We start from the raw sequence: 239003 nt of genomic DNA, 5'->3' as shown, positions 1-239003 counted from the left end.
CCTCCCCTGCCTGCTTTTCTGACAGGATGACGGATTGAAGTTCAGTTGTGAGGAGGTGAGGGCTCGGACTGCAGCCCCAAGGGCACACACAGCCAGGGATAATTGATAAATGCATTATGACTGTCTGGCAGGGTAGATAGTTGAGGTTTAGCAGATAGCATGCGCCCGTAAATTATACAGGCTTCTGTACTGTACTCCTGCTACTGTATACTGGAACAATTGGTTGAGTCTTGACGTGTAAAAGTAATTTTTTTCACAAAACAACACCAACGATCTGCCTGTCTGCAAAAGCTGTGTATGCAAAGTGTGCTCTCTGGCAGTTTAAAACAGTCAATACTGTACTGATCCCACTTTCAGTATTACGTGTTTGCTTTATTTTCTTAAATATCTATTTTCACACTTGAGCCCAGTTCTCATCACATCATGCCGCACAGGAATGATCTTAAAGCCTCATTTTTCGACATTAAATAAGTTAAAGTTTAGAAAATTATAATTTGTGAAGCTTTTACTCGGAATCTCAGCAAATGTGTTGCAGGGTCGTGTGGTTTGATCAGATTTGACTGACATCAGATTCACATTCAAATGTTGCTGAATGCTGATTGGTGCTCAGGAGTAGGTGTCATCACCATTTTCAAACTATTGTAAACTCCAATCACTTATGTAAAATATTAAAATTAGTGTGTTCAGTAAGAAGCTGATTGAAAAAATATGTTTATATGATATGGCCCTTAAACCACGAAGGATCGGTTTTATTTACGTGAATAAAAACTTTATGTCAAGAGAAGAGAGTTTGTTTTTACTGAGAGACTATTAGAATCCTATACATGTTTCATTTAGTGTAAAACTTAAGCCCATTCAAAAATCATTTAAATGACAATGTGTAAGCAGACATTCTGAAACTGATTGATGCATTATAACAGGTTATGGCGGAAATTATTTATTATTACAAATTACAGTTGACTTGTCAAACTGCTGATAAGAATCTGCTGTGGTTTTTGTGTGTTTGTATGAGAGTGTATTACTACATTGTGGGGACTCCCCTTACTTTTGGGGACAAAGTGTACGTCCTCATAAATCATTACATTAATTTTGAGGACTTGGTTTAAGGTCACGGTAAGGTTAGGATTAGGCAAGTAGCAGTTATGGTAAAAGCTAGGGTAAGTCTCCAGGAAATGAATGTATCTCAACATAATGTCCTCTAAAGGAATGAAGACACAATGTGTGATTGCATGTGTGTGTGTGTGTGTGTGTGTGTGTGTGTGTGTGTGTGTGTGTGTGTGCGTGTGCATGTGCGTGTGTGTGAGTCATGTTCACAAACACATGCTGACATTGAAAGACATTAAGCAAGAGTGCAAGAAGATGAAAATATCTTTAATCCTTTTTTTTTTCTCAGCCAGAATTTGCAGCATTTTGTTGTAAATACCTCAAAGTGTCCCTGTAGACTGCAGCGCTGAAGCCCTATCCCCTCTTTAAGTTAGCCTCTGTTCCATTAGCCTCCCACACAACCTCATGTGAGCTTTTCTTTTTTTTAAAGCTTAAACATGATACTGGGATTTTCTGTCCATTGTCTAATGAGTCCTTATTTTCCACTGTTCTCGCTAGCATACTGTAATTTTAGCGCTTTGTCGTTTTTGCCATTGAGATTAAACAGCTAAATATCTTAGTAAACAACAAATGCCATACATTTTTTAGCAACATGCCCTCAGAGCCTAATGGGAGTTGTGTTCAATGCTGACCAAACAATTAGTCTCTTAGTTTTGTTAATATAGGCACAAAAACCCTGATATATTGATACAGGAAAGAGGAAATCACACTGGGGTAACAACAGAGCAGAATAGAAACTAGTATGGAAAAAGATGGAACTTCAGCTCTACAATGTATATATCTATGCAATTAAAACCCGGCAGCCTGTCACGCAGGCATTCCTGCTCGTGACGTGTGTGAGCTGCACGGGCACGTCAGTGATGACCGAAGGAAGGAAATGAGGCGTTAAGGTAAGAAAGGAAGAACTCAGCTTTTATCATTTTACCCGAAATTGTCGCCCACGCAGCAGCTGAGGTGATTGTGCAGTTACAGTAAGAGAGGAAAAATTCAAATACGCACACACACACACACATTTGATCATCATTTATCATTCATATAACTACGTAATGGATTGTAAATGCATAACTTAGGTCCACACAATCATTCTGTAGATGCAAGCGCACTCACTCATAGACAAACATGCCTATAAACACATACACACTTTAAATCCGGTCTCTGCAGTCGTTTATGAGGTTTCTCAGACGTAAGGAATTCTAAGGCCGGCTCTCCTCAAAATCTTTTCCTGTTTTTTTTTTTGCACAGGGAAGCAAACAAGTCATTGCTGGTTGTGTTGCGTGTGTGTATGTGTGTGTGTGGTGTGTGTGTGTTTGTGTGAGTTCCCCTCTCATGAATTCCTGCATCTTCACAGTTAAGAGTAGGGGATAAGCCTCTCTCATCCTCGGTCCTGGCACAGCTCCAGGTCCGGTGCCTGATGAAAAAGCAACAGCAAATTCCAGGCTTTATTAGCTGTAGCCTCAAAGACATTCGTTGTGTCATATTTGACATGTCAGGGGCTGATCAGCAATCCACGCTGCTCTCTCTCTCTCTCTCTCTCTCTCTCTCTCTCTCTCTCTCTCTCTCTCTCTCTCTCCTTCTCCGCTTACAACAACAAGGCCTTTTCTCTATACTCTAAATGAGGTACGATGGGTTAACAACGGTTGCGTGCAGACGTGGCTATGCCCTCAATAATTACCTCGCTGGCTTTGCCTCCAGGTGTTCAGCAGACAGCTAATGATGTACTGTCTGAGGAGAGGGAAAAGGCAGCGAGTGAGGCACAGTGAAGCTACACGGGGGGAGAGAGTGTGCCATCAGCACTGCGACAACTCGGTGGCACATGTGCTGCACGAAAAACTGCATGTAACAAAACAGCCTGGAAAAAGAAAACTAATACAAGTTCAAATTTGTAGTCAACCATCATGGATAATAAATGTGTTTATTCTCAGTGTGTAAAACTGTAATCAGCCACGTGTTAAAGGGAAATTCCACTTTTCTTGGTTCCTTTTATTTTGTATTTTTTACAAAACGTCTCTTAAACCTCCTCCTGCAGCATAATCTACTTCTCTGTGATCCAAGAGATTGAAGGAAAAATATATATTTTGTTTGGATACAACAGCTCAGCTGAAGCTGCCGAAAATCAGCTCCAGAAATATTACTTAACTACTGTACACAGGCCAGACATGCAAGGACACCCTGACTCCAGACAGAAGCTAAAGAGTATGCAACAAAGTGTATGCACTCCACGCCAGAAGTGTTGAAAGGAAGAACACTGACTGATCTTGACTCTGCAGATGTCAGAGAGATTATTATTCCTGTCTTGCTGACATGTTGTCAAGCTTAAATTATGGTTCACATGGTAATGAAGAACTGTAAAAGAGCCGGTGACATCTTGTTTTCTTCTGTACTCACAACTCATGTAAGTGGAGGACATACACGTCAGAATATCAGAGATTTTCCACTGCCTGACGGTTTTGTTACATGAGAGCATTTGCATAATCCGTCACCTTGATGTCCATTTAAACTGCAGAATGTACAGGTAGCTGAAAAATAAGAACTTCCTACGGCTGTTTAATGGATAATATAATGGGAATTTTGCAAGTTTCTGCTTAATGACGGCACAACAATGGATTTATTGTCTATCTGTCATGATCATTCATTTGTCATAATTTGGAGGAAACACAATAGAGCTTAAGTGAACATGTGTTGTTTCATGTGTGTATACCTATATGTCAGCATGTGTATTTGTGTGTGTGCCCGTGCATGTGCACCTGTGTACTCATGTAGCTAGAGTAAATGTGTTCCCACGGTGATATGAAGCAGACGGTCACAGCCAGGTGTCCGCTGGGTGAGGCGGGCGTTATCTGGTCTTTCTCATTCACACACACACATGGTAATGAACTGCATGAACTGTCAGCGACAGGAAAATCTCTCTTTATTTAACCCAGCGGACTCGCTCCCTGAGAAAGCCTCCCCAAGAAAATATCCAGTTCACTTGGCTACCTCTAAGCAAGCGTTCCATTCTATTCTCAGACCTCTGTAATGGCTGTGCATGTATCTCAGTGTTGTGGTTACTGTTATACCCAATAAATCAATGTGTTGCTCTCGCCAACAAGGAGAACAATAGACCAGGAAGGGCGTTAACTCGCTGCCTGCATGTCCAAGCGAACGAATCAAACATTTGCACACATGACCCTTTTCTTCTTCATGTGCCTGCTTCTGTCAACTGCACGCTGCTGAGAAATCTGGTCTGAAGAACAACAACGCCCTCTTAGTAGTTTAAAGTTATGCATGTCTCTATAGTTGTGCGTGCCAAACATGTCTGTAATTCCATACATGCACAGCGGGTCTCTAAACTGGAGATACACTGTAGGAAGGGAACAGCTCAAGAAAAATGAAGAAGGATGAGAGAATAGGGCCAGACGAATTCTGTTCCTTAATTAGAAGGGAATGCACCGCCACGTTGAATTGGTCTGCATTTTTTTCCTCTGCATTTCAACAGAAGAGCCCGTTCTGGGAAGATTTACTCTGATGCTAGTGTGAGTACATGTGGAGGAGGAAGGGCTATTAAAATCGACACTGTCTCCGGACCCAGCTGTTTCCTCTCCATCAGATTCTAGATTGTGGGACAGCGGATACAAAGGCCAGACGTTATGAGTTTCTAAAATGATGGAGGCAAACACAATATCAAAATTGCCATAAGCACATGAACACGCTTTTTCATTCCTCTGTCATTGTGAGCGTAGGAGACAATTTCCAAAGACAGCCAGTTTTCTCTTGAGGGCTGGATGATAGCCATGTGCTGGGACTCTGCTCTCAACCTTGGATATGTATGTGAGCAAGTCTTCTCTCTTTTCTTAATCCCCTCTCTCATTCTAGCTGTGCTTTGGCTGAGCACCGTGACCACCTAACTAATTGTGTTGTGAAAGATGTTCCAAGGGTGATGATTCTTAAAGTTTCTTAACTGAGGACGCAGGTTTTCTCTGCAGGGGATTCGTTCAGAAACAAGACTCTACAGCCGCAAGCGCCTCTGTAAGATTGTAGGCTACTTAGGAACAGCGGTGCAATTAAATGCTAACATAAGTATGCTAGCATGCTCACATGACAATGTTAACATACTGATGTTTAGCAGGTTAACATTTACCATGTTAGCGTGTTAGCATGCTAACATTTGTTACTAAGCACTAACATAAAGTACAGTTAAGGCTGAATGGACATTACAGCAATCCATCCAATAGTTGTTGAGATAATTCACAGCCCCAAAATGTGGCACTAGAGGAAAAATTCAGCGAAGTCAGTGGGCTTCATCCTCTGGAGATCATTTCTGGTTTTGCTCCGTTTCAAACATGCAAGATGTTTTTCTTTTTAAACCGTTGGAGAGAGCAAGACTAACTGTTTCCCATGTTTTTTCCAGTCTTTGTGGTAAGATAAGCTAACTGTCGCCTGGCTCCAGCGATAGGAGTGTGACATTCTTCTTCTCATCAAACTTTGTCAAGAAAGAAAATAAACATGTGTCTCAAAATGTTGAACTTTTCCTCTAAATGAGGGTTTTACCCTTTGTCAAAAAAAATAATACAATCTAGGGTTTTTATGAACCAGTTTAATACAGTAATTCATAAATCCCAGCTTTATGTGGGTTTGGTCTCAGGCACAAAATGTGTGCACATTTGTTATGCCTGGGACCACAGATCTCTGACAAGATAATAACATTGAAACACATATTAAGTTCTTAATAACTGTACATACTCTTTATTCACATAATAAATCTTTTCCGTGTGAGTCATCTGACTGAATGTAACATTTTGTCTCACAGTTTAAATCCTCCTATTGTACATATGAAATCAATAAAGCACACTCTTAGTCACTGTCAGTCCACCTACAAATCCTACACGACGTCACAGATTTGAACCTTGCGTTTCAAAGCTCCGTCACTCTTCTTCTCTCACCGCTGAGATTACTCTTGAGAGGGTTTGGACTCGAGGTTGTGGCGTGCTGGTTTGGAGGTCCTGTGATGCAGCAGCGGCCCCACCGCTGGCCTTGGTTTTTTTCCATGAGGCCCGAGGAATGGAAGGAGCTGAGGCTTTGTAGAACAGATGTTCCCGCTCAGGTCTAAACCAAATTACGCAGCCAAGCTCACAGCCACGGGCCAGAACCGCATGGATGCTGATTGAATGCCAAAGGGGGCAACAAAAGCAGATCAGGCTCAATAAAGCAGCCACATCATGAAATCTGGTCAGCCTTTGAGGCCTGACGGTAAAAGGGATATTGACATTGCTATGGAGACTAAAAGGAGAGCTTGAGGCTTTGGTCTGGGTACCCGTCTCCAGCTGTGGGGACGCATGTGTCTGCTTTCATGAGAACTCAATATTGTCTGTTGTCATGTTTTTGTAGAAAACAGCAGGCAGACTGCAACTGGCTTGTCTCAAACAGCAAGTTCAACCTTTGACCATCGGCAGTATGATAAAAATCGTCGACTAGAAACACCGACAATAATCAAAAACACTGAGATCACACTAGTGCCCCAGAAATTTTACTCATTTTGTCTCATTTTTGATATTATTTTTTTTTTTTTTGTATCTTTTAACGGTTCAGCAGTATTGTGTGTAAACTTTATTTCCAAAATGAGGGGTGCTGTCTTGTTTCCAGCCTTTTTGAGGATGCATTTTGCAGACAATCCAAATTTCAATGGCCTAAGAAGTGGAAGAATTGTATCAACCTGTAAATACCCATATGTTTACATGTAGGGGGAGTTCTTCTGCATATCTGAAAAAAAAGGATAAATTGTCTCAAGTAATTGCACTCAGTGTATGTTGGAGCTGAAGACCACAAGTTTGAAAAGGATAAAAATCTTTTGGAGTCAGTTTCTATTCTTTGCTTGAGTCTAGCAGCTAAGGCTACATTAGCCACGCCTAGCATAATAAACCTGATATCTAAACATCAGACCGGCACATACGGCTACTTCCCAAAATGTCAACATTTAATCGTATTAATTTATTCGCTCCTGATTGAAATATAAACAAGTTTTAGGTTCCTAAAACCTCCAAATTGAACTCATGAACTCAGTTTACTCAGCTTTGGTCATTTTTTATTCTTTGTCTCCATCTTTGTTCTTTCCTGTAACATGTTTTCTATCAAAGGAATAAATGATGTGATCTTATATGAAATAAAAAACAAATGCTAGAACTCATTTTAAGGCTCATTTAAACTTTATTAAATTAAATCGTGGTTGGATTTGTAATGAAATGAAACACTCGTTGCAGCTGTAATATCAAAATAAGTCATGCTCCAAACCAAAGTAGTTAGAAACATACTGACATTTAGAATAATGCACTTCGTGCACCGTTGTCCTCCACCTTCAGGTAGATTAAATGCTTACACAAATCATAGCTAAATTGACAGCGGTACCATGCTGGAACAATGCCCTGGAGACAAAATCACACCGCTGACACAGTGAAAAAAACAACTCGCTAACCTTTCTGTGGGTAATTTCTTCAAGTTTGAATGAAACATTCATCTGCAGAAATTCGAAGTAACAGAAATATAATTTTATGGTCCAACCACGATCATTGGAGTTGCTGGATAAGAGCACATTCATCACGCTTGGTAATGAGCTTTCATCTCCCCCATGGGTATGAAATCTTCAAGATGATGCACTTTTTCTTTGGTGGCTGCAAGTTATCCGTAGAGTGCGGAAGAAGCAACGTTGCACACATTGCCAATCACTGACAATGGGGACTGCTGGGTGACATCAATTACACAGACATAGCAGACATTTAACTGGGATTGCCTGACAATAAACTACAGTCTCAGTCTGGACTTTGACAGCACAGAAAGACGAGTGAGAGAAAAAGAAAAAGAGTCAGAGAGAGAGGAAGACATGGGCAGAGAATCAAAACTAGTACCGTTAGTAAGGGATATTAAGAGACTGAAATTCGAATTAAATCTTAATAAAAATAAGATTTTTAATTTAAAACGAATTAATTAAGTTAATGATGTAATTTAAACCAGTTGTAAGACACTTTTGGGTTTATTTCCCAGGATGCAACTGTATGATTAACGCTATGTTATGGTGTCTAATTGTCGAGTTTTAATTAGCTTTACACCATAGATTCCCTGTTAATATCCTGCTTTGCTGTTGCGAACATTATCATGTTGCCAGAGGAACCACAGCATCCTTTGAATCCGATTTGTGTTTCTTCATAATTTATCACATATGCATACTTTTACTTATTATTTGAAAGCAACTGTTACCAAAAATGGTGAGTGCAAAGTATCAAGAGTCACAAATTAGATACAGAGGGTTTCTAATTCTGGGACATCACCGGGTTGAACGGCTTAATAATGGTACGTTTAAATCAATACAGTTGTTTTAAAAGAGCAACCTCTATGATTACTCAATGTAAAATGTTTATTGCTCAACATTCGCTTCTATGATGACTGGTCATCGATTGTGTGTATTCAAATGCATCAAGCATACAGAACAGAATCCAGACCACTTGATGTTGAGAATTGCATCAGTTTTAAAAACAAATTTCCAAAAATGTTTTTGTTATTGTCTCACAGGTATTGGTCTGGGCTTGATTCTAAAATTCTACGTCCCTGTGTCCGAAAATGACCAAGTCTACATGAGCGTCCCAGGAGAGATGCTCTTGCGGATGCTTCAGGCGGCTTCCGTTCCTCTCGTTGTGACAACTCTGATGACGGGTAAGCCACAGGAGTATTTCACACACTGTTAACTGTTACAACATGCTGTGCACGCAGCTTTTATAAGGAGCCTACTGGTGGTTTGGCAAGTTGAAGCTTATCAAACCTAAATAACCTTTAAGCGAGTCCGTATAACACTTGATGAACACCAGCCACTGTGGACACCAGTCACAATTACATGATCGAAGTGGGTGAAACGTCTGCTCTCTGTACACACAGGATGTGCTGGCTTCCTTTATGTATATTACATAACATAACATAGCTGGTTGACTCTGACTGTCACTGCAGTACAGTATGTAATAAGTATATTACCTGCTCCAAATTGGTCAAATCCTCGTCTCCTTTAAATGCTACTCATACGACACAAAGATATGCCTTGCTGTGAGACATTTTCTTCTCAATATCTCAAAATCAGAAATCATATTGTTCAGTCCTCCAAACCCCATGAGTCCCATTAAAAGCTTCTTTTGTCCCTTATCTGACAACATAAACCCCACTGCCAGAAATTTAGAGTGAGTACTTTTTGATTTAAGCTGAACCACAAATCACAAAACTCGGCCCGTCTTCAACTAAGAACCATCTCCAAAATCAAACCTATCCTCTCACGCTCAGACTTGGGAAAAGTCATTCATGCTTTTATCCTCTCAAGACTTGACTACTGTAACCTCCTCCTCTCTGGCATCAACCAAAAGTCACTCTCTCGCCTTCAACAAGTGGTCTCCTTAAAATGGCCTCTTATTATAATTGTCATCATTTTACTGCTTTTATTCTTTGTAATGTTTGTATTGCTGTTATTGCATTTTCTTTGTACTTATTGTATTGATTTGTTGACTGTTTTTCCTGAGATGTAACTGTGTTCCCCTCACTTTCCATTACATTACCCTTCATGTTACACTCACTGACCTCACTGACTCTCCAACCTGTAGTCTTCAGACCGTGACGTACGTTGTCTTTTCCAGGTGTTTGTAGTCTAAGAGTGGAAGTGTCCAGAAAAGTCGTTGTACGTGCAGCAGCATACGTCATCTCAACCACTCTTCTGTCTGTGGCTGCAGGTGAGAGAAATACTGTACATTGTTTTAGGAAAGATACCGTTTTATTGATGAACACATATGTCATTTGAACGTTTTCTTTTGTTTCTCACTTGAGCTTGTAAATGTGCTATTTAAAACTCATTCACCAGCCTCTGTCATCATGGTAATACAGCTATTCCAACCAGGGGACGCACTCATTTCTTCGATCTTCAAGAATGTTCCTCTCCATAGCTTACGAAAGCTTTCTCACCGCAGACATTTTCACGCGTCAGAGGGAAAAGTTCAGATGTTATTGATATCTCAGTGAGCGAGCATGTAGGCTGCAATCAATGTTATTCATTACACCTGTGTCACAAAAGGCCACAGTGCAGCTGCTAAACCCACACAGGTGTTTTCACCTGCTGGCTAATTAGACTGCTGCTCAAGTAGAGGGTGGCAGAGCGATGCTGAATCAAATCATGTGACGTCACCAAACTTCATGGACCAATCAGAATGGTGAAGGTGTAACGCCTCCCACATTAACACAGTTGCAACAAAAGTCGTTTTATAATGACTTTGTACTTAATCTGCTGAAATGATTTTATTGTCATTAGTTGACAGGAAGTCAGTCTCTGAGTGTCAGACACAGGAGAGTGAGCCACAAGATCGGTTCTGCAATAAAAGAGTTTTAGTGGAGAGATGTGAAAAATCATGTGTTTTCCTGTATATCAGTCATTCACAGTATGGTTTTCAAGCATGCTTGATCAAAATGTGAATGACAGTTTGTGTTACATAACTGTGTTTTATACCATGTAAAGCACTTTGTAAGTTTTCTGTGAGGCACTATTGAAACAAATGTTTTTTTAATGGGTTACAGTAGTGTGTGTTTCAGGCTTGTAATCCATGGAACATGTGTTCTATCACTGATCTACTTCCTGTGTACGAGACGTGACCCCCGTGCTGACATCACAAAGATCTGTGAGTTCACGATCACTGCTTATTAGTGCATTCATCATCGGAGCTACCCGAGGGATTCACATTTTTAATATTTTCATATGAGTAGTGCACAAACAATGGATTGCCTTGTGTTTCTCCAAGCTCTGCCACACTGCCGCTCACTTTGCATCATTGTGAGAAGATCAACAAAGGAATCAGTCGCTTCATGCTGCCCATCGGGACCAACATCAACATGAACGGAACTGCCCTTTTCGAAGTGGTCACAGCACTTTTCATTGCCCAAATCGACCACATCCATCTGGAGATAGGCCAGCTGATTACCATCACGTAAGCTGCTCTGCCTGTTCTTTAGGAAATCTTAGCGTCATCATCATCATCATAGACAGAGTTGATATCGGTGTTAAGAGACTTAAAAGATGCATGGTACAGTTTTCTGAGTGCAGTATGTGTGTGTGATCTGCAGGGTGACATCAGTACTGTTGAGCATTGGAGCAGCAGGGATCCCATCCACAGGAGCCATGACAACTTTTTTTGTTTTGACAGCGGCTGGTTTACCTGCTAAGGAAGCCTCCTTTCTAGTGGTCATAGAGTGGCTCCTGTAAATCCAATCTGTAGTTCAAAATGTGATGAATGGATTTCTACAACTATCTTTTCTGACTGGTTTGGCTCAGCTATTCACAAATGTGTTGCTAAGTTTGAGTGTAAAGTCCTACCTGACCTCTATTATCTAGTTTCAAACTAGTGATTTTCCAAATTGGGTTACTCCATTTAAACCGTAGAAACATCTGAGCTAGTAAGGAAGGATAAGGTCGCAAGGAAACACGTGGAGCCCCGTCCAATGAAAAACATGCACAGTCACTGTAGCATCACAAAGTGTAGCATAACTTTCACGTTAGCTGATGTTATTTCTTCATTCAATCGGACATTATTAATAACGTTTTGTAATTTGAGGTATATTGTGTAATTGTTGTTCAATGTAATTTAGACAGGTAATTATTAACATCATTTCGATGGTCACGTCAGATAAGTGTTACTTATCTTTTTAGATTTTTTGTTATTTATTATGTAGTCATGCTAAATGGCTCATATACTAGCAAGGTAAAGTACGTTTTGTCTGTTTGTTCAGTCAGCTACACGACAGCTACTTAAAATGATAGAAGTGCAAAGAGTTAAAATAAAGAAACAAAATCTGTGTGAAGCAGCATATACGTACGTATCCTCTGCTGTCATAGTCTGATGTTGTCTGTGCCTTTCAGAGACCGCTGCAACACGGTTATTAATGTCATGGGAGACTGCATTGGCGTGGCACTTGTTCATCAGGTGTTGAAAAACGATCAGGAAGACACAGAGGAGCAAGGACAGGAAATGGAAAGGTACGAGTCTTGATGGTCTCATGTTACTTATCTTATTTTAACCCAGTTCATTTGCAGAAAGCATGAAGTCAATTCTTCAATCTGATGCAAATGGTTATTCAAAGGAGGATTAAGGCTAGAAGCAGAGAGGAGCAGCACAAATCTGATCCCTAAAAAAGTCTTCTATGCTGACCTCAGACCAGTGATGACCATGTTGTGCTTTGCCTGGCTAGGATGCATGGCAGAGTTGCTGAGACCCAAGCCCCAGATGACATCCAGATCCACATCAGCCCATCAGCCCAGGACGAGCACCAGTCCAAAGAGGACTCTGATCCTGAGATCCTGTGCATCCCACCAGAATATCCCCCAGACAAAGACATGGATGGCTACGAGTATGTGTAGTTTCAGCTCAGAGTTACCAACACGGTGCACTTTAAAAAGGATTATTGAGTTGTTATGTCTGTTATTATTTGTAATGATTTTACTTAATTAGTTCCATTTTATTTTTGGGATTTTTAACGCAGTTGCCCAAGATGTACAATGTAATAGTTGATGTCCCAGATCTAGTTACTGAATTGAATCTAAATTTTTGAATAGATGTTATCGATCTGTTTAATATAATTTAATTGAGCTGAACTAAATTGTACGCACTTCATTTGAATTGTATTGATGCAACAGATGTACTAGTTGTTAAAGTGAATTGATGTATTTGAACTGAACTGAATTTATTGGTAAATAAATATTAAAGAAACTGCAGTCATGTATTTTAATATGTTATAACTCAACAGTAAAGTGTGTGAAATGTCAATCTTAAACTATTATTTTACTGCAACTGCAGCATAAGGTACCCTGTGATTTGGGAGGCTGACCATGAAAAAATATTTTTCTTTTTTGGTACTGAAGGATAATTGATCATTTGTCAAAACAAACATTTGAAAGAAACAGTTCAGTATTTCTTTTATTTATTAGAAAAGTTTACAAGTCACATATCTGCAGCCGGGATACAGTGAAAGCTGAAATGCAGACATATGTAGGTTTCATGTTCACCTCAGTCAGTTTGCTCACTCAAATCCATAAATAAATATGTTCTTAAATTGATCAAGAGACCTGTGATTTCAGGAAATGACTTCCACATGAACTCTATGTCTGTATTTACACAAAACTGTGATACTGCAGCTTTAATCTTTTTACTGTCAGAGTTCAGTTGCTGTTGATGTGTGGCTTTTCCGGATGCTGAGTTTTATTTTGGCCTCACTGAGTTGGTGAAGGTCCTTCAGCAGGTCTACAAACTGCTCCTCCTGTGAGCACATAGAAAACAGACATCAATATGTATTCATCCAGTCACTCATGTATGCAAAAAACCACTGTGTACTGTCAAAGAAGGTGTTTCTCCCCACAATACTTAATATTATGGAAAAGATGCATTAAATGTGAATTGATAACAGCTCATTATTTATTTAACTGCAGGTGAAACATTTAAAAGGGCAGCAAACATACTCACAAACACACTCACTCTCAAATGTATTTAAAATATTTAAAAAATTAGCATTGAATCACACAAGTAGTGCAAATATACTGCTAACAATACTTGAAATCAATGCTTTTCACCTTGAAGCTGCAGAATTTTACAAATTGAACTCAGTAGTTACAAGTTAGCCTGTGTTTAGCAGGTTTAACAGGCTTAACTACAGTGTTTTAGTTATACAAAGGTCAGTGCAGTTTTGACTGACATGTGGATGAATAGATAAAAAGTGAATTATGAAATGAAAATGAGCTTTTTCTGTCTTCTTATCAGTATGTTCATTCTCTTGGCTGCTGCAATGGCAACACTGAGCTTCCTCTCATCTTCCTCCCTCTCCTCCTCAATCACACCGAGCCTGTGACAGATAGAAGACATGTTCATGTAGACAAGAACACCAAAATGCTATGGAACCATCAAATATTTTACTGCTAATTAGTAATAACAGTTAGAACACAGCCTATGCTTACAGCTTTCTACACCCGGTCCAGTTGAAGTATTAACAGCTTTATTCATCTTTATGAGACTAATTAAAGTTATAAAGTGTGGAATACAGTATATGCAGACTGAATGCATATGATACAAACACAAAATGCAGGAAAATTTAAACATATTTTAAATTTTTTAAATCAAACAACTGGAAAACTTGCTGACAAATGCAACATGCACATTACTTTTAGGCTCTATTGTTTTACATGAAGGTGGCGCTGGCGAGCTGCTCCTCTCGAACAGACAGCTGATTCCGGATCTCGGTCACCTCAGCCTGCAGCATTGCATTCTGGTCCTGGCTTTGGATAATGAAGTCCTCCAGGCGCTTTGACATGTCCAGCTCAGGCTCTGTCATAAATGTTAAATACTGCAAGAGTTACACAAACTTTTGCAACTAACAACCAAACTGGACTCATGTCTTTTCTGTCCTATCTGGTCCCTCTGATAGATGATGTCTACCAGAAGGCCATGGAGCACAGCCAGGCGTAGAGGCAGATCCACATAGCCACCAAAGGAGGACATTGGGATTTATCTCATTCCATCCCAGTGCTGCTGCAGGAATTCGTTCATAAAGCTCATGTACTCCTTCTCTCCAAAGCTGAATCAGAACAAAATATTTAATTTACTCAAGCAACTTAAGGTCAACTAAGTAGATTCTTCATTCTCTATAGTTGCTGCAGCTGCTGACTCGGTTTCGAGTCCACATCGTTGGCTGAGAAAGACTCACACACACACCCACACACACACACACACGCACACACCCACACCCACACAAAAATCACTTGACTGCTTACACCTTTTGTGCTGCAGATGTAATGAATTTTAGTGAACTGGGGAGTTGGTGAGTGTGTGTTGGTACCTCTTCCTCTGGAGAAATTAGAATTTGTCCATCTTCAAGCATACAGTTGCTAATGTCCCACAAGGGCAGCTCTTAAGGCGGGGCCAAATCTGCCACACAAACAGACCTGCACACACAAACACACACACGCACACCTCTAGTTTGGCGTATTATGTTAGCAAAATAACATAAAATGTCAAATGTTATTCTTAAGACAAGGTTTAGACATTCAGTGCGACGCCAATAATTATATAAATATAATATTATATAATAATTATAATTATAATTACATATATATACATACACTTAAAAGGACCAATTGAAAACCAAATTTTGACTAACTTCTGATGGATATTAAACTCTATTACAATTCTCTAGTCAGGAAAAATAGAAAAGCAACAAAAGACCCAAGCAATATTTGAAACATATAAAATGTATTCAAGGATTCAAAGAATGACAACTAAAACACTCATGGTTTGTCAAAAGTACAAGTTTTATCGTCGGAATTGTGACATAATGAATCAAAACTAGAAAATATACTAATACAGGACTGTGACGGTGTCTTGTTAAAAGCCATTAAGCCATTTGATTTGGTATATCTAATATTTAGACATAATATCTTCTAAAATTGAATTGTCAGGAATCCCCTTTTTTGAGTTAGGTGGGACGAGTTTGCAGCTTTTTCAAGGGAAGAATGCTGAAATAAACATGAGGGCTGAGCACAACACCAAATCGACGGGCATCAGTATGTAACAGTATTCACACAAAAAATGGTAAATCTGCTCATGAAACATTCATATTTTAGCAAAGAAAGGGACAGCCATCTGAAACTCGAGCCGCGCCGCCCTTGCATACACTTCAGGGTTCAGTGCCGTCGTCTGACAGGTTGGAGGGCTCGGGTTTGATTTTCAACAAGGCCAATGACTTGAGGCAAACTCACTACACCGCTCTGTGGTGGTTGAGGTCAGCTAAACACAATATCACTGCAAAGTGTTGAATCTGGGCTGGGGCTGTTTTGCTGCATGTTTAGTGGACGTTGGTAACAGTTACAAGCTCCAGGAAAACGTGCTGTGCTTAAAAACTAAATTTACATTGTGGCTAAACCGTGGAAATACAACGTCCGGGTTCTTTTTTCCTAAAGCGTTACATTGGGAAAATCAGCGGATAAAAAGATAAAAGGGTTATTCTCCTTCCTCCGCTCACATGAATGAACCTGCAACCGAGCAGCTGGGAGGGGGGGGTGAAAGGAAATGCTAGAGCACTTGCTCTCAGGGCCCAAATGGATGCAGAAGATCTGGGTAATTTTATACCCTGAAGTCAAACTCTTTTTGCTTCCTGCGCCACAGAGCAACTTGATTGAACAGGGCCTCGCCTCCAACGCTGAATCCAGTTCTCTTTATGCATCAAACATGGGACATAGTGTGTCGATCCTGATTGTGTTAGTGGACTCCACTCCTGTTCCTGCTGAACTGAGCCAGTTTTTAGGTAAAACACTGATACCAGTTCAGTAGGCACGGGAGGGCACAGCCCAAGCATCGCTCTGTTTGAAAATGCAGTGTGCGGTCTGCATGCAAGGTGTTTCTTTAAATCCAACAAAAAGGATATTATGATATGCAATATGCAGAGAACAACAAACACACATGTTTTTGCATGGTACTTACACACAATAACAGTGGCAGAATTACAACCCAGACGTCTTGATTATAGATAAATGCAGCTTCACATTTCAGCAAACTGGCGATTCTGCCAAAATAACATTGGCAGATTTCATCGCCTGATTAAGCTAACATTAAATGAAAGGTTAAAAACACTGCTGACTTTTTAATGTGTCCATGTGAGTCGTTTTAAATTGTAAATATTATCATGAATAAAGGTCTTTATCCTGTTAAAGGCTACATGCCAAGACACTGAGGCTAATGTCGCAGACAGAAAGTCATATATCCTATTCAGTTGGTGATTATCGAAGACATGGACATCAAAAAAATCATTGTTTTTGTATTGCAGTTTAGAGCTAGCTTTTTTAGTCCTAGCATTAATTATGATGGAGAACAATGTAAAATCCGACTGCTATTTTGTGCTCACACAACCCTTTTTTAGCTGTTTAGCTAACATGTTTTTTTTGTATTTTAAATTAGTATGTTTTTACTTTTAACATAACAAGAGAAAAAATGACTTTAAAATGAGGAACTGACGTTAGACTCGGATAGCATCCACAGAGTGATACACTGCTGTGAACAATGCTTTTTTATAATTACATGACCTGTAACGTTGACTCCACAGACTAATGATGTTTTATGATGCACTGTTTGGCCTTGGAAGTAATACTACTTGTAAGCTAGCCATACATGCTAACATCTGTAGCTTGTTTTAATTCATTCTGTGCACTTTTTCTCTTGTGTTTGGAAAAGCTACAAAAAGACAGAAATCTCCAAATTCTTTAAATAGTGAATATAGAGTCAGACTATGCCTTTTACTACAGCTGCATGCACACCGCTTTAAATTCAAAGCTTGTTACGGTTGCTAAGCTCAGACAATCGCTGCTTGGGCAGGGGGTTATCAAACGGTGAACTGCATGTAGGTTTCTTCTCCAACACAAAATCCAGGCTGCTGTGTGGCACCAACACACTGGCACACTCGCCCTGAGCAAACTCAGTTGGACATGAACTGGGCATGCTCAGACGGGTCTGACATTTAGCACCACATTCCTCAAATACAACCTGTGGCATTGTTAAGTCCACATTAAACCTGGGTCAAACTGTCTCAGTGATATACTGTCAAATATATTTGGTATGCATGATGATTCTTGCCAGAAGCAAAAGGTAAGATAAGACAGTTGTTGCTTCAGGCAAACAATAAAGAAAACGATGCAGCTTGTCTGGACTGTATTGCAAAATTTAACCCATTGAATCCCACAGTGCTCCGACTTGGGACCACGATCTGTACTCGCTCTGTCTTCTCACCTCCCTGCCTCCCTCTCCACCTAATTTCTCCTCACTCTTCTTCTCTTTCCTCCTCCTTTCTTCATATCCGGATCATCAAGATCTTTCCATTCACCGGAATAATTCCCCTCCGTCGAATGAACTATTTCACCTCAGGCACTGAACTTAGCCACTGTGAACAACACATAGCAGGGATCAATGCTCACCAATTAGCTAAGCTCTGTGCCTTTAGCAAGTGGGTGGCTGGTTTTTGAGGGAATTGAGACTCAGGCAGACCTTTATGTGACTGCTCAGTAGTAAAGTTTTGCATGTTTCAGAGCCTGCAATGCTAATGATGTTGAGGTTTGCTTCGCTTTCGACGGGGCTCATTCATAATACGTTTTAAAGTGTGCTGCCAAGGGAGGATCCTTGCCTTCATTTGAAATATCAAAATCATCTCCTTGTTTATAAATCTAAACTCCAAGAGCCGAAACTTGATCTGCCCCCCAAAAATGTGTTCTGTTGTGTAAAGCTGTATGGCTCTCATATGCATTTACATACACTGGCTGACTTGAAATGGGAGAATAGTGAAGACGGTTTAAATTTCAGACAGCTGCACATTTAACTGCAGCCTTTTATGCATTTTTGCAGTTTTCCGTGTCAGAAACTGGTTCCACAAGTTAACCTCTTGAAGTCCACTGAGAGAGTTGATCACAATATCCGTCTAAACTTCTCCAGTATTTATTCCTCTGACTCCATAGCAACATTCAGTCTCAGATAATAACAGAACAGCCAATGAGACTACACAAAGGCATCCCACTGTGGAAATGTAACATGGGCGGGTCACCTGCTGAGCTGTGAAGGAGTGGAAATCCCTGGCAATGTGATTTTTGTTATTCTTTCTGCATCAAATCACGGTGCCAGGAACCCTCCCCACCACAGCCGGGGCAGAGGCTGGATCCTCGTGCACCTCACCGCCTTCTGTATCTTCTCCAACATCCTCCATGGGCTCCAGCTGCCTTCGTCCACAGCATCTGTGGAGCACCTGTGACCTGAAACAGAGAGAGGTGTGGGACACATTACTCGTCTGAATAAAACCTTTAAAGCAGAACGTGAACTGATCTGAAGGTAATCTATGATGCCCTTTAAACCGCTTGTGTAACCCTGGGATGAAAGATGAAACATGTTATCTAAAAATATTAGATTTGTGGGGCGTGAGGAATGACTCTGCAGACTTCTATGCCGCACAGATCAGCAAGATGCAGCAGATGTGAAGTCTGGTCGGAACATGCACAGCCAGCTACCTGGTCGGGGTGTTTAAAGCAACTCAGAGGCAAAAACGAAAACACTGCTTGCTTGAAATGGCGAAGGCGATGCAAACCATCTGGTGGTGCTCAGGATATCAATACCCCCACTGTAAAATGTCGGCCGAGGAGAACGTGCACCATCAGGAGATGTGTGTCTTGTTTTTGAAAACAATAAGCATATATGACAAATAAACATGGCTCTGTTTTATCTCGGTTTCTGATTAAACAAGTGGGTTTCAGGTCAGAGGGCGGTTCAGCTGGGTGGGTCCAACAAGGGGAACATAGAAAAAATAAACTCTTCTTACAACTTCTTTCTTGTACAATTGGAACGTCATTATCTTTTGTTGTTGTTGTTTATGCCGTTTTGCGCGGAAAATTCCAGGCCCACCCTGCTCGGGAAGGAATAATGACAGGATTGTTGAGCAGTAGGGAGGAGGAGGAGGAGGTTATGGCTGAGTCTCAACAGTCTCTCCTTCATTGCCTTTTATACATTGTCAGCATCTCCTCACACCTGATTTAAGACTCAAAATAATTGGAGAACCACATCTGGAGATTCTTCTAAGAGAGGAATCCAGAACAGGTTCCTTTTTTGGAATAAACACTCTGGTTGACTTGGAACTGCTCAGAGCCAAGAAATAAAACAGTGAATTGTTGTTTTTACGCTCCAGTTTTTGTACAAATTTTAAAAAACTTGGATTTTGTTACCTTAGGACAGCAGTGTTATAGCACTCGAGATTGGTTTTGGTCTCGAGACTTTTTGAAGGTCTTGCTTTGGAATCGTCCGCATTTTTATTCTGTCTTGTAGTCTCAGACAAAGAGGACTCTGGATTTTTGGTCAAAACCACAACTGCAAGAATATCACTTATTTGCATCGTGATTTATTTGTGATTGCTCATAGAAAACGAAGGAAAATTCCCACACATAAAATTCCTGCCTTTTGATTATCTTGTAAAGACATTTTTCCTGGAACACACAGTATATACGTATGGCAACGAAAGAAGTGAATGAAGAGGAATCTTTGTTTATTGTCTCTGAGTGTTTTTATGGGAATGTGCATCTTTTATCAATTTGAGGAGTGCCTCTGTGATTTGCATGTTCCTCATTTTATCGTAAGTGTGTCATGAGGTGTGGGTCTTGGTTTAGGTGGTCTGGACTACAACACTGTTGGACAGAGCTGGGCTAGCTTTTTTCCTGTTTCCAGTCTTTGTGCTACTAAGCTAAGCACCTGCTGGATAAAGCTTTTCTGTAAACAACAGAACAAACATGATGGACGTGTCGATCTTCTAATCTGTAACCACAAAGCAAACGTGCATTTATTTGATAAACTCCTTTAATTATCAATTGCACATGCTAATTATGTGATTTAATTTAGCTTTCTTTGTCCAAGTTTAACCATGATTAACTATCAGCACAGTAACGCCTTGTGCCAGTTCCAGTGAGGAGTTGTTCAACGCTGCAGGAGTGCAAATCCCACCTGAAAGAACTATCATAAGCGCATTTCGAAATCTTGATAATTACAAAGAAATTTCCAAAGAAGTATCTTTAGAAGTCAAAGCTCTACTCCTGTCCACACTTATTGATAATAACCATTACAATGTCTGTTGACAGGATCTTAATGGCATGTGTGCAACATTTTAAAGGAACTGGGTGTCCTCCACAGCTCTGGTGTTTATGTGCAGAGTCACATTACATGTCGTACAACCTAATGAAGGTGTGCAAACTCCTTCCAGACAGAGAAATATGTCTGTCCTGTCAACCAGCATTAACAGTCTGCCCCTCCCTGCACAGGAATCATGAATAAATATGTTTGTCTCTAGGTTGTGAGATGTGGAACGTTAAGTTGTGCTTCACTGAAAGTGGAATGAGGGATTGCCTGTGTGTGTGTGTGTGTGTGTGTGTGTGTGTGTGTGTGTGTGTGTGTGTGTGTGTGTGTGTGTGTGTGTGTGTGCGTGCGTACACGCGTGTGTTCATTTGCATGCATGACTTGAGTCTAAAAGAAAAGAATAAAATGTTGAGAGTGTGAGTGAATCAAAAGGGAGTGGTCAGGCCCTCTGACATGACTGTGAGTCAGTGTTTGTTTTCTGGGTGTGAAAACTTGATATGGGAAATGATCGATCTGTGACATTATCGTCAGATTTAAATCAATGGTGTGATGATGTAGAGGTTGGATGTGGTAATGATCACACATGTACATTAGATTAGAACTGAAACTAGTAAATATCAGGTAATAGTCGTAATATTTTTTTCGATTTTTGTGTTGCCTTTAAAACGTCTTCAAAATGGCCGTTATTATTTCACAGAGCCAAACATGACACATTTAAATGTATTAAACCATACGAAACCCAGCGATTTTTATTTTATTCTCAAATATGACGAAGAAAAGCAGCAAATCCTCACATTTGAGAAGCTGGATTCAGCAAATGTGAAAAATGACTGAAACAAAGGGTTTAATTTTCTGTCAATTGACTGTTTGAAGTCCACGGTAGATAAATAACCCACTGCAGAATAGAGAGTATTGTAAAAACATTTCTATCAGGACAAGACGATTGTTCTCTGCAACTGTAAGTGTGTTAGTTTAACATGATTTCCAACTAAAACTGACTCTCGTTGTCGTTTGTTTGTGAAAGAATTATGTCATGTCTTGTGTAAATCCAAATGAAGATAATGTACAGCCTGATGGAAGTTCTTATTTCACACGAGGCTGAAGGTGCGGACAAGTCACCACATTTTTAGAGTGCAATGTTTGCACACTCAGCCGAACAAAATGACCTCATTCACGCAGCCTGGAGAAACTGCTTGTTGGGCAGAACAGCGAAAGAGAGAGGAAATAATACTAATCTCAAGTGGTCAGTAGCCTAAAATTAACTGCAACATGTATATACACATAAATCAATCTTTCTTTAGAGTTGCCTCCTCTTCCAGTTTCTTTCAAAGGTGAGAAAAGCAGTTTCTCATGTATTTCTAATCAAGGCAGTTGGCAGTGTTTACAGATGTGATGTGGTGGTGACCGCGGGCGTAAGATTCACATGTGAACCCGGCCATTCAGCGCTGACGTCAACTTGCATCTCGCACGCCGGTGCCACTGTGATTTGTCAGCCATGCTCTCACAAAACGCAGGCAAAGTGTTGAGAGGGAGAAGGAGAAACAAGAGACGGAGAAAAATATGAGAATGTGGGAATGTGTGCGTGTGAGAAAGAGAGCGAGTGCAATTCGAATTGCATTATAAAAACTTTGATTTATGGATGCCATTGTGTCACGCTGTTGAACGGTATTCACAAACATTCTGAGAATACTCTCAGAGAGCTCCTAACTTAGGCTAAAATATTTTAACGAGGAGTCTTAGCTTAGGGGTGATTTAGGAAACTTCTCAAAGCAAATCTGAGCAAGAAAGGAACAGAAACGTTCAGTCTGAAGAATAGCATTATCTCGAAACGTCATTTTTGAATGTGCTAATAAATTGCACTTATGGGAGCTACAGTGTGCAGACCTCTATTTATATTTCCATTGCTGTATTGTTTTTTGGATGTGCACGACAACTCTACGTTGCTCATTAAATAGACAGCGAAATCAATGGGCCTAATAAAACAATATAGTCTCTATTCAGACTAGTTGAATCAATTGTAAGCCATAAGCCTACTTTAAAAACAGCCCACAAAATGTTTGAAAACACAGGCCTACATGGCCTACAGTAGCCTACTCATATGCTCATAGTTATATTTATTTGCTTAAGTTTTTTAACCATGCTGGTAATTAATCTATTTGACATTCGCTAAACAGCCAACGCTGTCGCACCCTTTCTGGTGTTAGCGTTATTGCGTCGGGAGATGTGAGCGCATCTCTAATTAGGTCGACCACAAACTGTAACCCTGCTTGATCAATCTGTAGCGTTTCATCAACTCAAAGTTAAAGTTAACTAAAGTGTGCTAAGTTCTAGTGAAATGTGAAGCCGTTTTTAGAGAGACAGAGAATCTTAAGGGGTCAGTATGCCTCGATAAGCTCTGTAACTTTCCACAACTGACAATCCAACAACAACAACATTACATGCACTTAACAATTGCTAAACAGGTGTGTTATTCATAGACAACTATTGCACAACTACAGCTGTATCACTTTTTGTACAAATGAGACTATACATTTCTCCCCCTCTTTACAACAGCAGGCTTTTCACCCGTGTCTTCCAAAGTGATATTTCTTTTCAGGTACAGCCCTGCGTTAAAGGGGTCCGTATGCTTGAAACAAAATACTTGTCTAACTTTCCGCAACTGATGATCCAACAAGCGCTCCCATTTCATAAGGTAAATGTTAAGTTGCCGAGAAAGCAGGAAAGCATGTTATCTTCTCTCTTCTCGTGTGTTCAGACAGAACGCAAAGTGAATTTTAGAGGTGCATGGACAACTTGCATATAAAGTTAATAGAAGAAAAAGGTGAGAGAGTGGAGGAAAACAGCAGAAGGAACAGGAGCGTCTGCTGAGTTGATTCAGAGGCTGAGTTGCCACATCGGACAGTGTTAGAATTGATCAAAGTGATAAAACATGAGGACCCTGTCTCAACCAATCACACCTTTGAAGGTAACTAAAGACCCCATGAGCATTAAAAAGTGATTTCCAGAGCTTGTTGGGTCTGAGCTTCATTATTTAGCTCATTAGATCACTCAGTCCCGATAAACCAGCCCTGCCATGTGACTGATGAAGGGAGCAGGCAAGCAGGAGCTTTTTCTAATGTTCCATTAACATAATCCACTTTGCATTGCGTTAATGCAATTTTGGCGGGGATGTTATTTCATGCAGAATCAATCATTACCAACCTTTTGTTAGAAATGAAACAGAAGGAGACATAGGAGACTAAACAGATTTGGGAATTTTATGTCAAAAGGTACTTGCTAAACCATTTGAATGATCTTTGCAGAGGCACTGACTCACCTCTTATAGGAACAATGGAGAAAATAAAAAACTGTTCTGGGCCTCTGCGCTGACAGAAACGTGATCCATTATTGTGCATGAGGGGAAATGGCACAGCTGCATTAAATCCTGGCATCTTTGAATCTGATAGTAGCTATCTCAGCTATTAGCTAATAGCCATGGTTTCGCTGATAACATTATGACTGGAAGGAAGGGAAAGACTCTCAGAAACAAGCTGAGAATAAAGGAAGGCGGTGTAGTAGTAGAAGTGAAGCACAAAAGATGGAACAAATAGGACAGAGAAAAGAGATGAAACAGTATTCTTGTGTGAGAGTGTGTGAGAGTGACGTAGCAGTGGAGGAAATTAACTCAGACACAACAACATTGGACTCTGGTTCATTTGAGGACACTGGGATATATCAGTGCTACTTTTAGTCGAGCTAATTCTGATAGAGTCGTATACCAGACTCAACTAAATCAACTGCTTTTTTTATTTTTTATTTGTGACACTCCCTGTCAACAAAAGCTAAACTTGAATCTTTTCCTTCTTGCCTTTGTTTGATCTGCGTTTCTTCCAAAAGTCGTCCAATAAAAGTTGTAAAATCGACTCATTAAATTCCGATGAAGGTAAGGAGGGAGTGAAGGAGGTTTGGGAGGGATTCCTGACTGCCTATTGAGATGCGTCCGTCAGCATGGCGTGTGAGAAGGCCAAGAGGAGTTGGTGTGTTTGGATCGTGACCTCCATGACCGGCAGGCTCCCTCCCACTCCAAGCATGCAATCTCTCCACAAACTGAGGCCTGTTTTTCCACCACACATGGCTTCAATTGGAGGCTACTGCTGCCGCTGCTGTGTCTGCAGCTCCGAAAAACAAAATCAGCCAGCAAACCTGATTATGAAATCAGAAACTGGCAAACAGGTCGAGCTGGCAGGGCCACTTAGACGTGGATGTTTCTGTGGTGTTGGCTGAATAGACAGAAGAAGAGATGGCTGTATAGTTTTCTCTTGATTTCCACTCTTGAAGTCTTTGTCTGTTTGTGCATGCACTTGTGTGTGTTAATGTGTGTGTTTGTGCGCGAACAGGCCTGTATTTAAAGTCTTGCTCGAGCGCCAACAAGGCAAGCTGTTTACTACTTGGTTGGTCATAAAAAGTAAATATGCATCAGTCGGGGTCTATCAAAGGCTCCTTCATTTGGTTCCTGGCTAAGATGGCTTTGGATGTGTGCTGTAATTGCCTCGGCTCAGACAGAAATTCTCTGTGGTAGACGCATGACCGGGCTGAAAGAGCTGAGGGAAACCATGCTGTCCTGTACACTTAAACCCTCCACAGTTGATCTGAGGGGAACCAGTGAATACACAAAATGCAGGCAAATTATGAAAGGGAGGAGAAGGCCGAGCGGCTGCACGCAGGACACTGAAACTCAGGAAGCTACAGTAAATCCCACAGATGCACCTCCTGTAGGAGGACACACGCCACACACAGACAGCTCACACTCACATAAACTCGATGGTTTAAATCAGCAGCAGATCCCAAATAACTGGTATTTGATCAAAAGGGGGCAGAAAGACTCCCTGAAACGGAAACAAAGCGTTAAAATAACCTCAGTTTATCAAGTTCTTACTGCTAAATAGTTTGCAGTAATTACCTCCTCGCTCTTCCAGCAGACACAGCAGTAACATGGAATGTATTTGGCCATGTGACAAATGTAAATTAATCATTCACAATATTCATGATGTGAATGTCAGCTTCGGTTTGGAAGAATTATCTGGGTCGTTAACTTGATAAATGACTTTCTTCAACAGCCGGTCTTTTACTTTAGCTCTTAGTATCGGCTTGTCTATGCTTGCTTGTTGTACGTAGATTAGTTATCCGAGGATTAATAATTGAGTCTCACAGTGTCATAGACTGTCGTGATATCAGATTTTCACTACACAAATTATCGTGGGCAAAAGAATTTTGCGATAATGATCGTGATATCTATAGAATTGTTTTTAAATCAGTCAATTAGCTTTGTTTATTATGTGTTTTGTCTCTTTTTTGGGAAAGGAATTACTCCCAAAATACAAGTGTAGGGAGGTGGAGACAGACCTGTAAATATAAAACGATTTAAGAGGCACTGGATTATTTACACAATATATGTGTATTATTAACAATCAATGATTTCTCATGAAATTTCTCATGATTTCTCATTTTTAAATATCCCAGTTATTATCAATATCGTTATATCACGACACCCCCAGACTCAACCATATAGAACCATTTTGTGAGAGCAGGGAAACCAAAAAAAACGGGGAAAAGGGAAGTTTGGGGTTAGCATTACAAACAATCATGTACGACTATTTGTGTTAATAGGCATGTAGAATCCCTCGTGTTCCACATTTTTTTCTCATTTATGTTGCTGCGTTAGGTCACTGTGTATACTGTATCCAGAGGAATAACACTTCTCTACAAGCATTGGTCTTGCCCTTGTGAAACACGTCTCTTACACATGGGAACAACTCACTGACTTAGCAGACCTAGATAAAGCCTTGGAGCGCGCTCAAATATTTGAACAATTTGTCCAAAAATGTTCTGTGCACTCCACTTTAGGGTGGGTTTATCAAATCAAACTCCTTTTCCAAACAGTGGTGAGATTATGTCGTTCCACAAAAACCTCCCACAGTCATGAGTTTTGCTGAGAAAAAGTGCTGGTACAGCAGCCAGAAGTCGTGCAGGTGTGTGTGTGTGTGTGTGTGTGTGTGTGTGTGTGTGTGTGTGTGATACACTTCTGTATCTGCTTTTCTGTTCCCAGAGATCAATATCAAATACAGGTTCATTTAACTTTTATAAGGTTCTTCACTGAATTGGTATTAATAAACCCACTATGTTAAGCTCTAGCCTTGGGTAGATTCGACCCCCATACACAACAAGATGAGCTAATAATGATGGCTGTAAAACCTGTTTATCATACAAACAGAGATGCACTGTCTTCCCAAGTGCCATCGCTAAAAGATCAAAGCCAGTCTATGACAACTGCATAAAGTCCATAACATCAAACCGAAGCTTTGATCATATCTGCTGTCTTGTGTTGTGTCAGCTGCCAAAGGGGGAAAGAAGATGAAAAAAATAAGGAGAGGCACACAACAGAGCAAAGCTAATAAAATACACCCACATACCCACAAAATACACCCACACACCCACCCATAAGGAAACGAGTCAAGGGAAAGAAATGTGTGTGAAAAAGCTTGTGAGAGACAGAGAGGGGTGTTTGCCACTCACCATGCCCACAGGTCCGTTTTTTGTTATTCGGTAAGCCTGAGTCACCTCAAGAGTTCAGACGATGATATGCACAAAGTTGAAGAGTTGACCCTACGGGGAAGACCCACTGATTGATTTCCTGGCTGACTAACTAACTAACTAACTGTCTAATGACTGACGAGACAACTGCATGGCTGCCTGACTGTGCCAACTGTGCCATTTCGGATCCAATAATCAGTCGGCACTGAAATCCTCAGAGAGTCTACCGATGAGGTCTCGCTGCCAAAGCTGTCCATGTTGTCATCTCCTGCTCTGCCAGGGCCGCATCCCGGAGCTCGACAGGGGGAAGCAGAGAGAGAGAGACAGACAGACAGACAGAGAGAGAGAGAGAGAGAGAGAGAGAGAGAGAGAGAGAGAGAGAGAGGTAAAATGAAGCTCTGTCCCCCTTGTTGCCAGGAGGAGAGGGGAGGAGTGGAGGCTGCTCTGTTCCCATAGAGGTCAGATGTGGAGTTAACACACCCAGCCGGCATCAGGCTGGTAACTGCTGCCTGCCTGCCTGCAACCAGAGTTGTCTCCCCTCTCTCTCTCTCTCTCTCTCTCTCTCTCTCTCTCTCTCTCTCTCTCTCTCTCTCTCTCTCTCCCTCTCTCCCGCTGTCTCTCCTCCCTGCTAAACCTGACAGATCGCTCTGGAGACACAGCAGAGCGCCGACCCACTCAGCCAGGAGTAACAGTAGAGACAGAGAGAGACTTTCAACCAGTTGTCCCATGAGATCCACTGTCCATATGAGAGTCTGGAGGAAGAGCTGCCAGTTCTCCTTCTTCCCTCCCTCCTCCCTCCTCCTCTCAATCCCTCCCTCCCTCCCTGCCTCTCCTCTTTCATTCCCCTCTCTGGTTTTTTTTTTACAGCCTCCGCTGAGACACTCTTATTGTGGCAATTGCATTAGCCTTTAGCGAGAGAGGAATGGCTCTAAGTGCCTAATGCAATGTTGTGTCTCTCTGTCTTTCTCTCTCTTTCTCCTTATCTCTCTTTCCTCTCTCTGTCTTTCTCCCAAGTGTCTGTCAGTTTGACATGTACACGTACACACATACACACACCTCTTCTCCTTCCTCTGTGAGTTATCCCTTAAAGGTACACTGACTCTCTTTTTTGCTCCTTCATAGAGGTGCTGAGGTACTTTGAAGGAGTCCAGGTGCAGGATCATATTTCTGGAGGCTGAGAGGCATTGATTGTGTTTCTCTGTTTGCCTTGTGATTGTCTCCAATGTTTACCCGCCATTACTGAACTAATGGCCACTGCAGGGGATATATAGTCTATGTAGAATCAATAAAACAACAATGGGAAGAAAACACATTTAACCACTTAGTTTATGACCATAATAACATAGTAAGAAGGATTTTATCACAATATATCATGATGGCAATTTAGTTTTCAACATGAAGCATGTTCGTTCTCAAACAAGTTTCAGTGTCCTTTGATTTGAGGACATTACACTTCAGACTTTAATTTCCAAATAAGGAAGAATGTCTCCTGGAATTAAGACCGAGGCAGACGAAAAGGAGGCTTCTCATTTCTGGCTATTGTCAGTTTTTCCAGGTGAAATGATTACGTGTAGATTTCATCAGCTGTAGCTGTAGGTTGAAAACAATTTCTCTTGCTGACTTTTTACTGTTTCAAGCTGACAAGTATCAAATCGAGAACTCTGTAAACCGGGTCATAAATGTGCACTTTATGATATTGTGGCTAAAAGACTGAGGTTAAAGCTGACAAGACCCAGGTGCGAATATACCTCCCCACCAGCTGATGATCCATGTAGAAGAAAGAAAACAGCATTTTCTTGTGTTGAATTATAGGGCAAGCTAGGTCTAGTATTATGACAAGGAAAGGAATATTATTAAATTCTAACACAACTCTGTTAAGATGCTTAGCATACGTAGCCTACTGGTAACAGTATGTGCTGTTATCTTTCAACATTAACTTTAGGACTATTATGTAACGTTAAATAGGGTTGCTATTTACTTAAATCCATTACAGAGCTGAGCAGAGCTGCTAACGTAACTTAGCCACACTCTGATACAGTAGCATCAAGGATTAGCTTCTACACACTGAAGAAATACGACACAGTTTGTTGTGAACATGTGTTTTTTTATTGCAACCTGTAACCCAACAAACTTATGATATCTGTCAATGATGTGTCCTTGGATGTAACTCTTGATTACTGGTGTATAGATGCTATCGACTGAAGCTTATGTTAGAGCAGATAAACTTACAGTTTACACTTTTGTTTTTTAGAAAGCCTAAAAAACACACTCCATCCTCCAATTTCCTTAGTATTGCTCTTATACTACAGGCCGTCAATGTGTGGAGGAATCCAAACCATAGTTATGGTTGCTAAGCTAAAGACTTGAAAATATGTGTTCATTGGAGGTGGTCAAATGTAAACTAAAGTTAATTTATGAAACCAAAAGTAATTTATCACATGTTATTTATAAAAACATTTTCAAAGCTTTTTGCAGCACTCAAATATACGAAAAAGTAAATGTTGAGAGGTAACAAAGTCCCATCCACTCGTGTATCTAAAGCCCAGGCATCAATATGTTCAACCAGTTAAAAACTCTGTCAACAAAGCCAGCAGAGGGGTGACAGTGTTTCGTCAGTGCAAGCGCGATGCAGCAGTTTTGGACACTGGAGAGTGACAGGAGGCCCAGCGGAGAGAGCGTCTTGTAAATAGAAAGTCATGAATTTCATCCCCAAAACAGTGTTGTCAAAAACAGCTTTTCTGTCCTGCTGAGGTGTCTTTAAAAACTATGCTGTACATTTGAACAATGTACAAAAAGTCGGTCCGGGTGAAATAACTCCTTTGTTAAAAAGTAGAATTTATTGTCATTAACGCACAGCAGAAAATGGCAACAACAAGTAAAAGAAAACGCTCAGCAGGGACGTCCTAATGATGTCCCTCCGAGGTAGAGGCCCGGCAGTCGGTGCTCCAAATGCTCCCTGCTGTAAATCTAAAATGATTAGAGGGCAGCAGCTAAGATTAGACTGTATTTCAAAGAGTATTACATGTCCAGACATAACATTCATTAATTAAACTCTTGTGTTCTCTTTGAAGTGTGTGAAAAGCAGTTTTGGGGAAGAGAACTGCAGCCCCTGCAATGTTCTTGGAGCTGTCTGTCCGTCTCATAACTCACAGCTACTTTATCAGTGCGATCTATCATTTCCACTGCTCAAAATTAGACTTCAGTGTCTTTTTCTAGGCTGGCTTTTCTAAGCTTCTGAGCTAACAGCAGAAGAGGTTACTGATGCACTGAGTCTCGAAATTACCTGGGAGTTAAAGGCACCCCAAATTACAAGAAGACATGCAGTACTTAATCGCTCAGCTCTAATGGTTCCTATCCATGCAGATAGTGTATAGGTTTAATTTGCACTGGAGGTGAGTGGAATTTGCTTTGTATAGTGCTTAAAACGACATTAATTCATGTTCTTATGTTACAGTAGCAATGGTTAAAATGTAAATTATCAATTATCAGACTGAATCGTCCTTTCATTTTGACTTCACTTCATGAGTCTGTCTTTCAAGATGTTCATAACAGCCATTTTCTTTTTGGTGAGGGTTTAAATCTTTTCCCTAACCAGTTAAATGACGTATTCATCCCACTGGCGTCGTTGTTCTGTAGACATGGAAGCTTCAGTGGCGGTTGCTAAGAGCAGCTAACAAAACATTTTAATGTGAATTAAAGAAATAAAAATAAAACCTTTCTGTTGCCATTTTTGTGCCACTGGGACAGGAGGATGACGTCCACATTCTTCATCCCTCAGACACGTCTCTCACTGACTCGGTTTTTTTTTTTTTCAACCACGGCATCTAGGTCTGCAACGCCAGACCTCTTTAAATTGCTGAACAAATCTGAGATGTGGACAGAGATTCAGAGCCATACTGAAAGAAATGAAACCGTTGATATCCAGAGTAAAGTGAGCACAGTTTCTGAAAACAGATGTAAATGTAATTTTCAAGGCTTTGAGCTCCACAAATATAATTCCATTCACCTCCGTTGCGTCGGTGTTGAGACAGAAATCTCAGAGATGGATATCTCAAACCCCGAGCAAATAAAACCTGACTGAAAGAAATTACCGCCCACTCTGGAAAACTACAGAAAATTAATCAGCACGTATGAGAGAAAAGCTGCACAGGATGAAAACAGAAGCGGCATGACAACATTAATCACAGATCATGAAGCTGATGCCGTCTCAGCACAAAACAAGCCATCTTTCAAGGCAGCGATGGGTGCTCGTTGCTCGAGCCAATGTGCTGATGTTCGCCTGTGTTTCTCATATTTTCCCTCTGGGCTTATTTGTTTGTTTAAACTAGCCTGAAGCTTTCAGACTTTCCAGCAGGCCGAGCCAGGATGAAGCCGAGAGGCACGCTGACCGACTGGGAGCATACCCTGATTTTAAGTGACTGAAACCAAACATTCACCAAAACAGCTAGCAGAGAGGTTTCACTGCATGCAATGGATTCTGTTTTGTTACACATTACTATGTAACAGTGTATAAACAGTGTCACGCATTGTTTGCACGATGTGGGCTTGTTTGCAGAAAGAAAATGCTCCGACATTAATATTTTTCCTTTTATAGCATAAACCAACGTTACTGTATATGAGGACGCTAGAGACATTGTGCTGTTTATAATGTGACTTGAATTAAGTGGCATGATCTTCATCCTGGATAAACAGATCTGCAGAGCTGCCTTTATGTCTTTCGGTGAGGGTTAAGTCATAAGACTTATGACTCATCAAATCTCCCATCCATTAAGAGGGGACTTGACTCCAAGTCCAAGTTAGGTCTTGAATCTTTTCTCATGTATTTTGAGGGGCATTTTATGCATTTGGTAGAGATTTTTGACAGTAGACAGATGACAGGAAATGAATGTATGTCAATGTATATAAGCTTAAATGTAAGGCTTAAAAACTTTTTGGACTTGAGACTTCAAATCTCACATAAATCACATCAGTCAAGTCCAAGTAGAGTTTCAAGTCTTAATCATTGTAACTTAAGGCTGACTTGAGTCTACATTTCTGTAATCAAGTATTTTCTATTATCTGCCAGTTGTTTGCGAAGGTGCCAGGTGTTTTTGTTACGTGGAAATTTGGGTCAGCACAAGAATCATTTCCTTGTTAGAGGTAAATAGTTTTGCTAAATATTGCTTCTGTCCTGACCCTTTTCATCTTTTGTTATTCCACCGCACGCTATCAGAGTGGAAAGATGGAGGAGAGGTGAGGCTGATGACAGACTGAGGGAGACAGACAGCCTGGCTGCCTGTCTTTGACTTTTCCAGGGTGGGCTGAAGACGGTGCCAACGGGAATGCCATGCATGGTGCTGTGCCGGGAAAAGAAGCCCACGCAAGACATGGGGGAGGGAACAAGCACATAGACAGACACACATTTATGCACACCCACACACACACACACAAACACACACACCCTTCTTGGATACAAGCATTAAAGCATTACACAAAACAGGGGGCATGAACCCAAAATTTGCAAGTATGCACACACACACAAACTGACAACAGACAAGTACGCAGATGCACAAAAACGCAAGGATTTTATTGGACACCCAGCTATAAACCAAACACTTGTCCAAACACACACACACACACACACACACACACATACTGTACATAACTTATGCAAATGAGCTCCAGGGGCTCCATGGCATGTGGCAGATGCCCAGCTCTCCTGCCCACATCCTGTTTCCAGACCAAACCAGAGCTCGCCTCTTCACACAGGGCAGCAACATGGCTGCAGATGAAATATGGCACTGATGAAAGACAGTTTTTGAATGTTTATCGTGTCTATTTCTCTCTCTCATTACAAAATTTAGATTCCCTCCTTGTAATTCATACATGTGCGTGTCAGCGTCCGTCTGAATGTGTTTGTACGGATATCGCTCCGATTTTTTTCTTTTTCTTTCCCTATCCAGCTGAGGCGAGAGTACTTGCTTTAGTTTGTTGCTCAAGGGCACTCGAAGCACGGCGGAGGCTTGATGAGACAGAACTTGAACTCGGATCATGCAGCTGGAGGCGGTCTCTCCTGCTGTATTACGGTTGGTCCAGTTTTTATAGCACTACACCTTTATGTAGCATCAATAACTTAAGCAACCGTTTGAACAACCTCTCTCGCAACATAACCAGACATAGTGAGAGAAAGTAAGTACACCCACACACACACACACACACACACACACACACACACACACACACACACAGACAGAGGCATGCTAGATGACTCTTTTGAGTGAAAATAGACACATATGTTTTCTAAAGCTTGGTGACTTTTTTTCTGTAAGCCGTTAAAGAGAGGGATTGTGAGTGATGCATGCTGCCTGCAGGGCTCTCTGTTAGAGTTCTCACTCTGTTCTTTCCCATACCTCTCAAGCATCAAGGCCATCTGTAGCTTGGCTTGTAACAAACTGTCCACATGTGCATTCATTTTGAATACGTTCACTTCTCCACTCTGTGTAATGCAACGGATTTTATACCTTATTTAGATTTTATGAGAGCATTTTCTGATTCAATCAATCGCCTTTTTTCCGAACAAGACATTGTGACTTGTCATAGCAGGAGAAGCACAGGTGTAACTAATAACATTAAAAGTGGCTCAGTTACATTGTAGTGTCTCCATGAGCCAGCATGCCAAATACCAGCACCCTGGGCATTATGTATGTTATTAACTACACCTGTGATTTTTCTGCTACGACACAAAAAGGAGCTGTTGAAAAGGGACATAAGGATATCAAATTTAACTGAGACAGAGAAGAAACACACACAGGAGAAAATCTCAAAAGTGTTACTTAGGCCATACAGTACAGTACAGTAGATCTTAATGTGATAACTATATCCCACTGAGGATGTTGAAAGTCAGCTGCAGTTGGGAATTCAAGAGGACAAAAGGGAGACGAAGAAGGAGGAAGGAAGCAGCAGGTAAGAAGGAGCAGCAGGAAATGGGAAGTAGAATTGCAGAATAGAGAGTCGTACACCAATGGAGGTAAGGATGAGGCAAGAAAAGACACATATGTTGGCTGTAATGGGTCTTCCCAGCGGCCCTGCCTGAGCGAATGGGTCGGGGGGAAAATCTCCAGGGACTAACTGAACTCTTCAAACCTCTGTTGCCACATCTGGATGACACACCACCACCCTGGATCAAAGGAAGGAACGCAGCGGACGGCCAGACAGGTGGCAGGGTAGTAGGACTGGGACAAACAAATACACTGTATATACCTAAACAAGATGTTAAACACATGCACAGATGTATACATGGCAGTGACTCTACGGATGGCAATGATGGTCTGTCAGTCAGCCACTTCAGTCCAAACTGAAATAACTCGACAACTATTTGATATATAGATTGCCATGAGATTTTGTTGTCAAGAGGTTGAAGCCCATCAACATTAATGACTCTTCCAACAGCGCTACCAAAGAGGTTGACATTTGTGTATCTGAGTGAAACAGCTGTTGAATGGTTTGCCACAGACATTCAAGTCCCCCTCAGGATTAATTAAAATAACTTTGGTGATCCCTTAGTGTTTCATTTAGCGCCATCATCAGGTCAAAATTCCAATTTGTTCAATACTGAGATTAAAGACCAAATTCCTCCAAAATTATAAATGTTCCCATCAACTTCCGTTGTTCTTTATAGTGCTAATTAGCAAATGTTAGCATGCTAACATGCCAAACTAAGATTGATGGACATTGTAAACATTGTACCTGCCAAACATCAGCTCATTAACATCATGTGATCGTGTTAGCATGCTGACGTTAGCATTTAGCTCAAAGCACAGCTGTGTAATAAGGCCTCAGAGCCGCTATGTTGACACTACGACCGACAAAGTAACAGGCTACAAGTTGTTTTTAATGGACGTCGGTGACGTAAAGCTTCAAACTGATGTCCAACTCTTGTCGCTGGGTGACGGGCATGATGCCCTGCAATTAAAGTTGAGCTGGCTATACTGTTGGGTCAAAACTTTATAAAGTTAGATCATCAAAACACTGACCGGATCTTATTCCAATGAACTCAGTCCTATAAAATGTAAATGTCTGATTCATCTCTTACACTCTGGATTCGCATTGCTGTGGGTCTTAATTTCTTCTGGTGTGATGGCATCAGTAGATATCCTGTAATATCAATCTATCACCTCAACACGTGGACATTGCTGAACTAATCAATGCACGGCACTGCAGGAAGCTCACTGAAGCACGTGCTGGACCGAGCACCCAGTTGGGCGCTCGGAGCAGAGTGCTCCCCTCACGCTCCCGGCCCATCACCCGCCCAGCGACGCTCCTCTGCCTGCCGCTGGTGATGGATGACCTGTGAGGGATGATGAATCGACTCCTGTCAGGTCCTCAACACATCCTCATCTGGGATGCAGCTATAAGGGGAAAGGAGGCAGAGCAAGTATGTACTTTAAAATACATAGCTCATATTCCTGGAGGCCAGATGACTATCAACACGCAGTGTTATATTTATGAGATTATATAGTAGCTCTTATCACATCATTTGTGAAAAAATAGTAACAATATAGTGGAGTGAGAATGTTAACGTGAGATTATTTTTCTTTCTTGTGTTGGTAGAATAGAAGTCTGAAGAAAACTTCACTGGATACATGTGGTAAACTCTTCACATCCTGATGGATTGAATGTGTTTATCTTTCTTCATTTTTAGATAAACTTTTTATTCACTTTGTCACATGGAAGTTGTTATACACAAGGTACCATTGACAAGGATTCTTGCATTTACATATGGTATTTAACACAAACTATATACATATTACCATTGACTTGCAAAATAAATAAATACAAAATATCTAAAAAAGAAATAAAATAAGATTAGATAAAAAAAGATTGAATGAAAAAAGTTGCCATTTTATCAAAGTTTATATCTGTGCAAGAAAATGTGTATTCGAAAGAGAACCAATGAGGGTATCCCAAGCCTGCAGTGGATGCCCGCTCTTTATGAACTACAGCTAATTATCTCTCTCTGAGAGCAATATCCATAAATGTGGATTTTAATATGAGCATCGTACCATTGATGTTCACTGATGTGTTTAGGGTTGCACTTTATGACAGCTCTTAGCTTGAGTATCATGTTTCTACCCTTTCTGACATGTGTTATATCTTCATTTCCCGACTGCTTTTATTGATTTATGCTTAGTTTTTTGTGAACCAATATGACAAAGCACAGGTACGCTCTGTTTGATGTCATTACATTTTAAGATAAAATATTGAGGAACATTTAACCTTGATGAATGTCTAATGACCAAAAGCTTTGTCATTGTCATTGTACCTGTGTACAGAGTGTTCTTATATCTTCATATTCGATGTTTTTTTTGGCCCTCAGTTCTGTCAAGGTAGCATTAACACTTTTATGCATAAAATATAAGATAATGAAATAAAAAAAGTCATCACTCAGTCCTTAACTGGCATGAACCTAATTCACACACCGCATCATCTCTGGTTTTACTGTTTGAACTTCACACTCTTTTCTTTCCTCACTCATTTCATCACGTTTTCTTCATTTGCTGTGTGCAGCAAGCAGATGGATCTGTGTTTGGGTTAAGACCTGAGTGTTATCTGTGCTGAGTGACAGAGGGCCTTTCTGGTAGCTTCAAAGCCAGCAGATTTCGAGCTCCTTCAAACCCACAGAGCCCCTCTTCTCTATCGTGAATACAGTTTCTCACTGAGGTGGTCAGTTGGCTTTATGAGAGTCAGCGGCGCATATGTTTTGTGTTTGTGTGGAGGGATCAGGTTAATGCCCCACACTGATATTGTATCAATCGATAAGCTGTGGGTCCGAACTGAGATATCCACAGAAAGAAAGATAGCGAAAGAGAGTAAGACATGTGGCGAGAAAGTCTCATTTCACACAAATCTCAGCGAGAGTGCAAACAGAAGCAGACGGAAACCATTCACTCTCTCCTGCGCACCCCGGTCGAGATTACTTCCTGAACGTTCACTAGAATTTCAATCATACCCCCCTCCTCTTTCCTCTTTCATTCTTTCACTCTTGTGCATCTGGCAAACGCAAGCCGATATTTATATTCATAACAAACAATAAATCCACAAGGACAAGAGAGAATGATATAGAATAACTCAGGCAGTGTGGCAGGAGCCAGATACCACGCTGTAACAACCATGATGGGTTGCTGGCAGATATTGGACTTCCCTCATAAACCTCCGCAAGCAGGCTGGACGGAAGAAAGCCTCCAACAGTTTGCTCAGCCCCTCTGCATCATCCTTACAGCAGCACGGCCAATTACAAACCAGATGTGGCAAAAGCCGGGGGATCAGGCCTCCCTGATTGAAGCAGATCAAAATCTCACGTTTGATTCTGGCTCTTGATTCGAACTCTGCGGAGTGGATCTAAGGCCCCTGGAAGAAAAGAGTCATCCATTCCTCGGGTTGTGCTCTGATAGTCTATTTCATTATTTTGGCATTGTTCATTTGCTTTATGGATTCATGTTGATCAATGGTATTGATTAATATATAGCTAGCAACAGTTTAGCTTAGCTTAGCACAAAGACTGGAAATAGGGGGAAGCAGCTATTCTGGCTCCATCTGATGATAATAATTATCTCATTTGTTTCAGCTGTACAAAAACTGAAGCGTAAAAACAAAAAAGTTGTGGCTTAATGTAGAATCACGTGCACAGTAACTTCCTTGAGTCTCCGCAGAACGTCTGGCAACAACGTAATAATGACGAGACTCCACACAACCCCCTGTAAGATCACAAATTGTCATTTATATTTCAGTCCTCAACATGGTGACTGCTGAGCGGGCGGCTCGCAGCTAACAGCGCAAACGGCAACAGTGTTGACAGAGCTAACAGTGTTTACCTGAGGGGGAACCGGAGGGTGGTACGCTACACTTCTGTGACGATGCCATGGGGAAGGCATTATCCGCTGTAACCGCCATATGAGAGCGGCGGTGGCGAGCTAGGCAGTGGGGTACTCTCACATGCACTAACATGCACTAAAAAAAGCATGTCGGGCGGCCCAGCTTTGTCAACAAAGCAAAAAGAAGCTCAGATTACAAATGCAGAGGGAGAGCAACTTCATTCTTTGCTCAGGTAGACATTACTCAACTATATGTTTACATAGCAAATAGTCGTTTGCTGCTATATTCATGCTCTGCCGAACTTAGCACCTAGTGTTTTTTTTGATAAATTTATTTTCTTTCTTCTTTCAGAATCAGATTTATTGGCCATGTACGCATACGCATACAAGGAATTTGACTCAAAATTGAACAAAAGTACAAGAGAGCGCAGTACCGAGGCAGCCATCTGCGGCGCCATCTTGCAAATATCAGCAGATCTAAAAAGACTGTTCTCAATACGTGAAAACACGCCACGCTGATCCCCGTCTGGATTCCTGTTTCTTTATCGTCACCTGAACAACTTAAACCTGGCTGGCAATTAGTCAGCAATCAGGCTGGAAAACAACCAAAACAAACAGCAGGAGGGTGAGCGATGGTCGGACAATGCTCCCGTAGGCCTGATGTGACCTCTGGACGAGGCGGCCTCATGACTGATTGGTGTTTAAGCTCAATCACAGACAGCACACTTCCTACTCCTGTGGGCCAGCTAAATGGCTCTATTCTCTCTGTCAAACCCCCATTTCTTTCTCTCTCTCTTTCAGCCCCCCCCCCCCCCTTCCTTTCAGTCTGTCTGGGCTAGAGGGAGGCACCGTGGGAGTTTAATTGCCTCGTATTTCCATGAAGCCAAGTTCATTACATTAACAGCTCCGTCCCACGCTGCATACTTCGAACCTGCTGCAATTTGTTTTTGTGTTTATCAGGCTGACAGAGAGGCAGTTTCCCGCTCAGCTTGGGGAGAAAGAGAGAGAGAGAGACAGAGAGAGGGAGCGGCTGGGTGAGGGAGAAGGTCAGAGGGAGCTCTGCAGGCACAGGCATCCATTGTGATGCACCAGCCGGGCGGATGAAAACATGACATGGAGGTGCAGGCGAGTAATTCAAGGCCTACTTGGTCTGGGAGAAATCAGGGTCGCTCTGGTGGGGATCAAAGACGTGAGGCAGTGAAGGAACGATGAGGGGAAGGTCAGTGTTGACTAAAAGTGTCAGATCGCTGGTGAAGGGATGGAGGGAACTTTTAGGGTGAATATCCACCAACGTAAAGAGGTACACAGAGGAGAGGTGAAAAAGCTCTAGAAACACTGTACACTACCTGTCCAGAACCAAACATCAGACAAACACCATCTGGTGTACTCTCTCTTTGGGAGAGACCAAAAACAGAAAAGAAAAGAAAAAAGGCTCCAAATAAATGATAATGTTGCTCTGTGTCTGCTGGATGTGTAAATAGGCAAGTCCTTTATAGGCCATAACAACTTTATAAGGTGGTGATATGTCAATTTTGTGTTTACAACTTGTTCTGATGCCCCTTAAATGGTCAATTAAAAAACAACAAGCACTTAATTGACAACTCGATCTACAACTTGTTTCTGTCTACCTGCTAAATAACAGACAGACAGACAGACAGACAGAGAGAGAGAGAGAGACAGACAGACAGACAGACAGACAGACAGACAGAGAGAGAGAGACAGAGAGAGAGAGAAAGATAGATAGATAGATAGATAGATAGATAGATAGATAGATAGATAGATAGATAGATAGATAGATAGATAGATGGTGTACTTAAATTGTGCAAACAAAATAACATTTTACAAGCCATAATGGGAACGAAAGAACAGGAAAGACAGACAGGAAAGCATTGCTGCTTGTATTCCCAGCATTATGTAGAAAGTTATTGCTTCACACACACACACACACACACACACACACACACACACACACACACACACATGTCTCCATTCATGAATTTCTCTCTGTTCTGCCCACTAAATGTACAGTCTCCCCACAGTACAGACGGCAAGTCCATGACTCGTTCACGACACATGTTCCTCTTTTCACAGGCCTGTTTGCCACACATGCTGCAGTGAAATGCTTGTAAAGCACACAAATTCAAAAATAGGCCTCCAGGAATTTTGTATTGCAACAGTGTGAATCAACCGCAAATCCCTCGGTGCAGTAATTCAGAGACAATATGTACTCTTTTACTCTTGTGCAACGACTGGGGTGATACTGTCAGAAAACCACCAACTAATCCAAAGCAGCCACACAGAATGCATCCACTCAAAGCCTCCCCAAAAAAGCATGGAGAAAAGGAATAAAGACAGAAAGAGTGAGCGAGAGAGACTAGAAAACGACTAAGAAAACACAAGGATATACAGTAAGAAGCAAGAGGAAGTTAACTGTAAGACAATAGAGAGATAGGACGAATCCACTGCCGAGCATGAGTGAGCGTCTCTGGAAGTGGATATGAAGGCGGATGAGCCACGCCAACCTCCTCTGACCGCATTAACAAAACCTAATGGAACGGCTGGCTCCAAGAGGCCTCGTCATCCATTATCTGACTGTTGCCCTGCGCAACCAAATAGGCTCACGGTCTCAGCAGCTGCAGCTCAGCTGTCGTGCACGACGGTCTCCCTTTTTATTTGTGTTGTTTCCACTGGCCTTAATAAAAATGATTGGTAAATCAATTCCCTGGTGGAGGCAGTATTGCCTCCACCAGGGAATTGATTTGGGACTGTGGCCACAAATCAACTGCAAATCAGCAGGAGAGGGAAAATAAATGTAAGGATGGTCGTATTTAGTATTGAGAGTGAGCCACTTTACACAAGTAAGATTTTGAATGTATGAGTTTTACCTGTAACAAAGTATTTCTACGTATTTTGAACATTCAAGAATTTGAATACTCCTCTTGCCACTGACAACAATTCTGCTCATCAATAATCAGTCAGGGCCTTTTTTTCAATCAAACAATCAGGATCTTTTTTCCAGGTTCACTGTAAAAAAAATTCTGTGTAATATACGGTAAATTACCGGCAGCTGTGGTTGCCAGAACTTCACCGTAAAAAATAAAGTGAGAATGTATAATACATCACGGTATATCTTTTTTGCAACCGTAGATTTCACAGTTGAGAACAGTTTTTTGTTTACGGTAAATTACTATAAAAAACAGAGATTTCATAAACCTGTTTACGGTAATATGCAATTTAACGGTAAATTACCGGCAGCTGTGGTTGCCAGAAATTCACCGTAAAAAATAAAGTGAGAATGTATAATACATCACGGTATATATTTTTTGCAACCGTAGATTTCACAGTTGAGAACTGTTTTTGGTTCACGGTAAATTACTATAAAAAACAAGAGATTTCATAAACCTGTTTACGGTAATATGCAATTTAACGGTAAATTACTGGCAGCTGTGGTTGCCAGAACTTCACCATAAAAAATAAAGTGAGAATGTATAATACATCACGGTATATTATTTTTGCAACCGTAGATTTCACAGTTGAGAACTGTTTTTTGTTTACGGTAAATTACTATAAAAAAACAGATTTCATAAACCTGTTTACGGTAATTTGCTTTAGAAATAACAGCCATGTTATAAACGTGTTTACGGTAAATAACCTTATAAACAGCAACTATATTGTGAAGCTAATTACAGTTTTTCTCAGTAAAAAACACAGTACAACTGTATGATACATTACGGCATTTTATTGAAAAATGCAACTTAACGGTAAATTACCGGCAGCTGTGGTTGCCAGAACTTTACCGTAAAAAATATAGTGACAATGTATAAGACATCACGGTACAAAAATACGGTACAACATAGAACGTAATACAATTGGTTGGCATAGATTTCAGTCAACTTCTGATTATTGTAAATTACAAAGGAAATATCAAATAAAGCAGATTGTAAATCAAGGTACAGACCATCATTGATATACCTTAAGAAACTAACATTCTCTGTGAAAAACAGGTTGAACTGATACAATATCTTGTACAATATACTCACAAAGCAGTGTTGAGATCTTGAAGAAACAGCATGTGTCCATATATATATGAAGGATAACCATGAATAAACATGAAAGGATTAGCCACTTGCCCTGAGTTGATCAAGAGTAATGAGTCACTGAGTCCAGACTTGACTGAAGAGGGCACTCAACATGGTATAGCGTCTCACAAGGACATGAAGTTCAGGAAGCTGGAACATGAAGCGTGTATTTTCACCAGTTCTGCTTGAGGACTCGTATGTTGACCATCAGGTATTCACTGTGGACTGGAATGATCCTCTCTGCACCCAAAAACAGAAACAAAGGCAAAGTTAGATTGATGCAGTGCTTCAACATGATGCCTACACAGAAACATTTACTGCCTTCTGCTGTTAAACTGAGCTCCAATGACCTAGAAGAAACCAGCACTTTATACTTAATACAAAATAATAACTATCAGGTCGAATGGTAAAAAAACTACACATTTCAGCACTAAGGCATCATCAGCATGTGTTTAATTTCTGTCGACAGGCAGCCTAAATACACAGATGCCTCCAAACAATACACTGTGTGCACAATTATTAGGCAAGTTGTATTTTTGAGGATTAATTTTATTATTGAACGACAGTGCTCTCGGTCAATCCAAAATGTTAATAAACCTCAAACCTGAATATTTAATAAAGTAAAAGTGAGGTTTTGGCTTTCTTAGGAGAATATCTATGTGTGCACAATTATTGGGCAACTATTAGTGTGCACAATTATTATGCAACTAAATGAAAAATGTTCCCATCTCACTTGTTTATTTTTATCTGTTAAAGTGAGAATAATAAACAAACAACTCAAAATTTACAAATAAACGTTATTGATATTAAAAAAAAATAAAATAATCTGTGACACTATAGCCCCCCTTCTTTTCAGTAATAAGCCTTCAATTCATGGATTCTGTCACTTTCTTGATCTGTTGACGATCAACCACAGCCTCCCAGGTGGACTGTTTTCCTTCACCGTAAATCTCCCGTTTAAGAAGGGCCCACAAGATCTCAATAGGGTTTAGGTCAGGTGAGGAAGGGGGCCATGTCATCATTCTTTCATCTTTAAGGCCTTTACTGGCTAGCCATGCAGTGGAGTACTTGTATGCAGGGCAATGGAGCATTGTCCTGCATACAAATCATGGTCTTCTTGAAAGTTGCAGACCTTTTCTTGTACCACTACTTGAAGAAAGTGTCTTCTAAAAACTGGCAGTAGGTTTGGGAGTTGATTTTGAGTCCATCTTCAACCTGAAAAGGTCCAACTAGCTCATCTTTAATAATACCAGCCCATACCAGGACCCCACCTCCAACTTGCTGGCGTCTGAGTCGAAGTGGAGCTCTGTGCCCGTTACTGATCCAGCCACGGGCCCATCCATCTGGACCGTCAAGAGTCACTCTCATCTCATCAGTCCATAAAACCTTTGAAAAATCTGTCTTCCGATATTTCTTGGCCCAGTCTTGATGTGTCTTGTTCAGTGGTGGTCGGGTTTCAGCCTTCCTTACGGTGGCCATGTCTCTGAGCACTGAACACCGTGTACTTCTGGGCACTCCAGGTAGGTTGCAGTTCTGGAATATGACTACTGGAGGATAATGGGTTCCTGGTAGCTTCAAGTTTGATTCTTCTCAAATCTTTGGCAGTTAATTTGCATCTTTCTTTTTTCTCAACACGTTTACTTTCCCTGTTGACCATTTGCAACAAAACGTTTGATGGTTCTGTGATCAAGCCTCAATATCTTAGCAATTTCAAGAGTGCTGTATCCCTCTGAAAGACTTTTATTTATTTATTTTTTTTTATACAATTTTTGACTTTTCAGTCAGTTAAATCACTTTTGTGGCCCATTTTGCCTGAGGAAAAGAAGCTGTCTAATAATTGTGCACACTAATAGTTGCCCAATAATTGTGCACACATATATATTCTCCTAAGAAAGCCAAAACCTCACTTTTACTTTATTAAATATTCAGGTTTGAGGTTTATAACATTTTGGATTGACCGAGAGCTCTGTAGTTGTTCAATACAATTAATACTCAAAAATACAACTTGCCTATTAATTGTGCACACAGTGTAAAGACAATCATCATGTTTGATACAACCAGGGTATCTGCACATCTTATTAATTCCATCAATTCTACATTTTTTGTTTTAATTTTTTTAATTCAATGACTTTTAAGACCTTTTAAATATCTCTAAAATCAATTACATTACTGTTGCAAAATAAATAGAGAAACTAGAATACAGTAAGCTGTATCCTGTTGTTGAGTTGTATTGCATTTGAATAACTGAGCTATTCAGTGTACAATAGCTAATATAACTGCCTTCTCGTTAACAAAAATCAAACTGTATGGCGGAGACCCAGTTCAATAGGAAACAATGACCCCCAGCATTTACCATCAAATAAACATAAGAGTGCACTGTAGGGCCCACTTGGGTGCAAAGACACAGGTGCAAACCCCTTTTGGGTGGATTTTGGAAAGATAGTACACAGAATTAATGACATTTTACTGCTACGTGAAACGTAATGTAAGGGGGATATCAGTTCAGAGCACTAAAAAACAAATAGTACTAATACAAAACTATATTCCAGTGGTTTCATCTATGTTTGCATGAAGCGGTTGGCTCAGACCGTGCACCTGAGGATGATTGATTGAGTGAAGTTTGAGTTGCACCTATCGCACTGCTTACCTCTAATTAGCCTTGACAAGACTGGTGTCTGAGTCATTGGGTCCAGACTTGACTGAAGACAGGTGGGACAGAGTCTCATACAGACAGGGTATGCTGTTCAGGAAACTGGAACTTTAGGCAGGTGTTGTCATAATTTCTGCTTGAAGACTCACAAGTCAATCTGGTGTTCGCTGTGGGCTAGCATGATCTTCCAGCCAGAAAAAAAGACAACATAGAAAACATTAACAATACTAACAATAATAATAACAGTAACATCACCAATAATATAACTTTATATAGCACTTACACAGTTGCAAAATGGTTCTCATACTTCACACAAAAAACAATCAAACTATAAAAACACAAAACATTAAAGAGGGTAAAACAGAACAAACTTACCAAAGGGTAAACAAAGAGTAGGGTTAAAGATTTCATAAAAAGGTCAAGCTACAAATATGATTCATGAATAAGAAATAGCCATAATACGTATGGTATGTCAATAAAGTCAAAATAAATTCACAGTATGTCAAAAAAGGTTATTCTGGCAAGAAGTTAAAATCACATTGGATCATGAAATGCCTAGTTTTATGCAGTACTTAACATCAACAATACATGCATACACTGTTTGAACATGAAATGGCTAAACAGTGCTTACAAAAATAGAAGACCCTAAAGCCTTCTCTTGTTAAATGAACATACATTGAACTTTACAACAACTTACCTCTGTTTATCCTTGACAACACTTGTATGTATCCGATCATAAGGTTACACTAGTAGGACAGCAAAGAGGGTGATGAGGTCCATCTGAAGTACAACCGCTGGTAGTCGTAATCACACCTGAAAGAAAGAATAAAGAGAAAAAAGACAAGGGGTGGACATACATCCTCTTAAGTGAAAGATGAAATCATGTCAAGCATCAACTTTTACTCTTTTCAATGCAAAGGTTGCAAATTAAAATGAAATGGCTAAATTCACACTCAAAAATAAAAACAGTGCCTCACCTGGTTTAGCCCGTACCACATATTGTTATCGCAGCAACAAAGGTTTGATTCCCGTTGGGCCATGTGTTGCAGATCATCCCCTCTCACTCCACTGTGGTCCCTGTCTCTCTACTTCTGCTGTCCAATAAAACACGAATGACAAAAAAATCATCTTTAAAAGTAAAAAAAACAACTGCTTGCTTTGGGCATTTAAATGGATTAAAATCCCACCGTTTTCCTGGTTGTCATAAAAGCCAGCAAGTTGTTCCCATCCAAGTCCACAACCACTAGAGTTTGAATGCAATGTCTGAAAGGTGGCAGGAGCAAATTAATTCAATGTTGCAAGATTAGAGTAAATTGTCTTAATTATCTGCACAAACTGCTCTTGTACCAATTAAAATGTTCAGATATTTGTTAGATATGTGTACAATTTACTTACTTTAAAGGAGATTCTTCTTAGCAATGCCACCTGCCTTCGACCTAGAAGTTTCACAAAAGCACTGGAACAAATTGTCTTTCTTTTGACAGACATTCAAGTATTTCAAAGAATTGAATACTGACTTGAACTTTACTCCTTCCACATCTGGTTTATCTTGGGTCTGGAGGCGATCAACAGCAGAGTTGTAGCTGTCAATGGTGCGCTCTGCTCCGCACAGATTTGGATCGTCACCCTGAAATTCAGATCGGATTATTAGGCAGTACCTACAGAAATATTGCGAGTGACTGAAATTTTCAGTGAAGGCACCAATGCCATGAGAGCCCAAATTGCAATGCAATATAAGGTTATTTTGACTACTGTTTCATCTGATACTACGATCCCGTTCTCCTCCAAATCCTTCAAGTCTGTTAGTAATTCAGAGAACACAAATGTTTTGAAATCTTTCTCTCTACACAATAAAACAAGTGACATGTGGTTTGTGTCAGACCTTACATGAACTGGCAAATTATCATCAGATACATAGACAGCTAATATTTTATGTATTGTCTTTGCAGAGCCTAAAGGGTTAAAGTCTCTTTCACAGGCACATAATATGAAAACATATCAGTCCTGTTCTCATCTCGTCCTAAAAACATTTTCTTAGGCTCCACATAGTTGAACCCTTTTTTGAAAGACTGAGCTCTTGAGTATGCTGTCCTCATTGGCCCTCTATGACATGCAGAGAAAAGATCAAATTCTCAAAGACTCACAAACTTTGCTGATGTCCTCATCTGATAATGGTGTGTCATTTTTAAACAGTGAAGTTAGTTTGGTCCAAGCAGGTAGTAGAAACTGTCCCTGCAATTTCAAGTAGAATAAACAGAGAAAAAGATCACTGAAGTTTTCAGAAATATCCATATCACCTTTATCTGTGCTCGTCTCTATAACATTTTCTGAGTCATGCAGGTGAGGGCCACAGTCATGTGATTCAGTTGGAACAGCTGATGACTGAGGAGAAGCAGATTCTCTGTACATGTCACTAATACTGCTGTCTGCTATTTGTGTCTCCGTGGCATGTGGGCAGTAAATGAAGATCTGACCGTGAAAACATTTGACCATCCACTCACTTTAATAATTAGCTACTTTGTGTCTGGACATGTGCTTTCAAATAACGCCATAGCCATTTATGAGCGGTAACGTTAACAGACATGGCGCACTTATGAGCGGTAACGTTAACAGACAGTTTATAAGCGGTAACGTTAACAGACAGTTTATAAGCGGTAAAGTTAACAGCCGTCCCAACAGTAACGTTAGCTGTAACGTTAGCTTAGCTGTAACGTTAGCTGATAGGTTACCATTATGCCTCTGGTAGAAATGAGCCTTATAGCTCCATATCTAACAAAGGTCTGCTTGCAACCAGCTTCAACGCACTTAAATAAACAACGTGGTTCATTACTATGAAGTTTGCAATGAAGCACATAACCCCTCGATGTTTTAGCTTTAACTGACTTGCCACAGAAATGACAACTAAACATTTTCCTAGCAAACCTTTGGTAAAGTAAGCTAGCTAATGAAACCCACAGAAACCCACAGAAACCCATAACCCACGTTACATCCACGAAAAGTAAACTTTCAACTCATTTAGATAGCTAAGTGAACTTACTATTAACGTTGAATGACACAAAACTGCAGAAAACAAAGCCTCAAATTCAAATGTAACGTTAGCTAGCTGACATGCTTACCTTCAGAAGAAGTGTTGTGTTTCCAGGAGTCAGGCCGTTGATCATCAGTAACGTGCTGCCTGAGCGCGCAGAAAAGGCGCTGAAATGAGTTCAAAAGTTCAGCCTCCAACCGTTGCTTTTTTTAAATTGTTGTGTAGGTCTGATCACTGCCGCCTCCGTCCGTCCGTCCGTCCCTCTCTCTCTCTCACTCTCTCTCTCTCTCTCTGTCTGTCTGTCTCTCTGTGTTCCCACCACATTTGGTCAGGTTATTCACTGAGACAGGCACCTGTTGGTCTTAAAGTGTCATGAGGGAATCGCTAAACAGTGAAACAGTATGATCATATAGGGTGCACTGCACACACATTAGGAATAGATGTCACAGGGTGCCTTGAAACTGTCGCGAGATCTGCACCTGCAAGCACCTGCAATGTTACAAAATACTAACCAACAGAGATCAAAAGAGAGGTGGGGGATGGGGTGAGGGGTGAGATGCAACTTATGCTCTGCAAAAAAGGATTACAAAACAAGGAAAACTTATGGAAGGTTACTCTCTACTGCTTTGAATAAGCAGACTAGTTTGCATCTAGCACTTATTGTTTTGTTTGTTGGTTAAATATTAGTTCTGACTGTTGAAACTGACAATGTCTTTCAAAAATTACAGTGTTGGCCTTCAAATTTATCTTATGGTATATTTACATTATTAGCACAATGGTTCGTACATTTAACCGTGACAAAATGTATTTCTTTTTACTAATAGTACCTGCAAAAACTGCAGTGTTATATTTTATATATTATAGTGTATTTACAAAAACAGCACAATGGTTAGTGCATTTAACCTTGACAAAATGTCTTTTTTACAAATAATGAATGCAAGCAACATTGATCGGGCCCTCGCACCTTCACGCACGTCGAGGGTACTAGCAGGACTCTAGTTGCCGCGGCTGTGCTTTCTGTGACCATGAGACACTGCGTGCACGAGTTAGACAATATTTCCTGCGTGTACCAGTGGCGTAGCAAGATCATTTTGCCAGGTCTTAAGCCTCGAATGTTTTGAGTTCAGCTCTGAATACAATCATAAATGTAAGCCTGTAATGATCGACAAAAAAACAAATGTTTTTTGAATGCGCTTCAGTGTTTGTAACATAAAAGACTGTCAAAGTAAATGCAGGTGTCCAAACCGACTGTTTGTTTGTGGTGCAGCTAGCTCTGACAATCACTACTGAGTGACTCAAAGCGGAAAGAGTCGAGGAGAAATGGCAGAATGTATAGTTCCATGTGGAAAAAAACAAACCGAAAGGTGATCCCATGTGGTCTAATCTATATCATGAATTAGGTTAACGTGACTTCAGACGGGGCTGCTCCGTAGGTCTGCTAACGTCGCTGGACACGCTGCTCGCTAATCGCTCCAATAACAGCTGCTTCCTCTGCAGAAATGCAGACTTTAACTGAACAACAGCTGCTAGTAAAGACAACGTGGGTGTTTATGTCATCGTTTCTAAACGTATGCGTTTACGACTGTCCACAAGAAGAGGTAACTCTGGAGTTTTCAAACAAGTCTACAACATATTAAAAAAGCAGGGCTCTGACATCTTTAGAAGTAAAAGTTGGTCTGATCTCACCAAGAGTACAACAGGGTGTACGCCTTAAGGACGTGTACACCATGCTGAGGTCTGAGTGTCATACAGGCAAAAATCTTTTCTAGATAATCTAGAGGGATTCTGTTCAGGTGACCTCATTGTAGGCCTAGTCCACAATGTGTGTCCAGAATCTGTGGGTTCTGGGACCCATATTTGAGAGATTATGGCCATTCTTGCATATGTCAAAAAATCCACTCAGGGAATAAGGCATCAATTAAGCCCTTTGGGGCTGTTTTTGGGGACCTTAACTTGCAGCTACAAAGTCCAGATTATAGGTAGGTAATGGTGACGAGCCCCTCTTTGAAGGAGAAAAGGAGTCAAATCTCTACCCTGATTTAGAGTATAAAAAGTTAGAGAAAAGACTGGTGAAAACTGGTGCCATCTGGTTCGAATCATCTCTGTTGGGTGCATTTGAAAACACTTGTAAATGGCTTATTGTCCTAATATTCACATATGATGGACAAAAGAGGACCCTCTTAAAGGCTCAATTGGATTCAAGTCATTAGCATGCTGCTAACAGAAGTTAGCTTTCCCAAGGGTCTGCAGAGATCTTGCTTTAGATCCTGCATTACGTTATCACAGGGGAATGATTAATACAAAATTCAGGCAGTTTCAACCTTTCACTAAGATTTAATGGCCCGTTTCTCACTTGCCAAAAAAAGCCGAAAAATAAGGCTATATGCCTCAATTTTGACCTTTGGGGCTGTGTTTGGGTACCTTAACTTGCAGCTACGACCGTACAATTTGGGGGAATTCATATTCACTAGCCCCTCTTTAAACAGGAAAAGGATTCAAATTTCTACTTTGATTTAAAGTGTAAAAATTGAGAGAAAAGACTGGTGAAGGCCATTTCGGATCATAAGTACCATTGGGTTAGAATCCTTTCTGTTGGGTGAAATAAACAGTCAATTTTCAACTGATTTTCGCACCATTTAATCTGTGGGAAAAGGTGGAATGACTGTGAAAGTTTCAGGGTCCTAGCCCATTGTTTTCTATGGGTATGTAGGCCGAATTGGGTAAAAAATCCATAGTTCACTATGGGAAAAGTGTTTGGAATTACCAATTGATTTTCATACCACTTGATCTCTGGCCAAAGGTCGATTGACTGTGAAAATTTCAGGGTCCTAGCCCATTGTTTCCTATGGGTAATTAGGCCGAATTAGGTCAAAAATCCATAGTTCACTATGGGAAAAGTGTTTGGAATTACCGATTGATTTTCATACCACTTGATCTCTGGCCAAAGGTCGATTGACTGTGAAAATGTCAGGGTCCTAGCCCATTGTTTCCTATGGGTAATTAGGCCGAATTAGGTCAAATATCCATAGTTCACTATGGGAAAAGTGTTTGGAATTTCCCATTGATTTTCATCCCACTTAATGAATGGGCAGAGGTCGATTGACTGTGAAAATTTCAGCCTCCTAGTCCATTGTTTTCTGGGCGTATTTAGGCTGAATATGGTCAAAAATCCATAGTTCACTACGCAAAAAGTGTTTGGAATTTTCCATTGATTTTCAAACCACTTAATGAATGGGCAAAGTTCAAATTCATCCACCCCCGTCGCCTTGCCAGCAAGGAGCTTTTTGAATACCTTAGCGGCCTCCACCAGGGATATGGGTAATAGATAATATTTGCAGAAGTTGCAGAGTTGGCTGTTAGCTATATTATGGTGTATATCTGTAATCAGTACAATGGTCCGTACATTTAACAGTAAACAAATATATTTTTTAAAAGTAATTAATGCAAAAATCACGGTATGGATTTTTGTTCATATTACGGTGTATTTCCTTTACCAGTACAATGTTTAGTACCTTTAACAGTGACAAACTGAATATTTTACGAATAATAAATGAAAAAAATACGGGGCTGGCTGTTAAATATATGATGCGTTTTACCTCCATTGGCAGCGCAATGGTCCGTACATTTAACAGTAAACAAATATATTTTTTAAAAGTAATGAATGCAAAAATCACGGTATGGATTTTTGTTCATATTACGGTGTATTTCCTTTACCAGTACAATGTTTAGTACCTTTAACAGTGACAAACTGAATATTTTACGAATAATAAATGCAAAAAATACGGGGCTGGCTGTTAAATATATGATGCGTTTTACCTCCATTGGCAGCGCAATGGGCCGTACATTTAACAGTAACCAAATGTATTTTTTAAAAGTAATAAATGCAAAAATCACGGTATGGATTTTTGTTCATATTATGGTGTATTTCCGTTACCAGTACAATGTTTAGTACATTTAACAGTGACAAACTGATTCTTTTACGAATAATAAATGCAAAAAATACGGGGCTGGCTGTTGAATATATGATGCGTTTTACCTCCATTGGCAGCACAATGGTCCGTACATTTTACAGTAACCAAATGTATTTTTTAAAAGTAATCAATGCAAAAATCACGGTATGGATTTTTGTTCATATTATGGTGTATTTCCGTTACCAGTACAATGTTTAGTACATTTAACAGTGACAAACTGATGTTTTTACAAATAATAAATGCAAAAAATACGGGGCTGGCTGTTGAATATATGATGCGTTTTACCTCCATTGGCAGCACAATGGGCCGTACATTTAACAGTAACCAAATGTATTTTTTAAAAGTAATAAATGCAAAAATCACGGTATGGATGTTTGTTCATATTACGGTGTATTACCGTTACCAGTACAATGTTTAGTACATTTAACAGTGACAAACTGATGTTTTTACAAATAATAAATGCAAAAAATACGGGGCTGGCTGTTGAATATATGATGCGTTTTACCTCCATTGGCAGCACAATGGGCCGTACATTTAACAGTAACCAAATGTATTTTTTAAAAGTAATAAATGCAAAAATCACGGTATGGATGTTTGTTCATATTACGGTGTATTACCGTTACCAGTACAATGTTTAGTACATTTAACAGTGACAAACTGATTTATTTACGAATAATAAATGAAAAAAATACGGGGCTGGCTGTTGACTGTATGATGCGTTTTACCTCCATTGGCAGAGCAATGGTCCGTACATTTAACATTAACCAAATGTATTTTTAAAAAGTAATAAATGCAAAAATTACGGTATGGATTTTTCTTTCATATTACGGTGTATTTCCGTTATCAGTACAATGTTTAGTACATTTAACAGTGACAAAATGTATTTTATACGAATAATAAATGCAAAACATACGAGGCTGCCTGTTTAATGTATAATGCGTCATATCTCCATTGGCAGCACAGTGGTCCGTACATTTAACAGTAACCAAATGTATTTTTTAAAAGAAATAAATGCAAAAATTACGGTATGGACTTTTCTTTCATATTACGGTGTATTTCCGTTATCAGTACAATGTTTAGTACATTTAACAGTGACAAAATGTATTTTATACAAGAAATACATGCACAAATTATTGTTTTGGATGATATATAGATTTACGGTGTTTCACTGTCAGATAAACTGAATATAACCGATTTACAATTTACGGTCTCTTACTGTTGTGATTTAACAGTTTTTCACTGTAAAATTCACTGACTTTTCTTACAGTGTTGTTATCACCCTAAAAGACCTTAAAAGATGAAATCATGGAAATAAGTATACCCCATTTCTAGCAACTGATTGTTACGATTTGAAGGGAGTTTTTAAAATTATCATTGGGTAGTATTTACTGGGTGTGAACGTGGTGTTACCTTTTCATTCGGAACGTGGCGTAACAAGGAATGTCAGATTTTAAACCAATTTTCTAGGGGTAATGATCACTAGTACACGTAATTTGGAACCCAACAGCACGACAAAGAGACAGAGATACAGTTTACTTATTAATTTTCAGGCAGGGTCAAAACCGGGAGATCAGCCACTCAGGCAAACAAATCCAAAAGGGGCAGGCAGAAAATCCAAGGTCTAAACGGGCAAGCTGGATCGGAACGGGCAGATCAGATTCAGAAACTAGAAATACGCTGGAGAGCTTGGCAGTAACACACAAGACAGTCTGGCAGGGACCAAGTGCAAGGGGAAATACTGAGGGACCAATGAGAGTTCGGGGCTGCAGGTGAGATAGGCGTGGAAGACCAGGTGAGGGGAATGATTGTATGGTCTGAGTGGCAGGACCTGAAATGACAGGAGAGTGAGTGAAACAGACAAACTAAAAAGTGGTGCCATGTGTGTCAGGGTTTTCTTTTAAAACAGCAAGCCACTGTGTAATGGGGCTATAGATCCATTGATACTGACTTACTTGCTCAAACAGTGTGAAGTAGTGTGAAGCATGGACCTTGTTGTTTTCAAGCTTCTGCTCATTAACAAGGGGATTATATAGCGGGTGGTGTGTTTTAAGGAGTGAATGACTCAGAAGACCTGCTCCATAGGTCTTGGTTAGAAAGACCACCATTGTGTGCTGATAGTGGTGCCTGTGTGGAGCCAGAAATCACTCCCTCTTACAGTACATCTTTGGTATTCTGTGATTGTGACCTTGTCGTTGAGCGGTTTAAACACTTCAGTGTGGCCAGTGTTTGAGCAGCCTTTCAGTGTGGTGAGAAAATGACAGCATCCTCTGAGAATGAGAAGAGGCAATAAGCTAAGGGGGAGCTACTTACATAGGCATGCTACACAGAAATCGCTTACTTACTGCTAGGTAGCTAATCTCTCGTTAATCCACGGTATTTACCCCCACTAACACACACACACACACACACACACACTGACTGCACCTTTTGTGTGGTCGCACAGAGAAAGTGTTTTTCTGTGGCCAGGGGTTCGGGAGCAAAGGCTGGTCTGATTCAGGACATTCTCAGGAGCACTGGAAAGAAATGAGGACACGGAACAGCTCATGCATTGTCTTTGTGTGTGTGTGTGTGTGTGTGTGTGTGTGTGTGTGCCTTTGAGTCTACACTGTAGTGTGTCGGGTTTGGAATTTTTTTTGTTTTTGGACGAAACAACATCAAGTGACAAAATGTGACCTGGTGCGTTTTTGCTGAGCCACTGTCGGATGATCGTGTGATAATAAGGATGTTATGAATTTGAAAGGAATTACATTCATGTGACCCACGCCTGCATCCATACAAGAGCATTTTTCTCTTGAAACAATTGTTCTCTTCTACTGTTGTCTTCATCAGTGTGTTTTCCTTCGGCCAGACTGCAGATCATGTGAGCGGATCTCCAAATGATAATTTCTCAGTAATGTGAAATCATTACAATGAGCTTCAACGGCCACGCCAAATTGGTTTTGTGCTTTGCTTGCTGCTTGCCCTCTCTCACCAGCCCGGGCATGGATTACTCATACAAGAGGAAATAATGACGACAAGGTCCATTAAGTGGGATGGCAGGACATCATATCAGCATTAATCTGCCACTTAGCAGAGCAGCCTCAGGAGGGGGAGACAGGGAGAGGAGAGAGAGCGAGAATAGGATTTTGAACTCCACCCAATTGGTCGCAGGCTTTACATTTTATTACTGTTTTTTCATGATATAAAACTTTGGATGAAAGATCTGGTTGAAACAAATTACTTTTGGTGATCCCATGACCAGGACAAATGCTCTGTTTCTTATTATAACGCTGTTAAGTTTCTCTTTAAGCCACGGTGAAATGATTTAATTTTATTAAATTAATGTATCTATATGCCAAGTGCAAGACCAGTGTGGTTAAAATATTTGACTATACAGATAAATGCATATTAATACTGAAATGTGTTTTTCTTTACTTTCTTTTGTTGTTACACATCGGCCAACTCAATGAATGCCAAGACATAGCGGAATAATTTGCATAGAGACAGAGATGAAATGTACCTAATCTGGTACAGTAAAAAGCATATTTTCTATTGTTTGAAATGTATGTATTTTGTGTCTTTCACACAATCACCAATTCAAAGCTCTGACTAGTTCAAGGGAATAAAAAGAAAGACTGACCAGCGGTTGTCTTGGTCTGATTGACTTATTGCTCTTGGCTGCAACTCCCTCTGGAAGCAGAGGATCCATGTCGGGTCTCAACAACCTGTTAATCAGGGGCGTCCATGGGATGTGATCGGCCTGTATTTTCTACTTATATTATTGTAACTTAACGACTTATATCGCGCTCAATGTAAGATCCTGTAGACAACAGCCGGTCACTGAACAGGAAAACAGAACTATTTTCTTTGGTGCGGTTGCAAGACTTTGGTTACAAATGCCAAAAATGGTTAATAAAAGAAAATAAAAAAACCTAACAAGGAATAATAGACCAAGAGATCAGTGTTGTTGTTGTTTCTTTAATTCACACGTTTTTTGCAACATTAACATTATAAGAAGACGCCCACAGTATTTTTAAAATCCTAGTTATGGTAACTCTGCACTGGACCTCTGATGCCATTAGGTTTACATGGTGAATTACAAACATAGATGTAGTTAAAAGGTTTTGTTTTTGCAAAGTGGGACGACATACTGGAAAGGAACCCAGGCCGCTGTGGTAAGGCCTTAGTACATGGGTCACCCTCTCTCCCAGGAAAGGCCAAACTTTTAACTAAGGTCTGAACCTTTACTGTAAATATCAACATAATGCTATATTGTAATCCAGCCAATAATATCACAGGGCCTCTATCATGGTTAGTTTATATGGTGTACAGCGCCATCTAGTGTCATTAAAGAACACGGCCCTTTAATTATAGCTGCCCTGGATGATGCCTGAAGGACCGTTGATTCAACGCAGCTCAGTTTGATATATTAAATAACTGGATAAATAGTATACACAAACACGTACTTTTTAACAAAAACACAATATCGGTTTGCTCCGTTTTTAGAAACAGGCAACGGTGTTGCATTTGTTCTGGTCCCAGTATCGCGGTAGAGTAGCTGGCCGCTATTTGCCTGATCAGAATTATCTGTCAGATGCGGATAGCGGTTGGTAAGCTAGCTAGCTAAAGCTAACCTGGGTCCCTGCCTGTCAGTTGCTGAAAGCAGTGACAGCTGAACATATTATTTCATCCCTAGCTGTGCGCCCAATACAATCGCCACAATGTTCGAGGAGGCTAGCGAAGTGTTCGATAACATGTTTAAATCTTCGTTCCCCCTAACCTTCATTGTGTTTATCCCCGCGGTGTTGATCCTGGTGTCACCGCTCCCGGCCGAGGCGGCACACGAATTTACCGTGTACCGCATGCAGCAGTACGACCTGCAGGGACAGCCCTACGGTAAGTCAGCTGCTCCTCTACTTTATCACGAAGGAATACATGCGAGCACATCTACAGTTGACTCGACCAGTAACGAGAGCGATCTCCAACATCAAACACGAGATAGCTCGCAGTTGTCTGCAGCTAACGTTAACTCAATGCAGGCTAGCAGTAGCTAGCGGGGTGCTAATGTAGCTTAGCTTAGCTTTGCTAGTAGGGAACAACAAGCTAGCTCATTTCCTTGAAGGAAATCATAATCTTTAACGTTACTCCTTAAAATTACATCTGAGCGACACTCTTACGTGTGTATCACTAACTACATCCAGTCCACGAGTATTCGTGTCATTACATTAGCAACATTGCAAATATGCTTCTGTCTTAAATTCCTATAGGGATACAACAACAGTCGTAATGACTATGTATGTGGCACTTCTTAGATTAGGATTAATGAAAACTACAAGACTTGACAAACAGATCAACCAAACCCGAGCCACTTTGTGAAAGTGTGTGTGTGTCATATAGGTTGTGATTCGTTCTGTTTTAGCCTCAGAAATAGCACCTCTTGCCCTTTCCTTTCGACATAAAGTCAAGAGTTATTGCTTCATAATTGATGATCAGTGTGTCTCCTACCCTCAGGTACCAGGAATGCCATCCTGAATACGGAGGCTCGTACTGTGGAAGCAGAGGTACTAAGTCGCCGCTGTGTTATAATGCGGCTGGCAGAATTCTCCTACGAGGAGTACCAGAAAGCCCTGCGCCAATCAGCGGGAGCTGTGGTCATCATCCTGCCCAAGAACATGTCTGCTATGCCCCAGGACATAGTGCAGGTGATAACACACTTTAATGCCAGAAATCAAATACCTGTGCGGCGTATCTTTTCTCTCCCTTCATCCTCCACTGTTTCAACAATGCAAAAGGCGGGTGGTGGTGCAACATTCAAGTGAATGTGAGCTACACTATGAAGCACAACAAGAAGATTATTAAGAGTTACAGCCGTGTACATTTTGTTGTCAGACTTTATGCATGGTACAAGTCATGAGTAGCGTCCCTAACTAATGCCCAACTTTATTTGAGACAACCGAGCAGCGCCCTGCTCCCTAATCACACAGTCAGCCATAAGCTTGTCTGTTTCGGATTGAATTTTATTTGGGTTAGTAGTGCCTTGCTCAGGGGCATCCAAAAGGAAAGGCAAGCAGTGTCCCAATGCATAATTTAAATAACATCACCATCCTGTTTACTATATTTTAAGCTTTCCACTTAACTTCACCAAGCTTAGTGTGACAGAGATTGGATGTTTTCTTCACCAAAGCACACTGACCAATTGTATAAGTGGGATCATTACATTAGTGTTTCTGGAAAGCACAAGTAGTAGGCATTTCATAAGTTACTCATTTGTTTATGTAACTAAATTCCATTTTTGGTGAGTGGTTGATGAGACAAAAGGTTAATCTGTAATGCTGTTTCTCTCCTGCTTCCCACTGAAGCGATGTTGAACTTGTAGGGTTTAAGGAATTAAATCAGATTTCCCCCTTTTTTCAGTTTTAATCCATCAGCATCTCACGCTAGCAAACGGAGCTGTGTGTCGTAGCTTGTTAAACACGCCGGTCCCCTCTGTTTATATCATGTGTAGCACTTCATGGAGCTGGAGCCGGAGATGTTGGCCACCGAGACCATCGTCCCCGTCTACTTTGCCATGGAGGACGATGAGCTGCTGTCCATCTACACCCAAACCCTGACCTCCTCCTCCTCACAGGGCTCATTGTCAGCAGCCGAAGGTAGAGAGTCGCTCCCTCGAGACCGGACCTGCTGTCTGCCTGTCTGCATTATACACAGAATTCATACATTTATGATGGAAAAAGGCCTCCTATGATTAACAGATGGGGAAAGCTGGTCATGTTGAATGGGCACTTTGCAAGTCGGTCAACTCTAATGCTGTGTTTTGTGTTGATTTCTGTAGTGCTGCTGCATACAGCCACAGCCAACGGCTTCCAGATGGTAACCAGTGGAGCTCAGAGTAAAGCCGTCAGTGACTGGGCCATCACCAGTCTAGAGGTGAGAGACTTTAACTATAGTCTAAAGACAAGTGTACTAGAATGGGCTGATTTAAACACACAAGCCCTCATAAAGGGACACCGTTTGTCACCGGAATCATGTAACAAAAGTATGTAATCACTAGTAAGACAGATTTCAGTATTGTAAGTTCAGTCTTTTATTTTCATTATTAATAAACTATGTTGATTTCTTTTGAAGAGTCAACTTGAAATGGAGAACTTAAGTACCCGTAGTGTTCCTGTACACAGAAATAAACTTCAGGAGCACCAGTCAGAGGGTTGCATGTTACCGTTACGTCAGGCTTGTCTTGGTTGTTAGGACCGTTGACTCGCAGCAAGAATGCCCTGGATTTACCTCCGTCTTTGTTTGTTGTGTGAGTTTTAATTGGCGTAGTTTTCCCTCTGGGTGCTTGATCCAGTTTCCTCCCACAGTCAACATGCCTGAAGCTCAGATGCACTAAAAACTGAATTTAATGAGACTGTGTACACTTTAATTGATTATTCTTTGGTGAGGTAATAATCATTTGCAAGATATCCAAAACGTTACTCTTAGTTGTCGATTTGGTAAGGCTTCTCTATTAAATTCCATTTCTGTATTTCATTAACATGTTCTGTCTGTTGCACAATAAAGATTTTTAAACCGCTTCTCAAGTCAGATGTTTGAGAAACGGGTGAAAAGTCTCTGTGGCTTTGATGTAATAGTAAAGCTTTGTTAATGTGTTCTGCTCATGTGGGAGCCCTTAAATCCTGGAACAAAGACCGTTGTGTGGACTGAACGCCTGGGATTTTAGTTAGTGCAGTTTAAATTGAGAATATATTTTGCTGCAATTATTTAAATTTACACAGTATCTAGCCAAGATTTCTCTCTATTTTGCTCTTAAGGTTTTGTTTTAAAACCAGGAGGAGAAAAAAGGCGGTTTAGTCCCACTGCAGGGGATTAGGAGACCCTGAGGTCCAATGTGACTGATGCCCTCTGCACTGTCACGCCGGCAGCCTGCCAGTTTTTATCAGCAGGGTGCCGTTGGTTCAGCTGAATCTCATGATCTAGATAATCTGCTTCTGTTTTTACATCGCTTATCTAATGGCTCTGTGTTTCTTCACCAGGGTCGTCTGGCTGGAGTTGGAGGAGAAGACCTGCCCACTATTGTGGTGGTCACCCACTACGACTCCTTCGGTGTTGCTCCCGTATGTTCACAGCTTCTTTTCTCTTACAAATAAGCCCCGACTCTTTCCAAACGTACAGTAACAGTAATGCAACACAACTGTCTGTAAAAGGAGAGCAGGCCAGGAGAGTAACCCGACTCTCTCTCTCTCTGTGTGTGTGTGTGTGTGTGTGTGTGTGTGTGTGTGTGTGTGTGTGTGTGTGTGTGTGTGTGTGTGTGTGTGTGTGTGTGTGTGTGTGTGTGTGTGTGTGTGTGTGTGTGTGTGTGTGTGTGTGTGTGTGTGTGTGTGTGTGTGTGTGTGTGTTGTCCAGTGGCTGTCGTACGGAGCAGACTCAAACGGCAGCGGGGTGTCCATGTTACTGGAGCTGGCTCGTCTCTTCTCGAAACTGTACACCTACAAGAGGACACATGCTGGGTGAGTAATGAGGACGGCACTCACATTAACATTGTTTTTGGATCATTTCGTGTCTCATTAGCTTTAACAGGATTGTACGGAGGACGCGGAAAATAGTGTCAGCACAGCAATCAAAGGCAGAGTCCGTTCTGCAGTTTACCGGGGGTCTTTAATCAAACAAACTAACACAAGCAAAACAGAAAACCCAGCTCAGTCAGGAGGCTCCGTCACCAAACTAGAAGAATGGACCGTCTCAGTCGACACCCCGGTGTGCTCTATGCTGCGCACTCACTTTATGCATTGTGTGTAGGATGAAATGGTCGAAGTGGTATTGATTGCTGACCTCAGTGGTCCGTCTGAACGTAAGATAAAGTCTTATTTGTTTTGTCCATCACAGTTGTTCTGGTCAGTGTCCTGCTCCAAATGCTTTTTGAGAACTCTATTGAACGTCATCTGTGCACTCTGCTGGCAGTAAGAATCACAGCGGACTGTGTGTTAAACACTTAAAGCGGTCAATAATACGGTACAGGCTCATTCTTCCGTCTAAATGTACTTAACAGTAGCTGAGTGGAAGAACTCTAACAGAAAGACGTCTTCCAGAGAGTGGTTAGTAAAGGAGTATTGGACTTTACTGTAACATGCTCTGTGGAAGACAAAGTCAGCACTACTCACTTGATTTGTCCGTCATTTTAAGGCCTTGTGATTGTCTGTACATTGATTCATCACACATCCTCCGTCAGGCTCCCTTGTAGATTAGACTCATGTGTGGATCCTGTTGTTCAGGTACAACCTGCTGTTCTTTGTATCTGGTGGGGGAAAGTTCAACTACCAGGGCACCAAACGTTGGCTGGAGGACAATCTGGACCATACAGGTACTGTTGTGTTCAAACAAGGCTTTGCATGCAAAGTATTCATGCAGCTTTTTTTGTGCCCTTTTTCTCCACCCCCTCTGTCTTTCGATATTCAATATTCTATTATATTCCCTTTCTCGATAGACTCCAGTCTGCTGCAGGACAACGTAGCCTTCGTGTTGTGTCTGGACACTCTGGGGAACGGAGACACTCTGCACCTCCATGTGTCCAAACCTCCTAAAGAGGGATCTCCTCAGTTTTCTCTACTTAAAGAGCTGGAGCTGGTAAGACCCTCGAGGCTTGATGCACCTCAGTCTGATTATTTCATCCCCCCTTTAACTCCGCTTCACAAGTTAACTTGTGCGCTCTCACTTAAATATAAACTCAAATAAAAGTTCTTTCTACGTTGTTCCTGGTTATAGTTTTGCTCCACTTTTCTCGTTAAATCCAGATCATATATAAGATTATAGGATATAATTTCCCGTTTCCTCTCAGGTGGCCGCTAGTCAGTACCCAGAGGTGAAGTTCTCCATGGTCCACAAGAAGATCAACCTGGCCGACGACATGCTGGCCTGGGAGCACGAGCGCTTCGGGATCCGCCGCCTGCCGGCCTTCACGTTGTCCCACCTGCCCTCCCATCGCCTGGCTCAGCGCTTCAGCATCATGGACTCGCGGTCAGTGTCCCCCTCCTCTCGCCACGGAGCGGGAGAGCCCCCTGCTGGGTGGGTTCATTACTGCAAGTCTCTGAATCACCGAAAGAAAAGAGTTTCCATCCCAGCGGCCGGTCATTTCATGCTCCTGTAGCCATCCATCCCCCCCCCCCGTCTCTCTGGCTGTTTTTATTTATCGGTTATGTGTTACAGTTTGAAACTTGACCTTGTTCCTATCAGTTTATTTGATATTTGCTCCGTTTTCTTTTCTCAAACCTTCTCCATTTCAGCCCTCCTGTGTGGAAATGGATGCTCTGTAATTGGTTTCTCTCTCGCTCTCTCTCGCTCGCTCTCTCTCGCTCGCTCTCTCTCTGTCTCTCTCTCTTGCTTCAGAGGGTTCCCGGTTTATCTCTTGGAGTCTTTCCACCTCCTCTAACTGTCTGCACACTTGTGTTTGTGTCTCACAGGCCTTATGTAGATGTGGAGAAACTCAGCAGGAACACCAAGCTGGTAGCCGAGGCGCTGGCCAGGGTCATCTACAACCTCACCGAGAAGGTAAACACACAGATGGAGAAAATGAGACGACTCTAGATTCTGTGTCTGCTTTCTGCCTGTGATGTGACATTTCTGTTGTGTGTGTGTGTACTCTGCTTCACAGGGGGCTCCTGGGGACCTGCAGATCTTCACTGAACAGATGGTGAGTGACAAAACTGCGAGGGCATGGTGGTAACGCATCTCTAGAATAAACGGCAGTAGCAACAATTGCCCCTCATTATTATTTCTTTCTTTATCAAGACAGAATCTGTGCAAAATGGTGCTATTTTAGTACTTTTTGTTGTTGTTAAAACTGAAAGCAAAACCTCCACATAACTATAAATTATTGCTTTTCTTAATAATTATTTCCAATGTACAGATCTGCTATATCCGGATGGTTGTTTTGCGTGTAGCTCGTACTGCACGCCGCTGTTGTAATGCAGTTTGTGTCGCGTCAGCAGGTGCAGGACGAGCAGCTGTCGGCGGTGGTGGACTGGCTCACAGCGCAGCCGCGAGCCGCTCAGCTGGTGGACAAAGACAGCAGCGTGGTGTCCACTCTGGAGTATCACCTCGGACACTACCTCAAGGACGTCAAGAGACACTACGTCAAAGCTGACAAAAGGTAGAGAACGGGCCTGAGGCGGACGTGAAAGATTAACGCTCGGTTGTTACTTTAAGAATAACAGAACCTAGATGCTTAAATGCTCAAAATATGTTGTCGCAAACCTTCAAACGGTTTTCAGTCTTTCCTGTATCTAAAGTCTACTGTTTTGTCCTCAGGGATCCAGAGTTTGTATTCTACGACCAGCTGAAGCAGACTATGAACGCTTACAGGTACGCCGTAATGAGCTCCTCTCCTTCTCCGAGGTGCTTTACTGCAGTTCATGCTGATTTACTGTAGCTTTGTAAAAGCTCTCCGGCTGTCTGTGAAGTCGTGAGGCCATCTCGTCTGCACTAAATTAGTCCTCAGTTAACTTCATTTCAGACTTGTCTTTTTGTCCACACTAGTAAAAGACCAAACATTAAAATAAGCCATCACAATTATGTCAAAGACGATTTTTCATTCTGTGTTTCCCCTCTTAGAGTCAAGCCTGCTATTTTTGACCTGCTGCTGGCTGTCTGCATTGCAGCCTACTTAGGGGTGATGTATCTTGCTATCCAGGTAAGTCCCTGTGCTCATGCAGTCGACTGTAGCCTCTTTCATACGATAACCGTTATTTTACAATAACGATGTATCGGCTCATTGTTTAGCTTTTTGCTCTGTAAATTGACCCTCACTGCTCTCCATTAACGTAGCCGTATTCAGCAAATAAGCTCTAAAGGACCAGTGTACAAGACCTGCTCAGCACCAGACAGAGTTGGCGACTAACTGGTGAACACAGAGCAGCATTTAGTAGCTACAGAGTCAGATAGTTCCCTCAGGAGATCAAAGCAGACCTGTTAGTATTAGTATTGTTGTTAGTATTCCATGTCTGTTAAAGGTCTGTGAGCGTGCAGATGTTTTGTGGGTCTTTCTCTCTGGCAAAATAAAATGAACTCTTGTCTTCTGCTCCTCTTCTGCAGAACTTTGGAGTCCTCTACAGCGTCGTACGTAGAATCACCCAGACCAAGACCAAGACCCATTAAGGTGCACGACACCATTTCTTTTTTTCCAGATCCCCACACTTTTCCACAAATCCAGGAACTTTTACCAATAAGAATGCAGCAGCTGGTCCGAGCTGCTGTTCTCATGATGGTTTTCAAACCAGCAGAATCTCTTCCGTTTCTTTCATCCCGATCCACAGACTGTGATGTCGGATCCTGTCCTGCTGCCAACTTAATCCATTTGGTCTCACGGACCGGAATAAATCAGGAATCATTTTTTTACTCTCCCCGTCTTCATGAACACAGATGTCTTGTCATTCATTTATAATAATCCCTCGCGTCGGGACATATTTCATTATTTCACTCTTGTGAGGGGATGTAAAGCATTTGTTCCGCACCTCTGAGATCTAGATGAGATTAAGTCCTCTCCGTTCACCGTACGAGTGATCGCTCTGCCAAACCGACGTCATGTGTCGTCTCAGGCAGCTACGGGGAGAAACCGACCACGCAGAGTTTAGTCCAGAATTTCTTTTTTGTCAGATGTGTTCACCCAACCTGGTTGTTAATTAAAGGAAAAGTTCACATTTTTTAATCTACTTGAATACAATACTCACATTTTCATAAAGAGGTATTTGTAATAGTTCTTTCTTACCGTACGGACTCCCTCCTAAATCCACAGTCGTCGTTCTGTTCTCGCCCCCACTGCTCATCAAGGAAACGCCGTCGGTGAAGTCACACAGAGGGAGTTTCATACTAAGAAGACAGTTAACGTTAGAGGGTACTGACGGCACAGACGGGACTGTGGATTTTATCTTCCATCTCTTTCAGGGCTCCTACTCAGCATTGATAAGACTCGATTGATTGCTTAGAATGAAACGTGTAAAATAGTGGAAAAATGCTCAACGCAGGTTATCAGAGTCCAAGGTGATGTCTTCAAATTGCCTTTTCTGTCAGGCGAAGAGAACAAGTGACAAAAATATAAATATTTACGATATAAAACCTAGAAAGGCAACAAATTATCAAAATATTTGGCGACATCATTTCATAAATGAGCATACGAGTATTGCATTGAGACAGACTTAAAAAAAAAAATATCTGAACTTTTCCTTTTTAGATGTGTAGTGAAAATGACAAATAGTGTTTACGGATAAGATGAGTTGTCTAAAACAATGTGAAGTAGTGTTTAGATTATCCTGATTCATTTGCCTTGGTAGTGCATTTATTAACAGAAACATTACATTTAATGCAAAATAAATCTTTGCCAAATACTAATGTATTAATCTCCTGTTAAATCTATAACCTTAAAGAAATTTGAAGCTGATTCCACCTTGAAATTTTCCTTCTTACTTTTTGTGCCATTTCTTTCTGTAGATGAAGTTTGTCTTTTTTTACCTGAATGGATAAAAAAAGTCCTGCTGATTTTAAAACATGTTAAAGAAAGGTCACGTGCAACAGACATGTTTCTCTAAGTGTAGTACAACACCAACGCGTCATGACAAGATAAAGCTCCGCCCCTTTATCAGTGGAAAACTTGTTCTGCTGAATGTGACCTTTTGCTGACTGCAGCAATAATGGGATTTGACTTAATCCGACATTTTTAAAGACGTGTCAAGATTTTGGTCGAGCCAGCACTGCAGCATTTGTACACCAGATGTCTTAAAATGGGAAATAACACCAAAGGGTGTTGGGTTAAATGTGGACAAATATCTTGAACTCACCTAGATTAAGTTGGTGTGTGTAAAATGAATGCTGCAGTGTTTCCTTGAACTCTTCTCTGCCCTAATCTCGCCTTGTTGTGGGTGAATGGTGTGTTTTTGCATTTTTGTATTTTCCATGTTTTAGCGCATGACCTGTTTTTTTTGTATTACCAACATGAGGGAAATACTGTGTGGTACATATGACTTTTTAATTTATTGAAGCGGTTAGTTTTCATTTATGCACTGAACTGAACTCTCCTCTGGTCTGAACTCTGTTTCGCCTCATCCACAACACTTGATTTTTGCAATGAAACGGACATCAGTTGTGATTTAAAAAAAATAAAAAAAGTTTAAAGAAATCACGAGCCTCTTGTTTTACTGACATGTTTTATTTTATGGGAAAAAAATGAAACGATAACATTGGCTGAATGGTATTAAAATTGCATTTCAAAAGAGCAAGTGTGTCTTTATCAAGTGGTCCGATTTAGAAAGTGGTCAAAAACAAAAGGGTCAATTTGTACCGATTACAATCAATAATCCAGAAACTTTAAATTAACATGTTTTAGTTATACTTTTTTTCACCCCAGAAAAAGTCATAAAAATTCCCCAAATCTCCTTTTTCTAATTTTGATCTACTAATGAACAATAATAATAATATCAATAAATTACAGTGCAATTTAGAAGAAATACCGGCAGGGCTTTTACCGCCCGATACTCCTCTCTGCTCTTCACCTGTTCCCACAAACACTTGCCTCATAATGTGGATGGACATTTTGGCACAATCAAAGCACTCATGAAAATACTCTGTGTCATAATGGAGGCTCAGCCTGCGAGCCGGTTCAGGCGGACAACTTGCGTGTCATATTTAATCCTATAGATCCGATGCACACAGCCTTCACTGCTCAGTTTGCAAACGCCGCTCCTTTTACGGCTCGTTTCCACACATCAGGATCAGGGAGTGACGAGGTCAGACACCTGGACCCAAATGGTTTTTTTCATACTGCAAATTATAAACACTGCTTCTTTTATCGTCACTCCCTAACTTTCTCTTTGTTGATGGCAAATCCAATCCATCGTACTCTTCTCCTCCCTGCGCCACTGCTGCCTTTGCAAACTGATCAGTAAACGCTCCCGGACCTCCTCTGAGCTGATTTTGGTTTATTCAAACAGAGAGTGAGGAGGTCAGAGACGAGACATCAGGTATCAAGTCTGTGCTTTAACAACGCCAGTTGTCTGACCGAACTGAGCTTCACGTGCGACGTGTTTCCGACATTTCGGACGTTTAAATAAGAATCAGCCAAATACATACAGAGAGAAAAATCAATCGACAATTTCATGTTTTTTTTCCCTTCAATTTCAGATCATTGTGTCATGTCTGGGTAGCAGTAAGGGGTGGGCGACATGGTTACAATTTATTTCACATCATACTGACATATTTTAACAATTGATTTATATCTAATCCAAACCTGGACGTTGCTGCAGCTGTTTTTGGGGTAACCCATGAAAAGACTAAGTACTTTCAATGCTAAATTATAAAATCCAATATTTCCATACAACCGCTCGTGGATTTACAACATTGACGCCCCGGTGTTAACAGTACAGCAAATGAATATCGTCTGATGGTGCATTTCGTCATATCGCCCAGCCCTCATAGTTGTAGTTGCTTGTTCACACATCGCATCGCAGGGCTGTCTGCAGCGGGACACAGTTGGGGGAGAGACTGAGGGTGCTCCTTTCGCACACAGTACCATACCAGACACATCTAATCCAGACCACAGGTCTTTTGTGGGTTTACTGCAAACTCCCGTCATCTGTCACCAAATCAACAAAAATATCAGCAAATCTCATCTCAGTTGAGCAGCCGAGACCTCGGAGGTCTCGTCCTGCCAGAACACCATGCGAGTAAAACCAGTGAGCCACGGGACTCTGATCGTGTGATATATTACACACGGCAACATTGACAAACCGCGTTGCTTTACAGTACAGCTGTGTAAGGACTACAGCAAAATGAGTGTGAGCCTGCATTCAGAGATCTGAGACTAAATCCTGGTGATGTCGATGAGCAAAACAACTCTCCCCATCACCGACTTGCACACCGCAGGGGAAAAAACAACAAAACTGGAATACCAACAGTGCTCTCAGAGAAAAAGAAAAAAAACAGCAGCAATTAAAAACAAAACAAATCAACAATGATAACCTGGACTACAGCAAAACTCCCCTCATGTGCTGATTTGGTGATCGTGGAAGACAAAAACAGAAAAACTAAAACAGCGCCACATCTGCGGCCCGCTCCAGCAGCACAAGCATGCCGTTCATCGAAACAAGAGCTTGAATTTGATCGAGAAGGTAGGAAGAATAGAGATATCCCCCTTTTTTTTTTTTACAGGTGCAACAGCTGTTTCCACCAACACACACACAAACGAATGGGATCTAGTGTAACTCCTCGAGTCAAGGGAAACCTTTTCGCCGAAGTTTAATTTAATGTTATGGAAAAAACAATCTTCCCGTAGGTGGGATTTCTGGGAGGAAATAGACGTTAATCTGATCTCTTAATGCGTGTCTGCAATAGATACACACACATTTAAATGCCACAGGAGAGCTGATCACACACTGGTGTGTGTGTGTGTTCAGTGGTTACTGCTGCTTCAAAGAATTCGGTCGTCAGGAGGATTTTTACATTAATAAAGACATTATGATAACATAGCTAGAGGACTTTTTTTTTTTTCTTCATTGTTTGTAAGACAATTTCAGAGCATATTTCCAAAATCATTCGATGTCATGCAGTCCTGAATACCATAATGTGTGCATACATAATTTTTTCCGTCATACTGATCTTTATCTTTACACAAGTTCTGGGCTATTTGTTCCAATTGTCTATGAACCCGATAGCCGCCACCGCACACAAACCGGCTATAAATGTTAATCAAATCCATATTGTTTCAACAAATGAAATGATGAGGATGATACTGAAACCCAGTCAATCAATTCTAGCTATTTGCTGTCATTAAACCAGCAACCAGCTTGCATGCCTTCATGTCAGTGCAGCAACAGATGCTTTGCAGCACACGTAGGAAAGACAGAAAGAAAAAACAGAAAAGAATAAAAAGCTTTTTCTATACAATTAAATATTTCCAATGCCCGTCGATCATCAGTACAAGAGAGAACATGTAAACTCAGAGGTGAAATGTTGTGAAGGATTGTAAAGATCCAGCTACATCCATCCTACAACACCTAACATACACATACCTACACACACCAAATGTGGCTTTTTCGATTCATACTAATGGACGCCAGAGCTGTGCGGTCACCACCACGGATTTGTGCAATGATATGAAAATCAATACATGTGGTGAAACGGCAGCTTGTACTCGCCAGACAGGCTCTTATATGCCTCTCTGCAGCCGCGGAAAGTGATACCGATGAACAACGCAAACGTTTCCCTTTTGGATGGTGATTCTAAGCCGTTTATCTTCATGTCTTGCGTCAGATAAGATGGAGGGAGGTTAAAGGAGACGAGCAAACACAGCTCTCCCCCCTTTATAGAATTTAGCATATTGCTCGTTTACCGGGTTGCTAAAGGGTTACTGTTGGTCTAAATGTCTACAGAACCACGACAGGCCGATGAACGTCTCCCTGTCTGGGTGCTGCGGCGCTGTGATGATCGAGACACCCTGCACTACAGTCCGACTCTCACTCCAGCTGGTTTCTGTTCCTACTGAATCTATCAAATGTAAAGTTTGCAACGAGAAGACAAAAAGTCACCTGAAATAACATTCACAGTGCTCAAAGAAAAACAAAATGACAGCGATGAAATGAAATGTTCTAAAACAAAATAAAAAGAGTAAAAACCCATTGCAGCCCCAACTTGCTATTTTCCTCCCTTTTTTTTCTTTTCCGTGACACTCTTCCCTTCGGCCACGTTTTTTGTTTTTTTTTGGAGCGTGAGCCGTCCGAGGAGGGCGTCTTGTCTTGCTTGTACTTGTAGCCCGGTGCCAGGTGGTGGCGACGGAGAGCCTGTTATAGGTGCTTCTCTTTGGTGACCCCGTTCTGCACGTGCTTCCTGGTGAAAGAGAGACGAGGGAGAGAGAGAGTCAGGGGAACTGAGAGAGCGCAGGACAGGACAGGAGCATAAGCTTGTCAGGCGAGGTGATCGGGTGTGAGGCATTAGCAGGCAGGGAGGATATCAGCAGTGGCCAAGGCCAGGCAGATAAAGAGTGCCACATAATCGCATCTCCATATGGCCTCAGGCTCTATGATCCTATCTCCCTGTGAGCGCCGCTAGTTAAACGAGCTCAGAGGGAGATCTGCTCCTTCTGCATCTACACATGTGAGGACAAGTGTCCGAATGAGTTATCAAGTCCTCGGATTGCACCACAACACGACAGCTTGTATGGTGTCAAGTTTTTTTCTTCTTCCTGTGAACACACACGAGTAGATTTTTTTGTGCCGACGTCTTCAGAGTTTCGGTGGTCAAAGGCTGCCGTGATAATCAGAGGGACACATGACAGTCAGGAGGCTAAAGGCGGCTCCTCAGATAACGACCGGTGAATCAATGAGTTCAGATAAAGGCGCCAGCAGATACACTTTGGTTTTAGTCAGGTTGGCATATATCCTCGTTTGGAGTGTTGAGTATTTATTTTTACATTAGAAGAGATCACCATTACGTAACTTGATGGTTTCTATGAAAGAAGACAAAAACTATTTGTGAATCTTCATATTATTCTAATCAATCACCTCGAATACTTATTGCAATAACCAGGATGGGATAAGAAAGGACGGTGACTTCTTTGTCCACTGGCTGCAATAACGGACGACAACATCAGCTCATAGCAACACTGTGCCTGAGCACAGTCCCGCAGAGCTGCTAGCATGGCTGTAGACTCTTCGTTTTGTTCATCAGAATATAACAACACACCTGGCTACATGTGCATACAAAATCAACTTTAAAATGTGTTTATTTACAGGAGCGCAAGTCTTCAAAATAAAGATTTATTGATGGGGAAGTTCTACAAATAGCACCTTAAGATGGTGGTCAGATTGAACATTTACAGTAAAAAGCAGCCAGCAGCTGGCTGGTGGTGTTATTCCACCCTGAGCTGAGGTCTCGCTATCAGATGAATTTAGAAGACAGGGCGTGATGGTGTGAGCTCACCCCTGGGCGGAGTTGTGATGTCCAGCATCAGCATCGTTGTTCTCTGCCCGGGGCTCTCTGAGCAGTCCGGCTGCCGCCTTGATGCCGTCCTCGTCCTCGTACTCCCGGACGTCGTTCACCTCTTTCACCTTTAGCACCTTCACTACGAAAACCACGATGAACTACACAGAACAAGGAGAGGAACAGGAAGCACACCGAAGTCAGATTGTGTCGTTGCAGTTTCGACAAAACACACACATTGACTGTAGATTCTTTGTGGGTTTTGAATTATTAAACCTGAGCGTCCTCACCAAGAACCAGTAGATGTTCATGAGCAGCAGCGCCAGGAGAAGAGTGTTGAAGAAGAAGTAGAAGGGGATGTTGGGGACAGACTGGAGGCTGGACACACATGTGGCGTACAGCACTTTGAGAGGGAACCAGTAGAGACGGAACCAGAACCTGAGAGAACACGATAGAAACCAGAGGTAGAAATGTATGTCTGTTCATCTTCATGAGTGAATGAGAAACAGACAAGACAACAAAAACAAGTCAGAGTGTGTGTGTGTGTGTGTGTGTGTGTGTGTGTGTGTGTTTGTTGAGCCTCACCAGGTGATGCTGAAGCTGACGGAGCCCATGTTGGACAGCACGTCGTTGAGCAGGTGATAGCCTCCTCCTCTGGACTTCAGGTAGATGTTGAGCTTGGTGAACTCCAGCTGGATGTCGTTGATGTCGTGGAGGAACAACACCAGGATCCCTACGTTGTGGTATCTGAGGGGCAGGGAGCGCGCGGTACAGTGGGTGTACATTTCTGCTTATTTCTTGTATTTCTAAGTCAAGAATACAAGAATAAAACCAGCAACCCTCCTAAAGCATGTATAGTAAAGCTGTAATTGTGCGCATGACATTGTTAGTCTGCAAAATAAAGTGCATTGCAGTGTCGATTCCTGTTTTCTTTCAGTTGCTGTGCATTAATTAGATTTTCATTTAACTACAAAAAGCAAACCTTACTCTCTACTCTGTTTAGACTGAACAGGCAGACACATTAAACTAGTACCTGAAGGCGTAGGAGAAGCTGATGAGTGCCAGCGTGATGATGTGGTGCACCACCATCACAGCCGAGTCCTTCCTCCACGCGTCCATGTAGACCGTAGCATAGATGGAGTGGCCGTAGAAGCTGCCCTGGATCAGGTAGGCGATGGCGATGTCTGCAGGCACTGACATACCACTCTGCCAGTCTGGAGGAACACACAGGAGATGTGACGACAGGTTACGGGCTGACGCACACATTAAGGATGTCTTTTACCTCAGAAATACATAAACTACAGTCTTACTTTCTGTGTGATTACCAAAAATGTTGTTATTATTATATTTTAAAAACTGTCTAACTCATTTAAAGTCAGCCATGTACACAGAAAGCCCTTGTAAAAATGATGTCTGCCATGATTTGATATCACTATATGAATTATTTCTCCAGATCTGAAGCGGGATGACTGTGGAGACGGCAGAAAGAATTTCATTTTTAAATGTACAATCAGATGTTTTCTTTAAGGTAAATACATTTACATTAAACAAAAGATGTATGAATAATTGTTAGATTTAAGGGCATACAGCTGATGGATTCATCTTGTGTGTAGAGGATGAATACTTCCGGATACCAGATGTGAAGGGTCAGCCGGGGTATTTAGTATGTGAAGGAGGTTGGAGGGATCAGGTTTAAGCTCCGGGGGAATTAGAGAGGGTTTCTAAAGTGCCGCAGGCAAAACATGGCAACTGTCCGCTGAGGCTGCTAGGCTAGCTATCAGATGTTGGACGGAAACTTTCTCCTCTAATGTTTGAGTAAGGTTCGTCTCTGGTGGGATGGGGTTACGTTTGGGCTGTAATGTTTATTGATTGGACCTTCTGTCATTAAACATTGAGGAGAAGGCTGTTAGATGGATCACAAAAGAAGAGCTGCCAAGGGGAGGCATGGGAACTGGAGGCTTTTATTTTCTCCTGGAGAATGAAGCTCCGCCTCCCCTCTCTTCTCTTCAGAATTCAGACCCCTCCTCGTTTCTGCCACTGTGTTGTTCCACCCTAATTCTACAACTAAAATGCTTCTCTCTCTCTCTCTCTCTCTCTCTCTCTCTCTCTCTCTCTCTCTCTCTCTCTCTCTCTCTCTCTCTCTCTCTCTCTCTCTCTCTCTCTCTCTCTCTCTCTCTCTCTCTCTCTCTCTCTCTCTCTCTCTCTCTCTCTCTCTCTCTCTCTCTCTCTCTCTCTCTCTCTCTCTCTCTCTCCCTCCCTCACAGTCCAGTCACATGTCAGCACACTGCCTCTGTACACATCTCAGGCTGACGGCTATTAGAGGTGATGCAGCTATTAAAGATGAACCTGGCACTGTCAACCCGCCTTTGTTGGCTCCACTCAGAGTGATGGAGTTTCGACCGGAGCCCAGACACCTCCATGTCTGATGGAGGAGGCACAGAGGCCATAAAAGTATTAGCTGTATTATAAGTGAAATCCCTGTTACACATCTATCCTCCATTAGCAATGCAGTGACAGTCATCCATTAAGTGTTGGGGCAACACTTAATGTATTCTATCATACACCTTTGCTCTACTTTGGATTGTTGCTATTTATTTTCTGTCCTTTTGACTGCTATAAAAATACTTCTATTTTTTGTATCAATAACAGCTGATCGCTTCAAGGCTTCATATGCATGAACAGTATGCACAGCTATACATATCGCTCTGTTTGAATAGTCAAAGTGGGCGTTTACCCCCACAGAGTCTCTATAGGATGAAGGCGTGCCGCCTGCTGTTTCATTTGAATGTTGTCATTCAAAGGACTTCAGCTCCTTGACGGGTCCGGGAGGGAAATGTCTCAGGTGCAGAACTATTAAACATATTTAACATGGACCTGCTTCATCCACTGAAAAGAAATTGAAAGCAGCAAATTCCATTTCTGCTGCTAAATCAACAACACGTGTTCCCGCTGTTTGTGTATCTTACTGTAGAAGACAGAGGGCGGGTCATGGAAAAAGGAGTAGGAGGTGAAGAAGAGCAGGTAGGTGCTGTATGACCACGACATGGTGTAGAAGACCAGCTTCCACGCACTCTCCGGCATCTTGGCAGCATCTTTGGGCAGCAGCCTGCACCACTGTGCTAGAGGCTGCAGGGACAGAGCAGACAGAAGAGACGACAGTCAGACAAACAAGAGGAGAGGAAGAATTCATCCGGCTGCTTCTTTAGGCCGGGTGAACTGCTGGGAGGCCCGTTAGACACAATTACTGATTCATTCAGACGGTGTCCTTTTACAGAATTGTGAAATTCAATGCAAGGCTCTTAATTCAATACGTGTGGCGCAAACAATTCACCACGCGGATTCTTTGTGGTCCGGTAATGCGGCGTTGTGTTGTGTAAAGGCTGAGAGTTCCTTTGCAAAGACTCAGATATTTTTAGCCAGTTGGACCACAGATGTTTTTGGAGGGATTGTAATTGTTGCAACAACCTCAGGCACATTTGTTCCGAACTAATAAACACTGGCTGCAGAAAACAAATGGGTATAACAGGAAGTAAGAATGGAGACATCAAGAGACTGGTGTACATTGTTTCCATCATAAATAGTTGAGGTAAAGCAAAGCTAGCACTGTGCACAAAGCTCAAACCAGTGGCAGGAGAGAAGCTAACTAGACTACAGTTTGGAGAAAAAGGCCTATATGCACGTTAGAAGGATTTAAGAATAACATCATTTAAAAAAAATTCATTCATATAGTGGTTTATATTGAGATGATACTAGAAAGTGTAAGATGACCCTGTTGAGATTTAAGATGCCTGCTTGGACGTTAGATTACAGATACAGCAGATTTTACGTACGCTTATAACTGAACACATGCGCTCGCTTCCTCTCTGTACGCCGCTCTCGTCCTGACACACATGCATTCAGTGTCATCAGTAAGCTACAGTACATTTCAACCATGTGCCCGTCTGCCCCAAACCTGCTTACGGTTTGCTGTGCAAGCAGAAATAGAGGAAGTCGGAAAGAAGGCCCCCGACATCCTGATGCAGCTTGATAACATGACAACTCCACCTACTCACTGGTGGGGCCAAGTCATCTTCCTCTGTCACCTCCCTTATCTTGCTGCCCCGTGACTCTGACCTTTTGCCGCGCTTTCTCTCTCTCTCTATATATATTGTGGCATAATAGGTAAGACAGGTACATCAGTTAAGCAGTGAGACAGGCAGGTGTTCAGTGTCTTTGCTCTGCCAAGACAGGAAACCAAACCCATGCTCAACGCCTCACACACACACACACACACACACACACACACACACACACACACACACACACACACACACACACACACACACACACACACACACACACACACACACACACACACACACACACACACACACACACACACACACACACACACACACACACACACACGCACAGTACTTTGGAAGGCAATGAAATGGTGTAACAGGAGGCAGGAAAGTGAAAGTGGCCGGTGTCAGTGATACAGTACATCTCAGTCAGTTGTTACTAAGCAGCTAGTCTACAGCATATGATACGACAGGGTTAAGTGACCGACTACATAACAAATTAATAGAAAGAGTCGCGTGTAAGCCGATGCATTAAACAGTTTATGTCTGAAACCTTTCCCGTCTGTACAGTCTTTCATCTCTTGCTTATCATCTTCCTTTCATATTCTTTCATTCTTTCTCTTTCTCTCTGCCTCATTCTTATGTTTCTGTCTCTTCTTCTTTGATTGCGTCCCTGAGTCACATGGCAGAGAGTTAAAACGAGACAGGGAAGGAAGCTGACAGGGGCAACACTGATGTGAGATAAAAAATGTAGCGGCAAAAACGTCTTTGTGGTCCTCGTGTCGCGGACGCACAAAGAAGAGGATAGGCAGCTGCAGGGGGCCACATGATCCCTAGCGTGGCTGCTGATTGGTCGAGACTGTGGGGACATGTGGAACGTGTCCGGAAATTCAGGACCGGGTCTCAGGACACTCACACACATTCTTTCAAGTCTCTCAGTCCCTCTCTATCAACCCTCCCATCCTCCGTCCCCCATCCTCTCCCCCCCCCCCCCCCCCTCCTTCCCCTTTTATGTCATGCTCTTCCCAGCTCACTCGCTCTTTCTCTCTTCACCCCTGTGTCTCCCCCCTGCCTGCGACATTTATTTAGAGAAGCCAGCTGTCAGCACACAGCATACCCCCCCCCCCCCTTCAATCTTCCACCACATCACTCCTTCTGATAGACAAACACATAGAAACATAGGCCTACGCACACTCACGCAGGATGAATCTCACTAGTGGCGGATACAGGTTACTGCAGACACCAGCCCCGGATCTGCAGCTCATACCTTACTTTGTTAATCAGCATTACTGCTCCATACATCTCCTACTAATGCCTCCATGTCACATCTATCTCTATATTCTCCTACCCACTGTCAGGTCCTTCCTCACAGTAACATACACCGCTCTTTTGGTGTCTGATAAGCTTTCAAACTCATGGATCTGTTACTCAAACTGCCCTCCCTGGATCACATTTCCTCGTCCAATCTGTACCTGCAGCAACACGCGTCCACCAAAGCAGCCCCATGCATTTTTTAATGCAGTGCCGGTCCTGGATTATCAACCCAGCATACAGTGCAGAGCTGAAATGTTCCAGATTACATCAAGTTGTACTGTTCAAACACCTTGCAAGGCGGTATCTCTGACCACGGCCTTTAAGCAACCAAAACCACGCAGCAGGGCCAACATTTTAGTTTCAAATGCAGATTTTTAGAGATTACATAACAGCCTGCCAATTATTGTCTCACTGTACCAGCCCACCGACACACTCGGTCCTGTCCACCCACCCTATCAGTCTACCCTTTACTTTTCTGTGCCAGCCTACAAAGTGGGGGTATAGCGGGTCAAGGACAGTGAGATAATCCACTCGTCCTCTGTGGGATAAATGACAGGGCCTTGAATTACACTCAGCTGGGACCTGCGACCATTCAACAGCCTCTCTCTCTCTCTCTGTCTCTCTCCCTCTCTCTGTCTCTCTCTCTCTCCCTCTCTCTGACTCTGGCTGAACTCGTTCTCCAGCTAAAAGAGAATCATTTTTTAAAACAGAAGGGAGAAAGGAAACGGAAGAAAAACAGAGAGAGCGTGCGACAGGAAGAGAGTCGGCATGAAAGAGAACTTGACGACAAATAAGCGGTTCCCATAGCAACCATGCAGGGATGCTGGCAAAGACCTGCAGTATGGCGTCTGTGTCTCCTCCACTACAGCCCTCCTTCTCCCTGCTTATCTGCAGCTGCACCCTATGTCCCTCCCTTTTACCCGCCACTCTCTAAAAGCCCCCCCGACCTTCCCCGAAGCAAGTGATGGGAGAGGGTGAATGGACTCCACTGGCCTGTTGTGTAAGAAGATAAACTGGGCCAGTGAGTCAGGATGCTGGCTCCGGTGTGGATCTGTTCAATAAGGTCCCCTCTTTCGTTCACGCTCTTTCATTCCTTCGATCTCTTTCGTTAATCTGACGTCACTTTGAACCCAGCTCTGTCACCGATTCCCTCCGATCTCTTTACATCTTTTTCCCAGACTTGGGACAAATAGGATTAACAAAGGCTAATCCAATGGATGGCTAGAGTATTGGACTATATATATATTTGCGATTAACAATTCACACAACGCTATTTGAGGTGTCTTCCGGACTTTTCTGGTGCTGAAAGTAGGTTAGAATCAACATTTTTTTTACACATGTAGTCTACCTCAGAACATCTGCCTCTGTAAAGAAAAAATCATCAAAAAACATTCCTTGCTCACAATATTTAATAATTATTTACCATCAAATGGTGCTAAAATCTTTCAAATCCAAATAGTTTTTTAGCGAACGTTAACCAATACCTTGTTGGGAGGAGGATCATTTTGTTTTATTGTACCCTATTTAATCCAAAGAGAGTAATATATCTGTCCCACTGTCAGTTGACACTGAAGCTGCGGTCGTGATTGGTAAGAGTAGAAACATGTTTTTCACATTGATCATCTATTCATGTTGATTCAAACATTATTTCTGTATTTAGACTTATAACAACTTGTACAGCAGGTGTTGGTCTCATCTACCTCGTCCCCCTTTTACACGGATGTAACTAAGTATCCATGAGGCGAAACGTCCCCATTCTTAATCCCGCCTACAGTAATTAGCTCTGATTAGTCAAATGTTTCTCAGACTGATGAAACAGCCACGAATGGTCCCAACACCTATTAAGTCACTGAAGGTGAATGAGAGGTCTGGAACTAGGCTTCATTAGCAGTCATCACCATCAGTCAGACGCCTTCAAGCAGTTAGTTCACCAGTGGAAGGCTTTTAATGTGAACGCAGCGACATGGAAGTCTTTGCATCATCAACAGCTTAACACAGCAACAGACTTCATCACAGTGTGTCCAATGTCACTGATGTGTATGACCCGACTCTCTCTCCCCATGCTTCCTGTACCGTGTACATACTGGGACAGTGAGTGAACTGGTACTGGCTGTCCTTTCCTGACCTCTTCACCTCCATATCCTGCCTTCTGGTGATGAGATGAGTCGGCTGTTCATTTGTATGTGATGCAATAAAAGGAATTGATTAAGAAAGCGAAAGACGTTCTATGAGGCATATGAGCCACTCATTAGTCCCATGGATAAGGAACACACACACCGTACCGTATACACGTGCACACAGAAATGATCTACACTGCACTTCTCAAATCTAGGTAGATGGTTTAAAACCTGTTTCTTATCTAAAGATATCCGATTTATTTATGTATCAGCAGGTGAATGACTAGTAGTAACCCTCTTTCTTTGCACCTTTATTGTAGCTTATAGCCACAGACAGGTGTAAGCTTGTGGATTCTCAGTCACCACTGCAAAAGAGTGCTGGATGACACATATATGATACGTATCTTTGGGTCGAAGCCCCTACTATCCCACATTCAACCCTCTTTTTACACAGATCATTTTTGCTCAACTTGTTAACCTGAAGGCAACAGATGTTGAGGTTTGCAAGGACAGAGACACATATTTTCTATTTAGAAACAAACCCGAATCATTTGCTTGATATGAACCACGAGGGACAACAGTTCCGTCCACTCCAACAAAAACAAATGGGTGCAGATATGTTCTGAAACACATCTGGATGAAGCTAGACGATCAGACTAATTCAGGATCAAACCGCAGGTGATGTTTTTTTTTTTTTACTTTCCATATGGATGTTGCTTGAACTCAATGCCCACCAGGACAACTCACGACTCCAGATGGCCACCGCTCTGCTGGAACATTTGAACCCGATTTGATTAAAAACACACGATTAGCCGCTGAGCAAACTCATTTGCACATACGTGACTGGACGTACAGATAGCCTCCACGAGTGAGTAAATGACCACAATTTATGACTGTAGTGGCATATACGTCTTTGGCTACGGATTTCAATTGTTGATTATTTTTGTATCTACACAACAGAACAAAGCAGCAGAAACACAATTAAAAATCCCCGAGAGGTTGATAGAAGGAATCCCACCTCAGTGAGCGTTATAAGCAGAAACAAAAGTCATGTAGTCATCAAAAGTAAACAAAAACAGCAAACATAAAGGAGCAATGCCGGTTTTGATTACTTCAGCTAAATTGCAAAACACCGTCAATCCTATGAAACGCAACATTTAAAACATTGACTTTGTTGTAAGTTGATTTTTATGGCAACTATTATTTCCACTTACAATTAGCTCATCTGACACTCACAGCAAAGGAACCATCAAATACCTATCTTAGTCTGAATTAAAGCTGCAGCGGTTTCAGTTCCTGTTGTAAGAATATATATATAGATATATTCAAATGAGACATGGGCTTGAAGCTACATTAGAGCAGGAGAGACGACTTCAAGAACCGCTAGCTGGGCAGATTTCACCCTGAAAATGTATGCTCCCTAATTATTATTGATAGGCAACAGCACTGCTGACAAAAATCCACATAAAAGTGAAAATGTATCGTGCAAAAGTGTTATTGACTGGACTCATTCTTGAACCCTTTTTCAAGTACCAAGGTCTTGTACCAACCAGGCGGTTACGTTTTGGCTGAAGAAAGTACATTCAAAACATGAGTTTCTGACCCTGTTACATTTACGCCACACACACACACACACACACCAGAAACACTACAGACACACTGTGGCACTTAAGTAGCATACAGTGAGCTCTTTATTCGATGCAGTTGTACCTCCACTTCCTTTAATTTAGCTGTGAGCATAAAGCTTGTGATGTTCGGTCATATGGGTTTTATTTGTGTCTTCCAAACTGACTGAGTATACAATTATTATAATGCTGCTGGAAAACATGCTTTATGCGAATACAATGCAATTTAACATCCTCATATTTCTGGGTTGGTCAAAGCATCAGAACGAGAGTGGAAAAATAGCAGAGTTTCAGAGAAGTGTTAAGATATTCACTCAAGCTGCTTCCTGTCCAAACTGACAGCTAGAAGACATACGGCTGACATTTATAATGCACTAGTCATGCTATTGGCAACACAGAGAGAATGTGTGTGTGAGCATGAATCCATGTGTGTGTGAGTGTGTGTCTTTAACAGGCCAATCTATGTATGAATAAACAGGGCCATGGTTCATGAGCCGACCATAATCATCCACCCACAGACCCACACTTTTCTAGTGCATTAATGTGAAGTGTGATGATACACAACACAACGATTCAGATGCCCATACTAGATGCAAGTTCTGGTGTTTTTTGGGGGGATTTTACTCAGTTAAATGATTAGAGATGTTTTTAAACCTTGTCATGGCAAAGTCACATATTTTATAATGTAACCAACATGAAGACATATCTTGCTTGACACCATATGGAGCTGAATAATAAATCTGGCTAGCTGAGTCTGGAATCCTGCCTGTGAGGTCCACATACATCTAAACTAATGTTTTATTATAGAATATATAAATACATAGTTTGTATGTACATTAACAATATCAATCAACAGTTCCACATAGGCAAGAATTTAAAAAGTAATCAGATATGCTATAAATTGTGATACTAAATTACAAATCAAGTGTTGTGTTGCGTGTTTGTTCTACCGTTAGAGCGGCTCGTCTCAGGCGGTTGCTTATAGCTCCGATATTGCAGATAGGCCTCATTACACCAACAGTCTAATGGAGCTGAACGAGGATGGGATGTCTGGATTAGGGTTGGGTTATTGGTTCAGTTATGGATTACAGAGACGAGTAAAGCAGACCCACATTACTGGGTTTCTTTGGAGTAGCGACACATTGGCAATAAGAGACCTGTCCAGTTAATCAAACAGTGTAATCATGTGTCTATTTTAGCTTTCATTCATATTAATACGTGGTTTAATCCCCAAAGTGTAAACACACTGTGAGACGATGCAATACTAAAAACATTTGACAGACTTTTAAAGTCTCTATGTACCGTTGATCCTCTTACATAACATCCACATACAAACAAAACAAACTTTAAAGAGTCTTCATTGTGACACTACTCCAGAGTTTAGACCTCCACTGGAAAATGTTTGTCATTCTTTGCCAAAATATCATTTCTTTGAGGGGATTTTGAGGTTTGACAAAGGTGAGATGAGGTGAATTGAAGGGACAGGAGGACAAAGAAGAAAGATGCCTGCTACTTTTCTGATCGCATTTAGCATAGGAACGAGCACCCTTTCTGATTGTGAGTGCATGCGGATGTACCGGACCTCCAACCACTGCGCTCCATCACACTGTTATAGAGTGGCCTTGTTACAGCAGAGACATCCGCCAAGTGTGAAGCCTACAATGACAGTGTGTTCTTGTCTAATGACAGCCTAGCGTCCACTGCGTCTATCTGGAGGCAAGTGAGTGAGACAAAAGCGAGAGGAAGAGGAAAAAGGACGGAGAGGCCGGCCACAGCGGCTCTGTAGCGGTCAAGGCCTCGCAGCACATTCCAGTGGACCAGAGGAGAGTCAGACTGTCACAGTCAGCAAACACAGCTGATTCATGAGCCCACTTTGTTGCTGGTGGTACATATGGCTGCTCGGGCTGTGATTCACCGCGTAAGAGATTATAAAAGCACTCCTGCTGTTTCTACCTGCTAGAAACATCACCAGGCTCTACAAACGGTTTCATTAAATATGGAGAATTTCTGGACACACGTGAAGGCTGCATCCTCTTCTCTTCCCCGGATTAGGAACATGAAACATGAAAGTGTTTTCATTATCAATTAATCTGCTGATTGTTTTTTCAGATGTATCAATTAGTCTATGAAATGTCAAACAGTAGTGAAAGAATGGATGGCATCTTCAAATATCTTGTAATGTTTAACCGACCAATTAATTATCAATCAATCAATTCATTTACAATTATGTAAATCTGAGAAAAAGCACAATGTATATTGTCGATACATAATTCAAATTTGCATCTATCTTAACAAATAATAATCTTTGAGGATACGGCAAATGGCTGGAAAAATAGTTTGTATGAAGGATGCTAATGCTTAAAAAAAGGCAGTGATATGGAAACCCGCTGCTAAACTTGACAAGCCAGCCACCCAATACGTCAGTAAGAAATTTGAACTGAACAGCTCGATGCTGTGTGCATTACAGGTTGGAACAATCCTCAAGGCAGCCAACACACACACACACACACACACACACACACACACACAAAGGTAGGAACATATTGTGGCACGGAAATTATGCTATAATCAAAAAATACCTCAAAATACTGTGAATACATAAAACACATATGATGGATATAATTAGACGTATAGAAGCGTATCTATCACAGTGACACATTGATTAATTGAAGCACAAACAGTGGGGCTGACAGTTTTGTGAACACATAAGTGCTCTGTATTTATGACACACTGAAGCACACAGAGCACTAGATCACAAGTCAGGTGACGGAGAAAGTGCTGCTCGTGTAAACGCTAGATGATGATAAATTAGATGGCTGTGTCACGAGAGGAGAGGAGGATGTAACTAATAGGCCTAATAACCAAACTTCCGAACTGCTTGCAATCAGTGTCAAAACTACAAGCAAGTTTTACCTGAGTGGGCACTTTTGGCTGAATGGATAGCACTTCCCCTTCACCACAAATCCAGTATCAGGTTTCTCTACGCATCGCTAATGCACAACAATGGGCAGGGGCTTTGTGGAAAGTGATCTGGGATCTGTGGTTTGGGGGACCTTGTCGAGCATAACGCTGATCTCACATGTAGAACAGCAGCAGGGGACGAGGTGCTAGTTTGCTCAATGCAGGGGAAATAGGCTCTGCAACAAGGCTGGGGCTGGCAAACACACTGTTGCTCTACTCTTTGAGTGACCGCTTCAGCGTGTGTGTGTGTGTGGGAGGCATTTATGAAAGTGGTTATTAACTGCTGCAGCTAGGGTTTGACCACTGCCTGCTTATTTGTCCACACTGAGCAGCTAGTGTGTTGCTGGATATAAAAGTTAGGTAGTGGGAAGAAGTTGCATGTGCGTGTGTGAGATGGCATATGTACCCTTTTTTTTTTTTTTTTTACCAACACGTGTGTGAGTCAAATTCTGTCAATGATTGGTTGCTGCGTGCCGAGTCAGCGAGCTTGTCCTCAGCTACACAACAACCTTGCAAGCCACTTCTCTCCATTCCTTCCTTCCTTCCTCTAGCTGTCTCCTCCTTTTCCGGTAATTCCTCCCCTCTGATCACCTCTACCGAGTGGTGTCATCATTCTGTCTCTGTTCTCTTCCCACCTTCTTCTCCATTTGCCATCTTTGAGGCGTTGCAATGATATAGCAGGAAGTTGCACATGCATGCTTGAATGACAAAAAAAACAACCATATGCATCTGAAACCTCACTACACTCGTGAACAGAAGTGTGCATATAACTGCAATGCAAGCAAAGTGACAAACCGGCATGCGCTGTGACAAACATGTGCATGTGTGTGCGGGGTGAAGCTTAAAAAGACAATGAGGAAGGAGTACAGCTACTGTCACATGACATTTAGAATATTACTGGGTACATTTACCTCTTCAGTAAGAGCAGATTGAAGGATTTCACCACGTGTTTCCCTGAGATGAATGCCAAGCTTTTCAACACTTAACTTAAAGGACACATAATAAAATGCCAGTGTCAGAAGTGCCAACGGGTGAGTCAGGAGAGTATGACGGACCCACAGTGTTTTTATAGAACAGTGGAGCTCAAGTGGCTGATCACCAAGTTGTGTTTAATTAAACCTGAATACGAGCTGCTCTGGCTTGTACACTCGAACGTCAAACCAAAAGTGAAACATAATGAAAACCACTCACTCCACCACACAGCACTGTGCACGGGGGCCATTTATACACCCAACAGCGTGCTCACTGACATGTGAAGTGATCAAGGTGCTACGTGGAACCCGGCTTCCCTCGGTTGGCTGACGTAAAAGCAGAAAGGTTGACACGTATAAAAGACTCTAGTTCAGGGCAGGAGTTGATCCATCCAACCTGAAGGTTTGAGACATTATTTCCTAGCTTCTGGAGAGCCACCATAGTCACCATAGGAGCACGTGTCCACAGTCTTATGTCTAGCAGTGTGCTTGAGGACACTGAGGATTACATATCTCTTCTTTAGCTCTTGACAGTGACTGGGTTTTACCAGAAGGCACTGTAGTCTCACACTTGTATTGTATTTGTTTACATTATAACAAGGTTTGGCTGTGGTCATTATGGTACCACTGACAGCCAAGCTAAGCAAGCATCACTCTGCTGCTCTCATAATTGTAACCTGAGTGTACCGTGGGAAATGCAAAAGAGAGAAAGTGGCTCAACCTGCATTCTTCAAAGACGACAGAGAATACTGTAGGTAACAAAACAGGAAACTAATTATTTTCATCCATCAGATCTTGTGTCAGATGTGAAGTAAAATTCAACAGCAGCTTCTGCAAATACAGCTTCATTTTAGCCAATAAATTTGGGCTACAACAACAACTATCTTCATTATTAATCTGCTCGTAATATTTTCGATTAATGGTTTGGTCATTGAAATATCAGTAAATATTTGTCATTTTTGCTTGAGAAATGACATGAGAAACGATTAATGGTTAGTTGTCTTTGGACCTTCAACTTAGCGATTAATTGCCTAATCGTTGTAGCGCTACAAGAAATAGGTCCTGTTAACAAAATCATGAAGAATAATATCTTTACGGTCCATATTCGACATGTTATTGGAGGAGCCAACATTCATCCGTCACATCATAGTCTACATAAGTACACACAGCATGAGATTACACGGTGCTTTGTCCACTGATGTCCGAGCTCACGTTTGATGTCTGTAAGGTTTCATTAGCTCTGACTCTCTGAATATAATTCAGGGTGTGTACTCGGGATTGTTTGTACTGTCATTTTTAGAGCCCGTAGCTATTGTGTACTTCAACACTATGAAAACCACTATTCAATCATTACTGACAGGTATTGTGTTCAATGCATTTTGGGGTTTACCTAATGTCCAACTTAACAAGTGAGAAAACATCTTGTGTAAATCAAGTCGGTGCAATTAGCTGTGCTCAAATAAGATGTCAAATATACCCGCCTCAGTTTTTGTGATGTATTGCAGCAATACTCAAATTGCATTAGCTCAGCACGACTGACCTAACAGTGAACCCGTACTCTTCATCCCTGATGTACGCACTGTAAAGGTGGTGTTACACATGCACCAAATAACCGAGGGCAACACCGACTGATTCTTAATTCAAAATATCACCTCATCCTTCTCAGCCCTTACAGCATCCAGCCCTTAAATGGGCTGCATCCCACATTGTTCTATAGGGGTCAGTGAGTAGCACGCGCGCGCGTGCACACACACACACAGCGAGACACACATGCATAATGTGAAGTGGAAAACAGGCCTCGTTCTTTGCCTTTTCAGGCCACATCTGGCTTCACACATGGGGCCCTGAGCTCCAGTATACTTCATCGTCTTCATAGCATCTACCACGTGCGGACTCTCCACCCCCATCCACAATCATGGCAGAGTAACGAGCCACATCCTAGCTTTCTGTGGAGAAGGGCTCTGCTTGGCAGCAACAACAGTGTGGAGGCACTCAGGACTTGGATGGGTGGAGGGAATAGATGAGGCATAGGGCCAGTCGTTCAGAGCACAGACTGAGCTTCTGATTGAGATGATGTGGGAAGAAACAATGTTGATGCTGCTGCTTTAAGTGTACATCCTCAGGTGCCTAGTACCAAGATGTTCTACTGATGTTTTTACAGTGTATTGGTCTCAATTCTGAAAATACAATTTGTCCAGAAAATCTATTATTTTGCTATATATTTTGGTATTGGATATAAAATTACAGATACTAAATGTTATCAGCATAGTGTATGTGTGTGTGAGAGAAAGAGACAAAGGGGGGAGGGAAATGGGATGTTAGGAAGTCTGCATCAGTTGCAATTTGACATAATTGCCGTTAATGACCTTGCTGCCATGTTCCAAAAAGTACCTAAAAGGCACTAATAGGAATCTAAAAGCTTCAGGAATATATCGACTGTTACAAATGGAGAAAATGTAAAAGTATGTTTGAATCGTATTCAGCGAGCACACAGAAAATACATGCTGTTGTGTATCGATTGTTTCAGACTATTCATATGTAAAAACATATATATATTATATATATGTTTTTTTTTTCACCAGAACATTTGCAATCTGTGACCAGATTACCAGAAGGAATAAGATGTAAGATCGGGATACAGCTCCATGGCTGTAACTGGGACTGTATTGGCTAGGGTCATACAGTATATTAACTATAAAACACATACTATTAGAATGAAAACACAATGAAATGCCAACACCTGTCTGTGTGTGGGAATTGAGTTCGCAGTTTGGTTGCATGTGCCAACTGCCAACATACCAAGAACTGCTCACCAAAAAGATTTTTGACACATTTGTTACACCTGTTCAGCTCAAATGTTTGCCCAACACAAGTATAGATAAGAGTGTTTACTGTCCAACAAGCTCACATTCTCCATGCTCCTTTATCTTCAGCCTACAACTGGATCTAATATTTGTTAACATGTGTTGTTCTCACCCTCACCTGCTGCCTCACATTCAGTCTGGAGCCCTCAGTCACTCCCGAGAGATGGGGAGGCACAGGGGCCACACTTCTGCAGTGCTGGGGCCCTAATTAGAGAAATGAGCTGCTAAACCCATTCATTAAGGGTGTCAGTAAATTAACCTTTGGGGAGCTGGGGAGGAGGGATTGTGTTGTGATCGTGTGTCACCCACCTGAAACAGACTTTCTGTCAGTCCCCGCCTGACCTGCGTCCACAAAAAGGCGCTAAAGAGGAACAGGGCGATTTCGGTCCAGGTAATGTATGCGTTATCCAGGAGAGTCCGTTTCGAGAGCTCCAGACCGCAAGAGCTACAGTCTCTCCATGCGCCCAGCATCACGGTGGAGGCTCTGCTAATGAGGTCCAAGTATCCCGGCATGGGCTCCACTTCGACCGGCCCGGCGTCCCCGCTTTCACTGCTCATGGTGGTGCAGAACACAAACGTGGAACCCGAACAAAAATGATATATATATATATATATATATCCTCCAATTGATGGTCAGAGGGAGCAGTACAGTCCAGACTGTGTGGCTAATCCGAGAACCAGCTTGCTAGCTCAACTAAAAATGCTAAAACAAGCTTATCTAACCAGCTTACCCTCTTCAGTAGCCTAATTCTTTGTTTTCCAAATTAAGACATGGGCCCCGTTCTTCGCGTCCAGGACAGTTTTTACGATTGATAGCAGGGCCCACCAAGGTCCGACCGGCTACGAAGCTGTATTTTATAATCACGCACACCAATTATCAAATATGGTTTCGACAATTACTGCGGGCCATTAGCGCGCGTGTAGTGGTGGTTTCTTCTGATCATTATTCCGCTATGCGCACGCGGGGCTCATCATCCATCAGCGGCAGCAGCGCGTCCTGGTTAGCCGCCTAAGCTCAGTTGAATTAAACGCGCACAATAGTGAAATGACCAGCATCGGATGCAGCTTCCAAAGCTAAAGCTAGCTACTTGAATAAATTACCCTTTAAACGCGATGGAAGCTCGCAACACATGAACGAATTCAGTCCGTTTGTGTCGCCTTTCCAGCGCCAAAGCCCAGAGCCAGCACATGCGATTACAGCGCAGCTCCGCCGTAACGTCTCATCTCCGACCGTTAGTCGCCTTATGTAACGTCTCTGTGCCGCTTCATGAGTTAGAGAGGCAGAGTCCTGACAAACCGGCACACGCAGCCGAGTTATTCCAGCGAATAGATAACGATAAGTAGGAATAATATTGTCCTGTGAAGAGGCCGCCGTCGCTGCTTCTTCTTCTTCTCTTCCTTCTTCTTCTTCTCCTCCTCCGCTGTCGCCGCTGCCGCTCTGGGCTGGTGAACGTATCTGCGTCTCTGATAAACCGCGCTTCGCTTTCACATGGATATCAACTGGTACGTTGAAAAGAGGACAGCGTCCGTTTATGCGAGAAGAAGAAGAAGAAGAAAAAAAAAAGCCGAGAGGGGGCGTGACGTAATTAGGGCCCGCTATCTTCTGTTTTAACCGTCTGCTTGAGGATTAAAAAGGATGACTTAAAGAGACAGTGTTGACGAATGCGTTATACATGACTACACACAAGACACTTAAATCACACAAAATGTGACAAAAACCACCAAGAACGTTTTTTTTTTTTATTGAATTTGGCTTAAATAATTAGTGTCTGAATGCAAAAACAAAACCACACTTTAAACTCTTCACAGGAATTACACATTTATTATCATTTCTGAGGAATGCTTACGTTAAAACTGATTTCCATAAGAGAAATTCAACTTAATAAAGGATGGACATGTTTCATCTACACACAGGGGAAATTATGACTTCTGGTCTGGTTTAAATAATACAGCCAAAGTTTAAATTTGACTTTTTTTTTTTTTTTCTGACAAGTATCAAAACAAATGTAGGTATGCAACTTAGAAAGATAACTTCCTGGTGTTGTACTGAAGTCCGTTGTTGAGGTGCCTCAGTGAAAGCTGCCGGCCTATGCCGTAGCGATGGGAGCGTACTGCAGCACTAGTCGGTCGAACTCATTCTCCTGCAGGGAAGCCAAGAGCACGGGAAACAGTTAAAAAAAACATCTGACCAGCTGTGCTTCACATGGTTTGTTTGGCAATGGTATAACCCAGTTTAAGCATGTTTATGTACATCTGCAGCCTTTTGTAATTACAACACGGTGTGTGTGTGTGACAAAAGGCGAAAGGTTCAGAGTTTAATGCTCTCATTGACGGTGCTCCAAGGACACATGCTGCACAACATTGAAAACAAACAAGCCAGTTAATTAAATTATAACAGAGTAAAGGTTAGGAAAGCTTGTCGATGATTGAGGATGGATCTTGTGACCTCATATAGCCCCGGCCACAGGTCAGCAGCCTGCCTCAGAATGAAAAGCATTGAATAACCAAGAAAGACCAAGTTACCTTGGCTAAGTAGTCTTTGAGGAATGGGTGGGCTTTGTGTGCATCTTTCAGCTGAGACAGGTATCGATTGGTTACCTGAGGACAAACGTAAAACAGATGATGCAAAAGTTAGAAAGTAGACTATAAGACCCGTTTTCAGGGACTTTAAAACTGTGAAACAAAGTAAAAGTTATGAGCCCTGTTTTTTAGGGTTGTTGTCGGTGATCTTCTCACTAGTTTGAAGTGGAAGAGGCTCAGTTGGAAAAAGGTGATATTTCACTCAAACTCTTATGACAGTTGTGGGTTTGAGGCTTACTATCAGAACTTTTCCACATAACTCCAGTTAACCTTGAGTGAGATGTGCTAATCGGTGGTTATCACAGTGGAAAACGTTTTAGTGAAGGCTGTGTCGATTATCAGCATTCTATTGTACTGCTATCAAGTTCATCAAACCAAAGAAAGATAACCGAGTTATCTTATGAACTCTGAGTTCCAAAGTGTAGTACTCACACAGCACTAAACCAGTGGAAATGCTTAGATGACACTTTTCACGATAGAGGACAAATGCAATCAAGAAGCCGCTCGGTTGAATGCTTTTACCTTCTTCAATCAAAGCAAACGCACACAAAATTGCTGAGAAGAGCATCTTGCTCTCTAAGTGCAGCGCTATTGGACAAAGATATCACAAGTCCTCTCTGACTGAGGACGAGTTTGTGAAATGCTAAACTGAAGACCGTTAAAGCGTTGCCATTGTTAACAGCTTTTCGGTTCAAAGTCTCACCTCGGGAGCTTTGCCCAGGTGCTGAGTCAGCACTATGAGGTTGATCAACGTCTCAGGGTGGCTGCTGTCCTAAAAAAGGAGGAAGAGAGAAAGACAGAAAGTCATTCCTCACAAAGCAGACAGGACCGCCATTGAAACACAACAGTGGAGACAAGACATTGGAAGAGAAATTCACTGTCTATTCAGCGAGTTTCTTGTCACTTACTGAGATGAATAAATGAATGATGTGACTTTAATCTCCTATATCACAACAAGTACAGCGGTGGTGGTGTTTCAGTAAATTGCCATGAATGGAATTATGTATGACTGAAACCCTAACTTCTGGTTATATTACGATTAGTCTGGTTTTGCTAGGCAGAGCATGAGCATTAACATTCATGCAAAGCCACATAATACTCTTACTTTACGTTATGTTCTGTGTGTGTTTAGTGACAGATCAGGTCACAGGATAACCACCTCTTTCTAATAGTTTAACCAGTAAAAACGGAAGAGAGAAAAGGAAACAGGAATCTCAGAAAACATTCGTGAAAAGCTTCACTTCAGTTTATCCAAACAATTGATTTTAAGTTTCAAGTCATACAGTAACAGAAAGCCATCGCACAGTCTGACTGAGGTCTGGTTCTTAATAGTCAACATGGCTGACCTTTTAGAACTTTAAAGTGAATATTTTGTTGCGTCTTGTGGAAAAACAGTGTGTACTGGTCAGACCCTATCTTGTTGAGGATAACATACAATAACTGTAGACTAGAAAAGAGTATGTGGCGCCATCTGCTGTTACAGCGTGGACGGTGCACAATGTTCAAATCACACTGTGTGAGGGAAGCCTCCACAGAGAGGGAAATATTTGGCCTTATTTCTGAGACTTAATATATAAGAGTCTGAATTCTACTAAAAATAATAGCCTCATTACTAAGTTTAACATGTTTTGTGACAAACTGGTGCGCTGCTGTGTGTGTATAAAACACATTGTTTAGTTTCACTGAAATGTCTTGGACGAAGCAGGCTTTTTGAAGAACATAGACTTTACAATAGCGTACTAAATTAACTCTACTACACTGACTGGATGACACCACTGTTGGTCCTGAAGACTCCTTTGACGAACATTTCTAAAGACTATATTTAGCATGACACAAACCTGAAGCACCCACAAAATTATTATTATTTTTTAAGTTAAGTTTCATATTGAATATCGTTATTTTCAAGTTGCAACAGTTGTGATGACCTTGTTCAGATTGTGCTGCATCATCATGTAAACATTTGGTGAAACGGTGAGAAACATCAACAACATTTGTCACTCAGAAACAAATCTCGTAGACGTGACATCCTTGTTGTTTCATTGCTTTTGAATGCATCTTGTAATAGCTCTAATAATCATACAGGTTTAACCCTCTATGCATATTACAAAGTGCCTCCTGCACAACTCCCATTTAGCAGGCATCCATTAAGGTTTCAATTATGAAGGCTATGAATCTAATACAAGCCTAAGAGACCAGCCAAACTCTGCATGTATGTACAACAAAGTGTGTTTAGGATGCCAGACAATGTGTGATAAAGAGGCATAACAACAGGGACAAAAACAAAGTACTAACTACTAACCTTGTCCAGTGCTTCCTGCAGCACTCCCTCAGCCTCCTCCCACTTGTTCTGAGCCATGTAACAGGCGGCCTGTCCGTTGAGGAGCAGCAGTGTAGAGGAGTACTTGTCCGACATCTCCTGGAAAATGTAGTAGGCATCCTGAAGCTTCTCTCCACCCTAGAACGGCACGAAAAATGTGATAAAATGTAGGCAAGAAGAAATGTTCAGCAGCTGAAAAGCCAATAATAAGTGGACACTCCCTGCTGATAGTTGTGGTACTCAATACTCCTGAAGAGTTGGAAGACATAATATGCAATAAGGACAAATTAAATTGAACGCAGTCCTTCTTAGACCTGCCATAGTTTGTTAAGTTTAGATCTATACTGCACCGAGAACTGCTAAAAACTACTCTGCCTGGTGATCATTTCAAACCTGATTGCAGCTCCGGTCAATAACAATACAACTATGATGCAGATAATGGGATGAATAGTAATTTATATTCAGACACATGCCGCTCACTCTATTAGATATGTGGGGTTTCGAAATTATTCATGATAGAACATTTACTTATAAAGCAAATATGTGTATTGGTGACGTCTCCTCACCACAGCAATATTAACCCAGGCTGTGGCCAGCTGGGTGAGAGTAGCATCCTCATCCTGCTCCTGCATCTTCTTCAGCTCTTTCCTGTCAATGAGAAGAATTTAACGTCGTTATTAGAGGAATAAGTCACATTTCAAGAGACAGTATACTTATGTGTATGCAAAGTTAGTTAAGTCAAGACTTACTGTCAAATGACATTACTGAACAGATATTCAAAAGCAGCACCTGGATGTTTTTAAATAACAAATCTAACGTAATAATTGAATTAAAATCATCCACTGTATACGTGTTTTGCCATACCTTGCCAGGTCAACACGATCCAGACTCAGCAACACCTGAATGTTCATGGCCATGCTGAAGAAAAGACAGACGGTCAGGTCAGTTTGTTTGTTTTTAATATCAAAGTAATCTTATAACCCCAGTGACCCATCGGAGAATCTCGTGGAGCAGATGCGGAAGCCAAAACCAAGTTGTGTCTACAGACACCTTTCATACAATAAGTTTTTTCTGAACTATCTCGTTATGAGTATGAAGCAGTAGAAGTTGATCCTTTTAGTAATTCTTATACTTGTGTTCACATTGATGACATTTCAAAGAACGGTAAAATGATGATCATCTTTATCTTAGTTCCAATAGAAGTGGTAAAAGATTTTCTTTACTTTTAAAAAGTAAAACCTCGATCACTTCTCACCACTCAAGGCTTTCTCCTTGGTGCAGAGTCCTCAGAGCAGCATCCGTGTTCAGCTCGTGGTAGTAGATGGATGCCGCCATGAGGAGGAAGGTGGTGTTGGCAGCATCCATGCTCTTCGCCATCTTCTTGTCTAGATCATCAACAATAGCATCCCTGCAAGAGAAGAAAAAAAAAAAAAAAAAAGAGCAGCAGGAGAATTGTTTTAGACAATGAGGACTTTGAATTAAAGAGAATCATTGAATCACAACCAGGCAATAAAGTAGAAGACGGTGTGTAATCTCCACACACAGTTGGATTTAAACTTGTAAGGACTAAGGCTGGCTGATATACTGAGTATTTTGGGGATATAATATATTCTATAATTCATGCCCCTTCCACATTGACCCAAGAGTCAAATGCAAAGCTTTCACCTTTTGCTTTCACTGGACAGATACTCAGCCAGCATCTTGACAGCCTGAAGCTCTGCTGGAGAGTTTCCCTTGATATCATCCAGGACAACAGCATACTTCCTCTGCAACAGCACACAACAGGTCAGGGTGAGCGTTTATCAATATGTAACAGTGAGTGACATGTATGAATATTAAGTACAAGAGATTTTTCTAACGTTACATGAACAAGTGACTGTTGAGAAAATGGTTTACCTGCGCAATGTATGCTCTGTACAAGAACATGTCTCTTTCAGTCTCCTTTTCTGGTGTTGACGGCTTTAAATAATAATAATAAAAAACAAAAGGCAGTGTTTTATAGAGGAATATTCACTATTTTATAGAGAAATATTCGCTAACATGTTGAGCATTGATGCTAGAAAACGCAGTAAGGCAGAGATGTAACGTCAACGTTAAATAACAGAGTAAATAGTTTATTTTAAAATGTTCAACTGATGCGGTGTTAGCTACTCACCTTCACCTTCTGGGCCTCGTTGATACATTGTTGATAACTGCCAATATAATAGGCATTTTTAACATCGAAGAGTTCATCAACATCGCTCTGCTGCGCCGCCATGTTTGAGTACAGAACTTCCTGACACGTAGCGAAAATACGTCACCTTCCTGCTTTTCAATGAGAATTGTGGGTAGTGTAGTTCAACAAAAGCACAGGTGAATGGTACAGATACCTGGCACCGACATAGAGTTGAGATCCTATGGGGTAAATGAATAATAGGTAGGTAGATAAAATATAATCTATATGTTGTTTTGCCCTAAAAAGGGCAAGATCTTTATGGATACTTAAAGATATTTGATATCGATTTATCACGCTTACTTTTCCGGAAAGAAAGCAGTTTTTCCCCCATTATGTAATAATGAAATCAAATGGGTATTTTTGAGATTTCGACAGACATTCATTTTCTGATTTTCTTTCTAATCTTATGAAAATACTAATGGTGTAAAAACATTTTTTCACATTGTTTACAGATTCAAAAATACCAGAAACTACATTTCTGTATTTGTTTTTATATTTTTCATGAAGGCAGACTGATTTTGACATACTTACAGTGATGTTATATAGTAAATATGATAATAAAAAATTAAAAATAAACATTGTTAGATGTCATATAGTTAGTCTTCCCCCACTAATCGCATTGTACCACTAGAGGGCGCATCAGATCAATTTCACCACTGCAGGTGTCTTGTGTTTTATTATGACGGAGATTTGCAGCAACATAATACTTAAACCTTCAGAACAAGGTATAAATATTGATAGGCTTTGTTTATGGGGTTTTACAAATAACGCTTTAATAACACAGAGGTATGACCCGAGGCTTCTGGCAATATAGGCCTTAAACTCACAGTGCATGATATAAATTATTTAAGATTACCTCAGTGTTAATATAACAATGCGAGAAGGCTATTTTGACCTCGGGAATTCCTGTTTCCTCATTACACAGACGACAAACTTCCCGTATCCTTAAAAACATCCGCTGACAAAATCTATCTCTGTGGTGTGTGTTCTCATTATTAATTAAATGTTTTGAAACTCTGAAAATGTATAATTTTGTAAGAAAATTGTGATTTAAATAAAGAAAGTTCACCTCGTTAGTGTAAAACTTAACAAGGCAGTATATCATGTAGTCCATGACAGAAAAGACTGCTCCCCACATTTCCTGCTCATTGTTCCATTAACACCACTTCCTCTGGGAACTGTTCAGCCTTGGTAGTGCGGACTGGACCAGGGTAAATACTGGAAACCCTACTGGGGGATGGGTATGTGCTGGCTGTAAATGGGCCTTTCTTCGGGCCTGATTGGGCTGGTCCTCTCTCCTTGATGCTCCTTCATTGGTCCAAGCCAACATCAATCTGTTGATTTCCAAATCCCCCTCAAGTTTGAAACTTTTTTTTTTTTTTTTTTACGAGGAGGAGGACTCGGGTTACAACTAACTCTCGTAACCGATCTCACAGCAGCCGAGAGAAGAAAACGCTCTTTCAATAATTTACACATCTGTGCCTGATACACGGTTAGGAGCTGCGAGGGGAAGGACGTGTGTTTTTATTGAAACAAACAAAAACAAACAAAAAACATGCTGTGAAGCAACTTTTCCCTGCGCTGCCAGGATGAAGACTTGAGAGATTTAGTTGAGAATTAACTTCTCATATTGTTGGCTGACCACTCCCGTGTCCCACTGAGGTGAGTTCATGTCGCTGGCGTCTCAACGGTCGAGCCGTTTTTTAATGGAACGTCTCGTGAACAAACAATAACGGTTAACCTGTTATCATCAGCGGCCTGCGGTCAGTTATTAGGCCGTTAAAATGTTTACTGTTGTCGGCGTAGAGGCAGCTTTTTCACGGTCAACGGACTAATGTGCAGTTAATGAGACTCTGTTTTGTTTGCTAGCTCTTGTCTTCCGTTGACGGGCTGTAATTTCACCACGAAGTTAGCGGAAGTAACGGTCACGCTTATCAGTCAGGACGTGATTTAAATATAGCATTCTGATTATTAAGCTAGCAACAACAACAACGGCTTCAACCTATTATGGGATGGCGATTGTTTTAGTAATGAAATTGACTGACTTAATTGATGGCGTTGGTAGTTTTTAGAGTTTTGTTCGTAAGCCAATAGATAGAAACCCAATGCTAGTTATTAGCAACTGCATATTATTAGAAGCCCTTTAGAGTGTTAGGCCATCATGTGGCTGACGATGAAGATTACTAATACGTTTTATTGATGGGTAATGAAAAGCTGCTGAATTATTAACCATATTTGGTGTCGTGTGAACCCAATAATTGGAAAATTGGATATCTTGCATCAATAAAATCCAAATTTCTTTGGACCATGTTTACTGAAAGTACATTTTTTTTTTTAATTTGAACATGCTTTGGTTTGCATATATGTGTAGAATGTGGCCACTTGAGACACTATTTGACAAGAATCTTGTGACATTTATGGGTGAGTGTATACAATTTCCCAACTCACAATAAATTGAGTTATGTGGAGGAACAATAAGAAGAAGAGATACAGATAATGCTTTCATTTCTGCTGGTGTGAAGACCTAATGAGCCTCCTTGTAGTTGCAGTGTAATCCACTGCGTATCCAGACCAAGACGTATGTTTTGCAAACACTGATATGTTTTGTAACACATTGCTGTGTTTACGTTGTAAAGCTTCGCTCCAGAACAAGGTCTGAGGGTGGATGAATAGCTCCACTGTGCAGCCGGGGCTCTGGCAAGTAACAGAACACATTATCATGCACAGCCTCAACAGACATGTCAAATGAATTATGGGCTTGGATCAGGACTTGGAGTGTCCTTTCTCCTTGCATTAGCTGTATCGGTGCTGAAATAACCTGCTCTCTTTTTTTTTTTTAGTTGCTGACGTGTCCTTTTGTGTCTTAGTTGTTGGTATAGCAATAACTGACAACCATTGAGCTGAAGCAAGGCCAAAGTCATTCTCACAGAATAACTGCAGCACTTTATTTCTGCATCTTCTGTATAATTATGTCAGCCAATGCATGTAAATGTACAGACCTAATAACCTGGAGCTGTCTTGATTAATTGAACAATCTATTAGTAGATTGACAGTAAATGAATCCGCAAATATTTAGATTATCAATTAATTAATGTCAAGCAAAGAGGCTCACCAGTTCCTTGTTTCAGCTTCTTGGGTGTAAGAATTTGCTGCTGTTTCTCTGTTTTATATCATTGTACTTTTCATATTTTTGGGTTTTGGATGGCTTATTAGATTAATGGCATGTAAAGTTGTCTCCTTGGGCTCTTAGAAAACACGTTTTTTGCAATATTTTCTGACATCTTAAAGGCTAAATCAGTTATATCTGTTAGTTTTGGACTGCCGGTCAGCTTTTTTTTTTAACTATGTTCTGACATTTTCTTTAATAAGAGATTAATCAGTTAATTCATATGGCAATTAATAATGAAAATAATCCTATAGTTACAGCTCTAGAATAATCACATTGATGAAAATGGAGTGAAAGTGAAATACAGTAGAATAGAAGTACAATGAAAGTCCTTTTCATCCACGACTGGTTTTAATGAGTATTTGCTTTTCATCATTGATCATAGCTTTGTGCTTCACAACAGCTTTACTATTGTTTCAGCACAATGTGATTCTGAAAGACAAGAAATAATAATGATGGACGATAATTGCCAGTCAATAGCAGGATTAAGCAAAGCCTCGTCTATGTATATTTCAGTGTAACTGTATCTGTGCCGATCCCCTCCTCCGAGTGTCTTTCAGAGCAGGACAATACAGTCATGTTGCCACGCATTCCCCATGCAGAGTTATTAAAGGCAGAGCTTGAAATTGCAGAAGTAACGCTTGTAGAGACACTGTTGTGTGTCTTCTGGGGGGAGTGCACGGCAATTTACTGACACGACAAGAGCGGTGTTTGACCTGCTTTTACTAGGCTGCAAAGTTCAGCCGAGCACGCGGGTGGCCTCCTCCAGTTTCCCTGGAAACCCGAAACACTCGGAGCATGTGGCCTTGCCGGGAAAGAGCAGAGCCGCATGACCTGCAAAATATCATGGCGTTGTTTGAAATGGGAGTGAGTGAGGGACAGCGGTGTTTGCCAATAGACCGGAGTCATTTGAGAGCCCACTCGAGCCGTCTAAAAGTCAGTCTTTTAGTCCGCTCATAATGGTCGCCCGCTGTTTCCACTGATCTTCATTCCTGCTGTTCTTACAGCTGAGCGCTCCGCTGTTTGCCACTCCATTGACGTACCAAGTTAACAAATGATGCTCTCGAGGCTTGAGGTGAAGAAAATCACTCATAATGTCACCTGCTCTTATGGTGGCCTTAATTAAAATGTCATAGGCCCAGACATCAGTCATAACTCGAGCACCAGTTTAGCCCGTTGATTATGTCTCGCATTATGTGCAACACTGTTAAGATGCTAATTATATTGCAACTAATATGTAATTAAAACTTGGACATGGCAGTCTAAGTGAAGTCACAGTGGACTGCTCTTTTTTTTTTTTAATTTATGTTATCACAAATCAGCTCAGTTGTAACCATAAAACAACGACCCGCTTCTGAATTTAATGCTAGAACAAATGTTGTCTGAGTGTTGCGTTGGCCCTCAGGCACCGCAGCAGCGACTGTATTCCCAGCCTTATTATACATGCGTAACGCTGACTGATGTTCCTAAATTAACACCATCGGCTCGCAGTCACCCCCCCCCCCCCCCCCCATCCCATCTCTGCCCCAACCTGTTGCACCGCTGCAGTCTCCTCTTAGCCTCCGGTCTATTTTAGTCCAAATCGGCAGGCTGAATTATTAATCCCCGATCCATTATATGCCGATGTGTTAATTATTAATTGTTTCAGAGGGCTCTCTGGCAGATCTGAGAGAACGGTTAAAAAAGAAAGGAGTAGGACGGGGCAGAGTGTCTGAAAGGCACTGATTGCCTCCTTTCTCAGCAGATCTGCACAGACGATGACTGCGTGGGAGGATGAGAAAGTGACAGCACACAACCACCGCACAAAGAACTCCTTCAAACCAAAAAAGCATGAATGTGGTATGCTCGCACATGTGCATCTGTTTGGATGTAATTGTGGCTCTCATGCCAGAGAACTGAACGAGATGAGAGGCAGTGTGTGTGAGAGACCATTACGCAGACACACGCGCGTGTCTGACATAACCGAATTGTTAACACGCCGCACCGGTTGTGTTATGTAACATAAGAGCGAAGACAAAACACTACAGAAGTTGGTGAAAGATGAAATTGCAGCATTCACTTGTCCTGAAATCCGGCTGTTGATTCCCGAACAGTGGAGTGGTTCCAGCAGCGCGGCTCGTTTGAATGGTGGTTACTTGTTCTCTCTGAGCACAAAGCACGGATGTACCTTATATAACTACCAGGATTGTCTATTGTTTCTCAAAGTGGAGACGGATTATTTCACACAGCTGGGGGAGAAAACAGTCAAAACACGATTCAAGATTTCCAGATAAGAACTCATTTTAATGACATCCGAAATGCTTTTGGTCATGATGAAGAAAGGTTTTTTTTTTTTTTTTTTCAAACTTCCTCTCAGGGGTCCACAGTTGTCTTGTTATTTTGAGCAGCTGTAATGGTTGTGTCAACCTCACACGTTTCTTGTTTTTCTTTATTCGCCTTAGCTCGTGGGAGTTCTACCAAAAGGCAGCAAAGCAAATACAATATGCTCAGAGAGTGTGTACACACAGTACAACATCCTCCACGCCAGCTCAACAGCCCCGCAAAATATACTGCCTTCATCGTGATTAGATTGTTGCTTCCGTTTCAGAGAGCTGTTGGTTGAATGCTCCCTTGTATTGTGTCTTTATATTGGAAAAATTGAGCAGTGCCTCTTTTGATAATGTGTTATCTAATCGTTTCAGTCAAACATCCCAAACAATAACTAGTTCCCGCTTCTCAGATGTCAGGATTTCTTTTGTCTGAAAATGTTGGTTTTGCACGGTTGCTGCAATTTTACGACATCACCCTGGGCTCCGGGAAAGTCATTGTGTTCACACCACTCATAGTAGTATTTGTTTTAAGCATTGAAAATATTCTATTTTTGCATTTGTTGAACAGTGGACAGCAGCAGGACAGAGGAGTTGAGGAGAGAGGGAGAAGGACATGTGGTAAAAGTCATCGGCCGGACTCAAACTGGGAGGTCTCCGTTACGTCGTATGTGTCTTGAACCTCTGTGTCACCGAGATTTATTCTTTTGAGCCTCTGAATTCGGACATTACATGTGGGGGGAAAAAGAGGTTGGTGTCAGAGGAAATCATGGACACACATTACGTTAGGGCAGATTATAGGGTTGTCTGTGTTGTGTGGTGCATGATTGTGGTATGATTTATGTCCATACAGAAAGTTTAGAGAGCAGTTAATCCCTCCAAATACAGAAATATTCTCTGTAATCGGTTCCACTTCCGTCCTACGGCAGAGAAGATTGTCTCTGCTGATGGAGTCGTATCTGTCAGGGTCACAGCGATCCATGTGACTACCCATCCCTGAAGAATAGGAAAGTCGTGACATTTTCTGCTGCCACCAACCAATCACTTGTGAGATGAAGTGTCACGGAAAGTTCTACAATCTCTGCCAAAAGCTTCTTCTTCTTTCTTTTTTTAGCAACTTGTGGTGGCCAAACAGGGCAGAAACACATTCTTTATTGGTTTTCTCTTTGTGCTGTTATCAGCACTCACCAAGCTGTCTAGATTGGCAGCGGGTATTGAGAGCGGTGATATTTTAGGTGCTGCGGCCTCTTCTTCCTCATGAGGCACGGTGGCATGCGTTGGAGTGGGCGGGAGCTACAGGTGTATCCAATTCCCAGCTCTTTCTCACCTGTCACACCTCAGCATTAGTTTGACTGACAGGTGATGTGCGGGTGATGCAGAGGCTGCATCCTGGATCCTGCTCAATGCCACAGACGCATCATGTTGGTTTTACTTGGAATAGGATCAGCCAAGAGGCAACAAAATGTTCATGTCAAGTAGCATGCGTGGACTATTTAGTTGCTGTTTCCTGTTTGGTTTCATTAATTGGTAAGTGAGTCAACACAGGTGACGAATACTGCAGCTAGTTCACTCAAACATTCACTTTACAACTTCTCAAATATGATGATTTTCAGCTTCTTTTTTTTGTAATTGCCTTCTTGGGCTCTTTGAAATTGTGAGGGACATTTTCTTAAACTGTTGTGATATCTTTCTTTTTTCAATTATTTTAAAGGCTTTGAGTTGTGACCAGAGTCTTTTTTTCTTTCTTGAGTTGTTTCATTGAAAGGATTCAGGATTAAACAGGAAACATGAGGAGTGTACAGCCATGCTGCTCGCTGATGCTGTTCTTGAGCACAAGCGGGGCTTTGAGCTAAAGGATAAACCGCTCACAGTGACGACGCCAACGTGCTGATGTTTAGCAGGTATAATGTTTGCAATGCTCCCCGTCTTAGCATGTTAACATTTGCTAATTGGCACAAAGCTGAGGATGATGGGAATGTCATTAGTTTTGCCGGTATAAACCAAAGACGGCCTCATTTTTGACCTGTGGGTGGCGCTAGATGAAGAGTCAGAGGATCACTAAAGTGATTATAATTCATCCTGAAGGGAACATGAATGTCCATACATGTCCATTCATCCAATATGTGCTGAGACATTTCAGTCTGGACCCAAGTGATGGACAGACATTGCCGTCCCTAAAGCCTAGCCAACAGACTAACTGTTAAAACGACCCGCTTATTCCCCTTCCCCCAAATCAATTGGGAGAAGCTGTTTGCTGTAGTGTCCCCCAATGCAGACATCAGCTTGACCTGCCCTAAAACTCAAAGAGGCAATGCAAATTAAAGCCAGATAATAAAAGGACCTGTGCAGTTTCACCAGACCCAACTTCAAAAATCCTCCAAGGACGAAAGAGAGACAGAGAGAGGACAGTCGGGTTATTTCTTCGTTATCACAGCCTTCAGTCAGACCGTCATACCGGGCTGACAAGGCTGTCTGCACCTACTGGAGAGTGTGAGCTTCCCTGGAGTGGGTACATTACCCAGACTCCCTCACTCTCACGAGACATCCAACACTATGTAGGGTCCGGTTTCATTTCCATGAGTCATGGTTTGCTGAGCTTTTGGCCTGCATGTCTTAGTGAGTGAATGTCTGCTGGCTTGTTCTAAGCAAGTTGATGATTTCGTAGCTTTGTTTAACTGCTGTAATTATGCCGGAGAGCTGCAATCTGTCTTTGTTTTTTGTTTATTTCATTTTCAGCTGCTCAAACCAGCCCCATCAGTATGTGGATGCGTACAGATGTGTGCAGATGTTTTTTGTTTGTCTGATTTCTGCCTGCAGCGATGACTGCGGCTTGTGCATTTTTTATTTTTATTTTCCAACGGCACTCAGCAGTTTTTGCCGCTGCCATGTCTTGTTCAGCCTTAAGTCAGTTAAGATTTCTGCCTCTATAAATACTAACTATGAAGATGCTGTGTCAGTGTTGTCCAGGCTGTCCCTGAGCACCGGACATCACAGGCCATTTAGATCTGTCACTAACCGCTCTCATGCAGCAAAGTCACCAAAAACAGGGATTCCTTGATGGAAAACCTTTCATCACTCCGAGACGTTTTTTCTCGATTTGGGGAAATGGAGGGGGAAAGTGAGAGCAGGGAGCGTCTCCCTCCATCCTTAAGATAAGAGTGCCAGGGGTCTGTTATGTCACTCTTCATCTTTGAGTGAAACCCTCCAGAAGGACAATCCCAAGTGGCACCACTTTTAAAGTGTTTGTGTTCATGGGTATTAAAGACAAACACTCCTCCTTTTCTCCGTCCTTTCGTCTCTTGTTTGTCGGCAGGCTACACCGAGTTGTGATTGGCACCGGTCCCCGGCTAGAGTGGAATTTAATGAGCGATATGAAACCACCCTCCAATCTGACAAAGAGGATGCTTTTGTTTAATGTGCCCATTATCCAGTCGCACTTTTCTAAACTCTATAATGTCCGTCAGCAAGGGCGCCGAGAGGAAGAGAGGGAGGTGAATGCAGACTCACTCTAAAGTGTTGCAAATGATAAGCGATCGTCCTCTCGAGGCTCACCGCTGTGATTGGAGGGTGACAGCAGGACTAAGTGATTGTTTCACTGCTCGCATAGATATAAATAAGGCTCTCCAGTTCTTTTATTATTTATTTTACGGTTTTCAGTCGGATCATTAGTGTCTTTTCTCCTCTTGTTATCTGTTTCACACACATTGCATCAGAGCAGGATTTTCTGTAACAAGTGCAGCCGGGCAAGTTTAGAGTTACAAACGGTCGATGGGGATCTGTCAATGATCCTTGATTAGCACAGCCAGAGGCCCGATTAAATGTCCAGCTCCTGCAAAGAGGGACGGAGTAAAACTAAATTCAGCATGAGACAGTATATACATTTCCCCCGATGGTTCAGGATCATATATATATTTATATATATATATATATATATATTTATATATATATATATATATATATATATATATATATTTATATATATATATATATATATATATATCTGCCTTCATCTCTGTTCACCCTCTCCTCTTGTGTCTCCTCCCTGGGAAGCATCCTGCTGACACTCTCTCCAAGGAGTCTTATTGATATTCTTGGAGAGGCATTGCAGAGAGAGAGAGAGGGAGAGACAGACAGAGAGAGAGAGAGAGAGAGAGAGAGAGACAGAGAGAGAGCGAGAGAGAGAATGAAAGTCACACACTGTAGCAGCAGACGCACTGCCTTCTAGTACCAACTGTAAAAATCACAAGTCACCCAGCAGGGATGTGTCACCATTCATTTTGTCTGCTGCACTAATAGATTTGGATTTTTATTATTCTCCAGCACGTGGAAAGGCGAATGGCCAATGATGCGGGATCTCCGTTGAGCTTTAGGGTTACTTTCATGTGGAGGAGATTAAAGTCACATTGCGATGTGAATGGGATACTTGGCTTGAATATAATTACTTTGTTTTCACCTAGGGAGATGTAATGAAATTAGACCTGACTGTGTTCGGCCCCTGAGGTGAAGAAATGTTTTACTTATTTGAATGAATATTTCCTTAATCCCTGACTAAAACAGTGGGGCTTGGAATTGTTTAAATTGTTTTCAGCGCTGTTGTTTTGTCCATGAAGCAGAAAAGATTAGTTCCTTAATGAGTCATTTTTACAGGAAAGAACTCCAAATCCATTCGCTAGTTTAGCTTCTCTAATGTGAGGATGTGTTGCTTTTCACGTCGTGATCTGAATGTTGGAGTGTTTTAGACTCGGTCACACAATCTGAGACATTTGTAGATGTTGCCTTGACCTTCGAGGAAACTAAACATGTAATCCTTGGATGCAGGACAATCTTTCTTAAAAACCCTTTTCTTCATTTGACAAAAGAATCCAAACTTCTCAAATGTTAATTGAAGCCTTGGGATAACTTGGATAAAGTATTTGAGGTTCAGTACCGTCGTCCGGACGGCTCCGGAGCTGTAGTAACCCAAAATTCAGCCGGCACAAACCCCAGCACCAGGTGTTTGATGGGCGAGCGGGGGGGCACTGCAGTGACTTACTATCCACTGTCAATTATTCTGCTGTTCTGTAATTGTGTTCTTCTAGGTGGGTGGACCAGTGGGTGGGGTGGGGGGGCAGGTTTGTTGTTTGTTTGTATATGTTAACAAAAAGCTGAAAAACAATGGAAATATCAGTCAAAGTACATGTTTACTGTATTCTGTGTCTGCCAATATTTCCTAATTAAAAGGCAAAAATGCCAAACCTTCTCTGGTTCCAGCTTTGTGAATGTGAGGATTTGTCTGCTTTTTCTTTCTCGTATTATTGTAAAATAACTATCTCTGGGTTTTAAACTATTTGTTGCAATTTGAGGACATCACCACGGGCTCTGGGAAATAAGTCAGTAAGTTACATTCTCAGACAATTTATTATCAACGTCAATGAAAATAATTGGTAGTCGCAGCCCAATTTCCAGATCCCTATAAATTAAGTCTTGAGAACTGTTTCATGATTAAAAACGAATTACTTTTTAGTTATTTTTGTTTAATTGTGTTGCGAAAAAATATTTGAAAAACGGTGTCTGTGTCTTTATCAAAAGGGAAAACTTCCTCCCCGTCTTCATTCATTCCGCCTGCGCTGACATTGGAGGGCAGTTGTGGGAAAGCATCCTTTTGTTGCCTGCCACGTACTCCCAGGTTATCCTTTGGGAGCCGTGAAGGTTAGAGGAGTGCGCTGGAAAATAAATTCATTTCATTTTTCAAAAAACCCGACTGTGCAAACCTGAAGAAGTGACCCGCAGAACGCATTGAGACGCGGCTGCTGTATTGATGAGGCGTACTGTGGACCTGCCTCATTTGATAGGAGAGATCGGGGGGGGGGGGAGGGGGGGTGAAAGCCTGTGGCCCCCGTGAACCTCACTATTCATGAGGGGCCAGCCTTTCACTGAGCCACTCTTGCTTAGGCACACGAGCTCAGAAACAACATCGTGGATCAATAAAGCAACATGAGTGCGATGAATAAGTCTGCACTGTTTGTCTCCTGCTCACCTTCACACACACACACACACCTTGTTCTCCGAATGCATTCGGCAGACGAAACGTCGAGATTACACTCTCTGCTCTGCGTGGTCGAGCTGTACCTGACTTTACTCCTGCTCGCGTAACGACACGTTCTTCTCTAACTACCTTGTAAGCTCCGGGCCAGAGGGTTGCTGGGGCTAATTTGACAGCTGCCACAGCTCATTATCCGATAAAGGGGACGGTTCTCTGCCCGGCAGTTTAAACGGTATTAGCGTAGATGTTATTTGCAATAACTTCACACATTGCAGGCTGTCGGTGAGTGACGTTTGGCCTCTCTTGTGTTTGCGATGAGAAAGTCTGATCTGCTGTCACCTGTAAAAGAAGAAAATAATTCGGAAGCAAACATGTTTTCAGTCATTTGCAAAAGGAAAGGAAATGTGTCCATCCATTACAATCCTAATCTTTTTTTTCTCTCCCCCCAGACTTGACCATGGACTCCTTCAGCACCAAGAGCTTAGCCCTGCAGGCGCAGAAGAAGCTGATGAGCAAGATGGCCACCAAGAGCATTGCCAACCTCTTCATCGACGACACCAGCAGCGAGGTGCTGGACGACCTGTACCGCGTCACAAAGGAGTACACCCGCAACCGCAAAGAGTCCCAGAAGATCATCAAGAACTTGATCAAGATGGTGGTGAAGCTGGGAGTGCTCTACAGAAACAACCAGTTCAACGGCGAGGAGCTGATCCTGGTGGACAACTTCAGGTAGGCAGCGAGAGGCATTACAGGAATGTTTCAACGTTTCTTTGCCTTCTTTTGCCATGAGAAGATCAACTCCGCTCTCATGCAGGTGCGTTTAGTACAGGGCAAGAGCCAGGTAGCAATTAGCTTAGCATGAAGACAGGAAGCAACTGCTAGCCTAGCTATCTCCAAAGTTCAGATGTTCACCTACGAACAATAAAGCTTATCTTGTTTGTTTGATCTGAACACAAATGTGGTTTAAGGAAGTTGCATGCTGGAACTATTGCTTGACAGATAACATGTTGTCAATCGGCATGTCTGTGCAGCGTCTAGATATGAAGGAAGTATCTTCTTGTCTTTTACTTATCTTTTTATCTATTTCCTGAAAGGTTTGAATTAAGTGCATTGGTGACACCCTACTTTATATTTAGTTATTGTTACATTACGTATTGAAAGGGGACAGACCTTGAGAAACCACATTGTTCTGGTTGAGAGCTTCAAGTGGGGACAACTGCAGCTCAATTACATTTTTGTATGCTGATGGGAGCAAATTAAGGAAATTGACTTTTACATCAGTTTATATATTTTACACTAAAATAGTAAAACTCAGCTTGGAGGCATGTGAAGCTGACACAAGTGCACAGTATGGAGAATGGCGATTACATATTAGCACAGAGATGCATCGCTGCGGAGGAGAACACTAGAGCTGATAGAGGGGAGGTTGTGAAACTTTTCTGAAGAAAGTCACAGGACAGCAGTTTCTATTTTTACTTCCTTTTGCTGCTCCAGTCAGAATTTAGAAAGTGACAGCCTCTCTTTGTCGTCTCACAGGAAGAAAGTCCACACTCTGGCCATGACGGCGGTCAGTTTCCACCAGATCGAGTTCACCTTTGACCGCCGCGTCATGAGCGCCATTTTGAATGATTGTCGCGAGCTGCTGCACCAGGCCATCAAACGCCACCTGACAGCCAAGAGCCACTCGAGAGTCAACCACGTGTTCAATCACTTCGCCGACTGCGACTTCCTGGCGTCTCTCTACGGGCCCTCCGAGGTGTATCGCGCCCACCTGCAGAGGATCTGTAACGGGATCAACAAGATGCTTGACGAGGAGAACCTCTGACCTCTACTCTTCATCAGGCACCTTTACCTCTCGTCACCCCTCATGTACCACCTTGCAAGATTTTATTTTTTTAAAGGTGACAATCATTAACATTTTTATTGTTCTTTTATTGCTGTGTGTGTGTGTGTGTGCGCCTTTCAGCCGTTACTGTGACACTGAATTTTTTTGTATCTCGTCTAGTTAGTCCAAAGTCTGTTTCTTCTCCAGCCGGATTGTCTTTGTGTTATTCCACAGTAAACAAAACCCAGCTGATGGTTTTTTTTTTAAGTGAATGTAAAACTTCTCGCTCTTATCAGTATAGTCAGCGATAGGAGCCTTGACAACTGTGCCTTGAAAAAGAAACACACATTTGTGTCTTCATTCTAATGGCACTCTGCTCAGTCATATCTCTCTGAGCAGCTTTTAATGGACCAAAATGGTTTGGGGGGGGCACCAGGAGAGGAACGAAAGGGAATTTCTGTCAATTCCAAAGAATAAAGAAGTGAATTTTTATTTTTATTTTTATTTTTATTTTTTATTTTTTTTTTTATAAAAGTAGTATTGCACTCAATACTGAACAAGCGCTGTACTGTACTTTCCTGCAATAATGAAACCATGTGAAACACGGCAGTTGATTAATCCTGCTTAGCCTGCATTTTACAGCTTTTACCGTCATGCACTGAACTTTACTTTGTAGAGAGGCCAGGCCTTTGGTTTAGAAGGCACCTATAAACCCAGTTTTTTTTTTTGTTTGTTTTTTATAGTCTGGTTTATAGCCACCACCACAAAGATGAGGTATTTAGGTCATAGAGGGACCATAAACATGAAGGAATGTGATTGTGCTGCATATTGTTGAATGTGTTGCTGGCTCATCTGCTCGGGTGGGGAAAAATAAAACTCCTAACTTTGTGTCTATAAATGTCATAATCGCAGCAGAGAAGCGGCACAATGTGGCACCAGCCGCAAAGGTTTCTCTGGCATTTTGTCAGAGAGGAATAAAGAGCGATCACAGACGAACTACTCGTCATAATAGATGTTGGAGCCCAGGGTCAGCTGTGTTTCAGATTTATCGGCGTTGCGTCGGGTTTATCCAAAAGGCACTAAAACTCTGGTTTGAATTCTGACAGATTTGAACTAAAAAGGCTCCCCGTGAGCAGTCGGATGAAAGGATGGACGAAAAACCGCAGCTCTGTGTTTATGAAAAGGGCCGGGCAGTGTATAGAGATTAGAGCAGAGACAAACACAGTACCTGATTGTACTCTCCCACTGCAATCACAGCTCCCTGTTCTGGGGCGGTATAATGGCCCGGAGCCCGTCTCTGTCGAGCAGCCTCTCTCCATTTCGCCAGACAGCAGCCTCATGTAATGTGATGGAGATAAGCATCTATGTTTGCGCAATGCAAGTCATTTTAATGGAGTGCAAGATGTTGTTTCTTTCTTTAAAGGAGAATATGAATAGTGACTATCCCTCCCGAACGCTCTCATAATAAGATGTCTTTCCTTTTTGTCTGTGTTTTTGTATCACTGAGTCTGTCTGGGAGATTGTTTTGTGCTGCGGCCTCATTTTGTATTCTGCGTGTGCGTGTGTGTGTGTGTGTGTTTGTGTTTGTGTGCGTACCTGTGAGAGAATTGGAAATTGAGCCGCGTAATAAGCGCTCTGCTTTTCCAGATAGGATTGCTGAAACTTTAACTTCATCCACAGCAGCTCTGCCAAAGAAACGAAGACTGATGTTACTCCAAATGCAGTCTTTTTTATTTTCCAGAGGAACATTTCAGGAAGCAGTGTGTGCACTTGGTAATTATAGCCCTGGTAACGGTGATAATGAAGACGTAGATGGTGGCTGTTGTGGTTTCGCCTTTTTACTTCTTGGATGACTCCCCTGAGTATATTCTCTTTTGTTAGACCCATTTGACTTTCACTGCATCATTTTGGGAGGCTTTGAAGTAAATCCTTTCTGCTAGTAAAGTCGTCCCCCGTCCCCCCAAAAAAAAAACAGTTGACTTTAATTGTGTTTGGTTGCCATTTTCTCCAATCCCTCCACATCTCAGGGTTAGTTTAAATCTCCCTCGGTTTAAAATCCGCGACACACTAAGTAGAAATCAACCGAACCTCTGCAACAGCCCCACTTATTTGACTAAAGCGCTCAAACTAAGCATACTTATCATGCTGCATTTTTACTATTGTGAATTGTGAAATGTTTTTAATTTCACTCATGTACATATGATATTTTTGTGTCTCTGTATTGTATCCGCACGCAACAAATATACAATTTACTTTTTTTAAAGAATAAAGTTATTGTCTTTTTTTTCTTTTTCTTTTTTTACCCTCAATCAAGCACTGAGCGTCTTCCCATTAGTATGTTGGATTGTTGAATTTTCCAGGCCAGATCAGGGGGTAATCTGACTGTCTGACCTGGATTTAGTCGGCCAAATCCCTCTCCTCCTACTCCCAGCATTGTTGGGCAGCCTTGAAAGCAAACACAAACCCATCCCACTGACAAACAATTCCACTGCGGGTCGTTTCTTTCCACTTCCTGCAGGCCCTCTACGTGCTCAAAGGAAGAACAGGAAATTAGTAAAATGGAAAGAGTTCTTGCTTCTGTTTTTGGAAACATAAACAGTAAGCTGCAGTTTAATTTCAAGTGTAGCATGAGTAGCACTGCATTCAGTTTTGAGTTTAATCCATCATTGACTTTGCCAGTTTTCCTGTAGCACGTCTGCAGACCCTCCCTGCAGCACACTTGAAAGGCTACTGCAGCACCAAAAGCCCAATTATCATCTTAATGGTTGTGAATAATGGTTTTTTTTTCCTTCTTTTTTTCGGTGAGTGCACCCTCGAGTTCAGAGAGTGTTATGACTAAACTGGGATGTGAGCACAGTCACGTCTCATTGTCTCTGTGTACTTCTTCCTCTTCTTATTTGACTTAACTGTGATGTCAAATTCAGCAAAAACATCGACTTTAATGATTCACTTCCGCCTGTCTTCCATTTTTAGGCTCGTTGTGTATGAGGTTAAAGCAGAATAAAAACTTTTTTTTTTCTTTACATCTGTGTGTCTCACTCAAATTCTTACTGAAAATTAAAAATCTGAAAATAACAGTCACGACGTGATTATCAGTGGATGTGACTGAGGGCCCTAATACATTTTGGTGAAGCTAGCTTCCACTGGGGCATAATTATCATTTCTACATAATGAAGTGACTACAAAGGAGCCGTCCTGCATCCTAAGAAGGGGAGAGCTGAAGAGAGGAAGCGGGCAGAGGACCCATTACTCTTTCTGCTTGTGTTCAATGAAAAGATTACGGAGCTATGATATGTGGTGCAGACTTGAAACCTGAACTAAGTTGAGCTGAGATGCCGTAGCTTCATACTTAACTCTAGGATAAATTACGACAAAGTAATGATTCACCTGCTTGGCTGTCCGCACGTATAACCCTGTTGGGAAGGACAAACCGAGCGGGGCTTTCACGGCCCATCCCTGCAAGGATATACAGGCAGTTGGTTTTGGCCCAACACTGCGAAGTCTGGCTGTCTGTCAACACGGGCGCAAACACCCTAATGTTTGACTTCTGGGTGGTGCTACAAAACAAAGCACAGGGCATTGTGTTCAAACAGCAGGCAATGCTCTGCACTCGTACAACATCACACAGTCATATTTCTCGATTTTCTTTTATCATCGATGCCAGCGGAAATGCCTCTCGGGCCTAATGAGGGAAACAGGACTGGGAATGCAGTCAAAAGATGAGTGGCACTAAAGAAAGGAAAATGAGTCAACTATTTCGACGATGATCTCTTTATTGTACTTTTCAAACTAAACCAGCAGAGAAATATGCATTTGTTTATTTTTTCCGCAGCATAAACGAGAAGCAGGTGTATAACCTGAAGTGGCGGCATGAATTATTGCGCGAGTATAACCGAGGTTACCTACAGTATGTAAAACATTTTGCCATGTGTTGATTTAGTCATGACATCGTCTGTTTTTGTTCCTTACTTCTATGGAAATCTATATGTCGAGGCCAACATCCCAATCTAAGTTATGTCCGTGCTTTCTAAATCCTATTAGAATGTGTGCAGAGTGTTAAAGGAGAGGCCCATTTTACACAAGGCCCTTGCTGACCTTTCATGCACTTCCAAATTTTCTCTCAACACCAATCTCATGTAGGTTAGCTGGCAGAGGAGCAGAGCAGAGCGAGCGCTGCTTATTATGTATTACTTTGCTTTTGTAGTCCCTCCACATCGTCACTCATCCAGTATGCTTAAAGGTGCTCTCCCCTCTGGCAAGCACAGCTATGACAGTCAGCTTGGAAGTTAGAAGTCTTTCAAAACTCCCTGTCTTCCTCCCCTTTTTTCTCTGTCTGTCTTTGACTCTTTCTTGGTGTCCCCACGTCTCTCTCTCTTCCTCTCTCAATCTAGTCCTCAGAGAGCACCTGACTGACGCGTTGTTCAAGGATGAAAAGCGCGGCGGAGGGGAATCCAAAAGCAAACAACACAAAAATATACATGAGAGGCCGGGAAAGACACTGCTGTGCACACACACACACACACACACACACACACACACACACACACACACACACACACACACAAAGTGCCGAAGCCCTGAGGATTATCACCAGCGTGACACTGGACACTTTAGGGAAGACAGCATCTGCTCACTTCCATATTTAATACAGCAAAAAAGAACACTGTGTTCTGAGGGAACTTCTCATTTTCACTCTGTGTGAATACGTAGCCAAACACAGTGATGCAAACACATATAATCCTTTCCAAACTATGCATTTGTGCTGTCCAGGTGGTTAAAGACAGTTCCCAAGTGCCAGACGCATTAAGGAAAAGCCATTTTGCACAGGACATTTTGACAGACATGGGGTTCTTTTGCCTTTCAAAGCACTGCTTTTACAACTATCTTTTCCACCAAGTTATGTAAGGTGTTCAGCGCTCTCTCTCTCTCTCGCTGCGACTGTCTTTCTCTCTGTCTCCGCTTGAAGAAATTCAACCAGGAAATTATCAGCAGTAGCTGTAAAGTTCAGCAGACACACGCTGAAGTGTGTCTGCTGCTTCTCGATAGGCAGTCGGCGTGCTAAAGGACTCAAAACAGGCAGCCGGTAAGGTTACAATAAGGCTATATGCTCTGTCTGTCGTCCCCCTGCTCTACCAAGTGTACCACCAATATTGAAGACTACATGATGCTGACATTTTTCAGTGGAGGACAACACTGCAGCAAACTGAAAAGGATAATTTTTCCCAGCTTTGGAGCACTTTCTCTGTATTTTTTCCCCCTTTCATCACACGAATCACATTAATTGAATGGATAGTATGAAGGCAAATGGACTCGAAAGGCTGCGCAGCCAGACTGCCGATGGACAGCAACTGTGACAGCATGCTTATTATTCCACATTGAAATGAGCAATGATTGTGTGTATGGCTGCCATGTTATTTATGGGCCTCACAACGTGGGTGGCTGATTGGAGGGGAACTTAGACTTTTAAGAGACATGAATTCAAGGTCTCACACACACACACACACACACACACACACACACACAAGCATAAACACATTCAGGGAGGTTTATTTGTTGTATGTAATCAAATGTAATCAAGGAAATATTAAAAGTTGTCAAAAATGTATAACCTCTCACTACTTTGCTCACAGAACGTCACTGTCCTTTTAAAAACCACGTATTTCCAAATTTCATGAACTAAGAAAACCAACCATGTTCTTGGCCTCGCCGCAATGCAAAATGCTTTTTTTTTAGAAGCACCAAATTTGAAAATACACGATTTTCAACACCAATCGACCTACATCATCTTCAGCAAGGTATGCACCAACACTGAATAGACCCAAGAGTGATCTGTGCACTTAAGCTTTTTATGTAGCCTTCATGTGTTTGTGTTTGTGTTAGTGTGTGTGTGTGTGTGTGTGTGTGTGTCTGTGTTTTAATATTATTCATTTTTTATTTCATGGTCTGTACAGTGGGGAAATTATTACTTTTGTATGAGACTGTGCTCTTGAAATAAATTGAATGATTAACCATCATTTCTAAGTGAAATTATTATAAAACCTTTAAACATTGATGTGTGCACCCACACACACAGTTGAATCTTTAAACGCAAAACAACCCCCCCTTGCATAGAAACAGACTTTGTGTTCACCAGGATGCCGTGAGGGGAAAAGCAGAAGGATTAATAGTAGCCGCTCTATTATTTCCACTCTTCATTGTTTTTATATCCAGACTAGTGGTCATTACTGGCTGACAGCTGCCTGTTCACGTGTAGGCCGGAAGCTTCTTAGCCTGCAGATTCCGTACCTGTATAGTAGAATATGTCAGTGAATGAAGTCGTATTTTAACAGGGCACTACCTGAGGAATAAATTGCTTTGCTGACTAACAGAATGACAGATGCTTTGAGTGCCTCACTGCTGAGTGACAGCAAACTGTCAGGGCTTTTTGTGCGGCTGCGCTGCTGTCTTTTTATTTCGGATTCTGCCAGAGAGGGAGGGACCCATCCATGCAGCCGCAGTTGAGTGAAAAGGCACCTAGGAGGCATCTTTGGGCTTGTCAAACACAAGAAATCTAATCCAGACAGCCAAGAATGGGAATATGAATGAGACACACAAAAATAGCAGCTGTCTCTGCATAATTGGAACAAATGGAAGCTGGATATGCGGCAGAAAATAAAACAAGAAAACAACTGGGATGTAACATGACACTATTTGCTGACAGTTGCAATAATCTGGGGAGAGCCGTGCCACAGGCAGGCTGTCGTTTGGAGCCGGGCAGCTTATAGTTTCTGTCAAACTGCTGCTGATCTCTGATCTTGGAGGGTCGCAATTATGTGCCCGCCCCCACTATTCCTCCTCCATCCCTTCCTGCTGCCATCCTCCCCTACCCCTTTAAACCCCCTCTGGTGTCCTAAGCAGCATTTAATTGTGAGGGGCTGAGCCGGGGAAGGAGTAATCAGATGAGAACAGAGGCAGGGGGAATCACGTGGCTATACACTGGCTAACGGGGGATTAATAACAGTGCCGTCTTGATTGAAGTTCAGCTGCACTCCCTGGCAAATGGGAGGTGGGGATGTAGGGGGGGGGGGGGGGGGGGGTAGAGTGACAGAAAGGGGAGGAAAAGAGAGTAAAAGAGAGTTGCAAAGGCAGAGGACGTACAGGATTCTCAGATGAGACCAGAGAGTAACAGGGAAAGGAAAGAGAAATGGGGAGAGAGGAGGGAAAAAGAGAAAGGGAGTTAGAGCAGTAAGAGGGAGTGGGAGGAAGAAAGAGCGAGGATAGGAGGCAGCGCAGCGCAGTGTGTGTGTGTGTGTGGGGAGGGAGAGAGAGAGAGAGAGAGCGAGAGAGAGATGTAGAGACAGGAAGCCTCCACTGCTACTGAGCCAGTGAGACGCAGGCAGGCAGAGAGAGAAGACGGAGAGAGAGGAGGCCCTCGACATCTCCCAGCCCGGTCCAATGAGGGGGTGAGGGGCTCAAGAGCAATACAACAGGGAGGATAGTGGGAGGAAAAGCAGATACGGAGGGGAAAAGGCAGGGCGATAAAATCAGAAACAGGCTTCAGCAGGAAAAGGGGAGTGGGTGGGTGGGATCTGAGATGAGGAGGAAAAAAAGCAGATAAAAGTTTTGGAGACAGAGTCGGAGAGAGAGAGGGAAGAGGAAAAGAGACTGAAGACAGAGCGGATTGAGTCTATGTTAATGGGAAAGGTAGGAGAGGATTCATGGAAAAAGAGGAGGAAGCTCTCTGTCTCAGGGGTCCTCCTGTTCGTCTTCTGCGTCTTCCTCTTTTTGTGAGGCTGCTGGACATCATCCATCACTATGTTCTCTGACAGCAGGGCTCCAGCGCCGGGGGAGCAGAAAGGCTTCAAGCCCCATGCCCCCAACTTCATCCCCTGGCTGCGCAATAGTCTGAAGCCCCACCACAGCAGTGACCTGGGGCTCAATGGACCGTACAAATCCAGCTCAGAGGCCCGCAACAACCTGACCCCGGTGGAGAGAGCCAAAGGGATCGGGTTCTTCTCAATCCAGGGAAAGGACCGGGCAAAGAAAGGGGAGGTTCGGTGCAACGGCGTGGGGATGGCGAGAATGCTGCCAGTCGTGCTGCGGGGTCACCACATCCTGCCAGGGAGTCTGGGGAAGCAGAGGGAGGACCGTCCTGCCATGCGGAACCAGCCTCCGGAGCCGGACCCGCTCCCCAACACGCAGAGCAGCCCAGGGGACCAACAGCAGGGTCTGAGCAACAGCTCCACATCTGCCCAGGACAACCACACCTTTGTTAGGAACCACAGCAGCCACCTGAGTGTCCTTCAGTCTCAGAATGACGGGACTAGCACCTCGGTCAGGAAATATGGGCCACTAGTAAGACCCCCTCCTGTTCCTATACCTGCACTGCTCGTTGAAGAGCCAAACAGTAAGGTGCCTGTTGTGGTGGACATGGAGGACAGGAGGGGGAAGGTGTGGGACTACGCCAACAGTACCACCTACCGCAAGAGAGACCTCCATTCATCCAGCTGGGTGAGCTCAGACACTCAGGGACTAACAGAAAGGCAGCACAGCTTCACCTCCAGCTTCAGGAACTCCCAGAGCCAGAGAGACCTGAGGGAACCACATGTTCAGCATTTCAACAGGCCCCACAATGGAGTCATCTTCTCCACCGAGGTTCCTCAGAGAGGCCTGGGCTGCACCACAACTCTACGAGGCCCCAGGAAACCTAGACCAAGCTTGGAGGGTATCGCGGCCCTGGGCCAGAACCAGACATGGGTCCAATACAGGCCGACCAAGGGAGGGGAGTTACAGAGGAAGGAATCAGGCTGCAGCAGGAAGGTGGTTCGAAACCAGATCAAACGGGTGGTGGATCACCTGGAGCAGGTTCTTACAGCGCTGAGGGACGTTCACCAGGAAATGAAAGAGGTAATATGTTGGAAATTTGTCGATTCTGCGTAACATTTCACCTACACGATCATGTCTTTCCTGGACCCAAACAAAAGCAAATCGGTTCAGATCAGGAGCAGAGACGTTTCTGAATCCTCTCACATTAATTTAGTTGTTTCCTCATGCAGGAAATATTCATGCTTATGCTATGAAACCTTGAGGGCTTGTTCTCTTACAGATAACAATGCAGGCTACAAATACACATCCTCAGCAGAATTTAACACGCATTAAAAAGTCAGCACTAGGGTTGGATGAATCCACTGCAGTCTGCAAATTGTTTCTGCAACTCTCCTCTGTCATCTGTCTCCAAGCATACACAGCACTTGTTCTCAATTTGAGTGTACGTTTTCATAGAGGTGAATGAAACAATAGTTGTGCCCCGTTTGCATGATGCATTAAGAGGCTGCTGAGATGTGACATGAGCTGAAGCAGTCGCCTTCCTCGCTGCATCTCCCTTTCTGTCTTTCCTCCTCTAACATCCACCCTCATCTCTTCCTCCGCTCTCCCTCCTCATGGACAGATGCTGCTCCAGGCACAGCTGGATAGCGTTTTATAATCCATTTATGTCTGAGTATCTCTGCCTCGTATTCCTCGTCCAGTAAATGTGACACGTGAATCTCGCCTCTTGGCATTTGATCTGCATCCACGGGGTCGCGGCTAAAGCCAAGGTAGTAACCTCATCATTCTGGCTGCGGGGTTTTAGTGTGTGACAGCATTAATAAAACACTGATGAAAGAGCATATAAGCTACACGAAAAGAAGGGAAAGGAGGCGTGTGGGGGGGAGAAGCAAGCTGACACTGTGATAGAAAAGCCCAAATTTTCACAACAGAGACGACAGATCAAAGGAAGATAAGGCACCAGAGAAGACTTTGGTCGCATATTTATTTCAAAGCCCTGTTTTATCATTCTGTTGCATGAGAAGTAACCCTCAGATTTATTTAATAATCAATCACTGGAGTGAGCCTTTAAAGCATTTTAGACCGAGACTACAGACAAATATTAAAACACTAAAGACCTCCGTCTCAGAAAAAAATATATCAAAAAAACAAGCTCACGCATGAATATGGTCTTCTACTAAGACACTTTGACAGTTTAAAAACGACACTATGACTCAGAGGGTAAAGCAAAACAACAATATTTAAACTGAATTAGTTTTATGAAACTCACATGACTGACATCTACAACAAAGATCTTTCAGCACTCATCCGCACTAGATGTGAGGACCAGGGGGGTCAAACAACATCGTTTTTTAATAAACACTCTTGGGAGAAGCAGACGAGGGTCCTTTTCTCTCCTCTGATTTCTGACATTAACAAGCAGCCCAGAGCCACATACACATGCTGTACTTCAAAGCAATATGAAATGCCTCTCCCAAAAAGCCTCAGCATTAAAAAAAACAGGTCATCTTTTGACATCAGCAAGGATGTTGTTGAACACAGAGAACAAAACAATAATTCATCTGTACCAGCAGGGGCCGCGGATTTATCTGTGCAGGTGGAGAGATAGGTCAAACATTTTCCCCAGTGTAATTTTCTACAATCTCTCCTGCCTTCATCATTGTACATGTGTGTGTGTGTGTGTGTGTGTGTGTGTGTGTGTGTGTGTGTGTGTGTGTGTGTGTGTGTGTGTGTGTGTGTGTTACATGCTCTGCACTCATTTAAATGTATCTAGAAGTGTATGTCTGTACAGTATACTATATCGTGTGCTTTTCACTATAGGTAACCCACCTAAATTTAGCTTACACATTTCCCATAATACATTGTTTCCAGGCTGAGGTAAACGTTTTTTGCAGCTCGTGTGACATACTTACAGATTGGAGCTGTACACCTGGTGAGAGTCCACTTCTGTAAGAGTCTGAAATGCTCCAGATTATAGATGCAGAAATGCAAATGCAGAAGAAAATAATTATGCAAACGTTATTATAAAATATTGCCATTACTAAATAGAGGCTACCGCTGAGATTGCTTTTGTATGTTATCGATCATTTTATAAAGAAAAGTCTTTATGTTAATATAGTGTTGGAGCAGCCTGGTGGAATAGGGATTTAAGCTGCTGATCTCGTGTCAGTGTCCTCGGTTTCAATCTGGCATGTTGGATCTCTCCTCTCCTTCCCTTCATTTCCTGTCACCTCTGCACTACTGTCCAAATAAAGGCTAAAGAAATTCCAAAAAATATTTAAAGTGTTGAAGTGCTTAGTCTCTCAATTGACGAGAGGTCTAGTGAAGATTAATCGAGTTATCAAAAATATTATTTGGCAAAAATGCCAGATATTCTCAATAGATTCTCAACTGTGAGGATTTCTAAGAATTTATTCAGCAGCTCAAACAGCAATGAAAATAATTATGAGTTTCAGATTTTCATTAGGGTATACTCCATCGATTTGGTATTGCACTTTTATAATGTCATAATAGAAATCAAAGCAGCAGAGGTCAAATTTTCCAGACTTTTAGTCTCTTTGTGGGTCGAGTTCCAAAAACTCTGGATCCTACATTTCCCAGAATGCAACTCAATAGAGTCTTTTCGTTAGGCCTTCCCTGCCTCATACACATCCAAGTATTTTCGTTTCAGTTTGTAACTCAGGCTCTCTGTTATAAAAAGTCTGGGACCCCGAGCTGACATAAGCCTGATGACATCACTATGACATCATCTAGTTTATTTTTTTCAAACTAGAGAGCTCTCTTCAGAGCCACAGGAGACATTATATGACTGTTTTCACAGGTTGAAAGTACTTCCAAGTACTTCTACTATTCTTAATCATCACCATGCTGTATGTGTCCATCATAGGTGGTGCAGCAGATTGACCATCTAACCTCAACTATTGATCTGAATGCGGAGGAGCCCGAGAGAGGTGACAGTGCCAACCCTCCCAGCGACAGCAGCTCCAGGTCAAGTTCTAGCTCCAGCTCCAGCGAGGTGACGGTGAGCAGCATCCACAGGAGGCCCTCAGAGCCTGAAGAGCGGACTGGAATCTCAGACTCATCTGGCAGCCTCAGGAGGGGTCATCACGGCAGGAGCCAGTCTCCACCACATGTGCTGCTGTGCCCTGTAACCTCTGGGTTTTCATCAGAGCGGAGTCAAACTCTTCGATTCCCCTCCAGTCTGAAGTCTTCTCTCGGACACGGTGGGACGCTGCAGCATGATGTTACTTTGTCTCCCCAACGAAGCCTCCCTGTTCGGCCTCCTACTCCCGGTCTCTCCCCTCTAACAGTAAACCTCCAACACCTTAACAGCCCTGGGTCTCAGCCTCACTCCCCTGGGCCTTCCTCCTCAATCAGAGTCAGCCCTGTAACCCCTCTGTCTCCAAAGTCTTACCCACCCCCCACGCTTAGCCCTTCTGTCACCATAGAGAACAAAATCGGTACCTATCAGACCCCACAAAGTGGCCACCCATCTGCCGTTCTGCTCTCTCCATCATCGGCCCAGCCTCCGTCTGCCAGCTGCCCACCAACCGACTCAACTCAAACTGTGTCCAACACTGTGAGAGAGAGGCAAGTATCCTCAGCAGGACCCGCTCACATACCTTCACAGGTGTGCTCTGCCCCTGCAGCCGCAGCTAAACCAGCAACAGCCGCGGGCCGCAGAGGTCGCAAGCCTCCTCCGTACCCCCACCACGTATCCTCTGAACACACAAAGAAAGTGAAGGAGCCCCGCAAAGCTCCTCCGTACCCTGAGAAAAGAAGGCTGCTCTCTACCACAGTGTGAGACAATGCAGCAGGAGGGGGAGGCTGATCGAACAGAGCCACATTCACACAGCAGCAGCCGCAAGAGTGGAGAGCGATTCAAGGCTCGCCAAGCTGAGCTGAGGCCAAGTTTCCAAGGTGACAGCACGCAAACGCAACTTGGGGTGAGTATGTCAGGAAGAACAGCTTGGCTTCTGCGGACGTCCTTTTCCCGCTTCTCCTTCTATACCAAATCTCTTGAGTATATACGCAGAACATACACAGGGCATCGTCACATCTGTCTGGGTTACTACTATGGTAACAAGAGCCTCTATACAGATGCTCAATTCCCCCCCCCCCCCCCAGCTCTCAGACTCCCACAGATTGCACAGTTAAAGGGCAAAGGAGAAGGCCTAATTAGATAGAAATATGAAGGAAATTGTAATTATTGCAAAATAACAAGACAAAGTAAGGACTGATTACTTCAGTGCACTTCAACCTAAGCAGCCAGACATGCCCACTCACATGTATCAGCATTGTCTGGGTTAGATAATTGCTGTCAAGAGCCGTGAAGGTTTAACGAGAACTCAGTGCAGCTCAGGGTACTTTGGCTCAGCGGTGTGAGAAGCACGCGCTGGGGAAGATAGGCTGTAGATGTGTGATAGAGCACATGATGTGAAGAACTTAGCAAGGCCAAATAAGAAGTGAACAGGCCGAGTGGCTACGAGCTGACTGGGTCACCGGCCCAGCGCCTGGGTGCGCATCAGGGGAGACAGCGGGCAGCTGGCCCTTCGTTGTACCCTTCACCGGGCCCCCGGTGTTACTAAAAGCCTCTGGTTTGACCGACCGGGTCACAATCTCCATCTGTTCCCCTCTAAATGTCAAGAGATGCAAAGAGAGAGAAATAGGAGGCCGGTGTGTGTAGAGTGGAAAAAGAGGAAAACAAGCACTGGAATGTCTGCCGCATTGATTACATACAACAGAGCAAATCAATGGCTTATTCATTGAGGTCATCTTATGTTGTCTGTTATTTGAATGCATTATGTGGCTCTTTTTTGAAAGAGTAAAGATGTTCTCATATTCTATATTTAATTTTATTGTCAACAAATAAAATGAAAAGACCAAAACCAACAATGTGTTTTTGAAGAAGTAAATCTTAAAAGAAATATTGACAAATATGAAGCTATATGTGCAGAGTTATTAGAAAACGAGCCGTGGATTAATACACACATTTGGTGCTCTTGAGAGCATTTACAGCAGCAGGACTGTAAAAATGGATCACAGTGTGTGTGTGTGTGAGAGTGCTAATGAAAGAACATGTCATGCAGTGCCACAGTGTGGTCCAATGACCTATTTTTGAGGTCCGTGGCACAGAGGAATTAGCTATAGATCACCTGGCGGAGATCTGCACTCTAGTCAGCGCACCTTTCTAGTTTTGCGTGAACTTGGTTAAATAAGTATTGAACAAACTGACATTGACACTGATCATGCTCTAGAGTTAGGACCCCCAGGATTCAAAGATACATTTGAGGGGAAAACAGAGAAAAGCATTTTCTTTTCACACAAAGCTGTGCTTATCTGGCAGACTTTCACCAATGACTTCTTTAGGACTCTAAGCAGGAAAAACAAGTCCCTTTGATTAATCTGATCACAACTAGTAGACATATTACTAATGATGAAGGGCTGCCAGTAGACATTGCATTGTGTTAATGGGTCACAAGCCAAAAGAGTTCAAGAACCATTGTATGATTTTACTAAAAACCCTAAATGCCATTGGTCTGCTGGTGTCGCTAAAGTAAAAGTCAGGGGGACACCAAAGTCAGTCGGGTTCATCCTCTGGGGACCATAACTGTCTGTGTGAAATCCCATTGAATAGTTGTTGAGATATTTCAGTCAGTATTAAAGTGTTGGACCGACTGATCCCTGGAGCGGTTTTGCAAGCGTAGCTAAAAATGTTTTCTGATTTCTCTTTAATGCACGCCATCATAATCTAAGCCAGTTCTTGGCAGTATTACGTGTGTATATTTCCCTGATGGTCGCACTAGAGAGGGGGAGGAAAGTTGAAAGTAAACGTCTCTACTGGTACCAGATGGTAAACAGCAGTGATATGAGTTCAGGGTTTGGATGACAGCATAGAGGCAGCTTTGAGTCTCAGACACACTGTGAACTGGCAGCAATCAAAGAGATGTTGTGAACAACCACCTCGAGAACAAAGTGTCACTTTTCTTTCTCCACAGCGCCACAACACTGGAAATCAGAGTCTGAAATGGTCACGTCTCTATAAGATGATTTGATTACAAATAGGAGACTATGTGGGGGTTTCTTGGCAAAGCTCTACTAAAGTGCTACTATACAATAGGTCTTCTCTCAATGCACTGCGTGGTTGCAGTATAAACATGTGACTCTTGTATCAGATTTCAACCTCGCTGATGCCAATTTGACTGCAATCAAGATGACTGATTTTTTTCTTGGCTTGATATAAAATGAATAAATCCCTCCTGACCCTCTATCCCTGTAAACTCACAAAGATCAATGCTCTATACATTCCCATATGGGCCTCTGGATTTATTAGATCCTCCCTGCAAAGCCCTTCTCCCCAGAAATTAAGAAGAAACAATGGAAGCTCTTTATCTCATGGAGCCATTTACCCGAGGACGATATATGTTAATTGAGTACACTTACAGAATACATTTTTCCTAATGCTTATTATAACATAAAGATTCATATGAAGTCTTATTTCTATGCTTAAAAACCTCACCGCTGTATGCAGCATACAGGCCGAGTTTAAATTAAGAAAACAGTAGTGCTGGTACTAAAATTACAGTTATTTCAGACACATATGACGGGGGCATAAAAACGCTCCCCGCCATGTTCACGGTGGCCCGGCTCTGACAGTGCTAAGAATATTTAATGCCTTTACGCTGGCACTCAAATTTCTTCTCTCGTTTCATGTTTATCCTTTTCACGAGGCTGTGGGAGGTTCAATCAGATCATGACTGACATAACAAGACACAAAACATTGAATTATCTCCAGCACAGTGACAACATGTCTTTATGCAAACATCCATCACATTTCATCATGAATCAGAACAAACAAGAAGTACAAAAGGAAAGAAAAACCATGTACAAAATAAGCAACGTCGTTTCGTTTTTTTCTATTCTGGAACAGCATCCGGACGTGGTTGCTTCCTGTTGCGACCCCAGAGGGAGCCTCAACGGTGGTGACACAGGGACACACAAACGTCCCAAGCTGAGCGTTTCCTCAACTCCAGAGGATCCGAACCCCGACCAAGCAAGGTACGAATCTCAGCGAGTAATCCGACCGCAGAATCAAATCAGCACAATCCTCAAATCTGAAATCAATCCCCAGAACTCATCTTGCGGACACTTGTGTGGATCTTAGACGATTGGATCAATGTAAGGGAGATAAAGGCGAGTCTGCTCGCTACATAAGGGAGCATGTACTTCAGAAAGCTGCACAATACCCTCGCTGATCCACACACGTTACAGTGAAGGATGAAAGCAGACGGTTCAAAAGGGGCTCAGGATTATGTGATGACATTTCTTCTCCATATAGACACTATGATCCACCTTACATCTTAGTTCCTTTGGGTTGAATCTCAAACAGTGTAAGTGAGAAGTCATTGAAATATCCTGAAATTAAAAAAATAGAGAAATGGTTGCATCTTCTGCTGCAGGTGTCTAATTAAAATGATGAAGATCAAGGTATTTTCAAACAAAATAATTATTCTTTAAACTAATTACTTACATCACACCGACACTGTTGAAGATGTATCTCCAAAAAGCACTGATCTTCAGTGTGTTCTGTACATCTTTCTCTTACCGTCTGCTCTATTACAAGTATACCCCTTCTGGCCAAAAGCACAAACATAACAAAAAGTGATCACAAGTGGTACCGATGTGGTGATTTAGGGGATCAAATGTGTGGTTACAGTTATCTAAACGGATAAATATCAACAGAAAGCGAGAGCGAGGAGCTCAGCTCAGAACAGAACAAGATTGAGGAAAATGTAATTGTTTATGAGAGCGCGATGACGCTATTGGAGATTATTGCCTTTTCCTCTCAGGATTACACGAGACAAATAAATCCCTCCCTACTCTAAATATGCTATCTATACTCAACAAGCCCCACACACCAACCCTCTATACATTCAGACATGTCCCCAGTGAATCAGAACAGATTTACTCTCTGTAAATCTTACAGCTTCAGAAACTAAGAAATAACTATGGAAGCACTTTATCTTATGGCAGAATTTAAACTAGACTAAACTAAAAAAGAATGTGAATACTAAACTGATGGTGGAAGCTCGTTTTAGTCCAAAGCAGCATTTTCAAATCCACTGTAATAACATACCAGGTAATTCATTTACTGACACACAGTATCAGCATCATCCCACTTCAGGTTTTGGTTGTTTCCTTCATTGACTACTGAGCTGAAACACAAGAGGCCCGGCTCACAGCTCTACACGTGAAAGCCAAAATCAGACTCCTGACCAATTACAGCTCATCGTGTCCTGTTCGTCCGATGGCGGTCAGTTTGGAGAGTTGAGCGCTGAATTTTCCATCTGTGTGGGTCACTGGAGGTCAGAGAGGAGAGCAAATTGCGGTCACAGATAATATTGAAACAAAAACAAGGACATACAGCGTCACTGATGCAAAGCACCCGAGAACCCGGGTTTATCCCCAGGAGTTTATCCCGCAAAATCATGACTGGAGGAGTTTCCCCAGAGGTGTCACAGAGATGGGATTATCCTTAAATCTGGGATAGTTGCAGGAAAATGAGCATATAACCTTCTGTACTGTCGTGACTAATCTGCTGTTACAGTAAATTTCCGTGTGATTTGTCAAATCCTGCTAATCACAGGCCAGAACTGTAGCCACAGTGGGGAATTTTTTTTTTTTGTGTGCAAAAACCGAACAACAACAAATAATGCCACAGGGACAAACTGCAACCCACTCACAGCTGGTGCATATGCTTTAGAGGAAAATCAGCAGGGAGCTCGCAACGTGATGAGGGCAGGGAGGGCGCGAGAGATTGACGTGTCAAGCGGAGGGAGTTGATTGAACGCTTGCAAATACAATCAATTCCTCACCTGTTGAGTCTCCTACGGTAAATTCCTCCGGCTTCAAAGGCATGTCACTTTGTCCTGCAGCCGCCGTCTGAGACTGGAGAGAAATACAGTAGCAGTGAGGAGGAGGAGGAGGAGGAGGAGGAGGAAAGGAGAAAAATAAATAAATAAACAAAAACAGGATGAGAGGCGGAACACGAGACAATTTTTTTTTGCACCAGACGGGCCGGGAGAGAAGAGGAGGATGTGACGACAAGGTCAAGGAGACGCTGTGCGTGGGTGGCAGGTGTGTGTTTGTGTACACAAGGTTATTTTCGTCCCGTCATTTAGTGGAGTTGTTTTCTGTGTGTTTGTCTTCTGCTTGCAGGGCACGGAGCCAGAGCGGGGAGGAGGAAACATGTGCTCTCACTAATGACAGAATGTCAGGACTGCCCTTGCTGGGGGAAGGAGGCATGTCCACGTGCGCCTCACTTCAGCGACGACCACATCAGACACGGCAGACCTCCGCTAAGTGACTGAGCTCAGGAACACTCCGGACATTAACCTTCATTGAAACATTAAGTGCAAAGACACGGAGAGTTTGACTTCCAGGAGAAGGAAAGCTTTTCTGTTACTATGCCCGTGCTAGTTCGTCATAGGTTGGTCTTAGCTGGAACCATCATTAAAGGACAATGGACCAAAAAATGTCAGGGACAAGTGAAGCATGTGATGGGTTACCATGGATACACAAGTGTGGGGGGGTAAAGAAAGGTCCAAAGTGAAAAGGGACAGCGTGTTTTATTCTACTCAGGACTGTGTGGTCAGGTACATTCAGCGGTGCTCTGGCTCTCAGGCGATGTTAGGTGACGTTTAATCTTGCGTATGACGGAGGTCTCATTTAAATGGTATGGGGGGGGGGCGTGTCCCAAGCATTACTTCTTTGGTTCAGAGTATTAAAATACTCTGACAGCGTGTCAATGGTTTTTCTAACTGACTGTTATATTTAGAGCTGAAACAATCAATTAGTTGACAGACAATGCAAAACATTCTCTGGCTCCAGCTGCACACATTTGAAGATTTGCTGCTTTTTTGTTTGCTTTAAATCTTTATAAATTAAATGTCTTTGGGGTTTTAGACTGTCGGACAAAACAAGAAACTTTAGGATCTTGGGCTCTGGAAACGATGGACATTTTCACAATTTTTGGCTATTTTATAAACAATCAATTCAATCATTAGAAAAATAATAATTGAATTGCCAATAAAAAAAAAATAGTAGTTTGTAGCAGATGTATTCAAACAGCACTTAATGGAGATAAGGTCTGGCTACACGACTTTGGTGAAACTCCTGTTTATGATTTTACACAGAAATGTTACATTCACACACACGTGCATATCCAGGAAAGAGGCCCGCTATGGCGAAATAATAAATTGTGTCATTACATGTGATAATGATCTTTGCACAAAAGACTAAATGTGTTTACAGCCACCAGCTTTGTGGTAAAAATAATAAATAAAAGTTAAAAAACCCTGCCTTAATCTTCTGCCTGAGCCTCTGATAGACATATTGCTGGTGGATGGTTTAATATTTGCAGGCTACGCAAAAATGTTCATCAACTGTGTTCTGCCTCGATTTTCTGACATTTGTGCAGACACTGTAAATCTAACGCTCTAAAATGGTTTTGGGGCGAAGGTATGAGAAGCTGTAATCTCCACACCGACAGAGTGCATTAAAAAGTGTGCAGCTCCATCGAGGAACAACTTTTTACTCCACTCGGTCTTTGTTTGGCAGTAAAGTCTTGGGAGCTTCTTGCTGCCCAACATGAGGCTCCAGTCCCACTAATCACTCTGAAGGTCATGTCTCGCACCTACAGCGTCACAACTACATTCTGCAGGATGTGGGGCAATGTGGCTGCTAAGGAATTACAACCATGAGGGCAAGGGTTGTGCAAATCTTGTTTTTTTTTAAAGATAAAACATGTAGTTTGTGGGTTAACTTGGTATTTTGGAAGAAGGAAGTCAGCGTCAGCATAAAGATAAATGTAAAAGATCTGTTTCTTCAATTGTTGTGTTTAACTTTTATAAAGTGCGACTTGTTTTTTTACGATATGACTGAACGAGAGACACACAACAAACTGACAATGTCACACAAATATCAAGATGCAACGGACACGAGACATGTTGTATGTGGTTTCCTTAATCCCTATATTGGCCGGATGCCATTATTGAATTCATTATACATTAAACGTTGGCTATCCCTGTCGAGGAACAGGATCGGTTGACAACATAAAGAAGTCATGTGAACGGGACGGTTGAGGGAATTGTGTTTCTATTATACTTACATAAGCATTAGCATATTGAATTTTGGTTCCTTTCAGTTCAGCTTTGAACTGAGTGAAAAACAAGTAGGATTTCCCCTGGGGCCTGTGGCAGAAAGGAAAAAGAAATATTTGTTACCAACATTAAGTCATTTGCATGTATTCATTAAGTCGAAGCTGGACATGAATATATTTAAACCAAGAGGTTAGAAACTATCGTTTCTCCTCTAAAATCAAAGAGTGACTCAGTGGAAAGAGGCGGGACAAATTCTCACTGAAGACACACCGAACATCAGGGTCACTCAGCTGGAGTCTCACCACAGTGAGTGTGTGTGTGTGTGTGTGTGTGTGTGTGTGTGTGTGTGTGTGTGTGTGTGTGTGTGTGTGTCTCTCTCACCTCCACACGGAGCAGGAAAACAATTTGTCGTCGTCACTCAGACCCACACTCATCAGCCATTGCTGTTTGGCACAAAAACAGAAGGATAGTTATGCATAAAACCTGCTGTGATTAAAAATCGATAACATGATGAGAGAGAGAGAGAGAGACTCACCTCGTTGGTTCCCCCTTGTGAAGCATAAGTGAATGAGCACTCATACTCCCTCTGAAATAAGAGTGTAACATAATGCTAATTAGTGCATCATTAAATCTGCATATCACTTTCATTATTGAGTTTTCAATTACATTTACGTGCTATTAATAAACACCTTTCATCAATCTACTAATTCTCATCGGGCGTTTCTGAACTAGAGGGGAAATGTCAGAGTGCTGCTCTCAGTTTCAGAGATGCGTGTTGATTGGATTTCATATAAATTCAGTTTTTAAATCGAGCAAACGTTCTTTTCTGCAGCTCCACAAAGGCAGAGATTAGCTTGCTTCTCTTGGCTTCACATCGTTATAAACTCAAAGGTTTGCGTGTTGTGATGGCGCGATAACAATGTTTTAAAGACATCAATCTGTCCGCTGCTAAAGACGTTTGTCACCCGCCGACGTCCTAGAGGAAAGGCCCAGTTGTAAATGTTACACTTGATATTGTGCACGAGGGATCACTGCTAAGCTAGAGCGGAGCGATGAACCAATAACATCCCTTCTTGCCTTTCAGCAAAATCACTTCATGATAAATGAATTCTATTGCCCAAAGTAATGACTTGTACAAAACAGTAATCACAAACTTAAAAACTGGTTTTCGACTACGCTTATACACATTTTAGCCTTGTGTAATGCAAAACAGTGGAAGGCAAGGCATCGCTTTCAACATCGGTTTGATCTTATTTAACTAAAACATGGACATTGATCACATGACCCATCTCCACTGGTTAGCTGCATCTTTTAGAATTGATTCAAAAGTTATTTTACATTTAAGACCTATTATTTTCATCTGGCTTTTAATTTAGAGTAATGTTATAGCCTTGTTTTTAAGCTTAAATCATTTGTTGTTACATGTTTTCTTGCATGGTGTTCATTTCATCTTTTGTTTATTGATTTTAACATTTTATTGTTCTAATTTTAGTCCAGCAAATGTTTTATTTATCGTTGGTTGTTGTTTCGACCCCTCTAAGTGAAGCTGCATGCAACTTATGTATGAAAGTCGCTCTATATACATAAAATAAATAAAGTTGAGTTTCAAACTCTACAAAAAAGCAGTTCACAGTCATGCAAACTGTGAACCAATGAATGGAGCCACTGTGGCAGCGAGGCAGCGACGTGTCAGCCTCTCACAGGCTGTGTCGTCATCACGCAGTAGTTTTGTTTTTCCACGCATGTCATTATAAATCATACCAAATACATTGAAGATGTATGACACACTATAATGAAAGAAACACACCTCTTACTCACACTCACACACAATGCAATTTGTGATGTATTCAATCCTGTCATTATTCTGCTCAGCTACTTAATAATCAATAACAATGAAGATAATTTCACACACACGGTGAATTAGCCCACATTCAAACGTGCACGCTTAGACGTTAGCATAACTGTGGCTTTGTGTCCGGGTGGTGTTTAGAAACGTCAGCTGGTCGTGTAAAAACAAAAAGACAACAAGACACTCACAATCCCCTCAGTGAACGTGTGCACCACTCCTCCCGGTTTAACGTTGAACTCCACCGTCTTCGTCCCGTCAGCAGCAGCATCAACCGGGACGAACGCGGCATTCCACACGAATATGAGCAGAAACGACAAAGTCGCAGCACTGAAGTTATTTTGCGTAGCCATCTCTTCCTCCTCAGATGTGCGGCGGTGTGTCGCTGTGAGTGGCTTCCAGGGAAACCGGTATTTCCCTGTCGCCTCTTGATGACGTCACATCAGGCGTCCACACACCAAGGACCAACACAAGGAAACAAAATATGAAAAAAAGATTAATATCTCGACAGCAAAGTAGTATACGAATACACTCCTGGTTGATGTAGCTTAGAGATACATTTATTTCAATATTGACGAATAAAAGTATTAGTACATAAGTCATTGAATGTAACGATACCTTTCATGGCCACACGGTGTCGCCCTTGTTCAACCAATATTGTCCATGTATTTTTAATGCAGGATAGATGGATGGATAGATGGATAGCTGGATATATATATATATATGTAGATAGATAGATGGATAGATAGATATATACGTCGATAGATAGATAGATAGATAGATAGATAGATAGATAGATAGATAAGTAGATAATGGATAGATGGATGGATAGACACTTTATTCATCCCGCAAGGGGAAATTTGATCGTTACAGCAGCAAAAAATACTTAAGCAATTAAAGTAACAGAGTAAAAAATACTAGATATAAAAAATGCACAGTATATGCAATGAAATAGTAGAGGATAGTAGAGTATAAATTAACTAACTAAACAGTGGTACAAAGATTAACCAACAGCAAACAAACAACAGTGTAGCAGTGCTATAGTCTTGTGGATGATTTGACTATGTAGAACCATTGCGAAAATGTCTAAATTTGTATTTGTATGACAGGATCAAAGTAAGCGTAAAATAACATGAAATAGCAATTTGACAAACCCACCCCAACTCAAGGTCCAGTGAGCTCACTTCAAACTCCATCCACTGATGATAACACAGTGTGACTGTTAACACCTCCAGAACAAAGCCAGTGAGTGGAGCTTGAGTTGGGATTGTTTGGTCAAACTAAATCACAGTAGATTTTTACAGATTTCAAATAGCCACACAAAGTATAGTTTACGCCATCTGACGTCAAAACTGATGCTTTATGGAAGGTCCAAGAGAGTGAACTCTCACACAAACATACCTATGTTTGCCTATATAAAGCGTACAGTAGGCCCATGTGTCTTTTTTGTACTGCCTGGCAGCAGCCCAGGATGTCATGTGCAGGTGTAAAAGGGAGAGGGCGGAGCGCACATCTCATCCTCGCAAATGTATGAGTTGCATGAACATGTCACTGACGTTTCTTGTCTCAGTGTAAATCTTATCCACTCCAATCTTATCGCAATGAATCGTTCCTCCTTGATAATACAAAATATAATGAACAACATCATTAATTCAAATGTGTTGTAAAGATAATATCAGACTTTATTCATCGCTGGGGGGAAATTACCCATCAGTATCTACAGGTAAAATCGTTACTAAAAACTGCATATGGTTTATGGCCTGGTTTTAAATGTATGAGTAGTGCATTACGTGTAAGGAACACTGGGATAACATTGTATTTACAAAGAGACGTTTGTGCACATCTATAAATGGACTGATTATATGTGCAGTATGTACAGCCTGTTTTGACGAACAATGAACAGTAAAAAATATTATGTACACAGCACTGAAGAATAAGAATAGTAGGCTCTGTATGCACAGTAAGATGATTTGGTGTTTTATTACACACATATTCATATCAAACTACTATAATTTGACAAAACCATTTCAGTGCATTAAGATGAAAGTATCCACATTCAAACATTTCAAAGAAAGTTTTGGGAAAAAACATAAATAAACGTGTCAACAACCGAAAGGAAAACATCTTTGCCCAACCCTTTGCAGCACTTAAAATTTCTTTAACCACACTTAACATGAGCGCTATTAGAGGTCCATGCTATGTATCCTCTGATCGATGAAATAACCCTCTGATACAACTTGAGGGGAATGAGTGCTGCTTGTGCCTCTTGTATTCAGGTCTGCTGCACAAATATATATAAACGTTTTTATGCGAGTGGCATCCTCTTACAAACCGTCTACAAAATACTCTCCATAACAAATACTGTACACGTACATTCCTCTCTTTTTTCACAGTAGAACAACATTTTGTGTTACAGGAGACAAAAACAGTCTCATGTCTGTTCCTACACGTCTGTGTGTTTCTGTACGTATGTCTCTGGAGCCATAAGGCGTCCTCCCGTGACAGTTGAACAGATGCCTGGTACGAGGGGAGACACCTTAACGTTGTCTGACACTCGTGTGCAAAACCCATAAAACAATACGAGCATTTAGAAGCAAATTCAGACCAACAATAACTGAAGGATTTCAGCTGAATAACCTGTCCGCCTTCTTCACCCTTTCTCCTCACCCTCCCCTCCATCTCCTCCTCGCCTGTTCCTAGCCTCATCCGGTCCGCCTCCCTTCCCAATCCCACTTCCCAGCCCAAGAATAATACAATAACAGGATTAATAACAGCATGCATTCACTCGGACAGCCTGTTGAGTGTGTGGATATTTACACAGCAGCTCCGGGAGGAAAAGTACAGGGGCCATTACATTCTTCTATTTCAAATAGGGAGAGCTGTTAATGATGTGTAAAGGGTGAGACTCAGGGAGTCCTTGTCCTGCCCAGGTAAACATTGTCTTCTTGTTTTCAGGATGTTAGTGTACTCGTCTGAGGAGTCATTTCCACTGTGCTCACACAAACAGCTTCTGCTCTTTGCTACAAACAAACAATTCTCTCAAATATACAGACCAGACGTCCAGACAGAGAAACACAACATTAGCACGGGGCCGGCGTCAAGTTATTTCACTAATGATGCAAACTCATACTGCAGACTCTCTACATACGGCCGGGAGTGTTAGAAATCTATACTTCAGTATGTCAGTGGTTATGAATGTGTAGATTTATATACATCAGAGTTCCTTTAGAACATATAATAGTTTTGCACATCTGTTACAGAGCCGAATCAGTTCGGTCGATTACCTCCGTGATTGGATGATTAATAAGCTGTTAAAATGTTGTATGCATTATTATTTGTCCTCTCATGGAGCTGATGTGCGAGTTCATAGTTGTCTAAATGTGTTATATTAATTCTGAAGGATGATAATTTATATAGAAACTGGCATGGTGTTGATTATTGCAATCTCACATGAATCTCCTCAATCCCACAGAGCCTTCAGCAGGTCCATCACAATGAGCTCATACTATGTGAACGAACAGACGTTTATCTTGAATTCTCCTGGTTGGTGAGTGTCTCTTTGAGAGATATTGTGATAAGTAAAGGCCGGGGGGGTTCCTGACACTTTTGGGCCCCTGTGCCTGTGCCCGGTAGGCCCGGTCAGTATCCATCAATGATCACAAGGTTTACAAATGTATGACTCAAAAGAACACCCAGACATGATCAGATAATGCTATGAACTACACCTCAGAGATTTGAAAACGTAAAGCTGTAACAAAAAGAATAGAGAAATCAGAAGCATAGATGTTGACGGGGTCAGTATTGACCATTTTGCAGTTTGTGTCTGTACAAGGAACAAGCCCTGGCATAAAGTGTCACTGCAGTCTCGCCTGTTGGCTCTGACACTTGTTTACCGGGATTCTCAGACAGTCAGGACTCTGGGCACAGCCTCACAGAGCTTCAGCCCGTGATAAGAATGGTTTAGCCGTGGTGCTGCTGAGGTCAGCAGTTTGCAGTCAGGTTTTCCTGGCCGTCTGCAGATCTGTGGAATTTCTCTCCTCCTCGCCATCTCCAGCGGGGGAAGGCAGGGGCGACCGGCAGCTCTGGCCATCCTGCAGGCCCTGCGGGCACATCGACCTGCCCTGAGCAAACAGCACCTGGAGCGGCCGAGGAGGCTCTGCCCTGAACCTCTGTCACACTCAAATTCACATCAGTGGATCACCTCGACGGCTCTCTGACCAAAGATGGTTTGGGCTCCATAGAGACGTCATATTTGGATAAAAGGATGAGTGAAATCTGGCGTTATGAAGTAGGTTTCAATCCCAGTGTGATGTGGATATCTGCAGACTTTCCTCATCTCTGATACTCTCTTCTGTCTTACCACCTTTTTGATCCATGTACCTTTATCTTAACAGCAAAGGAAAGTCACCTGTACAGTTACAGGGTGTCACAATCTGGCTCGTGATGCCAGATTGACAAAGTTTGAGACACACTTAAAACAAACTGAGATTAACTAAATGCACAACAAATCTAAAAAAATAAATCAAACACATGAAGACTGGAGGTCAGAGGGATCAGTGGTGCAGGTTGTGCGTGAGAGAGGAGATAGTGTTCATGTTGTGGGGTGCATGTAAATAAAGTAAAGCAAAGAACCGAAGCAGAACTACAGCTGCAACACAACCAAATGGGTGGCTGCAGGGAAGGAGAGAGGGAGACTGTTAGACTGGGAACAGTGGTTGGCACTAACGATCGCCTGCCACCAGGTGTCTGAAAAACGACAGATTGGCAGGAATGAGCAGAGGGTGTCAGAAGAGAGGTTTTGTACTTTTTATTCAGCTACATTGTTCAGCAACAGATATACAGTTACAACAGTTATACTTTTCAGATTAATATTTCACCAACAATAAACATATATACCAAATTAAACCAGTGGTTAGGAACTACAGAACCAAACCACAAATGCTTCTTATCCAGTATTAATACTTTTATTATGTTATACATAATAATATATCTGTCACAGGAGGCATTACACTGCAGAACCAGTACATTTCTATTTGAAGTACATTTTGATGACGATACTGATGTACTTTAGGTATATTTTGAATGAGTATTTTTACATTATTGTATTAGTACCTCAACTTAAAGTCAGTAAAGGATCTGAATACATCCTTCACCGCTGTATTACTGTGTTCCAGCACTGAATATACACTAATGTAAGGAATTCTCTAAAACTTTCTTCTGGTTTTCTTGGTGCCTTCATAGCGAGTGTGAATTAACAGACGGAGATCATCAACCCAGCAAAATGAGGACCGACATACACAGCCTCTGAGACACCGACAGCAGGCTCCTAACATTACCTTGAGAGGGAGCAGAGACGCTGGTGACCTGCTGGGGCCCTGATGTTGCCATAAGACAGACTGTGAAAGTGAGTCAGTGAGTGAGCTGCTCTGGAACAGCAACAGAAAATACACTCTATGACCTCAGCTCCCACCTGCCTGCATATCCATCTCATGAACATCCTGGAAGAGTTTCCTTCTTTCAACATAAGGCTTCGCATACAAGTTGCTGAGATCTCCCACTTTACAAGGACTTTATGAGGACTTTACAAGTCAATACAGTCAAAAGCTTCCTTCACGCTCTATGTTTAACATTACAAGACCATGAAGGAACATATTTGTGCTGGACAGCAAAGAGCGCCGTTTAAAAAACAGCAGAATGAAAGAACTGTGTTAAAAAAAAGTAGTTGTAGTGAGCGTTTATTCATTTCCACGTCCCAGCCAGACGGTGTCCCTAATAAAACTGGTGACAAAGTGTAAACAGAGCGTTCCCAGACGCCTCACACGGCATCATTGCCAGGTGAATAAATGTTTTCTCAATCACTCATCTACTGTAACACAGCATGACAAACACGCAACAACAGGCTTGTGGTGTGAAGCTCCGTGTCTTTTGCTTCCATTTCTGAGACACGTAAACGTGCAAAGTGGAGTTTCAGGTATTTCTCTGAGGTGTGTTATTCCAAAAGCATTTTAGAAATGTACCACTCCTCACTTTAATGGCCCTCAGCTTGTGTTAACTGATGGTAATGGTAAATGGTCAGTGGAATGACTTCATGTTGTTAAATATTTGTTCAAATGATCCCATCAGTAGTGACTATTCAGATTTCTTTTTTAAGTAAGGCATCAGTCTTCAATGGTACCTTTGTTTCCAAAAAAACCAACTTCATTAATACATTTATTATACCTTTAAAACAATCAAATACTCTTTCACTAGATTGTAAAATAACAGACAATACATTTGTGTGTACACTGCACAAAATCATACACCCTGTTCTGCTCGAAATGCATGCATGACAGTATTTGGCTTTTATATTTTAACAGCACTTTTAAGTCTTTTATTCCTATACATAGTCAATATTAAAAGGGTCGTTTTCTCTGACAAGGCATATTGCTAATGAATTTGAAAAGGAGAAGAGCACCACGCAAAATAAGCACCAATTCAGTCGCACAGTGTCACCGAATGAATTGACGCAGCTTGAATTATATTTGTGAATCACGCTAACACACATTCCTCAAGTTTTCTGCACACAAACAGCTAACAGTAGAGTCTTGCATTGCTTAAAAATGTATATTTTTTACAAATAACATAAGTTAACATGTAGCCAGTCTGGCCTTAGCAACAGTATATCATATCACATAAATAAGAACAGATTAGAAAAACATTTTAAAGTAAGTATCAACTGCACAGTAAGAGCAACAGTCAAGAAGGTATTGAGTATAAGTATTCTCTGGGGAAATGTTTGTCTTCAGTCAGGTCAGCTTCTGTGGAACAAAGAAAAGATATCAGTGATGAGCTCTTCTTCTGTTGGACTTCTGATCTCAGCTAAAAGGAGCGAGCACACAAGACTGACTTACACAGTGATCCTGCAGTTTCTTGCCTGGACGTAGCTTCCTGTGTATCTGATGTCGCAGCGCACCTCGTTGTTGGAGAAATCTGACTCCTGAACCATCTGAGAGGGGTTCACTGTCACCTGAGGAACAGTAGAAACAGCTATGAAACCTAGATATTCTATCTGATTCCAGTTATTTGAAAACATGCTGTTGTGAAGTGAATAAGTAATCTGTTTTATCGTGTCCTATTTCATTAACTGCCACCTTGAGTATGTAGTTTCCAGGTGGTACATCAGTGATGTCGATCCACTGGCAGTCGATGTTGGCATGATACGTGTCGTAGCAACCAGGACCGAGCCCCTAAGAAAAAGCCAAACGTGCATTATTCATGGCACGAGGAAAAGAGTTCATCTTTGAGTAATGAATCATCATCTAATAAATAAAAAAAATGGTTGGATGGATTAATGGAAAAGTAAAAATAAGTCTGAGACCAGGAGAACCAACCTGTGTGTGAGAAGTGCAGGCGAAGCGCCGTCGCACCCCCAGGTCACAGGACGTGTCCTCCAGGCAGAAACTGGCCTTGTGTCCCTCTGCGACCTTCTGTCCAGTGGAGACGTCCAACAAGTCGTAATTGCTAAAGGCGTCCATACTGTGGTAATGCCTGTAGATGCACAGAGAGAAATGAGAGCGTTACTGAAAATGTGGAAATCCTCATTTCTGTTTGATCATACACATATTAGCACCAAGTAAAGGAACTCAACAAACTGTAACTGGCACCAAGTACAACTGCTGGAGTGTCTCTTCATTGTTTCACAACGAGCAATTTGTGATTTAGTGAATTTGCCATGGACATGTGGACAGGAGGAGTTGGGTTGTGATTTGAATGACTGAAGCTGCACTCTTAATAGATGGCACACTATCCTTGGATTTTAATATTAATATTTCTCAGAATCGTGTATACATGTTTGATTTTATATGCACCTTTTGTGATTTTGTCATTTAATGCACTTTCAAATTTGCATATTTTATGACTCTGTGAAAGCCGAGGAAAGACTACATCTCTGCACGGTGGCAGCTAGGAGACTAATAAAATATTACAGACAACAAGATTTACACGGGGAATAACTGACACATTCTCAAATGTATGATTCATTCAAATCTGGTAGATCAAAGAGCCGACACACCACTGTGCATGGATTTGATATAATACCACTGAACTCACTGGTGACAGCTGTGCCATTCCCACTCATGTCTGGGCTTCACTGGGAGAAAGTCTGCTGTTCCTTGGTTCTTCACTCGCTGGGGGAACCGCAGCAGGACTCTGTAGTCGAGGTCCGTCACACTGGGATGACTCGCAGACCTGAAAGAAAAGGAAACAGGAAGAGAACGAGCCAAGTTAAACTCCAGTATCTTGAACTGAAACGACACGAAGGAAGACCTAATTCACTGAGCGCACAGCTCGGGTTGACTTGCATCACCTTTTTATCTGTGGTGTCTTTACATCACATTATCCTCCAAGCACACTGAGCTTCTTATATAATGGTGCATTACTGTGTAAGTGACAGGGCTGGTTTGGTTTCTTGCCTCAGCAGTTTTTGCATTCACCTCAGGAATCCTTTGCCTTTCACTTCAGAGCTCCTTTTACTTGGCTAAGTGGCTGCTCAGATCAGAGGAGGGAATCTCGGGCGGCTGCCAGGTCTGTGTCCAGCCGCTCAGTCACTCAGCTATAGCTTCCAAATGGGACTGAGGCCAACACACATCCTAATGTGGTAACCTCAGAGGAAGCCTAAATGATTATCATTATGCCTTTAGAAGTGTATACCGCATTGATTGACCTTTTATCACACTGTAGAGAGCTCGTGCATAACAAAATGTCAGTTAAGGACAAAGGGCAATACAAGAATCATCAGACTGACGCTACATCTACTCGTATCTTGACTAATTAACTGATTTCATTGGTCTTGACTCAACTGACAGAGTAATTCTGTGTGAAGTCAAATAAATAAGTGCACCTGGAAAGACAGTTTTCTTCAGCAGCACAGCGAAGTGCGTACATCTGCACTCTCTGGATGTAAGAGGCAGCTTGGATGTAGTAAGGGTCAGGAACCAAGTCTGGGAGACCTGCAGAAGAAGAAAAAACACAAGTTAAAAAGAATGTAAATTCACTGATTCAAACAGAGTTTCAGTTTTCATTAAGACTTTTGAGGGGGGCTTCAAACATCGTCTCTCTTCTGGAAAAGAGGTGGAAACTTCAATATTCTAAAAGGAAGTCGGGACAGAAAACATGTAAATTATTTACGTGGCATAATCGACAGAACTGTATGTGGTGTTTTGAATTTGCATGCATAGATCATCAGAACATTACCTTATCTCAGCTGTATCTATAAAAGTACAAAATCTATTTGCATTAACTGATTATATATTTTAAAAAACATTCATTAAATTAAACTATAACAAGTCATTTTACTTTGTATGCCTGAGTACATTTGATACAAACACTTTAATAGAATACTTCAGCAGATTACTGAATAGAAAACTTTGGATAATTTACATAACTTGTACTCTGCACCACTTCTAGCAAACTACTGTACTAATGACTCCCGATCTATCAATCAGCCATTTCATTTCAATTCTGCTTAGAGGCCCTCATACTGGAGACATTAATTGTGTTGTAAGGGCGCATTAACTCTCACTCCCATTAAAACTGCATTAGAAAAAAGGAGATTTAAATTTGAAAATGCATGAGGCATCTGTGCCTCATGCATTGCAGGCTCAGTGCTTCCCAGGGCTATCATTATTCAGACTTTGATTTCAGGGTGTCATCAATTAAGAAATAACTTGTTTTATCTACTTTTTATGGGCTAAACTTTGGTTTCAATGTCTCCTGTCCGCCTCACCATTGTGGAAGAACCTGGTGCCATAGCCCGGTCCTGGTGGAGGGCGCACAGTCATCCTGTTTCTGCGGTCTGGTGGGTAAACATTATAGAAAACTGAGTTTCTGTGATGAATACTGTGCGGATCCTGTGGGTCACCCATGTCCGTAGTCCTTGTTGTCTCCAACCTTGGTCGAGGAAAGTGTACTTCTAAGGCGTTACTGGACAGCGCTGTGGGAGAAACATTTGACTCCGATGTGATTCTGGTCAGTGAGTGCGCTATTTGCGCACTGGTAGCGTCTCCTAAACGCGTTTGCTGCTGGATGCGACGTGTATTCCCACTATCCTCTGCCACTGTGACCAATCCAGCTGTGGCAGATGACCGGGCAGCGGATTCTGAGCTCTCAGATCTTATCCTGCCCGCTCGGCTGTGCGTAAAGTCCGGTGATCTTCCCGGTGACGCTGTGGCCTGTTGTGCGCCATCTCCAGGTGTACTCCGGCCTCCTCGCGGGACTCCGCTGCCGGAGGACTCCTGGATGGAGGTGAATGCGGCAGCGCTACCGTTGGACGGTGCCTCTTGTGAACGGACAACCACAACCGTGGTTGCTAGGCGCGGTGGGGACCGACTGTGTGTCCCGGGTCGTCCCGAGGCGAGTAAATACTGACCCGCATCAACACCAAGAACCGACGCATCCATTTGATTGAGGTCATTTTGTTGAATGTGACCCCCGGCTGCGTCCTCGAGGTCTCCATGTCTGATTTTGGTGGATCTACTCAGTGCAACAGGAGGGTGAAGTCGGTTAAAATTGTTTTTAGTTGTCAATACGAGCTGAGCGCGTCTTCTGCTCTCCGCAGGTGAGCGATATTGAGTCCCCGTGCTCAGTAAACTGTACACCTGGCCGTTATTCTCCCACTGAATCCGGTGTCTCCACGGTCCAACACGTGCGCGTAAATGGTGCTGACCGGTTCCGAAACATACCAAAACACCTAGTAGGCAGATTAATACAAGCACTGACTTCTCCATGGCTCAATGTGAAGGTGTCCCTATGTGGAGAGGTCTGACACTGACACATTAACGACGAACATTTGAGTTTGACCTGGGTGATGGGGTGGTGTTTTGAATACACTCAACTCCGTCACGGAGTTACATCACCACTGGGAGACTGCGTGTAGAGACGTCTTCAAATGTTTGTAATGTGAGTTACTCTCAGAAAAAAAGCGTTTTCACATGTAGAGCAAGGAGCTACACTTATGTCCCAGTTTAACCATTTCCCCACCGTCCAAGTAGAATCCTGGACCTAAAGGTGCACTGAAAGCAATTGAGCCTACTAATATCTGTATGGAACTTAATTTCCTTGTAGTCTATTGGCACATTTCGCATAAGACACATCAGGGACTGCCAGTGTTAGTGTAAGTCTTTAGTTGCACAGTGTACCGCTGGGCTTTAATGAACCTGTTGAATCCCCACTCTGGGGCCAAGTCGACCTCTTCACCACATGATGGCAGTGGATCCTCACTGACAGTCAGCACTCTGACTATTTGTTTTTTTCATCAAAGTCTCGTAAGTTTTGGTGTTAGCACGTAACGGCCCGTTTATTCAGCTTTGATTGAAGGGAAGATATAAATGGCAATGAAGTGACTTGAAATTTTTTCCTCAAAATTTTGGATCCAGATATCATGTATTTCAAACGAATTCACGAGTCTCCCTTAATTAACCTTCAAACCCTAAATGTATGCATGTATACGTATATTTAAGAAACAGAACGCCTATCTTCTCTCCCAAAGCATGTCTGCCCTTCAAATCTTGTTATGTGACATACTTCAAAGTCAGGTCAAGCTTATATAAATAGATCACTATAAATCACTGTGGAGCTTTAAAGGGCTTATTGATCTCTTCATTCAGCTGCAGACCATTTACATGAATATATGTGTAATACTATAATATGGTCAGTGTTGCCAAAACAGTAACATGAAGACTTTGCCAGACTGTTCAATGTCTTTCAAGGTTGTGATTGTTTAAATTAAGGATATCAAGTGTTTTTCTGTAGGACAAAAAGTGGATTAGGAGAGTGAGACATGCTGAAAGAAACCCTCTAAATAACTCCATTGAAGTCTATTGATGTTCAAAACGTGTAACACCTTATTTTATTCTTCTCAATCATGCAAACCGTCATGGCCTGAAGTAATCCAGCATAACGCGTGAACAATAACAGACAAAAAACATAGCAAACTATACATCCACAGGTCAGCCTTATGTGGTGCGTACGTGCAACGTATATATACACACGATGATGCGGTTGTAGTATGGGGGAGGCCCTCACCTTTGCCTTTATTTTGTGTCATTCATCATGTGGCTCAGCTGTTCTGGCTGCTTGGACGTGTGAACAGACTTGTAGAAAGTATACGTGGTGCAAGTCACGAGTGTGCATGGTGACAAAAAGCACACTCTGGATTAGTGGAGGTCAGAGTGTCTAAAACCTCCTGTATCTGCACCAACACTACAAGAACCCTCCTCTAAATATACTCACACACCCTGACAAGCACCCAGAGCCTTTCCGCAATCTGTGCAAGTATAAATCCATGAGTGAGTGTGAGAAACACGAGCACGGTAGGTGTGTGTGTGTGTAAGTGTGAGTAAGTCGTGGGACATGATCACAGGGTCTGTTTAGCTCAGGCAGGCTGTAACCGGATGGGTGTCATTGCTCCAGCTTGTCGGGTGGTCTATCACAGTGCCTTTGAGATCTCTCCAGCCAGTGATACTGCTCTGTCCCTAACTCGTTGACACACATGATTTAAACCCCCAGCCATCCAACAACATCAATGAACACTGGCTTCAGTTTCCATTGTAGTTTCTTGGGAGGTTAAAGTTACAGGGTTCTAACAAGAAACCTGTTTGTTTAAAATGTTCAGATATTGTAGCCTACTTTATACTTAGCTGCATTTTGACAGCCTGTGTATTAAAATGTCTGCATACCAAATGATCAGTTAGTTAAATAAATGTTGAACGGCAAATAAACTGCACTAAAGACCTTCAGCATCTTGCTTAAGGACACATCGACAGGTGGACAGGGAGGAGCTGGGGATTGAATTGAATTTACGAAAAATGTATAATTACCCAGCTGAACAAAAAGGGTTAAAATAGAAATTAGAAGTTTTTATTTTTCATATCCATGTACAGTATACGTATATTGCATTGGTTTTGTTATTCATATGCAAACTAAAGTTGCATTTAACTGAATTCAATAATGTCGTGTTTATGATTATTGCATTCAAAACCTAGCTCCCTTTGAACCTGCGGTGTACTTACCCTGCAGTGGGTTACAGACAACCAAATTGAACTAAAGGACAGTACTTGAGAGGATGTACTCGGTTATTCTCCACCACTCGGTTTGAATGTCAACACGGAGACAGCAAACTTGAAGTTGCATGCTAAAACAACGAGAGATTCTTTCCATGTAGGTAATAAACCTCAGTGTCCTGTGACTCACGCGCATAGAGAAGAGGTTTGTGAATCCAAAACAAAGACCTATAACTTCCCTGATTCCTCAGCAGCTCACTGACACCGTGGTGCCTGTATTCAGTTGTTGTTCTTACTCAAATGGGGCCGTTTAAAACATGGTCAATTTAGTAGACAGGAAAAAACTTCATCAGATTTACTCACACTGAATCAAAATAAGGGAGTTTATTTTTGACACTTTTGTCATGTGATGAAAAATATTGGGAACAAAGAGCAGTGGAGGACAGGTCTGAGAGTTATATTACTGACTTTATAGAGGCCCAGCATGCCAATGGATCAGTCACATGATTCACACAAGCTGTGAGTAACGAGGTCACGTTTGTCCAGGAAAACATCTAGACTGGATTTTGTCTTCACTGTAAAGCTGCTTGGTATAATTAAGGCACCTTTTCGCACTTGCCTTTCCTTGTGTGGTGAAATTTGCATTATTAGATGGGGGCACCATTACCCCAAATCAGGGATTAGGGATATTCATTTAGATTTTTTTTTCCTGACCGACCCTCGTTATCCAGCCATTTACCGACAAGATTAGTGCCTTTCACTCAGCAGGGTGCTGTTCCTCAAAACCCGCCCAGCTGCAACAATAACTGGAGCACCGGACAGGTCGACTGGGGATACTTGCAGCCCTTTTCCTAGTATGTCGTTAATTGAATAAATTTAAAATAAAACTATGCCAAAGATAATTCTAAAATAACAAAACATGTAAATAGACTCAAATCATGTCAATCGACTGAACCAACTCAACTTCTAAAAGTGCGATGTATATAAAGATTATTGATTAATGTGTTCATTCATTAAGCCCTTAAACGTTTGTGTGGCTGATATGGAAAGTGTAACACTTTCAGTGGACTTTTTACTGCTAATCGTCAAGTTGCTGCAACCGGTGTTTTCTGAGTTAGATCGTCTAAAGAAGACGTCTCACGTCTCTGCAATTAATGCAATCCTTAATGTGTTTTGTCATCAAGTATTTTGCTAACATTAACTATTGACACATGTCCTCCAAATTGAAGTTAAAAAAAAAAGCAAGCAGATATTATCGTCTTTTCTCCTTGATGAACAGACCCGCATGTGTGTGTGTTTTAACAGTCATCACACATACTGATGTCATTTTTAGCACCGGGAGTCCAGGCCAGTGTGGTTTACTCCACGTCCACCTGCTGGAGCGTCACAACAATCACCTTGTCACTCAATTTCCACAAGACACACACACGACAGATCACACGTACAAACAGCTGATGTCATCAGGAATGGGAAGACAGATCGTTATTTTAATAGGCGTCAAACTGAATGGGAACATATAGATGCACTACTTTTTCAAATTAACAGGAGACCTGTAGTTAACTACCGCTTTATAACCAAGAATTTATTCAACTCCGACTCAAAAATGAGCCAAATCACTTTCAGACAGATTTTGATGCCAAAATGGTCTTTGTTCTTCTAATGGCTGTCAACGTACTTTGGGTGAAGAATACATGCACCTACCTGACCCGTTCTTTATTTAGCTGTGGTATGATGAGCTGCTCACACCAACTCTGTGACAGGATAAGGTATTCCCTCAGGGGAAGTGAGAAATTATTCTGGCCTATTTATACGCATGGAAACATAGGTGATGACGGCCTCGTGTGCTGTAAATCTGGTGTGTTAGTCTAAATCTTGTGGTTAGTCAATGACATACTCATGGGGACTATCAAGTCCTGATCCCAGGTCTGGGATGAACAACCCACACTAAATTAATACTTAGGTGACAAGATGAAACTGTCCAAACAACTACCAATACTCAAGTTTATCAGTATTTACAACTATTAAAGGCAATATGTAGTTCTCATGTAAGCTCATTATTATATTGCAAGTTCATAAAAACCCAACTGCTAAATTGAATTTTGTGAAGACAAGAAAATAGAGATTGTTTATGTTCTGTATATCAACAGCAACTAATGCATTTATTTGTAGGAGAATGCGACAAATGTTCCAGTACAAGTCAGTGGTTTAACATCAACATAGTAATGTTCTGGTTCAAAAATGAGTTAAAAAACAAAAAACACAAAAACATATTTACCATCTGAAGATGATAAAAAAAAAAAGACAATGATAAGTTAACATTGCTTTGTTTCATTCACAAACAAAGAATAAAATTAGAAAAACGTCATAAAAAAAGAATCCATGGGACTATTTACAAGCTCTGTACAGGGATGGAGGAGTCTTCCTGCTGCAAGAAAGCCAGAAAATAATAATACCGTTAGGAGTTTGTACACTTTTACAATTGTACCAGTTCATATACATTTGTATTTTAGAAAACATGCATTTTGATGGGTCGTCCCTCAAATATGGCAGATTTTTGAAACTAGGACATTAAACATCCCTAAAATGTAAATTCCCTTCAAATTGGAAACAGTGACGCACTTAATCGGTCTTCTTACCTATAAACGATTGAGCAGATTGTTCTGAATGTCCTCATACGCCTGGTTGTAGATCTCCTCTTTGGACTTCAAACCATCCAGGCACTCTGCAACAGTTAAAAAGTTCACCAGTTAAAAATCGCACAACAAAAACTATTGGAAGTTTAAAATAAATGACACTTAATTTCCATGAGCTAATATGGATACATGAAAAAAAAAAAAAAAAAAAAAAGGACGGGCAACATACGGATATTCAAGCCACTGCTCTCCATCTCCCTCCTGTGCTTCAGGTACATCGGCCACACGTGGCCATCAAACAGGCCGGGAGGGTCGGGGACGGTGTACTGCCTCGTACTGAAAGCAATAACAAACTGTTAGAGAACGTGCACGAGCCATGAAAGGATTATGGGCAAAAACAGCTGCAGTCAATGACTAGAAAAGAGTAAATGTGAGAATGTATTCTTTAAAATGTAGAAAAGGTAAAAACACTTTGTGTACGCTCACCTTCTCCTTCTCTTGCACTCCTCGTAGGGAATCGTGATGCAATATCTCTTGTCGAAAACATCCAGCAGAGGCCTAGAGGGGAGATGAAGAAGGACATCGAGGATTATACAAGTTTTCAAACAAACTAGAGAAAAAGGACAGTCGTGTGACTGCTCATACCGTCTCTTATCTACGTATCTCTCTGCAGTGGGCTTGATATTCATCCCTAGCACACAGTGTCCACCAAGCAGCAGTGTGCTTTAAGGACAACTAACAAAGTCTGCTGAAACCCTTATCTTTAACTGCAGGACCTGCCTGAAGGGGTCCACGTACACGTACCAATAGTAAGCATGCAAAAACGAACATGTGACATTACAGAAATAACGTATACAATCTTTGTCGTCATACATTTCTCAGTATTTGCAAGAAACACTGTTCCCCTTCACTGAAAATGACGTAATGTGAACGAGAGACGTCATTCATTTCATTTATGTTCTGTATATCAACAGCAACTAATGCATTTATTTGTAGGAGAATGCGACAAATGTTCCAGTACAAGTCAGTGGTTTAACATCAACATAGTAATGTTCTGGTTCAAAAATGAGTTAAAAACACAAAAACATATTGACCATCTGAAGATGATAAAAAAAAAGAGACAATGATAAGTTAACATTGCTTTGTTTCATTCACAAACAAAGAATAAAATTAGAAAAACGTCATAAAAAAGAATTCCTAGCATACAGTGTCCACCAAGCAGCAGTGTGCTTTAAGGACAACTAACAAAGTCTGCTGAAACCCTTATCTTTAACTGCAGGACCTGCCTGAAGGGGGTCCACGTACACGTACCAATAGTAAGCATGTAAAACGAACATGTGACATTACAGAAATAACGTATACAATCTTTGTCGTCATACATTTCTCAGTATTTGCAAGAAACAGACTGTTCCCCTTCACTGAAAATGACGTAATGTGAACGAGAGACGTCATTCATTTCGTTTATGTTCTGTATATCAACAGCAACTAATGCATTCATTTGTAGGAGAATGCGACGAATGTTCCAGTACAAGTCAGTGGTTTAACATCAACATAGTAATGTTCTGGTTCAAAAATGAGTTAAAAAATTTGCAAGAAACAGACTGTTCCCCTTCACTGAAAATTACGTAATGTGAACGAGAGACGTCATTCATTTAGAGCCAGATTTAAAAACACAAAATAAATTTTACATTGTGCAAATAAACAAAAATGCTAAACACACACACACACACACACACACACACTTACGGGTAGTTGTAGAGCAGGAAGCCCTCCACGATCAGAATGTGGGTCTGCTCGCCTGGGTCGGCCACGTCGGATGCAGAAGACAGAGGGACTCCGTGGGAACGGGCGAACTTCACTGGGTTCTCGATCCAGCCTTTCACCGTGTTGGTCATGGCCTCCATATCCATGGCGGTTATCACTACAGAGCAAGGTGGATAGAAGAGGAAGGGAAAGGATAGATAGTGAATTAGATTAGACGTTATTCAAGAATATAAAAAATTGAAAATGTGTTTTGCATTTTGCTCCAAGTTACGAGAGGGTATGAGCTTAATGTTGTGCGGTGTATGTAATGTTGGAGGGAGGAGCTATATGACATCAAAGTGTAAACAATAAGTCTTATGCAGTCTTTAGTGAAGGCTTACCATCCCATTGTCTAAAGCCGTCCTCACCGACTTCTATCTGATCGGGTTTCTGAAATAACATTCACCAATAAAACATTGCTGCAACCTCACGGCTCTGAACACAAGTGGCAGATTATACTCGCATGCAAAGAGTACTACGGCTAGACACGCACACACACACACACACGCAAGCAAGGAATTAACTAAATGACACAGCTATAAAGAAATTGGGGGGGAAAGGGAGATTAATCACTCTATATTGTGAAGGTGATAATGGAAATGAAGTAGAGAATAGATGCACAGGCCATGTTTGAATATTGTTAATTGATTTAAGGGTTGTTATATGGCTATATTCAAAGGACACAAGAAGCAGTAAGAAGGGACAAGCAGGTAGAGGAACTATGCTCCAAAGACATTAAGCTAATTTCTATAGCTACTGTGGGGAACATAGTGCCGGAGTGGCAGCACTCACTACTTTGCTCACATGCAATGCAGAGTTAAACGAGGAAACCGCTGGCTAACAAGAACACTTTTTATTGCTAAAACTCACCTTGAAAAAGTCATCTTGGTGCACAACACAGCAGTGGGGCAGAGTCTTGACCAACTTGTTTGTCAGGGTGGTTTTGCCACCATTCGTGACTCTGTAAACAAAAAGCAAAACGTGATAAAAATGTAAATTAATAATGTGTTGCCAGCTACAGTTTTGATTTTAAACTATTGTGATTTGCAAGATTTCCGTCAAAAGTGGTGGCGTGGTGCCATTTGTTTACATGGTGACTCAAAGTTTAGTTAATTTGTTATACAGGGAAAAAGACACATTCGCTTTAAACACGGTTAAGTGTGTGTGTGTGTGTGTGTGTGTGTGTGTGTGTGTGTGATTAAAAAGTAAACAAATGGTGGTGAATAAAAAGCACATGCTCAGTTTTCATAATAGCTGAAATAACATGGATTAAATAGTGTAGTTTCCTCATATATATATATATATATATATATAAAGGTTTGTATATATACATGACGAACATAACATTAAGCTGGTTTTGGGACAATACTCATGTTAAATCTCCCTCCACTTTTGAACAGAGTCTCTCGGTGAATTTCAAATGTCCCGCTCGATCCATGACAATAAACCAGCCACACCGGACATGGCTGTAAACTGGTTTAACTCTTTTCTGGCGGGCAGCTGATAAAACATGGTAACAGTCTCCAAACAACTACCAGTCAGTTAAACCAAAATGTTAGTAACTAACAAGCTATTTAAGAAAAATATAAAACTCACCCGCCAATTCCTATAATGTATTTCATCTCTTCGTCTCTTCTCGACTGTCCTGCTCAACGTCAGCTGAAGAGACAGTCAACAGTACTTTTATACTAAGTCAGGATAAAAATCAAACAAATCAAACTCTTCAAAAAAATGTCGTAAATTTAAGTTTTGTCGGTCTGTCGGCATTTCTTACTACTACTGCTCCATTGAATGAGCACGCGAGCCACTGCAATTTATATCCAACTTGCGTCGTATTGCGTCACCACTCACGCAGGCAGGGGGCGTCCTCGTGGTCGGACGTGCTCGTGCTCTTCTTGGCTCGTGCCTACGTGCCTCTCCGCAGCAGCCAATCAGTGCCCACAGAGCTCCTGCCACCAGCCAATCACAGCCCGTAAACTTTCACACACTTACATATTTCACTTCACCTGCTCTTGTCCAACACAGCGATGATCAGCAGCTCGTGCTGTTCCGTTCAGCCGTTAATCCACCTGATGACCGTGGAAAACTACCATTGATGGTGTCTTATTGATACGTCCAATAGATACAGCGGTCTAAAATGGAACATAGTCACATAAAGTGTATGTTTACAAGTCTAGTTTTTCCAGGCCAAACTCTGTATCTGAAGAAGAGTATTAATGAGCTCCCATATGAGTACACAGAAAGTGTGAAAAATACATTTTGGGAGGAACAGTTTATTCAGTTATATGTACAAGGCATAATCGATCATATCAATCTAAAGCACAGAACCATGAATGATAGATCATCTTCCCCATTTAAATCTGAGCAAACATTTTACGGCAGACAAATGATAGGCAAAGAATTTGTAATAATATAAATATTGTGCTTTTATAGTCAAAATGAACATTTTGATTTTTGGAAAGGTGATACAAACCATTTCTATGCAAACCTTGCTTATATTACTGGGTGAAGTTTGATATAATAAACCTGTAAACTACAATAACTACAAATGGAAAGGCTACACTTTATGTCACTTTGTCTGGATTTTAAAAAATCATTTGATGCAAAAATAGGCACACAGTGCAAACAAACCTCAAACACAAAGAATGACGAGCTGCAGTAACTGAGCTGTTCTATCAAGGAAGATCAATATTTGATGAAACTGCTCATGTTTGGTTTACTGGTTTGAAAACAGCCGAACAGGACTAACAATATTTGAAAAGTTGAACCTAAAAAAAGGCAAAAGAAGTTAATTGAGATGGCACTTTAGAAACAGACATTTCATGAGACTAGTTTTAACAAAGAAGCATAAAAAGGTTCATTCTTTACGAACTACACAACTGCATGCCATCAATGCTACACAAAATATGCTTTCAGTAAACTTTTCTCCACCTAAAAATAACCAAATCTTATTAGTGCAAAACAAGGCAGGCAGGCATTACAATTGATGCAGTTCTTTACAAAAATAATAAATTCTTACTCCTCTGCTCTCCTGCTACAATAAGTTGAACAGATGGAAGACACGAGAGAAAATCAATGCAACCCCAGAAAACATCCGATCCCTAATGCATTAGGATGTTTGAGAAATGTTAAAACTTCGGTTAAATATGGGAATGTGCTGACATCGTCCCAAAGGTTCATCAGACACAACCACATAAAAACATAAAGGGGCTGCCGCTCTGCTGAACACAAGCTACATTTTTTAAATAAGCTACAAAAACTTCATAATTCTGGAAAAAAGATCCTCAGAGGCCACTTTATACTTCATCAAGTTAGTGGTCATGAATATGATTTCACAATCTAAGCTGACAGCAAACGTTCCCATATGAAACAGATCAATAAGAATTATAGATATGCACAATTAATAACATTAATATGCATAATCATATGTACAATGTTTGTGTATTGTGTCTTGATTATTGCCACTTTCATACAAAATTATTGCAGATGTTTTGTCTACGGCGGGTTAGAATTATATTCGTCTTATGTCATACAATATATAATATGATTACAGTCTAAATGTTGATATATAAAGCACATGTGTTTAATGTTGTATGACATATATTTATGTGGCCATAACCATGTTACACAAAATAAACAAGCATTGTATTTTACAACACATATATGTTTCTTAAAGATTTTGTCATTTGGGGTTTCCAGGTCACAAATTAAAATATTGTTCATGTTTCTGTATTTTTCTACACACTGAGGCACACCAATAACACATGTTACAGTACAGATGTTAGTACATTTGGACATTTTCAAAATGTCACTACGGCAAAAGAGAGATACAGCTGGTATGAGGCAAACAAAGATGAAGGCGTCTGATGCATTGTTATTTACATCGAACACACATTATATTCACACGAACCAGCATGAATATAAATGTATGTTTGGTCACACACTGACCTAACATCAGCATCTGCTACATCAGTAATGTTTCTGTTAGACATCTCTGGTCTTGCCAAGTGTTAAATATTTCATAACATATGTTCACATCAGTTGTATCAGGCAAAAAGCTGATTTCTCCAATTGTCAGATTTTTGATGAAGAATTCGTCATTTTTTTCCAGTTAATTTTGTATATTTATTTAATTATTAACAAAAAGTTTTTGAAGGCGTAATCCTAAACTAAGTTACAACATGAGTATCATCAATTGGAGTTACAGTTGTTTCACCCAACACTGTCGTTCTTTAGTCTTCCAGTTTATTTTGTTTTGCATTATAGAGCGTGAGCTTCTGTCAATGGCCTGGTCCTCCAGAGCATCACGATGATGTAATATTACAATGTGGGCGATACAACAGGTCCGACCACACAGCAGGTTAATGAGTCGATGAACCCAGCTTTCCATAATGAAACACTTCCTGCAGCCACTTCCTTTGTACATTTTCAAGTTGCCATATGAAAACCCCACTGGCGGAGAGGAAGAAGGGGTTCCACACAAAGGGTTAATGAGGAGGAGCGTTCACCATCTTCATGGCACAAATCTACAGCTGGATGTTGGTAAAACAGGGAAGCGTATAGTAGACTTGTTGGACACCGCTGCTTCATACAGGTAAAAATCCAAAGGTTCATTCTCCATACGTCTGTCACACACTGCATGAAGAGAAGGACATGCTTGTGGATGATGAAAGCATGACAAGACAATAAAAACATTTCTGCTGCTCATGTATCATGTAAGGGATAAATTGCCTTTAGTACCAAAAATCTTCAAATATACCCTTCTAAAAGAAGTTTTGCTTACTGGAGATTTAAATAACTTTTTGGATTTTTTTTAAATCAATCACTTGTTGCAGCGTCAAGCTCTGAACTGAATATGTGCTTAACCTCCCTGATCCACCTTGATGGTTTACTTAAAGCAGATGAAGAAAGAGTTAATCTGTTGATCCTGACATGTAAAACTTAACCAAAGTCACGGCTCCAGTCTCATTTGGATGGAGCCTACATCAAAATGCAGGCAAGACACTGACTAGAGGAAAAGGGCACTCCAGAGAAGCTACTTTAAAAACCTGAAAAACAAGTCCGTCTAACGACCAAGCATCCATGTACAAGACATCACAAACCACAGATAGATATCCCCATTGACAATGGAGGAGTATCAACTGTATGAATGTGAATCGGAAAACATAATTATCTTCACCCATTGCTGCGCACTGTTTCTTTGTTAATAATCTATATGTCCATGGCCTTTTACTCAGCTAAAAGCACACTTGAATATTCTGTTTGATTATTTCGGTTTAAGAAAGAATTCACACAATTAGGCTACTGTTTTTCAAAATGGATAAATGCATGATTGCTTTAAAATGCATGTAACAAAGGAAATCTAATAGAATATTTAACATTTTGTTTACGTAATAGAAAGTGTAAAGAGTAAGCACACATACTGAAATATTAGACTTTGATCATAATCTGATTGTCGTATAAAATATATAAAAACAGTACACTGGAACTGATTATTGGCCCCTATTTAGACATCTGTGTGGAGATACAAAGCGCTATGTGGTGAATATATTTCAGAACAGAAAGCCACATCGGGGCTCCTAAAAGATACACAACAGTGGTTTATATTACCTTTACCTGCTGAGAAGCTGTCCTTCTCATTACTCTTGATCTACAAGCATAGACTTCGGCCTGAAAATGAGAAAGTTGAAGGGATGACAACGTACCAAAAGTGAATGACTGTCCCAACTATTTAAACGTCCGATGTGAAAATATGATTTTTATATCCAGAGTGGACCATTACCTCTCAGATTTTTTAATTGGCTCCTGTGGGATTGGCTGCTGCTGCTGCTGTTGTCTGTGCTCCTGCTCCATCCTACACACACACACACACACACACACACACACACACACACACACACACACACACACACACACACACACACACAGAGACAGACAGCAAGAGAGAGAGAGAGAGTTATTATAGGCATTTGGGCTGATGCCCATTTGGTTGTGAATCTAAAGGCAGTCTTCTGCATCCAATTAATTCAATTTAAGTGCTTTAACCGTAGTTCATTTCAAGTGCAATTTTGTATGAGCAATATATATGTATGAGAAGCTGATCTTATCAAATGTATTTTACCTTTCCCTCCTTACTTTAATCCTCTCCTCGTCAAATCTGAAAATAAGTAACACTGTTAGATCCTTCAGTAAATTCAAGTCCTTTTAAAGAGCTCAAGTATCTTATTTTACTTTTATTCAAACACATTACTCTTGTTCTTTGCCAGATGTACATGAATGATCATTATAAGGCAGGACAAGCTGCTGTCACTGCTACGGCTCGTTTTCTCCATCTAGTGGTCAGAGATACTTACTGCACTACACACTCGGGTACATGGACATGATCCATGGGGACGATCTCTGCAAGTTCATCCAGGCTGTGGACATACTGGATCTTATTCATGAACTTCACACTGCAGAGAGACAACAACAACAACAACACGACTACCGTTACAGTCGCTGCATCACCGATGTCTCAGTTACAAAATCCTCATGATCAAAAGCACAGCCTGGTCCTCATTAGTTCAGTACTAGAAAAAAACATTTTAACTTGTGCACCGAGTTTTGTGGATTCCCTGCTTTCAGATATAATTGTTCAGTTGTTGGTGTGTGTGAGTGTGTGTGTGTATTACCTGATAAAGGGCCTGGATATAGCCAGGACGGTGCGTATGAACCATGTGGGATGAGCGATGACCAAAGACTTCAGGTTCTTCCTTAATCTGCCCTCACAACACGAAGAACAAGTCCATTCAGTTAACACAGTTAAGTTATTGTTCAAAATAAATACATATTAAACTGATAATTATTGAGGATTCTCTAAACAGAGTCCTGTTGTAAATGTAACCTTGGAGTCATCCTCAGACTCGTACTGACAGCAACTGACAACTTCCATTAACCTCCAATTTGTGTCTGTCAGTTCCAATGTCATGCATTTCTGTATATTGACGGTGAACAATACTCAGCAGCTAATAATAGCATGTTGAGCCGAAATCATATTTCAGTTCAGAACTGTCATCTTTTAAATGAGTATTAAGACGTGTTTTATAGACAGCACATCACAAATATAATATCTGAGTAGTTTCTCCTTTTACCACCTTCTGTCAATCATTTGGTAACATTTCTTGAGCCAACTGATCCCAGGCATTTTACTCCGGGGAGTGGCTCCGTTCATGTAGATGATCAGGTAATCTTCAGCCACCAGCATCTCCAGACTGCTCACCACATACCTGGAGGAAAGGGAAGGCTGTCATGTGTCATATGCAAAACACTGAATAACCTCAAAACAGTTGCACGAGAGGGATCAGCATCATGGACGCCCAGATGCATTTAAAAGAACTGGGAATTTAAAAAAAGAATATGATCAAGACATGCCTGCTTTTGACCGAGCCATGTGACTTTCCTCCCAGACATGATAATAACTAGCCAACTAACTTCTGACTTTGGTGCCCAGTATACACATTAATCTGTTCTCATTATCAAAGCCTGTACTTAAAAACTAAGAGTCACTCACAGGAAGAGGTTCTCCATGATGTAGTGGTAGTCTGCACAGCTGTTGTCAGGCAGGTAACAGGCAGAGAAAACGATGATGGCATTAAGCCCCTCGCCATAATAACCTGATGGGAGAGAGTTTCAGTTAATAGTGAATAATGCTTCTCTGCATATGAGATAAACTGAAAACCATCTTCTAAAGACTCTCATGAGATTGATTTAATTGATTTCTGATTGACTGACCTCCATGTGTGATGACCCGGAGGTAGGGCCTGATGACCTGCATGTCAATACGATGCTCCTGTTCTCCGATAATCACCGTCCTCCAGAGGCGTCCGTTGTTGATATTCCCCTGTTCATCCACGTCTCCTGAACCGCCAGCGGGACCTGCTTTGGCCGAGGCCACCGGCGTGTCATCTGGACGAACACAGAGACAGATTTTATTCTGAAATATCTGCCACATTGCATTGCACTGGTTCCAAGAGAGAGTGAAATGTATTGCCTGTGTGTAACCTAATCTTAAGTAAGTGTTGAATATTAGATTAACAAAACTGCAGTTACATTTTGTCTTGCTGTCTAAGGATTAACATTTATTAAGGATTAGGACTCAGGTTTGTGGCTTAATTTAGAATTAGTTTTAGGTTGAAGATATATCTTCAGTTGTGTACAATGGTGGAAAAAGATCCTTTACTGAATCAAAAGTGGAAAAAAGTTGAAAGTCATGAATTCAAAAAGTAAAACATACTAGTGTCAAGTAATAAAAGTAAAAGTAAAAATTATGCAGAATGGGTCGTTTCACAGTGTTGTATTATTATAGATTAATATATATTTCTTTGACTGACAAATACATGAAAGAGCATTTTAGTGTTGTAATTTGTAATTTGCTGATTCTGCAAACTTCAGTAGATATCTGTCTAGATATATGCATATGTGTTTTTAACCACCTACCTTCCCACTCCAGCTCATTGCCATTGGTGATGAACTCCAGCGAGTCTGTCTCGTCGGGCGTATCGATGTCATCAACGTTGATGTCCAGGTCATCCGGTGTATCCAGGAAGTCATCTGACAGCAAAGAGCCCTCGCTTCGGTCCAGTGAAAGGTTCATCTCCGGGGCAATCAACGTACGCCGTTTGCGGTGGGACGAGGACATGCCGCCTCCTCCTCCAGGTGGGCTTACATTCAGGAAGTTAGGGGGAGCTACAGCAGGACGAGGAGAGGAGAGACAGATCCGAAAATGTTAGTGATGTCATAAATCAGGGTTATTATGGACTTTCCATTATTGACCAATCAGTGACCCCCGATGTTTACTTACAGGCTCTGTCATCTGTGAGACCACAAGAGGGATCCATGTCTCCGTACTCTGGTAGTGGTCTGGAGGGAAGCATACACAGGTGAGCAACCAGCACTGAGCTTGTTGAGTATAATATATAATATAAAGCTGGTCATGATGCTGCTGAGAACAGAGGTTCAGCAGAACAATCATGGCTCTCACTGGATCTTTAATACAAGCAACCATAACTTTTGAATGTAGCATATTTATCTTAAACTCCAGTCTGTTCTCCAGCATACAGCAGTCTCAAACTATGGCCTCACAATAGAATGTAGCATTGTGATTAGGATGGTGTTCAATGGACCAGTAAAGGCGTGGGTGTTGTAACTGATCTGGCTAAGCGCTAAAAAGAGGAGCAAGCAGAAGATGATAGAGATGGTAATTAACTTCTCTCTGGGGGGGATAAAGGAGAAAAGGGGAGGAATAAAAAATAGAGACTGAGTAGAAGAGGGAGAAGAGGCAAGAAGTATGTCTACGCATAGACAAAAAGGTGCAGCTCTCTTTCCCTCTATGATCCTTGTTATTTACCCTACGCAGAAGGAGGAGCAAACTGGAGATCCTGCCACGCATATTGTGTAGCATCCGTGTGTTTTTTTTGAGAGTAAGCAAAACTATGCACATTAGGACAGACGTGTTGTTTTGCATATGAGCAACAACACCCGATGCAATCAGGGACGTGGAAACGTTTACAACTAAATGGAAGAGATGCAGAGAGTCACAGCGCAGTGTCATTCAGCAGAGAGGATCTTAGCTGCATTCCTGCGAAAGCCAACTGCCTCTTCCTCCCATCTAGAGGGGGACAGTGTGTGCTCCCCCTGAGCCAACAACACTGGCTTTAGCCCAGAGAAACAGACACTGATGAACGGTTCCACCCTTTTCCCCCGAGGATCCCTGCAGTGATTACTAGTCCAATGCTTCTTTTGTCAGAAATTAAGTCAATTCTATGAACAGATTCATGGGGATTTCTAGTTTTAACAAAAGCAAGATAATCTCTTTTGTTCCAGTTCATAGCTGCATTGTCCTTCAGCTACAAACAACAATCACATGGCAAATCAATGATGCTTACCTTCTGGAAATAGCACGGGGCTGCTGTTGTCAAGGCTGATTCAAATAGCTTTTTAACCTGACACACCTTTAGATTTAGTCTGCTTACTCAGTCCCTGTTTGCTCAGCTTATATCAGCAGTGTAGAGCAGAGCATCTCTCACAGGATGCCTTGATAATCCATTTGCTGCTGGCTATTCCTTCGTCTCTGTCTGGCTTTAACCAAAAACTGCCACCATTTTCCTGACGACGCTGTGTTGTTGATCAGCGACTGCTCTTGCGTCAAATGACGTAGCCTGAGACCATCTACAGACAGAGCTGCACCTGCTCCCTGGCTTCCTGCCTCCCATTCTGACGGAGGAGGAGGGGGGAGGAGGAGGAGGAGGAGGAGGGAGCCCAGAACTGACTGTCGTCACACTTCTCCCCTGCTCCTTTTATGCCCATCAAGCTCTGCATCTCCACCTCTGAACATCAAATTCCCACACTCTCTAAATCGTTTTAAAACCTTTTTTTTCATCATTTATCTTTCTCTCTGTCCGTCTATCTTTCTGTGAACATGTAATTAAATGTCACTGGGCTCAAACCTTGCACCCTGTACATTTTACAGCAACACAATAAGCTTATATAGATCCACTGTTGCTTTTATAATAGAACAGAAATAAGATATGGCTATCATAAATATAGGTAAGCTTTTATAAAATAAAAACTGTCAATATTACAAAACCACAGATTAATATAAACAGCACTGCTTCTAAATCCACCCAGACAATAAGAATTAAGAAACCCTGTTTGGCAATTCATCCCTAAATAACTGCACAATTAATCTTAAATAATGAGATTCTAATCCATAAATTAAAATGTGCTGCATATTCACCAGCACACACATTCACAAGAATATGCCGTATAGTTAAAGGCACACACACAGCTCTAAGAGATGCCATAACGACAGCTTTTTCTGCTCAAGTGTTTCATAGTTTTCCACTTTCAACATCATCCAATTGACATCAAAAGAACAGTGAACGAGATGGTGATTAGTAGAAAGTAAAAGGATCCCACCTGGGGAAGTCTTCATCCTGCCACTCGTCTTTCACCTCCAAGTTCTCCATTCGTAGAGTTGCCTCTGTGGTGCCCATCCCTCAGGGAAGAGAGCAGGGGCCTGGAGATGTGAAGAAAACTGTTTATGAATGAACTCCAGTTACAATAACAAAGGAAAAGCTGTCACATAAAATGTGTGTGCTTACTAGACAGTCAGCTTCATGGCTGCACTGCAGGAACACGTGTTTGACTTAGATGACAAAGGGAAAAGTCAGCATTGTTGCAGGATTTTTTTTCAAATAACTTTCCATTGCAATTTGGGGGCTGTAACCACTCTTCAGTCAGATGTTTTTTTTTATCCCCGACCCCGGAGGAGCACATGAGAGAGGCATGTGACTGACTCGAACAGAGCCCACTTTGAGCACAGCTCTCCTCAAAGTCAAATATCACATACAAATTTCTTCCTAGGTGGAATTCAAGAGGCCAATGTGGAGAACGACATGCACATTTAATCCTCCCTCACTGCTCCTTAATCCTGCCGCACTGATGTGACTGTTGCCTTTTACGCTCAAGCTTTATGTCACCAATAGTATTAACAGAAGAAACGAAAACTTCTCTTAAAATCTAATATTCATTTGTTTGTGCTCAGGAGTTTGAAGAGAATCCACATACTGGTGAATGCCTTTACAATGATTACACACCGACTGTATAATCAACGGTGGCATTGAGATGTACTGCACTCTTCTTAATTATAGGATGTAATGCTGGAATCCAGATGCGTTATCACAACACAACAGTGACACATTAATAACAACAGGAAGCACAGGTCTGTTTTGGCTGGTGAACTGCATGAGAGGAGCACTGTGGATATTTAATTGGACCGTAAGTCCTGTTCTCTTTGTAGTCCTCCACTCAAGTATAAAATGTCTGAGCAGCTTCTGCTGAGTGACAGAGGATGGTCAGGTTTGTGTTGGAGGTTATTCTTACAAACAGAGGAAAGGCACATTATAAGTGCTTGTCAGGGTCACATTAATGCAGTTCAGAGCGTGTTAGGAGAGCGCAACAAAAATACTGTTGTGGGAGAATAAAATACAACAAACATTCTTGTCGGCAGTGCATAATGTTGCTGTGATATAATTACTGAAAGGAGTGGAGTGGTTTTGGCAGCTACACTTGTGGCTTTAATGGAAGACAGCCATGTCTCACATAGAGGAAATAATTAATTTTTACAGGCCTAACATTACACATAAGGAACAAAGCAAAGATAAGAGATTGTACCATGAAGCAAAATCCACTAACACATCACATGTTTGTAAAATCCAATGTGACAACACCCCATAAAGAAAGGCGTTAAGCAAGAGGGAGAGCAGAAAACAGAATAAATCAATGACAATGAGGTTTCTTCTTTCTCACACCATGTTTGACAGGCTGGGAAAATGTTGACAATGTAATGCAAATATCTTTAACCTTTAATGTTGTATTATGCTACCCATGTTCAATCATTCTGCTTGCAAATTCCAATATTGCAAAATATACTAAATTAATTGCCATCAAATGTGCAAAACGTCACAGAGTAAAGAGACCCCACCGCCTTTCTGGGTCATCCCAAATGTAACAGCCAAAAAGGAAAATACCTAAATGGATTTCATGTGTTAGTGGACACGTTGTGCATGCAGTCAGTCTAAGGTGTCTGATTTGTGCAGTGAGCAGAATAGAGATGCAAGGACGTTAATTCAGTGACTATATACTCACATGAGCGTTGTGAGATTCCCTCAAAACCTCTCGCTGGTCTGTGTGTCCTCCCTCCTCCTCAGTCACAGACGCAAAGATTCAAGGGGAGATATTCCTGATCCTCCACATCAACAGAAAAGCAGAGGTCAGGCTGAATTTTCTCTTCTCACGCTCCCTGTCTTACACTCATTCACATGCATACACACACACTTGTGCACAGACACAGTCCTAGTGTCCTCGATGTCAGCCGCTAGCCAGCAGCAGGTGTCTATAGACAGGGGGCACCTCTGTGGTGGACCCCCCCCCTCTTCTCCTCCGCCTCTGGCCACCTTTGTTGGGGAAAGACTGGCCGTGAAGAACGAGCTGACAGCCTGCCTCTCAGCTCGCATACGTCCACACCACCAAGACACAAAATTCCTTTAATCAGAATGCATCTGCTCTGGCATCATGATCTCCCTCCCTATACCGCCTTCTTTTCCCATGCTTGTAAATCCAAATACCTTTTTTTCCACTCCCAAATATCAATTCAAACCCTCTCCGTGAGGGGAAAATGAGCACCAGTCTCTGTGTCCCTTTACCCCATCAGATAATCCTGCTGTTGCTTTCAGTGGTCCTCTATGTGGCTGCTGTTCCCTGGCAACAGCATCTCTCTCTCTCCATCCATAGCTTCTCCCCTCCTTCTCTGTCTCCTCGCCCCACTCTCCTTCATACACCCCAACTCTCCTCACGCATTAATTATTCAGTCCCTTACTTCACTTGCACCCAACCAATCATATCACTGCCCAGTTTCCCTGCAAAGTGTGCTGCTGGCTGCACATTCCTATAACAGGCCTCTCTGTATAATTAGGGCATTATGTTCCTCTTGTGTTCTACTAATCACGTCATGTATATTTTTTCTATTTGAATCTGACATTTGTGTCCCTCTTTAGATTTATGGCATAACTGTCATCAATATGTGGCGTTCGCGAGGGGACGTGTTTAAAACCCAAGGTCGTCTTTATTAGCTGGGACATTATGGTTACCAGGCAGTTTAATAGGAATCTGAATCTGATGATATGTTGATTTATTTTTGTCTACAAACTCAGTGCCCGGTAGTTAGGTTTAGATGAGATATATTATTTATTGTCATTAATGTGTATGTCAGCATGACTGACAGGCACACGCGACATTCAGCAGATACAGCAGAACGAGATGATTCATTGTACGTTACTTCCGTCTTCGCGTAAATCCCGTTTTTTTTAGGGTTAGGGTTTATATAGTCTATGTTTAGGCGACAGTAAAATATGAGTATCAAGGTATTTTAGCATTGCAGTTTTTATTTTGTAAACCAGGCCTCAAAAATTAACTAGATTCTTTTCTGCATTTATTTTTTTTTTTAAATGTATTTCCTTCCCAACAGGAGTATATACCAGAGCAAAGAGTAAACATGCTCTTTTATTTTTCCTCTTTTCCCTCTTTCTTTATTTTTTTTGTTCTTTGATCCCTTTCACATACAGCTAACTTTCTACTGTTTAGTCAAACACAAGCAAAAAAACTATTGTTATTGTTAATTATTGGTGCGCATGCGTGATGTAGTTAGGTGGAATCCCAAGAACAAATTGTAAAAATAAATGTATGCCCAAACTGTTAGTGTAAATTAACTGCAATGATACATTTTCTCGCTGAGTTTTCGTTCATATCTCAGATATGTTTTGTTTTTTTGTCTTACGCAGTTCCGGTGAAGCAGAGCGGTGTTGGCATTGGCTGCAGTAGAGGGGGTGAACTATCTTGACAGATAGTTTCAGGGTTTTTACTGTTGGCTACCAGTACTGTACTGTACTGGAGATGCCAAGATGGCTGCAAGCAATTATTTCGGGTTCACACATGCTGCCGGTCCACAATACAGGTAATTCAAGAGATGCAGGTTGATGTCAGTGTGTCTGTTGTGCCACATTTATCAGCCGCCGGTGTATAACGGTCAGTAGTGGGATTGATGAGCTACACAGCTAGCTTCGCTTGACCCGCTAGTTCGGTTAGCTAACGTTAGCTAGCTGAGTTTGCAGGCCAGCTCTTACCGACACGCTGCTTGACTTAAGAGAACCCCAGTACGGTCATCTTTGGGTATTCACGGGTCAACAAATTACCACTTTAAATACTTTGACGTCAGTTATAGCAAGCGTCACGAAGCCGGTTTAGGTAATCGCTGTGACGGGGTGATATTTTGGCCCGGTGTTCAGGATTAACAACCTGTACTGAAGGTCCCCCTGTCTCACAAACAGTGTACTTGTACCTGTTATAGTCCGACATGCAGCTACAAAGGAACATTAAAATAGATGATGTTAAGGTAGAACATGGACACTGGTCACCTGTAAAACTCTTAGTAGCATGGATTGATGTTTGGCAACTTTGGTTTGACAGGTACATCGTTTAGCCATCTTGACAGGTAATCGGATATAATTAGCATATCATGTAATTGTCATTCACTGCAGCAACGTTTCCTGTTTTGTCTGGTGTTTAGATATTTTTTGACTAGCACTCCACAAACCTGTCAAACAGTAGAAAACTGATGTTTTTACAATACAGAGTGCTGTTGTATTAATTTGTCATGTTTCCCTTAGTTCATTCACCAAAGTCTTAAATTGTGCTAATTCTTGATTGAACATAAAGCCTCACAAAGCAGTAAACATGTTGCTGTGTTGGAGCTGCAGGAAGGTTTTAGTCTTCATGAGATGCACACACCTGGTGCAAGGTTACAGTATCGGGCGATATTATTAAAATCCGCCATCACAATGTGTAATTCGATACTGCAAAATCAATATTTAGTGCAATATTGCCGTAAAGCAGTTCCCCCCCCCCCCCCATTGGTTGCAAAATTTCCCATAATAAACTCACACGTCCAGAGATGTCTCAGGGAAACACTGTCAAAGTGGTCAGTGTCCGTTGTCCTATATGCAAAATGTATTTATTACAATTCTGTTTAGGGTTTGCTAAAAGGTTTAGTTGTATTGGAACCATGCACTTCATTCAGCAGCACTCTCTTTCATCACATGTAGAGATATTTCACCAGCATGTCATGAAAAAGGAATTCAGTAAAATGACAACCCTCTGCATGCACGGTGCATTTATGGCCATTAACTAGTTGTCCACTAAAATAATTTGCTGCGTACCATTTCTGAACCATACCACATTCACATTTAATGGAAATGTTTGAACATTTAAAGGACTCCTCACACCCCATAAACCCTCCATTCAGTCTTCTACATTTGACTATACGCAGTATCAAGACTAGAACATCTCGGCTCGCTTCCACAAGAGCACTTATCCTGAAGCAATCCGCATCCTAAATCCTTCACCGGTTGTATAATGAAGCACATGTACTTTAACATGTCACTTTAAGGGCATGAGCCGTCTGCTGGCACTATTTGTATTTATTGTATGGTTACTGAGTGCTGCAGGAATGGATGTGTTTTTGTAGGACGTTGGCATCGCACTGGTTCCCTCGACAAAAAGCCGATGGGATTTCTCTGTTGGATTTTGGATTATTGCAGAAAATAAATTCTCTGGCAAACACAAACTTATGATACTTGCATGTTATGTTCAGCAGGATAATCTTCACAAATGACCACTTTCATGATTTTTGAAGCGTGAATGCAATCGGCAGAAGTGAAACATCTAATGTTGGGCTATAAACACACTAGACCACGGTAGCATGTGCGTGAGTATACACAACAAGGACTAGATGGCGTCATGACGTTTTGTAGTCTCATTTAGCCACTTGTTAGCAACAGCCTTTTTTAAGACACAAATGTTTAAAATTTGACAAGAGGGGTATTTACTGACACATCTTTTATCGTAGAACAAAACCTGAACATATCTTTAAGCTTGTGGGATTTCTGGCATCTAACCAAAAACCCATTAAAAAAAAAAGAAAGAAAACTATTGACTTTGCCACAAAGGAGCCGGAAGTGCAAAAATGCGAACTAATTTTACTCGCCTATTCTTTCCGAGTGCTGTGTGCGGTTGACAGCAGAAACAGACAGTGAAAATGACCTTTTGACAGCATATTGACATCACACTATCGACATTACTACAGTTTTGATGTCTTTATCTGTAGATGTAGACATGCCCGGGCGTCCACCACACTTATTCAGGTGAGGTATCTGATTCACAACATCACATGTAGCACGAGCACAATCCAGTTAGTAGGTTGTGGAAATTCTTTCCCACATTGAGATGATTACATTAAATAGAGGAACTATTGAGAGGCTCAATGCACAGACTAGTCAACTTTGGAAAAATGGGTTTTTCCAAACCCCGTCTTAGTACTTTCTATTTTTTTGTATTCGAACTCCGTTTCCTGTATAAATTCTGATGTGCAACTGTTTTTAATTTCCCCCCGGATCCAGTACATTTTTGTAAGATAATATGGTGTTGTGATTACTCCCGCAGCATGGTGAGTCCATGCTCCTTCATGACCTTTTAAGAAGTAATTTAATTTTAGCTCACTCGTGTTTTGTTCATCTAGACACTGAAAGCTTAATAAAGATGCTGATATCATCAGTTACTGATGCCGTTGCCAGTAACTGCCGTCCCCATCCCAAACCAGGCCAACAACGACAACGCTGCTGCAGAGTTCTCTCTGTCGATGCAGGGCTGCTCAGCGAATCATGTAATATTATTAGTGATCACAATTTTGACCTCCGTGATTAATTAATCTGGATTGGATGTTGACGTTTTGCATTTCATTTGTCTCTCTATTTTTCGCTCCTATATTTAGCCGTGTTAGCGGTGTGACCAAGCGGCAAAAATAAAGCCGATGCATTCAATATTTGATATAGTTATACATGGGCATCATTTATATTGGGCTGTTGGTTAGTTAGTGAGTTGGTCTGTCCACCATTTCAGTCCAGACTGAAGTATTTCATCAACTATGTGATGGATTTATATGATATCTTGAATAGATGTTCATGGCGCGCGGATGACAAATCCTCCTGACTTTGGTGATTCCCCGACGTTTCCTCTTGCACCACCATGAGGTTCACATTTGTGGTTTTGCCTCAACAACTATTGGATGGATTCCCCTGAAATATAGAACAGAGCACTGACATTCATGCCTCCTCTGACTTTTTTTTAGCTTTCCAACATTAGCATGTAGCTCAAAGCACCACTCTTCCCTAGTAGAAGACTCTCAATCTTGTTAAAATATCCATACACTTGAACAAAGTTTTGTTAACTAAGAAGTGAGTGTAGTTTAGAAATACTCAAGTGCAGGTAAACTATTACAGAAATGGATTAATTATTATGATAAATGGAGTAAAATGATCCTGATTATCATTCCACTGTCCGTGCTAGCATTTATCAAGGTTACCTATATTGTAAACCAGTCTCACTGTTAAAATCAGGCATCAGAAATATCATACCATGATGAAACGGACAGTAAATACATAAATAGTCTTTCATTTTCCTTCCCTCTCCTCTCCTTCAGTGCCCAGCCTCCCCCGGCCTATTCCCATCCCTCTACAGCCAGTTACAGTGTCCAGCAGGCTCCAGCCGTGGCTCATGCAGTGACTGCGTCCTATTCTCCAGCTCCAGTCCAGGCAGCCAGGCCTGTGGTCACTGCCCCTTACCCCGCCTATCAGAGCCACCAGGCTCCCCCTGACTACGCATACAGGCAGCCAGACCCCCCGGCCCCCCCGCAGCCCACCACCACCCCACAGACGTACCAGGTGTACCCGGAAACGGTGAGTCGCTTTCTTTAATATCTCTTCTCAGTTTCTCATTGCATGATGTAGTCATATTGGATGTAATGTAAATAATTTAGTTTTGGGTCAAATAATGTGATTTTTAGCCACTGGGACAGACAGCAGTGCATGCTCCTTTTGTACCAACTTTCACTGGGATTGTCTTATTTTATTAGTTTTTTAATCTTGTTGCTTTCCAGTTTGATCAAATGCTCTCTTGTAAACATCAGCAGGACAACTACAGCTACGGGCGTCCTGCAGCTGTGACTACCTATGACAATAAACAGTACTACCAGACGAGTATAGCTTCGGCTCAGAGGACGCACACAGATAATTACTACCAGACTGGTGAGTCACTTTATTTTTCTCTGTTTGCAGCTGATGCACCACTGCATATGTGAAGAAAGTTGTATAAACCCTTATACAACCCTGCACAAAATCTGATAAATTGCCTCGAGTGATGTCATTTGAGTCAGCTTTGGTTAGATGATGACAAGTTTAAAATTGAAAAAAATCCAGAGGGGTGGAGTTAGAAAGCAGTGAGCTTACCTAATTGAATACCTAAAAGTTCTATAACTAAAAAATATTGTTGACTGTTGTAAAACGAGTGTTTCACTGACATACACCCCTCAGTCTTGCTGGGGGATTTGTGGGTCATCGGTCCTGGTGTTGTTAATTCTTATTCACTGTTGAAGCTGTGATATGATATACTGTATGTGGAAGGTGTCTGTTGCTCATTAGCTTGTGAAATAAAGATCCTTCCTGTCCTGACAGGCAGTCCCAGAGGATAGGATGGATGTCTCAGATTTCTTTTGCTGTGCGCTCTTCTCACTCTAATACCCTTCCTCTCCACCTCTACCGCCCTTTTCTCCTCTTTGGCCCCCACCCTTTTCCTGTATCAGTAGGAGTAAAGAGCGCTTACAGTCCAGCCCCCACTACTGTGTACAGCCAGCCTCCTCCCCCCCAGAGGCAGGTAACGGCCCTGAAGCCCCTGGCCCCCTCTGTGTCCACCAGCTACAACATCTACCCAGTGTCCACCAGTGTGCAGCAGCCGCCCACACCCATTTCATCCTACACCCTCGGCTCCACCTTCGGCTCCACTGTTGCGGCCACCACCTACTCAGGTAAGATAAGACGAGATATAAGATAAGAAAGAATTGAATTCATCCCGAAGAAATATTTGTCCCCAAAATACTTCATATATATAATCAAATAGATATCAGTTTATCGCTGATGTGTATAGCTTAGTGCGTAGCTTTTTATTCATAACGTTGACATTTCAATTCTAAATCCACATTGTGTTCCTTATTTTTGTAATGAAAATAGTAAATCAAAGCAGTCCGAATAAGAGACGGTGTGCAGCCACATATGATAATATATGAAAGTGACAAGAATTTTAAAAGCGGTGTGGCAATCAATGTCCATATTCAAATGCAATATCTTGGTTCTTTTGTAGAAGAAATGTTTTCGAAGTCGTGCATCGATTCAGAATATTAGAAGACAAGAATCTAGATTCTTACGTGAATTTAATTCTTTCTCAAGTTGCTAATGAGCAGTGCTCAGAACAGAACGTCTTGGCCTGGATATCAGCTGGCTACACCAGAATCCCACAAATAGAGCCCCTTGCCCCCAGAGGCTTATCTGTAGTCAGACCAATAGACGATGGGTTCAGAGATTGGACTTCTGTTGCTCCTGAAGTCGTGTTATTATGGTAAGAATGGCCTCTGAGCAATGTGGAACAGTGTTACCTTGATGGCTCACATTACCTCAGTCTTTGAAAGAAAGCATTTAGCGGAGGGCTATTCAGTGTGTTGCGATCTGAAAGTGTCACAGGGAAGTTCACCAGCTCGTCTAGACGCTTGGTGACGTAGTGACTACTTTCAGTGCAAGTTTGTGAACTACTGTAGCTGGCGTGCTGAGCTATCACTCTGCTGGTTCATGAGATTAACAAGTATCTTCTTGAGAGAACAAAGGTGTGAGCTGATTCTGAGAGGCAGGGGCAGGTGTCTACAAACGTTAGCACCGTGCTAATTCAAGCTTACGTTTCTTATGACACGTTTTCACATTTTTTTAAGAATGACTTTGTCCGTCTTGGTCCGAATGTTGGTGCAATTGCAGTGCCGGTAATTTATTGCATGACCGCTGACTAATAAGTGACCCATATATTGAATGCTTCTGTTCTCTCTAATAACTCTCTGTCCTCGCTGTCTTCCTCCCGCTCTCTCACCCTCAGGCATTAGCTACTCCAGTTATGACTCAACCGGCTATACCTCCACACCCACCCCCTCCTATTACCAGCCGGCCCAGCAGGCTCTCACCCAGCCGCAGCCTCCACCTCAGCAGCTGCAACAGCCCCAGCCCCCCATCCAGCCGCCCCTTAAACAGCTGACGAGCTCCTCCTGGAGCAACTCGGGCAGCAACATGGTGACAGCTCCGACTGTAAACACCTACAAAAAGGCCACATTTCACCAGAGCAAGCTGCAGAAGCCCAAAGGGCCTCCCAAGCAGCCCCAGCTGCATTACTGTGACATTTGCAAGATCAGCTGTGCAGGCCCTCAGGTAGGAGTTTATAATGAGCTTCATACAAAGCTTTCAGCTGAAAAGCTTTATTATGTTGTGCGTTACTGAGCTTTGAATAAGATATACAAACACAAAGAAATGAGAACAGACACACTACAATATCAACATGTAAGACCAGAGTGCATATTTTAATGTCTATATAAAAACATATAGTTTCATAGCTGGTTAACATCATTAAGTATCAGCAGTTGCCTGATTTGATTGTATTATATTGATTTGATCTAATCGCAGAATAAAAAACACTGAAAAGTAACAAATATGAGTGTTTCTGTATATGTATTTGGAAGCTACATCTTGCTAACTGGTTTGATTTGCTGCACCAGACGTACCGGGAGCACCTCGAGGGCCAGAAGCATAAGAAAAAGGAGGCAGCCCTGAAATCTGGGGGGCAGACTGGGGCCAGCAACGGGCCCAGGGGGGTCCAGACCCAGTTACGCTGTGAGCTGTGTGACGTCTCCTGCACCGGAGTGGATGCCTACGCCGCACATATCCGTGGGGCCAAACACCAGAAGGTTAGCACGGCTGAGATCATTTCTCTTAAATATCGGCCTCTGTAGTAGATATTGACGTAACATGCTTTCTTTATTGAACATGACTGTGGTGAACTCATGTGATGGTCCAATCTCAGCTGCCAAGTCTTGGAACAAAACCTGCCTTAAGGATTTGGTATGGGATTTAGTATCAGGAGGTCTAAATGGTTGTATCTTCCTCTGTTCCCTTTGTCAACCTTGGAAAGGTGGTGAAACTTCACACCAAGTTGGGCAAACCTATACCTTCCACTGAGCCAGTGTTGGTGAATTCGGCTCCAGTTGTCACAACATCGACAGCTGGGAAACCTTCGGTCTCTACATCCACTCCTGCTTCTGTCTCAGCCACTTCAACTGCGACTGTGACGCCCAAACAGGCGGCTGTAAACGTCAATGCCAAACCAGCACAAGTCAAGAAACCAGCTCCTTCCAAAATAACTGTCATTTGTAAGTTTGCTAATTTGTTACGTTGATTATTAGAGATGTTTCTCTCCCCCGTACGACCCATTTATTAATGAATAACTGCCAAACGGAGCTTAATATCTACCTCCATAATATTCATTTTCAGACAGTTTGAAGACATTCTGGTTGTACACACCACAAGTGACAGAAATATTTGGAAAGGTGTCGGAGTGTGTCCCAACCTACTTGACCATCTGACGGTGCATACGGACTCCTTTAGTCTTAAACTAGTGGCATGAAGGTCTGAACAGGATTATTTAGCCCCTCCTCATCCTTGCATAAACAAAATACTGAAGTTCAAAAGCAATGTGCACCTACAAAATAAGAGTCCGTGATGAGTCAGTGTCTTTTCCTCTCAACAAATGGACATTTGATTTAAACTACAACATTTTGCTTGCTGTGTCGTTAAATAAGTGTTTATTTTGAATGTTTAATCTTCAGTTTTACCAACTAAGGATATGACTCAGGCAAACTTCATATCATTCTGCTCTAAGGACATAGTGAATCCTTATTGGTGTCAAAGCAAGGTCAAATTTAATTAACAGAATGAACTGTTTCGCAACAATTTAAACAAATCAAATAACTTACAAATACTGTTGCATAAATGCTTCTCAAGATGGAATCTTGAATGGTCGTCTATCATTGGTTATTTACTAACCTCTGGATTAGAATAGGAAATAGAGACTAGAAATAGCGTTCCTTAAATGAACTCACTAACTTGTAATATTTTACCTGCTGCATAGCCAATAAGCCGGTCAGCGCTCCAGCAGCTGCAGTGACGGCGGCGGCGGTGGTTGTTGCCAAAGCGGAGGAGCCCATGCAACAGAGAATGGACCCTGAGAGCGACGATGAGGACTGTGACAGAGCTGGAGGCCAGGGAGACATCCAGCCAGTGGGACACGACTACGTAGAGGAGGTAAGCAGGAAACAAGAAGCCGGTCGGAGTGATGCATGTTGGTTGATATGCAAATTGAAAAACAGTTATAAAGTAAAAAAGGGTTTCATTTTTTATATACTTTGATCTCAATTTTCACAGTAGTCTACAACATGTGGGTTAGAGATAGTTAGATTATTTTAATAAGAGTTTGTCGTACTTCTACATCAAATGTTTTGTGTCCTTTTCTTATGATGACAGTAAAAGATCATGTATATAGGGTTCGTTGTCCTGCATGACATGTGTTTACCTGAACTATCCGTCTGTTTCAGGTCCGCAACGATGACGGAAAAGTGATTAGATTCCACTGTAAACTGTGCGAGTGCAGTTTCAACGACCCTAATGCTAAAGACATGCACCTGAAAGGCAGAAGGCACAGACTCCAGTACAAGGTAAGAACGTTTGAGCATCTATGAGTCGATTCCTGTCTGACTGGTTGTACAGAGAGACATACTCAACAGGGCTGAGACGCATACTTTCAAAGGTTTCTGGTGTTTTAAATTACATGAACTGTCAAGCAGGGTTCTGTTCACAGCAGATGATTTTCCAAAACAGCCGAATCTCTTTCCTCCTTTCTTCTTTTGGTTGAACGGCAACAAAACCTGTATTATGTGATTGGCTGTATTGATGCACAAAATGAGCAACTAAAAATATGGAGCTGTTTTTCTATGAGTGGGTCCACATTTTGTTGCACACATGAGACACAGTTCCACCAATGGTGTCACACTATTAAGACGGCAAGACTTGATCTTGTCTCTTAGGTTGCTTTTTTTTAAAGAAAAAGAAAAGATCTTCGGGGTAAAAATGCCAGCTTGGCGTGGATGGAAGCCCAGATTATTTTACATTGAATCTGCACTAATCTTCAGGATCCCGTGTGTTACATTCCATTTAAAAAATGTTCTGATCTTCTCTCGGTCTCTCTCTGTAGAAGAAAGTCAACCCGGAGCTTCCTGTGGAGATCAAGCCCAGTAACCGGGCCAGGAAGCTGCAGGAGAGCAAGCTGAAGAAGCAGAAGCAGAAGGCGGTGCTGAAGAGACAGAGAGACGATGAGCAGCGCTGGCACATGGAGATGAGGTCAGACTCGTGGCCAAAGTTAGTAACCTAAACTTCTTCCACCTTTGACGTTACATTTGAAGTGTAATTCAGAAAATTGACATACCAGTCCTATGCTTTAATTGTTGTTACAAGAGGAAATGCTCGTTTTGTAACCTTGGATTATCTTCAACTAATGCAATGTTTTTGAGAAGAAACCTCTGTATAGTAATGTCTTATATGATCAACTATAGGTCAGAGTTAATGTTTAGGTAAAGTGCTTTCTTATGGACTAGTTCGTACCATTAAGGGCAGCCATAACAATCCCCTGTTGGAATAAATTACTTTTAATGAATGAGATTAAAAACGTTCCCTTCTCCTGCAGACGATATGAGGAGGACATGTACTGGAGGAGGATGGAGGAGGAGCAGATGTACTGGGGGGAGCAAAGACGCAGGCTGGCTCCTCCGCCCCTGATGAGCCGCCCTGGTATGCCAGTACCACCTCTACTGGTGAGCAGCGCAAACGCAGTCACTTTCTTTGTTTTGTGTTGTGTAACAAAACATTCACACAAACTTAATTCCAAGTGTGATCTCTCTTATTTCCTCCCCCCCCCCTCATAAGACGTGTGTGCGTCGGCCAGACTCCCCCGATGACCGTCACATCATGGCTAAACACTCGACCATCTACCCAGTAGAGGACGAGCTGCAGGCTGTTCAGAGGATTGTCTCCCACTCTGAGAGAGCCCTGAAACTGGTGTCGGACTCCCTGCTGGAGAAGGAGGCACCAGCTGTAGATACCGCTGCTATTGAAGGAGAAGATGAAAAAGGGTAAAAAGTTATCTCTGGCAGATAATGCACATTTATCTTTTGGCATATTGGTATGAACGAGGATTACGGTACCTAAGCGAACTGTTTTCAACCACTGGGCCGGGGTCTACTGGTGGACATCAGAGCTCAGGTACTGCTCTATATTAGATTACATTTAACAAATGTTTTTTTTGGTAATTTACAAAGCTAGTTATTTTTATATCTTAATGATCTTAGGAATTCATATAAAGAAAAAACAAAGTTATTTAAACAAAGCATCATTTCATGAATAGTTATGTTTAAATGCATCACCACGTCAATCACAATACATCATCAGTTACAGACAAACCTGTTTTGACACCGTTGGCTCCAAAACGAAAAGCTCCAAATTTGTGTGGAGAGGAAATATGGCCCTGAATACATAAAATGTGGCAGGCAGTGATGGGTGAGGGGAAGCAGAATGTTTATTTTGGTCATTACAGCTGATGGTGGCATCACATATTTACAGCCCAATTTATTTTTCTCACTTTTTTTTACTTTTAAGGCGGTCCTTTTGAAATTTCTTTTAACAAGTTATAAAAGGTTGAGAGTCCCTGGTTCAAGCCAAGAGTATCGTACCTTTGCTTGTGGTTTTAATGTAAGTTTTTGTCATGTGGATAATGGAACATGTATTCATGAATTATAAGTTTACAACCTTATTAATGAAACACAAATCATATTTCAGGTATGAACACATACATTAGAGCTACAGGTGTAGCATCGTTAAATAAAACGTCCATTATGACCCGCGTCTCTTATTTGTGAGCCGTCAAGTTGCCACAAAAGAAATCACTTCGGCTGAACTGTTTGTTCTCTTGACAGTACTGAGAACTCGGGACGGCTGCTAAAAGGCGTGATGAGGGTGGGTATCCTGGCCAAAGGCCTGCTGCTTCGTGGAGACAGAAATGTCGAGCTCATCCTGCTGACTGCTAAGAAACCCACCATCACTTTACTGAAGAATATCGCCAAGCATTTGCCCAAAGAACTGGAGGTAAGAAAACGTCACCGGTTACTTTAGGACATCGGTTGAGGTTGAGGGAGGGAAGAATTGTGGTAAACTTGGAGTTCACAACACTGACAATCTTACGTTTTAAGTTTTGTACCAAATTATTTAAGGATTCCGTGACATACAGTCCACCAGAGGTGTGTGGGATCATACAGATGTGACTGTAAATCCTGACAAAAATGGCAGGAAAAAAATCTTCCTTTGCCAGTTTTATCAGTAGTTTGTTAAAAAATGATGTTGTCAGATGCGGTAGATTTTTAAAAAGAGGAAATTGTCATCCACTGCCTCATGACTTGTCATGAGAAGTGGCTGCTGAGAGACTGAAAGGTTTACTTTTTATGTAACTATAGAATAGGAACAAGAAGTTCTCACTCTATTTATAAAAAACAAAACAAGCGAAACATCGTGATGTAGTATTTGTAATACTCCCACATGTTCGGCAGCCAAAATCCCAACCCACAAAGAAATTCCACTGCTAAATCACTTCATCCTAGACTGGTTTCTCTCATGCGCTCGAGCAGCTTATTGATCATTGGTGAACATGGGCCGCTGTCCTCCGCAGCCAGAAACAACACAGCAGTTTGTCCTCCACTCATGCATTAATGACTATGATTAACATCAGTAGAGTTGACTCTCTGTCGATATACAGTACACGTTTTGGTGGTTCAGAACTGTCACTTAGTAAAGTTAATTGTGTTAATCGATTAAGTCTCTTTCTTTTTGTTATTAGAGGAATTCCTGGCTGTTTGTTCTACATCTACTGTGTGGTTTCTAGCTTTGCGAGAGATGTTTCCATGCACACAAATGATTGAACTGCTTCCAGCCTGAAGAGAAAAACTTTAATTTACTGGCCATTTAAGCTCCACAAGACAGAGGACTGGCGCCAAATACAAGGTTGCAATGTGTTGTAATTCCACACTGTTCCTCCCTCCTGCTTTAGCTGTAATGAGTGTTTCATTAAAGGTGCTTTTGACTGATCTTTAGATTCACTGCCTGGTTATGACACCTGAATCCTACAGAGTGAGATGGGGCTTTTTCTTCTTAAACTGCCCCGTTGCTTTACTAAATATTACAACGATTTAAGGAATTGTTGAGAAATATATTTGTGATAATATCACAGACCCTGTTTTAAATAAGGGAACTACCTTGAGAAAAACAAAACAATTGCACAACCCGAGGTTAAAAATATAACCGCATTGCCCTGTAACCTCGCCAAACAAGGCGATTCTCTGCCCCTACACCCCTCCTCCTCTGTAGTGAGTAATCCCAAGTGTCCTTTTAACCGGCAGACATTTTCTGAAGATCAGTATGAGGTGCAGGCTCACCCCGAGGAGGCCAACATCGTGATATTTTCAAGCAAGGAGCCCAAAATGCAGGTGACCATTTCTCTCACCTCGCCGCTGATGAGGGAGGACCCTGCTACTGAGAAGGACAAGCAGGCAGGAGGAAAAGCGGCTGAGAAAGGTTAGAGAAGCCAAAGCTTTCAGTACCACGACCAAATGTAAGCGATGTGTGTAATACACTTATATATATACATATATATATATATATATTAAGATATCCCTCGTTCCACCCTTCCACCCATTAGTAGCCTAAATGTTTAGGCTGAAAAGCTCCTAAATTACATAAAATGAGAAGTGGGACTTTTAACCAAGCCCACGTAGAAGTTGTTTTCTCTTTAACCCCTAAAATAAGAATTAACTTGCACATTCATTTGTCCCACTTTTTTCATCCCCCCCCCCCCCACATTTTTTGCAGTTTACACTAGTCCCCAATTTCTTTATTTCTTTTCCACAACATGGGAATCAAAAGCCGGGCTCTCCGACCTTTCTGTGCCACTAGGGTGTGTGTTTATCTTGTGAACACATGCTCAGATGAGACCTTTGGGACACTATAACGAGAGACTGAAGGTGATGATCAGTGTTCAGATAATGCCGAGGGATGAGAAATGCTTCAAATAGTGATACTTTTCACAAATATCCTTATTTCTTAAACTTGATAATCGTTGTGCTTCTTGCTGCATTTTGGTCACGATACCTGTCAGGGGATTTTGAGGTCCAGCGACTTCCCATCCCCTCGTCTCTCTCATCCCTGTATCATGCTGTGGCATTATCAGTGACGAGGTGTTGGAGTGTCACTTTATCGCTTCACAATGATCAGTATTGAAATACTAAGATGACATTAGTAAATCCATTGTCATTGCTCCCCCCCCCCCCCCCCTCATTCAACAGTAAAGGTAATAAGATCATTGTGTTGCAAACACTCCTCCGCCTGCGCCAATAACTGTCAGTATTTTAACGTGTTTTCTTTTCCCCCATTTGGAAAACATGGTAGAAATGTTTTCTGTGGCCTGTTGTGTTTTATTTTTTTAAATTTTGTTTGGGTTTGTTGATCAGTGCCCCTACTGCTGTATCAGCAGACCTAGGCAAGCCAATGGCTGATCTGAAGACCACACTTGTTCACATACCACTAAGAATAGAAACATTAAAGGAACCAGGTCGCCCATGTTCATTAAGCTTCGTAGAGGAGGAAACCCCCTCTTGTTCGCGATCATCAGAGGGGCTCAGCGGCTGCTAAATCAAACTCCCCTCTCTTAGAGGCATGATAAATATGGGTCTTTAATTCTAAGTGGTATGGAAGTGTAGACTTCAAAAAAGTGGCTTTGTTTTTGTTATGTATTTTCCCTGTAAGGAAGCTAATGACCTCTGTTGTTGCTACAGTTCTAGTGAACATAGCAGTGTGGAAAGCCCCAAGGCTGCTCTTGTGAAATATTACTTCGTCACAGTCGTCAGTAACCAAGTTGAATGTTGTGGACAAACCTGTCATTTTAAATATACTTTAGAATTTCCTCAACACCGAAATCCAACACACACCTGTACTACTCATGAAGTTATTCTTGGGCTTTGTCATATAGACATCACCTTTAATTGGTTTGTTTTTTTTATGTTGGTATTGTCTTCAAAATGTGGAGGCATGAAGGACAAAGTATTCTTCCGAATTCATCTGCTTAACAAGTTTCCTTTTTTAACATAGTTGCAGAGGAGTAATGGGAAAAGTTGCTGTCAATGCAAAGTAGGGCCAATTAAAAACATTTGATGTAGAAGGAGAGCTTTTCAAAGGGATGAAGTCCATGTTTCATGATCAAAGCTGTAGAAAATATATTTTTGGATGTAACGCCTTTGAACTGTTTCAATCAAAAAAGAGGAAATCCACAACTCAAGAGTTTGTTTATTAAGAGAAAATTCTACAATGTGGACATCTTAAAAATTCGACCTTATATCCAAGAATTACTCATTTCCTTCATAAAAGACAAATTTGATTTTTTTTTTTGTCAAAAAAACAGTGGGGGGAAATGTCAGAAGTCAAAAGATATTTTCGAGATCTTGAGAGTGATAAGACTCCATTGAAGTGAGTGGGAAATATATGTGAGTAAGACTGAAACAGGCTGATGGTCATATGATAAAACGGTCTTAATGCGTCTTTCTTACGCAGATATTTTTGACTGGTCATAGCAGGAAAACGATTAACGATGACTTCCTTATGTGTCCAGTGAAGCAGCATGCTCAGTGTCACAGTCCTGGCACAGACGCACCTAGACATTAATAAGGTTATCAGTCATGCCCATGTTTGACAAGTCAAAATGTCTTTCTAGGAGAAAGATGCAGACGATAATGGGGCACTTGTCTGGTTTAGTCATCTTAAACTAAGTATTATAAACTCCACCGTTCTTCTCTCTGAATGCCTTGGATTTCCTTCTTTTTTGCATGCCTCTCTGTAACTTTCGAACCCTAAGAATATATCTGCAAAACACAGAAACACTTCAGACTTCCTTCTTTTTGATTTGATGGCCGATAGCTTTCATTTTCTCTCATGTCTTCCCCTCATCATTTTTTTTTTTTTTTCCACAAAACAAACTGAAACAAACTTGTATTTAAGGACTCAAGGATATGTCCGGACACATGAACGTCCAGCGTTTTTATAATCTCATCCCAGATCGGCGACTGTACATCCACACTTGCTATGTATTGCATAGTCATCATTTGGGGTTTTGCATTAGTTTGACTGTAAGTCATGAGCCAGTGCATGCTATCTTCACCAGGTGTGGCTGAAAAGGAGCCTACTGATCTTCTGAACAAGAGGAAATGTCTGGAGTACCTGGCTGCTCTCCGTCACGCCAAATGGTTTCAGGTAAACGCATCACCAGCATGTCAAAATGTCCTCAAAAGGTCTAATTTGTGATGAGATATTTATGATATATATAATGTGTTGTATTGCAGAAATGGACGAGTGGGGGAAAGTTGATATTTTTAAGGCTAAAAACAGACAAACAGTGGGATTTTGTGTTAAAGCAATACCAATGAGGATGTCGTTTGTAAGCAGACATTACTCAGAATATTCTTTCTTCTCCGTGGCTTTACAGAAGAAAAGTCTCGCTGTTTTACTAATGTGGCGTTCAAGATTATTTATATTTCGTTATCTGATCAGTCCAAACATAATGACAACAAAATTATTGCTAGGACCGATTCAAGTTGTGATAAAGAGCATGTACGGCCATCTTCTTCTCAATCATTAAGATTTCTTTATAGTTTTGTGTACAATCATAAATGATTTAGCCTTTTTTGTTATTGAAATACACACATTTAAAGTCACCAGTTGGATATTATAGGGACATTGTCAGAGGTCCAGTCTATCTAAAAATAAATGCCCCTTTCTAGTTAATTCATGTTTTTTCTGAAGGCTCGTGCCAACGGGCTGCAGTCCTGTGTGATCATCATTCGGCTGCTGAGAGATTTATGTCAGCGGGTTCCCACCTGGGGAAAGATGCCCGGCTGGGTAAGAAGCTTCCACTCTCTGTTGTGTTTTAATAAAAAATGTTTAGTGCAGTAGGAACCTTCTCCTAGTGCGGTTTTATAATATAATGTGTCATTTCTGCAAGCATGTGCACTGTTGTTCGCTTGATTAGGGTTTTCCGTCCTCTTCTTTTGTATGTCTGTCTCGTCTGATGTTGTCGATGAGAGAATAATAACATAAAAAGTAAATTTACAAACATTCATAGCGCTATCAGTGCTGAATCCATGCTGTATTAGCATCTTGTGTGAGGAGATTACCCACCAAATGTCTTGAGCAGGTGTTTTAATGCAGATTTAAGACCGGTAGAGGAGTACCTATAAGGGTACTTCAATCAGCCGTCTGCAGTGTCTTCTTCCATTCAGTGTGTCTGCTTCCCTCCATGCATTCCTCCCTTCAGGCAATGGAGCTGTTGGTGGAGAAAGTGATCAGCAGTGCTGCAGGCCCGCTCAGCCCAGGAGAGGCCATGCGCAGAGTCCTGGAGTGCATCTCCACAGGCATCCTGCTACCAGGTCAGACAAATGTTAATGTGATGTGAATAGGTCGATTCTTTCACAGGACACAGAACTTTTATCACTTTTTATACCGGGGACATTTTCATCGTCTATTGTGCAACGAAATTAGCTCGTGTCAAACTTTAACCATTTAAAGGAGAATAATTCTGATTCAGTAACTTATATTATATTATTTACATGTTAAACTTATTCCCCTTGTTCAGATGGACCAGGTTTGATGGACCCTTGTGAGAAAGACACTACGGATGCTTTGGAAAGCATGATGCTTCAAGCCAGAGAGGACATAACTGCCAGCGCACAGGTACTGAAAAGCCTGGATTGGCTGGAAGGCTTCACTTTTGATAATAATGCTTAAACGGGACACATTAGTTTGTTTTAGATGTTTGTTTTCAGGACAGCAGCAGTGTGAGGTTCAGATAAAGACCTCGTGAGAGGGTTATTTGTGTTACCGCTAACGGAACCACGCACATTTACCGTGTTTGATTTTTGTTGACATGGAAATCAACTAATGGTCGGAGGAATGAGAGGCCTTTTAAAATAACGTTATCCACAGTGAACCTGGTAGTCTGCGTCTGAGGGACATCTGCTGCAGGGGAAAGGAGAGAGGACCACAAACTTTGCTGCACGTCATACCCTCTCCTCTTGTTTCCTCTGTGCCATTAACTGTCAAATAAAATGCCAATACAATCATCTACAAACAAATAACTACAACTCTACAAACCTACATGTCCCTTTCCTGTTTTCTCTGGTTCCAGCATGCTCTGCGGCTGCTGGCTTTCCGTCAGATCCACAAGGTTCTGGGTATGGACTCACTGCCGGCGTCCAAGGCCAGCGCTCGCAACCGCAAACGTAGACGGGACGGCAGCGACACGGGCGACGGGGAGGGGGAGGGCAAAAAAGACAAGAAGGAAGAAGCAGAGAGCGCTTGACCTCTGCCTCCAGAGCGGGAGGCGTATGCTAGTTTTAGAGACTGGTAGAATGTCACAACTTTCAACTTTTCTTATCTTGAAAACAATCTTAACACGCAGCTACACACATAGGAATATAACTGACTGTACATGTTACATGTCTACCCTTGAATTAAGAGGAGTAAAGTGTGGGGAGGAGACTGAAGCTTGAGAATCTGTACTACAAATCCTTCTCTCGTATAGTCATTTCCCACAGATTTAGTGTCTTTTAAAGTGTGCAGAGAAAATTGACAAAGTAAAAAAAAAAAAAAAAAAAAACATGAAAGTGACTGACTATAATTGCACACTAACTACTGACCCTCCTTCCTGTTTATTCATAATAGTTAAACCACTACCGTCAAGTACAGTTATATTGTTTTCTACTGTGTTAAATCATCAGCACCTTAAGCTGTATTTTCAGCAGAGTCTGAACTCACACGCTTGAGTCAGGACTCTCTGAACTAACGTCGGTGCATGACATTTGTAAACCTGTTTTTTTCAGTCTGTGTTAAACAAAGACAAGAAGAGGGTTCAAGTTTAGAAGCTTTGAAAGTGTGGGAAAGGTCCCAGAGGACTGACTGTGTTTGAGATCTACGTAAATACAGTACCGTGATGTTCATTGTGCCGAAGAGGACACCGTAGTAAAATCGTGTGCCGCTGTTGAGCTCACCTCTACAGTCGAGTTGAAAGGCGACACTAAAAATGACTTTGCTTTGAAAATACGTCATTAAGGCTTTTGCAAGAAACATACAAGAACACAGAAGTTCTGCTTTTTGTGGGTTTTTTTCTATGGAGGTCACACTGGAGAGTCAATCTGTCTGAGCAGAGAGAGGAGTGTTGTGTTGCACAGTCTGTAGCATGCTGAGGGAATGAAGCACTTAAGAAATTACAATGTTACTGAATGCAGCCATAATTTTATCATTTGAATAATATGCCTAGTAATCGTTTTTCTTCCAGAGTACGGTTAGCAGAAGAGAGAAGCTTTATTCTGAGAAAGGAGACTGAATATCTACTATAATGATCAAGTAGTCCTTTGGCTTTCTTCCTTGTGCCTGCATCATGTTGTGTATTTACAGAGAAAGGGGAACATTTATGAGTTGTTGTTTTTTTTGTCAGGTTGATATTGTAATGATATAATTTCACAAAGATGTGGGACAGGGAAGGGACAGCTGTACAACTCTTTGGCTTAAAAGTTGATGTGAGAGAGAATTAATGTGCGGTTTTTAGTTTGATTTTCATTCATCAAGAGCATCACATAAGTATCGCTTATTTTATTTCTAAAGGTAATTCTATTTTGTGTTTAAATGGAAAGTGTGAACGTTGCTGTCCTTTATTATTTGAATGTCTTTGTAGTGTTGCCTAACATTAAGGGGAGATATTAAAACACTTTTAAGCCATTTTGTGTCCTGTTTTGTTTAACCAATTAAACGCTTTCTACGTTTTCGAGAGACGCGATTATTTCATTTTTTTTTAATCAGGAGACGGCAGAGAAGTCACCTACAGCGTCACTACTTGTACCGCCTCGTGAAATATTCCGAAATAAAGAGGAAGTGGTCCGACAGACTGATACCAGCGCGCACTACACGTCTGAGACATGAATGAGACATGAACATCCACAGCATCGGTTCCTGTAGAGTTGTTTTAATGGAGAAATGTCACCGCTGATTGAGTCGTAGAGGATTTCTAAAGTCGTCTTCCGGGTCCTGTTTACGGACCCAGCTGTGCTGAAGAGGAATGTTCAACATCTGCCCGGAGAGCCGCAGGTACTGAAATATGTATGTCGTTAAGTAACCAGACTGAACAAGCCGTCCGGGGCGTTTTAGTTTAAATGCATGCGACACGAGCAGCTGGGCACAGTCTGTCAACAGCCTGCTACCCGCTAACATCTTCATCTCTGCTTAATGGTGTGTTTGGATCCGCGTTGTCTTGACCACAGCTACTCTTAAGATCTCTATTTATGCACAGAATTTTATTTTATTTCATGTTTTGTTACTGTTCAGAGACCATTTTTCTCCTCGACAGGTGTTCAACACAGAATTATCCAACAATCCTGCCCTGCTGATGGCAAAGGTAAGCCTGTGTGCTGCTGCACCACATTATGTGGTTTATCTTCACACATCAGTCACCATACAAGGAGCTGAATCAAGTGCACTTTAATATCTGGTGTGATGTTTTGGTAAAATGATGGGGCTTTGAGAAAGAGACATTCAAGAATAGCAAAAAAAAATACACGAGATTATTATAAATGAAGAAAAACCGAAGTCTCAACTACAGTCTGAAGTTCAGTAATGTTCGAATAAAATGTAACGGGCTGTGAGATGATTGGGCTATTTATCAGAGTGCATATTGTGTTTTAAAGTATATTCCATGTGAACTTGTCATTGGTTAAACATGGAGCATAATCTTGAGCTACATGCGATAACCGCATGACCACCATTACTGATTAAAAGATACATTTGGGTAGCCTTTTAGGCGAAAGTTTTTTGGGTGACATATTATATTGGAGGGTTATAAATTCCTAATGGTTTCCTAAGACGACTCCTATAAAGACTCATGTAACTGTCAGTGGTTATATGTAGAGACATAGCGAGATCAACCTCAGGTCTTTAAGTCTTGGATTTAAATGAAATAGTTCTTTTAAAGATCAATCTTGAAAATGAATAATGGCTAAAATAACAGAGCGGGTTTCCCTATCATTAAATATACCAAATTACATAGTTATTTGAAGAAAACATAACTATTTGGTAATAATTGTTTTGTAAAATAGATATGAAACATTTGCCATGTTTAATATGTTGTTTAAAACGGCCAGCCTGTCAAGTCTAACTATTATAATTATTAATATTTCTCTGCTCCTGAAGATGAGCTGGGCTGCAGGTACACAGTGTGTGGCCAAGGGGGACCACAGGAAACCAAAACCTGGAGAACTGGCTTACCACAAAGGAGACATCCTCACTATTGTTGATGCCAGCACGGTACTGTCACGTTTAAAAGGGGCTACAAACGGTTTGTTCAGTTCATTTTTGTATTTTTTCCCCCCATTTGACACAAGACTTGTGCTCTTTTCCAGAAGAAGGGATATTACAAGGCCAGACTCAACACCACAGGAGAGGAAGGACTCATAAACTCCACCAATGTGCGCAAAAGAGAGGCTCTGCGCGTTGACCCCAGCCTCAGCCTCATGCCGTAGGTCTCCTCTTCCTCTCATTTTTGCCATGACTGTCTCACGTCAGTAGAATGCAGCCATGTTTACATGCGGTTAACACAAGCCATGTGACTGTGCCACAGAGACAACTTTAGCTGTTGGCTTGGTAAATGATGAAAACTCATCTTGTGACCAAATTGTGTGGTTTTGGACATGCTATAACAAACAGAGTGATTAATACAGAGACTAACTTCCTTTTCTTGTGTGTAAAACACTGAGATAAATACACCTCCTGTTTTTTATAAAATGATCATCTGTAAGATATGTGGAACTTATGAGACAGATGTTTTTTTTTTTATTGTGTGTGTGGCCCACTCTGTCCTGTCTTTCACCAGTTGGTTTCATGGGAAGATCTCGGGTCCAGAGGCGGTGTGTAAGCTGCAGCCGGCCGAGGAAGGCCTGTTCCTGGTTCGAGAGTCCATCCGCCATCCCGGCGACTACGTCCTGTGTGTCAGTGTCTCTGGAGGTGTTATCCACTACCGGGTGATTTATCAGGACAAGCAGCTGACCATTGATAACACACAGTATTTCTACAACCTCATTGACATGATAGAGGTAAGCAATAAATACCATAAATATCAATCTCATGGTGGCGCAATCCTATAAATCTGGACCAAATGCTGCAGTTGGGTCTTTCAAAACATAAGGCAGAGATCTGGATCCATTTCATGCCAAAATTCAGGATCATTTGGATCCCACCTCAGAGGTGGATTTGATGTAGATTGACAAATAGCCTAGGCTTCTCCTCTCCCAAATATTGTTACCCAAGATATTCATTAATTGATAATCAGGTGAATGTGCCTTTCAAATGTGAGAGTGTTTTAATTTTAGTTTATTTAGCTAGTTTTAGTGTAATTGGGTAACTGTTAATCAATGCAAAATGGTTAGGCCACGCACTTCTTCCTGAAAACTGCTGTAAATACAACTGTAACAAACACAGGCAACATGTTTTCAAAGTCTAGTTTAAATTAAATATTGTAACTACATTATTTGTACCAAAAAATCCAACATATGACCACTAGCATGGCTAAGAGTCCCTCTAATGTTCACACTAAGGCCACAAATGATGACAAGGGGACATAAATAGACAGTTTGTCATGTTAGGGGGGTTTTGGACCACAGCACTCTGATACCTGCTGTATTTTTGGCCAAAGTGTTTGTCAGCCTGAAAACCAATCAGCATAACTGACGCCAGAGTAAAAATACATCTTTCAAAATGAAGCAGAGACAGGAAAACACATGAAGCCCTTTTAAGGTTTATCAGTATTTGGCCTGTGTCTGTGTGAGGGTGCATTGGAAGCTTTGCTGCCATGAGGGTTTGTGGATAGACTCCAAAGAGATGGCCAGCTCTTATCTGCGAGCCACAGATGGCTTCAGGCCTAAGTCAGACCGGCTGACTTACTCCTGCGGGGAAACAGATGAATATTTGGGCTGAATCATGTAATAAACGCTATTCTGTCTCAGTGCTGGCAGACTGCTGACGATACAAAACCAGGCTCTGATGTGTCGCTGTGTCAGAATTTATTTGTGTAATTTAATTCAGCTGCCGCCTCTCATTGCGTTGTGGTTTGTCGTTAGGAAACCTTACAATGACATTGAAGAGTATCCATACACAAACTGTGTTGTGCAGTTTTGTTAATGATTTCTAAAGCTAAATATAGGTTATACTTTTTTTTTTTGTCTAACCACAGTTCTTATCCGTTTTCAAATGGCTTCCTGAGTATTGTGTTATTTTATCTTAGTCAGAGTTTCAATGAGTTCATTGTTCTCTTTAGAGCTAGATTAAATATTAATGTACTCTTCATTCATAAAACTTAAGTATGTGGCATACTTTACACGGCACTTCAGACGGTGGAGAAGGAAGATACCAGATATCATATACAATAACATCTGCTGTAAATAACTGAATATCTGTTGTTGTGTGTTTCCATTTTTGCAGTTCTACTCAAAGAACAAAGGCTCCATCGCTACAACTCTTCTGAAGCCAAAACAAAAACACGGAACCAAGTCAGCTGAGTTGGAGCTGTCTAAAAGTAAGTCTGAGGTCAAGAAAACTGCATCTATACAGATCAAATATAATAACGATTACAATTATGAAGGCGTGTAAAGGTGTGAGGCTCACAGTTCATCTCTCTCTCTCTTCTCCAGCTGGATGGTTGCTGGACATTACGAAGCTCAAACTGGGAGAGAACATAGGAGAAGGGGAGTTTGGTGGTGAGCTTTTATTTGATCCTCCTCCTTTTATTATCTTTGTTTCCAACACCACAACATTTATAGTGAAAGGTGTCATCAAACATTTACAGAAAAGAATAATTCTGTCTTAGTACGGATGTACTAATAAACACTGTGTGATTCTCAACCCCAGCTGTTTATGAAGGAGACTATATGGGCCAGAGGGTGGCAGTAAAGACTATTAAATGTGATGTCACAGCGCAGGCCTTCCTGCAGGAGACCACAGTCATGACGTGAGTCTGGAGACTTCCTCAATTTTACTGTTTAATGCTTTGACAAAACACTTTGAAGAGCTGTGAATTCAATACTAATAAAACCAGGTTTTAGCGAGTTTGCTCAATGAATAAATGAATAATTGTATCTTATTGTACAAGTGATCATATCATTTTGAATCAAATGTAACTTGTTGGTATTTTTTATTCCCGCTGTCCGTGTTTAATGTGAATTCACTCCTTACAGGAAGCTCCAGCATAAAAACCTGGTGCGATTGTTGGGGGTCATTCTTCACAAAGGGCTTCATATTGTCACGGAGCTCATGACTAAGGTACAGTTAACACATCATTTATCAGCAGGTCTCAGTTGGAGCTGAAACACGATTATAATAACCTGGAGCAATACAAAAATAGGCAACATAGTAAATTAAGATTAAGCGTGGCTTGAAAACGCCTTGTTATGTCACACAATGAAGCAGAAAATATAATCACATATAGTAAGTGAAAGCCTATCGACATTGGTGTCTCATATATGAACAGAAAAGTGGACTCACCAGCTATGAATATATCTAAATTTTACTGCAAATTCACCACCAGCAACCGTGAGCTATCCCCTGAATCTGAAACAAATTTTCTCCCATGTGAGACGACAGTCCAAAAATCCAATTACAGACTGCCCTGCTGCCACTTGGAGCCGCCACTGATGCAATGGTTTTCCAATGATGCAACTTTAAGGAGTCAGGGTCTGACTTCCTCTTGTGTTCAATGACAGTAGGACAAAATGCAGAAGCTCATTGTAGTTGCTTGGCCTCAAGTACAGTCATATAATGACTTTAGGTGACATTTTAAAATATTTGCAAACCAAACGGTTAAACCATGCTTGTTGTATTTCTGTCTGCATGTAGTATTTCTCATAATACTAACTGAGAAATGTTCTAATATAACCTTATTTGAGTATTTTATATGTGTCATATATGCATATGTGTTTGTGTTGCAGGGAAACCTTGTCAACTTTCTCAGGACAAGAGGACGCTCAGTTGTGAACTCAGTTCAGCTGCTCCGCTTTGCTCTGTGAGTTCAAACGTCAGCGGCAAACTTAAAGATTTGAACGTTCTACACAGCAGCAATCATAGTGTGTGCAGAGTAGTACATTGTGTGACCGCTGGGTCCATAGATGCAAAAACTGCTAGTTAACTGTATATACTTTACACTGTTTGTGTGTGTTCAACAGTTTCATGTACAACATTTGAATGACAATGTGTGTTTACGTGTATGTGGTCAGTGATGTGTGTGAGGGGATGGAGTACCTGGAGGCCAAGAAGTTGATTCACAGAGATTTGGCAGCTCGTAACGTGTTGGTCTCTGACGACAGCCTGGCCAAGGTCAGCGACTTCGGTCTGACCAAGGTGGACTCGAAGGTGTCGGATAACGCCAAACTGCCAGTCAAATGGACCGCCCCCGAAGCTCTGAAGAAAGAGGTTGGTTAGAAGAGTGTCACTTTTATTCAACCTGGGATTTGTTTTCATTTTCCATATCTGTTTCTGCCCCTCTGTGAAATCTCTGTCTCTCTGAGACCTCTTTTTGGTACTAAAATATTTCATATATTTAAAATAATGCTGTATTAATGGTTAAAGTGTAACTTCCCCCGCCGGCCACCAGCCCGCTGTCATTAACATTGATTCACCAGACTTTGCAATGCTGATAGCTTCATTTCCAGCAGACAGACAGGAGAGAACAGGCTTGTGCTGGGACTGTAATACTGTAATAAAAATCATAGAGGCTGTGGGGAGAAGCCAGGAGGGGGTCTGATTAGAGGGCGTTAATATTCTCTTATTTCATGACGTAGATTAGTCCCAAACGGTCAATTCTATCTCAAAATTGGACTTGCAAGATTAGGGCTCATTTAAAACGGTAGATGGCGTTTTGAGCCATTTTCAACCATGAAATGCAGATTTTTATAGATTTGGCATTGTCCAGTATTGACTTGTTTCATCAGAGTACAGTCATATCATTTATTTTATAATATAAGAAACACATTTAAGTGTACAGTTACTCTTTAAATAAGTAATAATCCATCAATGCTTTACATGTTTCTATATTTGCTCCCATGATGCAGAAATTCTCCACAAAATCAGATGTTTGGAGCTACGGTGTTCTCCTGTGGGAGATCTTCTCTTACGGTCGTCAACCTTATCCTAAGATGGTAAGTAGCACCAGAACATGTCACTATTATACTGTCGTGATGTGTGTGTGTGTGTGTGTGTGTGTGTATATACAGTATATGGGTGGTATCATATCACTAGACACATTACAGACATGTCAGTTACAGCTCAAACTGTGTTAAACCAATAGTTTGACATTTTGGGAAATACACTTATTCACGTTCAGTACCCCTTTCACGTCCGTCCGTTGAATATGAAGCTACAACCAGACAGTTAGCTTAGCTTAGCAAAAAGACTGGCGACAAGGGGAAGCTAGCATGGCTCTGTCCAAAGACAATACAATACAATCTGCCTAAAACTCATTAATGAACACGCCATGTCTCCTTTGTTTTATCTGTAAAAAAAAAGTCGAACAATTCCTTTAAATCAATCAGACAAAATCCATCTTCTATCGGTAAAGTCATGTGACCTCTGTGGAAGATTTGTGCCTAATGCTTACAATCTATTCTTCTTCAGGTTTGATTAATGTTAGTAATATGACTTTATTTAAGTTTGATACTTTGGCTTTATCTTTAAACAACTGCACGACTTCTCTTTGTCTGACAAGTTACAGACCTCAATCTTGTCTGTATCGCTCTCCCTGCTCATGAATAAATAAAAAGCAGATTTTGAGAAATGATACCCTATAATGAATAGAAAAATGAAAAAAAAACAAGACTTCAGATAAATCTTTACTCTCTGTCCTGTAACCAACAGGAAAGAGTATCAAGCTCGTAAGGTAACTCTGTGCCATATCAGGATTTGTGTCTCTAGCAAGTCGTAGGTGTGTCAGTCGAATGTTACCTGGCTTTGTGGTCAGATTCGTCTGGAGGCCGCCGTCATCTTCTGGATCGACTTACTGCGTCTGAGCAGGAAACCTCTTAAGGTGACTAAGTTCATAGTAGTGCGTCAGCAAGGATAGAGGTTTACTGTACATTGTGTGGGACCATTTAAAAAAAAAAAGTAATCTTGTTATTGTCAGCCTAACTAATCTACTTTATGAGCGGTTTGGGCATGGAGGAAGAGGACGCTACATCGTACACAAAGACTTCATAGCAGGAGGTAACAGGCAAAAACAGGAAGTAGGTTGTAGTCTCACGAGGGCTGGATCATGTCGACACTGGAACGGAGAGACTTTGGAAAAGAAGAAACAATGCTACTTAAACACCAATCTGTTTGTCATACTAGGCGCTCTCAGGTAATCCGTGCTCAATGACTGCTGAGGCCAGCGGCTCAATGAGGACATCAGGATCAGCCAGCATTAATGGAAGGGACAGTTAGGTTGTGTCCTTTGCACCTTACGCCAGGTGGTGTCCTTTTAAATGCAGGATGATTATCTCCTAATTGCAGCCTGTTTGTAGATATATACACAAGTTGATTTATTTAGGTCAAGTTTGTGCTCCCCTTAATTAAACTCAACTGGTCATTTGTTATCTGTTGGCAGAGAGACCAGGAGGAAAAGTGTGCGTGATTATTATCTGTGGTTTTAACATGTATAATAAGAAAGGTATGACACAAATGTTTCATTTCACACACACAGTACCGATGAGAGCGATTTTTTTTTAATGTAGTACTCAGGATTGTGAATACTTATAATACTTCACAATATATGATTTCTTCACCTCCTTTCTTTCCCTGTTCATGTAGTCTCTGAAGGAGGTGAAGGAGAGGTTGGAGGGGGGCTATCGCATGGAGGCTCCAGAGGACTGCCCCCCAGTTGTCTACTCGCTGATGAGGATTTGCTGGGAGCAGGAGCCACGACGAAGACCTGCTTTTCACAAACTGAGGGAGAAACTTGAGCGAGAGATGGGCCCGGGCCCTGGGTCTGAGTGTCGGGATGGGATGAGGTCTGGTTCTGGATGCTGATCTTGGTTGTGAATCTTTGAGCTCACTATGGTGGGAATAGACTGGCGGCTGATGGACAGGTAATACACACATTGTAACCCACTTCTGATGGTGTGCATCACACAAGATGGCCCGGTGGAGTTCCTACTGGATTTCCTTTCATCTAACGGATGGGACAAGACGATCATTATGTAACTCTGGTCATCATGTAATGCTGGTGAGAAAGGGTTTAACGGTTGGAGCCATGAATATACTAAATCCTAATGACTTTGGTGATCTCCTGACTTTTCCTTTAGCATCATCAACAGGTGGGTCAAGTCCAATACAGTCTTCGACACACCCTTCAGATGAAAAGGAGCATTTCTGACATTTCCCAAAATACCTTTTTTTCCTTCCTTTTAGTAATACAAAATGGTTAATAATAAGTTTTAAACTAGAGAACATTTTGCACTGGGATCACGCCAGCCGGGACACCAACTTGGACCAGTAGAGTAAAGTGTGTGGGGGGGGGGGGGGGGGATTGTTCTTCCCTACTTCTTACGCCTCTACTGCCAGCACTCTTACTCAAATCCCACCCATCTTCAAACTTGGTCTTCATTTTGATCTCAGCTTAACACCTGTAAAGTGTTGTGACTGCATGTTGTACGGTTTTGACGTTATCGTAATGACAACATCTTTCCTTTCACACCTGGGAAAGTACTCAAAACCACTTCTCTGGTATTTCCAGCTACTGTAGGTGTATGCAGGACAACATTCTGCCATAATGACACACAGACTCAGAATGGCCCATTACCTAACCCATTACTTCTGGCGCCATTGCTCAGATCACCCCCATCTTTGAACTCGGCCCTCAGTTTAATCTCAAATACATACCTGTAAACCTTTGTGACTGGACCTTGCACAGTCAACAAAATGTGTCCACGGACAGGAAGACATATAAACACCTGGCAAAGAACTTTAAACAGCTTCTTTGGTAGTTCCCATTACAGAAGGTGTCTCCAGGACCACATTGTTCCATGCTGACAAAAAAAAAAAAACTCACAATACCAGCACCAGCCACACACTGTTGCGGCTGGTAATCAACCCACAGGACAATGCACAGCCACTGTCTGAAGTCTGTTGAAACGGTTTGTACACCAGATCCCATGAAATGACCAAAACCAACAATGCATTACTCTAGCTAACAAGTATTGTCTCAGTAGTCAAAGACAATGGTGAGCGGCAGGACAGCGCCAAAATGTGTTGGAAATATTGTACATTGAGTGTGAATCTCAATGTACTTGTCTCAATGTACTACACAACTATGTTGTGTTTGAATGTGTTTGAATGTCAGTTTAGTCAGTCAGGTAAGATTTACTGAGATTTCGTGTCTGTTTTTTGCCATATAAATATTGTACCTGTATGATCAAAGATCAACTTTATGCAGAGTAAACACAGGTTATTTATATTTAATGTCGAGGGAGACACGTCTGAAGAAGCTTGTGTCCCGGCATTCATGTTCAACATTATGCCGTGGATTCAGGGCTTGATATGTAAAAGATTTAATATTTAATGTTATTGTTGGTTTATGGCGAGAGAGGGATTTACGTACTTTTTAAAAAGCAGTCAGCATTTTGCTTGTCTGCAGGGAAGATCGGGTTGTTCATTTTCAACAGATACTCTGTAGGCCTTTGGTTAATTAAGTAGCTTTTTCACCTTTAGATGAACTTTGTCATTTTACTTTTCCAGATTAGTTTTTGTTAAACCAAATCTCATACTATTTTTTACACTTTGTCCGTCCCACTCCACCAGACAGCATACTTGGGGCGGGGGCTTTGATTCAATTCATTCAAATTCAATTTATTCCATAAGACTAAATCAATGGGAAATACAGCATTTATTACTACTTTTTCTTCCCTCTTTATGAGGATTTAGAGATTATAATAGTGACTTTGTGTTATCCACCATCCTCTTGGGATCTCTTTGGATTTTTGTAGGTTCAGAATGTTTTCTGAATTACTAATCTTTGGACGTCACATTGTTATTTTACATATACCTTGATATATATGTATTCTATTTATTAATGTATAACTCATTTTAATGTATGTGATTATCAGCTGCTTTGTAATAGAAAATGCAATTAAATATTCATATTTCTGATGAGACTAATGCACATTCGGTTCTAAACTCACCACAAAATGAAACCTCTTTTTTTTTTATTGTTGTCACGTCACAAGACCAAATTAAAGATGTAATTTGACTTAAGTCTATGTAAGCCTGGTATTTGTCTCTGTCCCAGGAGATGGACCCCAAATTGAGTCTTTATCCGCCGTCATCGTACAGTGCAAGCGAGGGTCCGCCACAATTTGTTCAATCTGCTCAGTGTTTTCCTGGAGCTCTCTGATGGGATGAGCAGCAATTTTCTGGTCAAGGATTTATAAAGGATACAAATGCTTAAAAAAAAATTATCATAAAAGATGTGATGGCGGATGAGTTATATTTTATCGAGTAAAGGATTTTTTTGTGAATACCGGTGGTTATTTCCTTTCTGTTGGTCAATGTGTATTTTTATAGCGCTGATGCAAGAATATCAAGACAAAGCTTTTGTCCTTTTGTACCCATAGTTTTCGGAGGGTCTTATGTCCTTGTGCGCTTTCTAAAGTGATGACTTTCAGCTTTCATTTTTGAGTGTTGAAATGTAGTTTAACACGTTTCATATAAACTGCAGTCCTTAAATTATTAATTGACTAACTGTAATAAAGAAGATCCTTTTAAGATCCCCTTAAAGTCCTCATATCTAATATTTTGTAATAAATCCTTTGGCTGAAGTCTATCACCTGTAATGCTTGGCCCATTCTGCAGCCTCCCTCGATTTCTGCTTGTTTTGGAGGCTTTTTGCCTTCTGTCTGGTCTCAGATATCTGTGCCTTTTAAATATGTATTATGAGCCTAATCAACAGACTCCCAACTGTCCACTTCTTCCTCTAATTAGAGACTGCGCCATGTAAGCTGTGTTTGTGGCCTTTGTACAGCTCCAAGTGGAGCCAAGGCAGCACAAGACAGGCAGTGGGTATGGTTGCATCGGTAAACCTATGGGACTTCATTTATATAGATTGTAGTCACTTAAGAAGGTGGGAGTCAGAAGCCAAGCAGCTAATAGAGCTTAGAACCTTGATGATCTCCCAATAAAAAAAAACTATCAGCTGAGCATCTGTTCATCGCTAGAGATTTGTTTCTTCATAAGATGTGAATATACTACAAAAAGCAAGATCACCGCCCTGTGAGATAGAAGATAGAAGAGATTGATCAAAGATTACAACAGAAGAAGAATAAAAAAAATGAGTAGAAGAAGTAGTACTAACACAAATGCAAAATAGAACAGCAATAAGAGTAGGATTAATTTTAAAATATTAAAAGTAAATTACAACATAAGAATAAAAAAAACCTTCAAAAGTGAATAAGAAGTTACACTGACACCAGTGCCTAATAGAAACTAAAAAAGAAAAGTAATATTGTGCATGATATTGACAGTAATATTAGCAATGATATTGACAATAATTAATATTTATATATTGTATATATTATACAGTACATGATTGTATTGCACGTGATATGGATATCATTGTTTCAGCTGTCCTCCCTGCTGAAGGAGGACGAATTATACAGTTTGATGTCCACTGGTATAGAAAAGGCCTCCGTTATGGCTGTTCATCCCTCCATTATAACCACTGATCATGATACATTTTACTCACTCATATAGTCCCTCGGAAATACCTGTAGCTTTCAGTGGTGGAAAGTAAATAAGCACTTTTACTCGTGTACTGTACTGAAGTACAATTTTGTACTTAGGGACCTTACTTGAGTATTTTCATTGTATTTTACTTAATGCTTATCCTTCGCTACATTTCAAAGGGAAATATAATTTGTATTCATTACATTTGTCTGACAATTGTAGTTTATTTATTAAATTCATATTTTACATTCCAAAACATATTTTAGGTGTAGTGGCTATTTGTCAAAGAGAAATAATCAAAGACAAAACTTACATCCAAAGGCCACTGATGCACCATTTCAGTTGGATTTTGAGGTATGTGTGGAATTTCAACTCTAAACAGGGAGAGCGAAGGAGCTTCACATTCTGCTTTTACTGTTTGGGGGGAACTTTACATAGATGATAGTTGTTTTCTACTTAATGTAGCTTAAGCTTAGATTTTCACATTCAGTGACTGACATAACATCAGTGAAGGAAAAATTACACATTTATAAATATCATAAAAACCGTGCCACAACCTACACTAGTAATCAAATGTTACCTCAGAGGAGCACGTCATTAACTGACTACGTATAGCTTTTTATGGTTACAGCTTGTGTGAAAATAGGCCCAGTTCAAGACTAGCGCATCCATTGTGCAGTAGACCCACTGTGTGTAAGACAATCCTGGATGTTATCAGAGTTTAGGATATCGTTATCATCTCTGTCCTGCTCTTTATTGGATTGGATTTATTGGAACAACCCCAATCAAAGTTACCCAAGAGCATTATGTTCACCAAACACAGGGGATAGTCCTCATCCTAAAAAGCCTTTTCTCTCATAATGTTACAAGTGAAAACGTTCTGATTGAAAATAACAACGGGCTATATTTCTGGGGCTCAGGTGTCCCCAGCAGATATCGGGGCCAAGACTTCCTTATTTGTTTGCTGCTGATGTTGACAGTCCGTTTAGCAACTTCAGATGCAAGACTGGAGTTGGAGTTGAGAGATGACGTTTGCAACTGGATTATTTCACAAGTGGCCTGTTTACAAGCTCATTTTAAACCAATAAAAGTGTAAGTCATTGCCAGAGGATAGCCGTTTGGTTCCCAGATTGCGTTTCGCCTCTTTTGCTCTCCACACGGACTGTTTACCCACATTCAACCAAAGCTTGCTCGAATGTGATTAGTCACTACTACACGGACTACTAATGGAAACCACAACGCTTCCGATGCCAAAATCTTGTCCCGTTGCCTACAGATTCTTCAGGTGAATGCAGAATCTGTTTACAGAGATTGGGTTGGATCAAACCCAGAAAAATATGGATATCGTGGCTTTTTTGACTGACATCCCTTCACACCTGAATTAAATGAATTTAAAGCTGCTGGAAAAATGAGAGAAGAACATGTATTTATTATTTATAATTAATCAATTTTAAATCAGTGATAATAAATATTGTTTAGATATTATTCAGTTGAACTTTCTTTATTTGATTTGACACTCGGTTGTTGTCTACATACAGACGTTAATACAAATGTTGGCTACACATTGCACTAGATCGCAGCACAAATTAGACATTACTGTGATGTTCCGGACCTTTGCAATGAGGAAATTCTCTTTAACTGGAGCTCGCTGAATTTTACTTGAATGTTGACTTTCACACACACATTCACGTTGACATTCACAGACACCTCTTTGAGTGGTCGGAAGACTAGAAAGTCACGATGGGAATGCAAGATCGTTTACTTCAAGAGAAAGAAGTTTACAGACGTCTCTTTCCCAATGTAAGTCAATGGGGAGAAGTCTTTTGGGTTAATGTAGATGCTATGTCAAATTAGCTTCAAAGCCCAGCGCTCCTACTCAAACTAAGTATTTCCTTCATGGTGAGACTTCAATGGATCCTAATAAATCCTCTATATCCCTCATTTTGTCCCATTATTTCAACCTTTATCTTGAAACAATTTCTCAAAATATGACCTTTTTCTCCCTAAATATAGCATTTTCCATAATTTTGTGATATTAACATTACATTGTATTCTTGAGACATGACTTCGATTCTCAATAATACGGTTCTGTCTTCATTATGATTGCAGCTTTTATCATTTTGTTAATTAGTTTTTTGGTCACTTTAAACTAACTCAACTGTACTATTATATAAATCAATTTTAACATTGAAAAATTACATTTACCTTACTCCTTGATTTGACATTACCATGGAACCAATCTCAACATATGGAATTCTCAACAGCCAATCACAGCAGAGTGGTCTCTGCTTCTGCCTGTGTGCTTCTGTATGACAGAGAACCAGTGAATCACATGACTGCTACCTTCCTCGTCACACCACCACCATCACCGTTTCTCTCCCTCTTTCTGCCTCCCTCCACCCTCTCTCCACTTCCCTCAGTAAGCTGACACTTCATTTACACGTTAGCTGCTTTTACCTCTAATAGGATCAGGGGGACTTAGATTGTCATCTGATAAAACTAAGCAGCTTGATAACTGCACTGCTGCTTCTTAACCAATTTATGTCCAATAAGGATAACAGAGAAACAGCGGAAGGACAAAAAATGTATTAACAAAATCATGAGGGGATAAACAAGCACCTTAGACTATCATTACTCCGTCAGCTTGCTAGCGGTGAGAGTCTTTTTGCAAACGGACTAGGGACTCCAATGAGACTGGCAAAATGATGTCATTATGGTACTCTCTGGTTTGGATGGCTTAGATTTAGATAATTATTCATGATGTTTATTTCTTTCTATATTTTGGTTATTTGATTATAAATTGCTGGTAATAAAAGTAGTTTAACCTAAATTAAGTCTGGGTTTTACAACCCCCACCGTCTGTCATTCCACTCCAATGTTGTCACTTGAATAATGTTTTATTATGATGTTATTTGTTGTTCAAATTATCTTTCTTTCTTGCCTGAACGATCTTGCCCAAATTGCCATTTTGTTTCACTTTATAACCACTGAAATCCATTTTGTTAAAATTGGTGATACATTTGGATGGAACCCTGGCTAATGAGGATCCCAAATCATTTATGTACATTCATGTAAGTTTGATTCAAATGCCTGATCCAAAGAACCAACTTTACATTTTGTTTCTGAGCATTAGTGTTTCAAATATCTACTTTCCCCATGAAAACCTTTTTTTTATTTTTTTTATTATCTTCCTTTTTTTCTCACAGCAGACTTTGTTTTGCATATTTTGTCATGTGCACACTCTAAAAGAGTCAACTGACTCAGCTGTTAAATATGCTTTCCAACTTCCCTTTAGATATGTTTTAGGTCACAGGTAATCTCTTTGCCGTCTTTAGAGTTGCGGTGGATTCCTGTGACATTAAGCCGAGTTCAAGTCTAGCGCTTTAAAGCTGCTAGCAGACACGTTTGAGCTGCTTCAACAAAGACACATCATCTGAGTATGAGATGATACAGAAGCAGCAGCAGACCTTTTGTGTCCGGTCAACATCAGCATCACAACCTGAAGGAGTTTATTGTCACCTAAAGCAGTTCACAACAGCTTTAAAAATGACTTGTTAAAAAGCCTTCCATCGAAGGCCTCAAAGAAATACTGCACCTCCACAAGAGGAGTTTTAATGTGTCCTGCTCAGCTGCTGCACTGAATGTGTCCGATTTACTGTTGCATCACCCTTTTCCTCTACCAGGTCAGTAAACTGGTCCAACACTGTCATCTGAGAATAATGGAGGTTCCTCCCAGAACACAAACACTTTAATTTTGTTTTACTAATTTAATATATTTATTCAGTTGTTTGGTTCCTATTTGCTCTTCTTTTCTAAGTTTGAAGTGTTCCCTACAGCCTAAGTTTAAATGACATTCAAACAGTGTTACCGCAATGTTTCCCTAACAAATCCCTAATTGTTTTGATTTATTCTAAGTATTGTAATTAGAAGTAAGCAGCATTTATTACATAGTTTCCTGTCCGCGAGTAAATATCGTTCCAATTTACCTGCATGATGTTTATTTATAATAGCTAATGACTATAAAACTCAAGAGTATTGATGTTGTGTTAAGGTTTTTAAATTCTGAAGTGTTTTTTGATTAGTTTCTTAATTATCTTAAAATATTTTTGAAATATTGCAAAAAATAAGTTGCTGTATCTGGACCCTACTTATTTTTTTTGTTAATAAAGTTAAATTTCAAATGAATTAATTTGGTCTTGTACCAGAATGTCAGCTTGAACTAAAACAGATCACATGTAGGAAAGTCACAGATACTTAAATATTTTGGGAAAGTTTAAGACAATCTTACTTTGTAATGTCATTTACAGTTTCATTCACAGTGGGGTATTAATGCAATTATTTATCACTCACACCTCTTTGAGAAAAGATGTTCTATTGTGAATTAATAGGTCAAGATAGTCTTTATGTTGATAGTAGTTTTAACATCATGTGATATCATTTGAAAGTTTCCCTTTTTAATGTAGATCCACATAATGGGGGGGGGGGGGGAGGGGCTGGGTGTGCTTAGTGAAAAATGTCAGTGGGCGTTTTGTCTTTAAAACAATACATTTATGAAAGAAAGTCTTGTCCAGGCTTCATTAGCCCGGGCCTCCTGCTGTGGGGGTGAATGGAAATGACATTTAAAACAATTACTTCTGCAGAAACCAGCTGCCAATCACTCTTACAGGGGAAGGATTCCAATTATTAACCTTCTCTTAATCCCCACATTTAACCTCATACGCCCCCCTCAGCTTTGTCCACCTCTCCCTCTCTGTGTTTCTCCTCTTCCACTCTCCTCTCCAAGCCGGAGTGCATGACGTCTGAACTCAGTTGTTGAATGCTTTCTGCACTGGGGGGCTTCTGTCGGGACTGTTTGCTACATAGAGAAATTATTCAGAGAGATGCAAGGTAGGAACAGCCGGCTGAGTGATTGCGAGCGCTGCACATTGCGGATCTGGGAAGAGTGAAGTTGGAGGGGGAGCTGCTGAGAGGAACAGGTGGAGCACTGGCTTCAGCAACTTTAACAGTTCAGCGTAATTACTTCCAAAAGGTAAGCTCTACATCACTGTCTTGTTTTATGGCTGTCGTACCTTTTAGTGGCACTAACCTTAACTGTGTTACTTGTCATGCAACTGGAGATGTGTGAGATAGGGGTGTGCTCAGTAGGTGAATCTCAGGATGCACTGAACAGACACACGCTGGTGCTGTTGACACTAAAGTCTTTTTCACGAAAACTCCACATCTTCTATGAGTGAGCACCTAAAATCTGCCATTTTCACATGTCCGATGATGTATAGATTTATTTCTATTGCACAGCAGAACTCAAATAATAGACGAATGCAGAATCAATATTGCACACAATACTCTTTATTGCAATCCAGTCAATTCACTTTACTTGACTTACTTACTGTATAATAAGTAACATCAACGTGCTGTCCTGGATGTCCCAGATTTGGCCAAAAGGCTCTTTTTCATCTTCCTTATTTTTTTTATATTTTTTCCCAAAAATGTACTTCATTTGTTTGTTTAGCAACATGCATTATTTTACCCAAACCTTATAACCCGTAAATGAATTGCTGTAGTGAAACAGTCCATATTACAGATATCACACGTGTGATTAATGGTTTCTTGCTCTTTAAAGATCTGGATCCTTGCTACAGTTACAATCTATACTTACCAAACATGATATTGACATAAATAAGACAAATGTCTGTAGTGAGTTTACAAAGTACTGGGAGGCAATGTTATCAGTAAAGTGGCAAGATATGTGTCATTGGTATAATGAGGTTTTTTTAAACCACTAGGAGCTTTGATTTACATAAACAGTTATGGATGTGTTTTTTAATGAGAAAAGTTTTGTAGAAATCTTGCAACTCACATTCATAATAGACACTGTATGGCCATTAGTGCTGATCGTTCATAAAAAAAAGTACGGATTGAGGAGTAACTTGTGTCATTAGTGTCCATGAGCGCTCTCGTGAGTACTGTCACTCTAAAGGATAGATACTTGAGCTCCGGTGTCCTCAGAGGTTAAGCGGGTTTAGATGTAGGGACAGAAGGTCATCTTATGTCACCAGGTGATCTCTGTCCCACTACTCTACCTTTAGTCCTTCACTTAAACCCCTTTCTACTGATTTTAGTGCCCAGACGCTCGAATGCATTTATCACTGGACACCATGAGCATGGTGGACGACAGCTGCCTCTCACCCAGCAACTTCCACGAGATGGGGAAAGGTGGGGGCGTCGCTGTGGGGGGTCGCGTCCACAGCATCGATGTCATTCTGGGTTTCAGCAAAGACCAGGACCCCCTGCTCAGCCCTGCTGGGGCCCTGCGACCCCACAAAGTGGACGTAGATGGCCTGGCAGAGCCTGGGAGTCAGCAGGAACCCTCATCACACCCGACCTACAGCGGGCACCTTTCCTCTCTGAGAAATGGCAGCACAGAGCAGCAGTACCACGGTGAGTCAAGCTGCTGCTGAAGGTCTCCGTCCTGTCAAAGTTTATACACTAAAATCTCCTTTAAGAGCATTTAGTTTTACATCACCTTTAGGTTGAGTTCCTTCAGTGCAGACGTTTCTTCAGAGTTCGTTATTGAAGATAAAGTTTATGAATCATCTGATCTTTAGTCTCAAAACATATGAGATGGTCAAGGATATTGATTGAACAGCAGGACCTCTGGTCTTGGAAGGCTGGATAAGTATGAGCTCTGGGTTCAGTGTTTCAGAGATTTGAATTGGATTTGAATTGATTTGGCTGCACTGAAGTTAGGATATTGATGCCTGTGAGCAAACATAATAAATCTAACTTGACCGCTGACTCCAAAGTTTTCTGGCCACAAACACAGATTCAGTCTTTCAGGGTTATAAAAGAGCCAGGATCAACTTCTGATCGAATGAAAAACTTCAAAGCCTGAATTTGAGTTTATACCGTTAACATTGAAGTGTTCCATATTAGATGCAAGGAAGCATATCAAACAGCATATATTACACGCAGAGCATGCACGAAAAAGACAGAAGACTAAAACTTTTAGCTTAACAAACAGTTTCTGACACAATACAGACGCTTAAAAGGAGGTATCACCACAAAACAGTTATTTTATTAAATATGCTCTGATGTTTGAATGTTGACAAATCTGCACTGTAGGCCTATATGTTTAATAACTGCAATAATAAAAATTTAAAAGAAATAAAAAAATGAACCAAACAATGGAACATCATTTTGGGATAATATCCTATGTTTGACAGACAGGCAACTGATGATTAAAAATCTGACCTATTTAAATATGGGTAAGGTACCATTGGATCCGATGTGTTGCATCCATTTACAACCAGTGACATGCAGATTCAGAATCACTGTGTTACACACTGTTACCATGTGGAGTGCGTTGCATGAACTGTGCGGGCTGAGATTGGGAGATAAATCGCAGGACAAGATGGTGTAGGGGGTTTATGTCCCCAAGCCCAATCCCATCCCCTTGTGGAATTCCCCTAATCTTCTCTTCTTTGCGGATTAGATTGTACAGTAGTTCATTCGGGTGTTGTCGTTATCGTTTTGTCTCAGAATCAAATTCATCATGTTTAATCTAAAGCTATTTTCACATGCAGTATCTGGCAGGTGGTTGGTGATTTTGTGTCAGAAACCCTATAAAAAAGAGGAAGCGATTCAAATTCAGTCACTGAATCCAGGCAGACATTTGTTTTTCTTGATTAACATACATCCACATCAATGACATCACTCTTTTGTATGTAACTATCCTGTGAAGTCAGCCCGTTTCCCCCTGAATGAGTCATTTTTTTTGTTTGGTGTCAGTCAGCCCCCTCCTCTCGGAGCTGAGATGTTCTGCTGGCTGATAAACAGTGGGCAGCCTTCAGACCAGTGGCTGTGATGGGCTGACAGGCCAAGAGCTGGTCACTGAACCAGACCTGACCTCTGCCTTTGTCAGAGCCTGGCCTTTGTCATAGCTGCTTAATGAGAGGTGGATAAATGAACCCCTAAAGATCCTGCTTTGCCTTCGCCTCAGCTCCTGTTTGCCAGTTGAAAGACCACAATGACCCCCGCCTCCACCCCTCCCCTCCTCTATCTCCACACACACATCTCAGTCACAGAGACATGCTCATATTTAAATTTGGATACTGTCGGTTGTTGTACTGCAACAGTGACAGGAGGACAGTGACGTTTTGGAAAAAATGTCTACATGTATTGAACAATGATACTGAGAAAACCTCAAAAACAAACTGAATTACTATAATCAGGAAAATGAATATTTAAATCGATAAAGTTCATTAACTTATGAAATACTTATTTTTACATTTAAAAAGTGTAAATCAAATTCCGTGAATCTGCTTCTTTGGTTCGCTCTCAGCGCTCTCATAGCATTGTTGTCAGCCACAGCAGGCAACAGTTTCAGTGAAAGGGCTCAACTGTACACTACCTGCTCATCACCAAATGGCAGACAGACAGAGTTAGTGATAGCTGGTGAACATAATGGAGCAAAAAGCAGCTTAAGAGCCAAATACTTCCCTCTGAAGTTGGTAGAGACCAAAATCGGAGCAAAAAGAGAGTGAATATTGGACTTACATTTGCCAGGTGGACATGTGAAACATGACTCCAAATGAATGATAATGTTGCTCCGTATCGGCTGGTTGTGTGACTATGCAACAGTTTGCTGAAAAGTTCACTGTGTCAACTTAAAAGGTGATAATATATATGGCCCCCCCCCCCAGAAAAACTAGCTTTTTTCTGAGCAAATCAATCCACTAATATTAACAATTATCTCTCTCTGGTCAGATGCCAAAATTGCATTGCGAATACTCATACATCTACCAAGAAAGTAATTAAAAGATAATTCAACCTACTGCTCTGTACACAACCTGAATGATGTATGGTACATGATTCAGAGTACAGCTTCACAAAAGACTGATCTTATTGCCGGATCATCATCTTTGTACTTTGTTTAATTCAATTACTTGCTGGTCAGACTAATACGGTTAAAGATTTAATTCTCCTCTGTGTCATTTTTTTCTGTATTTCCCTGGAGCTGAAAGTGATATAAAAAAATATAATGGAAGATTAGGAATGAGGGAGCGAAAGAACAATTGAGAGGAAGACTAAGGGAAATTGTTTGGAGAGACAGTTGCACTTAAACCTCTGTATTGTCAGTAAACGGTAGCTTTTCAGTGGCTGGTGCTCACAAATGTTGACAGGACGTGAATGTTTTTTTTGTGACCACAAAAGTTTTGAAGATGGTTTACTGTTTGAGAATATCAACACTGGACACAACTTTTCTAAATCCGATTAGGAATGTTTTTGAGCTTCATTGAAGTTCAAGGGATTGCTTGCTTCACTGACCTACAGTAGCCTATTGTTGCAAGTGTCAAACTAATGTCTGCTCTACTGGAAAGTGGGCACTACATTCTTCATTTCCACTCACCACTCTGCTTTTGTTTTTCCTCAAAAGTTTTGTTCATATTTCTAAAACATTGCCTTGATAATCGCAATTTTCAAAACTCCTGATTCGTTTTTCTCGTTGTGCTCAACAGATACCGACTTTTTCACAAACAAGTGTGATGAGGAGCTGAGTGAACTGAGGAAGAGCGTAGAGAGCGATGAAGGCAAGTCTCCAGAGCCATGCAAGGACGAGCAGCCCAAGAAGAAGCACAGGCGCAACCGCACCACCTTCACCACCTACCAGCTGCACGAGCTGGAGCGTGCCTTTGAGAAGTCCCACTACCCGGACGTGTACAGCCGGGAGGAGCTCGCCATGAAGGTGAACCTCCCAGAAGTCCGAGTTCAGGTAGGAGGAACCACAACATCACAGAGATCCTTTGATGTCTGAAATGTGTACTTCTCTCATTAATAAAGCCAAAGATATTTTTGTCTGTTGACATGAATAAGTATTCAGGTTTGTTTTTGTTGTTCTATTCTACTCCTTTGTACTGTACATCACGGCAGTAGAATAAGCCGACATGCCAAGAGCTGACAGGTACCTAAAGACTTACAGAAAGCCCGCCAAGCTTTTGGCCTGTGGCCATTGGCTTTTAGGTATTCAGGTGAGGAGATTGCACAAGTTATGCAAGCAGTTTGTGTGTATTTCCAAGTGTTGCAACACACAATGACAACATCGCTTGTGAGGACAAGAAGGTGCACTTTTTAAACTGTACGGTGGCTTCTTTAGAGAAAAAAAAGGGTAGACCTTGTGGGTATTTAACTACACTTTGTGTTTTTTGCAGCTAGATTTAAATAACTTTAGTTTGAACAGTATTTCTGTGAGTGTGGAGCTTAAAATACTTTATTATGTTTCCAAATATTTTCAATTGCATTTACAATTAATGATTGGGTCAACACATACTTGAAGGAGCATCATTAAACACACATCCAAAGTGATGGCATATCACATGTAGTTTCATTAAATTTACATTTTTATACCAGTTGAATCTTTGTGGTAAATGTGGTTTATGTCCCGCATATTCAGACACACTTCATGAGAACTTATTGTTGTCCTCCAGGTCTGGTTCCAGAACCGCAGAGCTAAATGGCGTCGGCAGGAAAAAATGGATGCCAGCACCATGAAGCTCCACGACTCGCCGATGCTTTCCTTCAACCGCCCGCCACCGGTTCATACCAGCATGGGCGCGATGACCAACTCCCTCCCCTTGGACCCCTGGCTCTCCTCTCCCCTGTCTAGCGCCACGCCGGTCCACAGCATCCCGGGCTTCATGGGTCCAGCTCAGGGCCTCCAGCCCAGCTACCCCAGCCACAGCTTCCTCAACTCCACTCCTCATCCTCCTCATCCTCACTCTCATCCTCATCCGTCCATGGGCCAGGGGATGCAGAGTATGGCTCCTCCTCCCTACCAGTGCACAGCACCGTACCCTGATAAATATCCTCTGGAGGACGTGAACCAGCGCAGCTCCAGTATCGCCGCTCTGAGAATGAAAGCCAAGGAACATCTCCAATCCATGGACAAGACCTGGCATCCCATGTGACTAAAAAACCTGCCAGTCCATGGGAATGACATTGCGAAAGTAAGATGTCGAAATTGTGTCTTGGGGTCCAGGGACAGTCAGTATGTTGAAAAATATGACAGTGACTTGTCTGATACCCACAGAGCAAAGGAAATGGACTTAGAACTGTGAAAAACGAGGATTCTTTGACTTCCTTTTTTTTTTCTCATCTCAAGGATATGAAGCAGACAAGTGAACTCTATAGTCTTGTTAAGTTGCAAATTTTACACCACCAATTTCCATATGTCTGTTCTCCCTCTAATGTAAAAGTGTTCAGCATCACCTTGGGTGCTTTAAAAGAAAATGTCTTCTTGCACCCGGGAAAGCAAGAAAATGTCTTTCCTGATCAACCTTTTTTTATTTTTATAACAAACCATCGTATCAGCCACAATTCCTGATGGATAAATGCGTACTTCCACCCATATTCCTGAACAGCATGTCTAGTGATGGCAGGCAGCAGCTTTTCAGGGGTCACAAACACTTTGAACACATATGAAAGCAATGGCAAAATATTTCTTTATGCCTCATATTTTAAGAAGACAGCTGTCCGGAAACAGGAAATTAAGATATCTTGAAAATCGCCCAAATATGGGTATTATTATTGTTCTCATTACTTTGCGGTTATTCCTGTCAACTGTTACATTCAGCTTCTTTCCTTTTTCCTATTTTTTCACCAAGTTTGTGTTTTTACTAATTAATCCAATTGTAGCATTTTTATGGTTCAGCTAATCAGAGTCTCAGCGTACTTTGTGGATGAAAGACCAGTCTCAGTTTGATGTGAGAGCAGCTTTTAAAAATCAAGGCAGCGTCTCTGACTTTGTCTGTTAAATGCAGGTCTCACTAATCTTTTGGTTTATAAAAAGATATGTTTAAGCTTAACTCCCTATTATAGTTGGTTTGTACTGGATACCCAGTTTAGATATTTGAGTGTATAGCTTAGATAACCTGGTATGACTGGAATAAGATGACAGCCAAGGACCAGTGGGGCCTACTGTCGTGGTTTTCAATATACAGGAAAAAGAGAATCTCCCAATTATGCTGTATAATAGATAATTCTTTGGTGGGAAAGTTTATTAGAGTGAGGGATGTGTTGGCACCTTTGAAGTGGACCACGGCTGAAAATATACCAAAAATAATTCTGCACAGTTTCTGATTTGTGCTAAGATGCTTTAAAGAAGGAAGGAAGTATACAAGAAAGAAAGAAAGACTAGAGACCAGTGTAACTCTCTTTTTGCTTGAGTGGCTGTTGGAGAAGAAGACCTGTTGGCAGCTCAGTGTTGGGTGGCTGCGTGTACGTGCAGGGCAGCAGAAAGAGCCCTGTGTGATGCGTCACCCCACATAGTTTAGTCTTTGTTCTTCACAATTGATCCAAGTGTATCCCCTTTGTCTGAAAGAGGCAGGGGGGGGGGACAGTCTCAGGCTGCACTAAATAGGCCCTTGTAACCACTTTGTCATGAAAGTTTTTTTTTCTTTCTCAATCAAAGGAGGAGAAATATGGATTGTAGCTGCTATGGTCATTAGTGACACAATATTGGTCTTTTCCCATCTGTTACAGAGTCAAGCTCTAATTGTCTTGATATGTGTTTCACATGAGCTGGAGAGCTGAATAGATTTGAGTGAGACATTTTTGCATCTGCAGGCAGCATCTCAAATAACTGAATATGTACAGAAATACAAGTTATATGGTACATTCTTTTGACTTTGTTGTGGAACAAGAGGGAAAGAAAATCCTTCATCTTAAAGTGCAATTTCAGACTCACTTTTGTTTTTTTATATGTATTTCTTTTGTTTTTATGTATAAAGGAGACACGTTTCCCCCCCTAACTACCTATTATATGTTTGTGATATTTCATTTTGATATGATACAAAAGTATAAAAGTTGTGCTGACAGCAAGTCATACATTCACACTGACTACAGCAGCAACAACAGGATGTGATTTTTTGAGTTTTCATTTAAAAACCCATTGTTGTACTACTAACAGAGGGGAAAAACCCAGGTATTCATTTTTTTTAATGCTGTTGGTTAGTGATGTTTAGACTCCTTATTGGACAATGCCAGGACCTCACATTATAGAGGGAATGAGGATTACCTTGCACATTAACAGCTTCTTTAGGATGCTACATACAGTAAATGTGGACCAAGAATAAGCCAAAGGTTAGATAATGGACAAAAATGCACTAGAAGTTTGATAGTTTTAGTTTTTTTAATGTGGAAATGTTTAGGTTATTTTCTTGAATGGCTGTTTTGTTTCTTACATGTCCTAGTTATATCTGTCCTAGTGATCTCATTGTTTCCTTTCTTTTTGATTTTGTCTGGAGTCGTTGATGTCCATATTCTGGAAAGAATGAAGATCTACTGAAAATAAATATAGTTTGATAGAATATGTATCTCTACTTTCTCACTGCAGTGCTTTCATGTTGACCTGTGCACTCATTCCCACACAGTCACAGTATTATTTTTTTTACCCCGGTAAGTCTAAAGAGCAGTCCAAGATTACTACAGTATAATCGTTATCATCTGACATACATGGGCAGAGACATTTTTCTTTCTTTTCCTCTAACACTTGTGCCCCGTCTCTCTCTGTCATATAAGAGCTCTTTCTCCCTTTTGTACCCCTCCCAATCCTCTCTGCTGTTCCATGGTTCGGTGGCAGGGTGCCAGCCTGTTAGGAAGATGAGACTCCAATCAATCAGCACTTCCCAGGGGGGCCTCTGACCGCAGGGCCCGACTCCCTAATTGCCCCCAGGCAGACCGGCAGGCTCACCCGCTGTAACACATGTTCACAGAGGGACCGGTGCCGCCATGCTAGCTGGCCTCCTCAGCGTGTGAATCACTTTCTTGGACAGATGGAGGCCTGGATAAACCTCAGTACTAGGGCCATATGGATAGACCAGTGGATGCAACAGAGAAATGTTTTTTTTACATGCCCTGAACTGATTAGATACTGAATTACACACAGTGGTTCATCAATTACTATTAGGCTACACTCAAGTCACAGAGCTGAGCATCCGATTTTCCAAATGCCATTTAACAACACTTCTCGAAGACTTTTATAACCACCTGGATGAAAAATGATTCTGTCTGTTGCACAACAAAAACGATTTATTATTGTTTTTCTAGTATTTTATATTTTCCTACAAAAGAATGTGTATATGTTTTCTGTGTGGTAAGGTCAGATGTAATTTCGAGCTATCTGGATGAGAAAAAATGTTGCAATTTGGAAAACAGGTTCACAATCGTATTTATTGTGCAGCGGACAGTATATTTCTTCATCCAGATGTTTTGAGGAGTCTTTGAGTATTCTGGAAATACATCCTGAACAGCAGCGAGTTTTGTTGAATTAACTCTGATATTTCTTTGTCAGGAAACGGGATGGCTCTGTGATTCAAATGTAATGGTAACACGTGAGAGGCACAAACTGGGGCCAGTTGTCAGTAGGGAGCAAAAGTAAAGGCAGTTATAAATCATGTGACTGAACTTGATCTGTAAAGAAAAACAAAAGAAAACTCATGTTTGAGCTAAACTTTCAGGGATCACACAAATTGCATTTTACTCTGTAAAGTGTAACAAGTTGACAGGTAAGACTAGAAAGGTTTATAGGCACTTGACTACTTTCACATGTTATTTTCTGTTGATCAGATCACAGCTTATGGTGTTCTCAAAGAGATGAACGAACATTACGCTGAATTGATGAAAAAGGAAAGAAAAAAATGCTTGAAAGGATAAAAGGAGAGACAGAGAATGTGAAGAAGTCAGAGTGGGAGAGAGGAAAAATTGAAACATTAAGAAAGAGATTAAGGGAGAAAAGTGTGGGAGAGAAAGAGGGCAACAGAAGGAGTAAGAGTGGAGAGGAAGAGGAGAAGGAGAAGGAGGGAGGGAGGGAGGGATGGCTGCTCATCAGAGTTAATGATGTAGAAAATCCCCCAATTAGAGCGTTTTCCTGTGTTGCAGGATGAGTTCAGAGCGGGGTCCTCTGACAGCCTGAGGATTAGTACCCAGGCCGAGCTGGGCTGGGCCGGGCCTGAACAGACACTGACTTGCTGGACAGCTTGGCACTGCTCAGCTGGGGCCGGGTCGGGGCTGTAGCCACAGTCAGGGGCTCGGGGTAGGCATGCGTTTAGTTGGAGTGAGTGGCTCAAAATAAAGCATGGGAAAAAGAGCAGCGACAGATCAAAATGGAGAAAAAAAGGTTCTGGTGAAAAGGTATTCTCTACTCTGCAGAATTGCAAATGTATTCAAATGTGAGCCAAGTAAGATTTTATCTGTTGCTTTTGTAAGTTACTCTCTACTTACTAAGAGCTGAACTTCTCAAAAAATATACCTATTTTTCTGAAATTATTGAGGATTTGGAAACATAGAAAAATAGGTGAGAACATCTAAGAAAGACCACCATATAATGTTAACATTTTCTCAGCTCAATGGTTCTTGCTGATGCATCAATTTTGAAACAGCATTACATCCAAAACACAACCTAATCTGATCTGGATTGTATTGAAAATCAATCTGTCTGCATGCTGCTTGATGTCAAGTCTTGTGGTGGTAAGACAGAGGAACACAGCCTTTAATCCTCCTGACCGTACTGGACAATAAATTTGAACATCAATCACACAACGATGACACATAACCAATAAAAGCCTTATGCGGTAATCACCTGCAAGTAAAAACAAACAAATACATAGAGGCAGAGATATTGGACTTGATTCACAGAAAAATGTGGACTTGAGATTTGAGCATGCAGATTCATGCTTGACCTTAGAACTCATGTGGTAAATATTCTAAACGCAAGGTAGACTTACTTAGCTATCCCCACAGCTTTTGACTGGGTCCATTGGCTAGTCAGCGAAGACTTGAGACCTGACACATGACTTATAGATTTGACCTGACTTGAGAAAATGAATTGACTTGCATAGCTTCACAACCTGAATAATTTATTATTAGGGCTATGCAGTGAAACAACCAGCTATAAAAAAAAATAATTAAAAAAACACTACAAACAGCTTTATTCAAAAGATTTGTAGTTCAACATTCAGTGACTTGAGCAGCTGGAGGTCAACATGAAAAACGTAAAATTTCAAAGTAAATCAAATGTAAGCTAACTAAGATTTTAGTTAGTGTATTTGAAAGTTGTTCCGTTCTCTTTTACTCAAAAAAAACTTGAAATTGTCCTCCAGTTAGCTTGTAAAGACTTGTGAATTGACTTGGACTACAGTAGCACCAACAAGCTAAAAACAACTCTGCAAATAAGTGAGGATATTACAGGTAGCCAGAATATGTTTTTCAGAATTATCAGTAACAATATGAATGCATAAAGGTGATCCATTCTAGCATTTGCACACGTTCATGTCTTCCTCCACAGATATAAAGGTTGATGACTAAATTGCAAATAGGAAGACTAGTAATTTTGAGGAAGCCTTAACTCACCTCACAGTTACTGTGTTCATTAGCAACAGCTGAGTCCATAATTACTAATTGATTAATTGCACAGTCTATTATTTCGCTCCTGCACCCCAGTAGATCTGAAAGGGCCACGGCTGGAGTTAACAGTCTTATTGGAGAGACGCGTTCCTCGCAAGGGACAATAAGGGAAAATAGCGGAATTAATTGGGTTTGATTAAGAGAGCTTTTCAATGGGACACAGCTTTTTCGCATGACATAATTAGAGGTCAGTTAGGGGGGGTGGAAGCAGGGATTTGCCTGTTGGCGCCAGTGTTGTGTGGGTGTGTCTGTGAGAGAGAGACAGATAGACAGACAGAGAGAGAGAGGGAGGGGTGCTTCCTTCACACTTGTAGAACTATGTTGTGTGTCTGATGTGGTACATTTCTATAGGCTCACTCACCAGAAAACACACAGTGAAGTTCACAGGGGGCCCTCTGTTGTGTGTGATTATTATCACTACACTTGTCAGCATTAAAGACACAGTGCTCAGTCTTTTGTCATAGCTACATGCTCATTAGCAGTGCACTGCAGAGACAATGTTATTGAATAGGGTGGTGACAGAAGAGGACATTCAGTCGTGTTTTTGGATGAGAGCTAAACATGTAAACAAAGTTAAAGACATAAACACACACATTGTGAATTTATAATCCTGTTACAGTGTAATGTGAAATAGCAGGAAGGCACACAAGCCATCAGATCTAAAAATACAACTGACCTGTCATGAACCAAAACCAGGCTTCACGCCTGATTAGATTAACAAATATTTCATCGCAAGTCTGCATCTGCAGGTTTTTTTTCTCAGAACAGTCATGATTTCCCTGTTCTTTGTTTGACAGAGATTATGGACAAATCTGCCCAACTCTCCATCTATTCCTGTTCAGTGGAGTGAATCCCACAGACAGCAGGCATCCACCTCATTGAAGTGTCCTTGAGCAAGGCATTACACTAAGCTACATGAAACATGTTCAGTAATACACATTATGGTCTGACAAAGTATGATATTGTATTGTAATATTAGCAGTGGTGGAAGAAGTTCTCAGATCCTTCACTTACAGTAAATAAAAGTAGAAATACGGTGATCTAAAAATACTCCATTACAAATGAATGTCCTGAAGTCAAAATGTTACGTACGTTATGTAAGTATCAAAAGTAAATGTAGTCATGCAGAATGGAATCATTCACAGTGTTACATACCCTGACCCTAACCCTTTTCATTAAGCATTTTAATAAGATAACATAAGATCGAACTTTATTAATCCCGAAGGAAATTCTTGTGCCAGAGTTCCATTAAGATTACAACAGAAGAACAGCAAAAAACAATAGAATTAAGATATAAAAGTATATGAACAATAGAATAACAATTATTAAGTGGAAAAGAATAATACTGACACCATTGCAAAATAGAACACAATAGCAATTACAGTAAGGTAAATAAATAAAGTAAAAAACATTAAACTAATGGTTATTTACAAGGGTAAAAATATAAAGTGTATAAGAAGTGATACTAACACCAGTGCCTAATGGAAACTAAAATAGAAAAGTAATATTGAGCATGATATTGAGAGAGATATTGTCAATGATCGTGAAAACGTAGTAGAAAGTTATATTTCCCATAGATTAATGAAGACAATATTGCACATGAAATTGAAATGTAATATTACACATGTGTTTTTTATTGTTATAAGTGTCAGATTGTTCAGCTTTCCTTCCTGCAGAAGGGAGAGGAGTTATACAGTTTGATGACCACAGATAGAAAAGACTTCCTGTGACGTTCTGTGGTTCACCTCTGTTGTCTTAGTCTACGGCTGAAGGTGCTCTGATGTGATTTCAGTGTGGTGTGCAGGAGATGAGAGGCATTGTCCAGAATACTTAATATTTTCCTCAACATCCTCCTCTCTGAAACCTCCACCACAGACTCCAGTTTGACTCCAAGGACAGAACCAGCTTTCCTGATGAGCTCATCAAGTCTATTAGCATGAGCTGAGTTCACCCTGCTGCCCCAGCACACTACAACGTAGAACATGACACTTGCCACCACAGAGTGATAAAACATCTGCAGCATGCTTCTGCAGATGTTAAAAGATCTGAGTCTCCTCACAAATGACAGACGGCTCTGGCCTTTCTTGTACAAAGCCTCAGTGTTTTTTAGTCCAGTCCATCTTATTGTCTATGTGAACGCCCAGGTATTTGTAATTCTCGACAATCTCCACCTCTGTTCCCCTGATGCTGACTGGTTTTGGAGGGGTCCTTTGCCTCCTAAAATTGACCACAAGCTCTTTAGTCTTTGTGATGTTCAGGTTCAATTCACACCACTCAACAAAACTTTCCACCACACCCCTGTACTCAGCTTCCTGTCCCCAACTGATACAGTAGTTTGTCATTGTTTGTTATTATAGTAGTATAGTACAGTATCATATGATAAGCATATCATGTGCTATTAATGTAAAAAAGTAACTATAATTGTCAAGTAAATGCAGTGCAGTAAAAAGTTCAATATTTCCATCTGAAATGTAGTGGAAGTAAAAGTAGAAAGCATAGAATGGAATCAAATACAAGTATGTCAAAATTGTCCTTAATTACAGGAGGCTACTTGAGTAAATGTAGGTTAGTTATATCTCACCACTGCATATTTGTTACTGAAGTTAGAAAATAAGTCATATTATTAATATTATCTTTGATATAATTATCTCTTCAATTAATTGAATATTTTGTATGTGTTCTTCCTATGTCTTTTGATGTTTGTTTGTATGGAAAACAAGCATGGTCATGCCATGTTTTGTTATCTTTGAAAATGAGGCTTCACAATAAAAACATTTGAGACAACTACATATCAGTTATTACTTTTTTACAACTACACTTGTATTTCCATGCATGGGACCAATGAAGTTCAACTCTCTTGTTTAATTTATTTAATTTATATTGTTTCCATGTGATAATGTTTCCATGTCTTGAATTTGAGATTCACAATGTTTTGATTATAGAATAAGAATAATGTGTGTTTGTCAGACTGCTGGCGAGGATAGGGGTGTAATACAAGACCAGCCTATGTTAAAATAAGTTAGTTTAGAAAAAAAAGAAAAAGAAATCAGGCTGGTTTAGGTCTTAGACATTACAGCACAGGTATTGCCTGACAGAATTGTCAACTCGTTACGCTCGAACTCGTTAAGATGAGCGGTTTCAAAGTTCTAGACCCAGGCAAGCAAAGGCTGGAGATTTTGGAAATAGAACTAGCACGCCCTCTATGTTTTGTACTTGAACATGACAAGAAACTCACCCACACATTAACCAATTTTAAAAAACACATACATGCAGTATATTCACTTGTATTCATTATATGTAGTGTTCTAGTTTGATCTACAACATTTCCTATATTTTACAGATCTAGTTGATGTAGGCTACTGCAAAATGTATCTATGCACTATTACTGTTAGATAAAGGTTTATACTGTACACGGGGACGTACATTTTAGGATCGATGGTACAATATTGGTTGTGAAATACTTGAAATACTTCACAAAGTGGTGAGCTCTTTAAAAACTCACTCGAGCTACAAATGAAGCATTTCCGTGTTTTGATTTGAAAGTCCTACGTCACGGGGTTGACAAAACTCCCACAATGCAATGCGATTTTTGTAACCTGAAATAAACCGAACTACACTCGCTGCAGATCTGAGTGAATAGCTTGAAATACAACGATTAGATTATTCATCTGATATTCCCGTGAATTGTTGGTCCTGTTTGGCGTTCGTGTGGTGCTATTCAGGGACTGGCTTGCTTTTGTATGTATGTTGTCAATTGCAGAAATATGGTGTGATTAGCCACTAGCTAAATTAGCTAGTGCTAGTTATCGTTACCTAGTTTCTTTCTCCCTTTTCTGTTTAAACGTGAATATAAAGAAGCCCAATTCATGACATTTAGCTACGAACAAGGCTTTCAAAAATGTAGTTCTTTGCCTTGAACTGCCTGAACGTTAGTCGAGCTGAAACGGAAGGTTGCTCATCTGTTCTTCCATCAAATCTAGCATCAACTGTGATTTTTAAGATTACACTGAAGAGATGACATAATCAGGATATCTTTCAAAAGTGCTGGGATCTATGTGAAATGTTGTTATTTTCTAACAACATGCCAGACAGAATTGCAATTCAAAACCTGGCTAATTATCTGGTTTTACGGGTTTAAAACATCAGTTTCAGGATACTAGTGACTTAGCTAACTTGCATAACATTTTGGCTAACATTCTAACCTTGTATTTGTTGTTAGAAGACGAGCAATACAAAACGCATTTCACTGTAACTGTTTATATCATTGTTGTGCTTGTTGGACAGGTCTCCAACCTCCCAGCCTGTGGCTGTGGGATCAGGACTTCAGGCTAAGATGGATCCAGAATATGAACATCGCCTCCTCCGACAAATCAACATTCAAAGTGACAACTTGAGCCCTGTTGTGAGTCCTCCTCTGTTCTTTAATAATGTGAATGTTTTACATCAACACTGGTTTTGTGGTATTATCAAGTGATATTATAATTATAATAAGTAATGTGTCGTTTTTGCAGAAACGGACACCGAGTCAGACACCCACCGGCTCCCCGTTATCTTCACCCAGTAAGCTTGGAGACAGATTCATTCCAACCAGAGCCGGGGCAAACTGGAGTATCAACTTCCACCGGATCAATGTATGAACAGTTTGTGGGTACATTTGTGGAGGAGTTTGTCTATGCTTTTAGAGAGATAGATGGATAGATAGATGACAAAAGTCTAAAGGTGTTAAGGTAAAGTTGATTACTGTATGAATGTTCTGTCTGAGATTGAACAACCACTGTTTGAATGTCAAAATAATGTCAGTATCTTTGTGATTTTAAGGAAAATGAGAAGTCACCAAGTCAGAACAGAAAAACAAAGGATGCCTCCACTGATAACCTTAAAGGTGAATACATTTTGTAAAGCTTATTTTGTTACGTCTGTTACTTGCTCATGTGCACCCAGGATTGTAGTTTTGTGCTTTTGCTCTAAAACACATTTGTGTTCATGCAGCAGACGGGCAGGCGTACTCTGCTCTGCTGAAGAATGAGCTGCTGGGAGCAGGAATCGAAAAGATCCAGGACCCTCAGACAGAGGACAGGCGTCTACAGCCATCAACCCCAGAAGAGAGAAGTCTCTTCACTGTATGAACATTTCATCTCATACTCGTTACGTATTGAGTTACAGGATAAAGCCCATCATACAATCATCAGAACAGACACGCATACAATATGCTCTCTGAGACTTGAGTGGGGGGAAGAACGATATCAAGAGTAGTATCCCACTATTCAGTCAGTGTACAGTTTTAATTTTTACAGTGTTTTATAGAATATGGTGGTTTCTGCTTGTATTCTTTGCAGTATTCGCTCAATACCAAGAGGCCGTCACCAGACGATGGCACCAACATCTCGCCTTACTCTCTATCACCTGTCAGCAATAAAAGGTAAAAATACTTTTTGTCGTCTGTTGTTTACACTGCAAGCAAAGAAATGGTGCATTTTGACTTCAGGGTTTCACAATGTCCAACTTTTTCTGTCGCAGTCAGAAATTGCTACGTTCACCAAGAAAGCCAACTCGCAAGATCTCAAAGATCCCTTTTAAAGTCCTGGATGCTCCAGAGCTGCAGGATGACTTTTACCTCAACCTGGTGGACTGGTCGTCTCTCAATGTGCTCAGTGTCGGGCTGGGTACATGTGTTTACCTATGGAGTGCCTGTACCAGCCAGGTACTGTAGAGTGTTTAAACAACTGATGCTAGAACATGAATTTGAACTGTTTGCTTACCTGTGTGTGTGTGTGTGTGTGTGTGTGTGTGTATATATACTTGTGGCAATGTTTTTGATTCGTGGCAGCATTCATCACTATGTTACACCACAGTGACTCGCTTGTTGAATTGTCTTTTCCTCAGGTAACAAGATTGTGTGATTTATCAGTGGAGGGAGACTCAGTCACGTCAGTTGGGTGGTCCGAAAGGGTACGTACACACAGCTCACTGCCTTGAGGAAACTATCAAGGTAATGTTATGGTAGAGTTAGTTTTTCTTTAAATGAAAGGATTCTTCATGTTTTTAGGGTAACCTGGTGGCAGTGGGGACTCACAAAGGCTATGTTCAGATCTGGGACGCTGGTGCTGGGAAGAAGCTCTTTGCCCTGGAAGGACACACAGCTAGAGTTGGTAAGAACATGTTTTCTGGGATTAAACTCTGAACATGGCTTACAAAGTGCCTTAGCAGGAATGCGCAAGTCACAATCAAATCAAATGAACTGAAAACCAAAAACTAGAAAATTGAAATAATGCTTGACATTCTTGATATTTGTGTCCTTTGACATTTTAGACAAATATTGAGAGTGAGACAAAGCTAAATTAAAATGTAATCTGTTTGCAGGAGCGTTGGCGTGGAATGCAGACCAGTTGTCTTCGGGAAGCCGTGATCGTATGATTCTTCAAAGAGATGTGCGGACCCCTCCACTCCAGTCAGAGAGACGGCTGCAGGGACACAGACAGGAAGTGTGTGGCTTAAAGTGGAGCACTGACCATCAGCTGCTTGCTTCTGGTGGCAACGACAACAAGGTACAGTTGTTGTTCCTATTAAACATGTCTCCATCTTTGTGCATTTACTCATTGTGCTTACTGACGTGGTTGTTATTCGTCATCTCAGCTGCTGGTTTGGAACCACTCCTCGCTGAGCCCAGTGCAAACATACATGGATCACCTGGCTGCAGTGAAAGCCATTGCCTGGTCCCCCCACCAGCACGGCCTGCTGGCCTCTGGGGGCGGCACTGCTGACCGCTGCATCCGATTTTGGAACACCCTGACCTCACAGCCGCTGCAGTGTATGGACACCGGCTCTCAGGTCTGCAACCTGGCCTGGTCCAAACATGCTAATGAGCTAGTAAGTGACTACAGATACACACTGTGCAAAAATGTTTTGCCATACAATTGTCATGAGGGTCCCACTTGCATTGACAATAAGATGATACATGGCCCATTTTAAGAGACAATACATTTAAAAATTATTTGTACTTAATTTATATCAGTTTGCAGAGATTTGAAATCAGAATCAGCTGATTTCAAGAATGATTTGTCATTATGCAACACAGGGTTGCACAACAAAATGCAGTTGCAGCCAATTTGTTACACATAAAAAACATGTGCATGTGCATCAGGAGGAACGTAAACAGCAGCAACAAACCAATTCGAAAAGACAACAAATTAAAACAAAAATGTAGCGAAGTTCGTGTGAGCTTCCGCTTGGGTACTGTGTCCTCAATTAACGATTTTTAAAATAAGTTATAAAGCAGAGCATAGGCTTACGCTGTTTCCATTTTTTATCGTGAGATACTTTGTAAAATGTACCTGTTTCCACTTGAAGTCGTGTTGCCTTTTTCTGTTTTGTATCTTTGGCACACAATTAAAAACATACATTGTTGAGACCAGTGCAACTGTCAAATAACAAGACCATCACTGCATAATATAACATTGCCTCTTTTTTTTCCAGGTGAGCACCCATGGCTACTCTCAGAACCAGATCTTGGTGTGGAAATATCCAGCTCTCACTCAGGTTGCCAAACTCACAGGACACTCGTACAGAGTGCTCTACCTGGTCAGTTTCTGTGCTCTTTATGATGCGAACGTGATCTTGCTGTTGGTCATATTAATTGAAAAGCTGGCCAGAACATCTGGTGAATTATTATTATTATAATTTGTTTTTTATAACTAGGCAATGTCCCCGGATGGTGAGGCCATTGTTACGGGAGCTGGAGATGAGACTCTACGCTTCTGGAACGTATTCAGTAAAACACGGTCAACTAAGGTAAGAAAGCACTTTTTGGGAACAGCATTCTGTAATCACAGTATAATTAACCAAGTTTCTTTATCTTTTGTTTCAGGAATCTGTATCAGTTTTAAATCTCTTCACCAGGATACGGTAACTTAAAGCAAATTAAAACTCTAAAACAAGCACCTTGTGACATTTTTTCACAGAGGAAAACGTCAAGGAGACCAACTGAGCACTTTTCTTTTCATGCCAACAATTGTTTGGGCAATTGTTTTTGACTTTTGTGCTCTAATTATGAATGTAGTCATTTTTATACAAAAATGTATAATGGGTTTAGTTCCATTTTTTTGTATTAATTACAAGAATTTATTGGCATTACTTCAAATATTTTGTGTTGTGGAATCTGAAATGTGCATAGAGCATTTTTAGTTTTTGTTAAACTCAGGTCTTATTTATTTAACGCTGCAGTGAAAGCTATCGTAGTGAGCTACAATGGAAAAAAAATGCCATTACATATAATGACAAACATACAACATAAACCCCTTAACATATTCACCTAGTATGGCCTTTACAATATGTACACCATGTTTACTGTGATCCTTGGAGTACTAAGGTTGACTGGTATAATGCAGTTTTGCCCCTGTGGACCGAAAGTCTTATGCTGCGCATCTAGACATGTACTACTTAGTTATTTCTTTTTAGTACAGGAAGAAATAAAAGATGATGGAACTGAAGAACTGGTGTACATTTCCTTTTTGCCTTTACAGATGTACCAAATTAAAAAAAAAATGTTGGCCTTTATTTAGTTTAGTTGTACTTTTGTTGTTAGATTAGAGTTTGCTATGCTGCATCCTAAAATTACAATTCAAAAAGCATGATTGTTTATATATTTCATCCACATAAAAAAATACGTCTGATTAGATTTGCAAGATTTTACTTTTTAGTGTTGATTTTTGCAACATTTAACCTGCTTGCATTTTTATTTCACAATTAAAACCTATGTCATCCAGATTAATTGGCTGTTTCCTGATTCCTGGTCGACTTGCCATTTTTCCTGTGCCGGTATTTATACCAATGGAACTCACACACACACACACATCTTTACGAACACAAGTGATCATACCAGCGATATAACCAGAAAGTATGTTTAAAAAAAAAAGGAAAAAAAAGATCAAATAATAAAGAAAGTTAAATCAACTAACTCATTATGTATTTGTGTCATGATTTGTAAATACCTCATTATTTGGATGGATTAATAAAACCGCATCGGTGTAATCATGAAAACTACCGACTACAACCAGCGGGGGCGCTGTTGCTGTCTCAACCGATATGCTGACCGGAAGTACTGTGAACGGGCGGGAAGTTAAAAGTTTGTGTATGTTGGATTAAAACATATTGCCATTACTAAGTAACTTCTGCATAACGTTAATAAAGTACAGCTGCACCTTCCACGCGAGCAGGGTAAGTTAAAGGACCCAAATGAGCTAAATGTGGTCAACTACTCGAGTTAACGACGCTAGCTGACACGAACAGTAGCCTGTTAGTGGTGCTAGCTAGCTAACTGAGCTCGCTACGAGTTGTTTACTTTCTGTTGCCTGTCAGGATGGCGGACAGAAACCTTGTGTTGGAATTAAAACGTTGGGCGACGGAGGAGTTCAATCTGCTCCCGGACAGTCTTCCGAATGACGGCTACTTTAAAACGTGGGTATCGGCTGGTCTTTACTATCAACGTTAATGCTTAACCGTGTTGTTAGAGGTCCTCACAGTTGATGCTTAATGCAGCTTTCAACAAATGCTGATCATTTGTTTTATAGGCTTTGTATCGGGACAGGAAAGTCGATATGGAAATATGTCATCCAACACGTTTTTCAACAGAGGTTAGTCTGTTAGTAAGAACATCATGGCTTCAGATAAATGGCTTCATCTCTAAAATATACTGCAATCTCACCCTCTGACCATGTTATGGTATAGATCATGTATTACAGCTGTCTGACGGTTTCTCTGTTTTTCCAGGAACGCGCGGATCATGCGTGGCAATCTCCAGTGGTATCCTTTCCTGCCCTGATAGTGGATTTTAAACACACTTTACAGTGGCCATGGCAACTTCATGTGTATATTTTGGTCCTGTAGTTGCTCTTATAAATGTCAGTGAGAGGTCACTGACAGAAGATAGTCTGTATCTTGTCCAATACTTATTGCTGTTTGTATGTGTATACGGTGTACACTGAACTTCCTCATCCACCATGGATGGACACTGTTTATCCAGCAATTTCCTTGACATTGTGATCTTAAAGGTACAAAGTTCTACAAGACAAAGAGGTAGGCTAAGACTTATTTCCCCCCCTTGTGGTTCACTTATATTTCCTGATATACCTGCTTGATTAATCTAGGGTGATCACACTGATGATGACAGCCAACAGTAAACTAAAATGTGTCGGGGTTCTCTTATCTGCCGGTGTTTTTGCATGCTCAGTTGAAGCAGGCTGAGGGCCAGAGTGAGGCTGCTAAGCAGAGAGAGCTTCAGAGGAAGATAGAGCAACTGAGAGCAGAGATCAGTCACTTGGACTCTCAGATCGTTGGAACGGAGGAACAGTTGGCTACACAAGGTTAGTTCGTCACATGGAGTAAGGGCTGGGTGTCTGATCAAACCACATTACTCCTACGCAAAAAGCCTGCTCATTGCTGCTGTTTGCTTAGCTTGCATAGTTTTAACAATATTCAAAGTGATCTCCTACACCAGTGTTGTCTACTGTTTACCAACAGAGCAGTCCATCAGCCGTACCTGGGCCCAGGTGGAGGACAGTCGGCGCAGAGAGCTGCTCTTGCAGGCCTTCAGGCAGCGCTGCATCTTAGGCCGCAAGGTGCTCTCTGGAGACACGCAAAAGATCAATGGACACTGCCAGGCCATGGAACAAATAGCCAGGTAAGGCAGAAAGTTGAAGTCAAATGAATGAAGTGAGATCATTTACACACCCATGCTAAGTGAGAACTGTATTGTGTTTTGCAGGAAAGCAGAGATTGAGGTGCTGTTTGATAATAAGCCCCCCAGCAGCAGTGATGGTGACAACTTTGACTCTCAAGTCGCGGCAGAGGCACAGGTCCTGGTAAGAGCTGCCTAATTCTTGTCTCTATTTTACTGGTTAGGGATGAGTTGGGTGCACTTTATCTTGCATATGCAGCATTGGTGTACTTATACTATCCATTAGTACATGTTTCAGTCAGAAAAATAAAGAGTGAATAGCAAGCTGACAAAAATGCTATGGTGGTTGTGTCATACCAGTTGATCAGCAACTATTTACATAAATATGACTGATGTAGACCAAGATGCCTGTTATTTATCAGCTGCTGACTGAAGGAAATCATCCCATTTCTTTTATTTTTCCCGTTAGCGTGAAGTAAGAGAGCTGTGTGACGACAGGGTCCACTTCTATCAGTCTTTACAAGAGAGTGAACTGAAAACGGCGCACTCTGCATTCAAACAGTAAGAACAACCGTGGATACATTATTTAAGAAATCCAGTATTAAAACTAGAATATTTTAGAATATTGTCAACTTTTTCCTTCTTGAATTAATCTCTCATCCCTTTGTTTTCTCTCAGTATGACTCGTGAACAAAGGACTGCTGTGTTTCAGTATTGGCTGAGTGCTGTTGAGGTTTCTGTATTTTGATTCAATTTCACAAAATATTTTGGTACTTGTCTTCTGTAGATTTTCCCCCTGAATTAACAACTTGTTGCTTGTCCTGTCATCAGAACATGTTGGGCGGTTATCCTCCAAACCATGTCCTCTCCGCTTTGCAGTATTTAGCATCCAGAGAGCAGAAGGAACTAGAGGAGAAACTAGCCTCTCTGGACGTGACGCAGGATGTGACAGCTCTACGGTAAACCTCTACGTTGTTATAACATTCTCTTTTCCTTTATGACTATAAAAACACCAAAGTTTTATGAAGCATTTCAATTGCAGGTTCCGCTATGAAAGCAATCACCTACTGGACATGTCGGCAGAAGAGGACAATGAGTTGCCATCGGTTAAGACCCTCCTAGAGGTGCTAAACACAAACACACATTGACACTGTCATGTGATATTCAGGGAGTTCACAGTAGCAAAGAAAACATGTTCATGTGTTTCCTGGCATTTGTGATTACAACATTTTTATTTGTGGATCTGCACGGTTGTTTTTGTTTGCAGGATGCTTGGGAAGAGGTGGAGCAGAGTTTGGTGGAACTGGCCAAGACTCGCTCCAGAGTCCAGCAGCTCCAAAACCAGCTCCAGGCCCGCAAGAAGAAGGCTGAGCAGGAGGTGTCTGGCATTACGGATGAGCTCCACAACAACGCCTTGGCACTGTAAGTAGACTCACTGTAGAGTTTGATGATGAGCTTCCCACACGTAGTAAAAAGAGTGTATTTTCCCCTACGAGGTTAAAAAATTCAACTCCTCATTGCGGTTTAACCTACATGTAGGGAAATTTGTAGACAGGTGTAACATATGGAGATGCACAAAAGCCTCGAGAGATATACCAACAAGAACAACAGGAAGTCAGACATTTTGCATTAAAGACTGATTGGATCTGGTCACAATGCATTTATTGTGTTGTCTCCTTGTTTCTGTCAGGTCGGCTCTAGATGTGGAACTTCAGTGTGTGATGCAGGCAGCAGCCAGGGATCAAATCAGAGAGCGGTGTATCCAACTTGACCAGCATGCCAGAAGCCGACAGGAGGCGCTTAGGAACCTCCACAGCCAGTGGCAGAGCATCCTTGACTTCAGACAACAAGTGGTGAGAGTGAATTGACAATATGAGACCTCTCATAACCTTAATTGCCAGTGTTACTCCTGGATCAAGCACATGTACGTATTTCAAAACATATTAGTATTTAGGAAAATGTGGTCTATGTGCGATTTAAAACATCTTTATTTGCCAAACCTTTAGTGAATTGAATGCACAGAGGCGTCAGTGTTTCTTCTACATGCATCATTAAACATGTTCTGTTGTTGTCGTCCTGTCTCTCCAGGTTCTCAGACAGGAGCATATCAGAGGTCTGATTAAGGGGAACTCCACAGCCAAGATGGCGCTTATTCGTCTGCACACTGAGGTGTGAATGTGCTCCATCTATGACACTGAAGTAGAAAGATTGTTATAAGATTTGCCTAATTATGTGGTGAAAGAAATGTTTAGGCCTCTTTAAGCTAAAAAAAAAAATAATCCCTAATCCTCTCATCTATCCCTCTGTCTTGTTGCAGTTACAGGAATTTGTCCGGGGCAAACTGGTGCCACAGTTTGAAGTGGTCACCACTGCAGCCAGCAGTCAAAGAAACTCCATTTCCAAGGAGGCCAGACAGTTGGGAACGATTTCGCTTCTTGCTTTGGACTGTAGATCTGTTGATGGGTAAGTACAAGTAGCCTGACACCTGAAGGGGTAAACCCCAGTCATTCCACATGTCTTCTGTTGTTTCAGAATGCAAAGGATCCCTGCATCGTGGTTGTCCATCCATCGCTTGCAATCCCCGACCTTTAGCAGCTTGTGTCAGAACCTGGCATTCCCACTCTACAGGGTGAGTCCGGGCAGATAATGCAACAGTGTGTTGTAACAACAATGAGAACTCCTTATACGTCTTCTTGCCCAGAGCAACACTATATATGCTTGTGAGAACTTAGCTGTTTAGTCAGTTTGATGGTTGATCGGTTAATCGGTCGGCCAATTAATGCTGTTTTGAGGTAATCTTCTCCTTTGCCCCCCTTTCTCTTTGACACAAACCAAATGTTCTCCTTCTTACACAGGCTCCAGAGGAGTTGTGTTCCCAGGCGCGCTCCCAGCAGCTTGAGTTACGTTTTCTCCGTCAGTCACTGCAACTCCACTCGGCTACTTTGAGGAAAATTCAGAAGGAAACAGAGTTGCTGCATGCACCCGATCAAAAAGGTAATCGGGGGAACTCAGCAAGAGTGAAGATGTTATCATGTTTAAAATACACAGTAAGAAGTGCTGTATTTGGCTGTTTGTACACATATTGTACACGATGAGGAATTTAAGTTTTCGGAATGATGATGCATTTGTCTACACTGTGGCTCTTAGCTCTGCTGTCCAGAGTCCTGGAAGAGGATCAGAAGCTTCTGGAGGCTCAAGTACAGAGAGTCAGATGCCTCAACCAACGTTGCTCCCAAGGCCTTTCTTACGGGGTCCAAGTCAAAACGGCCATCTCTTACTGGTGAGGCCCATTTCCAAAGTAGATAACCTATCGTAAAACAATGGATGCAACACATTGAGCCTTTTTTTTTGTGTAGTTACCTTTAAAAATGTCTAAAAAGGAGAATTATTTTTCAATCCGAGTCTATTTTTGTAGTACACTGTTTACAAACCAGCTTAATTGCTGAGGGCACAGCTCTAATGTGGAGTGCACCTGCAAGTGAATGTGAAAAGTGAATCAGGCAGACTTGTACTGCCTTATCATTTATAATTTATTATTATCCATTCGTTTTCAAAGAACTCTGTATGTGTGCACACTTTAATTGTGTGTACACATACAGTTTTCCAATGCAATGGATGATGTGTTAATTTTGCTTTCCAAAGAAGTGGTGTCGATAATTGTGTTTAATTTCAAAATTGTTATCTGATAAATACGTCATTTGTTATTTTGGATCAATACCTTCAGTCAAGAGTTAAGGGCTGGTTTGCTGGTTAACTTCGTCTGTTTTGTTCATACATTCAGGTGGGATCGGCCAGCCCAGCATGTGCTGCCTGATGTCAGTAAAGGAGGACTGACTTTTCAACAGTGGCTACAAAGGTGGAAACTTGCTGCCAAAGCCTCTTAGGGGGCGACTCATCCTTTAGAGAATCGGAAGGAGATCCTTTACCGCACCTTTCAGTGGCAACATGACGATGCTACTATAGTTGTAAAATGCACACTTCTTTTTTTCCCCCCTGTTTTTCATGCTCATTACTTCTCTTGATGTTTTACCATGTGAAAGTCCGTCACCAATAAATCATTTTAGAATCCAAGTATTTGCTCCTGTCTTTCTTGAAATGCTTTTAAAAACACACTGTAGTAGTAGTATGTGGCTATCGTGCACGGGGCAACATTGTTCCTTTGTAGCAGTGGAGCAATCTGATTCTTGAGACCTCAGCTCCTCCCCATCTCTGCGGCTGCGCAGTTCAATTTTTCACTCCCTTTTTTTCAATTTTTCACTCCTACTCTGGCTTCCGGACGCCAAGACAGACCGCTGCCGCCGAATTTAAAGAGACAGGCGATAGTTATTTTAAATACGATAAACGGCAACCATTGTCCCCCCTAGCTCAATTTCCGAGGCTTCTTGGATCACCTTGTTTTAAATCGATGATGATGTTTAATCAAAGTCGCAGCGAGTAGCAGCTCGTCTGTCATCACCCTTGTACTCTGCTGGATTGTCCGTCCTTTTTTGCGCTGTGCAGAGACTGTCCAGCTAGGCAAAGTAGGGTTTTGCTTGCTGGCAGGCTGGCTTCCCGACCGAGAGGAAGGTTTGTCGGCTAGCCAACAACTGGAGGTAACAGCGAAGCTTTCCCTCTCAAGTTGTGGTGGTGGCTCTCAAGCCTCCTGTCGCCGGGGATAATGGCGAAGATTCAGGCGCACAGCACCGCGAAGCAAATAAACCAAATCCAAGACAAGCCTTACGTTATAACACAAAAGCAAGTGCAGCAGCAGCACTTCCAGAAGCTGAAGGTAAGAAGACAACGGACACGACAAAAGGGAAAAGTCCCTCAGAGTCAGAACCATTTTGTTCGTCGGATCACTGGATTTGAGGCTTTTCTCTTTCTCCCCTCACGTCGAGAGTAGTGAAAGGAACGGCTGGCTAACGTCGGTTAGCTCGCTGGCCTATTAAAAAGTAACGTTAATTCATTGCTGAACAGCCAAAAAATTGGACATTTGAGATGAAATGTGGAAGCTGTATTTAAATGAGTACACGTCTGAGTTGACAGTCGAGTGACACAGTTAGTGGTAGTTTCTTATTTACGATGTCAATAACAGTCAACTGTGAGCAAACGTTAACTCAAACCTCGGTTGTGGGAAGTTCCTCCTTGTTCGTTTTTTTTTTTTTTTTTTTTTTTCTCAGCCACCCTGAACAAAGTGGAGGACGTCAGCCAGGCTAGCACTAGAACGGCTATTTCAGTTGATTAGCGGCTTCATTACACGTTTCTTTGTTATTGCAGTAACGTTAGTGGAACATTGTGATGCTGTTTTTGCCAACACGATACTGTTGGCTAAGGTCCAGCTGTGACCAAACGTATTGTGTAGATTTGTATGTGTAAGTGTTAAGTTATTCCCGTCAGTTGAGTGTCTGTTGGCTAACGTTAGCTTCAACAACCCTCTCTTTAGATGTGCACTGTTGGTCACAACGCTTTGTGTGATCACATTTTGATTTTTTTTTTTTAAATCGTAACCTACAATAGTTTAGATGTTGTGAATAAAGAAAGCTGAGGTCAAGTAGACAAAAAGCAGCTTGTTGTTTCTTGTATTCGCCTGATTATTTATTTATTTATTTAACGGTTACAGCCTGTACAGCACTTCAGCTTGACGATAAAGAAAGCAAACATTACCTATTTATATAACTTCACGTGAATACGTTTCCACGTATAGTGTTGAGGGAATAGTTCTGTTTGTTAGTGCCACCTCCTTGTGATTTAATATATAATGTACATGTTTACGAGCTGGATTGAGACCCCTGTGAGATCTTCATCAACAGCACAAACAGGGTGTTTGTTAAGAAGCTTCTCCACAGTGATTGTAATTTATGCTGCATTCATGATTTTTTTTCTTCTTCCCTGTGTTTAGGTTGAAGATGCCTTGTCCTATCTGGACCAAGTCAAAATTCGTTTTGCAAATGATCCTGGCATATACAACAAGTTTCTCGACATCATGAAAGAGTTCAAATCACAGAGGTATTTATGCAAGACGTTACTTACTAAACTATTAGTTTTAATTATACGTTTTTAAATGACTATTCCTAAATAAAGTCTCCTGAGACACCAAATTGTGGAGCTTGTGTGCAGACTTTGATCACACTGCAGATATAAGGACAGAGGGATCAACCACACATTTGAAGGCATTTATCAATAACTTAAGGAATTGCAGATAGTATCCCAGACTAATTATCCAGCAGGTTATATTCTCTCTTACATTTAATTGTGAGATGACAGAAATTGTTTCTTGTTTCCTCTTAAACTAAGCTGCAACACTTTTTGATCAGGAAGTGGTTGTCGTCATGCTGCATATGAGAGAGCAAGCTAATTTTTATTTTTCTCCGTCATCCACACCACTAATATGTCTGTGTCTGCCTGTTCTCTTAAATAGCATCGATACTCCGGGGGTGATAAACCGCGTGTCGCAGCTCTTCCATGGACACCCGGACCTAGTCTTGGGCTTCAATGCCTTTCTACCACCGGGGTATCGGATAGAAGTCCCCAAAAATGGGGTGGCTTTCCTCCAATCTCCGTTCTCCACACAGGTAAGATAATCTACCACTGACGTTGACAAATTTCCAAAACTAACTCTTTATTTATGCAACTTTCAGTAGGTGCATCATCTGAAAGTACGGTATGATAAACTATACATTTCTGAAGAGGAACAGGGTTGCTTCTTCTGCACTGAATTTCAATTTTTTTTTTTTTAATTGCAGTCTAGATCCATGCTGAATCATACACATACACTTAGTTTGCCAGTTTATTTATTCTAAAGTTGAATCACCAGTCTCAATAAACGATGAACATTATAACTTCATGACACTTTATTACAGGACTGTTGTATTCGACTGCATTAGTTTTAGCGAGGTGTATTTAATAAAGTGGCAACTGATGGTATTTAATGTGTATAAAAAATGATGGTAATGGATGGGTATTTCTCTTAGACAGTTTATATCTATTTTACTTTATTTATATTTAGATGCATTGTCTACAACACAGAGTACATTTCTAATGTTTTGATGCACTGTGGCTCAAAACTCAGCAGATGTGGTTGACTTCAGTTCAGATTCAGTTTCAATTTAGTTCACATTTGATATGATTTCATATATTATTTATACATTAATCTAAGTGTTTTCTTTTAGTTTTGGCAGAGACCAGTTTCAGGTGCATCAGTTTCACATGCAGTAAGTCCAGAGGACTTCAAGTTGTGTTTGAAGATGAATACATAGTTGCAGAATTGACGGTTCTTATGCCACTCTGAGGAAGACCAGCATGCCAGACTGGATTTTGATAAACATTTGCTGCCCAATAACATTCCTCAACTGAAAACAAACAAACAAACTTTTTTGCTAAAAATATATATTCTGTGAGAGATTTGCTTATTTGAACGGCTTGACTTAAAGAATTAGTTCGGGCAGCCTTAGGACCAGCAGAGGTATGTGTTGTACACACTTGCAGAGTGTTAATTGAGATTTGCATCAAAACCGTTATTGGTGGCGGTGTTGATTTAATTGGTCACTGAATATGGTTTGGATGAATGTTTTTGTATTTTAATAAGCCGTATTGCCCAAATTGATTTTCCAAAAACGGCATGTTATCTGTAAATATTTCCCTCGATATAAGTGTGATACTACTTAAGTAAACAGTAGACAAAAGAAATGCATAATGTTGTCAAATAGTGTAAACAATGTAGCTTTAAGGGAAACAGTTCATGTGTCTGAGATCCCTCCATCTTTACTATATAGTGCACCAAATTTACTGTCGGCCATTTTATTTGAGTGTTCCAATTCTAGGTGTCAAATTTATGCACTGTCTCGGGCCCTAAAGAATTCTCACAACGCAATAGGAAATGTCGTGTCAGCTACTTTCTGCTAACAATCCAACGATGCACATTTTATGGATGTGAACAGATACCATTCATACAAATGATTTTGCTACTGAGGGTTGTAGTTTTTCTTAATTTCCATCTTTTGAGACTGTTAGGATTCAAGTGTAATGTACATTTTCTGAGCATTAACATTGGTTAAGTGCCATCTGGGCTGGTAATTACTTCCAGATATTATTCCCCAAATCTTATTTGAAGTAAAAATCTTCAGTTACCTAAATGAATGCACTTTTAACCATGCAGCTCAACTTTATAATTCTTCATCTGTCCAGGTATCCCCCGGCCAGCAGGGGAAGAGCTCTACCACCCCTGCAGTGACAGCAACCTCAGGTAGTGCCACTGCCAACCTTGAAGCTGGACCTGCCCAGACCAGTGAAGTCAAGGCAGCCTCATCAGAGTCCCTATCCTCCTCAACCCCAGCAGGACCTCCGGAGCCTTCCAGCAGGCTTTCTCTTCCCCTGACTAGCAGAGAGAGCCAGAACCAGGCGACCACGTCGTCTGTATCCCCACCTGCCTCAGAGACGAGCCCCGTAGAGTTCGACAGTGCCATCAGCTATGTAAACAAGATTAAGAACCGTTTCCTGGATCACCCAGAGATCTACAGAGCCTTCCTAGAGATTCTTCACACATATCAGGTACTGTGGAGATTTAAGTTGCTTTTAACTTGCATATTATGACAGAATATAGGCAATGTAGTTATTTCTTGTCAGTTACCAAGTTTTTCTGACATTCTTCCTATTCCACCTCAAATATTTGACTGTTCTTGTAGGATTTTAGCAAAGCAAATGTCTCACAGCACTGTGATTCTAGTGGTAATTTCAGTCCAATTCAAATTTTCTAAATTACATTTCTCACGTCTGAAAACCATTTTCCCCCCATACCACCCCTCAGAAGGAGCAGCTGGAGGTGAAGGAGAGTCGAGGCAACCGTGGCAGCAGTGGGATGACAGAAGATGAGGTGTTTTCTAAAGTTGCCAGTCTTTTCAAAGGGCAAGAAGACTTGCTGGCTGAGTTCGGGCAATTCTTACCTGATGCCAAGAGATCATTGGTCAGTAGAAGCAGCAGACAGAGATACATAATGCGATGTAAAAATCAAAAAGGTTGCTACATAATCAGTGGCCTGTCTCGGCACAAAAAACTATATTTCTTCTTCTTTTCAGTGTTTTAATGCACATCTCAACAGAATTGCTAATTACTTTTTTTTTTTTTTTTTTTACAGAAATGCAATTCTGCGTATTCTTAGTAGTCAATGTATTGCAAAAATAATTGCTTTTTACTCAACATTCTTTGAATTCAGTGAAAAGTCCAAAGTAAAGATGAAAGGACTTGGTATATAAGTTGATCAACAGAACATTTATTGGCAACTATTTTGATAATTGATTTATCAAGGTAAAGTAATTTTTCAAGCAAAAACGTTTATTTAAAAGTTTTACATTAAAACACATTCAAAGGACTGTTAGCTGCACAAGAAACAAGCTATTTTGATGCGTCAACCTGGGCTCTGGGTCATTTTGTGATGGGCATTTTACACTATCTTGTGACACCTTTCCCGTGTGCTTCATCTTCTGTAGTTCACAGGCAGCTCACTGACGGGAGGCAAAGAGCAGCTGAAAAGGCTGGAGGAAGAGGACTCACTAACCAAACAAAACAAAAAGAGGCCCAGGCCCATCCTACTGCAGCACATGTCCCCACTGCTCAAGGTAAACTCTCAATTTAGAATAACCGCCTCAGGACACGCACCAATATATGTACACATGTCCTTGAAAAGGATTCAGCATTTTCTATCGTTCCTAAAGCAACGATTCAGAAGCTTCAACTACAACACATTTAATTAATAATTACACATATAAAGATCATTCATTTCTTTGTTTTTTTATTTAGAAGAAAATGAAGTATTCCTGTACCAAAGATCAGTCCTTTGCATCAGTTGGCAAACACGGAGTCTTAAGAGAATTCTCTTTCTTTGATAAGGTGAGACACCAGTTTCCATGGCACTGACTCATGTCATGGCAATTTCCTTCTTCCTTGCTTCATGCTATTCTTTTAACCCACTGCCACAGTTTTTGTCTTTTTTATTAATTGGTCAAACCCCCTCTCCTCATTCAGGTTCGTCGCCTCTTTAAAAGCCAGGAGGTGTATGAGAACTTCCTGCGCTGCATTGCCTTGTTCAACCAGGAAGTGGTGTCGGGAGCAGAGCTGCTACAGCTAGTCACTCCTTTCCTGGGGTGAGTGGATGAAAAGATGGTTGAGCTGATGTGTGAATTGTTTGTTTGAAATCAGATGAATGGACACAGTAGCTGCAGGGAGTTTACAGTAAACATGTTAGGTATGAAATGCTTTCAGGACCATTAAACAATTTTAAATGCATACGCAAATGGTACTTGTATGATCAGTACATATGGAACTTATATTATCTGATCACTTATGAACCAAACTATGCCAGAAGCAATAAAACTAACATGACATAATGCAGGTTTTTTTTCACACTACACTCATTGGTGGGATTATTCTGAAGGAGCGCTTGGTTTTTTATCAGCTGTCTTTTTTTTTTTTTCTTCTCCTGATTTATCTCTCATTCTTGATTTCATCCATCTCCTTCCAGGAAGTTTCCTGAACTGTACACACAGTTCAAGTCATTTCTGGGGGACAAAGAGCTCTCTCATATGATGTCAGGGCTGTCGGACCGCTACATGGAGGGGGGAGGGGGCAGGGAGGTGGATTATGCCTCCTGCAAGCGCCTGGGGTCCAGCTACAGAGCGCTGCCCAAGACCTACCAGCAGCCTAAATGCAGTGGGCGCACTGCCCTGTGCAAGGAGGTACACCCCCTTTTTTTTTTTGTCACTACATCAGTGCATTGCTTAATATGTGGAGTTTTCTTGTAATCAAAGCTTCTGTTTGCATTTAATTTCACTCACCAAGACCTTGAGGTCTGTTGAATGGATTTCCGTACTCAAATAACATTCGCAAAGCCGGTTTCACTTCAAAGTTTGAAACAGGCATTGTCTACATGCAGTCTTCTTCTTCCCTTGCTGCCGTATTTCTGTGTTTTCTAGCATAAATGTAATGAATTCTAAAAATGCTTGAATAGAATGTCATTGTGAAATGTTCTCCTATGGAAATGGGTTTTCTCATTGATGATTTTACTCCTTGTGTGTGTAGGTGTTGAACGACACCTGGGTGTCATTTCCCTCTTGGTCAGAGGACTCCACCTTCGTCAGCTCGAAGAAGACTCCTTATGAGGAGCAGCTGCATCGCTGCGAGGATGAAAGATTTGAGGTGCGTACATCCTAACTATTCTATTTGTACTTCTTGTGGAGCAAGGGGACATTTGTGTAAACATCACATGGAGCACCTGGCACTATACTGTAGTTGATGACTGCCTTCTTAACTCTGTGTGTCTGTAACTCTCCACATACAGTTGGATGTGGTTCTGGAGACGAACCTGGCCACCATCAGGGTGCTAGAGAGCGTACAGAAGAAGCTCTCCCGTCTTTCCCCGGAGGACCAGGACCGGTTCAGATTAGACGACTGTCTGGGCGGCACCTCTGAGGTCATCCAGCGTCGTGCTGTGTATCGTATCTATGGTGACAAAGCCCCTGAGATCATCGAGGGACTGAAGCGGAGTCCGGCTACCGCTGTGCCTGTGGTGCTCAAGAGGTCAGGACTGTATTTTTTTATTCTTCACCGGTAAAATGTTCTATGGCAGAAATTCAGTTTATGATTTGGATGTGTATGCACTACTATTACTGTCAACTAGACATATTGATAGAATGCTAATTTTCTTGTATATCAACATTTTGAATATGGTAAAAGGAGGTTGTTGCTTGCATTACTTTTAATTGACATCAGCAGGGAGGTTTAAGTGTTTAAGGTTTAAGTGAAAGTTGGTTTGAAATATTTATTTGCTGACAGTGTGAGTAAGATCCTTGTATCAACAGGCAGTGTTGATACAAGTGCAATCTTTGTACTTCCTGCCAACAAAGATGAACTCCTGTATATCAGCAACAGCTGTTTTTAAAAAGTGTGTATTCGGTGTTTAGGCACTTTGAAATGTGTTTTACCCGTGGCAGGCTTTCACATAAAGTATGCATCCTGAAAAGCTGACATGTTCCCTCCCACAGATGCTTTAACCCTTTCTAATCTATGTACACATGCAAGTTCAGTGACAGACTCTTTTGTTAGGACACACATTTATATACGTAGCTGTGTTTTGTGAAGTCTCTGCATTAAAGGCGTGTCTTCTTCTGCAGGTTGAAAGCCAAGGAAGAGGAGTGGAGAGAGGCCCAGCAGGGTTTCAATAAGATTTGGAGGGAGCAATACGAGAAGGCTTACCTGAAGTCCCTCGATCACCAAGGAGTCAACTTCAAACAGAACGACATGAAGGCCCTGCGGTCAAAGAGTCTTCTCAATGAGATCGAGAGTGTCTACGACGAGGTAAACACTTTCCTCCTGTCTGCCATCCCAACACTAGAGCTGCCATAATATGAAAAGATAATCGGTGGCAAATGTGTAAAATTCCACGTCAGTGTGGTGTTTGTGCGAGGTTGTAGAGACACCATGTATTTGTTTATTATATTTATGACTTTTCTTGTAAAGTTGATCTTTACAGTTCAGTCTTGACCTCGGAAACAGCAGTTGACATAATTTCAACTAAAGACACAATCACAAGAAGATTGTTTTGTCATTTCCTAGTATGTTGTTTTCTTTTCAACCTTTGTGTAGTGCAGATGTTAGAGAAAAACCTTTTCCCTTAAATGTTAATCAATTGTAAAATCAATTGTCAGTGAGTGTTTTTGAAGTTGCCTGCATTCATCTCTGTGTTGTTCTGTGTCTCAGCGTCAGGAGCAGAGCACAGAAGAGGGCGGCGTTGGGCAGCAGAGTCGTAACGGCTCCGGTGCAGCCTCTACCAGCGAGCCTCACATGGTGTTTACGTACGAGGACAAACAGATCCTGGAGGACGCCGCCTCGCTCATCATCTACCATGTCAAACGTCAGCCCACCATCCACAAAGATGACAAAGACCACATCAAGCGCATCATCCAGCACTTTGTCCCCGACCTGTTCTTCTCCCGCCGCGGCGAGCTCAGTGATACTGAAGACTGGACAGACGACGAGGTTGAGCCTGAGGAGGGGTTAGAGAGAGCAATAGGAGGTGGAGCAGCAGCAGCAGCAGCAGCAGCAGTAGCAGCAGTAACAGCAGTGGGAGGAGGTGGAGGAGGAGGAGGTGGAAATGGAAATGGTAATTCTAATAATGCATTAGGAGCACCAGCAGCCACAGGTGGTCAGTCTCAACCCCAACCTGCTCAATCACAGCCCCAGACCCAGACCCAGACCCAGTCCCAACCCCAGCAGCAGCTCAATGGTGAGTCCAGGCGGAGACGCTGCAGCCCATCTCAACCTGCAGACACAGAGGCCTCCACCACCTCCAGTAGCACGAGCCAGCCTGCAGGGACCGCCTCATCCACCCCTGGATCTACGCCGATGGAGACGGGTTCAGGTGTACCCGGGGAGAAGGTGGACCTGCGCGACCCTGAAGCAGAGCACCAGAAGGAGCTGGACGGTGTCTACAACCTTTTCTTCGTCAACAACAACTGGTATTTCTTCTTGCGGCTGCACCAGACCCTGTGTTCGCGGCTGCTGCGGGTTTACCGGCAGGCAGAGCAGCAGCTGCTGGAGCACCGAGCTGAGCAGAGCAGGGAGAGGCTGCTCATGGCAGAAGGAAGAAGAGAAAAGGCATGTGACCTCGCCATGGAGCTCCGCCTCAAACAGCCCAGTAAGTTAATCTACTCGTTGGTTATGCAAATCCTAAAGTGGTACGATTCAAGTATTTAATATGAGTTGGTTCAACCAGCTGCCACATCGGACGCAACATGGACAAATAAGCTTAGTTTAGGGGGTTGTGTTTTAGATCCGGGAGCTATGCTCAACAGCTGTAATATATGACCTGAGTTAATTATGTTTAATTAATGGGCACTGAATAAGAAAGTGCATTTAAATCTGTGTCTGATGTCAATTCACCTACATTATTCCGGTATACACGGTGTTGAGTTATAGTAACACTACACGATGAAGAGAAAGGCTTGTTTGAAAATGATTCCAGATGTGTGGAAAGACTGTGTGTGCTATACTTTTCTTTGCCTTGCCAACATTTAAAGTGGCAATTCAGGCAGTTTGAATTAATGACACCAACAAGGACTTCACTTTTAAGTGCTGCTTTTGGTAGAAAACTTAATTTGAACTTAATTTATTCGTGTTAGAGGCCGAAGACGGGGTGTTCAAATCCTGCCCACGCTTTTCTGTCACAACAGATCCACAGTCCACCTCCACACAGATGGCTTAATTACGTTGTTATTACACGCTGTTTTAACACATGGGACATCCCTTTCTCCCACAGGTGAGGTGGAGTTAGAGGAGTACTACCCAGCCTTCCTTGATATGGTGCGCAGCCTGCTGGATGGCAACCTGGACTCCACACAGTACGAAGACACGCTGAGAGAGATGTTCACTATCCACGCCTACATCGGCTTCACCATCGACAAAGTCATCCACAACATCATTCGGCAGGTAAGCGGAGTTCACGGCCACGCTGACCCTGGTGACATTTATGTGACTTTATTTACAACATTTAACGTATTCTTTTCCCCACTTTTTCTTTGACTTTAGCTACAGCACCTAGTGAGCGACGAGGTGTGTCTGCAGGTGGTGGATCTTTACCTGGCCGAGAGGAAGAGGGGGGCAGCAGGGGGAAACCTGTCCTCGCAGTGTGTCCGAGCAGCCTGGGAGACCAGCTTCCAGTGGAAAGCTGAGAGAGTCATGGCTGAGGAGAACTGCTTCAAGGTGAGCACAGAGTCCTGGTGAATGGAGCACTGAATTACATATTTGGCCCTGACATTTTGCTGCTGTTTGAGGCAATGAAACGATTTCTATGATCAAACTCCGCCTCCGCTGCAGAGCTAATATGCGGTTTACACTTTTATAGTTACTTTAGAGGATTGTAAAAAAAAATCTCAGAACACTAGTGTATGCAGAAAAGCAAAGCACATCACTAATAGTTCAGAAAGAGCTGCTTCCTGTTTTACTAAAAGTTGAATACTTTTCCTAATTGATCTGATGTGTAATGCTACAGGCACACTTAGTTATAGTTTGACCTTCTATGTTATGACTAATCTTTAAATGTGGAGTCTGCACTTCTGGAGAGAAAAGGGTATTGATATTTGAACAAATACACCCCTGCGTACAGTGTTCCTTCAGGATGTTAGCCTGTACCAGACGACCGTCCATCTCCCCCACACTTCTATGTATACATACATGGCCTTTCCCCTGTCTTGGCTGGACTAGTGTTTGTTTCCCATTTACAGAGCCGGGGCTGTGTAGGAACACCAGATTCTTTTAGTGCACACACAGAACAGACCCTGGACCGTGAGAAGATATTTTCTGAACCGCAGACTCAACCTTTAATATGGACACGGAAGTGACGCTGCTTATTTACAGCAAGATGAACACGGCCTCTTTAGATTCACTTGCATATAAATGGAGCACCTTGCTCTTGCACCAAAGCCCTCTTTAGATATTTGAAAAGCTTTAATCTCTTGGTTTTATTCAGGTGTTGTAAATTGATTTGAGGTGTTTTACAGATGTTTCTTTGTGTCATCAGGTGATGTTTCTCCAAAACAAAGGTCATGTGACGATGACTATTGAGCTGCTGGACACGGAGGAGGCCCAGGCTGATGACCCGTTGGATGTACAGGTAAACACACATTTACAGAACGACTGTTCGGATACATAAATAAAATAATATAAATGATAATGAATGATGCACATTTTTTATCTTAATGGGTCTTGATGTACAGTTATTGCTATTATTAATAATTGCTGTCTTTTCCCTCAGTGCCTGTCAAGCTACATGGAGCAGTTTGTAGGAACAGAGTCCAGTCTGTGTCAAGCAGACGGCTACTTCTTCAAACCTGTATTTCTGCCCAGGTATAACAGTTTATCATATCTGGAGGTTAAGACTTCACCAAACCGCTTCTCATTTGATGCTGTGCATATACTGATCTTATATTCCCTCGTCCTGTAGAAGTAATACAGCCAGACCAGCTTGTGATCACTCGCTCCATGCACTTCCAACTGATCTTTGTGGGCCTCATACTGCTTCCCCACTTGTTTTTCTAATGTATTGTTCATAGTGGACAAAGTATTTGAAACACCTTTTTAGTACAGTGCATCCAATATGTCAAATGAAATGATGTAACAAAGACCATCGAGTTAAATCAACACATTTCAGTCTCTCCAACAGAAACTACTCAGAAACCTTCAGGTTAAAATGTGCGGATGTGTGTGATTGTATTAAGATCGTATCGGTTAATTACCTGTAAGTCAATGTACACGTTATCAATGCTGAAAAAAACATATCCTTCAGATGGACTTTGCACAGTAGAGATGGTTTGTTTAATACGTTTAACTTTAATAATTTACTATTACGTACCTTTGCCTCATTTTGAGCCGGGAAAAATGAAGTTGCAATTTTTGATTTCTGAAAAAGTTACGTTTCTGTTCAAACATGAATTTAAGTGATATAGTTGTCATCTCGGATATTTTATAAAAAATAACGGGGACTAATTTATATGTAACTCAGCTGTCCTCAAAGATGTCATGTATATTGTAATCTGATCAGCATGTTCAGGTCTAATAAATGTGTCTCTTCTTGTAGGAACCTGCGTCGTTTCCGTCGCTGGCAGGTGAGGCAGGTGGAGGCGATGCGCTGCAGGAGAGAGTGGCACCGACAGCTGGGCGTGGAGAACGCCGGGAGTCTGGACTGCAGATTTAAACTCAATACTCATAAGATGGTGTTTGTCATGAACTCTGAGGATTACATGTACCGCAGAGGAGCGCTGGTCAAGGCCAGGAAGGTAGGCCGGGGTCTGACTTTAAGATGTGATGTGGGGAATCCTGGTGACGATGTGTGTCGGGGAAAATCAAACCTCGCATTTCCATTTTCTGCTCGTGAAATCCTGTTTGGTGTCTGACAGTTTTTTCCTCTTCCTCCACAGTCGCAGCACAGAGTGGCAGCGAGCCAACATGAACGCTTTGACACGTGGCACCAGGGCTGGCAGGCCAATCACGTTACGGCCGCGGCTGAACGCTCCGTGCAGAACTGGCTAATGGGCGAGGAGGAAGAGGACATGATCCCCTGCAAGACTACCTGCCTGTCGACCGAGCTGAAAGGGCAAGCCGTGAACAGATACCAGGTTCATTACAGCGGTAGCAAAGCCCCGGCCTCCCCGTAGAGGCCTGCATAGAGGTGGACAGACAGTACACGAAACAGGTAAATGCATGGACGTACAAGACATTCATACACTAAACACAGGCATAAACAGCTGCAGTCCTGCTTCTCCACCTTCCTCCACAACATGTCCACTCAATCACGTTCACTGAGGGATGAAGAAACACAGTGCAGACTCTGGACTGTTTATACCAGTGGACAGTGAGTCAGTGAATGAGTGCACAGTGAGAGGAGCGATGACGTGGAGGAAAAGGACCAACACAGACAGACAGCGAAGTAATCAATGGGATTGAACTCGGCCCCGATTGATGGGACGAGTCGGACACGATGGCACAAACGGAGCTCATCATCCTCATCATCATCATCATCCTAGCTTCTCTGGTGGCACTAAAAGTTGATGGACACGGAGGTAGTTGAACAGGAGAGAAGTTATGAGATCATGAAATTCTTTTCAGAAATGTGAATGTCTGTTTCTTTTTCTTCTTTTTTTTTTTTTTTTTTTAAGTCAAGTGTAGTTTTTAGCTTCTAAAGCCAGAGAGCCTTCTGTTTGTTGGTTGGTTGGTTTATGCGTGTTTATATGGAGAGATAATGGTAAACGTGTGTATGTATGTGTATCCTGCTCTCTTCATTTTGTCTGTTTCTATGCCCAGTACAGGCTCTACAACTCTCGTAATTGCATTATTACTGTATGTGCATATATATATATACATAACAGGGATCCTGTATTTTTATATATGCATCTACATGAGTTGATTGATGCATCTTAAGATCATGTTGTTCTTTACAGTGTTTGCTGTCAGCCAACTCTTGATGTTTTGCATTTTGTTTTTTTTCTCCCTTTTTTGTGTTGTAGCTAAACGAGTTATCACCAAGGCAACAAGTAGACCTTAAAATGAATTGGTTTAATATGGAGGAAGCCGTCAAATTATGTATCATATTCATGATACTAAATGTTTACTTTGTATTGTCTTTTTTTGCATACTGACATTGAAAATAAAAGCAAAATATCAGTGTTAAAATAGAATGTATAACATTTATCCTGTATCAGTTATCATAAAATAAACAACCTAGTTGTGACCTTCTTAGATGTTGACTGGCAGGTTGTTTGTTGGCTTGAGAAAAGTTTAACATGCATTTGCAATATGTTTATAGCAAAAAAATAGAAACTAGAGCCATAGAAGACCATTATAAAGACCATAGACGACGGATCTCTGACACAGTATCAAAAAAACTAAATTATAGCCGACACGATTAATAGAATACTGATCTACAGAAAGTGAATCGGCAACAATTTTGTTAATCTTATAATCATTTCCTTTACTTTTAAAATGGAAATGGGAGGAAGTTGCTGTTTCCGGCTAATGAAATGTTAGTTTGGACTGTTGATGGAACAAAACAAAAGAGTCAAACGTTGTCACCTTGTGCTCTGGAAGATGGAGATATTTTTCACAATTGTCCAATATTTTATAGACCAATCGAATGTGCTTAATCAAGAAATATATCTTTATTTTAAGCCCTAAACTAGAAATGAGCTCCGTTAAATAGGATTTATTGCAGGGCTGTTGTGCTGGGTTGAATTTAATTCAACAAGTAACAAATACTTAAGTCTACATTTAAGTGGAGTTGCCCAGTTGTCATGCAGTTGTACATTTTAAAAAAAGAAATCGGAGCACTTTTAGGCCGTCTCTGGTTTACAAATTGGGATTTAGATTATATTTAGATTTATTGAGGCAAACTTAATCTGCTGAGGGATGTGATGCCATTAAAAGTTCCAACTGTGTTCACCTTTTTAATTAAGTATGGGCCTCCGCGCCGTCAACAACTACTGGCACACTGAACATAACGGCATCAGACTCGCTCACTGGAATAAAAGGAAAGCTACTCATCTAATCCGTAATAATGAAAGAAAATCATGGTATAGTATGTCATAGAAATGTAATGTAAAAAGTCATAGTATGTTTTCATAAACGTCATAAAATTACTTTTTTGATTTTTTTTTTTTTTACATATATGATTGCTTTTAAAATGTGTTTTAAAAACATACTATACTATGACTTGTTTACACTTTTTTATGACATAGTATAGTGTGACTTTTTAAAATGTTTTTTTGACTTATGATATACTAAACTATGACTTGTTTATGACCTACTATAGTATGACCTTTTCGTGGCATACGATCATTTTTTATTGACCACTACGCGGAGGCAATTTTATGGCTTTCTTGAGAAATACTTTACTATGACATTTTTATTGCTCTTTATGTATTTTATTTTTATGACACTTTACTATTACTTTTTGACAAACTTTATGACAACATAGTTGTAATCGGTGTCTGTATAGTTTTTGAGTTATTTTATGACTTTTTAGATATTGCATTTTTATGACGGACTTTACAGACATTTCTTTTTACTTTTTTATGACTTTTTATGACATTCTCTGGTGACATTTTTAACATTTTTTTCATCTCAAACTATACAATGACTTTTTTTACTTTTGTTTTTAATAACTATACAATGTTTATATGACTTCTCTTTGACAAAATATACTATGACATTTTTATAACTTTAATACAACATACTATACCGTAACTTTTTATAACATACTCTCCTGTGACTTTCTGACATTTTCAGGTCTTACTTTACTACGGTCATCACCAGGTCTCCAATCAGGTCAGCAAGATCATTGGACACAAACGACTCCAACTCCAGACTTTATTTTCTCATT

The 239003-nt window shown here is 41.4% G+C and overlaps 15 protein-coding genes and 1 long non-coding RNA gene across 44 annotated transcripts; 9 read left to right on the top strand and 7 right to left on the bottom strand.

The window, feature by feature from the left end:
- The first annotated feature begins 7702 nt into the window (after positions 1–7702).
- On the top strand, positions 7703–12502 carry LOC142946351 (excitatory amino acid transporter 2-like). Its single transcript, XM_076087511.1, has 8 exons — positions 7703–7706; positions 8641–8781; positions 9741–9833; positions 10766–10769; positions 10890–11075; positions 11212–11346; positions 12005–12121; positions 12334–12502. Exons 1-8 carry the CDS (start codon positions 7703–7705, stop codon positions 12500–12502), a joined length of 849 nt encoding a protein of 282 aa, XP_075943626.1.
- A 29413-nt stretch (positions 12503–41915) lies between these two features.
- LOC142946568 (uncharacterized) lies at positions 41916–48538 on the bottom strand. 2 transcript variants are annotated; one of them, XR_012953088.1, is made up of 9 exons: positions 48040–48538; positions 47068–47155; positions 46441–46550; positions 46319–46359; positions 46111–46186; positions 45901–46017; positions 45621–45736; positions 44921–45107; positions 41916–42513 (listed from the first exon to the last, which is right to left on the bottom strand). It is a non-coding gene; the product is annotated as an uncharacterized LOC142946568 (long non-coding RNA). The 2 variants fall into 2 exon arrangements; XR_012953089.1 differs by having other exon boundaries at positions 45901–46014.
- A 7954-nt stretch (positions 48539–56492) lies between these two features.
- ncln (nicalin) lies at positions 56493–66059 on the top strand. Of its 9 annotated transcripts, XM_076087959.1 has the most exons (16): positions 56493–56797; positions 57413–57603; positions 58407–58551; positions 58734–58828; positions 59932–60012; positions 60302–60405; positions 61168–61256; positions 61380–61519; positions 61731–61957; positions 62353–62440; positions 62544–62582; positions 62878–63041; positions 63200–63253; positions 63503–63581; positions 63983–64046; positions 64204–66059. In XM_076087959.1, the coding sequence occupies exons 1-15, from the start codon at positions 56623–56625 to the stop codon at positions 64043–64045; spliced, it is 1734 nt and encodes a 577-aa protein (XP_075944074.1). In that variant the 5' UTR covers positions 56493–56622; the 3' UTR covers position 64046; positions 64204–66059. The 9 variants fall into 9 exon arrangements, 8 of the variants coding, with proteins under 8 accessions (XP_075944074.1, XP_075944076.1, XP_075944072.1 ...); XR_012953087.1 differs by having other exon boundaries at positions 63503–64046; XM_076087962.1 differs by having other exon boundaries at positions 56494–56797; positions 61731–61909; positions 63983–66059.
- Positions 66060–66070: 11 nt separating this feature from the next.
- cers1 (ceramide synthase 1) lies at positions 66071–88326 on the bottom strand. Of its 4 annotated transcripts, none has more exons than XM_076087966.1 (8): positions 87078–87192; positions 86881–86989; positions 73819–73978; positions 71886–72066; positions 71438–71599; positions 71143–71290; positions 70853–71013; positions 66071–69760 (listed from the first exon to the last, which is right to left on the bottom strand). In XM_076087966.1, exons 3-8 carry the CDS (start codon positions 73931–73933, stop codon positions 69718–69720), a joined length of 810 nt encoding a protein of 269 aa, XP_075944081.1. In that variant the 5' UTR covers positions 73934–73978; positions 86881–86989; positions 87078–87192; the 3' UTR covers positions 66071–69717. The 4 variants fall into 4 exon arrangements, with proteins under 4 accessions (XP_075944081.1, XP_075944083.1, XP_075944082.1 ...); XM_076087968.1 differs by having other exon boundaries at positions 86887–86989; XM_076087967.1 differs by having other exon boundaries at positions 86881–86972; positions 87078–87181.
- On the top strand, positions 87606–110222 carry tnfaip8l1 (tumor necrosis factor, alpha-induced protein 8-like 1). 2 transcript variants are annotated; one of them, XM_076087972.1, is made up of 3 exons: positions 87606–93456; positions 105824–106103; positions 106911–110222. In XM_076087972.1, the coding sequence occupies exons 2-3, from the start codon at positions 105832–105834 to the stop codon at positions 107197–107199; spliced, it is 561 nt and encodes a 186-aa protein (XP_075944087.1). In that variant the 5' UTR covers positions 87606–93456; positions 105824–105831; the 3' UTR covers positions 107200–110222. The 2 variants fall into 2 exon arrangements, with proteins under 2 accessions (XP_075944087.1, XP_075944086.1); XM_076087971.1 differs by lacking the exon at positions 87606–93456 and adding an exon at positions 93465–95542.
- Positions 88495–93975, bottom strand: cope (COPI coat complex subunit epsilon). Its single transcript, XM_076087970.1, has 10 exons — positions 93821–93975; positions 93562–93624; positions 93331–93431; positions 92921–93073; positions 92530–92583; positions 92232–92313; positions 91648–91803; positions 90052–90120; positions 89292–89366; positions 88495–88909 (listed from the first exon to the last, which is right to left on the bottom strand). The coding sequence occupies exons 1-10, from the start codon at positions 93920–93922 to the stop codon at positions 88856–88858; spliced, it is 909 nt and encodes a 302-aa protein (XP_075944085.1). The 5' UTR covers positions 93923–93975; the 3' UTR covers positions 88495–88855.
- A 12568-nt stretch (positions 110223–122790) lies between the features above and the next one.
- On the bottom strand, positions 122791–129408 carry mydgf (myeloid-derived growth factor). The gene is made up of 6 exons (XM_076087954.1): positions 129204–129408; positions 127702–127752; positions 127548–127609; positions 127175–127256; positions 124881–124953; positions 122791–124364 (listed from the first exon to the last, which is right to left on the bottom strand). The coding sequence occupies exons 1-6, from the start codon at positions 129363–129365 to the stop codon at positions 124285–124287; spliced, it is 510 nt and encodes a 169-aa protein (XP_075944069.1). The 5' UTR covers positions 129366–129408; the 3' UTR covers positions 122791–124284.
- A 6490-nt stretch (positions 129409–135898) lies between these two features.
- Positions 135899–139775, bottom strand: loxl5a (lysyl oxidase-like 5a). The gene is made up of 6 exons (XM_076088607.1): positions 138776–139775; positions 137891–137999; positions 137101–137238; positions 136383–136539; positions 136143–136238; positions 135899–136018 (listed from the first exon to the last, which is right to left on the bottom strand). The coding sequence occupies exons 1-6, from the start codon at positions 139773–139775 to the stop codon at positions 135899–135901; spliced, it is 1620 nt and encodes a 539-aa protein (XP_075944722.1).
- A 4396-nt stretch (positions 139776–144171) lies between these two features.
- Positions 144172–148280, bottom strand: mibp (muscle-specific beta 1 integrin binding protein). Of its 3 annotated transcripts, none has more exons than XM_076087952.1 (8): positions 148082–148280; positions 147356–147446; positions 146827–146875; positions 146429–146603; positions 145169–145240; positions 144912–145018; positions 144686–144771; positions 144172–144471 (listed from the first exon to the last, which is right to left on the bottom strand). In XM_076087952.1, exons 1-7 carry the CDS (start codon positions 148105–148107, stop codon positions 144686–144688), a joined length of 606 nt encoding a protein of 201 aa, XP_075944067.1. In that variant the 5' UTR covers positions 148108–148280; the 3' UTR covers positions 144172–144471. The 3 variants fall into 3 exon arrangements, with proteins under 3 accessions (XP_075944067.1, XP_075944066.1, XP_075944068.1); XM_076087951.1 differs by having other exon boundaries at positions 144172–144474; positions 148082–148277; XM_076087953.1 differs by lacking the exons at positions 146827–146875; positions 148082–148280 and having other exon boundaries at positions 144172–144474; positions 147356–147440.
- A 3844-nt stretch (positions 148281–152124) lies between these two features.
- atcaya (ATCAY kinesin light chain interacting caytaxin a) lies at positions 152125–157541 on the bottom strand. The gene is made up of 11 exons (XM_076088606.1): positions 157442–157541; positions 155325–155383; positions 154961–155209; positions 154256–154429; positions 154035–154137; positions 153619–153750; positions 153157–153243; positions 152839–152937; positions 152607–152642; positions 152268–152339; positions 152125–152155 (listed from the first exon to the last, which is right to left on the bottom strand). Exons 1-11 carry the CDS (start codon positions 157516–157518, stop codon positions 152125–152127), a joined length of 1119 nt encoding a protein of 372 aa, XP_075944721.1. The 5' UTR covers positions 157519–157541.
- Positions 157542–160883: 3342 nt separating this feature from the next.
- On the top strand, positions 160884–179967 carry zfr2 (zinc finger RNA binding protein 2). Of its 4 annotated transcripts, none has more exons than XM_076087944.1 (19): positions 160884–161036; positions 164616–164871; positions 165105–165219; positions 165774–165995; positions 167105–167430; positions 167775–167963; positions 168188–168425; positions 169184–169356; positions 169647–169766; positions 170303–170448; positions 170792–170918; positions 171031–171236; positions 172077–172245; positions 173550–173724; positions 176360–176448; positions 176998–177093; positions 177509–177620; positions 177827–177924; positions 178379–179967. In XM_076087944.1, exons 1-19 carry the CDS (start codon positions 160984–160986, stop codon positions 178550–178552), a joined length of 3084 nt encoding a protein of 1027 aa, XP_075944059.1. In that variant the 5' UTR covers positions 160884–160983; the 3' UTR covers positions 178553–179967. The 4 variants fall into 4 exon arrangements, with proteins under 4 accessions (XP_075944059.1, XP_075944057.1, XP_075944058.1 ...); XM_076087942.1 differs by having other exon boundaries at positions 170303–170466; XM_076087943.1 differs by having other exon boundaries at positions 165102–165219.
- A 144-nt stretch (positions 179968–180111) lies between these two features.
- matk (megakaryocyte-associated tyrosine kinase) lies at positions 180112–190772 on the top strand. 6 transcript variants are annotated; one of them, XM_076087948.1, is made up of 13 exons: positions 180112–180333; positions 180593–180640; positions 181432–181545; positions 181623–181756; positions 182111–182330; positions 183715–183808; positions 183924–183989; positions 184141–184240; positions 184467–184551; positions 185217–185290; positions 185502–185697; positions 186336–186422; positions 188068–190772. In XM_076087948.1, exons 2-13 carry the CDS (start codon positions 180632–180634, stop codon positions 188284–188286), a joined length of 1398 nt encoding a protein of 465 aa, XP_075944063.1. In that variant the 5' UTR covers positions 180112–180333; positions 180593–180631; the 3' UTR covers positions 188287–190772. The 6 variants fall into 6 exon arrangements, with proteins under 6 accessions (XP_075944063.1, XP_075944065.1, XP_075944062.1 ...); XM_076087950.1 differs by having other exon boundaries at positions 180247–180333; positions 181641–181756; XM_076087947.1 differs by lacking the exon at positions 180112–180333 and adding an exon at positions 180369–180474 and having other exon boundaries at positions 181644–181756.
- A 5724-nt stretch (positions 190773–196496) lies between these two features.
- Positions 196497–205877, top strand: rx1 (retinal homeobox gene 1). Of its 2 annotated transcripts, XM_076087939.1 has the most exons (4): positions 196497–197206; positions 198096–198414; positions 201495–201748; positions 202461–205877. In XM_076087939.1, the coding sequence occupies exons 2-4, from the start codon at positions 198111–198113 to the stop codon at positions 202938–202940; spliced, it is 1038 nt and encodes a 345-aa protein (XP_075944054.1). In that variant the 5' UTR covers positions 196497–197206; positions 198096–198110; the 3' UTR covers positions 202941–205877. The 2 variants fall into 2 exon arrangements, with proteins under 2 accessions (XP_075944054.1, XP_075944053.1); XM_076087938.1 differs by lacking the exon at positions 196497–197206 and having other exon boundaries at positions 197748–198414.
- A 6142-nt stretch (positions 205878–212019) lies between these two features.
- LOC142946555 (fizzy-related protein homolog) lies at positions 212020–216368 on the top strand. 3 transcript variants are annotated; one of them, XM_076087937.1, is made up of 14 exons: positions 212020–212172; positions 212719–212836; positions 212946–213065; positions 213253–213316; positions 213424–213554; positions 213771–213853; positions 213952–214135; positions 214318–214383; positions 214481–214583; positions 214795–214979; positions 215068–215301; positions 215908–216012; positions 216130–216222; positions 216299–216368. In XM_076087937.1, exons 2-14 carry the CDS (start codon positions 212768–212770, stop codon positions 216338–216340), a joined length of 1479 nt encoding a protein of 492 aa, XP_075944052.1. In that variant the 5' UTR covers positions 212020–212172; positions 212719–212767; the 3' UTR covers positions 216341–216368. The 3 variants fall into 3 exon arrangements, with proteins under 3 accessions (XP_075944052.1, XP_075944051.1, XP_075944050.1); XM_076087936.1 differs by having other exon boundaries at positions 212020–212176; positions 213427–213554; XM_076087935.1 differs by having other exon boundaries at positions 212020–212176.
- A 1139-nt stretch (positions 216369–217507) lies between these two features.
- On the top strand, positions 217508–223177 carry haus5 (HAUS augmin-like complex, subunit 5). Of its 2 annotated transcripts, XM_076087933.1 has the most exons (20): positions 217508–217647; positions 217789–217887; positions 218001–218063; positions 218200–218232; positions 218481–218505; positions 218660–218792; positions 218950–219109; positions 219194–219290; positions 219576–219667; positions 219785–219839; positions 219938–220065; positions 220149–220230; positions 220374–220528; positions 220797–220959; positions 221195–221275; positions 221424–221569; positions 221639–221735; positions 221962–222100; positions 222254–222386; positions 222888–223177. In XM_076087933.1, exons 2-20 carry the CDS (start codon positions 217790–217792, stop codon positions 222988–222990), a joined length of 1983 nt encoding a protein of 660 aa, XP_075944048.1. In that variant the 5' UTR covers positions 217508–217647; position 217789; the 3' UTR covers positions 222991–223177. The 2 variants fall into 2 exon arrangements, with proteins under 2 accessions (XP_075944048.1, XP_075944049.1); XM_076087934.1 differs by having other exon boundaries at positions 217519–217887.
- Positions 223178–223270: 93 nt separating this feature from the next.
- Positions 223271–237364, top strand: sin3b (SIN3 transcription regulator family member B). 2 transcript variants are annotated; one of them, XM_076087930.1, is made up of 19 exons: positions 223271–223874; positions 224985–225091; positions 225504–225657; positions 227270–227632; positions 227889–228044; positions 228568–228696; positions 228878–228967; positions 229103–229221; positions 229599–229812; positions 230156–230272; positions 230415–230653; positions 231247–231430; positions 231833–232769; positions 233391–233560; positions 233660–233833; positions 234651–234743; positions 234885–234976; positions 235707–235905; positions 236047–237364. In XM_076087930.1, the coding sequence occupies exons 1-19, from the start codon at positions 223764–223766 to the stop codon at positions 236281–236283; spliced, it is 3885 nt and encodes a 1294-aa protein (XP_075944045.1). In that variant the 5' UTR covers positions 223271–223763; the 3' UTR covers positions 236284–237364. The 2 variants fall into 2 exon arrangements, with proteins under 2 accessions (XP_075944045.1, XP_075944047.1); XM_076087932.1 differs by lacking the exon at positions 223271–223874 and adding an exon at positions 223890–224457.
- The last annotated feature ends 1639 nt before the right edge of the window (positions 237365–239003 follow it).

Source organism: Anarhichas minor, unplaced genomic scaffold (genome assembly GCF_050575085.1).
Source record: "Anarhichas minor isolate MPS153535 unplaced genomic scaffold, ASM5057508v1 ptg000010l, whole genome shotgun sequence".
Lineage (NCBI taxonomy): Eukaryota > Metazoa > Chordata > Actinopteri > Perciformes > Anarhichadidae > Anarhichas > Anarhichas minor.
This window is presented reverse-complemented; position numbering and strand designations above follow the sequence as displayed.

Bases quoted from the DNA above. Each gene is read 5' to 3' on its own strand.
- LOC142946351 (XM_076087511.1), top strand. The intron at 11,076-11,211 runs GTAAGCTGCTCT...TGTGATCTGCAG, and splicing joins GGCCAGCTGATTACCATCAC to GGTGACATCAGTACTGTTGA. The intron at 11,347-12,004 runs GTAAATCCAATC...TGTGCCTTTCAG, and splicing joins GTGGTCATAGAGTGGCTCCT to AGACCGCTGCAACACGGTTA.
- ncln (XM_076087957.1), top strand. From the start codon at position 56,623: ATGTTCGAGGAGGCTAGCGAAGTGTTCGATAACATGTTTAAATCTTCG. The intron at 57,604-58,406 runs GTGATAACACAC...TATCATGTGTAG, and splicing joins TGCCCCAGGACATAGTGCAG to CACTTCATGGAGCTGGAGCC. The intron at 62,441-62,543 runs GTAAACACACAG...TCTGCTTCACAG, and splicing joins TCTACAACCTCACCGAGAAG to GGGGCTCCTGGGGACCTGCA.
- cope (XM_076087970.1), bottom strand. From the start codon at position 93,922: ATGGCGGCGCAGCAGAGCGATGTTGATGAACTCTTCGATGTTAAAAAT. The intron at 92,584-92,920 runs GTGAGAAGTGAT...TCTTTTCTTCAG, and splicing joins CAAGGAGAAAGCCTTGAGTG to CATGGCCATGAACATTCAGG. The intron at 92,314-92,529 runs GTATGGCAAAAC...TCTCATTGACAG, and splicing joins GATCGTGTTGACCTGGCAAG to GAAAGAGCTGAAGAAGATGC.
- LOC142946555 (XM_076087935.1), top strand. The intron at 214,136-214,317 runs GTACTGTAGAGT...TCTTTTCCTCAG, and splicing joins GGAGTGCCTGTACCAGCCAG to GTAACAAGATTGTGTGATTT. The intron at 216,013-216,129 runs GTCAGTTTCTGT...TTTTATAACTAG, and splicing joins CGTACAGAGTGCTCTACCTG to GCAATGTCCCCGGATGGTGA.
- zfr2 (XM_076087941.1), top strand. From the start codon at position 160,984: ATGGCTGCAAGCAATTATTTCGGGTTCACACATGCTGCCGGTCCACAA. The intron at 164,872-165,101 runs GTGAGTCGCTTT...TGTAAACATCAG, and splicing joins ACCAGGTGTACCCGGAAACG to CAGGACAACTACAGCTACGG. The intron at 167,964-168,187 runs GTTAGCACGGCT...AACCTTGGAAAG, and splicing joins GTGGGGCCAAACACCAGAAG to GTGGTGAAACTTCACACCAA.
- haus5 (XM_076087933.1), top strand. From the start codon at position 217,790: ATGGCGGACAGAAACCTTGTGTTGGAATTAAAACGTTGGGCGACGGAG. The intron at 218,233-218,480 runs GTATCCTTTCCT...GTGATCTTAAAG, and splicing joins ATGCGTGGCAATCTCCAGTG to GTACAAAGTTCTACAAGACA. The intron at 220,529-220,796 runs GTAAGTAGACTC...TGTTTCTGTCAG, and splicing joins CACAACAACGCCTTGGCACT to GTCGGCTCTAGATGTGGAAC.
- matk (XM_076087945.1), top strand. The intron at 181,757-182,110 runs GTAGGTCTCCTC...GTCTTTCACCAG, and splicing joins CCCAGCCTCAGCCTCATGCC to TTGGTTTCATGGGAAGATCT. The intron at 184,241-184,466 runs GTGAGTCTGGAG...CACTCCTTACAG, and splicing joins CAGGAGACCACAGTCATGAC to GAAGCTCCAGCATAAAAACC.
- tnfaip8l1 (XM_076087972.1), top strand. From the start codon at position 105,832: ATGGACTCCTTCAGCACCAAGAGCTTAGCCCTGCAGGCGCAGAAGAAG. The intron at 106,104-106,910 runs GTAGGCAGCGAG...GTCGTCTCACAG, and splicing joins ATCCTGGTGGACAACTTCAG to GAAGAAAGTCCACACTCTGG.
- mibp (XM_076087952.1), bottom strand. From the start codon at position 148,107: ATGAAATACATTATAGGAATTGGCGG. The intron at 146,876-147,355 runs GTGAGTTTTAGC...ATGTTATTTCAG, and splicing joins ACCAAGATGACTTTTTCAAG to AAACCCGATCAGATAGAAGT. The intron at 146,604-146,826 runs GTAAGCCTTCAC...CTTGCTCTGTAG, and splicing joins CGGCTTTAGACAATGGGATG to TGATAACCGCCATGGATATG.
- mydgf (XM_076087954.1), bottom strand. From the start codon at position 129,365: ATGGCTACGCAAAATAACTTCAGTGCTGCGACTTTGTCGTTTCTGCTC. The intron at 127,610-127,701 runs GTGAGTCTCTCT...TGTGCCAAACAG, and splicing joins CACAAGGGGGAACCAACGAG to CAATGGCTGATGAGTGTGGG. The intron at 127,257-127,547 runs GTGAGAGAGACA...TTTCTGCCACAG, and splicing joins TTTTCCTGCTCCGTGTGGAG to GCCCCAGGGGAAATCCTACT.
- rx1 (XM_076087939.1), top strand. From the start codon at position 198,111: ATGCATTTATCACTGGACACCATGAGCATGGTGGACGACAGCTGCCTC. The intron at 198,415-201,494 runs GTGAGTCAAGCT...TGTGCTCAACAG, and splicing joins CACAGAGCAGCAGTACCACG to ATACCGACTTTTTCACAAAC. The intron at 201,749-202,460 runs GTAGGAGGAACC...GTTGTCCTCCAG, and splicing joins TCCCAGAAGTCCGAGTTCAG to GTCTGGTTCCAGAACCGCAG.
- loxl5a (XM_076088607.1), bottom strand. From the start codon at position 139,775: ATGGAGAAGTCAGTGCTTGTATTAATCTGCCTACTAGGTGTTTTGGTA. The intron at 138,000-138,775 runs GTGAGGCGGACA...CTTCTTCTGCAG, and splicing joins CACCAGGTTCTTCCACAATG to GTCTCCCAGACTTGGTTCCT. The intron at 136,540-137,100 runs GTGAGTTCAGTG...GTGCATCTACAG, and splicing joins GAATGGCACAGCTGTCACCA to GCATTACCACAGTATGGACG.
- cers1 (XM_076087965.1), bottom strand. From the start codon at position 87,326: ATGAGCAGTGAAAGCGGGGACGCCGGGCCGGTCGAAGTGGAGCCCATG. The intron at 71,600-71,885 runs GTACTAGTTTAA...CCTGCCCCTCAG, and splicing joins AGCTTCTCCTACGCCTTCAG to ATACCACAACGTAGGGATCC. The intron at 69,761-70,852 runs GTGAGCTCACAC...CTCTTTCACCAG, and splicing joins CATCACAACTCCGCCCAGGG to GAAGCACGTGCAGAACGGGG.
- atcaya (XM_076088606.1), bottom strand. From the start codon at position 157,518: ATGGGCACCACAGAGGCAACTCTACGAATGGAGAACTTGGAGGTGAAA. The intron at 154,430-154,960 runs GTAGGTGGTTAA...GTGTTCGTCCAG, and splicing joins CAATGAGCTGGAGTGGGAAG to ATGACACGCCGGTGGCCTCG. The intron at 153,751-154,034 runs GTGAGTGACTCT...CCTTTCCTCCAG, and splicing joins ATCATGGAGAACCTCTTCCT to GTATGTGGTGAGCAGTCTGG.
- sin3b (XM_076087930.1), top strand. From the start codon at position 223,764: ATGGCGAAGATTCAGGCGCACAGCACCGCGAAGCAAATAAACCAAATC. The intron at 228,697-228,877 runs GTAAACTCTCAA...TTTTTTATTTAG, and splicing joins ACATGTCCCCACTGCTCAAG to AAGAAAATGAAGTATTCCTG. The intron at 230,654-231,246 runs GTCAGGACTGTA...CTTCTTCTGCAG, and splicing joins GTGCCTGTGGTGCTCAAGAG to GTTGAAAGCCAAGGAAGAGG.